The sequence below is a fragment of the Musca autumnalis genome, unplaced genomic scaffold, assembly GCF_047663935.1.
Source record: "Musca autumnalis isolate F117 unplaced genomic scaffold, ASM4766393v1 scaffold_3, whole genome shotgun sequence".
Taxonomy (NCBI): domain Eukaryota; kingdom Metazoa; phylum Arthropoda; class Insecta; order Diptera; family Muscidae; genus Musca; species Musca autumnalis.
In genome coordinates, this window is record NW_027411866.1 from 101,731,206 (window position 1) to 102,019,563 (window position 288,358).

Here is a 288,358-nt window from a genome sequence, read left to right on the forward strand (position 1 = left end):
TCTAAAAAATCCACGAACTATGTTAGACCCTCAAAAGTATATTTAAAAAATCTACGTGCCATGAGAGACACTTAAAAATATTTTTAAAATTCCACGAGCCATGACAGACCTCAAAAAATTTTAGACCCTCAAAAGTATATTTAAACAAGTAAGCAAAGGATATAGTCGGACAGGGCCGACCATACGATACCCTACACCACTACCCTGCGAGTTAGCTTTCAGCAAATCAAAGTTTCTTTTGGACAAATAAGCTCATTGTAAGAAATACATTTTTGAAGTCTGCAACCTTATCACATTAAGTTTAAATAACAATATAATAATTGTTCCACAAACATCACAGAAGGGACAGGGCGTGCACCACGATTCATATTACAGCAATAGTATGGGGCCTACTGTTTATCGCCGAGTCCGAAAGGCTTGTCTTAAAACACCACCTGTAGAGAAGTTGTACATGGTTGAAATTTTGATGGTTGTGGCCTCAATATCAAACTGAAATGGCTGACATTTTGTATTCAGTCTTCGTTGGAGGTAAAAAAACTTTCCACCTGAAATTTGTCGTTATATGTCCACGTCTTCATATAGCTTCCATAACAAGAACCTACCGATTTTCTGTACTTTTAAGGTTATGGTCTCAATATCCCACCGAATTGGCTAAAATTTGGTATTAAGTCTTCATTGGGGGTATTAAACTTTCCATCTGAAATTTGTCGGTATAGGTCTAGGCGTTCATATAGCTCCCATACTACGAAAGCTCCCCATTTTCGACATTTTGAAGATTGTGGCTCTGGTTACAGATTTCTCTATTTTATTGACTTGTTTGAAGTGAATTTCAAACAAAAAATGTACACATAAACATTTTAGAAGATATTATTGAAATATATGTAGCATACGAAAATATGTGAAATACAGAAATTTTCCATATGCAAAAATAATATTTGCATATGCATAATTTATACATTTCGCATATTTTTGCATATGTGATATTCATATTTCGATTGGAATTTAATTAGAAGCCAAAAATATGCAAATTTTACAAAAATAGGTGTTGCATAAAATTCCGCTGTCTACATATCATTGAGCTGATATTAATCGGGGTGCTCTCATTGATATGAGAGAAGGCTCCCTTGTCCCTACTGGGATGTTTGTGGAACAATTATATACAGTACATTTTAAAAAATATTCTTAAATTTGAAAATTTGCGTTGTTTAGCAATTTCTGCTACATCTTTAAATTTTCAACAATTGGACAGGTAATATGATAGGGTTCCACGCAATTTGTAAGAACTGGGAATTTGTCTGTCATGACACAGAAAATTTGTAGCATGGCAGGAAGATGTGGTTCTCTTCACAAAACTCATTATATCTTAGCTAGTAGGTCCGTTACCAAGCACACATATTATTGCAATTTTCATCAGAGGAAAGATCGGTATTTAATTTTTCATATATAGGCGACTTTGCCGGTATATGGCCTCCAGGGATTCAAATATGGATCAAAAATAAAATGTCTTTATTTAGCATACAAAAGTAATGGTCCATTGCACCCGCTAAATAATATCAGATCATCATCAAAAATTGTAGGCCTAAACCCCTACCTCGTTCAAAATTTCGGAACTATTGATATATAATTGCGACCTCTAGTATGCTTTTGATTACATTACAAGCAAAACACACGATATATTAGGTTGTAACTCTGTTATCTGACCACATAAATCAACATAATTGGCATTAATTGAAAGGGCAATTGTTGTCCTTCCAAAAACTATTTATGTGGGCGGAATGAGTGGTCAAGGAATAAAAATATTACCGGTATATTAAAAATTTTCACAATTTTCACACAAAAGTTGTGGTCCATTTAACCCTCTAAACATCATCCGATCACCATCTCAAATAGCAAGCTTCTTCTTTGTCATATAATCTTACATTATTTAAAATTTCGAGGCGATCGGACTATAATTGCGACATACAGAGCCGCTACAAAATCGGATAAAAATTTTGTTTTTGGTCCATTTCACCCGCTTAATATTTCTCGATCATCACCAATAAGAATAGGGATCTATTCTGATCTGAACCCGACCTCCATACAAAATTTCGTGACGATCGGTCCATAATTGCGGCCTGGAGCGTGTTTACAATTTATAATGGACAGACGGACGGACGGACGGACGGACGGACAGACACACATCTCAAAATCGCTTTATCTCGTCGAGATATGAAGATTGGTATACCACATTGGGGGTCTCCGACGAATATTTCGCGGTGTTACATGAATTCTTACCAAAACAAACTTATAATACCCTTTTCCACATTGTGGTATAGGGTATAAACAGGGTTTAAAAGCCAGCATCTAAAACCATTAGCATTAGCGGTACACTTCAACTGCTACACAATATTGACACACACGGCTAAATAAGCAACCGAACGCATATTTATTTTTGTGGATTTTTGCTTATTTCGTTTTCGACGCCTAATCTTTTTTTCGTTAGGCATATTCGACAACCACGCTACATATTTAGCAGTCGGCTGACCATACGTCGCAGGAAAATATCAACAGAGTGTGTTTTTCTGATTAGAGTTGCCAACGCAGTAATAAAAAATGTAGCATTTAATGTCAAAATGTCTCCATCATATGGTAGAACCTAAAGAATACTAATAATTATTGTTTAAAAATAAAAAATATATATTAAACGGCTTCACCAAAAATTTACATGAGCTTTGAACGAAAAATTGGAAATAATTATATCGTGATTTTTAATGCATTACACTGGTAACCCTGATATCAAAAACAATTGTTTGCTGAAAACCTGGCTAAGCCGTTGAAACTTTGTTGCTTATTCTCTTTTCTGATATGTGTTGATCATGTGTGCTGCAAAATATGAGTATGCGTGTCCGATGCTTTTTTATTAAAGCGACGATATCAAATAGCATCAGCATCGCTAGCAATATTTTTGTGAAATTTGTTGCTACATGTTGCCGTTGTTCATTGTTGCTAAACATATTTCGAAGAAATTTTAGCAGGCAAAGCTGCAAAAATTCGGTGCTTTTGCTAATATGGCGTTAGCATTTTAAACCCTGAAAAAAAAATACAATTCTCACAGGCAAAGTCATTAAAAACTGTCTGTAACTTTCGCGAATTTGTTGCAAATGATACCATATGCCACCGTGGTGCAATGGTATGCACGCCCGCCTTGCACGCAGAAGGTCGGTGGTTCGATTCCCCGGCCAGGCAACACCAAACGTTTTTTCAGCGGTGGCAAAATACCCCTCAGTAATGTTGGCGACATTTCCTGAGTATTTCAGCCTTGAAAACTTCTCTACAAGTGGTGTCTTAGGACACGCCGTTCGGACTCGGCGATAAACAGTAGGTCCCATATCATTGAGCTAAATATGAATCGGGGTGCACTCATTGATATGAGAGAAGTCTCCCTTGTCCCGTATGGGATGTTGTGGAACAATGTTGTTTTGATACCATATTCACTTGTTCAATAGGTACAATAAATATAAACATAAAATTCCCGAGTTTATAAAGAAAAAACAAAAATTGCAATAGTGTCAAAATTTCCTAAAATACTCCGAAATGGCGCGATTTGAGAACAAATTGGTCAAGAACGATTTGGTGATGATTTTAAATTAGATTACAAAAAAAAAAAAAATAAAAAATTTAATTAAAAGCAAATATGTTGTCATAACGGCTAAAATTAAAAAATGCATTACTGAACTTCAATGCATTTGGTGCGGAAACTTTTTTCGCGATAGGGAAAAATTGACGCCGTATTTCATAATAGTTTTCCATGCTCTACACGGCTATGTGGTGGTATTTTTGATATTTGCAAAAAAGTGCAAAAAGTTATAACCCTAATGTACATGTGAACTGAACACCCACGTTCTACACCCTCTACCCTCAATTTACCTCTTCCTTTTATGTGGCTCAAAAGGTAACCATTTTAGTATTTTATACCGTAGCAGCTACATTAATAACAATCACAAAAATTATGAAAAAAAGAGATAAATAAAATTAAAGAAATGTCACCGCGTTTGACTGCAGAACGTAATTGACCACCCAACCGTTAAAGTGTTGGCAGAATTACGTTATCAATGCCAAGAAAACGTGAATTGTGAATTTTGTTCATTCATTTAAAAGTCAACCAGGAGCAAATAGCGGAAGAGAGTAAAGACTTTTATGCACCTCCATCTCCACCCCTTTCCCTGGCAATAGTAATCGGGCAGTACGAGGTTTGTATGACAAGCCAAAAAACGAATACTACAAAAATTTGTTCAAATCGGATCGAATTTTTATATAAATTTTGGTACAACATCTGGCAACTCTGACAGCTATGGCATGGACCTTTTTAAATATATATTAGTTTTTGTTTCATTCGAACGCGATCTTCTTAAGAAAAGCTTCAAAAGTCCGAACATTTAACTAATATTTTTTGTTGTGAGTACAACCTATATTTTAAGTACAAGTAAATATATTCAAAATATCGCGAAACTAATACGTATAGCAAAATATTATAGTGGATTTTGAAAGAGGAGGTAATGGCTTAATTTTCATTAAAAAATAGTGTTTTAGCGTGTTGGGGAATTCTAGTTAGCTGCATATTTTCTTAGTGTATTTTGTAATGCCAATTCGATCATAGACTTAAATTTCACCTAAGGATTTAGTCATGATGTCCACCAGTGCCCACCTCAGCAATAATTTTCCAAAGTAGGTCATGGGTTTAAGATTATTCAGTATTAAAATCAGCTGCCATCTAGTGCCAGACTATAAATGGTGGGTCGCTGACTAAAGCTGCCTTAGAATAGGGTTTCTATGGATATATTAGCGTATTACTCTGTTATCTGACAACGTACATTAACATAGTTGGCATCAATGGCAAGATGAAGAAATCTTCTTTCAAATTTGTCTTACGTTGGAGGTACGTGCCTTCCCGGAAAAACGCTATAAGATCTATATTAAAAATTGTACCAATTTTCAGACAAAAATGTTGATTTTTTTAATCCGCTAAATTGGTTGGATTTTATGTTGTTTTGGAGTTTGTTTTGTTTCCCCAAGCCTATTTTTGCATCATAAGATCATCGGGACCTTTGTTCATGTCATGTTGTATTAACAGCATAAAACAATTCTTACTGTATACCCCCTCCAGAGGGGAAAGGGGAGAATGTTACGCTCGTGGTTTTTTAAAACACTCTTCTCAGCAGCATAAAGCTATAACCGGCGCATTGGCCTGATTTCTACACTCTAAATATTTTTGGCCACTTTCTCCATACAAGTGGATCCACTGTGCTATATAGCTATATCAAAGTCCGATCCTATTTGCTCAAAAAAAAAATCCCTCCTGCGATTTTTTTGTTTTCTTGATTTTCCTCATCTACGAACATTGTAGTTTCAGAAACCGCAAAAACTTCCAAGGTGTAAACACCTTTCATTTAAATTTAGTTAAGGCGCGCCGTGTTCACTTTTGCTGGCATTCTTGTCTGGCTTCAGTACACATTTCCAGAAATTGGGTACGAAGCGGGTATAACAACAAGTTTAGAACTTTCGTTAGGTTCTCAACAGCCGGCTGAACCAGCTGTTTCAGCATTACCATGGAGATACTTTCAGGGCCTAACACTTTGGATGATTTAGCGTTTCCGATGACATTCGCAACAACATCCTTTGTAAATTGTGTTAGTTCCTCCTCAGCAGGAAGAGATTTAACGTAGTACTCTTCTCTTCGGCCTACCACTACCGGGGTACTCGACAAATTGTTGGTTAAAAAGCTTGCGCTCACCAAACGTGATTGAGGTCCTATCTTCGTTCTTACCAGGGTTCAGGAGTGACTTAGCCGTTGCCCACAATTCACTAATTCCCAGACTCTGGGGTCACTGAGGTTGGCACGACAAAGTTTATCACGCTCATTTGCTAATCCCTTCTGTTGGGAAATTTGGCCTCAATTCGGATATTCGACCAGTATTACGAGCGGCAGCAGCAGTGATGATGTTTCGGAACATCGTTTCTGCTACCCCAACATCAGAAGGATCGGGTAGTTTTCAGAAGGGGTGATAAGTGAAACTAGGTAATTAGCTTTCCCATGATTGATGAAAGTGCGGCGCTCAGAGGTGATGAAATCGGGGGTCTGTTGATGGAGACAATTATAAGGAGATGGTCTGGTCTGTTGTCAGATGACGCACTGTCCGCTAATTCAGGTAGGGGATCGTCATTGACAGTGCAACACCTTATGTTAGCCCGCGCCATACCCTTCTGGTAGTTAACTATGATGACTATTAATGTCCCTTAAGACCAGTCGTATGTGACCTTTTCAACTGGGCTAATGATGGACTTATATAACACGGATTACAGGGAGTAATCGCGGAATGTATACGTTGAGCAAGTCTCTGGGTCTGTGTTATCAATCACTTGGACTAGTCCAGACTATCCCCTGAGATGCACCCACTTTCGACATCTATTGCATAACACCGAAGTTTGAGTGTGAACCGATCACATTTAAATTGGTATGTACACTGAGGTGGCAGCCGCTGGTCGGAAAGCTGATGTAGTGATATCCGGGTCAATCCCGTGACGAATAACCTTCGGCAATGGGGTTTTCGTACGTTTGTTCGTTCATTTCATTTTTTCGCGCTGCAAAGCCAGATTTTTACAGAAGGTGTGGTCCATATTACAAGGGGAAAACTTTATTTTCGACGATTTGGCCTCAGACTCTGGGCTGTCGAGGGTATATACAGCTTGATACGATCCAAAATGAGCCTGATCCAAATAAATGTTTTCAACGAATTCCGTTTCAGACAACTTGAAGTCGATTTAAAATGTCCGTCAGTGTGGCTGGAGCGCACTATAACTCTCGAACGGATCAATCGATTTGGTCCGAACTTTGGATTTCGTTGAGCCATATCGGCCCACTCATTCGGATACCCCCCACCAATGTTCTGCATTTTTCGCTATAATGGTGCGCAAAATAACTCTAGGAGGGTGTAACCGAATTGGTCAAAACTTTGAACTTCGAAATAATTATTGCATGTATAGATCAGGTTAGAATATGGATCGTTCATCGGTTCAGTCCCACACAAAATTTCAAAATTTTTCGCAAAAGTTTAGTTTAAGGACATGTATTCTCGGCACATCTTAGGACGGTATTGTTTTCGGGGACAAGTCCACATTTGAGATAACGGCACAAAATCAGTAAAAGATCCTGCCGGCTCTAACTCCACCGATGAGCACAATAACACACAAATTGTGTATCCGATTTCGTCAATACATTGCACATTGTAAAATGTCTTTCAAACGTACATCACGTTCCGAGAAGGTCTATATCGGAACACTATCGGATACTCAACCATATGATACTCAAACTTCCCCACCAACCCTCGTCCATTAGCTTTTATGTAAAAAATCTACTATAGATGGTGGAATGGATGACGGACAGCTGTTGTTGTGACACTGGCAACGGTCAACAGCAATGAAAATCATTATAATCTTGATGATAATGAAGGCTATAGTGGTTGTGAACATCATCATTACGATCACCGCACATTCATCTAAGGTGGCCATCTCAAAAGTTGGCGTTCTTGTCGCTTAAACCAAAAACAAATTAATATGATGGCAAATATCAATGATTACGCATTAAAACGATGATAATGATGGTGATCATGATTATCATGCTATACACATAATTATCATAGGTCGTTCGGGTAACATCAACACGATAAAAAGCAACCTACAAAAAAAAAAAAAAAAAAAAAAACACCGAAAGATACAAACAGCGAAAACATATTCTAGCGAAGACAAGTGGCCAGAAGGTTAACATACAGACACGCATACGAATGCTGCATGTGGGTGGTGGTAGTATGGATGATGGTGATGATGTTGGTCGGGAGATAAGCACAAATGAATGGATGAGCCATATAATGGAAAAAAGTTGGGAAGACAGAGAAATAAAATTAATTCACTTTTTTCTCTACTTAGCTATCTGTATCTGAACGAACGAAAGAAGAAGATAAAAATATATGTTAACAAGGAATAATTTATCAAACAAAACACAAAAAAACTGTGTTTGCTTCGAACATTAGCTCAAAATGCGGAGGAGTGTTATATGAGGAAGATGGTTATGTTTTTCACACCTTCATGTTTGCTTTGCTGCTGCTGGGTGGTTTGATAAGGTTGAAAAATAAAACAAAAGAGAGTGATTGTTTTGGTATGTTTTATCTGTAGATTATTATGTGGGTTAATATAATTCGGTGGCATTTTTTTAAATCCCACCACATTTCGGTAATCTTTGGTACACATTGTACCATTGAGTTTTACGATTGCAGCTCCAAGTAATATGCTATCGTTGTAGCTCGATGCGTTTTACTATATCGCAATGAACAGAAAGAAACAAAACGATTCCCGTACCAATCACACAAAGCCACAAACTTTTCAGCTTCTCTGAATCGTTTCATTCTCACAACCAAAACAAAAACACAAACTTTTCAACGTAAAAAGATGGAAACCGTACGATTGGTGAAATGTAACTTCGGCTATGCTTTGCCGAGTTGTTTCATTCACCACCGAAACGACAAGTATTTTTGGGAAACGTTTGCCGTGCGTTGTGGTCAATGACACACTCAGACACACACACACACACACATGTTATTGCTTAACAACCCTATAAGTTAGCATCAGCATACCACAGTGAATTTTATCAACCACCAAACGTTTATGATTTATTCACATGTGTTAAGTATTATTTAGCAGCCATGCACACGTCTTTACGAAAAAGTTAACTACAACCCTCTTTCCCATACAAAAACCCAAAATAGCATTATCTTCTTGTGCACCATTGTATTTAGTTTTCTATCTGTTGTTGTGGAGATGAGTACTTTTCGCTTTTCGTTTTGTTCGTTCTCACGAATGTAAACAAAACGAAACTAAACAGCGAGCTCGGGGTTATGTTATTGTTCCTATGGAAAATACGAAACGAAACGATTGAAAATTTTATTTAAAGTATTTTTACGTACTCTGCTATATCGACTGGTAAAGTTCGTGGTTCGCTGGTATTCAACTTTAAAGCATATTGATCCATAAATCTTTTGAAGAATTTCCTCTCAAAAACACACCAAGTTCTGCCACATCTGCTTTTGCAAGTATTCATGCTTCGGATTCACACATAAGTACAGGTAGTATCAGTGTCTGGTAGAGTGTAATTTTTGGTCAACGAGAGGTAGTTTCGCCTGTTAAACTGTTTACTTAGACCAACTTAGGGAGCAAGTTGAGTTTAAGCATTAAGCTCGGATAAAATTATAATTTTTTCTATATAGGCGGCCTTCGGCCGGGGATTTAAGACTTTCTGCTATGGACAGGAGCCAATCTAGGGAACGGGAACAACATTTTCTTTTAAATTAAAATTTTTCTCTAAGTAGCCGACATTTAACAAGGGAATTTTCGGAACTTCGGAGGCCCATATCTCGGGAAGTATGGACTTCCGCAATAAATGTTATATCTATTTGTGATCAGGGTGACGAGACCTACCTGTGATCCGAGCTTAATGAAAACATTCAACTTATGCCCAACTTACATAAGTTGGCCAATATTATGCTTCTCTTTATTTCGAAACTGATGCTGTTTGTTTTATTTAGGGCGTGTCGATGTAAAATTTGTAATTTTTGACGTCCACAGTTTGGTGTTAAATGTTTCGGAGAGGTTCTGCTGCCGCTGATTTAGAGTCAGTTAATGTTATTCTTCATAATCTTATAATTTTGCAGGAATAGCAAACTCGTACATGGCTTGGAACACCTACACCTTATTGGGCTGTCAGAGCCGCCTCTTATTATAATCGAAGAATAGGTGGTATGTATCGATCTGCTTTTCATGGGTCATATCTAGGATTGTGTAGGGTGAAAACTTTTTCTACTGTAGATTCCGATTATTTCATTGACCGGTTTTAGCCGTTTACACAATACGCCCGACAGCACTTATGCTTCTGTAGTTGACACAAACCGTCTTGTCTCCTTTCTTGTGAACTGGACATAGCAGCCAGCCAAATTTTGCTAATCTACTGATGCATACTCCTTATCATTATGTCGCCACCGGTCTTGAGCAGCTCGGCAAGCAGCCCAACAGCTCTTGCTGCCTTATTGTTCTTCAGCCGATTAATTGCTGTTTTCATCTCAGTGCCGTTGTTTGGAAGTGGTTATTGTATATCTGGTTCTTTTTCCTGATAATATTTTGATATTTTTCCTTGGCACTTCGTTTTGCTACTGGCTGCAGTGTTGCTCTATATTCCGCGTTCTTCTCTTCAATAGCCTTACAACAGTTCTGATTTTACCTTGGATTTCTAGATGGTGTTTTTTTATATTCAAGGTGGCAAAATCTACCGTTTGAAGAGAGTGGGTTATTCTGCCACAATATCGGGACGAGGAACGCCGTCTTCCAGTATGTGGGTCAGTTAAGCGGAGTAGGTTTGCGCTATGTGTTGTGTTTGCAGCTTCTCGACATCTAGCTGCCGTCCTGTTTTAGATCGTACTTTTTCCGAAACATTAATTCGAGTGCATAGCTTCGCTGCCACAAGGAAATTGTCCGAATCAATCAATGTTCCCTTCTCGAACACACTGCACGAACATGTAACACACTGCAAGAGTGTCCATGTGGCCTTGTGTATGTCGAGGTGTTGGACGGAACCAGAGCAGTTACGGTGGCTCTTGACCTATTGAAAGCTTTTGATACTTTTTGCCGCTTCAAAATCGATCAGCCTCATTCCGTTGTCGGATGTTAACCCGTGAAGCCTGAGCTTGCCGACTGATGTTTCGTTTCATGTCAGCTTTAATACAGTGTTTAATCGTTTGTGATATTTACTTCTGCCCGATTCCATCGCACTTTTTGAAAGGAGATAACATCAGCTTTGTAAAGAGTTCGGATTTTTTAGGCGCAGATTATCAGATCACGGACCGTAAACGTTCTTTCTTTTCTTTGTTTTTCATAGTACGTTGTTCTTTTTTATTTATGGATTGCTAGGCCAACGCCCAACTTGAGTTTTTATCGTTTTTATGGGTGAACGCGCGGCAAATGTTAGCTCACTACATTTAACGGGTGTAACCACGATGCGGATCGCATTGTAGATCGGATCGCACAGAAATGTTTCGTAGAAAAGGGGTCCCAGATGCGAAGAGCCCTATAGATTTCGTTTTTACGTGGCACAGTGGCCAATTTTCAGAAAAACCTGGACAAGAATCGAAGAAATAAATTTTTACAGTAAATTAAGAAAATAGTTGTGATTAAGATTGAGTTGGGCTGTGTATCTTATCATTTCTTAATAAGGGAAGATTTTTAGCAATTTCCATCGAAACATCCCACACATATTTGCAATTTGTACAGTTTTTCTTTGATCTAGAATGTCAGATGTATTCTAGGACCTACGAGTACAGTAAAATTTTATGACGAACCAATTTCTAGAATATATTGATCTGATTCCATCACATTTTATAGGAGATTTTAAAGATTTGTGGAAAAAGGGACCAAAAAAACCCCTTTTATGACTCGCACGAGGGTTAATTTTTTTAAGAAAAATATTTCTCGTATTCTTGACAGTAAAGTTGCCAAATACATTATACACCTAACATGCAAGGGTTCCAAGTGATCTCAACTCAAATATTTTCAAAACTGTAGAATTGGTAGAAGTTTGCAACCCTATTCTAGTTTCTTGGTTTTTTTGTCAAAGTTGATACCGATGTTTCCTTGGTATGAAATGCAAACAGAGATTTTATTTCTTTGGCGACTTATACTGAAATTTAGCGGAGAACATTTTTGTCTTTGCCGTCATTCTTCTTAAATGATGCTTTGTATGACAATTTTACCAAAACCCACATGAAGTACGCCGTTAACCCTAAAATGTGCTTAAAACTTTGCATATTTCTGGAGTTTGGGTAAGATATACAGTTTTGGTGTATTCTAGGACCCATAGTAAAAATTGATGGCGAACAAATTTGTTGAATATTTTGGTCTGATACGATGACATTTCATAGGAGAAGGGACCAAAAGAAAATTAAGTCAGCGACCCAAAAAACATAAGAACCCAAGGTTAGGTCTAAACCCATTCATTTTTAGAGTTTTGGCCAGGTTTTTCGTAAAATTGGCCACTATGTGATGGCCAGATAATATACACGTTTCGGAATGGGCAGAAAACTTCTGTTGGGAAATAACACTGTGCAGCAGCATAGTTTAATTCTGAACCAAGTCCGAATAAATGTCAAAAATGACAATGAAAACGGGACAAAAGCGATTAGTTGTCAAAGAGAACCGTACCTTAAATCTTCTGAGCAACGTTTCTGTAGAATATTTGGATGCTGAAAAATCTCATCTTGTGGTACTTTCACTACGGTTCAAGAAATAAAGGACGAAAAGGACATGAAAGACATTGAGTTAGAAGAATGAAATGTTCTACAAAAATATTCGCCAATTGATTTCACTGAATACATGTCACCTCAAAACGAAGCTACAAGAACGCCAAACAGAGATATGGAGCTATTTAGCCAAGTATTATAGGGAAAAAATCAAAAACTTTATCGCACGATATCTCAGAAACTTGACCTATGGCGAAAATTTCCTTTTGGGTTCTTAGCATACTCATCACGGGCTTTCATCTCCAAAAGAAATTTTCCACCCTCCAGACTTTGAGTTCCATTTTGTGTCACAGTGTAGTCAACGCTTTATTCTTATGCAAATAGCTCCGCTTCTAACTCCGCCGTAGTCGTTTCCAGGCATGGTGCAAAAAGGAGGAGGGATCTTGCCGCGAGCCAAAGAGATGTTAAGCGACCACGTGCCTTTCGGAGCTTCATTGATACCTGAACGTCTCAACGAGTATCAGGCTTAAATTTCATTCCTTGCTCTGGTAAGGAGGATTTGACAGTCCATCCACTTCAATATATGATAGATATACGAACTTTTACTAAAAAATAAAAAAAACGAAAATAAGTCTTTAAACGATGTAGGTGTGGATGCTTTGGCGCCCTCAGTCTGCACTTCTACAAGTGCATCAACTTCACTATCCATGACTATTAAAAATATGGGCAATGATAGCGAACCCCTGACTACTATCCACAGCAACACAAGCTCTGGTGTAACAAAGAAACGGATTGTAACTAAGGGCGAGGACGATATTCCGGAACTGTACCACGACCAGCGACATTAGGAATAATGTATCGCTTACTGAAAGGGGTGAAGCTATGGACAAGACAGTGATCCATGTCTCCACCTGCAGTCATGATGGTGCACTCTAATCCGTTTGAAAAGTTCTTGAAGCGATCTGTTCCACTGGCCGGTGCAAACTGTTCTGGCGGAGGAAAGTGGTAAGGGAGAAACGTCCATCAATAAGACGGACGATTCACTGATACCACAGACTCCAAAAGTGCCATAGATGCAATGGATGAGAAATCACACTGAAGCCAGGAAAGCATGCCAGCAGAGGTGAAGCGTACAGGCCGATCTCCCTATTGTCGCCAGTAGTAAGGATTCTAGAGGCACTACCCATCCCCATGATAGAAACAGTTTCAAAGTAACCCAACATCAGCGTGGATTCCGGAAAATGCGCAGCACAACAACAGCAATACACGCCATATCCACAAATATCAGTCGAGGACTGAACTAGAGCAGGTCGTTTGATCGAACAGTTATGGTGGCTCTTGACCTATCGAAAGCTTTTGATACAGTCAATCAGCCAAATTATTCGAGGATATAGATAAGACTTCCTTCCAACCGTTTTTGAGAATTGGGTAATAAATGCCGCACTGCTCACCACCTGAACGGCTGAAATCTGACTTCTCGTGAACATATTGGTTCATGGTGCAAAATATTGGGTGTAAATTTCGGCAGCTTGTTTAAGTCGTCCGCCCAAGCCCCAGCTATTTGGGACAAGTTCAGAGGTAGGAACAATGTGTTCAAGTCGCTGGTCAGCAGCACTTGGGGCGCTAACAATGTGGTATGCAAATGTTAGCACTACGCAGAGGAAGAATATTCAAATCTGTAAACTGGGACCCCAAGACAGAATTTTTGAATCTGAATACAGAGGAACCATGGCCAGATAGTTGAATAAAATATATGAAGGAACATATTTGCGTTGTTACAACAAAGCATTCCGAAGGGTAGTTACATACTGCAATAGGTACCCAAATAATGATACGAACACTGTCACCGTATGGGAATTTCAGCTTACATGATCTAACCTTATATTTGTGAGGAAGTTTGAACTAGAACTAGCCCCACGCAACTAAGAGTCAACTTCTTATCAAGAAGAAGATAACCTCTAATTAGGCTCCTAAGGAGGATATGACGGTGGGAACCTCTTGCTCGAATAAGAATACATATTCGTCCAAGGCGGCTTAGTCGCAGCCCTTAAAAAAGACTGAACAGAAGACAAAACGTGTAAAGAAGGTGTCTAATTCATTCTGGGTGGTTTCCAAAACCCCGCAAAAGGGTGATAAAAGTGAGTCGGGTAATGAACAAATCCGACTTATATGTAATAGCGAGCAGACGGAGCAATTATGGGTCTGTGACAGAGTAAGCTACTTCAAAAGTCGCTGGTACTCAATCACCCAAGCCAAAATAACAAGTTGTGATTCACAACCAGTGATTGTGAAGACGCCATCCTCTTCACAATCACTGGTTGTGAAGAGAGTTAAAGAGAAAATCGCTTAACTTCGTTAGGGTTCCAAATCGCTCTGATATAAAGAATTGGTAGATATCTGAAAAGCGTTCCTCCTCAGATCACAGGATGATACTTTTCGAAACAGCCTTACATCAGGTGGTGGGGCACTTTGAAAAGAAAGGATTATTTGAACTTTACGCGGACTTTCGCGTTGTAGAGGTAGGCTTCAATACAAGGTGCTCTGTTACTACTGGCAAGCTGAGCCAATATGGTCTATGGTCTTGGAGTCCACGCTGAGAGGACGTAACTTGTACTATTTACCAGAAAACGCAAAATTCTCGATTTTCAGCCTATCGGACTAGCTCGAGGTGGTCTCTCATCGTAGAACGTCCTCCCTCCTCTTACTCGATAAGTAAGAGATCAAAGCCATTGTGGGACTTATTACGGGTCTTGTAGAATGAGATCTCTAACTTCAAACTAAGATGACAGGGACATTGATTAATGTAGGTTATGTGAAGATGCAGAAGAGATAGAGACTGTCAAATATCTACTTTGTAGGTACATCTTGTTGCAAACAAGAAGACACCGATTACTGGATTGATACGACATAGATACTCCCACCTTGCTATCAGGAATAGATCCCATTATTCTTGTTATACTCTCCACCATAATATGGAGGTGGATATATTAATTTGTCAATCCGTTCGTAACACATCGAAATCTTCATCGCAGACCCTATTTAGTATATATATTCTTGATCAGGGTAAAATTCTAAGTCGATATAACCGTGCGTACGACGGTTGAAATAATGAAAGGGCTCGTAGTTTTTAAGACATAGCTTTGTAATTTGTTATAGATGTTTCTATTACTCCTAGGATGTTTGATATTGCAAATGAGCCACGTTTTGATATAGCCCCATAAAACGGTACCTCCCGATTTTCGGTATTTTGAAGGTTGTGGCCTCAATATTCCACCGAAATGGCTGAAATTTGGTACTTAGTCTTTGTTGGGGGTATAAAACATTTCCCCAGAATTATGTCGGTATAAGCCCAAGCCTTCATATAGCCCCCATAGAACGGTACCTCCCGATTTGCGATATTTTGAAGGTTGTGGCCTCAGTATTCCACCGAAATGGCTGAAATTTGGTATTTAGTCTTCATTTGGGGTATAAAACATTTCATATAAAAATTGTAGGTATAGGTCCTCGTCTTCGTATAGCCCCCATAGAACGGTACCTCCCGATTTTCGGTATTTTGAAGGTTGTGGTCTCAATATTCCACCGAAATGGCTGAAATTTGGTATTTAGTCTTCATTTGGGGTATAAACATTTCATACAAAATTTGTCGGTATAGGTCCTCGTCTTCATATAGCTCCCATATAACGGTACCTCCCGATTGTCGGTATTTTGATGGTAATGGCCACAATAATCCATCGAAATTTTGTATTTAGTCTTCGTTTGGGGTATTCAACTTTCCCCTCTAAGTATGTCGGTATAGGACTACGCCTTCATATAGCCCCCATAGAACGGCACGTCCCAGTTTTCGGTATTTTGAAGTTCGTGGCCACAACATTCCACCGAAATTTGCTAAAATTTGGCATTAAGTCTTGGGGGTGCAAAACATTTCACCTGAAATTTGCAGGTATAGGTCCACGCCTTCATATTGCCCCGATAGAAATGTATCTCCCGATTTTCGGTATTTTGAAGATTGTGGCTTCAATATTCCCCCGAAATGGCAGCAGTTTGTTATTTAGTCTTCATATGGGGGAAACAACTTTCTATATGAAATTTGTCGGTATAGAAGTCCACGCCTTCATATAGCCCCATAAACGGTACCTCCCGATTTGCGGCATTTTGAAGGTTGTGGCCTTAATATTCCACCGACATAGGTGAAATTTGCTATTTGGTCTTCGTTGGGGGTATTCAACTTTCCCCTCTAAATATGTCGGTATAGGTCCACGCTTTCATATAGCCCCCACAGAACGCTACCTCCCGATTTTCGTTATTTTGAAGGTTGAAGCCTCAATATTCCACCGACATGGGTGAAACGTGGTATTTGGTCTTCGTTGGGGGTATTAAACTTTCCCCTTTAAGTTTGTCGGTATAGTCCACGCGTACATATAGCCCTTATAGAACGATACCTCCCGATTTTCGGTATTTTGAAGGTTGTTGCCTCAATATTCCTCCGAAATGGCTGAAATTTTTTACTTAGTCTTCAATAGTGGTTTAAAACAGAAATCTGTCGGTACTGGTGCACGCCTTGATTTAGCCCCAGCCAGTATTTTCAAGGTTATGACCACAATAATCCATCGAAAGGGCTGAAATTTGGTATTTAGTCTTCGTTGAGGGTATTCAACTTCCTTCTCTACATATGTCGGTATAGGTCCACGCATGCCATCATATTGTAAAAGATCGGATGAGTTAGAAATCTATTTTTGGATAGGCTTTTTGGATAAATCTTCTGTATCGGGGCAAAGTTGACCCTACCTCAGATCATTAGGAAATTCGCAGAACATTCACTGCATACTCTTGGAGTTCCAAGCGTGTTGCCCATACACGAGAAATTTGTTGTAGGGTAGGTAATGGTCTTCCACACTTATTAATAACAGCTTTACAGTCGAATGACTTAGTGGATTATGATTCACAATTCATAACAAAACAAAACTACTAATGGTCACACATACCTATTTCAATAATTGTTTGTTTATATTTTCTTTACTCTTACTCACGCTCTCTCCGTCCCATAGATCTAGTCATTCAGCATATCTCTACCTTACTACCTGCTGTTGGCAACCTAGAGCAGATAGCCCCCAACTAGGTACCACCAGATAGAACTGGTAGATGTTGGTCTAACAGTTGCTGCTGCTTCTGTGCTGCAAGACGGTAGTCAAGCAACAAATTCGCTCTTATCTCACTTTACGAGAAATGCGTGTGTTGTTGTAAAAATCACATACAGATATCTACAACAACAAACCACACACACGTTTACTTAACACGCCAATATTATGTATTTGTTTTCATACTCCCCCAATGGTCAGCTGTGTGGTAGACAGACAAAAAAACTAGTGAGCTAGTTCACCCATCCAGGCAGCCCATAGAGGCGCGAGTACGCAACTTTTGGGGGAATACGGCAAACTTTAGTTTATCCAAGACCGTGTGTGCTGACCAACGCTAAATGCCGCTAGTCGTGTCGTTCCGTTGTCCGCCGTCGTCGTGAGCTTAATCACAAAATAGAAAAAAGCGAACAGAAAACTCGAAAACGAAAACGATATTACAACAACCACTTCGCGAGAATCATCATCGATCGAAACGAATTGAAATTCCACTACAACCCAGTCAATCGTCAGTATCGATGTGCCGGTGTATGCGTGTGAATATCTGTTTGCTATTTTTTAATGGTGTACTTTTTTTGTGTTTGGTTGTGTTCTCTTCCATAATCATCATCATCATACTCACTCACGAACCACCCCCCCATCACCTAACATTTCAATTGATCTCATTGTGGAGGGGTGGACAGATAGTCAGTCATTCATCTACTTGTCAGTATGTCGTTTTTGTCAAGGCATACGCACTGTACAGTGGGTTTGGCATGAAAGTAAAAGTTTTGTTTATTTGTCATGAGAATGTCAATCCGAACATAGTGCTATCTAATAATATACTGACCAAAGGGGAATTATTATTGTATATCCGAAGCTAAATTTTCTGTTTCCTACAGACTGGGCACAATAATGGGTTGCAGGACTTTGTGACAATTAATAAAAAAACTAAAACTTTGTTCCGGAATATATTGGTAGCAGTTTTATGAACTAGGATTAACATGACATTTTAATAAAATAGGTTAATATATGAGTGGATCCTAAAATCATTGTGCTCTGCATCGAACTTACTTACTTAGGTGGCAAAATTTTTCCAATAGCCCGAACTAAGGATAGATTTCCACTCCCTCCTTAATTTTGAATACCATACTTTTGAAATCATTAACCTCTTGGAGTCTTGGCCTTCCCGCTCTGCTCAGTAACGGAGTTTGACCCATAGTTCTTTCGAAGAATTTTTTTTTCAAGTACACCAAGTACTGCTTTGTCTGCTTCGGAACCATATATTGGCACGGGTAGTGTCAGTGTTTTATAGATTGGGATTACTTACCAAGGGGAGGGTTTGAGTTTAAACTTTTAAATTTGACTTCTTCAAGTTGATCATATCGCATGCTACCGAAATACCCGCTTTGAAAGGTTTATTTTTTCCCAAGGTATCCTTAATTTTTTCAAGGATGTCAATGTCATCGGCAAAAGAGAGTGGTGTTTGTCTATATATTTGAAATTTTTAGACAGTTCCGCATCCCGTACAACTTTATCACGAAAGGCTATTTTTTTGCGTAAAACATCGTTTACTACTGACTTGTTCGGATGGATTCATTCACATTTTAAATGAGGACAGAAATAAAAAATGAATGTTAAGGGCTGTCGAATGAGTCTTATAATCGACATAAAGATGATCTTCAATTGGATCTTCTAAAGAATTTGTCACAAGAAGATTTGATCAATGGTGGATTTGTCAGGTTTAAAACCACACTAGTATAGCCCAACTGTTTCGTTGACGGTCGAATTTAGTCGTTCACATAGTACTTTGGATGCGATTTATGACCCTGTAATCTTTCATGCACAGGATGCTGCAGTTCCAATCATTGGGTATGCGTTTTATGCCTATCAGAGTCATGACTCCGGTCTTTAATAGCCCGGCGGGCAGACTATCGACTGCTGAGACCTTTTTATAGAAAACCATGAAGTCTTCTTACAGCAGAGGTTTTCTTGTAGAGGAGCATGAGGTCTTCTTATAGAAGATCATGAGGTCTTCTAATGGGGGACCGCGAAGTCTTCTTAAAGAAGGCAACGAGAACTTCTAACAGAAGACCACGAGGTCTTCTTATAGAAGGCTTATTCTTGTATAGGACCATAAGATTTTCTTTTAGAAGACCATGAGATCTTCTTGTAGAGGACAATGAGGTCTTCTTATAGAAGAGGGTTTCTTGTAGAGGACCATAAGTTCTTATTTTACAAGACCTTTCTTATACAGGGCCGTAAGGTCTTCTTAAAGGAGAGGTTTTCATGTAGAGGAACATGAGGTCTTATTATAGACGACCATGAGGTATTCTTATAGAATGCCACGAAGAAGACCTGAAGGACTTCTTATAGGGGACCTGGAGGTGTTCCTATAGAAGACCTGGAGGTCTTTTTCTAGAAGACCTGGAAATCTTCTTATAGAGGACCTGGAGGTCTTCTTATAGAAAACCTGGAGGACTTTTTATAGAAGAAAAGGAATTATTCTTATAGAACACCAGGAGGTCTGGAAGCCTTCTTATAGAAGACCTGGAGGTCATCATATAGAAGAACTAGAGGTATTCTTATATAAGACCTGGAGGAGTTCTTATAGAAAACTTGGAGCTCTTCTTATAAAATACCTGGAGCTCTTTTTATAGGAACTTGGAGGTCTTTTTCTAGAGGACCTGGAGGTATTCTTATAGAAGACCTGGATGTCTTCTTATAGAAGACTTGGAGGTCTTTTTATAGAAGACCTGGGGGTGTTCTTATAGAAGACCTGGAGGTCTTCTTATAAAAGACCTGGAGCTCTTTTTATAGAAGACCTGGAGGTGTTCTTATAGAGGACCTGGAGGTGTTCTTATAGAAGACCTGGAGGTCTTCTTATAAAAGGCCTGGAGCTCTTTTTATAAAAGACCTGGAGGTCTTTTTATAGAGGACCTGGAGGTGTTCTTATAGAAGACCTGGAGGTCTTTTTATAGAAGACTTGGAGGTCTTTTTATAGAAGACCTGGGGGTGTTCTTATAGATGACCTGGAAGTCTTCTAATAAAAGACCTGGAGCTCTTTTTATAGAAGACCTGGAGGTGTTCTTATAGAGGACCTGGAGGTGTTCTTGTAGAAGACCTGGAGGTCTTCTTATAAAAGGCCTGGAGCTCTTTTTATAAAAGACCTGGAGGTCTTTTTATAGAGGACCTGGAGGTGTTCTTATAGAACACCTGGAGGTCTTTTAATAGAAGACCTGGAAATCTTCTTATAGAAGACCTGGAGGACTTCTTATAGAAGACCAGGGGGTTATTAGAAAAATACGATGCGTAAGGAAATTAAATGCGTCTCTAATACGTTTTCGTATCTCATTTCGCAAGTATTTTTTTTCCTTTCTGGCACCGCTGCAATCTGTAATACAAAAGCATATGTCAAAATCGTGCTTAGTAAATTTAAGTTTAGTAGTGTAAGTTTTACTAACATAGGATGTAAGACATATGTTCTCTTGCGCTAACAAAATACCAAACGCATCGCAATACAGAGTAACCCCCCTCGAGTTCTTGGTTTAGAAGACCTGGAAGTCTTCCTATAGAAGACCTGTAAGTCTTCCTATAGAAGACCTGGAAGTCATATTATACAATACCTAGAGGCCTTCTTACAGAAGACCTGGAAGCCATCTTACATAAGACCTGGAAGCCATCTTACAGAATACCTGGACGTCATCTTATAGAAGACCTAGAGGTCTTCTTATAGAAGACCTGGAGGACTTCTTATGGAAGAGTTGGAGGTCTTCTTATAGAAGACCTGGAGGTATTCTTGTAGAAGACCTGGAGGTATTCTTATAGAAGACCTGGAGGTATTCTTATAGAAGACCTGGAGGTATTCTTATAGAAGACCTGGAGGTATTCTTATAGAAGACCTGGAGGTATTCTTATAGAAGACCTGGAGGTCTTCTTATAGAAGACCTGGAGATCTTCTTATAGAAGACTTGGAGGTCATCTTATAGAAGACCTGGAGGTATTCTTGTAGAAGACCTGGAGGTATTCTTATAGAAGACCTGGAGGTATTCTTATAGAAGACCTGGAGGTATTCTTATAGAAGACCTGGAGGTATTCTTATAGAAGACCTGGAGGTATTCTTATAGAAGACCTGGAGGTCTTCTTATAGAAGACCTGGAGATCTTCTTATAGAAGACTTGGAGGTCATCTTATAGAAGACTTGGAGGTCTTCTTATAGAAGACCTGGAGGTCTTCTTATAGAAGACCTGGAGGTCTTCTTATAGAAGACCTGGAGGTCTTCTTATAGAAGACCTGGAGGTCTTCTTTTAAAATACCAGGTGGTCTTCTTAAAGAAGACCTGGAGGACTTCTTATAGAAGACCATCAGGTCTTCCTATAGAAGACTATCAACTTTTATAGAAGTTCCGCTTATAGAAGACCCTGGAGAACTTCTTATAGAAGACATCAGGTCTTCCTATAGAAGACTATCAACTCTTATAGAAGTTCCGCTTATAGAAGACCATGAGGTCTTGTTATGAAATTCCATGAGGTCTTCTGATAGAAGACCATGCGCTTAGAAGACCATCAGGTCTTCTTATAGGAGGTCCGCTTATAGAAGACCATGTGGTCTTTTTAAAGAAGACCAGGAGGTCTTCTTATAGTAGAACACGAGCGTTTTTTCAGAAGTCTGTGAGGTGGTTTTATAGAAGACCAGAAAGTCTTATAGAAGATCAAAATGTGTTCTTATAAAATAACATGAGTTCTCCCGTTAGAAGTCCATGAGATTGTGTCTTGTCTCTTGATAAATAAAGCACCACCATCACTGTTCCATCACATGGCTTGCTCAGGTAGAGTCCTAAACTAATATGTGTGGAGATGTGTGCAGCGCTGTAGTCGTGCTGTGCTGCTTACGGTACTCATGCTGATGATCGGCAACTGGATAGCTATTTCTGAAACTTGGGGAGTCTAAAATCTCAAGGGTTCTTGTAGAAGACAGTGAAGTTTTAATATAGAAGACCATTGAGAACCATCATAATGGTAGACTATAAGATCCTCTTCTATTTAAGTTTTTTTTTTTTGCAGAAGACTACTTCTTAGGGAAGACCTTGAGGTCGCCTTATGGAAGAGCATATCAAATATGACTTCAAATTGTTGTATATCTATCATTTATTCCTTTATTTTGAAACCCACTGTGCCATTCTCGAATTCTGAGATAAGAACATATGAATAGTCGATCGATCGGTTGGTAGGTCTGCTAACTATTGTGACTACCACAACACCCCATGATGATCACGTTTTAACGCTTCTAGTTTGCGAAAACACCGCAACACGACACAAGAACGAGGAGACAAAAGTGAGAGAACGAAGATGAAACGTCTATGCCGCCAAACGCTTGCTCGCTCCATTGTTGTCGTGTGGTTTGCATATTCCTACCACAAATGGAAGATGGACGGATGAAATTGTTGACCATACGATGGCGATGGATATTTTAACTAGTTTTCTATGTGCGTGTGTGTACCTATAGAAAAAAAAAACAGAAACAAACACGCAGAATAGAATAGAGCATTTGATAAATTTGGTTCCTTTGTGGTGATAATTTTTATGTTGTTTTTGTTCTTCACCATCTTTTGCTATTTTTCTGATATGCTGTCATAATATTTTTATTATTGATGTGGCGTTCGTATCCCCTATTTTTGCCCCATTCTGTAGCTGACGTTGTAGTGGTTTCTGTTGTTGCTGCCTGTCAAAATGCTGGAGAGGGAAGTGTTTGGATTCCTCTTCATCTTTTTTGGTTTCTGTCTCTAATTGAAATGAATACAAATTACCAATGACAACAGCAGCAACAAAAACAGTAGAAAAACAAACAACAATACAAATGATAACCGCAATAACCACAATATTTACATTCAGGAAACGGTATTAACGAAACGACGACGAAAACGACTTGTGATCCCAACCAACATAAGGCAATTAAATTTTGCCTTGTCAAATCAATAATCGTTAGAAGGATCATGCCCCAAATAACCATAAGGGGCGAAGGCGAAGTAGTGTTGCAGTAGTAGGAGATCTTCATCGCACTTAATTCGAACGAAACGACCTAAACCATTTTAGAAACGAAAACAACGACTATTTACGTTTAAAAACGGAAGCAAATATTATTACTAAAGCCGAATAAACAGAAACAACGGATATAATCCTGCGGACATTGTGAATCGGAATCTAAGGTAAGTAAAGAAACCGAAAATTATTTATAACAATTATTTAACGATCTTGAAAATATATAAGCTATCCGCCAGCCCTTAGGAAATGTAATCAAAACCAATTAAAAGCAAGTAAAAAAAGTATCAATCGGCTTTGCCGGCATAGATATACCCTCAGCCTATCAGAATTGAAGCTTTCATCTACTGTCAGATCGAATGTATTTAGGGTCTTTACAGTATTACAGTAGGATTAAAGTTGAGAAGTGTTGCAGAGGAGGTACTTAAAAGAATGGACCGACATAGGCCATTATGGATGGAAGTGGATCTTATTTTGGGAGTTATATGTTTTCGATAGATATCGCGCCCACTAGTCATTTCAATGGGTTATCGTATAACCTTTGGACCAGTATGTCAGGAAGCATGGACTTGTCCACGGAAAACGGAATATCGCTGTAAACAGGACCACTATGAGCAGCATCGGCATACATTTCCAAAGGATCTTCGAATAGACCTTAAACTGCACTTAGACACAAATGTTGAACTTTTGTGGGGGAGATACCCACCTTTCGGGCTGTTTTCTAAAGAAGTATGGACTTGCCTCTGAACAAAACTTTTACCGTCATAATTGAATACAAATTCAATAAAATAAATAAAAAATCAATGAAATTGAGGCAGCAAACTCAAGTAGCTTCATCAAAGTGATATGAGCGCTGGTCTTAAAGTGAACTTCTCCGAAATTTTGTGTGATAGGTACCCGAAGGAGTAGAAAAATATAGTCCATATTCGAACCTGATCTATATCTGGTATAGGATAGGATGTGTAAAGCATGGACCAAATCGGTCACTCCCTTCAAGAGTTATCGTTCGAACAATATTTCCGAACATTTTTGAACTTTTGTGGGGGAGGCATCGAATCGGATGATTCGTTCGTTCTTTCACAATTTTAGGTGGAACAATTTAATCTAAAAAATATGATCAGACAGGTGCAAGGTACCACCTACGGGGCTTAATCAAAGTTTGGACCTATCTTTAAAATTTTTAGTGGAAAATTTTATAACTTCAGGTAAAGTCAAATTACGGGTAGTTCCGTCAAACAATGTAGCTACGACCCTCAAAATACCGAAAATCGGGAGGTACGGTTGACGATTTTTAGTGAAGAAGTTTCGTGACCACCGAAAACTTTAAATGTCAAATTACAGCTAGATCGATTTTTGATGGAGAAGTCTCGTAACCACAGAGAACCTCAAATGGCATATTACAGCTAGTTCGGTTAAAATCGTAGCTAAAATCCTCAAAATACACGAAAACCGGGAGGCACTGTTATATGGGAGCTATACCAAACCATGGACCTATGTTGACGAGACCCTCAAATGTCCACTGAGACCCTCAAATGTCAAATTACATCTACTTCGGCTAGAAAATGTTGCTAAAATCCTTGAAATATCGAAAATCGGGAGGTACCCTTACATGAGGGCTTTACCAAAACATGGACCTATGTTGACGATTTTTGGTAGATAAGTTTCGTGACGACTGAGACTCTCAAATGTCAAATTACAGCTAGTTCGGTTAAATATTTTAGCTAAAATCCTCAAAATACCGAAAATCGGCAGGTACTCTTATATGGGGTCTATACCAATCCATAGACCCATGTTGACGATTTTCGATGGAGAAGTTGCGTCACCACTGAGACCCTCAAACCCCTCTTAAATTGACCCCGCAAACTTTTAAGGAATATGGTCTGCGAATCTGGACCTATAATGCCCCGACTCTTTACAGAATGGGTGCAGTTTGAGCACTGGCAGATGCAGGGTAATATGGGCAGCTTCGCTACTGTTAGTTATTGACGCTACTTAAAGATCGTCAAAGGGAAAGTTGTAGATCTTCAGTAAACTCTCAACTTTCTTAAGAACACAAACGAATACGCAGCATATTATAGCTGCCATGACAACATTAGATCGATGTTTTTTATGGTAAACGGGAGACTAAGAAAGCTGATCTACAGACGGCAGATGAGCAAATTACCACAATCCGTATAAAATCAAAGTTTGTTATACCCTCCACCAGAGTACGGAGGTTTTATTAAGTTTGCTTTTTCGTTTGTAACGCATTGACCATATAAAGTCGATCTATGTATGTCTACCACAGCACAAGTCAAGATCGATGATGGGCTATATCGGTCCACGTGTTGGTATAGGTCCCATATAACGGTACCGCCCGATTTCAGGTATTTTGACGTTTTTAGTCACATTTTCAAACTGAATTATCTTTAATTTTACATTTAGGGTTGCTAGTCATCAACAAACTTATATTTCAAAACAAAAATAGGTGCTGAAAATCGTCAGCATAGGTTCTTGTTTTGGTGTAGTCCCCATATAATGGAACCTCAGAATTTCGGTGTTTTGATGATTTTAGCTACAATTTTTAACCGAGCTAGCTGTAATTTAACATTTGACATTTCAAGTTTTCAGTGGTCACGAAACTTCTTCACTAAATATCGTCAGCATAGGTCCATGTTTTGGTATAGCTCCCATATAACGGTACCTCCCCATGTTCGGTATTTTGAGGGTTTTAGCTACAATTGTTAACTGAACTAGCTGTAATTTGACATTTGAGGGTCCCAAATATCAGGGATTTGTTAAGATATATGTTCATTTTCAGGTATTAACATCAAACCGTTTAGCGTAGCCCATCAGTAAACATTAGATAGGTCTTCGTTAAGTTTTGTAGTACAACTTATGTTATAAATAGAACAGCAAATATATAACTGAACATCATGAGCGTACATATGGAATTTACTTACTATTTCGCGTCGCCACCATCAACTTTGTCTTTTCGCTGTTTACCGCCAGACCCAGACACCCTTCGACCTTCTCAATGGTGTCAGTTACTTCCTGTACTGATCGTCGCATGATGTCAATGTCATCAGCATAAGGTGTTGCTGTAGATTGTGCCATTTCTTTTGACATTTGCATCTCGTTACACCTTTTCCATCAGAAGGTTGAACAGGTCACAGGAAAGGCTGTCTCCTTGGTATTAAACTCTTCGGAGAGGTTCTTTCCTATTTTAATTGAGGAGTATCAGTTAATGTCATCTTAAAAAGCCGAATGGGCGGGAATACCAAAATTAGACATCAGACATGTCGGTCGAAGGCTGCTTTATAATCGACAAAAAAGTGGAAAGTGTCAACCTTCAGTTCTTGGCTCTTTTCCAGGATTTGTATCAAGGTAAATATCTGGTCAATGGTGGATTTGCTCGGTCTAACTTTATCTTGACTATAGGCTTTAGTCGCGCACACACTTTCTTATATGCAATAGGGCGCAGACTTATGCTCCTGTAATTGGAGCACACAGTCTTTCTCCCTTCTTGTGGACTGGACATAGGATGCTCACGTTCCAATCGTGGGGTACGCATTCTTCCTGTCAGATGGTGCTAACTAGCTGATGCATACACTTTATCAGCGTGACGCCTCCGGTTATCACAGCACGGCTGGTAGGCCATCGCCTCCTGCTGCCTTATTGCTCCTCAGCCGGTTTATTGCAGTCTTTACCTCACCTTGGCCGGGCGGTATAAATTCAATACATCTTCTGGGATTGGAGTTTTGGTAACTTCATTGTGTTCTTTAGTAATGGATACCAACAGTTTGGAAAAATGCTCTTCCATATCCCGAGCACACTATCTGTATCAGTTACCTAATTACCTTGCTGGTATCTATAGGAGGATATGTGTGTGTACCAAGTCAGTTTGATGCTTCATTCTTTGGTAGAATTTTCGGACTTCATTGTGGCTCGATTTTTTCACACTCCCGCTTTTCCATTTCTCTCTTTTTCCTGAGGAGAAGACGTTTCTCCTATCTCCTTTTCACCCGATACCTCTCTCGTGGGCTATGCGTTGCTACTGAGTGTAGAGTAGCCCTATATCATTGGTGTCCAAAAAATGAGAGAGAATTGGTGGGAGAGTAATGTCCCTTTGTTAAACAAAGGCTGACATAGCTCTCATTTGAATTCGTTATTCTCTGTTGTTACGAAAACGTGCAGGCGTTGACATCAATGCCCAATATGCAGCATTTTTCTCTTCGGTAGCAGCACGATAATCCTGGTCATACCATGCATTCCTTGGTGGAGGTCTCTGGTATCCAAATATGGATTTTTGCGGCTGTTTGCGTGGATTGGGCAATATTTTCCCATTGCGCTGATATGTTATCGGGAGGAGGAGTGCTTTTATTAAGCAATTGGGCTAGTAGAGTGGAATATGCTGTGGATATCTGTTGTGTTTGCAGCTTACCGATGTCCAACTTCCGTGTTGTGTCTGTTCGTGCTTAATTTGCAACGTTTAAACGGGTACGTACCTTTGCTGCAACAAGGTAGCGGTCCTAATCTATGTTTGCTCCTAGGAACGATCGTACATCCAACAAGCTCGATGAATGTCTTGATTATATCACAACGTGATACATTTGATTTCTTGTTCTTTGATCTGTAGAAAGCCCGGTGCCCTTATGAATAAAAAACTACCATGTTTTTTGCCACTGTGAAGTCTATCAGCCTAATTTCCTTGTCAGATGTTTCACTGTGGATACTGATTTTCCCGACTTTTGGGGCAAAAATATTCTCCTTTCCAATTTTGGCATTATAATCGCCTAGTCATGGGCAGGCCAACGGTCATCTTTGGTATCGTCCTTGTATCTTTGGTCTGATCGTCCTTGTTTACTTGAGAGGGGTTTGTTTTTCTTTTCTTTCATTTTTTAATAGTATTATGATTTTTTCTAGGGAAGGGTTACTAACACGACGCCCAAACCCAAGTTTTTAGTTTAACATAATTTCGGAACGAAATGTCGGAGCGAAATCAGATCGATTTCGGTCCGATTTCGTAACGAAATCTGAAGAAAATTCTTGGGAAATTCGGAAAGGAAATTCGTTCCGAAATCGGTACAAAATCTGAACTATTTCCCCTTTTCTCAGAAATCGGAACGAAATCAGAACGACTTTGTTTCCGAAATTGTTCAGACGTATCGGACATCAGACATTTGGTTTGCTGGGATTCTTATGGGTGAACGCGCGGCACATGTTAACTCACTACCTTTAACGGGTATTAAAGGCAGCTCCCCAGGTGCCACCACGGGAAGATCAGTGTCCACTTGAGATGAGAGAGGGACCAAGATAATTCTTGGGCTTTGTCATGTTTAAGCCGGTCAGGACCGTTCCTTGGTATATTTCATCCCCTACGTCACCCACCATTTTTTAATGACAAATATTAAAATTGTCGTTATTAGGCCAGAAATATACAGTCGAAATCGCTTATAACGTCGGTGAAGGGACCGACGGAATTTGTCGCTATAACCGATATGTCGTTATAAGCGATAGGGCTATAAAGGGCCCCAGAGATTTGGGACTTTTAGATATCGTCGTTATAACCGGTATGACGTTATAAACGACGACGTTATAAGCGATTTCGACTGTATATACACATATAGTAGATCTCGTGGGATGGATAAAGATGACCCCAAGAGAAGGAAATACGTATACAAGCCATTTGACGGTGGAAAGTCCAAGTTAAAGATTATACCACAAACCATGGCACTAAAAATTGGAGAACTATTATTAGAGCGGCTTATGGAAAAAACGTTCTGTTTAAAATAAATGCCATCCAAGTTAATAAGTATTATTGCAACTTTGACAAGATACTTTTTCTCAATAATTATTCTGATCTATGGTGACACGATAATTGGAGCAGGTTCTAATAACATCAGTGCAAAAGAGCTTAAGAGGAAAAGGCGATCTAATAACTCTCTTTTCCTCCAATTGCGACCAACCTTCATTAAGACATTTTAAGATTTTTCATGGCATAATTTCACAGTTATATATGTTTCCGAATTTGCGAAAGAATTAGTAGAAATATGTGGTGTTACTACTTGTTAGCCTTTTTAATAAATTCCACATGAATTATTCGTGTCAAACAGATGACATGTGCCACCTTGTTTTGATTGATTCTTCTAAAGCCTGTAAAATTCCATGCCAACCTCACAAATCATTCTACAATGTTGTGTTAGAAATAAGCTGGCACTAATTATGTATTTTTTCTCTTCTCCATATCTCCGGCATCACAAAGATTAAACTGTCAATGCAATAAATATCCAATGGATAGGATATAAGTCTGACATAAGCATAATAATTTTCAACAAACAAGTAAACTAACACATTTACAAAGCAAAAAAAAAAAAAATACATTGCAATGCAACAATGTTTTTACATGACATGTTCGTGTAAGTGACAGGGAAATAGGTGCATAGTAAGTCTCCTTGAGAAATATTAAAGATCTTGTGTTTGTTTATAAAACCCTAAGGTTATGTGGAGCCACCAATAAAAAAACTCAACGTGTAAATGTGTGTGCGGTAGACCGATATTGTCAATACCTGACAGGGTTTCATCAACAAGCATCCATCCCCTGCTGCAATTGATTTGGATTGATGTTTTGGTTTCCATTTGATTTCTGCTGTCATCGCTTGTCAATTTTATTGTTTTTGTTTTCTCTCCGTTCGAAGAGAATAGCTGGCAATTTATGAAATTTTTTGTGTAACTTTGTGTTTATAAAATTTATACACTCAGTGAAAAATGTGGGTAAAAATGAAAGTGGAAAATTCAGGTTTTGTAGCGCTGTTGGGTGTTGATGGGTGTTATAAAAAATTACAACTTGGGGTTTATTTTCCAAAATTATTCCTAAAGGGAAAAGCAGTGACTTCCCTCTTTCAAAGAGAGCTGACCGGTTTTGTTTGCAGGACTATCACTTAACGAATGCACTACGGCATCAGAAGTTATAAGTTCTAAATTCCAGTCAATTTTATTTCCTCACCTCCATGATAGAAAGAAAGGGTGCTTTCATAGATCCATTCTGAAAGAAAGGGTGGTTCTATAAAAATCATCTGAAAGAAAGGGTGCTTCTATAGAAATGTTCTGAAAGAAAATGTGCTTCTATAGAAATGTTCTGAAAGAAAGGATGCTACTGCAGATCCTTTCGGAAAGAAAGGTTGATTCTACAGATCCTTTCTGAAGGAAAGGGTGCTACTACAGATCCTTTGGGAAAGAAAGGTTGATTCTACAGATCCTTTCTGAAAGAAAGGGTGCTACTACAAATCCTTGCTTCTACAGATCCTTTCTGAAAGAAAGGGTGCTTCTATAGACTCTTTCTGAAAGAAAGGGTGTTTCTATGGATCCTTTCTGAAAGAAAGGGTGTTTCTATGGATCCTTTCTGAAAGAAAGGGTGTTTCTATGGATCCTTTCTGAAGGAAAATGTGCTTATATAGAAATGTTCTGAAGATCCTTTCGGAAAGAAAGGTTGATTCTACAGATCCTTTCTGAAAGAAAGGGTGCTTCCATAGACCCTCTCTGAAAGAAAAGGTGCTTCAAGAGACCTTTTTTGAAAGAAAGGGTGCTTCTATAGATACTTTCTGAAAGAAAGGGTGCTTCTATAGATACTTTCTGAAAGAAAGGGTGCTTCTATAGATACTTTCTGAAAGAAAGGGTGCTTCTATAGATACTTTCTGAAAGAAAGGGTGCTTCTATAGATACTTTCTGAAAGAAAGGGTGCTTCTATAGATACTTTCTGAAAGAAAGGGTGCTTCTATAGACTCTCTCTAAAATAAGAGTGTTCCTATGGATACTTTCTGAAAGAAAATGTGCTTCTATAGAAATCTTCTGAAAGAAAGGGTGCTTCTACTGATACCTTCTGAAAGAAAGGGCGCTTCTATAGACCCTTTCTGAAAGAAAGGTTGCTTCTATAGACCCTTTCTGAAAGAAAGGGTGCTTCTATAGACCCTTTCTGAATGAAAGGGTGCTTTTATAGACTCTTTCTAAAAGAAAGGGTTCTTCTATAGACTCTTTCTAAAAGAAAGGGTTCTTCTATAGACTCCTTCTAAAAGAAAGGGTTCTTCTATAGACTCTTTCTAAAAGAAAGGGTTCTTCTATAGACTCTTTCTAAAAGAAAGGGTTCTTCTATAGGCCCTATCTGAAAGAAATAGTCGTTCTATATACGCTTTCTAAAATATAGTGTCATTCTATATACCTTTTCTAAAATATAGTGTCATTCTATATACCTTTTCTAAAATATAGTGTCCTTCTATATACCCTTTCTAATATATAGTGTCCTTCTATAGACCCCTTCTATAAGAAAGGGACCTTCTATAGATCCTATATATAAAACTATATTTGAAAAACCGGGTCCTACTGGTCGTTACAAAATTCTCTCAAAAATTATTTTCCATGTTATCATTCCTTGAGCGTTCTCTGGCATGTTCTGTTCTTCATTGAACGTTGAAAAATCCTCCCCCTCTTGTAAGAAAAATATGTAACTATCGAACCATAATACGTCGTTTGATTGATGGCTTCGATAAATTTCTGTCATTTGATTGAATCATTCATTTTATTTATAATTTTACATATTTCTGAACACCAACATTTTTCAACTCATGTAATGTAATTGCACATGAATATGTGAGTTGATCACACCACTATGTGCATCATGTGCATGCACGGACGGCAAAGAGGGCGTTTGCTGATTTGTTTCAATAATCATAAGAAACGACATTTTATTTCATTTCGAATCGATTTAAGCGCGTGCGTATTTAGAAATCCCCGGGTTTGTATGTTTGTGTGTTCCACATAACAACAATTTACAATATGATTTGTTGTTATTATAACGATCATGATGATCATCATGATGACGATGACGGCAATGATGTTTATAATTAAAACGGCGCCACAAAATCATAAATGGATACAAAAAAAACTTATTGCATAAAATGTTAACTCACTCCCATAAAACCTCAAATGTACGAGCATGTAATGGAATTCTTAAAGAGGATTGCATTTTTACTTTTTTAAAAAGGAAAGGGTGTCCCGGCTTTGGATTCCAACAAAATATAATCAAGTGAGTAAATGTAGAACAGCAAATAACAAATATAAAATTTCCTTAAGGACGGGCCATTTGATATAGATAAATGAAAGAACTCCTAAAGGTCTTTTAAAAATAGTAAAATTCCCAAATGAAGGAATCCCTCAATAGCTCCTAAATCTACCATAATTCCTCAATAGACCAAAATCATCCTCCTTAAGATACGATGAAGGCGATTTGGCAACAGGTGCACTTACACAGCGTGCTCAAGTTATTCTGTAGCAATGACGACAACGAGCCAAACAACCAACCCCAAGATGATGTTGAATGAATGCAGTCCAACTATAAAGAAGTCAAGGCTGGAGAATAACAAGGCAACAGGAGTCCATTGGTTAGCAGCAATGATGCTCCGTATAGCTATTAAATATGATTATATAGCCAATCGGAGGCCCTGGAAACTCGGAATCAGATTTGTCGTGGCAGCTGACGCTCCACATTCACACGATTGTTGTTTATGGCACCTGCGACTGTATCTGTTTGATTTCTAGTTAAACCTACGTGGTAGACTTGTTGACTTAGGGTTTCTCTCCTATAACGTTGGAAATCTTTTTCTAGATCATGAACATCCCTTCTGATATGCCTGGGTCGGGAAGTCCTATCCAACATATGCTGATTGGGATGGCTCTAACAGTAACACCCTAGCAAGTATTGCCACGAAAGCATGTCATTATGTTGTTGTACTGGAAGAATCGTTGTACTCATGTAGATGGTCCACTGAAAACATGAGGAGGTACCCTGTTGCAGTCCCAGAGCGGTGGTCAACAAGGTTTCCCAAGTGAGTACTTTGTTCATATATCTAAGATTGTCGCAGAGGACGTGAAAATGCTGTCGAATATGACCCATAGAATCTTGGAGTAGTTGGTCAGATCAGTGAAATAGGAGTTAAGCCTTTCACAAATGACATCAGGGAAGATATCTGACCCCATGATCGTACAATCATATACGCTACGATCTCAATGCCGGCTGGAAGAGGTGGAATACATGAGAGGTAGAGGTTAAACAGTTCCAGAGGTATCACCCCACCTTAGGAAACTCCCTGTTTCACATTACGGGGCTTGGATTTCCTGTTCCCGAATTCCACGTACGACTAGCGTCCACAAATATAATAGATTATCCAAGGTTTCAAGGAGGGCAATCTGCTCAATGTCCTCATGTAAAGCGTTGAGTGCTTGACAGTGTCGAATGCTTTTGACAAGTTAAGCGCCACCATCACTGTTCTATCTCACGGCTTGCTCTGTAGTGCGGTTCTCTTACCGACAAAAATTGGTAAGACAAAAGTAAAATCTGTCTGTAGATTCACATTTGCTGGCATCCTTGTCTGGTTTCAGTGGCGGGACCTCCCTGCCCATTTTCTAGACTTCGGAAACGATGTGGGGGGCTAGAAGTTTCGTAAGATTCTCAACTTCCGGCTCATCCAGCTGTTTCAGCATTACCATGGTGATTCCATCATAGCTCAATGATTCGGATGACTCAGCATTCCTGATGACAACATCATCCATTGCAAATTGTGGTGGTTCAAACTCGGCAGGAAGAGTGTGATGCGACTTTACACTCTTCTCTTCGACGTTTTACTCACGGGGTGCTAGACAAACTGTAGGTGCACCTCTACGAATCAGTCAGCGTAACTTCGCCAAACATTACTGAGGTCCTTCATTCCAGAGTTTGAGAGAGACTTAACCATTGCCCAATACCCACCTTTTCCGACTCCATTGTTGCAACTCTTCAGATAATTTAACCACTTGTTCCGCTTATGTTGACTGACCAACCTGTTAACTTGCAGTGTCATCTCCCTGACTTTGGGGTCACTGGGAATGGCATGACGAAGATGATCACGTTCATTTGCTAATTCCGTCGCCTCTATTGGAAAATTTGGTCTTACTTCGGGTATTATCGGAATGTCCTTTCTGCTACTTGAACATCAGAATGGTTGGGCGGATCTCTGAAGCGGTGATTAGTGAACTCTCTGAAAGTTCGCCAATTAGCTTTCCCATGATTGATGAAAGTGCGGCGTTCAGAGGTGATGAAATCGGGCGGTGTGCTGAAGGAGGAAACTATGGGGAGATGCTCTGACCCAAGAGAAACGACAGGTTGTTAGCTTATGTCATTTGTCTGACCATGTAACACTGACACTCTCCGCTAATTCTTGTAGGGACATCCTCTTTGAGAGTGTCCATCAGAAAATTTCCGTTGACCGAATGGCACAACTCATGATATGCCTTAAAGTCCCCCAAGATCAGACGGTTATAAACTTCCAAAAGCGTGCTATTGTTGGACTTATAGCCTGGCAACTTCACCTCGACAGTTCTAAATCTGACGGCTACCCTCATATAGTCCATGTATGGGTCATTAGAACCAGGCTCAAGCGAGATAGGTTTGTATTGAACAGACTGGTGTAATGCTAATCCCCCAACTCCACTTCTGGTGCAATCCTTCCTTAGTACGTTGTAACCATGACAACGCTATAAGGTGCAGTTGTTGTTGAGCTTGGTTTTATGCACCGCCGCGACAATAATATTCTTTCCTCGATCTTACCTCGGAGTCCATTGAGATTAAATTTCAAAAAGGATGAATTTTCGGGGATTGGAATTGCAACGGATGGTGTTAAGTGCTGCATGTGCGGTTGCCTTTTGCGGGTTATGCGGGACAGGTGCGTATTCTGATGACAACGACTCACTGACAGCTGTTTTCACGGATTATGCAGTAACATACTGCCTCACATTGACGAGTCCAGTACAACCCCTGAGGTGAATGCGGAAGTGACTGTCCCGGCACAGACCAAAAGAATCCGGAGAAGGCATTATACCGGAATGCTGCTCAGAGCACAGAAAAACGATACAAGTACAACCTTGGCAACCTCTGGCTGGAGAACGTGTCTATCGGAAAGAACACGCCGCCGTAGATTGCACTGGTCCCAGTAGTGATCCTTAACGGGTCGTTGTTTGAACATCCTCTCAACCACTCTCACTCGAAGAACTCGTTTCTTCAAAAAGTTGCCACCATGCGGCAAGTTTGTCGATCGAAGTCAAACTATTGCATTTTGTATAAAATGTCATTTTGCTATAAGGACAGACTGAAGTAGGTGGATAAAATTTTGGTCAAGTAAAACTTTTGGTACTGAAAATGGGCTATATTGGTCCACGTTTTGGTACAGCCCCATACAAAGTAACGGCTTGACTCATCGGCGCTTAAAGAAGTTTTGAAGATATTAGTCCCATTTGCTTCCGAAATGGTTGTAGTTTGGGATTTTGTGTTTCCAGAGGTAAGAAAACATTTTCACAAACAACTGTCTGTATATGTCCACGTTTGTGTATAGCTCCCATATAAGAGTACCGCTCGATTTCAGGTATTTTGATGTTTTCATCGATGTCTCGGGCCCAAATGGGATGTAATTTGGCATTTAGCTTTCGAAGTGATCAATAAACTTCTCCACAAAGTTTATGTACACTGGTCTACGGGTATGGAATAGCCCCCATATTAAGGTAGCGCCGGATTTCTGGTATTTTGAAGTTTTCGACCCAAATTAGAAGTAACTTGTCATTTGGCGTTCGAAGTGGTGGGAAAACTTCTCGCTCCACGGTTTGGAATAACACCCCTACAACGGTAACGCCCAATTTCAAGTATTACGAAGCCTTTATCAATGTTTTCGGTCCAAATTAGATTTTATTGGCATTTGACGTTCGAAGTGGTAAAACACTTCTCCACCAAAAATTATGGTTATCGGTCGACATTGTAGAATTTTCCCCACCTAACTGTACCGCTCGATTTCGGGTATATTTTTCGGTTATATATTTGTTATCGTCACTTTCTGCTCAATTTGGATGTAATTTTGGAGTCTTTATCGACGTTTGCGGCCGTAATTTGGATGTTATTTTGCATTTAGGGTTAGTAAATTATGGAATACCAAATTACCAAAAATTATGGACGTAGGTCATACGTATGTAGGTCAAAAAACGTATGCACCAAAAATTGTTGACAGATGTCCACATTTGGAAACGAAATTTCGCCTCAAGTTGGATGTAATTTAGCATTTAGGGTTTCCAGTAGTCACAAATCTTCTTCATAAAAATTTTAGAAATAGTTCCACGTCTTGGAATAACCCCCATGTAACGGCACCACTGATTTCAGATATTTTGAAGTCTTTATATGCATTTTCGGACATAGAATATAGTATCTAAATAACGGCACCGACCAATTTCAGGTATTTCGAAGTTTTAATCTATATACCACAGCATAGATTGTTGAATGTTTTGCTCGAAATCCAAATTGGCAGTCTTTCAAAATTTTCTTTGTCTCGATGACCTGGATGCATCGCAGCCTGAAATATTGGAACAGACGAGCAAAAAATCATGGTTTTGGGATCGCTGCCACTAGTGTTTTTTCAGGCTATCGGAAACAGGGGTGTATTTGCCACCCTTGAAAGTTTGATGTTGCCTGGCTCGGAAATTTATCCCGTGGCACCCTGTATTTTTTCAATTACAGGGAAATACTCGTAAGGCTCCTTACCATAGCTCATAAAATCATACCTAGAGTGCTGTATAAGCGATTACCATAAGTTGTATGAAATAATTGAGCCACATCATTGCTGTCTTCAGGAGGCTAAATTTAGCCATGCTTTAAATTCTTACTTCTATACTTCCAAGTATTCCACAGATCTTCTATCTCTCCATTAATAGATACCCTCTCTCTCTAGAACGAACATTACCCCCCAATAAGGGTCTGTATGTTGACATTGATAATTGAAATACTTATCCATGCAAACGAAACTAAACAACAACTCAATTGCTCGGGAGGGATACCAGATCTTTGAAACCGCAAAACTTCACTCTTTTGACATTGTCATGCACGCATACTTGTTGCTACTTTGCGTGTTGGTTGCCTCGCTAGCTGCATAGCCGTACCCGTCCAGTCGGCAAATGCATGAAGTGGCAGTTTAAAAGGAGGAAAAAATAAAAGAAAACCACAACTTCTTCAAGTGGTCTACCAGAACAATATGCAATTTTTCTTCAGATTTGTTTTTTGTTGGTCAATTTCCTCTCACTTTTGGTGTTTGTCTGAGATTGTTTGTTGTCGATTATTATTAAGGCGACATCCCAAGAATGCAACTTTACAGTGGGAAAGAAGGGGGAATGGGTGGCGCAAATCTTTAAAACACTTCGTTTTAGATTTATTCAAAAATTCGGAGGTTCCTTCGTGGAAAATGTGATAATTGAGTTCCCAAATTTAACCAAAGAAATTGGATGATGTTTTACTTTAAGACCAACGCATGCTGAACTGTGTGTTGTTTCCTTATCAATAGCAAAGGTAAAGCCAACAGTTTTGGAGTTAATTCAGCGAAAAGAGAAGAGAAGATTCCATGGTTATTGATTGTTGAATTGAAGAAAATGTCCGGGATATTTTCTTGGTGTTAGAGCTGTAGCCCTATAGTGACCCGTAATAAGTATCAATCCCTTTTTACAAATAATATTTTGGACAGTAGTGCCTTATTCCTCAGTGCTTGCGTGTATGACTTGTGGTTTGAGTCCCAACTTTTATCAATAGATAGAGATGGGAAATGGGTAAATACATCATCCAATTGGACGCAAACGCAGTATTTTAACAAATTTTAACTGACTATTATTTTTTTGGAAATGTGACTAGTTAATTTTTTTTTTTGCAAATTTTGGTCCATATTTTTGGTATATCTCTCATATATATGTAGTTACAGCGTAATTTTTGATATATGAGGACTTTTAGATCGGTTTCTTGAAGTCCTTCTTGCGTAAAAACGTAAATGCTGGACCGATATTCTTATTTTTTCATATATCTGATGGCTTAACTTTGGATTTCAGCTGATATTCTTGAGATTTTGGTCCTCTTCGACAAAGCTATATTTGCTGCGGTCTGTATTGATTTTCTTCCTACATACAACTCCAACGCTCGATTTTACATATAAAAAGTATAGTCCGCGAGGTTAAACCGCTTTTTTGTTTTCTTTTTGATTTTCTGTCTGAGAAAAACAAAATTTTCATTTCAAAATAAATTTTTAAATACCCAAAGAAACACCCGAAAAAGGTATTTATGGGGAATTTACCAGGTAATTTACCCACTTTTGACCTTATTGGTCGATCTGTTTTTCATGTGTAAGTGAAGATTTGGTCTAATGTCGATATCACAAGTGCACGGGACATAACAAACTGATGTTCCTGTTTGCCACTTGTTTTTTTTTTCAGTAGATTTACAACACTTCTGATTGTACTATATATTTTGACGTGGTGATTTTTGTTACCAAAGTATGGCAGTTTGATGAGGATGGACTATTCTTTACCACTGCACTTTCACATTCTTGGAACAAAGAGATCCGTCTTCCAGCTAAACGGAGTAGGCGTGTACAATCTGTTGTGCTTGCAGCTTCTCGACGTCCAGCTTCCGTCCTGTATTGGATCGCAGTTTTTTTCGCTCCTCAAAACAATCGGACATCTAACACACTGGAAGAGTGTATAGCATCTATCACAACATCAATCTGGTTTTTCGTTTTCGCATCTAGGGACAACCACATGGTCTTGTATATGTCGAGGTGTTGGAACCTGGTGCTGCTCACTACCGTTGTCGGAGTTACCTCATTAAGTCCGAATTTACCGACAGTGAGACCAAAGATATTTTTCTCCACAATCTTATTGTAATGATCAGGGCAGCGCTCATATGCTCTATCTTTCTCTTTGGACGGGGTATGAGCGCAGATATATTAAACAAACTTTGCTTTTATAAGGATTGTGAGAATTCTCTCATCAATCTGGAGACCAGGTTTTTAACTGTCTGATTTACCATAAATCCGACTACTAATGTTTTTTTTCATGGCAGCTATATTACAGTGAGTAATTGTTTGTGATCTTTACGTAGGTCCAATTTTATCGCACTCCCTGTAAGGCCATAATATCCGCCTTGTACTTTTCAAGATAATTCGCCCGTGTGCACACTGTACCTACTCTATAAAGAGTCCGGACATTCCAGGGGGCAGATTCGTAGATCACGGATCCCCTGGCTACGTCAGTGGCAGTCTACATCAACTAAATCTACATTCGGACATAACTTCCAAAATGGCGTTTTGTCTGTTGTGATGTAGAATCTTGTCAACAGCTTGCTTCCATCATAACGGTCATTTACTAAAAGAGTGGCATAACTCATGTTGATATCTCTAAAACTCCACGAGTTACAGCTTATTCTCTAAGTGTTTGGCATAAATCAACACAAAAGTTTTTATACCCTCAGCATTTATGCTAACGAGGGTATATACACTTTTTTTTTTTTTTTGAGTATGTTCATTTATTCATAAATATTTGTGTACATATGTTATATATTGTCCCAGCGCCTTCTAGGCTTTATTGGGACAAATCGTTTAGAAATTAACAATATGACTTGAACGTGTTTTAATACATGTATAATTTATATAAATATTTTTTTTTTGTTTTTTTTTAAGAAATTTACATCAGAAGCATTTCTGTATTACGCAATAAAAATGATTTTAAATCTCTTTTAAAAGTAGATATTCTCAATAAATTCTTTAAAAAGTTAGGAATGTTATTGAACTCTAAACAACCTTCATGTTCAATCCTTTGTTTGGTAATTTCCAATCGACATCTTTTCACCTTTAAATTCGAACTATTTCTTGTGTCAATCGCAGTTTGATTAACGGAAAATTGTATCGAACGGGATCCCATATTCCTCGTAACCTTAAACATGTATGTAAGCAATTGATATTTATATATTCCATATATTGGCAGGATATTCTTTGCTACATTAGTATATAAGTCATCGGTTGGATGCAACTTTGGTAAGTTATAGACAGCCTTCAACGCCTTGTTTTGGAGCCTCTGCAACGATTTCAAATGTGTGCTATTTTTATACGCAAATATCATAGCCATATAGCTTAAGTGACTTTGAACTAGTGAGTTGTACAGCAACAGCTTTGTTTTTACATCAAAAGTATTTTTGAATTTGTGCAATATGCCTATAGCTGGCGATACTTTCGTTTTTAAATAGTCTATGTGTACGTTCCATGCCAAATTACTTTGCAAGTGTATTCCAAGGTATTTCAGAGATTGGCACTCAATCTCTACTTGCTGTCATTTGCTTGACCATTTTATTAGTTTTCCAATGATATACATATACGATTAATCGGTTACTTAAAACCGGTTCCAAAATCGGTTTTGATATCAGAATATCCGGTTCAAAAATTTAGATACCCGGATCTATCCTATCCAAGAGCTATTTATGGTAAGTATTTCAGATGCACCACAGACCAATAACGAATATACATAAAAACAAAACATAGTTTTCTCAACAAAATACGGGTAAATGTCAAAAACGACCATGAAAACGGGGAAATATCGATTGGTCGTCAATGAGAACCGTACCTAAAATCTTCTGAACAACATTTTTGTAGAATATTTGGATGCTGTAAAATCTCATCTTGTGGTACTTTTACTACGGCTCAAAAAATAAAGGACGAAAAGGACATGGAAGGAATTGAGTTAGAGGGATGAAATATTCTACAAAAAGATTCACCACTCGATTTGACTGAAGACGTGTAATCTCAAAATGAAGGTACAATAACGCTTAACAGAGATATAAAGCTATTTTCTCGCAAATTAAGGGGCCAAAATTAAACCATTAATCACGCGATATCTCGGAAACTTGACCTAAGGTGAAAATTTCCTTTTGGGTCCTTAGTACACTCACCAAGGGCTTTCATCTCCAAAAAGGATTTTCCACCCACTGAATTTGAGTCCCATTTTGTAGCACAGTGTCATTTATCAATATTTTCCGAAAAATGTGCACCTTCTCGAGGCCATAACTGCCTGAAGGAGCGTTCCAATGCTTTTGCGATGTACTAGAGAGTTCTTTATTATTGTCTTGGCTACAATTGTTGTCTTTGTGTTGGACCGAAAATATCAGTGGTTTGGTTGTTATATGCCAAAATATCCAAAAATCCTTGAAAAAAACTTCAAGTCAAAATCCGGGGGCTCGATTTTCACCGTAGACATATGGTCTAGTTGACTTTTTTGCTCAGTACAATCCCAAGAATCAGAAACTCCAGGCGCCCGTGATGGTGTTCAAATCGCCCCACTCTAATATACAGGCTGAGGGTATATCTCTGTCGGCAAAGCCGACTGATACTTTTTTACTTGTTTTAGTTTATTTAGCACTAAAACACAAATTTCAGTCGGCTACTTAAAACTCGTTTTTCTGGAAACTGAGTTTTTTGAGATGTGACACTCTGAGAGTAATTGAGCGATAGTATCTTTCTTCTTATAAATACATATAAAGTCTGATTTTCCACTCTGTCCTACAATCGCGTCTCGTTTGACATTGTTTCCGTTCTTCTTTTTCAGGATCTCCAAAAGGTTAACGTCGCATTAGCGTTACACATCCTCAAGGCCATAGATTCCATTGTACCACCAGAAGTGTCGTAGGTGTACTGGGGGTAAGGAAAAGAGTAAGAAATAAAAAATAAAATACCCCTGTGGAAAAGCTTTTCAATGAAAAACATTTCTTTTAGATATACGAAAGTTATCAGCCGCCGCCTGGCTTTTATACCAAATGACGTAGCCCTAACTGAAAAAAAATAATTGAAATTCCACAAATTCTAAATTGGGATACCTGGGCGTCTTTTTCTATATTTCAAGTATACTTCAATAAAAATAAAAAAAGATGAAATGTGGGATGTACACCAACCTATTTTGCATCATTGTAAAGGAGATTTTTTCCTTCCTCTATTGATAGGGAGGGAGAAGTCTCCCCTGTCCGTTTGGGATGTTTGTGGAAAAATTGATAGGCTTTGCTTCCGGAATGCCCCTACTAAGGTGGATATATCGCAGTGAATAAAATTTTGAATTTTTCCACATACGTTTTGTGCTTATTCCGACCCCTGAATATTATCCAACCAGCACCAACATGAATAGCCTTCTTCATGTGCGGGACCCCCATCAACAGCCAAAATTTTATGACGATCCGACCAAAAATTGCTATCTGTAGCGTGCTCCCATGTTTAGATGGACAGACGGACGGACAGATACACATAGCCAGATCGACTCAGCTCGTCGAGACTTTTGGCCAAAACCAACTTATAATATATGTTCTTCCGCCACACAAACTATATATATATAGCTTTCCTTAAACATGGTTTAATTCCAATAACACACCGGTGTCTTCTACAATCAATGTTACAGTCATTCCATTTGGACGATGAGTGTACAACCTTCAAAATACGTAAAATCAGGAGGTACCTTCATATTGGGAAAATACAACAAAATTAGCCTATATTGATAATTTTCTTCGCGGAGCTTTTCTACCCATTGCGAATCCGAAATACCATGTTACAGTCACTACAATACAGATTAATCATTTAAAAGACTTCACATCGAGCGGTGAACCGTGAAAACGTGCATCTATGCAACAAAATGCAATCAAAACGAAAACATGTGTGAATATGAGTGAAAAAAGCAACAACCAAATGGTGTCTATCGTTCGTTTTTGTTCACGTACAGTGTGTGCGTACTTGGAGGAGAACCATTAATAATGATCTAAAAAAATAAATAAATCTTTCGATGAAATAAAATTAATATGTCAAGATAGATTAACATGGAAATGTATTATAGAAGCCCTATGTTCCCAAGTGGAATAATAAAAGGAAAAAAAAAAAACAGTGTGCGTAAGGGAGAAAAAGCGCATCCCTGATCTATACCCACAATTCTCAGGAGGCATGTCTTATAACCATATTGAGTACTTAATACCAAATGTCACACATTTCGGTACAAAATATGGCTAAAACCATTAAAATATCGAGGCTATATCAAAACGTGGACCTCTACCGAAAAATTTCTGCAGAAATGTTGTATATCCCCAAAGAAGACTATATACCGAATTTTTACATTCCTGTAGGATAATGCCTTGAAAATACAGAAGATCGGACGGTACAATTCTATGCGATCTATATCAAAACGTTGACTCTATACCGACAAGTTTCTTGGTGCGAAGTTTTGTAGACTCAAAGAACACTAAATACCAAAATTCAATCATTTGGTTAAGATAATGTGACTGAAACCTTTAAAATACACAAAATCGAGGTATCGGCTATATCAACACGTGGACGTATTTTAACAAATTTCCGATGGTATGTTTAATACCACCAACGAAGACTAACTAACAAATTTCAGCCATTTCGATGAGATATTGAGACCACAATCTTTAAAATACCGAAAATCGGTAGGTGCCGTTCTATGGAGGCTATATGAAGACGTGGACCCATACCGACAAATTTTAGGTGAAAAATTGTATACGCACTACGAAGACTAAACACCAAATTTCAGTCATTTTGGTGGGATATTGAGGCCACAACCTTCAAAATACCGGATATCGGGAGGTACCCTTCTATGAGGGCAATATGAAAATGTAGACCTATACCATAATTTCTCTTCTGAAATGTTTTATACCTCCATCGAAGACTAAATAAAAAATTTTAGCCATTTGGGATTGAAATGAGGCTAAAACCTTAAAAATACCGAAAATAGGCAAATACCGTTCTATGGTGGCCATATCAACTTGTAAACCTATTATGACAAATTTCTGGGGGAAGCTTTTGTAGCCCCAAAGAGGTCTAAACGTCAAATTTCAGCCATTTTGGAGGGGTGTTGATGCAACAACCTTCAAACTAACAAAAATCGGGAGGTAACCTCCGTGGACCTATACTGACAAATTTCTGGGGAAGAGTTTTCTAGTCTCAAAGAAGACTAACTACCAAGTTTCAACCATTTCTAGGGGATAAACTGAACTTTTCTCAAATTTTGTGTGGGAGGTACCCGAAGGAGTGGACCTATTAAGACCATATTGAAACCTCATATTACTCTGGTAGAAAGATTACGTTATACAATGTATGAACCAAATCGGTTAATCCCTTCAAGAGTTATCGTGCGCACAAACTTTCAGAACATTTTCGAACTTTTGTGGGGAAGGTACCGGAAGGAGTGGACCGATGTAGCTCACCTTCGAACTTAAACTAAGTTTGGACAAAATATTACGAAAGCCAAAATTTGAAAAGAATCGGTTCATCCGTTCGAGAGTTATCGTGCGCTCCAGCCAGCAGGACAGACAGACAGGCAGACAGACTCCAAATTGTCTGAAACAAATTTCGTCCAAACATACTTGGGGTCTAAAACCATTATTTCGATATCGGGAGGTACCCTTCTATGAGGGCAATATGAAAATGTAGACCTATACCATAATTTCTCTTCTGAAATGTTTTATACCTCCATCGAAGACTAAATAAAAAATTTTAGCCATTTGGGATTGAAATGAGGCTAAAACCTTAAAAATACAGAAAATAGGCAAATACCGTTCTATGGTGGCCATATCAACTTGTAAACCTATTATGACAAATTTCTGGGGGAAGCTTTTGTAGCCCCAAAGAGGTCTAAACGTCAAATTTCAGCCATTTTGGAGGGGTGTTGATGCAACAACCTTCAAACTAACAAAAATCGGGAGGTAACCTTCTTTCCCATAATTTGTCTTCTGGATTGGTTTATACCCCCATCGAAGACTAAATAAAAAATTTAGCCATTTTGGATTGATAATGACCTAAACCCCTAAAAATACTTAACATTGGCAGGTACCGAACTATGGGGCTATACTAACACGTGGACCTATACTGGCAAATTTCTGGGGAAGAGTTTTCTAGTCTCAAAGAAGACTAACTACCAAGTTTCAACCATTTCTAGGGGATATTGAGGTCAGAACCTTCAAAATACCGAAAATCGGGTGCTATAATACATATACCGATAAATTTCTGGAGGAAAATTTTATACACCCGTCGAAGACTAAGTACCAAATTTCAGCCATTTCGGTTGAATATTAAGGCCACAGCCCTCAAAATACCGAAAATCGCGAGGTTCTCTCCTATGGGGGCTATATGAAGACGTACAATTTTCAGGCGGAAAGTTGTATACCCCGTCGAAGACTAAATACCAAATTTCAGCCATTTTAGTGGGCCACAATTTTCAAAATACCGAAGTGCCGTTCTATGGGGTCTGTTTGAAGTCGTGCACCTATACCGACAAACTTTTGGGTGAAAATTGTATACTAAGGTTATGACTTTTTTACAACCTCATATCCCTGCAACACAGCGTGATGAGTTTCTACATAAGATTACATAAAATCTTAATTATAAAATGATTCGATGAAAAAAGCTTCCGCACAAAAAGCTTTTTCGGTTTTTATTTTTCAAAACTTTTGAAAATTTTTTGAAGTCACTATAAGCAGATATTTTTCAGAAGACAAGGTATACGTGCACTATTTTATCGTCGTATTATTAAATATATATAATTTTATACTATATATAACATTATTTCATATATCATAAAAATTAAAAGTGGTTTGTGCGGGACCTTTTTAAATATTTAAATGGAATAAAAGTTATTTTAGTCATTTTTTTTCATTTCATAGAAAATTTTCAAAATTTTTTTTCAAAGTGCTCTGTGCGGAACCTTTTTTTATAATAAAATGAAATGAATGATATTTTGGGCATTAGTAGGCAAATACATACATACGACTAACGGTTCCTGAGATATCGCGCCTTGAAAAAGTCGAATTTCGTAAAAATTATATGTAAAAAAATACTTATAATTTTTTTAATATGGTCCAAATAAATTTTTTTTTTGGATTTTTTTGCCATCTATTTAATAAAAATAGAAGAAGAAAAAAATTACACAATGGGTTTGGGCGCAATTTTCGCATTTTAATATTTAAAATAAATTTTTATCAATGATTGTACTCCTTGATTTTCTTGATTTTTTTGTATAAAACTACGATAAATTAAAAAATGTTAAGTCCTATTTGGAAGTGGGACTCGAATAACTAATTTTTTCTAATTTTTTTTTAAATAATTCAATTTGTCATTTTACCAAAAAATAACAAGTAAAAAAGTATCAGTCGGCTTTGCCGACAGAGATATACCCTCAGCCTGTGTATATTGAAATAATTTTTCCCCAAAATACGTATGTATTTAGGGGGTTTTAAATATTTTAGGCGTTTGAACCGACAAAAATTTTGAAGAGGATTAAAGACAAAAAGTTTTGCGGAGGAGATACTACAAGGAATGGATTGGCATTGACCGTTATGGAAGTGGATCTCCAGCCACAACATATGGTGCCATAGGGGGTTCTTACACTCTTCGGGCTGTTTGCTCAAGAAGTATGGACTTGCCCCTAAAAAAACTTTTACCATCGTAATTGAGTCAGCGAATGCAAGTTGCTTCAACAAAAATCAAAGTGATTCGATAGCAGGTCTTAAAGTGAACTTATCCGAAATTTTGTGTGGGAGGTACCGGATGGAGTGGACAAATATAGTCCATATTTGAACCAGATCTATATCTGGTAGATATATTAGTATGTGTAAAGTATAGACAAATGCGGCCACTCCCTTCAAGAGTTACCGTACGAACAATTTTTTCGAACATTTTTGAACTTTTTTGGGGGAGGTACCTGAAGGAGGGGGCCGATATGGCTTATCTTCAAACTTAATCTATATTTGGACAAAATATTACTAAGGTCATATTTTGGACCGAACCGGCAGATCCGTTCGAGAGTTATCTAGCGTTCCAACCACCTCACACGGAGTCATAGGGGTTTTTTGCAACTTTCCTGCTATTTTCTCAGGAATTATGGACTTGCCCCTGATGAAACTTGTACCGTCGTATGGAAGGCAGTGAATACAAGTTACTAAAACAAAAATCAAAGCGATTCGAGAGATGGCCCTAAACTGAACTTTTCTCAAATTTTGTGTGGGAGGTACCCGAAGGAGTGGACCTATTAAGACCATATTGAAACCTCATATTACTCTGGTAGAAAGATTACGTTATACAATGTATGAACCAAATCGGTTAATCCCTTCAAGAGTTATCGTGCGCACAAACTTTCCGAACATTTTCGAACTTTTGTGGGGGAGGTACCGGAAGGAGTGGACCGATGTAGCTCACCTTCGAACTTAAACTAAGTTTGGACAAAATATTACGAAAACCAAAATTTGAAAAGAATCGGTTCATCCGTTCGAGAGTTATCGTGCGCTCCAGCCAGCAGGACAGACAGACAGACAGACTCCAAATTGTCTGAAACAAATTTCGTCCAAACATACTTGGGGTCTAAAACCATTATTTCGATGAGGCACATTTTCATCGTATCAAAGTGTATATACTAGGGTTATGACTTTTTTACAACCTCATATCCCTGTATCATAGCGTGATGAGTTTTGCCATAAGATTACATAAAATCTTAATTATAAGGTTATTCGGTGAAAAAACCTCACGCACAAAATGATTTTAATATTTGAATTTATCAAAATTATGGACAATTTTTTGAAGTCACTGAAAACAGATATATAATTGAAAATAAACTTTAGAGCCACATGAGATAATTAAAATGACATAAAATTTATTTCTCACTATTTTTCTTCAATTCTGAGAATCGTAAAAATGTCGTAAACGCTTTTATTCAAAAATATAATTTTTTAACAAAAAACAAAAAATTTAAAATTTTTTTAAAGTGACTTTTTTCGCGACTTTTTTTGATATTTGAATGAAATAAACGTTATTATAGTTATTGGTAGGCTTATATTTATTCATTAGTGCAACAAAAAATAATTTTTTGAAAAAATTTTTTTTTCATTTCATGTATTTTTTCAAAAAATTATTTTGTTAGAATCGATTTGTGCGTGAATTGTTTTTATATTTTAATGGAATAAACGATAGCATAGTGATTAATAGGCAAAAGTTCATTCATCCCTGCTACAGGAAATCATTTTTGAGGAAAAATGTCAAAAAGTCATAACCCTAGTATATACCCTCCTTAGCCTAAAGGCTGAGGGTATAAAAAGTTACATATTCGCCTGTTCCATTACTGCAAGAATCTACTAATTTTTAATATTTTTTTTGCGATAACATAAAGGAACATTTATTAACGTTTGTTTTGTTGTTTTATTTAGGAGTTTATCTTAAACATCTTAACAATTTCTGCATTTTTCGATTTTAAAAACGGATTAGCAATTTTTGTAATGCTGGTACAAATGGATATTAAGGTAGAATTAGTCATGACATAACCCAAAAACCATTTGGTTCTTATTGTTATCTTTATGGCTATGGTATTATGTTATGTCACTACTAATCGAATACATTGATTTGCATAGGATTGGTTCAATCAGCTGATTGATATGGCCTTATGGCGTTATGGTTATGTCATAACTAATTCTACCTTTATTGAATGAAGTTTTTGTGTGTCCGCGATAGTTTTAGCCATTGCAAATCTTAAATTCAAATCCCCTTTCGTATTTGAATTATGTTCTGGAGAAAATACCACTTTAATATTTTATAGATTATTCGGTACCATTTGCGTACCAATAGTATTTTTTTATTCTTAACGCTGCAGCTACTCCAAATTTTAGAATAATTTATCGATTCCTTTCCACAGTTCAACCTCATCTACCATTTGACATTGATTTACATCAATTGAAAGGACGATATGTGTGTAGACATTTGTGGCGACAATGATCAAAACATTGAAAACAATGATTTTAGATTTTGTTCAATGCCGACGACTGTCATTGCCATTGAATAAATTGTAGAAAAAAACAACGTGTGGCCAAAGTGTTATTCCATATGATGAGGTTGATTGGTGATTGTTGTTATTCGGTATCCTATTTGAGGTGATTGCCAACCAAACACTTGTGCAACACATCTCAATACTGTCATTGATTTTGTTCTCCTTGGGTGTGGTGATCACTACTTCACTGTGTCTAGTTAAAATGACCCTTATTATTGTTGTTGGTGGCAGTGGTTGTGGCTGCTCCTTTTTTCCTTATTCTTCTTCTTGTTGTTATTGTTGTAAGTGTCATAAATATTAAATTTCATAAATTGTTCAAGCTCCCCTATTTCTCTTTGGCCGAGTGGAGGGGGTATCTTGTTGTGGTATTTTTCTTGAAATAAAAAAATTGCTGCTTCTACACTGCCTGTCCCTCTTTTGCAGATTCCAATGGATTATGTTTTTCAATGAGATTTTATTACCAGAATTCTCCTCATTCTTTCAAATAATATTTTCTTACTCTGCCGTGGAGTTTTATTTTGTTTTTGATAAAGGTGTTGATTGATAAATAATTCATTGGATTGCACTTGAAAATCTCCATTCACAGAAGGACGTTTCCAAATATAGCATCACAACAAAGACGGACACTATTTCCACTCATTCAAGCATCCATCTCCAATGACATGTTCTTAAGAGTCTTGCTCCATTGTTGTTGTTTGTTGATATTTTTCTTAGTTTTCATTTTTTCCTTGGAATTGTTTTGTTCCAATTTTGATTAGTTTTTTTTTGTGTTCGTGGTATACGGTTTTGAGTTGCTCTCTGCCAGCATCCGTATGAAACGCCATTGTTTCGGAGGAACTAATTGTCATTAATCAAATTTCAAGTGTTATTTTTCATGTTTCAATTAAATGCCCCATTTTGTGGTCGTCATAAAAAAGACACTTAAAAATTTATTCCAAAAAAAAAAAGAAGAAAAAAATTAAATTAAATAGAAAATGAGATCTTTAGAAATATTTTATTTCATAAACCAATTAGCAAACAATGTATGGATCATTTTTTGTATTTGGATCTTGAAAATTCATACCAAGACAGTGGTTGGAAAGTTCATAGAGTGGGATAAATACCAAATATGCTATAATCGGGAATCTTTTCAGCATTGTTTTCTTTTGACGGTAATATGTGCTATCCCAAAGTTAGAGATGACATGGCGAGCCTGGTAGAAGACCGAAATTATGTTTTTACTTTGTCATTGCGTTTGTCACACATCGAGATATTCGCCCCACAGTGGTTCAAAACCGATTTTCCTGGGAAACACCCAATTTTTTTGTCGTCACCGATTGCTAATTTCTATATGAGATTCGATAGTAACCATTTTGAAACTTAGAAACCAACAAATGGTGTCAAAATATTGGAAGGTGTGGGCGCGGTGTGCTCATAAAGATACGTTTTTTCCCAATTTTGGAAAATATGTAATATTTGCAAATTTCTTGAAAACGAAATATCTATTTCTCTGAAACTATATTGTGTTCATTATTTTTTTTTCTTATGTAGGTACGATTGTTGCCATTGTTGAGATATTTTCCCTCAAGTGCTACATTTTAGTGAAATTCCTATTTAGTGGACTAGAATTTTTAGGGAACAGCATAGAACAAAGTTTCGTTTTCCATGTTTTGATATAGCCCCCACAGAACGGTATTTCCCTATTTTCGGTATTTTGAAGGTTTTATTACACTGTGCAACATTTTTAAGGTGATCTTGTGCAAACAATTCGAACTGTGGATTTTTCGAAAGTACAGACCCAAACGACAAGAAACCCTAGTTGGGATTTGTTGTGTCAGATCAGACAAGAATAAAATATTTGGAGAAATAATGAACTCGAAAAACTACATTTATTGCCTCAAATTTCAAAATAAATGCAAAAATTCCACAATTTTTATACATTTCGCACCGTATCTCCAAAACCGTTAATTTCTTCTGAATATTTTCTTTTGGAAAAATATTCCCTGGGATGTAATACACAACTCTTCGGGACATGTCATTGTTGTAAAATACCTCTATGTCGTTGTTTTCAGTACATTTTTCAACGACGACATTGACATTTTTATTAAATTGTCAATAATGTAGTGAAATCCAAAATGCGAGAATAAACTGTTGGTGTGAACTGTGTTTGAAATACGTGTTGTAAAATATATAATGCAAAATACCACTGAAACAACATGAAGTAAGCATTTTAGAGTATTGGAATGTTCTAAAGAATTGTTGAGAACTTTATTTGGAAGATTTTTGCAAAAGGTTTCTTTGTTCAACTTCCAATAGTTTAGCCGATACTGACAAGAATTATAGATTTTGATGCCTTAAATGAAGTTTTTCTTATATGGTTGTCACAAAAGATAAGTTCTACTAGTTTAGGGCTACAATATTGCTAAAGACTGCAAGGCCTAATTTATATTCGTTTCTGAGATAAAGGCCTGATAAATGCAAAAAAGTGTAGGTTTAGCCCGGTTTAGGTGAGGCCATAAAATCCGAACTGGATCTGACAGGACAAAACCCTACTAGGGGTTTTGTAGTCTAAATATTATCTTTCAAAAAATGCATACTAGAAGTTGTTTGCATTTTCAGTGTTGCATAGTGTTATCTTACCGAAATGCCTGAAATGTAGTACTTAGTCCACATTGAGTCCAAAAAACTTTTTCCCAGAAATTTGTCATCCCGATTTTAGGTATTTTATCAAAATGTCTGAAATTATATATTTTGTCCTCTTTGGGGCGAATAAACCTTCTCCAGAAATTTGTCAGTATATTTTCATGTTTTGATATAGTCCCCGTAGGACGGTACCTCCAGATTTTTCGTCGTTTAAAGGTTTTAGCCAAATTATCTTATTAAAATGCCTGAATATTGGTACTTAATCCCCTTTGGGACAGAACACAGGTCCATTCTTCTAAATTTTTAAGATTTTAGTTTAAATGTTTAACCGAACTACCTGTAATTTGAAATTTAGAGTTCCCTGCAGTCACGAAACCCAAAAATCGTCGACAAAAATTGTTTTAATATGGCCCCATTTCCCGATTTGCGGTATTTTAAGAAAATTGACGCGGAACCACACAACACCCGAGTTCCGGCCAGCGGTACCCACCGCAGTGTACAATGTTTTGCTGTGTTGGGAGCAACATATCCCGGAATGTTTGCTCCGGATTCTTTTGATGCGTGCCGGGTCGGAAGAAAACCACGACCAATTTGGATATGCTCAGTTTGTCACACCGCAACCACTACACTCAAATTTCGGTGAAATGCAATAGATGCCGGGACTGGGTGCATCTCAGGAGTAGTTTAGCACTCGTCCATGTGAGGGACTACGACAGGGAATATGTTGTTGCGTGAACACATTCCGCAGTGAGTCATCGTCGTCATCAGAATACGCTACTCCCCCGCAGTCCACCCTAACAGCAGTCGCACACGCAGCGACTGCAAATGCATCCATTTTATAATTTAATGCATTGGCTCCGAAGTAAGAATTTCATGGTCGCGGCGGTGCAGGAAACCAAGCTCCACAGCAACTGCAGCTTACAGCGTTATGATGGCGAAAGTGGGGGCTTTCCTATTGCCCCAGTCTGTTCAATACAGACCTATCTCGCTTGAGCCTGGCTCTGATGACCCGTACATTAAATGTATGTGAGTAGCAGTCAGGTGTGGAACTGCCGAGGTAGAGTTGCTGAACGTATACATTCCGCCGATAAATAGCTGTACTTGATGTTATATGTCCAACATCTGGCCGCTCTTGGAAAGTCATAACCGTTTGGTCATGGAGGATCTTAATGCTCATCATGAGTTGTGGCATTCGGTCCTCGGAAATGTCCAGTGTTGGCTGAGCAGATTGATAGCCCTACGTTTTACACGGTCAATGAGAACGCCCCTTCCAGACAAATGAAGTCACCTGGCAACACGTCGTTTCTCTTGGGTCAGACCATCTGCCCCTAAGTGTCTACATCAGTAGACCTTCCGATATCATCACTTCTGAACGCCGCATTTTCATCAACCCCAGTGACCGCGGAGTCAGGCAGAGATGATAGCAGAATTTCGATCACCCACTACCCCATGATTCTAGTTGTCCCATTCGACAGCCTGATCGCTCCGTCCGCGCACGACATATCTTTCCGCGATATGCCGATATGTAGGAAAATGGTCCTTAAGTCCCTACAATGTTCTTCATCAGCACTCCGCCCGATTTCATCACTTCCGAACATCGCACTTTCATTTCATCTTTATAAAGGGAAAGCTAGTTGGCCTAGGTTGAGAGAGTTCACTAATCACCGGTTCAGAGATCTGTCCAACCCTTCTTATGTTCGGGTAGGAGAAAGGACGTTCTGAGATATCATCACAGCTGCAGCCGCTCGCCATACGCCTGCTGGTTGAATACCCGAAATGAGACAAAACTTCCCAGCAAATGCGACGGGATTAGCAAATGAGCGTGATAAGCTTTGTCGTGCCAATCCCAGTGACTCTAGGGAGATAACAACGAATGCCAAAATTGTAGCCAAAATCCTCAAAATATCAAAAATCGGAGCCGGAAAATTGTGGGCAGCGGCATGTCACGAGGGATATTCATGACATAGAAAAAGAGATCCAACGTTATAAGAGAGAACCCATAGATCAACAAGCTTATTAAGCAGGTATATGTAGCATGCACACAGATGCAGTAGCAGATGCCATAAACAACTATCATGTGGATGCTGTCCTCGAAGAACCCCCCTATATACTCGTATTGCAGCTGAGAAACATCAGCTGCCACGACAAACGACTAACTCAACTAACTCCAGTAGATTTGTGGTAACATCCCATCGAATCAGCCACATTCCTAGAACTGGAGATCGGCCCGGAACAGATAAAGCAGGATAACTGATACTACAACAACTAAAATTCCTCAATATAGGCCCATTTGTTGGTGTAGCCCCCATATAATGGTACCTCGGTATTTTGAGGGTTTTAGCTACAATTTTTGACCGAACTAGCTGTAATTTGGATTTGAAGTTCTTAGGAATCACAATACTTCTGCACCACAAATGTTCAATATACGTTTAGGTTAAGGTATATCCCCATATAACTCACCTTTCCATTTTTGTTATCTTTAAGTTTTTGCTACATTTGTTGCCTGAACTACCCGTAATTTGACATTTGAGGTTCCCAGAGGCCACACAACTTCTCCTTAAAAAATTGATAATATTGTTCCACGTTTAGGTATAGCCCCATATAACGGTACCCCTCGATTTTCGATATCTTGAGGATTTAAGCTACAATTTTTAACCGAACTAGCTTTAATTTGGCATCTTAGGGGTCACACCACTTCTTCACCAAAAATTGTCAACATAGGCCTATGTTTAGGTATGTACATATGTTCCCATACACATCCCCGAAGCGACACGAGATACTTTTTTCATATCAATAACTGTATGCCGACTCATTTTAGCTCAATAATATGGCATCTATTTTTGTCGCCGAGTCCAAACCGCGTGTCTTACGACACCACTTTTAAAGAAGTTTTACGTGGCTGGAATACTCAGGAAATGTCGCCTATATTACAAAACAAAAAACATTTTTCCACAACATCCCATACGGGACAAGGGAGACTTCTCTCACATCAATGAGTGCACCCCGATTCATATTTAGCTCAATGATATGGGACCTACTGTTTATCGCCGAGTCCGAACGGCGTGTCTGTGGTGTCTTACACATATGGAGAAGTTTTTCAAGGCTGAAATACTCAGGAAATGTCGCCAACATTACTGAGGGGTATTTTGCCACCGTTGAAAAAATTTTGATGTTGTCTGGCAGGGGAATCGAACCCACGACCTTCTGCGTGCAAGGCGGGCGTGCATACCATTGCATCACGGTGGCACCCGTGGTGGTAGGTATTTTACCACTGTTGAAAAGTATGGTGTTTTTGCCCAGCCTGAGAATCGCAAAACGGACGACTGTATAGCCCCCATATAATATGTGGGTATTATGTGGGTTTTAGCTACATTTTTTTAACTGAACTACCCGTAATATGGCATTAAGGGTTCTTAAAGGTCATAACACTTCTTCACCAAACAACATATCGACGCCTCCAAACAATAGTATGCTAAGTCGACTTAGCCTGTTTTCAAGTTCTATACAGTTTTATATTTAACGTCCTTTAACTTAAATTCTGTCAAATTTTGGTAATAACCGGACAATCCGAACAGAAGTTATAAACAAATATTTACTTAGCATAGTACTGAAGGTCAAAGAAATTTCCAAACTTTTAGAGCTTGTCCTGCAAAACTCACTGTTCAGAATTAGCAAACTATTATTTGGAGGTGTCGAACGTCCTTTAACTTAAATTCTGTCAAATTTTGGTAATGATCGGACAATCCGAACAGAAGTTATAAACAAATATTGACTTAGCATAGTACTGAAGTTCAAAAAAATGTCCACACTTTGAGAGCTTCTCCTGCAAAACTGACTTTTTAGACTTAGCATACTATTATTTGGAGTTGTCGATATATTCACTATGTAGACTAGGGTGGTTTTAAAAAATCGATGTCGGATTTTTATATACCCCTAAAATGTTTAGTTTTATTAGATTTTAAGATTGCCAAAGTTTGAGCGGTAGTAAGAGGGGTCACTGGAGCCTCAACGTTTTAGCAATTTCCGTCTGTCTGTCTGGCTGGCTGGAGTGCGCGACAACTTTAGAACAGATTAACCGATTCGTAATATTTTATGGGCCATATCGGCCCATTCCCTCGGGTTAGTAACCCTCCCCTAGAAAATGCAGCCTACTATGAAAAAACGAAAGAAAAGAAAAACAAACCCCTCTAAAATTCACGAACCCCGCAAACGTTTTAAGGACCATGATCTGCGAATTTGCACCTAAAATGTTCACAATACTAGTCTGACGTTACTGCCATACAGGAAATACAATGGATTGGGAAAAGCGTCACAACAACACCTAAAGGTGACGCACTGTTTTAAAGCATGAGTTTGGTTGCGGATTTGTATTTAATCGGAAGTTAAAACATCTAGTCTCCATCTTCACCCCAGAAAATGGAAGACTCGCTAAAATTCGTTGCCCATGACATTAAAATTATACTAGGCTATTTTAATGCCAAAATTGGAAAGGAGAATATCTTTGGCTCAACACTCGGGAGATTCAGTCTCCACAGTGAACCATCTGACAATGGTATGAGGCTGATAGACTTTGCAGCTGCAAAAAATTTTGTAGTTAGCAGTACCAGATTTAAGCATCTCAATATTCATAAGGGTATCTGGCTGTCTGTCTGTCTGTGTCCAGATCAAAGAACAAGAAATAAAATTGATCATATTGTGATAGATGGAAGTATCGGGAGAAAAGGAGAGAAGAAAAACGAAATGGAAAGGCGGGAGTGTGAATAAATCAAGATGTACAGGAGCCAGATGGCTTTGGTACAGGCACATCCTCCAGAAGATGGTATTGAATGTATACCGCCCAGCCAAGATAAGGTACAGACAGCAATAAACCGGCTGAAGAATAATCAGGCAGCAGGAGCTTACCAGCCGAGCTGTTCAAAACCGCGACACGCTGATAAGGTGCTTTCATCTGTCAGGAAGAACGAGTACCTCGTCAATGAGATAATTGGACCATACCAATGCGGCTTTGGATCTGGCAAATCCGCCACTGACCAGATATTTACCCTGCGGCAAATCCTGGAGAAGACCCAAGAGATGCAGATCGACACCTACCACCTTTTTGTCGATTATAAAGCAGCCTTCGACAGCCCCCTACGTTTAAAGGTATTCCAAGCCATGTCTGAATTTAGCATCTCTGCAAAGCTCATTCGGCATTGTAGAAGTACATTAACTGATACTCGGTCCTCAGTTCACATAGGAAAGAACCTCTCCGACGAGTTTAGTACCAAAAGAGGTTTCAGACAAGGAGACGGAATGTCGTGTGACTTAGTCAACATTCTGCTGGAAAAGGTTATAGGAGTTGCGAAGGTCAAAAGAAGTAGCACAAGATATACAAACAGCAATATGTTACTTGCTTATGCCGATGACATTGACATCATGGGTCGATCGATAAAGGAAATAACAGATACCTCTGTAAAAGTCGAAAGGGAATCTGCTAGAGTGGGTCTGGCGGCAAACGGCAAGAAGACCAAGTTGATGGTGTCGACGCCCAATGGGTCCATAGAGGTCGGATCAACTGTCGACGTTGGTTGCTATAATTTTGAAGTATTAAAAGGCTTCGTCTACCTTGGCACTGCCGTTTGAGAGAAAAAATCTTCGAAAGATCTATGGACCAATCTGTGTTGACGGTGAATATCGACGTCGCATGAACCACGAACTGTATCTGCTATACAACGACATCAGTATAGATAAAAGTATCGAGATCCAACGATTTGGTTTGCAAGGCTATATCATAAGAATGAGCGATGATGTTTCCGCTAAAAAGGTGTATGTGCCACATGGCTGTACACGCAGAATTGGCAGGCCTAAGCTTAGATGAAGCAAACAAGTGGTTGAAGAGATGAGAAGGCGCGGTATTCCAGAAAGCGAAGCAACAAGCAGAGAAAATGGAGATCTTTTCTTAGTTCGGCTTATGTAACAAATGTTCTGTAATGGGCCAGTTAAGTATGTAAGTACTCCCAGTAGTCCTGTTTACAGCGATATGATGTTTTTCGTGGGCAAGTCCATGTTTCATGATATAATGGTCCTATCGAGAGGAATGACTCCCAAAGTAAGACACACTTCCAAAATGGACTATTTCGGTCCTCCCCTGCAAAACTTCTGAGATTTTATTATAATCCACCATATCTTTGTCGGCAAGTTTATACGCCCAAAATTCTGAAGTTCCCCTAATACATATAGATGTTTGGTATCTATCATCCTCCATTTCAAGGTCAAATGGTTTGGTAGTGGCGTCGAGATCTAAAGCCAAATACTGACCTTGCACACCACTGTACAATTTAAAACGCAAATTAGTTATCTCTTTTAGAAGTGCACAACAATAAATTCCTATTATACATCAAAATAGTCAACAATGCCATAATCAAAAAGAAAAATAAAAAAATCAACTACGCTTCATTCAGAACATTTTTATTTTTGTCCAAAAACAATAATAAAAAAATAAATTATTTGTACGCAACCTAATTACTTGAAACGTAAACACATTATGGAACATATCATTGGCGTCGTCAGCGTCATAAACAACAGCAAAAAAAGAGCAGTAGCAAATTAGTTGACGCCAACGTCCAACAAACAGTCCAATTCAAAATTCAGTATTCAATGAATATTTCCCAACCATTGAGGCAACAGAATGGTTGTTGGTGTTTTTTTTTTTTTGCTGGTTGAGTGGCGCTTCCTAAGTAATCAACATTTTATTTACTTAAGGAAAAAATAGCACGATCACTATATACATAAGTGCAAAAAAACGTTTTTGTTTCCCAGATACCACCACCAACTTTGCAATGACTTTTCTATGCAAATTGTATCGACGTAATAAAACGATACATTGACATTTTTTTGCAAAATTCTTTCTCTAATTACTTGTCACCCTTCCAAACTAATTGTCACATTTACTCCCCTCGTGTCTGCTTGTCACTTAGTAGTAGTTGTTGGTGGTTTTTGTATGACTGACACCCGTAAAATCGCACTTTATGACTTGTCAACAATTCAAACTAATTAAATGATAGTGACCGTTGATAGCCCCTTCCATATTCTAATAGAAACCAATTGATAGCAACGGGACAGGCATTAATTTTAGTGGGGTGGGGAATTTGATAAGGCGCCTGTTCGCAATTTTTTTCGGTGGAGTGCTGATTAACACTGATGGTACGCATATGGTAGCGCCATTAAAATTATTATTATTATTGTATAAATACATTTCTATTTTTATTTTTACCGCAAGAGGCCATTTGCGGTTAATGTTTGGGTTTTGTATCGATTGTTTTTCAATGTAGGTTAAGATGGGATTTAGAACATAGTTCTTAATTTCTGTTCTACAAACATACACAGTGGACAGTTCGTTTAGCACAAACCAAAACACAGAACCAAGCTCTGTAAGAAGTGCCTATAGAACAGAGATGGCCAGCAACAACACATTTTCCTGCAAATGTGTGATTTTGGCCATCAATGATATAGAAAAAGATACAAGTTAGGATAATGAACTTATGTCCTGTCTATATATTCAACCTCAACTCAACCTTTCCACGTTTATTTATTTATTTCTTTATTTATAACATTTAAACAAATATTGCCTCTTCCTTATTTTTTTTTTAATTTAATTGAATTAAATGACGCTAAAGTACAATTTGAGACAAACAGACACTAATAGATAGATTCGTGTAAATGTGCACGACAGCACCCCAGACCTGTGTGCGAGCTGTAGACACTTGTTTGGGGTGATACGACCTACCTTATCAATTTTCCAATTGCAGCAAATCGTTTGAAAAACGAATGACAAAAAGTATGACAGTATTTTTTATAATTCAAGTGCAGCTGAGTTGTTGTTCACCCAATGTGGTTCACGCAACATTAATCAAATATCCATGGTCAGGGATTGACAGTTCATAATTATAAGTTTTATTATTTTATATACACTGCACCCCGGTTATCTACCTCTTTGCTTAACTGCTTAACTAACTTTGTTTGTTAAAAATCTTCTCAGATCAGTGATTGCAGATAGAGTCTGTACTCACTTATATATAAATGATGAATTCGTCTATTCTTCTTCGAAGAAATTTCCTTAAAGAAGAACCCGTCTATAAAAACTCATCTCCAACGAACTTTTCTGTAGGAAAATTAATGTTCAATCAAATTTTCTTAAAAAAGTCAACACCGATCGGCTTTTTATGGGAAACGTCATTTCTAATGAACTTTTTTATAAGAAAAGTCATCTCCGATGAACTTTTCTATAAGAGTCATCTCCGAAGAACTTTTCTATAAGAAAAGTCATCTCCGATGAACTTTTCTATAAGAAAAGTCATCTCCGATGAACTTTTCTATAAGAAAAGTCATCTCCGATGAACTTTTCTATAAGAAAAGTCATCTCCGATGAACTTTTCTATAAGAAAAGTCATCTCCGATGAACTTTTCTATAAGAAAAGTCATCTCCGATGAACTTTTCTATAAGAAAAGTCATCTCCGATGAACTTTTCTATAAGAAAAGTCATCTCCGATGAACTTTTCTATAAGAAAAGTCATCTCCGATGAACTTTTCTATAAGAAAAGTCATCTCCGATGAACTTTTCTATAAGAAAAGTCATCTCCGATGAACTTTTCTATAAGAAAAGTCATCTCCGATTAACTCCGATGAACTTTTCTATAAGAAAAGTCATCTCCGATTAACTCCGATGAACTTTTCTATAAGAAAAGTCATCTCCGATGAACTTTTCTATAAGAAAAGTCATCTCCGATGAACTTTTCTATAGGAAAAGTCATCTCCGATGAACTTTTCTATAGGAAAAATCATCTCCGATGAACTTTTCTATAGGAAAAGTCATCTCTGATGAAGTTTTTTTATAGGAAAAGTCATCTCAGATGAACTTTTCTATAAGAAAAGTCATCTGTGATGAAATTTTCAATAAGAAAAGTCATCTTTGATGAAATTTTCAATAAGAAAAGTCATCTCTGATGAACTTTTCTATAAGAAAAATTATCTCCGATGAACTTTTATATAAGGAATGTCATCTCCGATGAACTTTTTCATAAGAAAATTCATCCCCGATGAACTTTTCTATAAGAAAAGTCATCTCCGATGATCTTTTCTATAAGAAAAGTCATCTCCGATGATCTTTTCTATAAGAAAAGTCATCTCCGATGAACTTTTCCATAAGAAAAGTCATCTCCGATGAACTTTTCTATAAGAAAAGTCATCTCCGATGAACTTTTCTATAAGAAAAGTCATCTCCGATGAACTTTTCTATAAGAAAAGTCATCTCCGATGAACTTTTCTATAAGAAAAGTCATCTCCGATGAACTTTTCTATAAGAAAAGTCATCTCCGATGAACTTTTCTATAAGCATCTCCGATGAACTTTTCTATAAGGAAAGTCATCTCTGATGAACTTTTCTATAAGGAAAGTCATCTCCGATGAACTTTTCTATAAGCATCTCCGATGAACTTTTCTATAAGAAAAGTCATCTCCGATGAACTTTTCTATAAGAAAAGTCATCTCCGACGAACTTTTCTATAAGCATCTCCGATGAACTTTTCTATAAGAAAAGTCATCTCCGATGAACTTTTCTATAAGAAAAGTCATCTCCGATGAACTTTTCTATAAGAAAAGTCATCTCCGATGAACTTTTCTATAAGGAAAGTCATCTCCGATGAACTTTTCTATAAGAAAAGTCATCTCCGATGAACTTTTCTATAAGAAAAGTCATCTCCGATGAACTTTTCTATAAGAAAAGTCATCTCCGATGAACTTTTCTATAAGAAAAGTCATCTCCGATGAGCTTTTCTATAAGGAAACTCATCTCCGATGAACTTTTCTATAAGGAAACTCATCTCCGATGAACTTTTGTTTAAGAAAAATCATCTCCGATGAACTTTTCTATAAGAAAAGTCATCTCCGATGAACTTTTCTACAAGAAAAGTCATCTCCGATGAACTTTTCTATAAGAAAAGTCATCTCCGATAAACTTTTGTTTAAGAAAAATCATCTCCGATGAACTTTTCTTTAAGAAAAAGCATCTCCGATGAACTTTTCTATAAGAAAAGTCATCACCGATTAACTTTTCTATAAGAAAAGACATCTCCGATTAACTTTTCTATAAGAAAAGACATCTCCGATTAACTTTTCTATAAGAAATGTCATCTCCGATGAACTTTTCTATAAGAAAGGTCATCTCCGATGAACTTTTCTAAAAGAAAAGTCATCTCCGATGAACTTTTCTAAAAGAAAAGTCATCTCCGATGAACTTTTCTAAAAGAAAAGTCATCTCCGATGAACTTTTCTATAAGAAAAGTCATCTCCGATGAACTTTTCTATAAGAAAAGTCATCTCCGATGAACTTTTCTATAAGAAAAGTCATCTCCGATGAACTTTTCTATAAGAAAAGTCATCTCCGATGAACTTTTCTATAAGAAAAGTCATCTCCGATGAACTTTTCTATAAGAAAAGTCATCTCCGATGAACTTTTCTATAAGAAAAGTCATCTCCGATAAACTTTTGTTTAAGAAAAATCATCTCCGATGAACTTTTCTTTAAGAAAAAGCATCTCCGATGAACTTTTCTATAAGAAAAGTCATCACCGATTAATTTTTCTATAAGAAAAGACATCTCCGATTAACTTTTCTATAAGAAAAGACATCTCCGATTAACTTTTCTATAAGAAATGTCATCTCCGATGAACTTTTCTATAAGAAAGGTCATCTCCGATGAACTTTTCTAAAAGAAAAGTCATCTCCGATGAACTTTTCTAAAAGAAAAGTCATCTCCGATGAACTTTTCTATACGAAGAGTCATCTCCGATGAACTTTCTATAAGAAGAGTCATCTCCGATGAACTTTTCTATAAGAAGAGTCATATCCGATGAACTTTTCTATAAGAAAAGTCATCTCCGACGAACTTTTCTATAAGAAAAGTCATCTCTGATGAACTTTTCTATAAGAAAAGTCATCTCCGATGAACTTTTCTATAAGAAAAGTCATCTCCGATGAACTTTTCTGTAAGAAAATAATCTCCGATGAACTTTTCTATAAGAAAAGTAATCTCCGATGGACTTTTCTATCGGAGATGACTTTTCCTATAGAAAAGTTCATCGGAGATGACTTTTCCTATAGAAAAGTTCGTCGGAGATGACTTTTCCTATTAAAAACTTCATCGGAGATGACTTTTCCTATAGAAAAGTTCATCGGAGATGAATTCTCTTATAAAAGGTCCATCAGAGATGAATTTTCCTTATAAAGAATTTCATCCGATGTGACTTTTCTTATTGGAAGTATATTGGAGTATTTTTTTTTTTTACAGAAAAGCTCATATGAGATGAATTTTCCTATAGGAAACGTATCGGATGAGCTGTTCTCTTTCCCATCCGGGTTCATCGGAGATAACTTTTCTTATAGAAAATTTCATTGGATATAACTTGCTTATAAATAAGAAAATGACTTTTTCTTATACAGAAGTTCATCGGAAGCGAATATTTCTCGAAGATGACATTTCTGATAGAAAAATTCATCGGAGATAATAAGAGATTACTTTTTAATGATATGACCTTGCTTATAAAAAGTCCATCATATAAAGTTCATCGTGTGTGACTTTTTCTTATAAAGAAGTTTACAGATGTGACTTTTACTTATAATGAAAAATATCGGAGCTGACTTTTCTTATCGTATGTACGTTATATTACGACGTATGAAGTATAAACCAATTCCTCCCTTCGAGATACTAATTTGATCTGTCGTCTTAAAATATATTCATGTTACTTTTGAAAGACGTTTAGGGGGCTTGTCCATGTCGTTATCATCATTATCAACACTTTTAATTCACGTTTTCGTTTTTCTCTGTTTCATTTGTTTTACATAATCTATATATATAAAAATGGTGTAAAAAATGTATAGTAATTCATAAAATGAGAACGGCTAGGCCGATTTCTGTAAAAAATTTTGTCAGTTATTCGCATTTTCGAGGAGAAGGTCTTTACGGAAGAAAATTTTGGGAAATCCCTCTGGAAAAGTCGGAAAATTGGAAAAATCGAAAATTGAGTTTTTGTATGAAATTTTATTCCTTAATAGCGAGACGAAGTTCGCCGGATCCGCTAGTTTTTTATAAAAACAAACCATAAACAATTTCATACAAATGATCTCATCTAATGTTTCGGTTTTCGGTTATTTAATTTTTTTGATTTCTCTATTAAAACAAAACAACACACAAAAATACCGACGATTTGGTTCGCTGATCGGATGGATTGATATCAAATTATGCTTTGTGTGTGGGAACAAGTTTGTCAGTTCTTTTTTTTCATTGACCCAAAACTGACCTTGCTGACATGTAAATGTCGGCTATTTCATTAATCACATTACATTAAATATTATTTATTATATATTTATTGTTTTTGTTTTTACATTGTTTTCGTGGTCGGTTCTCTTTTTTTTTCTCGCGGCCCAGACGAAAGACCATAAAATTAATATTATGGGTAGCTTATTAATTTGACTTCAAATCTTGTTAGGAATGTGGGATTATATTAAATAAAAAAATATTTTGAATATTTCACAAAATATATGTACCGCACAAGAAGTTGGTGAGAGGAAGTGATTTCTAGTTCTACCTATCTAGTCTCGATCTCCTTCTGCCCATCTAAAATGAAAGATTCATGTAATAAGAGTTCATAATTGAATAAACTTCTAAAGTTTTGAAAACATTTTTTTATTTTCTACCAAAGAAACATCCTTGGACAAATTTCGATGGCAGATGATATGAGGTTTTCTTAAAGACGAGTTTATCAGTGATGACTTTTCTTTCATGACATTGCATATAAAAAAGATAAACGGAATCATTAGATTGAAGTTAATAGGAGATAACTTTTCACTAGAAATTATTTTCCTGGAAAACAAATTGATCCTAGAAGACCAAAGAAAATACCGTCGGAAATGATTTTTCTAAATAAAAAGTTCATCAAAGATGACTTTTATTTATAAAAGAAAAGATCACCGGAGATAACTTTTCCTATAGAAAAGATCACCGGAGATGACATTTCCTATAGAAAAGTTCTCCGGCCATGACTTTTGCTATGAAAAGATCATCGGAGGTGACTTTTGCTATGGAACAGATCATCGGAGTTGACTTTTGCTATGGAAAGGATCATCGCAGATGACTTTTCCTATAGAAAAGTTTATCGGAGATAACTATTCCTATAGAAACGTACATCGGAGATGATTTTTCCTATAGAAACGTTCATCGGATTTGACATTTCACAAAGAAAAGATCACCGGAGATGATTTTCCTATAGAAAAGATCACCGGACAAAGATCATCGGAGTTGACTTTTCATATGGAAAAATCATCGTAGTTGAATCTTCCTATGGAAAAAATCATCGGAGTTGATTATATTTCCTAGATGATATCCTAGTAGATGATATTTCGTATATAGAAAAGATCATCGGAGATTACTTTTCCTATAGAAAAGATCAACGGAGATTACTTTTCCTATAGAAAAGACCACCGGAGATGATTTTTTCTATAGAAAAGATCACCGGAGATAAATTTTCCTATAGAAAAAAACACAGGAGATGACTTTTTCCATAGAAAAGTTCATCGGAGATGACTTTTTCCATAGAAAAGTTCATCGGAGATGACTTTTTCCATAGAAAAGTTCATCGGAAATGACTTTTCCCATAGAAAAGTTCATCGGAAATGACTTTTCCCATAGAAAAGTTAATCAGAGATGACTTTTTCTATAGAAAAGTTCATCGGAGATGACTTTTCCCATAGAAAAGTTCATCAGAGATGACTTTTTCTATAGAAAAGTTCTTCGGAGATGAATTTTTCCTATAGAAAAATTCATCGGAGATGACTTTTCCTATAGAAAAGTTCATCGGCGATGACATTTCGGCGATGATTTTTCCAATAGAAAAGTTCATCGGCGATGACTTTTCCTATAGAAAAGTTCATCGGCGATTACTTTTCCTTGTTCATCGTAGATGACTTTTCCTATAGGAACGTTCATCGTAGTTGACTTTTCCTATAGGAAATTCCTAGGAAATGATTTTTCTTAAAGAAAACTTTTCCTATAGAAAAGTTCATCGTAGATGACTTTTCCTATAGAAAAGTTCATCGTAGATGACTTTTCCTATAGAAAAGTTCATCGTAGATGACTTTTCCTATAGAAAAGTTCATCGTAGATGACTTTTCCTATAGAAAAGTTCATCGTAGATGACTTTTCCTATAGAAAAGTTCATCGTAGATGACTTTTCCTATAGAAAAGTTCATCGTAGATGACTTTTCCTATAGAAAAGTTCATCGTAGATGACTTTTCCTATAGAAAAGTTCATCGTAGATGACTTTTCCTATAGAAAAGTTCATCGTAGATGACTTTTCCTATAGAAAAGTTCATCGTAGATGACTTTTCCTATAGAAAAGTTCATCGTAGATGACTTTTCCTATAGAAAAGTTCATCGTAGATGACTTTTCCTATAGAAAAGTTCATCGTAGATGACTTTTCCTATAGAAAAGTTCATCGTAGATGACTTTTCCTATAGAAAAGTTCATCGTAGATGACTTTTCCTATAGAAAAGTTCATCGTAGATGACTTTTCCTATAGAAAAGTTCATCGTAGATGACTTTTCCTATAGAAAAGTTCATCGTAGAGGACTTTTCCTATAGAAAAGTTCATCGTAGATGACTTTTCCTATAGAAAAGTTCATCGTAGATGACTTTTCCTATAGAAAAGTTCATCGTAGATGACTTTTCCTATAGAAAAGTTCATCGTAGATGACTTTTCCTATAGAAAAGTTCATCGTAGATGACTTTTCCTATAGAAAAGTTCATCGTAGATGACTTTTCCTATAGAAAAGTTCATCGTAGATGACTTTTCCTATAGAAAAGTTCATCGTAGATGACTTTTCCTATAGAAAAGTTCATCGTAGATGACTTTTCCTATAGAAAAGTTCATCGTAGATGACTTTTCCTATAGAAAAGTTCATCGTAGATGACTTTTCCTATAGAAAAGTTCATCGTAGATGACTTTTCCTATAGAAAAGTTCATCGTAGATGACTTTTCCTATAGAAAAGTTCATCGTAGATGACTTTTCCTATAGAAAAGTTCATCGGAAATGACTTTTCCCATAGAAAAGTTAATCAGAGATGACTTTTTCTATAGAAAAGTTCATCGGAGATGACTTTTCCCATAGAAAAGTTCATCAGAGATGACTTTTTCTATAGAAAAGTTCTTCGGAGATGAATTTTTCCTATAGAAAAATTCATCGGAGATGACTTTTCCTATAGAAAAGTTCATCGGCGATGACATTTCGGCGATGATTTTTCCAATAGAAAAGTTCATCGGCGATGACTTTTCCTATAGAAAAGTTCATCGGCGATTACTTTTCCTTGTTCATCGTAGATGACTTTTCCTATAGGAACGTTCATCGTAGTTGACTTTTCCTATAGGAAATTCCTAGGAAATGATTTTTCTTAAAGAAAACTTTTCCTATAGAAAAGTTCATCGTAGATGACTTTTCCTATAGAAAAGTTCATCGTAGATGACTTTTCCTATAGAAAAGTTCATCGTAGATGACTTTTCCTATAGAAAAGTTCATCGTAGATGACTTTTCCTATAGAAAAGTTCATCGTAGATGACTTTTCCTATAGAAAAGTTCATCGTAGATGACTTTTCCTATAGAAAAGTTCATCGTAGATGACTTTTCCTATAGAAAAGTTCATCGTAGATGACTTTTCCTATAGAAAAGTTCATCGTAGATGACTTTTCCTATAGAAAAGTTCATCGTAGATGACTTTTCCTATAGAAAAGTTCATCGTAGATGACTTTTCCTATAGAAAAGTTCATCGTAGATGACTTTTCCTATAGAAAAGTTCATCGTAGATGACTTTTCCTATAGAAAAGTTCATCGTAGATGACTTTTCCTATAGAAAAGTTCATCGTAGATGACTTTTCCTATAGAAAAGTTCATCGTAGATGACTTTTCCTATAGAAAAGTTCATCGTAGATGACTTTTCCTATAGAAAAGTTCATCGTAGATGACTTTTCCTATAGAAAAGTTCATCGTAGATGACTTTTCCTATAGAAAAGTTCATCGTAGATGACTTTTCCTATAGAAAAGTTCATCGTAGATGACTTTTCCTATAGAAAAGTTCATCGTAGATGACTTTTCCTATAGAAAAGTTCATCGTAGATGACTTTTCCTATAGAAAAGTTCATCGTAGATGACTTTTCCTATAGAAAAGTTCATCGTAGATGACTTTTCCTATAGAAAAGTTCATCGTAGATGACTTTTCCTATAGAAAAGTTCATCGTAGATGACTTTTCCTATAGAAAAGTTCATCGTAGATGACTTTTCCTATAGAAAAGTTCATCGTAGATGACTTTTCCTATAGAAAAGTTCATCGTAGATGACTTTTCCTATAGAAAAGTTCATCGTAGATGACTTTTCCTATAGAAAAGTTCATCGTAGATGACTTTTCCTATAGAAAAGTTCATCGTAGATGACTTTTCCTATAGAAAAGTTCATCGTAGATGACTTTTCCTATAGAAAAGTTCATCGTAGATGACTTTTCCTATAGAAAAGTTCATCGTAGATGACTTTTCCTATAGAAAAGTTCATCGTAGATGACTTTTCCTATAGAAAAGTTCATCGTAGATGACTTTTCCTATAGAAAAGTTCATCGTAGATGACTTTTCCTATAGAAAAGTTCATCGTAGATGACTTTTCCTATAGAAAAGTTCATCGTAGATGACTTTTCCTATAGAAAAGTTCATCGTAGATGACTTTTCCTATAGAAAAGTTCATCGTAGATGACTTTTCCTATAGAAAAGTTCATCGTAGATGGCTTTTCCTATAGAAAAGTTCATCGTAGATGACTTTTCCTATAGAAAAGTTCATCGTAGATGACTTTTCCTATAGAAAAGTTCATCGTAGATGACTTTTCCTATAGAAAAGTTCATCGTAGATGACTTTTCCTATAGAAAAGTTCATCGTAGATGACTTTTCCTATAGAAAAGTTCATCGTAGATGACTTTTCCTATAGAAAAGTTCATCGTAGATGACTTTTCCTATAGAAAAGTTCATCGTAGATGACTTTTCCTATAGAAAAGTTCATCGTAGATGACTTTTCCTATAGAAAAGTTCATCGTAGATGACTTTTCCTATAGAAAAGTTCATCGTAGATGACTTTTCCTATAGAAAATTTCATCGTAGATGACTTTTCCTATAGAAAATTTCATCGGAGATGACTTTTCGTATAGAAAAGTTCATCGTAGATGACTTTTCCTATAGAAAAGTTCATCGTAGATGACTTTTCCTATAGAAAAGTTCATCGTAGATGACTTTTCCTATAGAAAAGTTCATCCTAGATGACTTTTCCTATAGAAAAGTTCATCGTAGATGACTTTTCCTATAGAAAAGTTCATCGTAGATGACTTTTCCTATAGAAAAATTCATCGGAGATGACTTTTCCTATAGAAAAGTTCATCGGCGATGACCTTTCGGCGATGATTTTTCCAATAGAAGAGTTCATCGGCAATGACTTTTCCTATAGAAAAGTTCATCGGCGATTACTTTTCCTTGTTCATTGTAGATGACTTTTCCTATAGGAACGTTCATCGTAGTTGACTTTTCCTATAGGAAATTCCTAGGAAATGATTTTTCTTAATGAAAACTTTTCCTATAGAAAAGTTTATCGTAGATGACTTTTCCTATAGAAAAGTTCATCGTAGATGACTTTTCCTATAGAAAAGTTCATCGTAGATGACTTTTCCTATAGAAAAGTTCATCGCAGATGACTTTTCCTATAGAAAAGTTCATCGTAGATGACTTTTCCTATAGAAAAGTTCATCGTAGATGACTTTTCCTATAGAAAAGTTCATCGTAGACGACTTTTCCTATAGAAAAGTTCATCGTAGATGACTTTTCCTATAGAAAAGTTCATCGTAGATGACTTTTCCTATAGAAAAGTTCATCGTAGATGACTTTTCCTATAGAAAAGTTCATCGTAGATGACTTTTCCTATAGAAAAGTTCATCGTAGATAACTTTTCCTATAGAAAAGTTCATCGTAGATGACTTTTCCTTTAGAAAAGTTCTTCGTAGATGATTTTTCTTATAGAAAAGTTCATCGTAGATGACTTTTTCTATAGAAAAGTTCATCGGAGATGACTTTTTCTATAGAAAAGTTCATCGGAGATGACTTTTCCTATAGAAAAGTTCATCGGAGATGACTTTTCATATAGAAAAGTTCATCGGCGATGACTTTTCCTATAGAAAAGTTCATCGGCGATGACATTTCGGCGATGATTTTTCCAATAGAAAAGTTCATCGGCGATGACTTTTCCTATAGAAAAGTTCATCGGCGATTACTTTTCCTTGTTCATCGTAGATGACTTTTCCTATAGGAACGTTCATCGTAGTTGACTTTTCCTATAGGAAATTCCGAGGAAATGATTTTTCTTAAAGAAAACTTTTCCTATAGAAAAGTTCATCGTAGATGACTTTTCCTATAGAAGAGTTCATCGTAAAAAATCAGCGCCGAAATGTCATCGCCGATTAACTTTTCTATAGGAAAAGTCATCTCCGATGAACTTTTCTATAGGAAAAGTCATCTACGATGAACTTTTCTATAGAAAAAGTCATCTACGATGAACTTTTCTATAGGAAAAATCATCTACGAAGAACTTTTCTAAAGGAAAAGTCATCTACGATGAACTTTTCTATAGAAAAAGTCATCTACGATGAACTTTTCTATAGTAAAAGTCATCTACGATGAACTTTTCTATAGGAAAAATCATCTACGAAGAACTTTTCTAAAGGAAAAGTCATCTACGATGAACTTTTCTATAGGAAAAGTCATGACTTTCCTATAGGAAATTTAATCGCAGATGACTTTTATTTTCTGACCTAGTCTTTTTACTTTTTTATATCCCTATCATGCATACCTCTCCATCCCTTAATTCACAAAATACCCTAAAGTCAACAAATAATAATGTGGTTAGTAGAATTGTCATTCTTTGGCCATATCGATGTGCCTTATACATACATATATGTATACGTATGTAATTACCCCACTGATCTATATATGGAATGACAGAATGTCGTTTAATTATGTTTTATTGACTCTTTAGAAAGTAGAGCCAAAAAAACAATCAAATTATTGGTAACACAAATTTATTAGATATGTAAACTTCCCTTCTGCCTTCCAACATTATCTTCGTCTGACGGCAAATTGGCATTTGTTTTGGTTTATTAAACAACAAAATACCAAAAAAATACATTAAATTTGTTAATAATTTTATTGTTGTTAGTCTTCTGCTAGCATAATTTTTTATCAGTTGGTGCTACTCGGTACCACCATCAACACCACTGCCAGTTTTTTTTTGTTATTGTTATGGGCCATATGGGTCTTAATTGGTTTTCGATGTTAACACCCCAATTTCATGATGATAATAAGTTTAATGTCATGTCATAATACTTGTGCTTTGCAACAACAACAACAAAAGTAAACATTAAATAAGATAAACCAAAACAATAACAAATAAGTATTTTAGTGATATCTACAACAACAGGTGTTGGGTTCAATTACATATTAGTTTGGTTATGTTTATCGATTATTTAATAAATGTTATTGCTGACAATTGAAAGCTTAAAAGATCGAGGAATTATCTAAGTGGAAGAAAAATATTTGTCTTAACTAAAAAGCGAATACCTTCAAAAAAAGCAAATAATCCGTTCTGCTAGTTTCTATTTTGTATAGAGACATTTATTATTTTATAATCCACGATTCTTCTCAATTATCGGACATTCCAATGAAATGTAGAAAAAACGTCCTTCCGGTATGTGTCAATATTTTCATAATTCAAATCAACACAATAACAATTTTAAACAAACCCTCTCCCCCTACCTGTCAATAGCTCTTCAATATTAAATAATCTGCTGAGTCAATATTTTCCATAATAATAGTTTATAACAAACAAATTCAATCTCTTCGCCATAAATTATCATTTCAAACACAAAACTGAAATAATTAATTAGTAAATTTACAGTTTATTAATGGCTGTTGGTAGTAGTTCGACAAGGCGCGTGTACATAAATTGCGGGAATTGAAAATTATGGATATTTCACACGACTTTGACTGCAAAAATTTGTATAAAGCAAATTTCCAGTTGAACGCAAAGAACGGTGCGGAACAACAAACGGAGCTTCAGAATGGTCTATTCAAACGCTTTGCTTTGGAAACAATTTGGCTTCTTAGTAACTGTTTCACTTGATTCGATTCGAAGGAACAGTCAGTAGTCAACTATTTCTGATATAAAATTTATTTCCATGTTGCTGTGTTTTATTGCTCACTTATTTTTTTCTTATTGTTGTTGTTGCTATTTTCTTTAAAGCAGTTCAATTATTATTAATTGCTCTTGATTTTATTCAATGAATTAAAAAAAAAACAAAAACAAAAAATAGGAACTTAATGATAAAGAAACTAGAAGTACGAATTGTGTAGTGAATAGGGATGGGTGGATAAATAAATGGCACACACAGTGGGTTAGTGGTGGGAGAAAATTTACTGAATCCTCGTTCTGCGATCTTATGACCTTTTTATAAATGTTCTTTCAAAAAAGCACTTAAAATCCAAAATTTAGTTGTCAAAGACGTAAACATGCTAGAGTTCAAGACTTATCTTAGCCCCACTGGCACCTGTAGGGCTATCTATAGCGCCCGTTTGATTTGCTAAGTGTCTGCTAACACTATACCCGATAAAAAAAACAAGTTGAAAATTCCGGGCCGAACCCCAAATGCTCACATTATCTAATCTAAACATGTTTTCAGCCAGGTGCAAGGTACCACATACGGGGTGAAAACGCTGCATAACTGCAGGAAAACTCAAAAGTCAAGTTACGGGTAGACCTGTCAGACAATGTATCTAAGACCCTCAAAATACCGAAAATCTGGAGGTGTGGTTGACGATTTTTAGTGAAGAAGTTTCGTGACCACTGAAAACTTCACATGTCAAATTACAGCTAGTTCGATTTTTGGTGAAGAAGATTCGTGACCACTGAGAACCTCAAATGTCAAATTACTGCTAATTCGGTTAAAAATTGTAGCTAAAATTATCAAAATACCAAAAATAGGGAGGTACCCTTATATGGGGTCTATATCAAAACATGGATCTATGTTAACGATTTTTGGTGGAGATATTTCTTGACCACTGAGAACCTCAAATGCCAAATTACTGTTAATTCGGTTAAAAATTTTAGCTAAAATTCCCAAAATGCCGAAAATCGCGAGGTACCCTTATATGGAGTCTATACCAAAACATGGACCTATGTTGACGATTTTTGGTGGGGCAGTTTCCTGACTACTGAGAACCTTAAATGTCAAATGACAGCTAGTTCAGTTAAAAATTGTAGCTAAAATCCTCAAAATACCGAAAATCGGGAGGTACCGTTTTGTGGGGGCTATACCAAAACATATACCTATATTGACGATTTTTGATGGAGAAGTTTCTCGACCACTTCGAACCTCAAATGGTTAAAAATTGTAGCTAAAATTCTCTAAATACCGAAAATCGGGAGGTACCCGTATATGGGGTCTATACCAAAACATGGACCTATGTTGATGATTTTTAGGGAGAAGTCTCGTGCCCACTGAAAACCTTAAATGTCAAATTACTGCTAATTCGGTTAAAAATTGTAGCTAAAATTTTTAAAAATACCGATAATCGGGAGGTACCCTTATATGGGGTCTATTCCAAAACATGGACCGATATAGCCCATCATCGAACTTGTCCTGCCTGCAAACAGAAGGCACATCTTTCCAAAATTTCAGCGTCCTATCTCAATATAAATTCGGACCGGACCAATAATATGACGCCATACACCACAAAGTTGCCACAATCCCACGGCATCGGGTTCTTTGGTACCGGATTGACCCGGAACCACACAATACCCGTGTTCCGGCCGGCGCGCCGGCTGCCACCTCATTGTACACATGTTTGTATTTGTATCTCCAGTTTATTTTGGTCCGTAGGAAAACACAGGACCAGTTTGTCACATCCCATCCACCACAGTCAACTTCGGTGAGATGCAATAGATGTCTGGCGTGGAAGCATCTCAGGAGTTGTTCTGGACTCGTCCATGCGTGGGACTACGGCAGGGACTATGTTGCTGCGTGAACATATGCCCCCAGTGCCCCCAGTGAGTCGTCATCAGAAGACGCGGCTATTCCGCAGTTCACTTAACACCAGCCTTTGTTGTTCCAATCCCTAAAAATTCATAATTTTTGACTCTAATTCCCCATACATATGTAGAATGTGTGGGAGTTGCAGTCAGGTGTGGAACTCTCTAGTTAGAGTTCTGAACGTATACATCAACCCGATAAATACCTGTACTACAGGTATAGGCCCAACATTAACTCGCTTTTCTAAGGTCATAACCGTCTGGTCTTGGGGTATTTAAATACTCATCATGAGCAATGGCATTCTATCCCGAAAACGACCAGGGGAGTATAGTGCTAGCGCGGTCAATGAGGAAGCTACAGCCAGCATTTACGGATAATGCTGTTGTAGATAACACTGTTACTATCGGTAGAATTTGACGACTACTTTTTATTGGTGGCTAACTTACCGAATTATATCGTTAATTACCGAAATTATAAGCATCTTAATTTTAACGATTTTTGTCGACAACTCAAAAATTAGTTAGTGAATCGCACAAAGTAATCAGGCAACCCGTCGTGTCTCTTAAATCCGACCATCTCCCTATAATTGTCTCCATCAGCAGACCGAAAATTGGCCAACCTTCAGAGAGTTTACTAATCACCGCTTTCAAGATCTGCCCAACCCTTCTGATGTTCGGTTAGCAGAAAGGACGTTTCGAGGCATCAGGCAGTAGAGGCGACGGGATTAGCAAATGAGCGTGATGAGCTTCTTCTTGTCAACATCGGTGACCCAGGAATCAGGAAGCTGACACTGGAAGTTAACAGGTTGGTTTGTGAGCATAAGCAGAACTAGTGGTTAAGTTATTTAAAGAGTTGCAATATTGGTGCCGGAATAAGTGAAATGTAGGCAAAAGGTTAAGTTACTCTTGAATCCTGAAAAGAAGGAAGGTAGAATCTCAGTCATGTTTGCCGACATTACGAAGAGGTGGGGGTAAGTTATTTCAATCGACAGTTTGTCGAGCTCCACGCGATTAACGGGGCGAAGAGAAGAGTACTACGTCGCATTAGATATCTTCCTGTAGAGGATGATTACCATGGATGATGTTGCGAATGTCATCAGGAACGCTAAATCATCCAAAGCGTTGGGTCCTGATGGAACCTTCATGGTAATGCTGAAATTTCTGGATATGTTGAGAGTCGAGTATCTCACTAAAGTTCTGTCGTTTCCGAAGTCTGAAAAATGGTTCCGTAAGCAGCACAACACGACAACAGTGCTGCACGCCATCTCCACACATGTATTAGTCGAGGACTCAACAACTCAAGAACAAACCTTGTGATAGAACAGTGATGGTGGCGCTTGACTTATCAAGAGCCTTTGATACTGTCAAGCACTCCACGCTATTTGAAGACATCGAGGAGACAGCCCTCCGACCAAGTTCGATAACCAATAATATTTGTGGATGCCAGTCGTGCGTGGAATTCATGAACAAGAAGTCTATGATCCGTAGAGTGAAAAAGGGAGTCCACAGAGGTGGAGGGATGTCTCCGGAACTGTTTAACATATTCCTCTCCTGTATTCCGGCCCCTCCAGACGGCATTGAGATCGTAGCGTACGCAGATGATTGTACGATATTGGTGTCAGGTACCATCCCCAAGGATGAACTCCTATTTGACTTACTACCTTTTTCCGCCGCTAACTATAGGGTCACTCTGTTCACCACATTGGCGGCAGAGGTAAGTCAGGGTCCGCGCATTCGACATATATCTGCGACAAGCTGAGATGTAGGAACAAGGCCCTCAAGTCCCTAGCCACCAGCACTTTGGGTGTAGTTAAAGAAACGTTGTTAACCACATATAACGCCATAGGTCGGTCTGTGGTAAGCTATGCGGCGCCAGTAGGGTCCGCGAATATAAGTGCTACGCGGTGGAAAAAATTCAAACCTGCTAGAATGTCGCCATGAGAACTGCAACAAGGTGCCTCATCAAGTCTACAGTGGACCATTTACATGAGGAGACAAAGATTCTTCCAGTACAGCCATACAATGTCATGCTTTCTTTGCAGTACTTGTTCGGGTGTTACCGTGCAGGCCATCCTAATCATCATATGGTGGGTAGGACTCCCGCACCCAGGCATATAAAAAGGGATCTTTATGATCGGGAAATAGAGGTCCAACGTTACAAAAGAGAACACCTGTATCAACTGGCCTATCAAGCAGGTTTAAACTGCATTCCCAGAGATGCAGTCGCAGATACGATAAACAACTATCATGTGAATGCGGTCTTCGGAGAGCATTCCCAATCTATTGCAGCAGAGGAGCGTCAGCTGCCACGACGAATTAGAGTAGTTTTGGCTCAACTACGCTCGGGATGGTGCAGCCGTCTAAATTTCTATAATGCAAGGATCGATGGCACCGGGCAAAACATCGGCTTAGCATGTGGCAAAAGTCCGTACAATACACTGTACCTGTTCAACTGCCCTGCCAAACCTAGCAACGTACCCCAGTTGATCTGTGGCTACATTCCATCGAAGCAGCGAAGCCCAGTGTGGCTTACTTCGCCCCATGCGCTAGTATTTTTGTTGTGCAATGGTATGCACGCCCGCCTTGCACGCAGAAGGTCGGTGGTTCGATTCCCCGGTCCCATATCATTGAGCTAAATATGAACCGGGGTGCTCTCATTGATATGAGAAGTCTCCCTTATATGGGATGTTATGGAACAATGTTTTTTTTTTTGTTGTTACGCTAGTGTTTTAATATGAACTGCGAAAACTATCCGAAATGAAGTTTAAAATGTATTCTCGAGCAGGTGCCAATCTGTTCTTAAGCCCAAATGCTTGAACTTTTGTAAGGAGGTGCCAAAAGAAGTGGACCGATATAATCCATCTTCGAATATGATATGAGTTTGGAAGAAATATAACGATGTGTAAATATTTGATTTGTCCGAGAGGATTACCTGTTGTAAAAATTTCAAAACAAATTAAGAAAAAATTAAATTTACATTTTAATACTTAATATGTAAACGAAATGACTTCGTCGAATACCATAGCGTGGTATAACATCTCCGAACTTCTCCAAACGATACTGACATTATTTCATAAATTAAGAAAACAATTACTTTTGGAATTAAAAAAAATGTTGGGAGTTATGTCCGCGTTCCGCAAAACAAAGCGTAAAATACTGTTACGAAATTAGATTTAACTAATCTCCATGTAGTCTTTTTTATTCCCCGATATGATTTGTACCAAATAAAACCCCAAAAAATCTTTTTAGATTACGATTCTACAATGCTTTATTGACTTTACTTCTGTTATTCACCTAAGACGGTTTAAGATCGAGTTATAATTCACAACTAACTCCCAGCCGCTCCTTTCCCATTGTTTTAGAAGGACATGTTTTAGAAGGAGGTGGTACTGTCAGTGCATTGTTCCAATTTGAACTTCTATATCTCAAAAATTTTAGAACTTAGGAAAAAGTCATAAATGTCAATCTTGTAGAGAATTTTCACTGCTACAACATTACGATATGACTTGCCTTAAAAATGTAAACTTTGGCCGCGATTTATTTGAAAATCCCTCCGTCGATTTTTTTGTTTTTTGATTTTTCTCATCTAAGCACATTGTAGTTTCAGAATCCACAAAAACTTTCCAGGTGAAAGCGCCTTTAATTTAAAGTCAGTAAAGGCACAACATGTACAGTAACTGTTGTTGTGAATTTGATTTAAATAAACTAAATGCTTAATGAAATTCGTCTAAATTAACTTAAATACACCAGTTACTTTCGCAATAATATTGAAAATGCTAAGAATGTACAAATTGCGTATTGCAGCCTTTTTTATATTTATAAAAGGTTAAGCCCAAGATTTCACATAAGCACAATATTAGTAAATAAAGCTAATGTTTTCAAGGCTGGCTAAACATTTTAACATTTAAATAATAACAAAATCGTTTTCGTTGCCAGAAATATCATCGCCATTTTCATTTTCTTGGGCATGGGACTTGGTGTGACTTTGCTTCTTAAAATATTTCTTCTTCTGCTTCGAGACGGTACAATATATTCGTCAGGCTCCATAATCTTCTTTAAAGATTCCACAAAATGTCCACTGCGTAGGCACGACCTTGTGCTGTGTTGTTTACAGTGACTTCAAAAAATTAAATTTACTTGTGAACATTTTTGTCCGATCATTTTTCACAATTTTCGACGTGGATAATCATGGCATGAGTGCGTCGATGAAATTAAATCTTTGGATGTTGATAAAGGGCCATCCTGTAGCACTATGAAAATCTGGTTGCAAGATCGCTATGTTATATACCGTGAGATAGAGGCATCCTTGGGCATTTTATTTGATATTGCATAAATGGATTTTTCTCGCTAGATCCAGCAAAATGGGACAATCGCTTAAAAAGAGCCTCTTCTGGATTGGTGCAAAGAAATTGTGTATAAAAACGATCGTTGTGCTTTAAACGACGTTTTTAAGATCGTCACAGACGACGAATCTTGGATCTATGCTTAGGAGCCCGAAAAAAACAGGAATCGGCCGTTTGGGTCTTCGAAAGCGAGCCAAATCCAACAAAATTTGTTCATGTAAGAAGCACTTCGAAGCAAATGGTCGCCTGTTTCTTCAGCAAAACTGACCGTGTGGCGACTATGCGGCTTCAGAAATAGAGGACGAATAATTCCGAGTGGTATACTACAATTTGTTTGCCAGAGGTCTGCTGAGAAATGCGAAAAACGAACAAGAGAAGACGAATCATTCTGCATCATGACAATGCGAGCCCCCACACATCGATTCAAATCAGGGCCTGTTTGATCGGACAAAACGTGGAATTGATGGGTCATCCGCCGTACAGCCCTGACTGGGGATCCAATGACTTAATTTGATTCCAGCACATCAAGAAAAAAGGCGATGTCAACGATTTTCGTAGGCAGAAGATGCTGTAACAGCGTTCAAAGCCCATTTTTGGAGGTGTCTAAATCGGAGTGGAAAAACGGATTCAACAATTGGTTTGAGCGCATGAAAAAGCGTATAAATCATGCTGGAGACTAATTAAGAAAACAATAACACTATTTTTGATGGTAAATATTCGCGTTTTCATTTTTAGGCCAGATAGTTATCGTTCAGCCCTCGTATAAACAATGCTTCTTCTTATTAAGGTAAAAGTATCAATTGTTGACAACATGTTGACAAAGTGCTGACTTTGTCACCATATTAAAAGACAAAGTGGTGATATGTCGACACATGACCCCATGCTTCCTACAGGGGTGAAATAAAATTTTATATGATATACACTCCGGTTCATCTGAATAGAACCAGCCAATATTTGTCTACAAATACCGTTATATCTGACGAAAGGAGAGGAATTGTAAATTATAATTTTGTGGACATGTAGAGTATATAGTAGCAGATATTTTCAATACCTAACATGTTTCACATATGCGTTATAACGGTACTTTTTACTCGTTTTATAAAAAATGTAAAAATATTAGCATTTTTTAATGGTTCACCAGGATAGAACAACCTTAAGAATTTACACAAATCTTTTGTGAGATGTGGTAAACTTCAACAAAAAACTATTTATAATTATAAGTAAATGCCGTTAGTGTTGATTGCCAACAAATACTGTGCAAAGATTTGTACTAGGGTCTTGAAATTTGATGAAAATCGAGGCTTAGAGCTCCAAAAAATATTTTTATGAAGAAATCGAAATAGAAACAATTTATAAAGACAAAATTTTATACTGAATTATGTTCAAAATTTTTTATACTACAATAAAATTACAAAAAAGTCACATTTGATAGGTTTATGAGTCCAAAACAGAGGAAATATGGTAAAGATAATTCAAAATTCTACCTTTCCAATCCAAAATTTGATATTTTATCTCAGGAAAGTGAATGCAAATCGATGGGTTCCATCCAGTTTCGTTGGCTGTGGACATCTACAGGCCCAAACAATAATGAAAATTCCACCGCCGAACGCTTCATTTCAACATCAAGGGCTTTGATTTAGAAGATATCGCATGACAAGGAAAGCACAGAAACATAGGCCCTATTTTTTGTGTAATAACGGATCAGAAAAAATTTTCGGTACTTATACTATAAGGAAAAGATGTGTGAACATCATAACCATCAACATTAAACCCTGTCCTTTCGAAAAATTAACGTCTACCTTTCCCTATCGCTAAGCTGTTTCTTCACATCAAATGTCTTAGAACCTTTTCAAATTCCAAGGACTTGATGGTGAGATGGAGCGTTCGGCGGTGAAATTTTCTTTATTTTTTGGACCTGTAGATGTCCACAGCCAACGAAGCTGGGTGGAACCCATCGATTTGCATTCACTTTCCTGAGATAAAATATCAAATTTTGGATTGGAAAGGTAGAATTTTGAATTATCTTTACCATATTTCCTCTGTTTCGGACTCATAAACCTATCAAATGTGACTTTTTTGTAATTTTATTGCAGTATAGAACATTTTGAACATAATTCAGTACAGAATTTTTTCTTTATAAATTGTTTCTACCCATTTCTTCTTAAAAATATTTTTTGGAGCTCTAAGCCACGATTTTCATCAAATTTCAAGACCCTAATACAAATTTTTGCACAATATTTGTTGTCAATCAACACTAACGGCATCTATATATATAAAAAAGGATGATGTTAGTTACTACGCTTTTAACTCTGGAACGGCTGAACAGATTTTGACATTTTGCGCCAATTCGGAATCGTCTCATGACAGAAAAGGATAAAACCTAAAAAAATTGTAAAAAAACGCGAAAAAAAACATGAAGATATTTTGTAATTTTGTTTGTTTGTGTGTGTGTGTGTTTTTTTTTTTGTCAATTTCGAACGTTGTATATAAAATATTTTTTTCCAATTTGTCTAACGATATTGAATTGATGGTTTGTGCCAACCAAAAACCAATTTGAAAGAGAAACCCGATTCTTAATAGCGCGTTGAAAATTAATTCGAAAATTGTGCATAGCAATATACAGAATAAAGACGTGCATACATATGTATGTATGCATGTATATGTGTTTTTATTTGATTGTGATTTGGAGAAAAATCAGGAATTATTCGTTATTTATTTCAGTGCTATTAATGAATTTGGTGGAAAATCAAGATTTATCCGAGCTTCCTGTCATTCTGAGTGTTTCATTTGGTGGAAAACTTAAGTCTTATTCCCGGTTCATTGCAGTGTGATTTATAAGTTTGGTCAAGGTTTCTTCGTGTTTTATTGTAGTGCGATTTGTAAGTTTGGTCAAGACATTTTCGTGGTTCGTTTCAATTTGAATAAATCATTTGGTGGAAAACTTGCATATTCGCGAAAACGACTTATTTGCTGTTCATTTTATTGTGATTGTTTAATTTGCTGAATTAGAATTCCATTTTTGATCGTAAGTAACCACACATATGTTTTATTGTGAGGCTGCTGGATATTTTTGTTCATTTACCAGTGTTAATCACAATGCCGCGAATGAATTAAATAGGGCTGATCAAGAAACTGCACGGGAACAACGCCGCGCAAATATGGCAAGGCTTCGTGAATCCCAAACCCAAGACCAAAGACAAGCAAACAATGAAATTACCAACATTGCGATGAGAAATCGTCGAGCTTACCAACCAACACAACAACGCCAAAATTTTAATCAACGCGCAAGAAAAAATGCTGTTAGTGCGGATTTGAATCGCGTAGCGTTTCATTACGATTGTTCCATAGACTACAGCTCACATCCATCTATTCAAATTGGGCCGATGAATATTGTATGCATCCATTTTGGTGCTTTGAAGTTCTCTGGAGAAACAAATGGATTATGCTGCCTCGGTGGTAAGGTAAAATTACCACAACTGTCCATACCCCCAGAGCCATTGTATTCCTTGCTACGTGGTGGAACACCGGAATCGCGTCATTTTCTTTCCAACACGCAGCAATACAATGCATGTTTCCAAATGACTTCGTTTGGTGCCGAAATCATTGAAGAAAATGGATTCAACCCTACATTTAAGGTATTAATTCGTTGTTGTTATAATAAGGCATATCATTTTTTGTTTTAAAAGCCATCGTTAGTTCGGTTTTAAAACTTGCAAGAATCCACTATATAAAGCAGAAAAATGTTTGCTTAGTAGTTCGTACCTTATGCACGCAAAAAACACTGAACGAATTTAGCTGAAATGTTAAGAGAATGTTACAGCACACATATATACAGCAGTGAATATCTTTAGAATGGTTACAGATATAGTCTCCAAATTTAGAATGTGTGCTGCAATTTGCGAAATTATATTGAAATCTCTTCTCATCTGGGTAAAGCTCCTATCGGCCGAATATATATGGCCGATTTTATGTATTTTATGCACCAAATATACTGTTAATGCTTAATTTCAATTAAATTTGGAATAAGTGGCGGAATTTTGTCTATAAATAAATTTGCGAAATTATATTGAAATCTGTTCACATCTGGATATAGCTTCCAAATATATTTTTTTGGGCATATTTTTATGAAATTAGGGATATGGATATAGCTCTCATATATATATTCGACCGATTTTATCCATTTCACCAAATACGCAATGTATCCACAATGTCAATCAAATTTGGAATGTGTGACTGAATGTGGTCCAGAAATAAATTTGCGAGATTATATATAAATCGGTTCAGATCTGGATATAGCTCCCGTATATATTTTTGACAGATTTTGCGCATTTGATGCACCAAAAACGCTATGTATGTCCACTTCAAACGAGGACGATGCAACCAACTATCCCACTGAATTCTTGAATTCGTTGGATGTACCTGGGTTACCACCACACAACTTCGAACTGAAAGTTGGGTCAGTAGTTATATTGCTTCGGAACATCAACCAACCAAAATTATGCAACGGAACGTTCCAACGACATGCCATTCGAGTTTAAGCAAATACAATTTCCAATTCGTCTCGCATTCGCCATGACAATAAACAAATCGCAAGGTCAATCTTTGAGTGTGTGTGCCTTGAATCTTGAAAATGAATGTTTTTCACATGGCCAATTGTACGTCGCATGTCGGTAAACCATCCGATTTGATAATTTTTGCTCCAAATAATAGAAGTAAAAATATAGTTTACTATAAAGTACTTCGCTGATTTAAAAATCTGTTCTGACATCAATAATGTAACTTCAATTTAGCAAGTATCCAATAACTTTGTCGATTATTAATCTATGGAACTTTTAACATACAAATACTGCGAGACGAAGTTCGCCGGGTCCACTAGTTTATTTATAATTATAAATAGTTTTTTGTTTAAGTTTACCACATCTAACAAATGATTTGTGTAAATTCTTAGGGTGGTTCTATCCTGGTGAACCATAAAAATGCTAATATTTTTGCATTTTTTCATAAAGCTAGTAAAAAGTACCGTTATAACGCATATGTGAAACATGTTAGGTATTGAAAATATCGGCTACTATATACTTTACATGTCCACAAAATTATAATTTACAATTCCTCTCCTTTCGTCAGATATAACTGTATTTGTAGACAAATATTGGCTGGTTCTATTCAGACGAACCGGAGTGTAAAATGATATATATGTAACTAGCCGACCCGGTACCTTTTCTTAAATCATCAATTATATTTTTCTTGCATCGCTAATTAGTCGGGATCTGCAAGTGACTAAAAATCAAAAATCTTCAGAAATGTTGGTGTCGATATGCAATTTAAACATACCACAAAAAAGCTGATGACTTGGGGCATACATTTATTTCATCTGCTGCAAAAGTATAACTGGAAGTGTTTGTCTGAAATCTAAACGTGAATTGCTTCTTAAATCCTTCAAGAATCGATATAAAGCTTCTAGGGAATTTTTATGTGCCATCGTACATACGTTCCAGATGATAATTTCTATTTAATATTGCATGTGTGGCCTTCATTCAAATGAATGTCCAGTGGCAACTGAAAGGCCGACTGGACGGACGACTTCCACCTTCTTATAATGTATATCATGTATACCTGATGAAGCTATAGCTTAAGGCCACAAATAAGTGATTCGGGTCAAATCCACAAAATATATAGCTTGTTTTCACCAGGGGATATATATGCAGCCTATTTTCACCAGGATTATCCTGGTACATTCTCTGAAATTTGTATGAAAATCGGCTCGGTAGTTTCAGAGATAACATATTAAAAATGTGGTCGTGCTCGGGTCTTTAGGCCCCAAAATGAGTACTAGGGTCGGAGACATAACCACCAGTGTCTCGCAAATTAACTTTCTCACCGATACATTAGTCAGTTTTGCTAAAATTGCGTTTATTAAAAATCGGGCATTCAGCAAAATATATAGACTATTTTCAAAACAGGCCTTCCCTGTATATTCTCTGAAATTTATTTAAAAAAGCGGCCGTGCCACCGGCGTCCCGCCCCTCCGAAATTCAACAAAAAATATAGCCTCTTTTCACCACGGGTGATCCCTGTACATTCTCTGAAAATTTCAGGAAATCGGTTTAGCCGTTTTTGAGCTTATACGGAACATAAAAACATACCAACAAACTAACATACACACATTGTCTTTTATATATAAGAAGATATATGTAATTTATTAAACTCTAAAGTAGAGTTTAGTCTAAGAGTACAATCGAGTAACATCGATTTGTAAGGTGGAAGTTCGGAACGGGGTAGTTCGAAAAAGGATGGTTCGAAGGGTGGGAGTTCGGAGCTGGGTGGTTCGGAGGATGGGAGTTCGGAGCTGGGTGGTTCGAACGGTGGAAGTTCGTAGCAGAGTGGTTAGGAAGGTGGAAGTTCGGAACGGGGTGGTTCGGAGGGTAGAAGTTCGCAGGGTGAAAGTTCGGAACGGGGTGGTTCGGAGCGGGGTGGTATGGAGAGTGGACGTTCGGAAGAATTAATTCAATCGTTCGTTCAAGTTTTGCTAAAATAGCGTTTTTAAAATTCAGGCATAAGGGAGGTACCCAGCCCCTCCGAAATTCAACAAAATTTAAAGCCTATGTTCACCACAGGTCCTCCCTGTACATTCTCTGAAATTTACAGCAATATCGGTTCAGTAGTTTTGGATATATAACATATTTAAAAAGTGGGCGTGCTAAAAAAGCATTTTTATAAAAGTAGGGCATGGAGGAGGTACCCCGCCCCCTTCGAAATTCCCGCCCACGGTTGTTCCCTGTACATTCCCTGAAATTTTTAAGAAAATCGGTTCAGCCGTTTTTGAGTCTATACCGAACATACAAACAAACATACTAACATACACTCATTGTCTTTTATAAAGAAAATGATATGATGATAAATTTAGTGAGAAACATAAGGCTGTGCCATTTTTTATGTAGTGTGGCTCCAAAGTTTATTTTCATTTCTATATCTGCTTATATTGAATTCAAAAGCTTGTCAAAGGAGCTCATATAGAAAAATGTTCAAATGACTCTGTACGTGAGCTTTTTGTCTCGTATCACCTTATAATTAAAATTTTATCTTATTTAAGGGATACGATGTTGTAAACAAGTCATAACCCTAATGACACCATGCATCTTTAAATTTTTAACGGTGCCAAAATAGTAATATTGGCCTCATTTTCTGAGTATTTTATCTATATAAAACTTTTCTAAAAGATGTGTCTTAAGACACGCCGTTCAGACTCGGCGATACAAGATGACCCATATCGTTGAGATAATGTGGTATATATCATTGATATAATATGATATATCATTGAGATATATGATATAATATGATATGAGAGATGTCTTCCTTGCCCATTCTGGGATGATTGTAATTAAACTCATATACTAGAACCGTCATCTAAATCAAATTAAATAAAATTAAAATAATACACATACATATATTGTAATAAATATTTAACAAATAATGTTATGGCATTAATCTTTAAACAAAAGAAGAAATAAACTTCGCCCAGCCAATATTCATATCAACAGTTCGTTTACATTACAAAATAGTTGTAGATTATCCCAGATAGCTAATATTACAATATCATCTCACTCACCGCACTTAATGTACGTAACGTTTTCGTAATTTACATATTGTCAATTATATAATGGACAGTAATTTGTCAAATGAATTTCTTTCATTTCTTTTCTAAATGCGAATAATTTTTATGTAAATTATGGGAGGCGTCGTCCGCCGCCAATGGCGGTATCGTGAAGGAATTCTAGCACAAATTCTTTACGCTTTTTAACACTGTTTTGACATGGGGCTGCTGCTGTTTAGCCGAACATATCGGCGACTAATTGTTTTTAAGATAAAAAAAAATTAATATGAAATGTTAAAAACATTATGAAAAACAACAACAGCAACGAAAACAATAACAATATAAATTTATAACGTACTAATGGCAATTAACAGACAGTAAACAAATCAAACGTGTAAAAGTGTTACACCACACTACCAAACCCACACACTGACACACACACGCTGGACACTCGCCATACACAACAATACGTGTGAGTTTAGTAGGGGGTCTTTAGTTTGCCAATTTAGTGAGGGGTTCAAATGCAAAGTGATTTAAGTAATAAAATAGCAAAAATGTAAGGAGATATTTTATTTGTTTTTCTTTAATGTTTAAGATTTAGATGGATTGGGTGGAGCACCGCCTGTCTTGCATGCGGAATGTCATTACATTTACAAAGGTGTAAAAGATCCCCTTAGAGCAATATAGGAGAAATTTTCCGAATATGACAGCAATGTAAAAATTCTCTAGAAGTGTTGCATCGCAAGTTACACCGTTCGGATTCTGATATAAAAAGTAGGTCCCATATAATTGAACTAATATTAATCTAGCTACACTCATTGATATGAGAGAAGTCTCGCTAGTTCCTTCTGGCATGTTTGTAGAAACATATGTATGTATCTACGAAACGCCAGGGAGTACCGTTGTTGTACCATTGTAATATGGACCGCGAAAACAACCTGCTGCAAAACATTTAAAAGCGATGCTAAACATGTCTTTAAACATTTTCAACCCTAATCTATATCTATGACAAGTAACAAAGGTTGATCTAAATCGGTTGATCCATTCGAGAGATTTCGTCCAAATATATTTGGGATCTTAAACCCTTATTTCAACGGGGCAGATTTTTGATCGTATCAATGTACCGTATAGTTTGCCCAAAGACTGAGGGTATAAAAATGTTGTAGGTATCGGGTTTGAATGTTTAATGTAATGACTAGTATAATCACTGAATATCGTGAGATAATTGCATCAAAAATGGCATATCAACTCTCTTCCACTTGTATTTAAACATCCGTTAGCTAAATTCCTTTGCAATCGACCCAAAATCCACATATCGCTCATTTACTCAAAGAGTGACACATTTCAAAAAATCGAGTTTCGAGAAAAACGCGTTTTAAGTTGACGATTGAAATTTGACTTCCCAACTTAAAAAGATTATTGCACAAAAACTAAAATAACTGCATGGACCCTATTTCGTAAACAACTTGCCAAATATCACTTCTAAATTTCTGTGCAAGATCAAGCATGATTTGAAGTGTTTTAGTGCTTCATAAACTCAAAAAACTTTTTTGTTGTATAATGCCAAACTCGTAGTAAATGAGCTGTAACTCGTAGAGTTTTAGAGATATCAACATGAAAATTTGAAACAAGATAAAATAGAAGTCGCAGAAAAAATAGAAATTGCTATCTCAGAAAACGCATTTTTCGAGTTATGCCACTCTTTGAGTAAATGAGCGATATGTACTCGTAAATGTGTAGTATACATGTGTAATACATTCGTGTAGACATGACTACGATATGATCTTGTAATTTTTTCATTTGGCATATGAAATGCAATACACTTCAGCTGAGAATAAGATTGAATTTATTAAATATTTTGTATTGCACAAAAATAAATATGACTTCATATTAAAATATTGAAAATATTTAATAAAAATTCACACACCATCACTCACTCACACAAACACACACCCTCTCAAATATTGAGACTAATACTGCAAATGAATTAAAATGTTTTGCTTTCGCAGTTATATCAGTTATGGAGCTAAGCTGTTAAGAGGATTTGAGATTATGACGGCTATAAAAGTTCCATAAACAGGACAAATACAATTAAGCGACGACAAGCGGATCTTGAGATTTTATTAAAGAAACATTGTAGTTGTAAGTCGTTTGTGAATTATCCGCATAATATTCCCGGAGATTGCCAAATGTGATTACTTTTTAAATAAATTTTAAAAATAGATTTCGGAATTTGCCTAAGATCCCCATGCCAATTTATTAAAAGTGTTTAAAAAGGAAAATAAAAGTGGTTTTTGATGTTCTTTTTGGAGGAATTAATTTAGCAATTTTTCAGTAGAGCAAGAATACGATTTTTGTAACTTTTCAGGGGGAAAAATTTACACCTTGACCAAAAATCATGAAAGTTAAAAATGTTTTGTAGCGCAGCAATAATAACAGGTTCGCGGATGCAAAAAACTCAGAGTGGTGCAAAAAATGACACCCAATTTTTTTCCAAATTAGTTTTTTTGTATTTATTAATATTTTTATTGGGTGACGTAGGGGATGAATGATACCAAGCAACGGTCTTGACCGGCTTTAACATGGCAAAGCCCAGGATTTATCTTGGTCCCTCTTTCATCTCAAGTGGACACTGACCTCCCCGTGGTGTCACCTGGGGAACTGTCTTTAACACCCGTTAAAGGTAGTGAGCTAACATGTGCCGCGTGTTCACCCATAAGAACGTTAAAAACTTGGGTTTGGGCGTCGGGTTAGTAACCCTCCCCTAGAAAAACAGCTTACTATGAAGAAACGAAAGAAAAGAAAAACAGACCCCTCTAAAGTTGACGAACCCCGCAAACGTTTTAAGGACCATGATCTGCGAATCTGCACCTGGAATGTTCGCACTCTTTATAGGGAAGGTGCAGTCTTCGCATTGGCAGACGTACTTGAAAAGTACAAGGCCGATATTATTGCCATACAGGAAATACGATGGATTGGGAAAGGCGTCGCAACAACACCTAAAGGTGACGCACTGTATTATAGCTGCCATGACGTAAAGCATGAGTTTGGTTGCGGATTCGTAGTTAGTCGGAGACTAAAACATCTGGTATCAAGCTTCACCCCAGTGAATGAAAGACTTGCTGCAATTCGAATAAAAGCTAAATTCTTCAACATTAGCTTTATTTTCGCTCATGCTCCCACTGAAGAAAAGGACGAACAGACCAAAGATACATTTTACGAGCGCTTAGAAGAAACATACGACCGTTGCCCTGCCCATGACATTAAAATCATTCCAGGCGATTTTAATGCCAAAATTGGAAAGGAGAATATCTTTGGCCCAACAGTCGGGTAATTCAGTCTCCACAGTGAAACATCTGACAATGGTATGAGGCTGATAGACTTTGCAGCTGCAAAAAACATGGTAGTTAGCAGTACCAGATTTAATCATCTCGATATTCATAAGGGCACCTGGCTGTCTCCAGATCAAAGAACAAGTAATCAAATTGATCATGTTGTAATAGATGGAAGACATTCATCCAGCGTGTTGGATGTACGATCGTTCCGAGGCACAAACACGAACAGACTCAACGCGGAAGTTGGACATCGATAGGCTGCAAACACAACAGATAGCCACAGCATATTCCACTCAACTAGCTCAATTGCTTAACGCGAGCACTCCTTGTCCCGATAACATAACAACACAATGGCAACATATTGCCCACTCCATGCAAACAGCCGCAAAATCCATACTTGGATTCCAGAGACCTCCACAAAGGAATTCATGGTATGACCAGGAGTGTCGTGCGGCTACCGAAGAGAAAAATGCGGCATATAGAGCTACTTTACAATCAGTAGCAACGCGTAGCGCACGAGAGAGATATCGGGAGAAAAGGAGAGAAGAGAAACGTCTTTTCCGCAAGAAAAAGAGAGAAATGGAAAAGCGGGAGTGTGAAAAAATCGAGATGTACAGGAGCCAGAATGAAGTCCGAAAATTCTACCAAAGAGTGAAACATCAAACAGATGGCTTTGGTACAGGCACATCCTCCTGTAGAGACCAGCAAGGTAATCTGGTAACAGATACAGATAGCGTGCTCAGGATATGGAAGGAACATTTCTCCAATCTGCTGGTATCCAATAGTAGCGAAGACGATGATACCACAGATCCAATCCCACAAGATGGTATAGAATGTATACCGCCCGGCCAAGATGAGGTAAAAACAGCAATCAACCGGCTGAAGAATAATAAAGCAGCAGGAGCCGATGGCTTACCAGCCGAGCTGTTTAAAACCGGAGGCGACTCGCTGATAAGGTGTATGCATCAGCTAGTTAGCACCATCTGGCAGGAAGATCGCGTACCCGACGATTGGAACCTGAGCATCCTATGTCCCGTCCACAAGAAAGGAGATAAGACTGTATGCTCCAACTATAGGGGCATAAGTCTTCTCCCTATTGCCTATAAGATAGTGTCAGGGATATTGTGCGAACGACTAAAGCCAATGGTCAACGAAATAATTGGACCATACCAATGTGGCTTTAGACCTGGCAAGTCCACCATTGACCAGATATTTACCCTGCGGCAAATCCTAGAGAAGACCCAAGAGATGCAGATCGACACATTTCACCTTTTTGTCGATTATAAAGCAGCATTCGACAGTCCCCTCCGATCAAAGGTATTCCACGCAATGTCTGAATTTGGTATCCCCGCAAAGCTCATCCGGCTTTGTAAGATGACTTTAACTGATACTAGGTCCTCAGTTAAAATTGGAAAGAACCTCTCCGAAGAATTTTGTACCAAAACAGGTTTCAGACAAGGAGACAGCCTTTCGTGTGACCTATTCAACATTTTGCTGGAAAAGGTAATACGAGATGCAAATGTCAAAAGAAATGGCACAATTTACACCAATAGCCACATGTTACTTGCCTATGCTGATGACATAGACATCATGGGACGGTCAGTAAAGGAAGTAACTGATACCTTTAGGAAGGTCGAAGCAGAATCTGCGAAAGTGGGTCTGGCGGTAAACGGCGAAAAGACCAAATTGGTGGTGTCGACGCGCAAAGCGTCCATAGAGCTCGGGCCAACTGTGGAAGTTGATACCTACAATTTTGGGGTAGTTAAAGACTTCGTCTACCTCGGCACTGCCATAAACACAACAAACAACATCAGTTGTGAAATAAGAAGAAGAATTGTATTGGCCAACAGATGCTACTATGGATTAAGTAAGCAATTTAAAAACAAAGCCACATCTCGTCAAACAAAAATAACACTATACAAAACGCTGATACTACCCGTGCTAATGTATGGCTCCGAAGCATGGGTACTTGCGCAAGCAGATAAGGCAGTGCTTGGTGTGTTTGAGAGGAAAATTCTTCGAAAGATCTACTGGCCGATTTGCGTTGACGGTGAATATCGACGTCGTATGAACCACGAGCTATATAAGCTATACAAAGACATGCATATAGTTAAACGTATCGAGATGCAACGATTGCGTTGGATAGGCCATATCATGAGAATGAGCGGTGATGAACCCGCTAAAAAGGCGTATGAATACATGCCACATGGCGGTGCACGCAGAATCGGCAGGCCTAAGCTTCGATGGAGCATACAAGTGGATGAAGAAATGAAAAGGCGCGGTATTCCAAAAAGTCAAGCGAAAAACAGAGAGGAATGGAGATCTTTTCTTAGTTCGGTCTTTGGAACAAATGTTCTGTAATGGGCCAACTAAGTAAGTAATATTTTTATAATTTTTTATTTGCTATATTATGGATATTTATGAAATCAGTCGTATTATGTACATTAATCACAAAAACATACGATTGTATACAAGTAAATGACTAAAAATTTACTTTGCATGTGAATGCTATAGCATTCACGTCATCCTACGTCACCATGAAAATCAATGCTATAGCATTCACGTCCGCGAACGTGTTAACACAAAGTATATATGTAAACTCAGTAGAGAGTATTAAACATTTTAGATACTAGTCCTTGGATGTTTAGAAATGAAAACGAACCATATCCGACCATGTTCGGTATAGTCCCAATTTTAACCAAATTCTCCAACAAAATTGACGCAATAACTAAACAATTTTTGAAATGAATGTTACCTACAGTCTCTGGCATAATTATTTTGACAAAATCTACATTTGTCTTAAAAGGCATATAATTATTGTCACCATTCATAAAACGGGATATTAACAGCTTTCTTTGACCTCTCAGCTAAATAAAAATTAGTGGATCAAAGAAATTCCAGCATAATTTGTGATTAGATAGGCAAATGTTTAAAAAGGGAGGCAAAAGCAAAACGGCATAAATATCTTGACACGTCATAATTATGTTACTTTTGGAACTTAATCGTACCTTTTATGCACGATCTAGGCAGAACATGTGAAATTACAGAAGTTTCTCCCCGGTAAATAGAGCAGAATTACAATTCGAATCTTACTTATGCCCACAAATCCTCATATTCTGAGCAATTTCGATGTCAAAACAAGTTCTCTGTTAGGGCTAGAACCTCCAGACATTAGACAAAATTAATTTGAAGCCATATTTTGCTATTCCACTCAGTTGAGTGGCATAGCTTCAAAAATTGTCAATTAGATTTTCAATAAAAATCATTTACACCTCACAACCTTGTGGCAGGGCATATTGTGGACTGATATAACAATATATGTGACCACATATATAAACTTAGTCCTACACTGTAATTTATAAGATATGCATCTTGTTGTGTAGGAATGAAATAATTTAAATAAATAAATAATTCATCTTAAATACACTTTTCAGTAAGCTTGAGTTAAAAACCCGCCAAAAAATTGGGTATCTTTCTGAAATAAATGTCCTTCTCATACTATTTCCATACTTAAATGCTCCCAGGCATCAGAATAGTCTGATCCACCATTTAAAATACTGCGATATTTAATTTTTATCGTTAATGCTGTGGACTATAATGAATATTTTGGGACTTTGAACTATATTTTATAAGAACATGGTAGTAAACTGATCGAAGTGGTTTGTATTCATTTGCAGAAGACTGCTACTATGGTAAGGCTGAATTTTGTGGAGCAAGTTTGGAGCGTATTTCGGGTTCAAACTTAAAATGTTCTTATTCTCATAAGAAAGTCGAAATCCGCAAAATATTCCCAGATAATAACAATAATCATAAAACATCATTTTCTATGATTTTCTCATAGAAAATGATGTTTTATGATAAATCTCTTGAATCCCTATATCCTTGAAATATTAATCCGTAAATGGGTCCATAATGGTACAGATGTGTGTGAAATATATTATTTTTACCGTAACTGTTAATAATCAAAAATATAAAAAGAACATTTTTGATTATTGAGGTCTAAAAATCAATAGAACAATTTTGTCAAAATACCTATGCCATGCAGTGAAATTTTATATCCATTACAAAGGTGCAAGCGTATACTTGAATTGATAAAATTTATTACTAATTTTAAGTACTTAAAATATTTTTTCATATTTTGTCGAAGACTAGTCCGGTAAGAAACCACACACATCATTATTTCAAACTTGTCAAAATGATTATGCCAGACACTGTATGGTTTACCGTTTGGAGTATCCCATAATTTTCAAACACATTAGCTCGTATTCGGCATTTTGGGTTATAATTACCGCATTTTCAGTATTTCGAAGCTATTAGCCGAATTTTTTCAAGTATCGTTGGTGATATGGATTTTGGAAATACTTTTGGAAATACTTGCAGAGAGTGGTCAAAATAGATCCACGTTTGAATACAGGGATTGCATTCGCCAATATGACGAATGGAAATATACAGTGTTTATACAGTGTTTGTGGTGAAGGGGTTAAGTTCGGCCCGAACATAACCTCTTTTCTTCTTCTTTAAAGTACATATCCAGATATCAAACACTAACTTCGAATTAAAAAAGTTTTGTATTATTTTGCCTTATTATTAGACAGCGGAATCCTATGCAAATGCATATATGGTTAGGATGGTCGTAGAGAAAATCCGAGTAGACAGAAACTCGTTTTATCACAAAACAAAACGAATTAGGCCCAGAAATTTGTGCATATTTTACATATCGTGCATATTATGACATATTTTTACATATTTGCATAAAATAAGCCCATGCAAAAACATATCCAAAAATATATACAAGGATTTGTGGTCTAAATATCTCACCGAAATGGCTGAAATTTTGTATTAAGTCATCCTTGCGGGTATAAAACTTTCCGCCTGAAATTTCATATAGCCCCCATAGAATGGTACCTCCGGATTTCTGGTATTATGAAGGTTGTGGCCTCAATATTCCTCCGAAATGGCTGAAATATGGTATTAAGTCTTCCTTGCGGGTATAAAACTCTACACCTAAAATTTGTCGGTGTAGGTTCAGGCCTTCATATAGCCCCCATAGAACGATACCTCCAGGTTTTCGGTATTTTGGTGGTTCTAGCTGTGGTTATATATTTCTCTATTTTATTGACTTGTCTGAAGAGGATTTTAAACAGAAAAATTGTACACACAAACATTTTTGTACCTATTATTGAAATATTTGTTGCATACGAAAATATGCAAAATGCATAAATTTTGCATATGTCATATGTTTTTATTGCAATTTAATCAGAAGCCAAAAATATGCCCAGTCCCAAAATTTGACATGAATCGGACCAAAAATAGGGGTTGCATAAAATTCCGCTGTCTACTTATTATGTTTTCAATTGAACCATTTTTGACAACGAGGGCTGATTTTGATAAGAAGATCTATCTCAAAAAAAAAAAAAATGTTATTTGTACACCAATTACACTGTGATACAAAAGTGGACAAAATTTTTTTGCAGGATTTCGGTTTTGTGGGAGTCCATAGAAGACGAAAATACCTTTGGTTTCTTTGGGTCACTTCGGGTTTTGATTTTATAACGGCATTTATGCTAACGTGCTATATGTATACACTTTCATACGGGCAAAATGTGCTTCATCGAAATATCGGTTTTAGAGTCCAAGTATGTTTGGACGAAATATGTTTTAGACAATATGGAGTCGATTTAGCAATGTCCGTCCGTTTGTCTGTCTGTTTGGCTGCCTGGAGCGCACGATAACTCTCGAACGGATCAACCGAGTCGGTCCAAAATTTGGCTTTCACAATAATTCGTCCAAACTTAGTTTAAGTTCGAAGATGGGTTATATTGGTCCACTTCTTCCGGTACCTCCCCCACAAAAGTTTGAAAATGTTCGGAAAATTTGTGCGCCCGATTACTCTTGAAGGGAGTAACCGATTTGGTCCATACTTTGCACATCGTGAAATTTGTACTAGACTTAGATGAGGTTCCAATATGGGCTCAATCGGTTCACTCCTTCGTGTACCTCCCACACAAAATTTCGGAGAAGTTCAGTTTAGGACCTGTTCTTGAATCGATTCGTTTTTTGTTGAAGCAACTTGTATTCACTTCCCCCCCATACGATGGTACAAGTTTCATCAGGGGCAGGTCTATATAGCCTGAAATTTACAAAAAACCCATGTGACGCCGTGTGTAGTTGTTGAAGCTCAAGATAACTCTCGAAAGGATCTGCCGATTCGGTCCATAATTTGGCCTTCGTACTATTTTGTGGAAATATAGTTTAAGTTCAAGATAAGCCATTTCGTTCCACACCTTTAGGTACCTCCCCCACAAAAGTTCAAAAATGTTCGGAAAAATTGTGCGCACTATAACTCTTAAAGGGAGTGACCGATTTGGTCTATACTTTACACATCGTAATATATCTAACAGATATAGCTCTTGTCCGAATATGGACTGTATTTGTCCACTCCTTCGGGGACCTCCCACACAAAATTTCGGATAAATTCACTTTAATACCTGCTCTCGAATCACTTTGATTTTTGTTGAAGCAACTTGCATTCGCTGTCTCCATTACTGCGGTAAAATCTTTATCAGGGGCAAGTCCATACTTCTTGAGAAAACAGCCCGAAAAGTGTAAAAAAATCCCTATGGCGCCATGTGTAGTGGCTGGAGCACATAGCAACTCTCGAAGCTTTGAGCTTTTATCCTAGTCCATATTTTTGTTATGATATAATTTCTGTTCCACCGCAGTGTCGTCCGTTGAGATTATTTAAAACTGGTCTCTTGCTACAAATTAGTAAATGTCTGTTGTACAAAAAAAGGATTTTTCTGTCGTATTTTTATACCCTCCACCATAGGATGGTGTCACTACGTTTGTAACTACTCGAAATAATAATTGTAGACCCCACAAACTATATATATTCTTGATCAGCGTGCAATTCTACATCGATATAGCCATGTCCGTCCGTCTGTCCGTCTGTCTGTCCGTCTGTGTAAATCACTCTAGCGTCCGAACGGATTGACGTAGGTGGATAAAATTTTGGGAAATTCTATTATTTGTACGTAGGACTTTTGGTATTGAAAGTGGGCTATGTAGGTCCACGCTTTCGTATAGCCCCCATACAAAATGACGCATGACGCGTCGTCGTTTTAAGGAATTTTTAAGATATTTGTTCCATTTTACCACCGAAATGGTTGTAATTTGGTATTTTGTGTCTCCAGAGGCCAAAAAACATTCCTAACAAAGTTGGTTTATATAGGTCCACGTTTTGGTATAGCCCCCATATGACGCCCCATATAAAGTACGCGTCATTTTAATATATTTTGATTGTATTAGTCCCATTTGACAACAGAATCGGTTGCAACTTTGGATTTTGTGTTTCCAGAGGCTAAGAAACATTTCGACCATAACATGTTTATATAGGTCCACGTTTTGATATAGCCCCCATAGGACGATATCTCCCGATTTTCGGTATTTTGAAGGTTTTGGCCTCACTATCACACCGATATGGCTGAAATTTGGTATTTAGTCTTCGTTGGGGATATAAAACTTCCCCCCAGAAATTTGTAGGTAGAGGTCCGCGCCATCATATAGCCCCCATAGAACTGTATCTTCCGATTTTCGGTATTTTGAAGGTTGTGCCCACATTAATCCACCGAAATGGCTGAAATTTGTGGTGGAGGGTATAAAAAGTTCGGCCCGACCGAACATAACGCTTTTCTCACTTGTTATTATTGATTATGGTCCGAAAGAATTAAAGAAAATGGGTTGCAATTAAAGTGACGTTAACTACAAACAAAAGTAGCCGTTTTGGCCCCTTATCTATGGTACTGTCGCCAGTTTAAATTCCAGATTTGTTACAGGAAAACCATTCTTATTCTTCATTTCATCGTAAATAATACAATTTCTCCTTTTCTTAATTTCAGGTATCGAACTTCAAAAGCCAAGCCTTCTGCGCAAATATCGAACGCATACGTATGTATATTATTTAGGAAAATATAGCTTAACATACTGCCTGCATGCATATCCTGCATGCACAACTGGTTAAAGTATTTTAAAAATAAATCTGAAACAAAACAAAAAGCACAGACTTGGACACCTTTCAACGGATTTTAAAGATTGCAGAACTGAATTCTAAAGTATGCCCAAAAATTATGTCTTATTTGAAACACTGTGCACTACACTAGTCTAAGTCTAAGAAATAACGGAATATTAAAGTTCAAATTAAAGCGAAACCTATGCAAATTTTGTGATTATGAGCGGGCAAACAAACAAGTGACCAGAACAGAGAATATAAAATTAATAAATCTTTATTATTATTACTATTATTGGGTTAATTAATTTATTGACTATTCTAATTGATATTTAAACAAGCACAACAATAACAAGTTTAGTCTGGAGATAAGAAACCAGAAACAATATTCAAATACGTTGTAATAATTTATGAAACAAAGCAAACAAATCTCTGGCAACTCTCTCAAAACAAAAACAAATAAAATCGAATTAATAAAAAATGCAAAAAAAGAAAAAACTGTAAATTAGTTTTTAAATTTCCCCGCACAAAAATTAAATTGCCCAAAGGCATTTTGAGTCATAACCCCCACCCGGTATCGCAGATAGGTTGCTAACTACCAAATATTAGCCAACGATCACTCCACTCTTTGAATGAATGAATTTCATGTCTCATGCAGACCAGGCACATCGTCGTTGTAGCAGTTAATTTGAAATTTTGCTTAAGGCCAAAAAAAAACTGACTAGCATAACTTATTCGTACCTTTTTCTCTGCTTTTTGGATTGTACATCCATACATACATTTATACGTACACAAGCGAATGTAGGTATGGTGCCAGCTTTTGATGGTGCCATCCGGACCCAAAGGGGTGGACAACTTAAACTAATAAAAATCACATCAACATCCCCATTAGCAGTTGTCTAATTTTAATCGATGCGAAAATAAAAATGAAAACAGCAACAGCAGCGGCAACTAACTACCACACTATCATCCTCCTCACTGACCATAACACACCGGCCGAACGAACGTAACAACTTGACGTACATTTATTAAAATAATAAATAAATTATTATCATGTTGTTATTGTTGCTGTTGTTGTTTTAGATATTCTTTTATGTTTAGATTTATAAACAATTCACCTAATCGTGTCGGCAGAGAAGGGAAGCGCCAACTCATCCACACAAAAAATTGCGTTATAATGTTAAGTTTAAAAATTTACCTGACCAATGGTGGTTATCTGGCTAGCTAGTGGCTAACTGGCCGACAACAAACTGAAGATGAATAATTATAAAATAAAGAAGAAACATTGTTTGTTGTTAGACTTTGAAAGAAATTTAATCCGATTGCCAAATAACACGCAAGCAATTAGAAAAGTTTCTTTATTTTTGTCTAGACACACGAGGGTCACTAAAAAAACTTTCTGGCCTAGCCAACACGCAGTGTCGCCAAGCGTTATTTGACTTTTTTGGGAAAGTTTGATAGTTTTTAGACTAAGCGTACTCAGGACAGTTTCACATACGACCATGTGTTGTTTACAGTGACTTGAAAAAATCACTTTGCAAAAAATGGAATTTACTTGTGAACATTTTCGTTTTTTAATTTTTCACAATTTCCGACGTGAATAATCGATCAAATTACATCTTTGTATGTCGATAAAGGACCATCCTACAGCACTATGAAAAACTGGTTTAATGAATTCAATCAAAGCTGACACTGGCCAAAAAACGAAGTTCGTGAGGGTCGTCCAAAACGGACGTTGTGCCAGAAAAAATTAAGCCGTGTGTGAACGGATAATGCAAGAACGCAGTGCTGCATACCGTGAGATAGAGGCATCCTTGGGTATTTATTCCACAAACTAACATTTGATATTGCATGAACACTTGGCGTATAAATAGGGTTTTCCTCAATGGATACCCTGTTGATCGGTGCACAAAATTTCGAAAAAAAATGCGGTCGCGGCGCTTCAAATGACGTTTAAAGGATGGATCCAGATGACGAATCATGGAACTATGCGTATGAACCCGAAAATAGCAGCAATCGCCAGAAGATACTGTAAAAACGTTCAAAAACCATGTTTTGGAGGTGTCTCAAACAAGCCACAGTAAACAACCCAACACATGGTCGTATGTCAAACTGTCCTGAGTACCCTTTGGCTAAAAACTGTCAAAATTTACAAATAAAATGTCAAATGACGCCTGGCGACACTGCGTGTTGCCTAGGCCCGAAGGTTATTTAGTGACCCTCGTAGGCGTAGTTAGGGATATTCTTACCGCTTAAAGGTCTTAGATACATAGAAAGCTTTAAAGTAGAACCTTTACAGTAGAACCTTAACAAATTCTATAGATATAAAAGGGCCTCAATAAGACATCTTTCAATAGAAAGCCCTGAAGACGTTTCATATTTTCAGAAACCTCATAAGAAGTATTTTATATATAAAAAAACAATACAATTAAGGTCTTATGTTTACAGAAGACATTTAAAATCTTCTTCTTAGAAGTTCTCCTATTTTCAAAGATCCAACGATCTTTTTTAAGGTCTTCAGTACATAGACAACCTTTAGCGGATGTTTGTCTGTAGAACACCTTTAGGAGGTATTATGTTTAACAAATAAACAAGTAAGAACGGCATTATGTTCGACCGGGCCGAACTTTTATAACTTCCACCACTAAAAACGAATCTTACAAAATGTTTTTACAAATCTGATCGGATTTTGATATAGCTCCAATATGCATATTTGGCCAACTTTGGGTATTTTGGGTCCTATATAGCTATATTAAAATCCCATCCGATTTTGATAATTTTTGGAGAATTCGTTTTTTTTTTTGCCATAACAGTAAACTGATAAAGTTTTTCATGGATTGGACCATATTTGCGGCCTTTAGGGAATTTTCGTGAAAATTCACCTTTGGCCCGTGTTAACAATAACTGATCGCCATAAAATGTTAGGATCAAATAGTAAAAAACAAGTAAGGGTGGGTTACAGTCGGAATGGGCCGACCATGTGATACCCTAAATTACTACCCCTGGACAGTAGTTTTTCACGGAATTTCTTTTATAGAAGTTCGGTCATACATACATAAATTGATATACATGATAACCTACCGGAGATAAATCACATCCATACTTACTCTCTTACACCTTCATTACTGGAAACGTTATGTGTTATTTTCCTTATTTTATAATGGACAGACTGACCATCTATGTATCCATATACATAAATGTTTCTTCTACAAGTAAAAAAGTATCAGTCGACTTTGCCGACAGAGGTATACCCTCAGCATGTGTATATTGAAGCAATTTTTTTCCCCAAAATACGTATGTATTTAGGGGGTTTTAAAAAAATTGGGCGTTTGAACCGACAAAAATGTTGATTAGGATTAAAGATCAAAAGTTTTGCGGAGGGGATACAAACAGGAATGGATCGACATTGGCCGTTATGGATGTGGATCTCCAGTCACAACATATGGTGTCATAGGAGGTTTTTACACTCTTCGGGCTGTTTGCTCAAGAAGTATGGACTTGCCCCTAAAAAAACTTTTAATATCGTAATTGAGGCAGCGAATGCAAGTTGCTTCAACAAAAATCAAAGTTAGTCGATATTAGGTCTTAAAGTGAACTTATCCGAAATTTTGTGTGGGAGGTACCGGGTGGAGTGGACAAGCATAGTCCATATTTGAACCTGATCTATATCTGGTAGATATATCAGGATGTGTAAAGTATAGACCAATTCGGCCACTCCTTTCAAGAGTTACCGTACGAACAAATTTTCCGAACATTTTTGAACATTTGTGGGGAAGGTACCTGAAGGAGTGGACCGATATGGCTTATCTGCAAACTTAAACTATGTTTGGACAAAATATTACTAAGGCCATATTTTGGACCGAATCGGCAGATCCGTTCGAGAGTTATCTTGCGCTCCAACCACCTAACACGGTGTCATAGGTGTTTTTTTGCAACTTTCATGCTATTTTCTCAGGAAGTTGGACTTGCCCCTGATGAAACTTGTACCGTCGTATGGAGGGCAGTGAATACAAGTTGCTAAAACAAAAATCAAAGCGATTCGAGAGATGGCCCTAAACTGAACTTTTCCGAAATTTTGTGTGGGAGGTACCCGAAGGAGTGGACCTATTGAGACCATATTGGAACCTCATATTACTCTGGTAGAAAGTTTACGCTATACATAGTATGGACCAAATCGGTCACTCCCTTCAAGAGTTATCGTTCGCACAAACTTTCCGAACATTTTCGAACTTTTGTGGGGGAGGTATCGGAAGGAGTGGACCGATGTAGCTCATCTTCGAACTTAAACTAAGTTTGAGCAAAATATTACGAAAGCCAAAATTTGAACCGAATCGGTTCATCCGTTCGAGAGTTATCGGGCGCTCCAGCCAGCAGGACAGACAGACTGACGGACGGACATGGCTAGATCGACTCCAAATTGTCTGAAACACATTTTGTCCAAACATACTTGGGGTCTAAAATCATTATTTCGATGAGGCACATTTTCATCGTATCAAAGTATATATGAGGAAAAGTCAAAATTTTTTAGTTTCCATGAAGCCAAGGTTTGCCCTATTATAATACGCGAACTATTGTAGTTTACCAGTAACTATGACTATTGCTGGATTATTTTAAATGTTTTTGTACAAAGCTCAAAAATTTAGCAAAAAAATTTAATTTACGTGGTAGTTACGACCGCGTAAAGGAAAAAAACATAGGTAAAAACACGTTGAAGCTAAACAGGGTTTTTACATTGCTATTCGATTTCTGATTAAACCATTCAAATGACGGACATCTGTCCAAAGTAAAAGTAGGAGAATACAAAATGAAGATTACACTTCTAATGTATCACTTTCCAAAATTTCCACTGCATCCACCTTTTATGGATGCTGACATTTTGAAGCCGGATTTTAGGTGTTTTTTGTATTTTTTATGTAACTGGGACGCGCATTCGGATATTTCGAAAAACCAATTATAGGATTAAAGAACTCGCGATTTCGCATAATCTGATATGTATATTGAGTATGTAGCCCACACAGCAGCGGAGTGACCTACTGCCAAAGGCCAAAATTTAGTGTGATATTTTTTCTAAAAAACCTATTTTTTGGGTACATTATTTACAATATCGTCTTGAGTGTGCTGGTACCCCGCGATATTTTAGTTTTTCGACGATCCGGATCATATGAATCACAGATCATAAAAATCCATCTACTAGAACGGCGGAAATTGCTACTGCAAAAATTGAAAAATTTGCGAAAAATGTTTTTCAAAATATTGCTGACTAATTCGCGTTTTATATGGATCGTTTCCATTTCAATGAAGAAAGTGAATCATCACTCGCGTTTGTGCGAAAACAGCGGTTTGAAAAATTTAGTGGCGTGGGAGCTGTATCCGATTTATCCAAAAAATACTGTGTGATGCTACATCCACGGTTCTTGATGGATTTTATGGAAATATGTTTAGATCGATGTATTTTTTCACGGTGGATAGTGAAATCGGATGCGCATAAAAAGTGTGTGCACTTTGTGCAAAATATAAGCGTTATACAGTTTGTTGCACACTAAACTGCAGACGATGCTACATCTTAGCGGCCAAAGTAAATCCTGGCAAATGTGTACAAATTACCCGATACAATTTTATTTCAAGATTATACCCCATTTAAAGGAACCCAACATTTATTTGAAAGATATCCATATCTTCTGCTAGATGTTAGCTTGTTTTCAAGAAGTGATTAGAATAAAAAATGTGATTTATTGCGTGAAATTTAACTAAAATAGAAGAAAAACTCCGACCTATTTTTCTTACATTTTGTTCAACTAACTCACAAAATAAATTTTAATAAATATTTTCTCTTACAAAAATTTTATAAATTTCCTCAATATATTTTTTTGTTTTCGCTATAATTTGAAAACCACTAAACGGATTTGTATAGTTTTGGTTTCATTTGAATCTTCGCGATGTATAGATTACGTACATATTTTTTATATGCACAACTTTTTCACTAAAGTTATGGGACCTTAGTAAACATATAGTATGTAGGGAGCCCCTAATTAAGAGAGTTTCTCAATATAATGATTAGAGTCTTTTAAAGATTTTTTCTTTTTATCAGAATTGAAACCGCCACTTTTGCGCGCAACAACCAAAATTAGTATCACGAACAGATTTAAAAATGGCATTTTTTTCCCAATCTATGCACCAAAAATCTTTCATGTAGCTTAAAAAAAATTAATTTTTTTTTTATGGAAAACTAAAAAATTTTGTCTTTTCTTCATATACCCTCCTTAGCCTAAAGGCTGAGGGCATAAAAAGTATCAGTCGATCTTGCCGACAGAGATATACTCTCAGCCTATGTGAATTTAAACTTTCATCTACGAACAGGTCGAATGTATTTAGGGTCTTTTCAGAATTTCTTGGCCATTTGTGGACATTTGAACTTGCCGACAAAAATATGGATTAGGATTAAAGTTCAAAAGTGTTGCGGAGGAGGTACTTAAAGGAATGGACCGACTTGGTCCATTATGGAAGTGGATCCTATTTTGGAAGACATATGTATCTTTTCGATATATATCGCGCCCACTAATCATTTCAGAGGATACATTTCCAACGGATCTTCGAACAGACCCAAAACTGCAGTTAGACACAAATGTTGAACCTTTGTGGGGGAGGTACCCTAAGGAGAGAACCGATATGTGCCATTTTAGAAGTTAAACTAAAATTTGGAGAAAATATTGGGAGATCCAAAGTTTGGACCAAATTGGTTGCCCCGTTCAAGAGATATTGTGCATAACATTTTAGTGAAATTTTTACCGGTGTCGACCATCTTCGAATTGAAACTAATTAAGGCTTATCTTCGAACTTAACTTTGCAACTTTCAGGCTATTTTCTCAGGATGTATGAACTTGTATCTAGATTTCAACAGACAGACGGACGTACAGAAGAAACGACGAACATGGTTATATCGACTTAGAATTTTTTGCTGATCGGGGATATATGTACTTTATAGGGTCACCGACGAATATTATAAATTTAATTGTACCCTCCATATTATGGTGGAGGGTATTAAAGAAGCAATTGGCTTTGCCGACAGAGCTATACCCTCAGCTTTGCCTACGGAGATATACCCCTGTTTCAATTGAGATATCTATGGACCGATCGAATACTGGCTATATCCCGATATCGAGACTTTTGTGTATTTATCTAAATGATTCCGGATGTTCCGAATAAATGCTTATCTTATGCTAATAAATTTGATTTTATAAATGTCGAACTTTTTCGAAGTATGTACCTGAAGGAATAGGCCAACATAGTCCATTTTCAATGTGCATCTTATTTTCAGATTCACTCCCTTCTTATTTATGTCGCGCACCAGTTGGTCACCGTATGATTTAGAGCTATTGAAAAAAATAATATCACTGAAAACAGGATCACAATGTTGAAATTTTGTGAGCGAGGAATTCGAAGATGTTGTCCGATATACGAGTAGACCATCTGGGAGGTCACCGTACAAAGAATTTTTAACAAAGAATTGAATTGAAAGAATTTTTACGATGTACAAAGCTCGAGAGTTACCTAGCGCACCATTTTAGCGAAAAGTTTAGAACTCCGTTAGAGAATTATCGTGCGCACTAGCCAGACAGACAGGCGGGTCTAATTCGACTCGAAATTGTCTGAAATGGATTTCGTCCAAACTAACATTGGGCTGAGAGTAAAAAAAAAACAAATTTAGGATGTTTTGTACCACCTACTGATGACTTTAGAGGGTGCTCAACACATAACCTGCACTACTCAATGTTGTTATCTTCAAACTTACTTACCATATATATTCAAACATACTTACCATAGATCCATAGTACAATTCTGTACTCTGATTTGCGAAGTGAAAGAAGCGACGTAGTGCAACGTCCTGAGATTGTTGGTCAGATTGACTTCTATACCTTGCACCCAGGTCAATCCTGCCAGATCTTTACGGGTTTTTCAAAGTAGAACTCATTGAGTTTGTCGTGGAAAAAGCTAAGCAGTGCCTTAACGCAGTATTCCACGTGTAGGTCAGAACACTAGGGGGGCTAGTTCTTCATTTGTCTCATTTCCCTCAACATAGTAATGTCCTGGTACAAGCGAGTCTCTTGGTAATCTCAGCGAGAGATCATCAACTCCCACTATAAGGAGAGTCACATCCCCTTTCTCTTCCCTGTGGAAGACTTCCCATCACTTCCGTTCCAAAGTCTCATTTTGTTTTCCAAAGACCTCGAGCATTAGTTTGCCATACTCCTTGACCTACATCGCCACTTTGGTCGGGTAAGGGGTTTCGTCCTACTCACCAGCTTCAATTTTCCACCTTCCCAAGGAGTTGTTATGCTGCAGGATTCGCGTGTGTGTGGTACATCAGGAGATTGCATTTAAGCTCACTGCTGAATATTTTTATTGGTCCACGCCTTTGCAGGACGTAGTCCAACAATCTGTCGATTACCATCTTCACGATGTGTATCTTTGTATCACGATGGTGATCTTTGTGTACCCTAGCAGAACTTCTACAGTTGTCGATCACGGCATAACACAGCTCGTCCATGTAATGCTTTTTTGGCTATCTTTGCGTAAGAAGGGGCGTCTCCGGGTCTGCCTCTACAGCCAATTTTCTCTTCTGGAAGGTCCTGGATTTTTTTCGGAGTCTCCAGTAGTTGCAGTCGATTCAATGGTCGGGCCCCCCGAGCACAATTTGTCGCCCTCTGCCAAAGATACTCTGAACAGTCTCCTTTGCGAAGGTGTTGACGAGGTTGTCTCGGGACATTTGAAGGTGCGAAGTATTGTTTCTTTTTGAAATCTTTAACTATTTCTGTTTACCTTTAGAGGTATTCTGCTTATAGAAGGCCTTTAGAAGGTTTTCTATTTGTAGAAAACTCTTGCCGATAAGGTTTTTTGTAGTTGCAAAAATATCCTCCACCTTCAGACTTCAACCCAAACCTCACTAAATTTTACATATGGTCAACTGAAAAGCCCAAAGACGTAACCCTCAAAGGGTTACGTTGAGGGTTACGTCTTTGGGAATTTCAGGTGATGATATGCAGAATATATGTATGTGCTAAGCTTCAATTCTCTAACACACGAATCTATCGAACTTTTATATTATTCAACTACCCCAATTTATATATGTATATGTGTGTGTACAGCGTGTGTTATTGTTAATTCTTTTGTTTTTGTTGTCATGTGTTTGTTATCTTAATTTCAGGTTCAAATGCTTAATGTTTAAATATCGTGTTTTCAAATTGTTTCAATTTAAGCGGTTATTAATGGTCAAATCGGTCACTGAATCTGTGATACGAACTTCATTTAGAAACAAAAAGTGGTGGTCAAGAAGTGGGCAGGGACAGTGCAGAGAACTTTGCATATGCATTAACATTTAAGCATCAACATAGGCGCCGTCGTCATCGTTCGTTTGTCTCTTTGTTCCATGGTGGTGGGCTCTGGTGGGCTACTTAGTTGATTGTTAGGTCCGTGGTTATTGTCTGACGTAGTTCGACTATGAATAGATATGATAATGAAGTTGTTAATGTCGGCGCAAATAAACAGACAACTGCAACAACAACTACTACAATAATAATGCAAATGACCATCATGATCAGCAGCAGTATTGTAAAGATCATAGAATAGAGAATATCTGCCATTAGCTAAACAGCCTCAAGAGACAAAATCGAAAAATCTATGAATGAATAAAATACGTCTTTTTTGTTTAATTATTCAAATTTCTTAAGTTGTTTTCGCTTGCAATAAAATTTGCTGTAATGCTAACAATAAAAACAGCGGGGAACAAAATGCAAAAAAATGGAGAAGTACAAAATAAGCAGAGGTGATGGAAAGAAACGAAAATAATTACGATGAACGTTTATGAATCAGAGACATAGGTAGACGTCTCACAATGTAGCGAGTTCATATTAACTGTGGCCAAAAATAGAAGGAGTTGTCGTAGGTGCATCAATTTTGGTACAAGTACCTATTATTGACTTACAATCTTCAGGACAACAAAATTAGACTGGTCGGTCCACGTTTTGATATAGCCCCCATAGAACCGTACCTCCCGATTTTCGGTATTTTGAATGTTTTAGACACAATAACCAACCGAAAGTATTCAAATTTTGTGGTTAGTCTTCGGCAGAGGTATCAAAAATTCCAACAGAGAATTGTGGGCTTAGGTACAACGGTACCTCCCGATTATCGGTATTTTGAAGATTTTGGCCTCATTATTACACCGAAATTTATGAAATTTGGTATTTAGTCTTCGAAGGGGGCATTATATCTTCTCCTTGAAAGCCTGATTATCTCACCGAAATGGCTGAAAATTGGTATTAAGTCTCCGTTGGGAGACTTATAACCTTCCACCAGAAATATGTCGGTATAGGTCCTCGTCTTCCTATAGCCCCCATAGAACCGTGCCTCCTCATTTTCGGTATTTTGAGTGTTGTGGCCTCAATTTCCACCCGATATGACTGAAATTTGGTGTTTAGTCTTCATATTGTCTGTGAGCATATTGAATATATCAAACTCTTGTCTTTATATATGAGAAATGTCCTCTAAAATTTTTTTTTGACCGATTAGTGGTCAAATAACGTTAAATTTTTTGTAAAAAATCGAATATTGATTTTCGCTGCAAACAATTTTTTTAAAAATTGATATTTTTAAAATTCTCTCGTTTTAAAGCAAGATTATTAGGTACTTAATAAGCCCACAAAAATATATGATGATCGGTTCATTCGTTTTCGCGCTACAGCCGAAAAACAACAAAACGTTTTGTTAAAAAAGGGGGTATCCTCTCAGTGAGGTGGTCGCTGAAAAAGAGAAATGACACATTCGTCTGCAAACCTCTGCAGCTGAGACCTTTATATATTTGAAGTACTCACTTTTTACTACTGATACAGCAAAAAATGTCGATATACACTTTTATACAATTTTTTCCCACTATACTCAATAATATTTACATGCAAACAAAAGTGTAGCCAAGTTTATTACATCCCAAGAGAACTTAGGAACCATATTTGCAGCGACCGTTACTTTTAAATTTTAAATATTAACGCATAATATAATTTATTAATTTTAGAAAAAAAACAAGTAAGAACAGACTTTAGTCGGACGGGGCCGACCATGTGATACCCTATACCACTAAACGCGTCTTCTTGGGATAAAGTTATAAGATGTGCATTAGAAATTTTACCAATTTTCACACAAAAGTTTTGATCAATTTAACCCGCTAAATATTATCCGATCATACCGTTGACTTGCACGCTACTTCTTCATCTCAAACCAAAACTACGTTTAAAATTTCGCGCCGATCGGACTATTATTGCGACCTACAGAGCGGCTACAAAATCGAGCAAAAATTTTGTTTTTGGTCCATTTCATCCCTTTAACATTTCACGATCATCGCCAAAAACTAATCAGTTCTATTCTGGTCCAAACCCGACCTCCATACTAAATTTCGTGACAATCGGTCCATAATTGCGGCCTCTAGCTTGATTACAATTTTTAATGGACGGACAGACGGACGGACACACATCGCTAAATCGCTTTATCTCGTCGAGATATGAAGTTTGGTATACCACATGAGGGGTCTACGACGAATATTTCGCGGCGTTACATGAATTTTTGGGAAAACAAACTTATTATACCCTTTTCCACATTGTGGTATAGGGTATAAAAACACAAAAATGCGTATTAACTAAAATTGTCGGATTTAAATCCTTATATAGCAGAAACTACTTCACGTATCAGTACCAAAATTCAGATTCTTCTTAATTAATATGTTTTCTATCACTCCTCATCAATAAATTTGTTCAACGAATTATTTAATTTTTACCATTTTTGGCCACGGTCGTGACACTGTGCGTCTCCCTTGTGCCTTTGGAGATGTTTGTGGGAACATATTGTTGCGGAATAAGGTTTAACTTAACCCCTTGTATAAATTATATTATTTCCCTATATGATTTACACCAAATAAAATGCGTGTTTTTTAGTTTACTATTCTACAATGCTTTATTGACCTTATCTCTCTTTCTTATCCGTACCCAACTTTACTAAGCAAACACGTGATGGTCCTTCGAGGAAATATTCTTAAAAAAAATTACTTCTTGATGGTCCTTCGAGCAAATATTCCTTAAAAAATCTACGACGTGATGGTCCTTCGAGCAATTATTCTTGAAAAATAAGCGACTTGATGGTGCTTCAACGACTTGTTGGTCCTTCGAGCTATTATTTATTAAAAATATTATTTAAAAATGCTCAACTTGATGGTCCTTCGAGTAAATATTCTTTAAAAATCTACGACATATTGGTCCTTCGAGTAAATATTCTTTAAAAATCTACGACATATTGGTCCTTCGAGATATTATTCTTTAAAAATGCACGACTTGATGGTCCTTCCAGCAATTATTCTTTAAAAATCCACGACGCGTTAGTCCTTCGGCCAATTATTCTTTAAAAATATTCTTTAAAAATGCACTTCTTGAGCAAATATTCCTTAAAAATCTACGACGTGATGTCCCTTCGAGCAATTATTCTTTAAAAATACTCAACTTGATGGTCATTCGAACAAATATTCTTTAAAAATCTACGACGTGATGGTCCTTCAACTAATTATTCTTTAAAAATCTACGACGTGATGGTCCTTCAACTAATTATTCTTTAAAAACTCACGACTTGATGGTCCTTTGAGCAAATATTCTTTAAAAATCCAAGTCGTGATGGTCCTAGGAGCAAATATTCTTTAAAAATCCACGAATTGATGGTCTTTCTAGCAAATATTCTTTAAAAGTCCACGACTTGATGGCCCTTCGAGGAAATATTCTTTAAAAATCCACGACTTGATAATCCTTCGGGAAAATATTCTTTAAAAAACCACGATTTTATGGTCCTTCGAGAAAATATTCTTTTAAAAATGCACGACTTCATGGTCCTTCGAGCAACTATTCGTTAAAAATTCACGACTTGATGGTCCTTGGACCAAATATTCTTTAAAAATCCACGAATGAATGGTTCTTCGAGCAAATATTCTTAAAAAAATTCTCGACTTGAAGATCCTTCCACCAAATAATTTTTTTTAAAAATCTTCGAAATAATCCACGATCCACGCCTTTATGGTCCCTCCTTTTCTCCACATATACTAAAATCAAAAACAATTCCCTTTACATGGTCCTAAATTACCAAACCGACCCGAATTTTCCTTCAATATTTTCCTTAAAAATTACGATAACATAAAGTATGCATCCACGAATGGATGGTCCTTCGATCATTCTACCAAATATTTAAAAAAAATCCTCGAACAGATGGTCCTTCGAGCAAACATTTTTAAAAAATCCATGATGTGATGGTCCTTCCACCAAATATTCTTTAAAACTTCACATCTTTATGGTCCTTCCTTTTCTCTACATATACTAAAATCAAAAACAATTCCCTTTACATGGCCCAAAATTACCAAACCGACCCAATCTTTCTTTCAATAATTTTCTTCTAAATTTCGATTACATAAAGTATGCATGGTCGTGTATGTGTGTGTGTTTGTTAGTGCAAATTGTCTGTCTATGGCAGAAAGTCGACAATTTTTAATTGTTGTCGGCAATTAATTTGCATGTAAACACAAATTGAACCTAGGACACAAGCAGTAGTACACTCAGCAATGCGAAGGCAGAAAAATGCATAACATGCCCTATACAGAGTTGAATATATTTGCCCCAACCAAAAGCACTTATCGACATGCTGGGTGCCACATACCCCATGCAGAATGCTGCTCACTACTTGACCGTTCGTTGATATTTTTTCGTAGTTCTTTTTTTACTTTGTTTTTTCATTTAGCACTTTTCCTTATGCCAAGTCATGTTGATTCCCAACTTTACCGTACTCTTTCACACGTTGTACCCCTTCATCGGGGTGTACAGTTGGTTGGTAGAACTTTTTATTAAACAGACCACAAATTACAACATCCACAGAGCTTCTGAGGCAGGCAGGCAGTCGTAGTAATGCCAAACAACGTGATGATAGTACCCTCCATTACAACAACTGCAATTGATCTCTTGGCCGATTGCCGGTACACGTTCGCATAAAGCCTACTCCACATAAAATATAGGAGTAGCCAACTGGGTATTGTATACAAACCAGACGGTACTTTTAGTACTTGATGATCAATGTTGCTGCAATTTTTTTCATGTCAGAGTAAGGGGTGTGTAAAAGGGGTAGAGAATGTTTGGACAGATCTTCAAGGGGCATCGTGCACAGTGGTTCCACTCTTAAGGGATGGTGCGATAAAAAGATTTCGAGTTAACCGATCGATTTGATTTTTTCAGTAATGTTTGATAGTGAGTTAAAGAATTTTTTGTTTTTAAATCGACGACTTGATCGTCTTACGATCAAATATTCTTCAAAAATCCACGACTTAATAGTCCTTCGAGGAAATTTTCTTTAAAAATCCACGACTTGATGGTCCTTCGAGCAAATATTCTTTAAAAATTCAGGCTTGAAGATCCTTCGAGCTAATATTCTCTACAAATCTACCACTTGATGGTCCTTCGAGCAAATATTATTTAAGGAAATTCTCGACTTGATGGTCCTTCGAGCAAACATTCTATATGAAAATCCACGACTTGATTGTCCTTCGGGCAAATATTCCTTAAAAATCCATGACTTGATGATCCTTCGAGATGGTCATACGATCAAATATTCTTTAAAAACCCACGACTGGATGGTACTTCGAGCTCATATTCTTAAAAAAAATACGACTTGGAAGTCCTTCGACCAACTATTCTTTTAAAAGTGCCTGCACCATACCCCATTTCAGGCTGGTACTTTACACTCTGTTAAAATTTTCGGACTTCCTTCTATCTCCTCAACATCTTGAGTTTCTCACGCTTACTTGTTCTTTCTTCTGAAAATAAAAACCTCTTCTCTCCACTTCTCCGATATTTTTCACTGGCGCTTAGTGTTCCTTCTAAACACAGGGTTCCCAGGGTATACCGCTGTATTCTCTTCAGTAGACTTTCGACACTCTTGATCTACCATAGAATTATAGGTGAGGATTTTTAGGTACCCAAGTAAAGATTTTGCAGCAGCTTGAAAAGAGTGGACTATTCTTTGCCATTGTGCGGAGCTGGCTTGCGCTATCTGTTGTGTTTGCACTCGACATCCAGCTCTAGTCCTGTGTGCGAACCTTGAAATAGTCCGAATCGATGTTCCCTTCCCGAATTGATTGGGCATCTAACATAATCAATCTGGTTTCTGTTTTCCCCATCTGGAAAATGTGGATTAGGGTTATAACTTTTTTGCAATTTTTGCAAATATCAAAAATACCACCGCATAGCCATGTAGAACATAAAAGCTTCTATAAAATACGGCGTAATTTTTTCTCTATCGCGAAAAAAGTTTCCGCACCAAATGCATTATTTAATTTTATTTATCATAATGGCATACACGCTTTTTGTAATAAATTATTTATAGTTTTAATCTAATTTAAAATCAATATCAAACCATTCTGGCCTAATTTGTTACGAAATAGTGACATTTTATAGCATATAATGACAATATTGCAATTTTTTGTTTTTCTTTATAAACTCGCGAATTTTATGTTTGTATTTATTGTACCTATCGGCCAAGAGAATATGTGGTCATTTGCAACGAATTCGAGAAAGTTACAGACTGTTTTAATGACTTTGCCTTTGAGAATATTATTTGTTTTCTATAAATATTTGTTCAAACAAAACAAATAAAATGTTTTAATAGAAAAAATATCAAAAGGGTTTTAGTAATCGTAGTCGGTGCGGAAACTTTTTTCACCGAATCGAACTAAAACACGCGTTTTCGTTATCAGAACAATAATCCGCACATGGTACTGGCGTGGTCTTTTTTTGGTTATATCCCTAATGTGGATGTGTTCGATCGTGTACTGTTTCAATTATAATGTTCTAGTTCATCTGTATTTAGACTCAAAAATTCTGCAACTTGGACTGATTGGTCTAGAGGTTCTCTTTTATACCTTTGGTCCTCTCTCTCTCTCCCTAGATCATAAAGATATCTCCTGATGTGCCTGGGTGGGGGAAGCCTGTCTATTAAATCGCGACAGGGATGCTCATAGCGATAATCCTGTTGAATTGATGCACCAATAAAACCTTCGCCTCCCCATGATGATGGTCCACTGGTGTCATGACCCCGTCGCAAATAACTGTGGCGTGCGCGAACGACTTAAACATTGGTATCGAACGTTACACCCAAAATGTTAGGGTAGTAAGTGGTCGGAATCAGTGTACCATCGACTAATATGTTCCGTGGGATCCTTATTTAAGCCGTCCAAGTGGTGAACAGTGTGGCAGTGGATTTAGCAGCGAATATTTTCATATTCCTCTGATGGAAGAACTGCACTAGGTCAGTTATGCATCTCTATGTCGTCTGCAGGATGTGAATTTCAGAAAGGTAGAGGTTAAACATTCGACCATCGACTAATATGTTCCGTAGGATCCTTATTTAAGCCGTCCAAGTGGTGAACAGTGTGGCAGTGAATTTAGCAGCGAATATTTTCATATTCCTCTGATGGAAGAACTGCACTAGGTCAGTTATGCATCTCTATGTCGTCTGCAGGATGTGAATTTCAGAAAGGTAGAGGTTAAACATTTCCAGAGGTATCACCCCGCCGTGGGGAACTCCATATATCACTCCAGGGGTTTTGGAGTTCCTGTTTCTGAAGCCCACAAACAGTTGATTATCCAATGTTTCAAACACGACAGGAGAGTGTTCTTCTCTATATTCTCGATCTGCTTGGCACAGTTGACGGTACCGAAGGCCTTCGTAGGTCAAGTGCCACCATCAAATGCCACCATCACTCTCGGGGTGCTTTATGAACTGTCGGTTAAAATGCACGCGCAACTTTTTGGGGGCAGTTACTGTCACGCCGTCAAAAGTGACAACCGTTCTATCACCCTTCTTTCCCGGAAAGAAGGGCGATTTAACCGTTGCCCACCATTTACTTATCACTGTACCAATGTTGGTCTACCCACTTGTTTCCCTTATGTTCGCTTACTAGCCTGTTGACTTCAAGGGTAAGTTCTCCAACTCTAGGATCTTCAGGGTTCGTACGACGAAACTCATCACGCTCATTTGCTAGTCCCGTCGCCTTTGCTGGAAAATTTTGTTATGATTTCGGGTATTCGACGGCTGCTGCACTGATTATGTCCCGGAAAGTTCTCTGAGCTACCTGAAGATCTGAGGGAGTGGGCAGCTCTTTGATGCGGTGATGGGTCCGAAATCTGTTGGTATATTTACGGAGAGGATGATAGGAATCAGGTCTGAGCCAAGGGAAATAACGGGTTGCCATGATACTCCTTTTATCAGACCTGTGACACAATGGTGATATCTGGCGAGATGGGGCAATCTCCTTTATTTTCGATGTACCGTCTTCATTCACCGGTCAAAGCATGGAGCTATCAAGTTGCTCATCCACCGCTGTACTCTTCTGGTTATTACCTATGACGGAATGCCAAAGCTAATGATGGGCATTGAAGGCGAAACAGCTTCTCATCGTGGGGAGGAGTAGTGGCTCTAGAATCTTTGGTACTAGCAACAGGTTAGAAATCGGCCTGTAAAACTCACTTCTGCTGGCCTGGCTTCAGTAGCGTGACTACCCTGCCAACTTTTCGGGCTTCTGCTACAATATGGGTGACTAACGATAGATTAAGGACACTTTTTAAATACTTATGTCAGGATTCATCCAGTTGCTTAAGCATTACTATTGATGTTCCGGGCATATAACGCACAGGGCTGAAGAGAGATAGGTCTGGACTGGACAGACTGGTGTATTAGGAAGGTATATCCGCCTCCTCCGCCTCTTGTGCGATCCTTCCGCAAAGCATTGTTACCATCCCAACATTGCAAGGTACAGATATCAGTGAGCTTTGTTTCCTGGATCGCAGCTACCATGATTTTTTCCCACCCATAGAGTCCACAATTTCGGTGAGCTCATTACGGAGATCGTTGCACTTGAATTGCAGGAATGATGCATTTCCGGGCCGCTGAACAATAACTTGTGGCGTTAGATGCTGCGTTTGTTGTTGTTGGTGAAAGTGCGACGACGATGATGAATTGGACGACGAAGTTGGGGTCACACTGGGAGATGTTCTGGCGCAGCAAGCAGCAACATACCTATCTCAGTAATCCTGGATGCGACTAAGGCCAGAGCAATCTCAACATTGTTGGCACGTGGTGGATGCGGATCTGGCCAACGGAGCAGATGCATACTGACCAGGGGTTCATCTCAATCCAGGGATAATGAACGAACACAAACACATAATTGTTGAGGTGACGGCCCTGGTCGAACATTCCTCCGAGTCAATCCGGTGCATACAATCGGCCGCCATGGCATTGATGTCGAGGTGTTGGAACCTAGTGCTGCTAACTTTTCATTGCTTTTAAAATAGTCCATTTTACATATATAGATATATTTATACCAGGTATCGGCACTAATAACAACGCAGTTATGCTAAACTCATCAAAATAATGGTTTGGACGAAATATGTTTCAGACAATTTGGAGTCGAGCAATGTCCGTCCGTCTGGCTGGCTGGCTGGAGCGCACGATAACTCTCGAATGGATCAATCGATTCGGTCCAAAATTTGGCTTTCGAAATATTTTGTCCAAACTTAGTTTAAGTTCGAAGATGGGTTATATCGGTCCATTCCTTTCGGTACCTCCACCACAAAAGTTCGAAAATGTTCGGGAAATTTGTGCGTACGATAACTCTTGAAGGGGGTGACCGATTTGGTCCATACTTTACACATCCTAATATATCTATCAGATATAGATCAAATTCGAATATGGACTATATTTGTAGACTCCTTCGGGTACCTCCGGACAAAATTTCGGATAAGTTCACTTTAAGACCTGCTCTCGAATCACTTTGATTTTTGTTGAAGCAACTTGAATTCGCTGCCTCAATTACGACGGTAAAAGTATTTTTAGGGAAAGTCCATACTTCTTGCCCGAATGGTGTAAAAAAACACCTATGGCACAATATGTAGTGGCTGGAGAGCACGATAATTCTCGAACTTATCAACCGATTTGGTCCAAAATTTGTCCTTCGTCATATTTTGTCCCATCTTAGCTTCAGTTCGAAAATTGGCACACAACTTCCGATAATTCCCAACAACATATAAAAATGTCACTAAAATGGTATGCACGATATCTCTTGAATGAGGCAAGCACTTTGGTCCAAACTTTGGATCTGCTAATATTTTGTGCAAATTTAGCATAACTTCTAAAATGGCCCACACCGCTCCTCTCCTTAGGGTACCTCCCCCACAAATATTCAAAATTTGTGTCCAAGTATAGTTTATGGTCTGTTCGAAGATCCCTTGGAAATGTATACCGATGCTGTTAGTTGTGGTCCTGTTTCGAGCGATATTTTGTTTTCCGTGGACAAGTCCATGCTTCCTGGCATAATGGTCTAAAAGTTATACGATGACCCAGTGAAATGACTAGTGGGCGCAATACCTATCGACAAGATATGACTCCCAAATAAGATCCACTTACATAATGGATCAAGTCGGTCCATTCCTTGAAGTACCTCCTTCGTAACATTTTTGGATTTTAATCCTAATCGACATTTTTGTCGGCAACTTTAATGTCAAAAAAGGGCCACAAAATTCTGAAAACATCCTAAATACTCTTAATCTGTCCGTAGATGAAAGCTTAAATTCACATAGGCTGAGGTTATATTTCTGTCGGTAAAGCCGACTGACACTTTTTTACTTGTTGTAATAAATCTCCGTTATACCCCTCGTCCCACTGTCCCGTCAATCTTAAGCAGTTGTTGTTGGCGGTTGCCTCAATGGCCTGGCTATGCAAAAATTGTAGCATTTTGCCACACATTATGGCATGAGGACAACAAACCAAAACATTGTGGATCTCGATGCAAAAATTCGCAAGGGGTAGTGCCCCAAAAACACGAGAGCTAAGACAACAAAAATGTATTTTCTTTAAAATTAATTTAAAAATGTTGTTGTTACACATTAAGGTACTGTTGTTGTTGGTGGTGATGCTGCTGCTACATTTGTTGCCGGTTCAGATGCTAAAAGATATTTGTTGCTGATATATTTCTAGTTGTTGTTATTGTTGTTGAAAAGCCAAAGAAAATGATGCCGGCAACAGCGATGACAAGATTCTCCCGATGATGATGATGATATTTCATGATACGACTGCTGCGCCGCCGCTGCTGTAGATTAGAGTTGTATAGTTCATGAACGAACTAGTTCAATTGAACGATTCAGTGAAAAGAGCGAATGAACTAGATCAGTCTATATAGTTCATTATAGTTCAATAGCTCACTGAGCGCCGACCGAAAGATCGACGAACGAACGATTCACAATCTAGTACAGCATGTCATTCACATATGAATAAAGTGACGCCGTCATCTGTGCTAAGTGATTCCTTCGTAATGTAATGAGTTTTGTTTATGTTTTGGACCAATGTGAAGTGTCAACCCCCATTGAGTAATTTCTACATAAAGAACATTTTTGACAAAGCATATCGAATCATTATATCGAATCTATTACCAATTCAATGTGTCTTGTTTTTGGATAGAAAAAAGGAAAAAAATAAAAAGAAACATACATACACAAAGTTTTTTCTTAGTGATAATTTCTACACACACAACATAGGATTTTTTTTCAGTCACTTAAAATTCTTATTACAATTTTTTCCGAAGGACGTGTTTTTTAAACTTAATGCAATCATAATCTTTCTTTATGAATGGAATAAAAATATTTAAATGCAATATTTTTGTAGTTTATTATACTATTTTAATGTTTGTTCCTATTTGGAGTGTGTATGTGATTTCATCAAGCGAACGATTAAGAGCCCGTGAACGATTCTGATCCGAATGATTGAACTGGGTAGTGAACTATGAACTAGATTACTGAACTAGTTCAGTTAAAAGAGCTGAGCTATTGAACTAGATCTTTCAAATGAACTATATTGTACAACTCTACTGTAGATTCGTTACGTTTTCCTTCATTGGCTTTGCTCGATTAAATGTGTTTTTTCGTGATAATTTGTTTTTTGTTGTTGTTTTGTTTTTCTTTACATCGTCAGCAGCAGCATTCTGAATAAATGGGGCGAATCTGGTGCAGTGGCAGACAACCACACGTTGTCATGATCACCACCATCGCCATTATCATCATCGTTCTTGTCGTCAGCTTCAAAAGGTGTTGCCGTGCTGTTGGGTAATGAGGTGAGAAACGCATTACCTTTTCCCCCTCTTCTTCTTCCTCGTTATGTTCTGTTGTTTGTCGATTGCAGCCATAAAACCCAAAAACAGACTAAAATAAACGGCGGGAAATATATTACCGGTACATTTTGTATGGGCTGTCAGCCAACATTGTGGCAATTAATTTGACCAAAATAAGAAAGAATTTTTGTTTTTTGCTTACAAAGAAATTATTTTTGCAATATGACTTTTAGAATATCCGGTCTGGACGGAGAGAAGGACTTTCCAATGTTTGAAAGGAACAAAAAGAATTTAAGAAAAGGAGAAAGAAAGGCATTTTTATAGACCACTGATAGACCTCTGATAGATGGCCATCGGGATGCCTTTTTTTGAATTTATAAATCGAATGGTCATTCCGTATGTAACACATCGAAATATTCATCGGAGACCCTATAAAATATGTATATTCTTCATCAGGGTAAATTTTTAAGTCGATATAACCATGTCCGTCTGTCCGTCCGTCTGTTGAAATCAAGATACAGCTCGCAATTTTTAAGAAAGAGCTTTGTAATTTGGTGTAGAAGTTTCTAGTACTCCTAGGATGTTTGGTATTGCAAATGGGCTATATCGGTCCACGTTTTGATATATCCCCCATAGAACGATACCACCCGATTTTCGGTATTTTCAAGGTCTTAGCTTCATTATCACAACGAAATAGCTAAAATTTGGTATTTAGTCTTCTTTGGGGGTATAAAAGCTTTCCCCCAGAATTTTGTAGGTATAGGAAAGAAATAATCGGGTTATTGATGTCAACTGAATGACAATTAGGTTGTTGATCGGCACGATGCTAATCGGGTTATTACTGTCGGCTCGTTGGTGATCGGGTTGATAAGATAGTCTTGAGTTGTTACTGTCGGGTCGAAGTTAATCGGATGCGTTGCTCCAATTTTGAAGCATTTCAATGCTGTCGGCTCTGACTCAATCGTGTCGTAACTCGGCTTTAGAGTATTCGAATGCTGTCAGCGTGGTATTCGTCTCAATAAAAATCGGGTTGTTGTTGTATTAGTGTTTTTATTATATATTTATACCCTCAGCATTTATGCTAACGAGGGTATATTCATTTTCATAAGAGCAAAACGTGCCTCATCGAAATAATGGTTTTAAACCCCAAAGTATGTTTGGACGAAATCCATTTCAGACAAATTGGAATTGGTAATATTCCTACCAGACATAGATCAAGTTCGAATATGGACTCTATCGATGCACACCTTCGGGTACCTCCCACATTGATTGATTTTTGTTGTAACAACTTGTATTCGCTGTCCCCATTAAGACGGTTTACATTATTTCAGAGTTAAGGCATACTACCTGAGAAAATGGCCCAAAAGCTGTAAAAACCCGCTATGGCACTATGTGCAGTGGATGGAGTGCACGATACCTCTCGAACGGATAAACCAAATTGGTCCAAAATTTGGCAGTCGTAATATTTTGCGCAGACTTTATTCATGTTTTAAGATGGGCTGTATTGGTTCACTCCTTTGCGTGCCTCCCCCACAAAAGTTCAACACTTTTTCGTTAAAATAGTGCGCACGATAACTCTCTCGATTTGCTCCCTACTTTGAACATCGTAATATTTCCACGAGACATAGATCCGTTTAGAATATGGACTATATATGTCAACGACGATATGTCAACTCCTTCGGGTACCTCTCACACAAATTTTCGGAATAGTGCAGGTTAGGACCTCCTCCCGAATCGTTTTGTTTTTTCTTGTAACAGGTTGCACTCAAGGTCCCTATTACGATGGTACAAGTTTTTTTTAACGGCAAGTCCATACTTCTTAAGAAAATGATTCGAAAGCTGTAAAAGCCCTACGGCAGCAAGCACCAACTTCGAATTTCACCACCAGCCACGCGCACTACATCTCTCGAACCGAATACTTCTTTGGTCCACACTTTGCATATCGTAATATTTCTTCGAATGTTAATAAAATTCGAAGGTGGTGCTTATTGGTCCATTCTTTCTGGTACCTCCCCCACAAAAGTTCGAAAATATTCGCTAAAATGATACGCGCGATATCTCATAAACGGAGCAGTCAAACTTTGGATCTCGGTTGTGCGGTTAAGGGTCTTTTCGAGGATTCATGTTTCCTGATATAATGCTGCAAAAGCTCTAAATTATATGGTGACCAACTAAAATCACTGGTGGGCGCGATATCTACCATTTCTTTAGGTACCTCCCCTGCAAACCTTTAGAGCTTTAATCCAAATCCATTTTATGTCGACAAGTTCACACACCAAAAATTCTGGAAAACCCTCTAAATACATAAATTTTTTGTGGCTTGGATTTCTGGTTTCTGAAGTCCACATACGACATGCGTTCGCACATATAATTACTCATACAACGTTTCAAATTTGGCGGGAGATTTGTCTGTTCGATGTCCTCAAACAGCGTGGTATGCTTGACAGTAACTAAGGCTTTTGAGAAGTCTAGCGCCACCATCACTAAACTACTATACGACTTCCTCTGGTTGAGTCCTCGACTAATATGTGTGGAGACGGAGTACAGTGCTGTTCTCGTGCTGTACTGCTTACGGAATCCATGCTGAGGATCGGCAGCTAGATAGCTATTTCTGACGCTGGGGGTAACTAATGCCTCAAAGGGCCTTTGCTATGAGCGACAAAAGCGAAATAGGCCTGTACGATTCATCTTTGCTGGCATCCTTGCCCGGCTTCAGTAGCTGGACCGGGACCACCCTGTCCATTTTCCAGACCTCCGGAACGATATGGGTGATAATCGACAGGTTGAGACTTTGAATGAGATACTCGACTCCCGGCACATCTAGCTGTTTCAGTATTACCAGGGCCCAACGCTTTGGATGATTTAGCGTTCCTGATGACATTCGCAACATCATCCATTGTAAATTGTGGTGGTTCTTCCTCGGCAGGATGAGATCTAATGCGACTTAGTACTCTTAACTTCGTCCTGTCACTCACGGGGTGCTCGACAAACTGTAAATAGAAATAACTTGCACACCTCCTCGGATCAGTCGGCGTAACGTCCCCGAAAGGGACTGAGATCCCATCTTCCTTCTTTTCAGGGTTCGAGAGCGACTTAACCGTTTCCCACAATTCACTTTTTCCGGCTCCAATATTGCAACTCTTCGAATGATTTAAACACTTGTTCCGTTTATGCTCACCGACCGACCTGTTAACATAGAGTGTCAGCTCCCTGACACTAGGCTCACTGGTGTTGGCTGGAAGAAGCTCATCACATTCATTGCTAGTCCCGTCACCTCTGCTGGGAAGTTTGGTCTCACTTCGGGTATTCGACCAGCAGCCATATGGCGAGCGACTTCAGCAGTGATGATGTCTCGGAACGTCCTTTCTGCTACCCAAACATCGGAAGGGTTGAACAGATCTCTGAAACAGTGATTAGTGAACTCTCTGAAATTCGGTCAATTAGCTTTTCCATGATCGACGAAAGTGCGGCGTTCAGAGGTTATGAAATCGGGAGATCTGCTGATATAGGCAATTATGGGGAAATGGTCTTATCCAAGAGAAACGAAGGATTGACATGTGATGTCATTTGTCAGACCAGGTAACACGATGGATATGTCTGGCGAACTGTGACACTCTCCGCTAATTCTCATTGACAGTGCAAAACGTAGAGCTATAAATCGCCTTTTGGGGGGGACTGCCGGGGTCTGTGTTCACCCAGCATGCAGCAACATAGTCCCTGATGCACCCACTCCCGACATCTATTGCATCTCACCGAAACTGCGACGGATATGCACATGACAAACCGAGTACATATAAATTGGTCCTGGGTTTTCCTAAGTCACGGCACGTACCAGTCAGTCAGCGTAACGTCCCCGAAAGGGACTGAGATCCCATCTTCCTTCTTTCCAGGGTTCGAGAGTGACTTAACCGTTTCCCACAATTCACTTATTCCGGCTCCAATATTGCAACTCTTCGAATGATTTAAACACTTGTTCCGTTTATGCTCACCGACCGACCTGTTAACTTACAGTGTCAGCTCCCTGACACTAGGCTCACTGGTGTTGGCTGGAAGAAGCTCATCACATTCATTGCTAGTCCCGTCACCTCTACTGGGAAGTTTGGTCTCACTTCGGGTATTCGACCAGCAGTCATATGGCGAGCGGCTTCAGCAGTGATGATGTCTCGGAACGTCCTTTCTGCTACCCAAACATCGGAAGGGTTGAACAGATCTCTGAAACAGTGATTAGTGAACTCTCTGAAATTCGGTCAATTAGCTTTTCCATGATCGACGAAAGTCGGGCGATCTGCTGATAGAGGCAATTATGGGGAAATGGTCTTATCCAAGAGAAACGAAGGATTGACATGTGATGTCATTTGTCAGACCAGGTAACACGATGGATATGTCTGGCGAACTGTGACACTCTCCGCTAATTCTCATTGACAGTGCAAAACGTAGAGCTATAAATCTGCTGTTGGGGGGGGGGGGGGGGGTTGCCGGGGTCTGTTTTCACCCAGCATGCAGCAACATAGTCCCTGATGCACCCACTCCCGACATCTATTGCATCTTCCGGGTCAATCTGCCGGGTACGAAAGTACCCGCTGCCGTGAGATTTAATGAGGTTGTTATTATCGGCTCGGTGAAATCGGGTTGTTAATGTCAGCTCGGGGATAATCGAGTGAGTGGCTCTACTTTGGACTATTCGGGTGTTATCGGATCGGTGGCAATCGGGTTGCTGGTCGTCTCTGAAGAATTCGGGTTCTGTCGGTTAATGGGAGCTGGCTATGAGCATAGAGCTGGCAAAGAGCGTAGAGCATGCCAAACTCTTGCTAAACGTAGGTGGCTTGCTAAGAGCTTGGAGAGTGCTAAGCGCAGGATCGAAGACTTGACTGACTAGTACCAGTTACCTAGACTGCGGACAAGTCACGCGCCTTTTTCAAGTGACTCCGTCGGTGTTTTTCGACAAGAAACTCATTATGTATATTCGGGTAGTAACACGAAGTTAATGAAAATTATTTCTCTGACACTTACATCGAACCCAATTATATGTTCTACGACAGCTAGACATTGTTAAGTATTGGGAAGATTGGTGGCATAAACTGTGTGAAATAGAAACCTTTAGGTCGGATAAAGAAGATGTAAGAATTGTATGGAAGGGTCACTTTGCAAGATATCGTGTAACTCGAAAGGAAAATTGGTGTCGGATTTTTTGTGCGGCACCCCCCTAACCTGTTTAGTTTTGTTAGATTTTAAGATTGCCAAAGTTTGAGTAAAATCGGTATATGTTAACACGTGCCACTGGGGCCTCAACGTTTCTATATTAATTTGTATGGAGCCAAAATCGATTTTTCACGAAATCGCCCTACAGACCACATTTATTGCCCAATCGATGAAATAATTTGTATCAGTTCATTTCTGTGGCTAAACTAGAAATCCTACAAACAATTTTGAAAATCGGGTCAGATTTTTATATTAGCTGTATATAAGGTAGGCCGGGGCGATTTGTATGGAAGGAAAATAGTGTTATCGGGCGCCTGGAGATTCTGATTCTTGGGATTGTACTGAGCAAAAAAGTCAACTAGACCATATGTCTACGGTGAAAATCGAGCCCCCGGATTTTGACTTGAAGTTTTTTTTCAAGGATTTTTGGATATTTTGGCATATAACAACCAAACCACTAAGATTTTCGATCCAACACAAAGACAACAATTGTAGCCAAGACAATAATAAAGAAATCTCTAGTACATCGCAAAAGCATTGGAACGCTCCTTCAGGTAGTTATGGCCTCGAGAAGGTGCACATTTTTCGGAAAATATCGATAAACGACACTGTGCTACAAAATGGAACTCAAAGTCAGTGGGTGGAAAATTTCTTTTGGAGATGAAAGCCCTTGGTGAGTGTACTGAGAACCCAAAAGGAAATTTTCACCATAGGTCAAGTTTCCGAGATATTGCGTGATTAATGGTTTAATTTTGGCCCCTTAATTTGTGATCAAATAGCTTTATATCTCTCTAAAGCGTTATTGTAGCTTCATTTTGACATTACATGTCTTCAGTCAAATCGAATGGTGAATCTTTTTGTAGAATATTTCATCCCTCTAACTCAATTCCTTTAATGTCCTTTTCGTCCTTTATTTTTTGAACCGTAGTAAAAGTACCACAAGGCGAGATTTTACAGCATCCAAATATTCTACAAAAATGTTGTTCAGAAGATTTTAGGTACGGTTCTCATTGATGACCAAACAATATTTCCCCGTTTTCATGGTCCTTTTTGACATTTTGCTGGTTTTTGTTCAGAAAACTATGTTTTGTTTTTATGTATATTCGTTATTGGTCTGTGGTGCTTCTGAAATACTTACCATAAATAGCTCTTGTAATGACGAACACGTTAATAACAAATTTTATTGGAGGACAGATCCGGTTATCTAAATTTTTGAACCGGATATTCTGATATTAAAACCGATTTTGGAACCGGTTTTAAGTAACCGATTAACCGAATATGTATGTCATTAGAAAGCTAATAAAATGGTCAATTAAATGACAGCAAGTAGCTGATTACAACTTTGTCGGTTACGAAGCTTTCCAAAATAAATATTGAACAAAACAAAAAACATTATAGTTTTGGATAAAATGTAGGAAAAATAAGAAATAGAACATTTTATAATTTTGCGCTATGGAAAAATGAAAATGATAAGGACAGTTATTGACATGGTTCAAACTTCTGAGTTATGGCGAAATTAATTCATTCTTGATGAACTTTAAGTGCATGATATAAAAACAACATAACACAAATTCATCCCGCCATAACTCAGAAGTTTGACCTATGACATAACAGCCTTTCCAGATTTATAGTATTATCTTAATCGACTTTCATCGCCAAAAAGAACCCAGTGATATTTTACATCAAAATCGGTTTAAGAACGCGGTTTTTTTGTTGTAATCAGCTACTTGCTGTCATTTGATTGACCATTTTATTAGCTTTCTAATGACATACATATTCGGTTAATCGGTTACTTAAAACCGGTTCCAAAATCGGTTTTAATATCAGAATATCCGGTTCAAAAATTTAGATAACCGGATCTGTCCTCCAATAAAATTTGTTATTAACGTGTTCGTCATTACAAGAGCTATTTATGGTAAGTATTTCAGAAGCACCACAGACCAATAACGAATATACATAAAAACAAAACATAGTTTTCTGAACAAAAACAAGCAAAATGTAAAAAAGGACCATGAAAACGGGGAAATATTGTTTGGTCATCAATGAGAACCGTACCTAAAATCTTCTGAACAACATTTTTGTAGAATATTTGGATGCTGTAAAATCTCGCCTTGTGGTACTTTTACTACGGTTCAAAAAATAAAGGAAGAAAAGGACATGAAAGGAATTGAGTTAGAGGGATGAAATATTCTACAAAAAGATTCACCATTCGATTTGACTGAAGACATGTAATGTCAAAATGAAGCTACAATAACGCTTTAGAGAGATATAAAGCTATTTGATCACAAATTAAGGGGCCAAAATTAAACCATTAATCACGCAATATCTCGGAAACTTGACCTATGGTGAAAATTTCCTTTTGGGTTCTCAGTACACTCACCAAGGGCTTTCATCTCCAAAAGAAATTTTCCACCCACTGACTTTGAGTTCCATTTTGTAGCACAGTGTCGTTTATCGATATTTTCCGAAAAATGTGCACCTTCTCGAGGCCATAACTACCTGAAGGAGCGTTCCAATGCTTTTGCGATGTACTAGAGATTTCTTTATTATTGTCTTGGCTACAATTGTTGTCTTTGTGTTGGATCGAAAATCTTAGTGGTTTGGTTGTTATATGCCAAAATATCCAAAAATCCTTGAAAAAAACTTCAAGTCAAAATCCGGGGGCTCGATTTTCACCGTAGACATATGGTCTAGTTGACTTTTTTGCTCAGTACAATCCCAAGAATCAGAAACTCCAGGCGCCCGTGATGGTGTTCAAATCGCCCCACTCTAATATAAGGCCCATGGAAACTTTGAGGCCAGAGTGGCACGTGTTAACATATTCCGATTGTACTCAAACTTCGGCAATCTTAAAATCTAACAAAATTAAACACATTAGGGGGTGCCGCATAAAAAATTCGGCATCAATTTTTTAAAACCACCCTAGTGTACACAGCTAAGAACTAACTAAGAACAGATTTTACCCACTATAAAAACAATATCACGGTCAGGGCTGTTTTTTTGTGTTCGGACTTGGCCAGAGATATCGGGAGATGTTAGTTAGAATGGTATTTACTTTCCCTATGTCTGTTTTTGTGTCTGTTTCTTTAGGTTGTCTCTCTGTTCTGCATACATAGATTTTGTACATTCCAAATGCATTCGTCAATGTGTAAACTGCGCCTTCTATGTAATAAGTTCGTGTATCACAGATGCAGATTCGCAGTCCATTGTACTTACACCATATTGGGGTGTCAGAATGGAAATCGTAACTCAAGAAACATTTTTAGATTTTTTTGCGCTTCACCATTGCCTCAATGGCTATAAATCATAATCGATGTTTATGATGCATTGATGCAATGTTCGTTTAACATTCTGAAATGCGGTTAGCTAGCCACCGAGTTTTTTCTTCATTTTCCGTAAGTGGCAAATCCATTTGATTTGGAATCTCCATCAAAATGCTATAAATATTGACATTGAATAATTTTTATGGGCTTTTATTTAGTCACTTCTAATTGCAACGAATAATAGATGTGAACAAATAAATATTGAAATAATTAATTATTCAAAACACTTAATCATTAGCTAAGAAGCGGGTTGGTCAGGTCGGCAACCGTTTGAATGTATGTAAGCAAATACATATGTGAATAGCCGCCACAAGTTAATAATAAATGTTTGTAATTTCCCATTTGACATTTGTTAGTATAAATATAATTACAAATCGTGTTCTAATCAAACGCATTGCTATGTGCACCCTGCAGGGGGTGGGGAGGTATTGTATAAAATAAATCATAGAAATACTTCTGACATCAACAGCAATATTCCAAAGCTTATGTCCACCATTCTCGCAACACAATTCTAGCTACAATCTGGCTTTTCGAATTTCTTATTGGAATCAATGACATTTTGTGTAAATGAGAGCATTTTTAAAATGTGTGACATTTCGAAATATTAAGATTCACCACAACCGAAAATTGTTTAAATTAATCACAATGTTTGTGTCCAGAGCCTTTGTGTATGTTAAAATTTTCTTCCGATTTCCTGTTTCACGTTCAGACAATCAGATGATTGACAATTACATTTGTGTATATTTCGCGCGCTACAACAAAATGTGAATTTCAGTTGAATATTTTAAATATTCGAATTGTAAGGTGAGACAAGACGGCAACAAAACCAAAACCAAGTAAGAAAGGGTTATAGTCGGACGGGGCTGACCATGTTTTACCCTACACCACTATCCCTGGGTGCTAGCTTTCCGCTTTCTTTTTCAAGATTTCGACATTTCGATAGATGCTAAAGTACCAGAATATTTCATAATTGTAGCTTTAAATGTTATTACAATTTATAATGAACGGATCGATAACAGTACAAAGATCGACACAAATTAAGGACCAATATTTCGAGGTATTATATTACTTTTGACCAAAGCCAAAATATTCTCAACATGCTATCCAAATTTTTTAGTATAGAAAGAAAATGTTGTTCTCTACACACAGAAATAAAGGAACCCACTTCTATATTAGGCAGTAGTTGCGTTATCTAACATGTTCTTTATTATAATTTGCAATAATAATTAAATAATTCTTTTTCCATATCTAAGCAATTTTGCTGGAATATGTCTTCCAGAAATAAATATACATATATACCAACAAGTAAGAACGGTGGTAAACTCGGCCGGGCCGAACTCTCCACCACAAATTGTATTGAAGTAAAATTGAACGATTCCTTTCTTTTATGAAAGTACTAAGCACTTCCGACACGTCTATGCTTATTTCTAGGAGGAGTATAATGTACAAAGTAAAGAATATCACTTTCTGATTTAAAAGAATTTCAGAATCAGAAATATGGAAGTAATTCCATTCAAAAATACGGAAATCGAAGGGTACTGTTATACTCCATACCAAACCAGTAAGGAAAGGATCAAAGTCGGGCGGGGCCGACTATATGATAACCTACACCACTGTGAATGAGTAAAATATATGGGAGATATATATAAATCTGAACTGATTTCGATATAATACGTTACACTTATTTCTAGAAAAAATTCCGTCACAGATCCAAATTCCATCTTTCCTTGGTGCAGCAAATACGTGAAATCGACCGAAAATATCTATGGGAGCTATATCCAAAGCTATATGTGGCTAAAAAATGATATTCCCCAATTGTTAGCTGAATCGGACAATAATTGCGACCTGTACGTTGCGAACGGACGAACGGACATGCATAAATCAACACAGAGTGTAATTCTATATATATACCTAGAAGGAACTAAGGCTCTATTTCGTTTTCTTTTGTATGTTACATACAAATGTACAAAGACATAATACCCCTTACAACAGAGTGGTGTAGGGTATAAATATGAACCTATAAGGAGGTTTTCTACCAAAATGGGAATCCGAAATATGTTCCAAGCTACAACCATATCAGTATAAGTGTATCCACTGGGAACCCGCAATACCAAATTTCAGCCATTTCAGTTGAATAATGTGGCTAAAAGCTGCAAAATACCGGAAATCGGGAGGTACGTTATATGGGGGCAATATCAAAACGTGGACCTGTACCGACCTTTCTCAGCGGCAATGTTTTGCTACATTCCAAAATTTCAGCTATTTTCACCTTCAACCTACAAAAATTCTCTGCAGAAACGTTGTATGTTCCTTGTAAATGCAGAAAATCGAGCGGTATTGTTCAATGGTATCGAAACGTGGACATGTATCGGAAATTGTCAGCGGGAATGTTTTGCACCCTTATGGAGTAATTTTTTTTTGCCTTGTAACATTGATAGGTATACCCTCAGATTGTGTGAATTGAAAGACTTTTTCCAAAAAAAAAAAACTAATGTATTTATGGGGTTTTCAAAATTTTGGGAGTATGAACCGACAAAAATATGGATTTGGATTAAAGCACAAAAGTTTTACGGGGGGGGAAACATGTGCTTGTCTACAAAACAGATAATGTCGCTGTAAACAGGGCCACTAGAAATACCTTAGGTAAAAACTTCCAACTGATCCTCGAACATTGAAATGTTGAACATTTGTGTAGGTGGTACCCCAAGGAGTGGACCGATAGGGGGCCACTTTTGAACATAAACTAAGTTTAGACAAAATATTTCGAGATCCAAAGTTTGGGCAAAATCGCTTGCACCGTTTACGAGATATCGCGGGTAACATTTTAGCGATTATTTTCGAACTTTTGTGGGGGAGTTACCGGAAGGAGTGGGCCTTTAAGCACCACCTTCGAACTTCATTTAATATTTGAACGGACCAACGCAGTATTCGGTTCGAAAGCTGTCGTGCGCACCAACCACTACAACCATGCTGGCCGTAGAGGTTTTTTGCTGCTTTCGGGTCATTTTCTCAAGAAGTATGGACTTGCTACTAAAAAAACTTGTACCTTCTTAAAAGGGGCTTTGAGCGCAACACGCTGCAAGAAAAATCAAAACGATTCTAGAGGAGGACCTAAACTGCACTTTTCCGAAATCTTGTGTGGGAGTTACCCAAAGGCGTTGAGATATATAGACCATATTCTAACCGGATCTATGTCTCGTAGAAATATTACGATGTGTAAAGTTTGGACCAAATCGGTTACTAACTTCGAGAGTTATCATGCGCACCATTTAAGCGAAAAGTTTGGACTGTTGTGGTGGAGGTACTCGAAGGAGTGGACTGATATGGCCCATCTTAAAACTTGTTTAAATTTTGGCGAAATATTACGACTACCAAATTTTGGACCGAATCGGTTTATTACTGCGCTCCATCCACTAGAGTTGTGCCAAAGGAACTATATGGAACTATCTCGTTCACTATGCAGTTCCAATGGCCCACATTTTTTCTTTGAACAAACTGCGTATACTTAACAGCATACGTTACATTTCATGATGTTACTCATACGTTTTGGAACTAGTACAAGGAACTAGATTACCCAACTCTACCATCCATTACACATGGTGCCATAGCGGGTTTTTACAGCTTTCGGCCATTTTCTCAGAATGTATGTACTTGCGCCTGAAAAAGCCTGTACTATCGTAAAGAGGGCGTCGGATACAAATTGCTACAACAAAAATCAAGTTGCTACAACAAAAATCAAGTTGCTACAACCAAAGGAGGACTTAAACTGTAATTTTAAACAATTTTGTATGGAAGGTACCCGAAGGAGTGGACCGATATAGTCCATATTCGAACTTGATCTATGTCTGGTAGAAATATTATGATGTGCAAAGTATGGATCAAATCGGTAAGTCCCTTCGAAAGTTATCGTGGGCATAATTTTTGCACAAAATTTTGAACTTTTGTTGGGGAATTACCCGTGGGAGTGGACCGATATGGCCCATCTTCGAACTTTAACTAAGTTTGGACGAAATATTACGAACGCCAAATCGGTTAATCCGTTCGAGAGTTATCGTACGCTCCAGAAAGTCAGCCAGACAGACGGACGGACATTGCTAAATCGACTCCAAACTGTCTGAATTGGATTTCGTCCAAACATACTTGGGGTCTAAAACCATTATTTCGATGAGGCACATTTTGCCCGTAGGAAAGTGTATAAATGCTGAGGGTATAAATAGCCCATTATTTTTTAGAGTACTGGTAACACAGAATGTAGTTTGTTCAGGGCTATAACCAAATAAATTACGCCAGTACAACGTGCGGTGTGTTACGCCTATAACAAAAACGCGTTTTTAATTAGATTCGGCGAATAAAGTTAGCGCACCGACTGATAACATATTATATTCAATTTCAATAAGATATAGCTGTTGTAATAACAATTTGCTATCAAAATAGAAAACATTAAATAAGACTTTTTCAAACTTTAGGGGAAACGGGTTATTGCATTTCTTAATATTCGTCCCTGCTCTACTCCACTATACACGGTGTGCCAGAACCAAATTTAAATGAAAGGAGCTTACACCTGTCTCTACAAGATTGACCTTTATCAGAGAAATGCAACTTCCAATCATGAGCCACTCGCTAAAAAACAAGCCTACGTACCCGCTTGCAACGAAAATTCCAATTGTCGCAATTGAAGTAGTCCAGAAGTAGTTCTAATCCGTACAAGTACAAAATTGACCGCTAAGTAATGCGAAGGGAACCAATTGACAACTTTTTATCCCCGAGTAAACGACGAAGCGCCAGTTGCGATTATTTACTCTTAAATAAAATCTACCACTTTTTTAATGGTAGTGGTATATGACTGTAAACTTGGAACTAGTACAACACCACCAACAGGTAATGCATAGAGGGTCAATTGGTTACCTCCTATGACATCCCCATGTTAAAGTTTACAGTTGATTGCACTGTGGGGGGTCTTCAGTGGAACTAGTTACTACAACCCAGAGAATCGACGAGTTTCCGATGCCGAACTAGTCCATCTTGCAAGCGGGTATTGATTGCCATCCAAAAAACAAATACTCCTAAAATACATACTCATAGACACCCGGGTATGTTTTGCTATGTCGTTTTGCGCACTCGGTAACATTGTATGCCTTACCTTCTTACTCATTGCACAACAAATAACAATTGTCACTCAATCGATTGCCTTATGCTCTCTGAGAGATAGAGAGGCACAAGTGGCTCAAGCTCTTTTATGATAATGAGTATACCCAAGCAACAAGTAACATCCGCCAATGTTAAGAATAAACAAAAGCACGCACAATATTACAAACAAAACAAAAGCACGTACAAAAACACACAACATACAAGGGCACACAAAACATAATCCTGTCACTTTTCACCCACATTCTTCGTGAGTATGTTGTGCCACTCACCTACAATCATTAGGGCAGTTGTGAGTTTTGCACACAAGTCAAAATTCAAAATTCGTTTTACACTTATTCCACCCTCAAATGCAGGGGTGCCAAGTTGATGGTTTTCCCGCTACTTGTGGTGATTTTTGACGTACAAAAACCACTGTTTTAGCAGGAATGTGAACTGTTTTAAGGTAAAAATCACTACAGACCTATGGTGCGTATGTGGCTGTAGCGATTTTTACCTCGGAACAGTTGGCATCCCTGCTCAAATGCTCAAGCAACAAGCAACGGCCGTAAAATCATCAAATGCGTTTTGTTGTGTGGTAAAAATACTCGAGTGGCAAACACACTCGCTATTAAACTACTCCACAAACAAAAACATTTAAGTGTACCTAAGTGGCTCGCTTTTACATGTGGCTAATTGAAGATCTCTGCACTGATTGATACAATCTTCTTATAAAACAATGTCATACGCGGTGCAGATTTTGAAACTACAATGTTCATAGATAGATGAGAAAAATCCAAAAATAGCCGGATTTATTTTTAAATAACTCTCGGTCAAAGTTCACATTTTGAGAGTTTTTTAGGTTTTCACGATTTTGCTCCATGCTCTTCAAACTGCCGCAAAAAATTTACTTCGGTAAAAAAAACACCTAATATTCCATGGCACGCTCAGGAGTGTCGTAAGGCTAAAGTATGCGTAAAGTCGATTTCGGTTAACCGATTAATCGATTATTAGTCGTAAAATGTCTAAAAATCGTACTCGACTATTGATTGCGTGAAAACAGGACAATCGATTATTCTTAATCGAGTCGACTTTTAGTCGTAGTTGACTATTGCAAAAGGATGATAACCAGTTTACGGTTGTTAATGGAAAATCCAAAGTCGGCTATTGGAACACTTTTAAAATATCGATTAACCGAAAATCGAGCTTTAGGTTTTGGACGAAAACCAAATAATCGAAAAACCGATTATCTACAGAAGGGTATTTTTCAGAAAAAAAAACAAGTAAAAAGTGTTTGTCGGCTTTGCCGACAGATATATACCCTCAGCCAATGTGAAGCGAAACTTTCACTTCCGGACAGATCGAATGTATTTAAGGCATCTTCAGAATTTTGAACTTGCCGACAAAAATGTGGATTAGGAATTAACTGCACTAAGACACAAATGTTGAACTTTTGTAAGGCAGGTACCCTTAGGGAGGTCCGATATTGGCCATTTTAGAAGTTAAACTAAATTTTGATAAAATATTAGGAAATCCAAAGTTTGGACCAAATTGGTTGCCTCATTCAAGTACTATCGTCCTAGCATTTTAGTGACATTTTTTAAATATTGGAGAGAAGTGCCGAAAGTTGTGGACCGGTATTGCCCATGAAACTAAGTTTGGATATAATATGACGAAGACCACATGTTGGACCAAATCGGTTGAACAGTTCGAGAGTTATCGTGCTCTCCGACCGCCACATATAATGACATAGGGGGTTTTTACACCTTTCGGGCTGTTTTCCCAAGAAATATGGACTTGCCCCTTGTAAAACTTTTACCATCGTAATGGAGGTAGCGAATGCAAATCGCTTCAACAAAAATCAAAGTGATTCGAGAGCAGGTCTCATAGTGAACTTATCCGAAATTTTGTGTGAGAGGTACCAGAAGGGGTAGACAAATATAGTCCATATTGGAACCTGATCTATATCTGGTAGATATATTAGGATGTGCAAAGTATGGATTACATCGGTCACTCCCTTCAAGAGTTATCGTGCGCAAAAATTTTCCAGGAGGTACCTGAAGGAGTGGACCGATATAGCCCATCTTTGAATTTAAACTATGTTTTGATAAAATATTATGAAGGCAAAATTTTGGACCGAATAGACAGATCCGTGCGAGAGTTATCTTGCGCTCCAACAACCACACAAGGTGTCAAAGGGGCATTTTGCACCTTTCCAGCTTTTCCTGATGAAACTTTTACCATCGCATGGGGGAAGTGAATACAAAATCAATGCGATTTGAGAGCAGGTCCTAAACTGAACTTATCCGAAATTTTGTGTGGGAGGTACCCGAAGGAGTGGGCCGATTGAGTCCATCTTGGTTGCTCCCGTCAAGAGTTATCGTGCCCATAAATTTTCTGAACATTTTGGAATATTTATGGGGGAGGTACCGGAAGGAGTGGACCGATATAGCTCATCTTCGAACTTAAACTAAGTTTGGACAAAATATTACGAAAGCCATTCGAGAGTTATCGTGCGCACCAGCCAGCCAGATAGACAGATAAATACAATAAGGAACTAATGTTACTGGGCTATGCAGATGCAATCATCGAAATTATAGATCGATTAAAACGAGCCGTAACAGACATCTTTGGAAAAATTTAAAAGTGCAACTTCCAGTAAACTCGGACCAACTGTGGACGTTGAAAACACACGTTTGAAGTATTTAGTTATGGATCTAAAACATGGGTACTTGCGAAAGCAGATGAGGGATAACTTAGTGCGTTTGAGAGACAAATTCTCCCAAAGATTTATGGACCAATAGACATTGACGGCGAATACCGGAACCACGAACTGTACCGGCCGACCGATATCGATATAGTAAAACGTATCGAACTACAATGATTGCGTTGACTGGACCATGTCAACCGGATGGATAAAAGAGTCCCCGCCACATAGACATATGAATGAATACAAGTCATATGACGGAATACGCCCCAAGGGAAGGCGAAAACTCCGATGTTAAGAACAAATTGGAGAAATAAAGTAGAAGATAGGTGCGTTTAGAAATATATTCTTAGTTCCGCTTATCGAACAAAACGTTGTGTTTATAATAAAAGCTATCTAAGTAAATATGTAAGAGACGAGTGAAAAATTATCAGTCGACAGTTATATACCCCCAGCCTGGGTGAATTGAATCGCTTTTCTCCCTAAAAAATATGTATTTAGGGGGTTTTCAGATTTGTGGACGTATGAACTTGGGCACAAAAATAAAGATTTGGATAAGAGCTCAAAGAAGGAGCTAACGGAGGTAACGGAAGGAGAGGACCGATAAGCAGAATCTTCTAAGTCTTTCTAAAATTAGCAAAAATGTTACGATACGTAAAGTTTGGACCAACACAGTATCCGGTTCGAAAATAATCGTGCGCAACAGCCACTGCACATGATGTCCGCAGAGGTTTTTATAGTATTCGGGCCATTTTTTCAAGAAATATGGACTTGTCCTGAAAATTGTATAAAAAAATCAAAACGATTCGAGAGCTCTTCTCCGAACATTTTTGAAATGTTGTTTGGGGGCACCCCGAGGATTGGACCGATATGGAATATGGACTATTCGCACCTGATCTATGTCTGGTAGAAATATTACGATGTGCAAAGTATGGTCCAAATCGGTTTTTTCCCATCAAGAATTATCTTGGGCGCCATTTGTGAAAAATATTTTAAACTTATGTTTAGGAGGTACCTGAGTGAGTGGACCGGTACGACCCATCTTCGAACTTGATATACTCGATATAACCATGTCCCTCCGTCCGACAAGTCTGTCTGTTGAAATTAAGATACAGCTCGCAATTTTTAAGATAGAGCTTTGTAATTTGTTATAGAAGTTTATATTACTCCTAAGATGTTTGATATTGCAAATGGACTATATCGGTTCACGTTTTGATATAGCCCCCATAGAACGGTACCACTCGATTTTTGGTATTTTGAAATTTTTAGCTTCATTATCACACAGAAATGGCAAAAATTTGGTCTTTAGTATTCTTTAGGGGTATAAAATATAGGTCAACGCCTTCATATAGCCCCCATAGAACAGTACCACCCGACTTGCGGTATTTTGAAGGTTGTGGCCTCAATATTCCACCGAAATGGCTGAAATTTGGTACTTCGTCTTAATTTGGGGTATAAAACTTTGCATATGAAATTTGTAGGTATAGGTCCACGCCTTGATGTAGCCCTAATAGGGCGGTACCTCCCGATTTGCGGTAGTTTGAAGGTTGTGGTCTCAATATAGAACCCAAATCGCTGAAATTTGTTATTTAGTATTTATTTGGGGTATAAAACTTTCTACACGGTGCTCTTGAAGCAACTTTAAATGGAAGGTGCTTACAGATGAGAAAAATCAAAAACAAAATATCGCCGGAGCGCTTTTTAAATAAATCGCGATTCAAGTTGTCGTTTTTACTGTTTTTTTTAGGTTTTTAATATTTTGCTTGGAAACCGCAAGCCCTATCGAAAAGGGACTACAGAAAATGTGAAAATTCTCTACATGACTGACCTTTATGTAAATTTCGTAGGTTTTACCGTTATTGAGATATAGCAGTTCAAATTGGGACAATGTATTAACTGTATCGCCTATTTATAAAACAATGACATGACAATTTCCTAACTTAAACTTATATACCTCGAAAATGGTACAACCTAGGAAAAAATACGAAAGACAATCTTGCTTCGATACAACTCGTGGTAGAGGTATAACAATTTCGGCCGGGCCGAACTTAACGCCGTTCATACTTGTTTTTTATTCTACTGGGGACGCAGAAGGCAGCTTGTCTATATGTATTATGTTACAATGTGTTATTCGCCCTGAACTTTGTCATTTAAGGGAGGATGCGGAACCCTATGCGAATGCATATATGGTTAGGATGGTCGTAGAGAAAATCTGATTAGCCAGATACTCGTTGTATAGCAAAACAAAACGAATTAGGCCCAGAAATTTTTTCATATTTTGCATATCGTACATATTTTTACATATTTGCACAAAATAAGCATATGCAAAACCATATTCAAAAATATAAACAAGGATTTGTGGTCTAAAATCCCACCGAAATTGCTGAAATGTGGTGTTTACACCTAAAACTTGTCCGCATGGGTCCACGTCTTCATATAGCACCGTACCCCAGGATTTTCGGTATTTTGAAAATTGTAGCCTCAATATCGAACTGAAATTTGCTATTTAGTCTTCGTTGAGGGTATAAAACTTTCCACCTGAACTTTGTCGGTATATGTCCACGTCTTAATATAGCCCCCATAGAACGGTACCTCCCGATTTTCGGTATTTTGAAGGTTGTGGGCTCAATATCCCACTGAAATGACCGAAATTTGGAATTTAGTCTTCGTTGACGGTATAAAACTTTCCACCTGAAATTTGTCGGTGTAGACGCACGTCGTCATAAAGCCCCCATAGAACGGTACATCCGGATTTCTGGTATTTTGAAGGTTGTGGCCTCAATATCCCGCCAAAATGGCTGAAATTTGGTATTAAGTCTTCCTTGGGGGTAAACAACTTTCCACCTAAAATTTTTTTGGTTTAGGTTCAGGCCTTCGTATAGTCCCCATAGAACGATACCTCCTGATTTTCGGTATTTTGAAGGTTGTGGCTGTGGTTATACATTTCTCAATTATTATTATTGACTTGTCTGAAGAGAATTTTAAACAGAAAAATTGTACACACAAACATGTTTGTACCTATTATTGAAATATTTGTTGCATAAGAAAATATGAAAAATGCATAAATTTTGCATATGTCATATGTTTCGATTGCAATTTAATCAGTAGCCAAAAATATGCCCAGGCCTAAAATTTGACATGACTAGGATCAAAAATAGGGGTTGCTTAAAATTCCGCTGTCTAGTTATATAACTTATTCCTATTCATACGCCGGGCCGAATATAGAAACTGAAGCTTTGTTATAGCAACCTCACCTTTAGGTATTCTTGTGACACATTTGCCAATCTATTGTACTTCCCATAAGGCTTTTATATCGGCCTTTCTTCAACTCTTTGTGTGGAACAGGACTTCAGATGAAAGAGGCAACAAGATTATTATTGCACTTTGTCATGTTAAAGCGTTTCAGGACATAATAAGTTATATATATCCAACATCCCCTACGTTACTCATTTTGGTCTATTCATAACCTATTGCTACGAATTCGTTTGCAAAATTTTTCTAAAAAAATGCTAAATAAAAAATAAGTTTTTATTTGGATCACAGAGCAAAATAATACGTTGTGTTTATGAACGAAATATCAAAGTTCGTTCCAATTCTATTAGAAATTTCTACTACTGATGATTCAAAAATAATCAAATGTTTGTTGATTCATATGGGATGGGGTACTCTACAAACTATTTAGCATTTGTCCCAATTATAGGATTTTTTATTCACAAATTAAAACGAAATAAATGAGTGGAACAATAAGGGTTGACTCGCAAGTATTCAGGTGTGGGAGTTAGGGAAAAAGGAATCAAAAAATAAATTTATTATACACATATTTTTGAGCATTTGTTTGGATTTTAAAAACATAATTTTTATTAAAGAGCAATATTTTTCAATATACAAAAATCCTTTATTTCGGAATTGTATATAATTTGTATATAACGTAAATTGAAATATTTTTGCCATCTTCATAAAACTTTAAACATCTCACTTATCTTCCTTATCAAATCTACCATTCAATTTAGCCCCAAAAAAAGAAAACAAACTACAAAATTCCCCTTGAATTGGAAGTAGGGTATTGTGGTGTCGTTGCCCTGTTTGTCAATGATATGGACATGAAAACACCGATCAACATACAACAGCACATACAATAAGACATACATTTATGCTTGTTCCGTGTGATGCTTTTTTCTCCATTTGTTGATTTTTTTTTGTTTTGTTTTCTGGTGTCACAAGACAAATAAACATTTATTGGTATTTGTTGTATTTTTTCATGTTGTTGTTTTTATTTTCATTGGCTTTAGTTTGTTTATTTTCTTTTTATGACCAAACAAACGGACGACTCGATGCTTCAGCGTATACACACGCTTCACAGACTGGCAACTTACGCTGCCAAATATATATGTATGTACAAAGTTGTCCGTCCATCCATGTACTTACTCATATCATCCATCTGTCCGTCCCTCCATTTCCATTGCTATCTTCCTTCTTCCCAAATTTGACATACATACATATACATATGGATACATAGGCTAGCGATTAACCACAAGATCAGCCAGCCAACTACGTATCCCGTCAACTAGTCAGCCAGCTAGCCACTTTATTTTAAATCATCTACATTGGTTGTGGACTCTGCCACTGTTTGGATTCTGCCGCTATTCCTATTGGAGGTTTTTTCTGTTAATATTTTTATTTTAATGTGACAAAACAATAATTAAAGATATTTAAAAGGGGAGGATGAGATGGGACAGAATAAAATGCTCTGGGAAAGACAATTTCCATTTGACTTGATCCGTTGCCATTCATGAGTTCGAGTGGTTTTTCTCGAATTTTCTTTGGCAACAATATTGGTATATTCCGCTTTGTCTGTACTTTTAAATTTAATACATTCTGGCAAATATGTTCGAGCTATGAGGAGTTGTGTGCGAAAAGGGAACAGGAGGGGTATCAGTTCTATAACTGAGCAATGTAAACGTAGGTCTGTAGGAATATATTGTTAAGTACTGAATGAGTCCGCATTGCATAGAGAATACCTTTAGTTCGAATCTCTCGCAATAAAGCGACGATAAGAAGTTCCCACATCATTGGAATATGTATATGGGAGCTACATACATATATCCAAATATGAACCGATTTCAATATAATTTAGCACATTTATTTCCAGACCAATTTCAGTCACTTTTTCCAAATTTCATCGCAATCTGGCATATATAGCGTGTTTAGTGCAGCAAATACGTGAAATCGGACGAAAATATATATGGCTAAAAAAAGGTAATCCCCAATTTTCAGCTGAATCGGACAATAAAGGCGACCTGTACGTTGCGAACGGACGGACGGACATGCGTAAATCGACTCAGAAAGTGATCCAATGTATGCCACCAAAAGGAACCATGGGTATATCTCGTTTCTTTATGCATGTTACATACAAATGCATAAAGACAGTGTGGTGTAGGGTATAAAAAACAAGTAAAAAGTATCAGTCGGCTTTGCCGACAGAGATATACCCTCAGCCTGTGTATATTGAAACAATTTTTTCCCAACAAACGTATGTATTTAGGGCGTTTTAAAATTTTTGGGCGTTTGAACCGACAAAAATGTTGATTAGGATTAAAGATCAAAAGTTTTGCGGAGGAGATACTGAAAGGAATGGATCGACATTAACCGTTATGGAAGTGGATCTCCAGCCACAGCATATGGTGCCATAGGGGGGTTTTTACTCTCTTTGGGCTGTTTGCTCTAGAAGTACGGACTTGCCCCTAACAAAAACTTTTACCATCGTAATTGGGGCAGCGAATGCAAGTTGCTTCAACAAAAATCAAAGTGATTCGATATCAGGTCTTAAAGTGAACTTATCCGAAATTTTGTGTGGGAGGTACCGGATGGAGTGGACAAATATAGTCCATATTTGAACCTGATCTATATCTGGTTGATATATTAGGATGTGTAAAGTATAGACCAATTCGGCCACTCCCTTCAAGAGTTACCGTACGAAAAATTTTTCCGAACATTTTTGAACTTTTGTGGGGGAGGTACCTGAAGGAGTGGACCGATATGGCTTATCTTCAAACTTTAACTATGTTTGGACAAAATATTCCTAAGGCCAAATTTTGGACCGAATCGGCAGATCCGTTCGAGAGTTATCTTGCGCTACAACCACCTCACACGTTGTCATAGAGGTTTTTTGCAAATTTCAGGCTATTTCCTCAGGAAGTATGGACTTGCTCCTGATGAAACTTGTACCGTCGTATGGAGGGCAGTGAATACAAGTTGCTAAAACAAAAATCAAAGCGATTCGAGAGATGACCCTAAACTGAACTTTTCCGAAATTTTGTGTGGGAGGTCCCGAAGGAGTGGACCGATTGAGTCCATATTGAAACTTTACTTAAGTCTGGAACAAAGTATGGACCAAATCGGTTACTCCCTTCAAGAGTTATCGTGCGCACAAATTTTTCGAATATTTTCGAACTTTTGGGGGGGAGTTACCGGAAGGAGTGGACCGATATAGCCCATCTTCGAACTTAAACTAAGTTTGGGTAAAATATTACGAAAGCCACAATTTGAACCGAATCGGTTCATCCGTTCGAGAGTTATCGTGCGCTCCATCCAGCCAGACAGACAGACGGACGGACATTGCTCAATCGACTCCAAATTGTCTGAAACACATTTCGTCCACACATACTTGGGGTCTAAAACCATTATTTCGGTGAGGCACATTTTGCCCGTATGAAAGTGTATATGGTAAATTTCAAATTTCCTTTACAATTACATAGAAAAAAAATTAAAAACTTTTTTGGCGAGCACATCCGCCATTTTTGGTACATGGGTTACGAAAAAAATCGTGGTTTCAAATCTGTTCGCGTTCACGAAATTGAATGCTGCACTCAAAAGTTATATGCGGTTTTACTCTCTTGTAAAGAAAAAATATTTAAAAATCCTATTGTGTTGTAATAAGAACATGTATATATGAATCGTTAGCAGCATTTGATATCTATCCGTAGATGCTAAAAAAGTTGCTAAATTTATTTTTATTTTCGCGGAAAATCAAAAAATATTGAAGAAATCTTGGAATACATTTTATTTATTCTAAATCAGGCTCCAAAAAATCTTTAAAAAAATTATTTAAAAATACGTACAGAATCTAGACAACGCGTAGAAAAATGTGAGACCAAAATTATAAAGATCGCGTTTATAACGTGCATATTACAACAAAGAACGGAAACTTATTGTTGGAAAAAATTTTAAAATATATTTTTGGTTAAATATGAAAAATTTGAAAAATAAATGTTGGGAGTTATTCTATTATTTCGCTAAATTTCGATCCAAATCCTGAAGTATTTTGCTTAAACTTCTACGAGAAAAGTAATTAGTCATCGTGAAAGTATATTTACTTTCTGTGATAAGCAATAGAAATAAGAAGTAGAGAGTAATATTGAAATTACAATCAAAGAAAAAACATAAAAGTTAAAAACCGTATAATTCGCGAATTGGCTTAAATCGGTTGATGTGCATATGCTTTTCGGATACAGGGAGTCCATCTCTATCAATATGCACGGATTTTCCCATGTTTCATTCAGCGGCCAAAGTGTGCCATCAGTTGCATCTTACTATTCAAAAAACCTTCAAGTGGGCAAAAATTACGCGATGTGCATATGATTATAAGGTGCATCCGATTTCAATGGCCCCCTATTAAAAATACGTCAATATAAATTATTTTAGACTGATTCGTCAAGAACTGCGGATGTGCCACCGCATTCTATTTTGGGATAAATAGGGATATTACTCCTGAATCTTTGTAATTTGTAACACACTTTTTTGACAAATATTATAATCGCGTATAAAGGATTACATTTATGCAAAAATAATCAAAGAAAATCGCGGTTCAATTCGCGGAATTGTCAAAATATATTTTTGCAGATTTTCCTACTTTCAAGGTATTTATATCCGGCGTTTTAGTGGATGGATTTGACCGCGGAAGAGCTCATTATTTCCGGCACGTAAAAAATAAAATCACGCGGGGTTCAGGGGTACCTGTACGACAGTTGTAAATTTTAAAGCCAAAAAATAGGTTTTTTCAGAAAATTTACGCACCAAATTTTCGCCTTTGGACTCCTATTACTAGGAAGCTGTACGGAGCACACTCATGAGATATACATCGAACGACGTGGTATCGCGAGTTCTACAATCCTATAAACTAGTTTGGATTATTATCTAGTTGCACCCTATAATTATAAGAAAAATTCGAAAAACACTGAAATCAAAACTTCAAAATGTCAGCATCGATTTTAGGGGGATGCTGTGTATATATCCAAAAGTCATACACTAGAACCATGTTGCCCAAGGGGTATTGTTTAGTTCTTTTTTTTTTTTGAGCACATGTTCGAATTTTGCGTGGTTTGGCCAGAAATCAAAAAAGAACACAAAAAACATGTTTACTTCAACACATTTTTCCCATTTTTTTATATTACCACCAACGCAGCTTCCACGAAAATTATTTGTTATGGTCCATATTATGAGATCGTGGCTAAAACACTTCAATTAATATAAACACATTCATATTTTATAAAATATATTAACAGTTCGCGACTTATTAAATGGTGAACCTCAACTTCAACGATTGAAAAACTTTTTTGAATATTACCATATACCCTCGTTAGCATAAATGCTGAGGGTATAAAAACAAGTAAGAACCTCATTAAGCGCAGCCGCCACCACGAGTTGTATTGAAGTAAAATGGAACAATTAGTTTCCTTTAGTTTATGAAGAAGACTAAATACCAAAATTCAGCAATTTCAAAATACCGAAATTTGGGAGGTACCGTTATATGGGGGCTATATCAAAACTTCGATGTATACCGACAAGTTTCTGGCGGAAAGTTTTTAGGCTCAAAGAAGACTAAATACCAAACTTCCGATATTTCGGTGAGATTATGTTTCTAAAACTTTCAAAATACCGAAAATCAAGAGGTACGCTTCTATGAAGGATATAGGAAGAAGTGGACTTATACTGATAATTCTCTTCTGCAATATTTTATAACTCCATGGAAGACTAAATAACAAATGTCGGTCATTTCGGTGGGATATTTCAAATTTGAGCGATTTCGGTGGAATATTGAGGCCACAACCTTCAAAATATAGAAAATTAAGATGTACCGCCCTAAGGGGCTATATGAAGGCGTGGGCCTATACTGACAAATTTACAGGGGAAAGTTTTATGCCCACAACGAAAACCAAATTTCAAAAATTTCGGTGGAATATTGATGCCACAAACTTCAAAATACCGGAAATCCGGAGGTACCATTCTATGGGAGCTATATGAAGGCGGGGGTATATGGAAAGTTGTATACCCCTAACGAAGACTAAATACCAAATGTTAGCCATTTCGGTGGATTATTATGGCCACAACCTTCGAAATACCGAAAATCGGGAGGTACCGTTCTATGGGGGCTATATGAAGGCGTGCACCTATATCGACAAATTCTGTGGAAAATTAATACTAAGTACCAAATTTTAGCCATTTCGGAGGAATATTGTAGCTTCATCATTCAAAATACCGCAAATCGGGAGGTACCGTTCTATGAGGACTATATGAAGGCGTGGACCTGTACGGACAAAATTCTGGGGGAATGTTTTATACTCCCACCTAAGACTAAGTATCAAATTTCGGCCATTTCGGTGAGATAATGAAGCAAACCTTCAAAATACCGAAAATCGGGAGGTACCGTTCTGTGGTGGCTTTTAAGTCATTAGTGGTCTTCAAAATTGCAGGCCTATCTTAAAAACTTGTGTTAAGTTTTGATGTGTACCAGGGCACTCTAATGTTTAAGGGAATGAGCCAGTTGATGAACGGACTAGGTAAGGTTCCCAGTCCTCTGACATTCAGGTGATGTGTCAAGCCACTACTTTGCTTCTTTCCCAACAAACTCAGTTAGTTGAGGTAAAACTCCTCTGGTTTGTTGTTGTGATAGTATTTGATATGGTTTTTTTGCTTAATCTGGCTCTGGATCTATCTCAAGTTCTAGGAATGTGACTGCTTCGATGGTATGTGACCACAGATCTACTGGAGCTAGTTGAGTAGGTTTGGCAGGGCAGTTGAAAAGGTGCAGTGTGCCATTCAGGCCTGTGCCGCATGCTGGGCAGATGTTTTGCAAGGTGTCATCGATCCTTGTCCTATAGGAATTCAGACGGCTGCACCATCCCGAGCGTAGTTGAGCCCAAACTACTCTGGTTTGTCGTGGCAGCTGAAGGTTTCTTTCAACAAGGTTTATTTATCTGCACCCCAAGTGCTGCCGGCTAGGGACTTGAGGGCCTTGTTCTTACATCCCAGCTTGTCGCAGATAGCTGTGGCATGCGCGGACGACTTGAACATGCTGTCAAATGTGACCCTTAAAATCTTGGGGTAGTTTTGGTCGGAATTCTACTACCATCGACCATGACATTCAGCTCTGTTCTCACCTCTGTCGTAAATTAAGTGGAGGATATTAGCATATTCCTCGCGTGGAAAAAGGTAGTAAGATCAGTCACACAAGAGTTCAGCCTTACACAAATGACATCAGGGAAGGTATGACGTCAAGATCGCACAATCATGCGTTACGATCTCAATACAGTCTGGAGGGAGCGGAATGAAGGAGAGGTAGAGATTAAACAGTTCCGGAGATGTAACACCACCTCGCACCCACCTAAGGGTCTTGTACTTCTTCTTCCTGAATTTCACGTATAACTGGCGACCATACATATAATTAAGTATCGAACGTTTCAAACTTGGTTGGAGGGTTACCTGCTCCATGTCCTCAAACAGCATCAACAGTGCATGACAGTGCATATCAACGGCTTTTGATAAGTCAAGGGCCACCATCACTGTTCTATCACACTGCTGGCTCTGGTTGAGTCCTCGACCAAAATATGTAGAGATCGCTGATGTGCTGCTTACGGAACCCATACTGATGATCGGCGACTGGATAGCTGTTTCTGACCTGGGACGGTTAAAGCCTCAAGGATCTTTGTTATCAGCGGCAAAAGCGAAATCGATCTGTACAATTAACCTTTGTTGGCATCCTTGACTGGCTTCAGTAGCGGGACTACCTTGCCCATTTTCCAGACTTGGGTTGGCTAGCGACAGGTTGAGAACTTTAGTGAAATGCTCGCCTCCCGCCACATCCTGTTGTTTCCGCATTATCATGGAGATTTCATCAGAGCCCAACGTTTTGGATGATTTAGCGTTCCTGATGACATTCGCAGCATCATCCATTGTAAATTGTGGTGGTACATCCTCGGCAGGAATGCGGCATACTACTACAAACTGTCGATTATAATAACTTGCGCACCTCTTTGAATCAGTCAACGTAACGTAGTCAAACTTGACTGATGTCTTATCATCCTTCTTTCCAGGGTTGGAGAGTGACTTACCTGTTGCCGACAATTCATTTATTCCGACTCCAATGTTGGAACTCTACATATGATTTAACCACTTCTTCAGCTTTTACTCACCGACCAACCTGTTTACTCTGGGGTCACTGGGGTTGGCATGACGAAGCTCGTCAACTTAATTTGCTAATCCCACCGCCTCTACTTGCTGTTAAAAGGCAAGCGGCTGCAACAGTGGTAATATCTCGATACGTCCTTTCCGCTACCAAAACATCAAAACGGTTGGGGTCTGAAGCGGTGATTAGAGAGCTCTCTGAAACTGGACCTTCATGCAACATGAGGTACGTTTGGCAGAAAATTTTCGAAATGCAAAAACTCGTCAGTTGTTGTTTTAGCAACGAAAATATGTGCGATCGTGTATTTTTTTCTTCTGTTATCAGGTTCTAGTTCTCCCGTTTCCAGACTCAAAGATTCTGCAACTTGGACTGGTTGCTTCTATAAAATATCAGGAGACAGGTGAATAGGGTTAGCTGGCCAGCTAAACACATACGGCAATTAACATGCGGGGCGTGTGTTGGGTATCGTGGTGTCAATTTGGGTCCAATAAGAAAAAGAGGTGCTGCATCGTCCGAACCTTAATTGGGCTAAAACCACTAGTGCTTGCCTTTGAAGCTGGCGTCCTTCTGCTACGATGGATGGGGGTCGTCCACAAGTACGGCAACATCCTGTTGAGTTGATGCACGGTAAAACCTTCGCCTCCCTATGAGGATGGTCCACTGGTGTCATGAAGAGGCACCCTGTTGCATTCCTCAGGGTGGTCCACTGGCAGGTTTGGATATTATTTAATTGCGTAGCGCTAAAATTTGCACACCACGCTGGCGCCGCATATCTTACCACAGACTGGCCTATTGCTTTGTAAAAGGTCAAAAAGATTTATTTCTCAGCACCCCAAATACTTCCGACTAGCGACTTGAACACAATGTATCCCTGTACTGCCTGCCCGACTGCATCAGTGTGAATGATATCAAAGCCTGCCTAATAGGCACGTTGGCCTAGAGGTTCTTGCTTATTACTTTGGACCTATCTCTCTAGATCATCAAGACCTCTCTTGACGTGCTTGGGTGGAGGAAGCCTGTCCATTAAATCGTGACAAGGATGCTGTGAAGAAGGCTGGGTGGATCGGTGCTCGTTAGTTGGGGATTTCGTGACATGTGGGCGTTGTTCTAACAATGGTTACCCATACTCGGATGGCTCGTCGGAATCGGTGGTGGATGAAGGGTTTGCTGGGTATCGGGACCCGGTGGTTTCGCTGGTGGTTTGCGGATATTCGGGAAACTGGTATATTGATGACGGTGTGTAGATAATCGGGATGGCGGGTTGTAGGAGATCGGGGTCCTGTCGACGGTTCGCAGATAATGGGGACGGCGGTTGTAGCTAATTGGGAACCAGGTGGATTTGGAGTCCGTGTGATAAGGTTCGGAAACACGATGGATTCGGCATTCGGCTGTTGATGCTCGGGAACACGATGGGTGCGGCATTCGGGTGTTGACACGATGGATTCGTCGCTCGGGGGTTACTCTAGGACTACGGTCTACTTCCTACAATGTACTATTACTACCTAAACAGTCCCAAATAGTGGAACACCTGACCCGAAGGCCCTGTAGAACTGAAAAACCCGAAGGTCCAGTGCCGAATGGAACAGATGACCCGAAGGCCCTGTAGAACTGAAAATCCCGAAGGTCCAGTGCCTAATGGAATAGATGACCCGAAGGCCCTGTAGAACTGAAAATCCCGAAGGTCCAGTGCCGAATGCAACAGATGACTCAAGAGCCCTGTAGAACTGAAAACCGCGAAGGTCCAGGGCCGATTGGAACAGATGACTCAGGAGCCATGTAAAACCCGAAGATCCAGTGCAATTTATTAGCCTCCACAATTTAATAGGTAGCTTCCAAAAAGTATTCCCAACTCGGTGACCCCAAGGTGTTCGATGGCGGGTTTAGAACAACCTTTAGTTCCAACCCGTGTAGATAACTCCCTGCAGTAGCCAGCTCACCATTTGCCTCCAATTCTGAAATACTTCAATCACCTAGAGTATGAAGCGAATGAGAATTATTAGCCTTAGGTAGTGGCAACGAGCATCGCAAAAATACACTGAAGCGAAATTCATCATTGTATGGCCTGTTACAGCGCCAGTGTCAGGTAGAAATAGTTGGGTGTAGTGAAATGTAGTCAAAGCGCTGACAGTGAGGTCTCCTTGATAGTAGTTGTTGTCATACGTACTTGATAATAGTAGTTGTTGTCATATGTACGTGATAATAACGTTACGTTACAGATATTCTTCTGGGATATTCGCAGAAAATAGTTTTTGTTTTATCAGATATAGAAATGGGGATTTTTAAGGATCCTCAAATGCATAGTTCTTATATTAGAGCATAGAGTCCTGGGCAAACCTCAAAGTTATTTAAAAAAGAAATATCCTTCAATCCAATAACTCCACTGTCCCACGTTATTTTTATATTTTTGATTCTTGTCACTCGTGCTTCTCTTAAGATGATGCCGAATATTGTCAAATTATTTGTTGTCGGTCTTGTCGTAATCGAATTTTCAAAAACAAAAGAAAGATCTGAAAAAACATCAACCCCAAAAAATACGTTTTCCGTGTTGTATCCAACGCCATGTCATATAATCAGTCATTCATTCATTCCTTCCTCCAAGCAACCAACCATCCATGCGATCGATGTGTAGATTTGTAGCCAGTGGTTATTGGCAGTGTTTCTTTGAGGCTGATGATGACGGCGGCGGTTGATGAGAGCAGTGGCAGTGCTGCTGTTGTGGTCGTTGGTTTTAAGTGATGTGTTTGACAGATACAACTTATAATGGTTTTAATCATCTGTGGAATACAAATTTGTTTTACACGCCCCCAATATTTGAGGAATTCTGGTAATTCTGGCAGCGAACACCAGAACAAAAATCGATATCCATAACATGATTCTGATCCGAGAAGTAGCATTTTCTTTCGAATTTTTGCTATACGAGTATATCCAATATTTATTTATTATTTTGTGCTTTCTTTCAGTCCCCTTCTCTTGGCTTTCCATACGCCCTTGTCGCCTTAATTTGAAAAAAAGTATCGTTTCATCGCTGGTTTTTATTGACTAGCCAGCGAGCCAACTATACCGCCGCCAACCAACCAACCAACCGTCAAAAGAGAACAAAACAACACAAAAAACATCTGTTGATGAAGGATGTGTGAAAAATATTTAATGAGCTGACCTTGTTCGAATAATGGACTACACGCATTTCAGCACGATTTATTGAAAGCATTCCAAAAAATAAAAGAAAAGACATTATATTGGCAAACGATTGAAATATATTTTTTGATACAAATGTACATAAATATCATCAGCCACCGTCCGTCCTAACATGGGTCTGGTGGGAGGCTGGCGATTTAAAATAACGAGTAAAAGTGGTATCAATTTCAATCGGTGCATTAGATAGATACTCCCTATCAAGGTGAGGAGTAGAGACATAATGAGTTATAGTATTATAAAGCTTGTTTACACTTGCACTCCAAAATCCACTTGATTTCTCGAAATCCTCAATAGTGTTTACATATACATACAAACCAACTCATTTCTGTTTATTGATTTGAAGAAAGGTTGAATTAAAACAAGTAAGAACGTCGTTAAGTACGGCCGGGATGAACTTGTTACACCCTCCACCATAAAATATTCTGAACTAAAACGGAATATTTATTTTCTTTTGCGTCCACAATTTTAGGCGGAAATATTTTTATTTTACCTTTATAAGGTAAAAAAACTGCATATAAAAATGTCTTCAATCGGTCGGCACCTTTACAGATAGTTCCGTCAAAAATTGTAGCTACAATCCCCAAAATACTGAAAGTCCGGAGTACCGTTTTGGTATGGCCCCTATATAACCTTTGTTGATAGTTGTTGGTGGAGAAGTGTTGTGACCACCAAGAACCTTAAATTTCAAATTGCAGCTATTTCGGTTAAACATTGTAGCTAAAATCCTAAATATACCGAAAATCGGGAGATACCGTTATATGGGACCTATGTTGACGTTTTCTAGTGGAGATACTTTGTGACCACTAAGAACCAAAAATGTCAAATTACAGCTAGTTTGGTAAAAAAATTTAGCTAAGATTGTCAAAATTCCGAAAATCGGGAGGTACTGTTATGGGGGCTATGCCAAAACATGGACCTATGGTGACGGTTTTTGGTGACCACTAAGAACAGCAAATGTCAAATTACAGCTAAGTTGGTAAACAAATTGTAGCTAAATTCCTCAAAATACCGAAAATCTGGAGGTACCGTTATATGGGAGCTATACCAAAACATGTACCTATGTTCACAGTTTTTAAGGGAGAGCTCTTGTGGCCTCTGGGAACCCCAAATTACAGGTAGTTCAGTAAAAAAAAAGTAGCTAAAATTCCCAAAATACCGAAAATCTGGAGGCACCGTTATGTGGGGGCTACACCAAAACATGGACCTATGTTGACGGTTTTTGTGGAGATATTTTGTGACCACTAAGAACCTCAAATGTCAAATTACAGCTAGATTGGTAAAAAATTCTTGCTAAGATCATCAAAATACCGAAAATCGGGAGGTACCGTTATAAGGGGGCTTTACCAAAACGTGGGCCGATATAGCCCATCTTCGAACTTGAAAAGACAATCGGGTGCAATAATATAGCGCACGGACAGACGGACATGGCTATATCGACTCAGAATGTTATCCTGATCAAGAATATATATCCTTAATAGGGTCGAAAATGTATATCTCAATGCGTTACAAAAGGAAAAACAAACTTAATATACCCTCCATACAATAAAAGTTAAAAATGTCGTTATAAGCGATTTCGAATGTATCTCAATTTTGCATATGTATTCCCACACCAGGATCTGTGGGGACGATGTTTTGGTAGAATTCTGTTCTATGATGACTTTAAGACAATGCATCAACTTTAGTTGCTTAAGATCTAGGGACACCTGCCACTCGCAGTACCAGAATATAGCCACCATTACCAGTTAGACACCAAACAGATTGGCGCTGGTGACTTCCACCAATTTGTCAGCGAAAAACATACAAGACAGGACCACGAACAATTAATATGCTACCCCGACGGACTGCACAATGGGCCACCTCACGGGTGAATGGCACGACAGCACATGAACACCAAGACGCCCCATCAATATTCTTCCACACAACACCCCCAACTGTATATCTTAAGGCAGTGAGTTCTTTCGTACCGGATTGACCCGATACCATACTATTTCGACCAGCGGCTGCCAACCCAGCATCAAACGTATGCTTCTACGTAGATTTTTATGCTACTACAACAACAACAACAACAAATGTAGAGATGACTATGTGAGAGGATTACCCCCACTAAGTCCCGTCCTTCTCTTAACAAACACTTCACATGGAAATGCGTAATATCTAATGTCACCGTAGTAAGGACATTCCCTCAGTATATGCCTCCAGTACTCAGTAATCCCGCACCTAAATACTTACTTACTTAGTTGGCCCATTACAGAACATTTGTTCCATAGACCGAACTAAGAAAAGATCTCCATTCCTCTCTTTTTTTCGCTTGACTTTTTGGAATACCGCGCCTTTCCATTTCTTCATCCACTTGTTTGCTCCATCGAAGCTTAGGCCTGCCGATTCTGCGTGCACCGCCATGTGGCATTTATTCATACGCCTTTTTAGCGGGTTCATCATCGCTCATTTTCATGATATGGCCTAGCCAACGCAATCGTTGCATCTCGATACGTTTAACTATATTCATGTATTTGTATAGCTTATATACCTCGTGGTTCATACGACGTCGATATTCACCGTCAACGCAAATCGGCCCGTAGATCTTTCGAAGAATTTTCCTCTCAAACACACCAAGCACTGCCTTATCTGCTTGCGCAAGTACCCATGCTTCGGAGCCATACATTAGCACGGATAGTATCAGCGTTTTGTACAGCTTTATTTTTGTTTGACGAGAGTGGCTTTGTTTTTAAATTGCTTACTTAGACCATAGTAGCATCTGTTGGTCAATACAATTCTTCTTCTTATTTCACAACTGATGTTGTTTGTTGTGTTTATGGCAGTGCCGAGGTAGACGAAGTCTTTAAGTACCTCAAAATTGTAGGTACCAACTTCCACCTAAATACATATTCAAAAATGCTTTCAATCCCTGCTACATGCTAAAACTGACGCCTTCGCGGTAAAATATGACCGTAGGATCACGAATAAATTCGCACGTCACCCTCCCGACACCTATCAACAGAACGCTTCCGAAGAATTGCACTGCGCCGCGTACTATTATCACAATCCACCAGATGAGAAGGCCCGAGCCAATCATCTACAGCTAGTTTCAAACCACGCTTTAACTGATACAAAATAGCCCTGCATCTAGCTTCCAAATCAAAGGGCAGGGCGCCAAGTAACAACTGTAGTGTATCCGTGGACACATAGGCAGTCATAGACACAGTACGACACATAGGCACACATGCTAACATGAGTATTAGCGCTATTGTCCTGACAACAAGAATACGTTTTTTAGCTTGATTGTTGTATTGGACGTATGTAGAATTTTCCGATATTTAAGATACGCACAGAGCGGCTGCTCAAGCCGATCAGCTATCCCAAAAAAATTAAGTCAAATGCGCCCTTATAGTCCATAAATACGCGAAGGACTTTTTTCGAGAACGGACTCAATACGCAACGCAAGTATTTCAAGCTGACGTTTAGACCCACCATGTCGTCACACACGGTATACTCGATGAACTAGTTTTCCTAAATAAGAAGACTAGTACATTATGGCGATGTAAGTTACCAAGCAACAGTCTTGATGGGCTTCAACATGACACAGCATAGGACTTATCTTGATCCCTCTTTCATATAAAGTGGACACTGACCTCTTCGTGGTGTCACCTAAGGAGGTGCCCTTAACACCCGTTAAATGTCTTGAGCTTACATGTGCTGCAGTTCACCCATAAACTAAACAGACTGACAATAAGCCGAACTAAGATTAGATTTCCAAATGCACCGGTCTTCTGCTTTACTTCTATAATTTTGGATGTCATGTTTTGTGATAGCATCTTCAACTTGGTCTTGCCATAGGAATTTTGCCCTTCCCCAGGGGCGCATACCAAATGGTTCGTATTCGTATGGCTTTCTGTCTGAGACATCTTTATACGCCTTTTTAGAGGGTTCACCATCTCTCATTCTTATGATATGGCCTAGCCAACGCAGTCGTTGCATCTCGATACGTTTATCTATACTGTTGTCGTTGTATAGCAGATACTGCTCATGGTTCATACCACGTCGATATTCACCGTCAATGCAGATTGGTCCGTAGATCTTTTTCTGAGAACCTAGGTGTCGGAACAATACATTAGCACGGGTAGTAGCAGTGTTTTGTAAAGCGTTGTTGGACGAGATGTGGCTTTGTTTTTAAACTGTTTCTTTTTATTTCACAACTTATGTTGTTTGTTGTGTTTATAGCGGTACCGAGGTAAACGAAGTATATTACTACCTCAAAATTATAGGAACCAACTTCAACTGTTGGTCCGAGCTCTACGGACGCATTGTGCGTCGACACCATCAACTCTGTCTTTTTACCGTTTACCGCCAGACCCACTTTTGCTGAATCTCCTTCGACCTTCTTAAAGGTATCAGTCACTTCCTTTACTGATCGTTTCATGATGCCGATGTCAGCATAAGCAAGTAACATGTGGCTGTTATTGTAGATTGTGCCACTTCTTTCGACATTTGCAACTCTTATAAGCTTTTCCAGCAGGATGTTGAACAGGCCACACGAAAGGCTGCCTCCTTGTCTGAAACCTCTTTTGGTACTGAATTGTTCGGAGAGGTTCTTTAGTATTTTAACTGAGGACCTGGTATCAGTTAAAGGCATCTTATAAAGCCGAATGAGCTTTGCGGATATTCCAAATTCAGACATAGCTTTGAATAACTTTGGGCGTAGGGGCTGCCGAAGGCTGACTTATAATTGACAAAAGGGTGATAGGTGTCGATCTGCATCTCTTGGGTCTTCTCCAGGATTTGCAGCAGGATTAATATCTGGTCAATGGTGGACATGGTGGGTCTAAAGCCGCATTGGTATGGCCCAATTATTTCGTTGACCATAGGCTTAAGTCGTTCGCACAATATCCCCGACACTATATTGTAGGGAATAGGGAGAAGACTTATGCCCCTATAGTTAGAGCATACAGTCTTATCTCCTTTTCTATGGGCGGGACACTGGATATTCAGGTTCCAATCGTCGAGTACGCGTTCTTTCTGTGATGCTACCTAGATAATGCATACACCTTATCAGCGTGTCGCCTCCGGGTTTGAACTGCTCAGCTGGTAGTCCATCGGCTCCTGCTGCCGTATTATTCTTCAGCCGGTTTATTGCTGTATTTTTCTCATCACGGATTGGATCTCTGGAATCTTCGTCGTCTTCACTACTATTGGATACCTACAGTTTGGAAAATTGCTCTTTCCATATACTGAGCACATTGTCCGTATCAGTTACAAAATTACCTTTCTGGTCTCTACAGGAGGATGTACCTGTACCAAAGCCATCAATTTGATGTTTCACACTTTGGTAGAACTTTCGGACTTCATATTGGCTCCTGTACATCTCGATTTTTTCACACTTCCCCTTGTCCATTTCCTGCGGAAAATACGTTTCTCTTCTCTCCTTTTCTCCGGATACCACTCTCATGCTCTACGCGTTACTAGTGATTGTAGAGTATATGCCGCAATTTTCTCTTTGGTAAGAGCACGACACTCCTGGTCATACCATGGATTCCTTGCTGGAGGTCTCTGGTATCCAAGTATGGATTTTGCGGCTGTTTGCATTGAGTGGGCAATAAATTGCCACTGTGCTGATATGTTATCGGGACTAGGAGTGCTTTGATTAAGCAATTGGTCCAGTTGAGTGGAATATGCTGTGGCTATCTGTTGTGATTGCAGCTTACCGATGTTTATTCGCTACGTTTAACCGGGTACGTACCTTTGCTGCAACAAGTTAGTTGTCCTAGTCTGTGTTTGCTCCTCTGAACGAACGTACATCCAACACGCTCGATGAATGTCTCCCATCTATCACAGCATGATCAATTTGATTTATTTTTTTTTTTTTTCTAATTAAATCTGGTGCTGCTAACTCCATGTTCAAAGTCTATCAGTCTCATATCGTTGTCAGATGTTTCACTGTGGAGACTGAATTTCCCGACTGTTGGGCCAAAGACATTCTCCACTCCAATTTTGGCATTAAAATCGCCTGGAATAATTTTAATGTCATGAGCAGGACAACGGTCCTATGTTTCTTCAAAGCGCTTCGGTTGGTGCATGAGCGCAGATAAAGCTAATGTTGAAGAACTTTGCTTTTATCCGTATTTTAACAAGTCTTTCATTCACTGGAGTGAAGCTGGAGACCAGATGTTTTAACTTTCGACCAACTACAAATCCGCAGCCAAACTTATGATTTGTGTCATGGTACAATGCGTCACCTTTAGGTGTTGTTGTGACGTCTTTCCCGAATGGCAGTAATGTTGGCCTTGTACTTTTCAAGTACATCTGCCAATGCGTAAACTGCACCTTCTCTATAAAGGAGGTCCTTAAAACGTTTTCGAGGATCGACAACTTAGTGGGCTTGTTCTTATTTTTCTTTGCTTTTTCATAGTAGTGGGACGTCCAACCCAAGATTTTATACCCCCACCATAGTATGAAGGGTATATTCATTATTTATATAATTTATTATTTAATTATTATATATTCTAATTAAGCTAGAACGCTATATTTCTGCACCCGAATGTTTTTTGCCACAGGCAGTTCATGTTCGAAGATGGTATATATTGGCCAACGTTTTGGTATTGCCCCAGTACCACCCGATTTTCGGCATTCTGTGGCTACATTTTGAATTGAACTACGTGTTGTTTGACATTTGAACTTCTTTGCAGTCACGATATTTACCCACTAATAATTGTCAACATAGGTCCATGTTTTGTACAGCCTCCATATAACTGTACCTCCTGATTTTAGGTGTTTTGAGGAGTTTAACTACATTTGTTGAACGAAATATCTGTAATTTGACATTCAAGGTTCCCAGTGCTCATAAAACTCTTCCAGCAAATATTGTCAACCTAGATCCATGTTTTGGTATACACCTCATATAACGTTACCTCCCGATTTTCAGTATTTTAAGGATCTTATCTATAATTGAACTTGTTGTAGATGTTCCAAGCGGTCACAAAACTTCTCAACCAACAAAAAATCAAGATAGGTCCATGTTTTGTTATAGCCCTCATATACGGTACCTCCCGATTTTCGGTATTCTAAGGATTTTAGCTAAATTTGTTGACAGAACCACCTATAATCTGACACTTAATGTTATCATCGGTCACAAAACTTCTCCACCAAAAATTAAAAACATAGGTCCATGCTTTGGCGTAGCCCCCATATAACGGCACCTCCCGATTTTCAGTATTTTGATGATTTTGTCCTCATTTTCAAACGAACTAGCTGTGATTTGACATTTAATGATCCCAGCGATCACAAAACATTTCCAGGAATTTTTTAACATAGGTCCATGTTTTGGTATAGCCCCCATATAACGACACCTCCCGAATTTAGGTATTTTGAGGAGTTTGGCTGCCTTTGTTGACCGAACTACTTGTAATTTGGCATTTAAGGTTCTCAGCGGCCACAAAACTTGTTTTGTGTTTTGGCCTAGCGACCATATAACGGTACATACCGATGTTTTGAGGATTTTAGCAACATTTGCTGACCAAATTCTCTGTAATTTGACGTTCTCAGAGGTCAGAAAACTTCTCCAGCAAAAATTGTCAACAAGGTCATGTTTTATTATCGTCCCATGTAACGGCACTTCCCAAATTTCTGTATTTGCTGATTTTGTCCACATTTTCAACCGAACTAGCTGTAATTTGACGTTTGGTGATCCCAGCGATCACAAAACATTTCCAGAAAATTGTCAACAATTAGGGTTATGACTTTTTGACATTTTTTCTCAAAAATGATTTCCTGTAGCGAGAATGAATGAACTTTTGCCTATTAATGCCTAAAATAACGGTAAATCCATTTTATTATAAAAAAGGTTTCGCACAAACCACTTTAATTTTGTTTTGTTTTGTCGTGTGTCCATATACTTTGATTTCATATAAATATCGGCTTACAGTGACGTCAAAAAATTTTCCAAAATTTTGAAAAATAAAAACCTTAAAAGCTTTTTGTGCGGAAGCTTTTTTATCGAACCTCTTTATTATTAAGATTTAATGTAATCTTAAGTAAAAACTCATCAAAATATCAAACAGGGATATCAGGTTGTAAAAATGTCATAACCCTAGTCAACATAGGCCACATAGGTAACGGCACCTCCAGATTGTAGGTGTTTTGAGGAGTTTAGTTGCATTTTTTAACCGAACTATCTGTAATTTTAAATTTGGTGTAATTGGACATATATATATGGTTTCCAGTGGTCACAAATCTTCTGCACCAAAAATTGTCAACATGTATAGCCCCCATATCCCGATTTTCAATATTTTGAGGCTTTTAGCTACAACTTTTAAACAAACTAGCTGTAATTTGACATTTTAGGTTATCTGTGGTCACAAGACTTCTCCACCAAAAATGGTCATCATAGGTCCTTCGCTTTTAACTTCAAGAATTTCGCGATCAAAGACCTGTTGGGTTTTCAATACAAAATTTCCTCTACAATAGCACTGATAGGCCTTAAAAGAACATTTTTTTTTAATTATTACTTTTTTAATTTTCCACTTGTTTTCTGTGAACTCAATCCACATAGAACACATGTAAACATGTACATATGGCTGTTTGTACGTGTTGCATTTGTCAGTGCGTTCGTGTGTAGGTATTTATGTTTATTATGTACATATTTACTTATTACACCTTCTTGGGGTTTTATGTGTGTTCGTATGTGCTTTATCTTTCATCTCGGTTACAAATAAATATTTTGGTTCGAAATTTTTCTTTTTTTTTGGCTGCCATCTCTTTGCCGCCGCCATTCACCGCGCTCGTGAATAGAACAGTGACACCAATAAACCATTCTATCAGATGACGTTGGTGGTGATGATTTAATTTTCATCATTAACTGAGAAATCTATTTTCTGGAAAACGTACGCACACAAACACCAAAAGAACCGGAAAGTAACAATAGCAACAAATACAACAACAACAACAACATTTTGTGAATGCATTTCTAACACTTCTACTTGCCGCGCGCACTCACTCGTTCATCTAAACTGGAAAAAGTATCTTGTTAGCGGCATTGTTTTTGTTGTTATGATTTATTAGAAGTTAAATATGGTTGTGTGGCCTTAGAATCTTCCCGCTGTTGTTGTTGTTGGTGGTGTTATCATTACTGCACACTTTTAATCGAGATTGAGTTGACAGATAAGCAGCCATGGAAGAACATGCGTGAGAGAGTAAGGTTTTTCTGTTTTTTTATCACAGGTTTTCTTACAGCCCCCTCCCCAACCCTTCAACACAGTTTAAATATTCCAGTTAATGCGACCCAACCAGCCTGCAACAACAATCACGTTATTGATAATCAGATAATCATAGCGATCATCGATCCATGATGATAGTGATTTTCATTCATAGATCCCTCCTCCCTCCCCTCCTGATGGTCCGATGCCTTCTCGCTGCTCTCTCTTGTTGTTTACACATTGCCATTGGAAAAGGTGCGAACAACACTGCCATAATCTTTAATATCTTATGGATAATTTTGCTTTCGTTATTATCTCTGATGAAGTTATTTCGCGCCAGGAATTCTATAAAACGCCATTAGATTGTAGATTATGAGAGAGTGAAAGAAGAGGAAACCTGCTGCTAGTTTAGATGGCTGTTAGTGGCTGTTGGTGATTTAAATTTTTATTCCATTCAATAAATTGCCTTATTAACTGGCGAGGCGTTTTAATTGAGATGCCGATCCGTTGATGCCGACGGTGATGGGATGATGGTGATGTTTTGTAATTGAATTAAACAATTATTAAAATTGAATTATATTAATTGCAAATGCAAATTATTATTATTTGATTTTTAACGTTATCATCGGCGGGCGCAGTTTAACACATTTCAAACGCTTAATTAAAATTGATCGGAAAGGAAATCACAGAATTTAAATAACAGTATTTTATGAGTGTAAATTACGTTATAGTGGTTTCTTGTGGAGAGGTATACATACATATGCAAGAATGCATGTTGAGGTAAGGGTAAAAGCCATGATAGACAACAGTGGAAACGAGGTTTAATAAAGGTCCACAATATGTAGTTCCCGCATAACGGACCACCTGTTTACGATTTAGTTTTTTGTGCTACTAGCTTACTTCATAATCAGTAGGGAGGTACCGTTATATGGGGGCTATACCACAATATATGTTCACAATTTTTGTTAGAAAAGTGTTGTGACTTCTAACAAGTAAAAAAGTATAAGTCGACTTTGCCGACAGAGATATACCCTCAGCCTATGTGAATTGAAACTTTCATCTACGGTCAGATCGACTGGACTTATGGTCTTTTCAGAAATTATTGGCCCTTTTTGGACATTTGAACTTGCCGACAAAATATGGATTAGGATTAAAGTTCAAAAGTGTTGCGGTGGAGGTAATCGATAGATTGGACGACATAGTCCATTATGGAAGTGGATCTAATTTTGGGAGTCATATCTTCTCGTTAGATATCGCGCCCACTAGTCATTTCAGTGGGTCATCGTATAACTTTTGTATAACCAGTATGCCAGGAACGATGGTCCACGTGATCCACTGGCCCACGGAAAACATAATATCGATGTAAACAGAACCACAACGAACAGCATCGTTATACATTTCCAAAGGATCTTCGAAAAGACCCTAAACTGCATTTAGACACAAATGTTGAACTTTTGTGGGAGAGGTACCCTGAGGAGAGGACCGATATGGGCCATTTTAAAAGTTAAATTAAATTTGGACAATATATTAGGAGATCCAAAGTTTGGAGCAAATTGATTGCCCCGTTCAAGATATATCGTGCATACCATTTTAGTGACATTTTTTAAATATTGGGGGGAAGTACCGAAAGTTGTGGACTAGAGTGGGGCGATTTGAACACCATCACGGGCGACTGGAGTTTCTGATTCTTGGGATTGTACTGAGCAAAAAAGTTAACTAGACCATATGTCTACGGTGAAAATCGAGCCCCCGGATTTTGACTTGAAGTTTTTTTCAAGGATTTTTGGATATTTTGGCATATAACAACCAAACCACTGAGATTTTCGATCCAACACAAAGACAACAATTGTAGCCAAGACAATAATAAATAACTCGCTAGTACATCGCAAAAGCATTGGAACGCTCCTTCAGGTAGTTATGGCCTCGAGAAGGTGCACATTTTTCGGAAAATATCGATAAACGACACTGTGCTACAAAATGGAACTCACAGTCAGTGGGTGGAAAATTTCTTTTGGAGATGAAAGCCCTTGATGAGTGTACTGAGAACCCAAAAGGAAATTTTCACCATAGGCCAAGTTTCCGAGATATTGCGTGATTAATGGTTTAATTTTGGCCCCTAATTTGTGATCAAATAGCTTTATATCTCTCTAAAGCGTTATTGTAGCTTCATTTTGACATTACATGTCTTCAGTCAAATCAAATGGTGAATCTTTTTTTTAGAATATTTCATCCCTCTAACTCAATTCCTTTCATGTCCTTTTCGTCCTTTATTTTTTGAACGTAGTAAAAGTACCACAAGGCGAGATTTTACCGCATCCAAATATTCTACAAAAATGGTGTTCAGAAAATTTTAGGTACGGTTCTCATTGATGACCAATCGATATTTCCCCGTTTTCATGGTCCTTTTTGACATTTTACCGGTTTTTGTTCAGAAAACGATGTTTTGTTTTTATGTATATTCGTTATTGGTCTGTGGTGCTTCTGAAATACTTACCATAAATAGCTCTTGTAATGACGAACACGTTAATAACAAATTTTATTGGAGGACAGATCCGGTTATCTAAATTTTTGAACCGGATATTCTGATATTAAAACCGATTTTGGAACCGGTTTTAAGTAACCGATTAACCGAATATGTATATCATTAGAAAGCTAATAAATGGTCAATCAACTGACAGCAATTAGCTGATTACAACAAAAAAACCGCGTTCTTAAACCGATTTTGATGTAAAATATCACTGGGTTCTTTCTTTTTTTTTTTTTTTTGAAGGAGCGTTCCAATGCTTTTGCGATGTACTAAAGAGTTCTTTATTACTGTCTTGGCTACAATTGTTGTCTTTGTGCTGGATCGAAAATCTCAGTGGTTTGGTTGTTATATGCCAAAATATCCAAAAATCCTTGAAAAAAACTTCAAGTCAAAATCCGGGGGCTCGATTTTCACCGTAGACATATGGCCTAGTTGACTTTTTTGCTCAGTACAATCCCCAATAACACTTTTTTCCTTCCATACAAATCGCCCCGGCCTATTGCCCATCTTCGAACTGAAACTAAGTTTGGACAAAATATGACGAAAGCCAAATTTTAAACCAAATTGGTTGATCAGTTCGAGAGTTATCGTGCTCTCCAGCCAGACGGACGGACATGGCTTAATCAACTCCAAATTGTCTGAAACGGATTTCGTCCAAACATAATTGGGGCCTAAAACCATTATTTCGATAAGGCATGTAAGTGTATATACCCTCGTTAGCATAAATGCTGAGGGTATAAAAACCTCAAATGTTAAATTACAGATAGTTCGATTAAAAGTGTCGTTAAAATCCTCAAAATACCAAAAACCGTTAGGTACAGTTATATGGGACCTATACCAATACATGGACCTATGTTGACAATTTTAACTTAAGAAGTTTTGTGACCACTGGAAACCTCAAATGTTAAATAACACATAGTTCGTTTAAAAAATGTAGATAAAATCCCGAAGATAAAATCCTGAAGATACGGAAAATCGGGAGGTATCGTTATATAGATGTTATACCAAAACATGGACCTATGTTGACGATTTTCGGTGGGTTGACCATTTTCGGTTTTAACGGTTTTCGGTTTTGTGACCGCTGGGAACCTCAAATGTGAAAATACAGGAAATTCGGTCTAAAAATTTAGCTAAAATCCTCAAAATTACAAAAATTGGGAAGTGGGGGATATAGCAAAACCTGGACCTATGTTGACAACTTTTGATGGGAAATTTTTGTGACCACTGCTTACCTCAAATGTCAAATTACAGGTAGTTTAGTCATCAAAAGTAGCCAAACAGCCCAAGCACCTAAAATCGGGAAGTACCATTATATTGGGGCTACACCAAAACATAGACTTGTGTTGACAATTTTTGGCGGAGAAGTTATATGGCCACTGGAACCTGAAATGTTAAATTGCAGACAGTTCGGTCAACAAATTTAGCTAATCTCCTTAAAACACCTAAAACCGAAAGGTACCGTTATATGGGGTTATGCCAAAACGTAGACCTATGTTGGCTGCAGAAGTTTTGTGACCGATAAGAACCTCAAATGTCAAATTACAGGTAGTTTGGTCAACAAATGTAGCTAAAATCCTCAACATAGGCGTAATACCAAAACATTCACCTATTTTCACAATTTTTTTGTGACCATTGGGACTTTTAAATGTCAAATAATTACATATAGTTCGGTCAACAAATGTAGCTAAAATCCTCTAACTACCGAAAATCGGGAGGTACCGTTATATGGGGGCTATACCAAATCGTGGACCGATATAGCCTATCTTTTAAACTTGACTTGAAAAATATAAAATATAGCGTTTTGGCTCAATTATTGGGTACGCTACAGTAATTAATTACAACAGACAGAAATGGCTGAATTTAAAACTACCGCAAAATCTATACACAAACCAGTCGAATTAATTCAAATATCACTATAAAATGACCTTCCCAAAAATAATGACTCCGATAATGTCTAGCTAATCACATTTGATATGCCTGATGAGCTGAATAACCACCATCGAAACCATCGTAGCATACTAGTTAAATGTGTGGGAATTCGCTAGATCAATTAATTAAATCAATTAAAAAAATTTTATAAATAATGACCTTAGTCCTAATAAGACACCAATAAATGTATGTAATTATTATAGTTCAGTTAGCCTTAAGTTCTCTGGTAGTAAAAGCCAGGATGTCGAATAGCTTTGGCTCAATTATTGGGTACGCTACAGTAATTAATTACAACAGACAGAAATGGCTGAATTTAAAACTACCGCAAAATCTATACACAAACCAGTCGCAATAGAGGAGAAGCTTCTTTTCAGAAGAAATAAGAAAAAGCTGGAAAAACGAGAGCGTGAAAAACTCGAGATGTTTGCTTTAAAAGCTATAGTTGTTGGCCGCAGGGGTTTTTAAAGCTTTAGGGCAATTATCTCGTAGGTGTAACTTACCCCCGAAAGAAATCACACTGACGTAACATGAGGACTACTTGCTGCAAAAATTTCAAAGCGGTCCTAGATATGGCCCTAAACTTGACATTTGTGAAAAATTTTAGAATTTTTGTGGGGAAGGTACGCGAAGGAATGGGCCAATATTGTTCATATTCGAACTTGGTTTAAGTTTGAGAGAAATATTACGATAGGAGGAAATCTTATTGATTTTGGTGATGGCCCGATAATATTCTAGGGCTCTGTATGGGCAAAAAACATATGTGGGGAAATAGTCAATATTTTATCTCCGCTTTCATTATGCGTATATCAAAAGAAAAGCCATTCAATGAAAATAGTAAATCTCATCTGTACAATGATGCAAAGTACGTAGGTTTGCAAGATTTTACAATAGTTGCTAATCTATCCCATTTTTATCAGATTTGGATTTTAATTGTGATGGCGAAAAACCCAGATTTGGTTGGGGACATTTTAACAAAAGTGACCAATATTAACGTAGACCTTCCGGACTTAAAATGGTGACAATTGTGTTGACAAAAGTGTTCAAACCAATTTCAAATCTGTGAAATTTAATTTTCATGGCTGATGTCTCTGTTTCTGTTAGGCGTATTCTAAGGGAAAAAATAAAATATCCAAAGTAACACTCTCATTGAGAATTTCTTTGCCATTCTTCACTCGCACTTTCTTGCACTTCCCCACACACAGTTTAGAAAAGTAACTGCTCTCGGAATTTTATAACAAGCACTTGCATATTTTAGCGTGATTTCACCTATCTCTTAAGAACAATGATCATTTTATCAAATTTCCCGGTTAAAATTTCAAATTTCATAAATGGATTCAGTTGAAGACAGTGAAGCAAATGCATGTTATATATCGCAGGTGATATTCTAAACTCTTGCACACTTCTTATTGCACACTCACAATGAGGGCAATAAAATTTATTTTCCAACCGACATACATACATACATATGTGGGGAATTCCCATCATTAGCTAACATGTATTGTGTAACAGGGGCACAGTTGAGTGTATTTTAAAATGAAGTATTTTGAGAATAAACTACAAATATTCACATTTCATGGCGAATATTTTTAAAAGTAACTTTTTTAAAAATTTATTTTCAAAAGTTATTCTAATCAAAATATATTAGTTCAGTCAAAATAGACATTGAAATAGCAAAAATTCCAACAAATCTGAATTTTGGTGGAGAGCTAGGGTTTACCATTAGAAGCTATGTCCTAAAAGTCCACATCAATCCCATGTATGCAAAAACAGTTATTCGGATCAAAGGTAAAAATTTATGGATTTTTCTCGCCAGAAGATGCTGTAAAAGCTTTCAAAAACCTTGTTTTGGATGTGTCTCAACTCGAAAGAGATTTAATTCAAATATATAAATGACCTTCGCAAAAATAATGACTCCGATAATGTCTAGCCAATCACATCTGATATGCCTGATGAGCTGAATAACCACCATCGAAACCATCGTAGCATACTAGTTAAATGTGCGGGACTTCGCAAGATCAATTAAAAAAATTTCATAAATAATGACCTTCGTCCTAATAAGTAATTATTATAGTTCAGTTAGCCTTAAGTTCTCTGGTATTAAAAGCCAGGATGTCGAATAGCTTTAGTGTCTCCCAAAAAGAAATGTTGATACGCGAAAAGCTAATACATTGGGGTAGTGGTGTAGGATATGCCATAGGTTCCCCAGTTCCGGCTATAGCCTTTGCGTACTTGATTTTTAGCCAAATTTTAAAATTACAATTGTAGAACATATCTATTTTACTTTTCATGGCAAACGACACAACGGTTTGGTCTTAGTTTAAAATTAACACGAATTAGTAAATGTAACATTTTAGAGCATTATGTTACATAATTATACCTGTCGCCAAAAAGAAAGTGGGAATTTCCCCACATCTGGCCATGCTGGCTGACATCTTATATTTTTATTACCCCTTCCACAGACATCTTTAAAGAGAGTTAGTTGTTCCAACTAAAATTTCGCGCACATAATTGCTAATAATGAGTATTGGCACCTTGAAGAAACGTTGCTCTAGAATTATGGTCAGATTTTACCTGCCTCTCAACCATTGGGAAATTCCCAAATTTGCGTCATATTTTTATTGGTCCACAGGATAAGAGGACAAAATAACCAGAAAAATTAATCATTGAAATTATAGAATGTATTTTCTCTAAGTCAAAGTCAGTAAGCGGTACTTTAAACTGGCATTTTTTAAATTTTATTAATTAACATGTGCTGTGTTGCAGAACCTGCAAGGATCTATTATTTTTTGTTTTTGTTTTTTTTTTTTTTTTTTTTTTGACAAATTTATTAAGGAAATAAATTTCAAAATTTTTAAAAATAGTAGACTCTTGCAGGTTCTTAAGCAGAGCAATGCTTAGTTATGTATAAAAGTACAATTATTTATTATCATATATTATAAGTTAGTAACTGTGGCCCTTTAGTTAGTTTGTCTTATTTGTGCCTTGCAACACCATATTGTCTTCTTCTGTGTATCGTGCTCTCTATTACCTGTTACAGGATATGTGGGAAATTCCCACATTTGCAAACGCCAATCCTTTTATTGCTCCCACACACACCTCACACAAGTGAAATGGTCACCTCTTGTTCGGGACAGGCATATGCCGTTGCGCCATGTTACCTGTCTGTAGGAAGTGTGGGAATTCCCAACATATGCAAATATCAATCCTTTTACTACCACTCATATTTTACAATCGTAAAAAAGGCAATAAATTGGTTGATCTTTATAAAATATTCAATTAAATCTATATATTTTGATTAGATTAAGTGTTTAAAATACATTTTAAAAATTCCCATTTTAGAAAATATTCACCATGAAATGTGAATAAATATTTTTAGTATAACATCAAAACATTTCAATTTTAAATACGCTCAACTTCTCCTGTTACACAATACCTGTTAAGCAACTAATGATGGGAATTCCCCACATATGTATGTCGGTTAGAACATACATTTTATTGCCCTCACGGTGAGTGTGCAATAAGAAGTGCGCAAAGGCCTAGAATTTAACCAGTAATATTGAACATGCATTTGTTTTACTTTTGTAAACTAAATTCTTTTATGAAATTTGAAATTTTCCTCGGGAAATTTGATGAAGTGATCATTGTTCTCAAGAGATACATAGATGAAACCACACTAAAATATGCAAGTGCTAGTTATAAAATTCCGAGAGCAGTTCATTACTTAAACTGTGTGGGGAAGTGCCAGAAAGTGTGAGTGAAGAATGTCAACGAAATTCTCAATGACAATGTTTCTTTGGATATTTTATATTGTCCCTTGGAATACGTCTAACAGAAACAGGCATCAGCCATGAAAATTAAATTTCACAAATTTGAAATTAGTTTGACCACTTTTGTCAACACAATTGTCATCATTTAAAGTCCGGAAGGTCTATTTAAATATTGGTCACTTTTGTTAAAATGTCCCCAACCAAATCGGGGTTATTCGCCATCACAATTAAAATTTAAATCTGAAAAAATGGGATAGATTAGCAAATATTGTAAAATCTCCACAAACCTACGTACTTTGCATCATTGTAAAGATGAGATTACTACTTTCATTGAATGTTTTTTATACCCTACACCACTATGTGGGGAGGGTATTATAAGTTGGTTTTGGCCAAAAAGTTTGTAAGGCATCGAAATAATGGTCGTAGACCCAGACTTATATATACCAAAATGAATGTCTCGACGAGCTGAGTCGATCTATGTGTGTCCGTCAGTCCGTCCGTCTGTCCATCTAAACCATGTAATCACGCTACAGGTCGCAATTTTGATCGGATCGCCACGAAATTTTGGATGTTGATGGGGGTCCCGGAGGGGAAGAAGCCTATTGGTTTTGGGGATGGTCGGATAATATTTAGGGGTCGGAATGGGCAAAAAACTTAACTTTCCAAAGCGAATATCTCAGCTTCTATACGGGGTATACCAAAAGCAAAACCTGACAATAAAAGTAGAAAATATCACCTTTCTAATGATGTAAAGTAGGTGCTAGTAGGTGATCAAACAACGAAGATATCACAATAGTCGCAAATAAAACCCAAATTTTCATTTTTGCGATTTTAATTATAATGACGAATATCACAGCTTTGGTTGGGGACTTTCTAAAAGCAAAGCCTGGCTATGAAAGTAGAAAATATCACCTTGGCAACGATGTTACGTATGTTTCATTTTTGCGATTTTAATAATGATGACGAATATCACAGCTTCGGTTCGGGACCTTCCAAAAGCAATGTCTGACAATGAAAGTAAAAAATCCCATTATTACAATGATGTAAACCAGGTTGGCGTCGGTAATACATCCCATTTTTCCACTTTTTTGGAAATCACGCTACAGGTCGCAATTTTAATTGGATCGTCACGAAATTTTCGGTGTTATTGGGGGTCCCACAGAGGAAAAAACCTTGTGATTTTTGATAATGGTCGGATATTATTCAGGGGTCGGAATGTAACAAAAAAAAATATTTGGAAAAAATACCAACGTTTAATTTCAAAGTTAATATCTCCCTTCTGTACATTGGTGTAAAGTAGGTTGGCGAAGGTGGTCAAACAAGGGATATACCACAATAGTCGGTAATGCATCCAATTCTTCCATTCTACAGGTCGAAATTTTGATCGGATGGTCGCGAAATTTTGGTTGCTTATGGGGGTCCCAGAGAGAAAGAGGCATCTTTTTTTGATTAAAAACCAAAATATGTTTGTTGGTAGTCGGATTATGTTCCCTAAAATAAATGTTTATCAGTGAAAAGCTTATGCACAGGGGTAGTGGTGTAGGGTATCACATGGTCGGCCCCGTCCCGACTATAGCCTTTGCTCACTTGTTTTTATATACCCATAATGAAAGCGGAGATATTCGCATAAGAATAAAATATTGACTATTTCCCCACATATGTTTTTTTTTGCCTAAGATTTCCTCCTCTCTGGGATCCCCATATCCTCCACACATCGTAATATTTCTCTCAAACTTAAACCAAATTCGAATATGAACAATATTGGTCCATTACTTCGGTTACCATTCACACAAAAATTCCAAAATTGTTCAGAAATGTGAAGTTTAGGGCCATATCTAGCTAGGATCGTTTTGAAATTTTTGCAGCATGTAGTCCTCGCAGCTCAGTGTCATTTCTTTCAGGGGTAAGTCACACCTACGAGATAATTACCCTCCCAATTTTAGCATTTAAATCTCCTAGAACAATCATAATGTCATGGACAGGGTAGCGACCATAAGCTCTCTCTAGGCGCTCGTAGAATATATCCTTGGGCTGTTTATATTTCCCTGATGTTAAATAACTTTGTCTTTATTCGGTTTGGGGCAATTCTGTCATCAACCGGAGTGAATCTAGAGATTAGGTTTTTAGGTCTCCGATTTACTATAAATCTAACACCTGGCTTGTGTTTTGATTCATGACAGCTATGAAGCAGTATGTAATCGCTTGTGATCTTTACGTTGGCCCAATTTCATTGTAAGGCGATAATATTAGCTTTGTTCTTATAAAGAACATCAGCCGGCGCGCAAACTGCAATTACTCTGCAAAGAGTAATTTCAGGTGCAAATTCGCAGATGATGGTCCTTTTTCTTAGTTTTTTCATACATGGTTGCTTTTTAATAGGGGTGGTTTACTAATAGTATGGAGGGTATAATAACTTTGTTTCTCCATTTGTAAGGCATTACAAAAATCATTTGCTACCCTATAACGTATATATTCTTGATCAGGGTAAAATTCTGAGCGGATTCAGCCATGTCTGTCTGTTGTAATAACTCTAGCGTCCCCAATAATTGAGCCAGAACGCTATATTTTATATTTTTCTATATGCAGGTCAAGTTAAAAAAATGGACTATATCAGCCCACAATTTGGTATAGTCACCTAACTATCTGTAGTTGGACATTTGCGGTCCCCAGTGTTCACAATACTTCTCCCAAATTTCGATTTTGAGGATTTTATCTACATTTGTTGACCCAACGAGCTGAAATTTGTTATTTGAGGTTCCCAGTGAAAAGTTTCTTCGTTATACCCTACACCACGGGGAGGGTATTATATGTTTGTTTTGGCCAAAAAGTTTGTAACGCATCGAAATAATGGTCGTAGACCCATACATTTATATACCAAAGTGAATGTCTCGACGAGCTGAGTCGATCTGGCTATGTGTGTCCGTCCGTCTGTCCGTCTGTTTATCTAAACCTGGTAATCACTCTACAGGTGGCAATTTTAATCCGATCGTCACCATATTTGGGGTATTGATGAAGGTCCCGGAGAGGAAGAACCCTATTGATTTTGGCGATGGTCGGATAATATTCAGGGGTCGGAATGGGTAAAAATGTCAACATTTTATTTCAAATCGAATATCTCCGCTTCTATATGGGATATATCAAAGCAAAACCTGCTAATGAAATTAGAAAATATCACGTTTGTAATGATGTAACGTGGGTTGTCGTAGGTGGTCAAACAACGAAGATATCGCAATAGCAGCTTTGGTTGGGGACCTTACAAATGCAAAGTCTGACTATGAAAAAAGAAAATCCCATTATTAAACTTATGTAAAACAGGTTGGCGTAGGTTGCTAAATAACGGAGATATCGCAATAGTAGGTAATACATTCCATTTTTGGAATTTTTTTGTATTCACGCTAAACGTCACAATTTTGATTGGAACATCACGTAAATTTGGATGTTAATGGGGGTCCCACAGAGGAAAAAACCTATTGATTTTGGTAATGATCGGATATTATTCAGGGGTCGGAATGTGAAAAAACTTATTTGGAGAAAAGACCAAAACCTGGCAAGGAAAGTAGAAAATATCACCTTTACAACGATGTGAAGTAGGTTGTCATAGGTGGTGAAACAACAGAGATATCGCAATAGTCGGTAATGTACGTCGGAACTTTGATCGGATCCTCACGAAATTTTGGGGGTTGATGTGGGTCTCACAGAAAAAGAAGCCTATTGATGGTTGGCGTACATCTCAATTTTCGATTTTTTATTTGAGTTGTAATGACGATGCACTTAAATGCGTTTCAACAAAATTGACCTGCATTAATGAGGATTTATGAAGACATTCGGAGCAAAGGCGCTAAGCTATATCAATTTTAATATTTTGAATTTTACCAGTCAAAATCTTATGCACAGGGGTAGTGGTGTAGGGTATCACATAGTCGGCCCCTACCCGACTATAGCCTTGGCTCACTTGTTGAAACCCGAATATGTGTATATTTTTAATTTTTTTCCAAATTTTATTGAGGACAGTAAAGTTAAAAAATAATGAAACATCGATAGAAACTTCCAAAAATCGTTTTTCCTAATTTCTTTTAAATGCTAGCTTGTTTTCTGTGAGCAGGTCTGTTATAGAAAGGAGGTTTGTAATGAGGATTTTTGCTGGGCTGTAATGAGCAACGTCTAATCTGTAAATAATGTCAATAAAATAGCGATTAACAAAAGTCGAAATATTTAATATTGGATAAAGCTTTGCGGGTCCTGTTGATAGGCGGGTAATATATTTTGAATACACCAAATAAAAGCAGAGATATATATGTTATTAAATTAAAAGTTTCAAAATATTGAAATTGGGATATTTTACCGCCTATCGCAATAACTCTGATATTTGACCATCAAGAACAACAACGCATTTGATATTAATTTAAATCTCCGACGCTCTACTTTCATTACTTGGTTTCCCCTTTGAAATAGGTCTAATAAAATCAGAGATATTCACTATGGAAAGTAAATTCCACAAATTGGTCAATGAGATAACTGAGCACATTTTTCTAGTAATTGACCACATTTTGTTAGTACAATATGGACTAATTTAAAGTTCAGAAGTACGCTTCTATGGGGGATATAGGAACCCGCGGACCTCTACCGATAATTCTCTTCTGGGATATTTTATAACCCCATGGAAGACTAAATAACAAATTACAGTCTTTAGGTGGGACATTGACGTCACAATCTTCAGAATTACGAAAATCGGGAGGTAACGTTCTATGGGGGCTATATCGAAACGTGGACTTATACCGACGAATTTCAGTCAGAAAGGCTTTTACTTCTAACAAAAACTAAACACCAAATTTCAGCCATTTCGGTGGGTTGTTGTGGCCACAATCTTCAAAATACCGCAAATCGGGAGATACCGTTCTATGAGGGCTATATGAAGGCGTGGGCCAATACCGACAAAATTCGGGGAAAAAGTTTTTTACCCCCAACGAAGACTAAATACCAAATTTCAGCCGTTTCGGTGGAATATTGAAGCCACAATCTTCTAAATAGCGAAAATCGGGAGGTACACTTCTATGGGGGCAATATGAAGGCGTAGACCTTTACCTACAAATTTCAGGTTGAAAGTTCTGCAGACTCAACGAAGACTAAATACCAAATTTTAGTAATTTCGGTCAATTATTGAGGCCACAAACTTCAAAATACCGATAAGTGGGATGTGCCGTTCTATGGGGAAAGTTGAATACGCCCAATGAAGACTAAATACCAAATTTTAGCCATTTCGATGGATTATTGTGGCCATAACCTTAAAAATACCGAAAATCGAGAGGGGGCTTATATTAAGGCGTGGACCTGTACCGACACATTTCTGGGGGAAAGTTTTATTCCACGAAGAATAAGTAAAAAATTTCAGCCATTTCGGAAGAATATTGAGGTCACAACCTTCAAAATACCGAAAATCGGGAGGTTTTACCTAATATTTCAACGGAACTAGCATTAATTTGACGGATGAGATTCTCAGTGGTCACGAAAGTTCTCCACAAAAAATAGTCCATATAGCTCCATGTTTTGGTATAGCCCCCATATAACGGTACCTCCGGTATTTTGAGGATTTTAACTACAATTTTTAACCGAACTAGCTGTAATTTGATGTTTGAGATTCTCAGTGGTCACGAAACTTCTCTACCAAAAATAGTCAACATAGGTCCATGTTTTGGTATAGCCCCCCATATAACTGTACCTCCCGACTTTCGGTATTTTGATGATTTTAGCTACAATATTTAACCTAATTAGCTGTAATTTGACATTTGAGGTTATCTGTGGTCATGAAACTTCTCCACTAAATATCGTCAACACAGGTCCATGGTTAGATGTAGCTCCCATATTACGGTACCTACCCATTTTCGATATTTTGTCGATTTTAGCTAAACTTTAAAAATTTTCAATATAGGTTTGGTTTAGCCCTTTTTTATATATCCCCCATATAACGATACCTCCCGATATTCTGCATTTTGAGAGTTTTAGCTACACTGTTTGACGGAACTACGGCCCGGCCGAACTTAACGACTTTTTACTTTTTTTTTTTTTTTGAGGCTCTAGAATTTAGTATTGGGTCCTTTCGGAGCCCACATCTCAGCAAGAATTGCTTTCCCCAAGGAATAATGTGTTGTATTCATGACTACACGCTAATTGAATTTCCACACGCCTTAATCGGTCTTGGCAGTCATTCCTTTCGATAGTTATCGTGCCATTTGTGTAGCTCTCGTGCAGCTTCGTTAGTTGATCACCGTTGGATTTTTTAGAGCTTTTGAACAACTATGTCAGAAAATATGGAGTTTTCGAAACGATCCTCGAACAGCCCCTAATCCGCATTTAAGCGGAAATTGTGATCTTTTGTGAAAGAGGTAGCAGAAAGTGTTGTTGTTAGACCTTGATAAACATTTGGAGAACATTTCACGATATACAAAGTATCGACCCAATCGGGTGCTCAAATTTAATGAAATCGGGCTCATCAGTAATTTTGATTATTTTTATTTTAAAGCTTTTGCGTCATTATCTCAGAAAGTTGTACCGTTGTAATAGGGGATGCGAGGATAATCTGATTCAGATTTTAATCTGCATTTGTGCAAAAAAATTGAAATTTAACGTGGTAGGTAGTTAGGTAACTGTAAACCAAATCGGTTGATTCATTCAAGAGTTATAATAGGAAAAATTGTGAACTTTTATGTGGGGAGGTACCGATATGTTCCATATTCGAACTAAGTTTGTACGCTCCAGTCAGCCAGCCAGACAGGCGGACGGACAGGGCTAAATCGAGTCCAAAACAATTGAAGGGTCTAAAACCATTATTTCGATGAGGAACGTTATTATCGTATCAAAAGCCTAAAGGCTGAAGATATAAATCATTTCTTGAATTGTCTTCATACTTCTTGTTCTAAGCACTGTGCTCTTCCACTAAACCCTATGTAAAGATGTGAAAATAAAATTGTCCCAACCATACAAAACCTTAAGTACACAAAACTATGGATGTATGATGTGCGGTTGCGCATACATACTACGACGGATGATATACAAGGTGTTAAAAAAAATTATAGAATCCACGATTTTTCACACTTTGTAAAACGAACGATGATAAATTTTCACACTCTGCCATGTGTTCGTGAGTGTGTGTGGTGACATAAATGCTCGTATATAAATGTATATATGTACATGTGTCTGTAATCATAACATGTATGTAAGGCGAGGGAACCCACAAAAGCCTGATTTAAGTCTTGGGATATTCCATACAAGCTGGTGGCTGAGGACGTTGAGGTGATGATTTTATTTCAAAAGTATGAGATCGTGATATAAATCCCGCGTATTTCCCCTTTTTGAGCTGTTTGATGCGCTCAGAATCAGTATCACCGAGCCAGAGACCAGGTAATCAGGTTGCAATGGTCGTGGTGTTGCTTTGTTGTTGTTTTATTTCACTTGTTGTTTACACCGGATATATATCCGGTGTTTATTTGTTGTGTAGTTGTGTGTTGCCTAGTGTTGCAAATGTTTAGCAACATTGTTGCCGAACGGTTTTGAAGCTCAACTACCTGTTGTATGCCAGGCTCTCTCTTTCTCCCTGGCAACATTTTGTTTTGCGGGTTTTGTTTTCTTTGCTTACTTGGCCTCTGAGCAACTTTTGGCTAAGGCTTCGTGTATTTGCACCGTACCGCCGTACATTAGTATGCAACGAGTAATAGAAGTGAGTGATCGATCGGTGTGCAAGCGATCTCGTTAAAATAGCATAAAAACTAAAACGAATCATTTTTCGAATTTCTATGCAAAGTAAGAAGAGCAATAGTGTGCATTCATGTGTAAGAAGCTTTCAACGAGAGCAAAAAACGAACATTTTTGTGCAAAATTCTCTGCTCCCAATTTTTCGGTGCCATAATACTCTTGGGTGGCGAACATTGTTGTGACCCAAGTATTTTGAGGCTAAAACAACATTAAGGCAATTGCAAAAAATTTCAAATACCTCCGACCTCCCCCATCAATTGGTTGGATGCCTCATCCGCATCTTATGGCAGCAGCAACATCAACACACAACCCAAGTTGATATGTTTTGTTGAGAGTGGGCTTGTTTGCCACGAGAGAGACTGAATAGTATCTGTGTGAAGAGCAGTTTCAGTGTGCCTGTGTACGCGAACCACTCTCATCGTTTAGTTTATTTATTCAACGACCGATACCGTGTGTGGACATTATTTTACGAAACGCGCAACATATAACAACACACACTCCTCCCAATAACAAAAAAGAACGGGCGACGCGTTATAACCGCAAAAACAAAAAAGTATCTCAAAGATAGCACAGCACCAAAACCGGGCAAAAAATTGTTGTGTAAACGTAACGACGAATTTATATGAAAAAATAAGAAATAATTTTAAAGAAAACTTTAAAAAATTAATTTTCAGTTTTTTTAATGAAAACGTGTAGCAAACGTCGTGTCGCCGCGCCAAACACAATAACGACGACGACGTCAACGAAGACCAATCAACAAGACAAAAAAGCACAAGAGAAATAGCCCACAATAACAGCAACAACAAAAAATCTAGTTTATTTAAAGAACAAAAAATCCAACAACAACAAAAGTATTCTGCAAAAAAATATATAACGCAAAGCACAAAAAACGACAACAACAACAAAAGGTGAAGAACGTGCAAGAATTATAAAAAATAAAGATCTTATGCCGACATCGTTGCCGAACAACAACAACACCAACAACAAAAATATTAAGTGAAAATCAGCAAAGATAATAAATCCATAACAAAAATAAATAAAATACAAAGAGGTGGAAAAAAGTTGTGAGAAAAAAACGAAAATAATTTTTTTTCTGTGTGTAAAAATTACAACAACAACAATAAAAAATTGCAAACCACAAAAGTTGTCTCAGTAGTTGAGAAAAAAAATAAATAAATAAAAATAATAATTTCTTCAAGTGTTATCTAATCTTTAGCAGCAGCAACAGTAACTACCACAACAAAACAGCAGCGTTGCTTTTTTGCTCCAGCTGAAAAAAGTGTATTTTTTTGTTTTAAACAAAAGTGCAACCTTAAACGAATTAGTATTACAAATTACAAACAAAAATAGCCAATAAATTCAATAAAAATGGCAAAATTCTCGAATTTAAATAACAAATCAACATCATCGTCGGCCTCAGTATCCAGTCCATCATCCAACACCTTGACATCCGTCATGTTCAAATTGTTCATCATTGGCTTGGTATGCCTTAGCCAAACATCAGTAATGGTGGTCAATGGCCGCAAACATTCACCACTGCATGTGGATGAAAATGATGGAAATCGACGGAACAATAGACCAGCGGGTAAGTTTGAAAACTTTTTTATTTATTTTCAAAATTTTTATTTTCCCTGTACGTAAATTTCTTTCATTCCGACCTCTTAGAAATTGAGGAAATTTCATATTGGGGAACTTAATGAACATTTCCCTTAATTGGGAATTTTTCTAGCAATGAATTTCCCTTTCGGGATTTTTTTATGTTTAAACAATATTGATATTTTCATTGTGATCGGTCTGAACATGAAAGATTTTTTTTTAAATTGGAGCTTAATAAACATTTTCCTTGGTAGGAAACTTTTATTTTAATGAATTAAAAAAACTGAAAATTTCCCTTTTGGGAAATTTTTATATTTATTTATTATTTTATTTTTATTTATTCATTTCAAACCAAAATTTTAACAATTACAAAATAATAAATATAATAATAAATAAAATAAAATTTATAATTAGAAATATAATTTAATTAATTTATTTACAAAAATAATTTATGAAAAATTCAGCTACTCTCACACTACTCTCTTACTCACAATAAATATTTTTCACTGTGATCTATTTGAAGATCAAAGCATTTTTCAAATTGGAGCTTTAATAAAAATTTCCCTAAAAGGGAAATTTGAAATATTGCAAAATTTTACAATTTTGAAAATTTGTGTGAACTTTTTTCTTTCCAATCTCTTAACAATTCAGGAATATAAGAGCTTTACTCAAATTTCCTTTAGTAGGAAAATATTGTTTACTTGGATTGAAAAAACGAGAATTTACCTTTCGAGGAATTATTATTTCAACTTAAAATTTATATTTAGTCAATATGATTTGCCTCAATATCAAAGAATTTTTAAAATCCAAATTAGTAAAAATGTCTATACAATTTTTTTTTTTTTTTTGCTTTTGCAGACATTTCTGGATTTAATTAAGTTACAAACTCTGAAATTTCCCTTATAGGATATTATAAGGGACGAGAAATCTATAAATTTGAAAATTTTTATTTTCACTGCGCGTCTCTTATATATTGAGGAAATTGCATCTTTCAGTACTTAATGAAAAAAAAAAACAAAAAAACTGAAAATTTCACTTTCTCGGATTTTTTGTTTTAACTCAAAATTGATAATTTTTCTATCTCAATATCAAGGAATGTTTAAAATTTTAACGATTTTTACAATTTTTTTTTTCGCTTTTTAATTTTTAATTATTTTAAAATTTTAAGAAACGAAATATAAATATCCGAAATTTAACAATTTTGAATTTTTTAATTTTTCCATCCAAAGCTCTTGAAAATTTAGAAAAATTGCATCATTTCACTCCTATTCTAATTTTTGTTTTTCAATTTTTTTTATTTTTGGTTCTGTAGAAATTTCTTTATTTTATTAAGTTAAAAATTCTGAAATTTCCCTTATGTGAAATTAAAAGAGTGTTTTTTTATTTTCAAAGAATTAACATAGAGGATTTTTTTCAATTTGGAGTTTTTGTAAAAAGTATTCCCTTAAAAACATTATTGAATGAATGAATTTTACTACTTTATCAACACTGGCTCCAGGCTCTTATTTTTTATGAAATTACTCAGAAAATGAAAATCTCAGAATTTTCAATTTGAAACTCAAATGAGAACAAAATGTTCACAAAATTAAAATTTTAAGACTTTTCATTTCTGAATAATTTGAACAAAAATCAGAATCTGAAACAAAACAAAAAAAAAATCATGTAAAAAATGCCTTCAAGGGACACTTCAAAAGCTCCAAATTAAAAAAAAAAAACATCTCAAATAATTCTTTATAAAAAATTCTCTTATAATTTTCTTAAAAGATAATTGTTGGTTTTTTAATTTTAATTAAATCCTGAAATGTCTGCAGAAGCAAAATTAAAATAATTTTTTAAAAAAAAAAAGTTGTTAACACCAAAAATGTCCCATATATCAATTTTTTATTAAAGCTACAACTTGAAAACTTCATTGATTCTCCAACCGACCCCAATGACAACAATTTCGAGTTTAAATAAAGAGTTTCCTAAAAATTCTCCAAAGGGAATTAAAAAATCGTTTAACGATTCTAAAAAATTAAAAAATCCCTTCTGAAGAATTTTTTATTAAAGCTCCAATTTTAAAAATTCTTCATTATTTCGCCGTGGAAATTCTTGGCTTTAAAGAAGTTTTAAAATTATTTAAAATGAAAATTTCCAACTTGGGATTTTAAGATTTTCTGTAAACTAAAAAGAGATGGACATTTCGAAAATGTTCAAAATTTGAGTTTTAAGACATTTTTAAAAAATAATTATTATTTACAAAATTGCTTTAAAAAAATAATTAATTAAATGAAAATTTCCACAATGCGGCTTTTAGAAAATTTTAGTAAACTGAAATAGGTAAATAGAAATAGAAAAATGATTTTTAAAATTCGATTCGAAATTTTTCCCTTGGCTTTATTACAACATTTTATAACTTTCTTCAAAGTTATGTATCCTTAAACTTAAATTGTTCTTAACTTTAGTTCCATATTTAGTTTCCTTACAAAAGCTATTTTCTCCCCTATACTCCTTCAATTGCTCCGAATTATCTTCTTTTTCTCTCTTCTCTTCTCATTTCAATCAAAAAAGGAATATCAATTTTTCCAATTAGAATCCCTTTAACAATTTCCTAAATAAGATATTCTTCTTTGGATTGGATGGATGTTGCTAAACATACATTGCAACACCGGAAAATGTGGGAAATTCCCACACTCTTTTTGACCTAAGATTTTGTTTATGTTTTTATGACCTGCTTATAAAAACACCAACAAGGGCCCAACAGACAGACAGGCAACAAAATGTGTGTGTGCGTCGCTCGTGAACACACACAATTTTTATGGCACATTGTAAAATCAATGTGTCGCTTGGTATTTTTCATACGACGACATGTGTTTTCTGCACCACCAGACGTTTGTGCAAAAATCCGGAATTTCCCATCATATAAAAATGGTACACATGACAAGTGTAACATTTTGGAATGCTTGGAAATATGTGTTATGACGATGTACCTGTTGCTGTGGCATGTTAGACCACCCAAACATTAGAAGAAGTTGGGAAAACCCCACTTTAACCTTGTCACAAGTTAGGTTCTTTTGGCCTCTTGCTGCAAATTCACTCACTGTCCATGTTATCAGCTCAAATGACATTTAATCCCTTAGGAGGTTATGGTTGGCTGGGAAAATGTTTCCACAAGAGAGCTTTGTTGCAAAGCTCTAATTGTTGAGTAAATATTTGTGTGTTTTTCTTCTTTAAACTTCTTGGCAATGATAGTTGCTTGTTAGACACTTGGACGTCAATGGAATTACATGTGTTGTCATGTCATGGAATGGAATGCTTGGATGCAACAAAACCAGCATGATGACGCTGTTGATGATTATACCATTTTAGGTTATGTGGTGGCTCTTTCAACATTTCCTAACCCCAACCTTTGTTTCTTCTCCACCACCACCACCACCTTGCTGGCTGGCCACACAGAAAATTGTTATGGCATTGATTTTCAAAAGAAAATACCAATCAATGTTTGTTGGAGCCAATTTGTCTAAGGGGTTCGTTCGTCATTTTCTACTTGTTCTATAAATTCCTAAGATTTTCTTGTTGTTGTTATTGTTCCACCTAGAATAGTTGTAAAACAACATAAAAATGTGTCTTTAAGCCGCTTAAAATTTCTTTTCATCTTCATCTTTTTTGTGTGTTAAATCCGACCGACCGACCTCCATGAATGAATGCTGCTAGGGATTTAGCTTCCTGTTGTTTGCTTGTCTTTTGTTAGAAATTTCATTTTTGGTGAAAAGATGGAAATTTCTTCTTTCTTTCTTTATGAATAACACTGTAGATAATAGTTAACAAGTTTTCCAAGGCCAAGGTGTAGATTTTAAAGATATTCTCTTTCTTTTTTGTTGGTGGGTTGATGATTAGGATCGTGGTGATAAGAAAGAAAAGGGCAGCTGTTCCAAGGGGATTTAATTAGTATTAATTTTCGTTTGCAACAAGCTGAGATTGTTTCTTGAGACTTCAATCCTCTTCTTCTTCTTTTTCATTTCCAAGCATATTACAAACATTCCATAAATGGTATATGCAAAAGTGATTGCATATAATTATTGTTAATTTATTTTTCTTGTTTTGTTGTTGTTGTTGCAATATTGTATTAATATTAAAACAATTTCCTTCTTTAGCAATTTATATTTATACCGCCAATATGCCGGTGTATTTTACTTCGTAATGGCAGTTTCAGTTGTTTGCTTACGTTGTTTGTGCTGCTGTGGCGTCTTATGGCGCTACACTTTTCTCCTCTCTCTATCCCTCTCTTTCTGTTCATATAGCCATTAACAGTTGTTTATTATCGGCCTGAATGTAATACATCTTTAATTTAATAATTTATTTCCTTTTCATGCCACAAAAGCATCATTTCTAACGGAAGCAGATATTCATTCCAGTTCAGTTAGGTGGGGAGAATGAAAACTTAAAAGAGACCGGGAATAAATTTGTTTTGTTAATAAACTAAGTATGTATGTAGCAGAAAAATTAACGATTGAAACAGGTATAACAGTACGGATATGTTTAATATTTGTAACAGGAATTTACTTAATAAAAATAGGATAAAAATTCTCTGGAACCGGGAATAAACAAATGTATAGTTTAATTTTAATAAAATTTTGGGTTTGTGAAACAGAGGCTTACAGTCAAACAATTTGCTATATATCTGAGATATGAAACAGGATTACAGTTCAAAAATGTTATATAAGGTTTTGCTTTTGCAGATTTAAAGCAAAAATGTTGGAAATTTGAAACAGGTTTACAGGTTGCTCTAATACGTCTGGAATAGAGTTAAATAAATTGTTGGTGATTTGAAACAGGATTACAGTTCAAAACGTTTTATAAGGTTTTGCTTTCGTAGACTGAAAGCAGAAATGTTGTGAATTTCAAACGTGTTGCTTTAATATATCTGAAATCTGAAGCAGGATTACAGTCTAGTATATTATTGGGGATTTGAAACAGGTCCACAGTTTAACAATTTGCTATATATCAGGAATTTGAAACAGGAATACAGTTAAATACATTTTTGGTAATTTGAAGCAGGATTACAATTTAAAAAATATTTTATAAAGCTTTGCTTTCGTAGTTTTAAAGCAGCAATGTTGGGGATTTGAAACAGGTCTACAGTTTAACATCTATTGCTTTTGTATACTAAAATCAGAAACAGCAATACAGTATAATATCTTGGTGGGGATTTGAAACAGGATTACAATGCGAAAATGTTTTATAAAGCTTCGCGTTCTTAGCTGAATGTAATTAAAATCAACAATTCACATCAATATTTGAAGTTTTGAAACTGGAAAACATTATAAACCTACTAAAAGGAGTCTGAATCCAACTAAACAATATTTATGTGGGATTCACCACCAAAACTTAAATTTTTTTCCATTCTAAAATAAAATTTCTAAGACTCGTCTATTATTTCAGATATCAATTTTCTCAACATCTACCTTCGCATTTTCAAAAAAAAAGAAACAATACATCTTCTTCTAGTTTAGTAGATATTTTATGGGCCATAAAAATGCCAATTTCCTATTTTTTTCTTCATTCCATGAAAAAAGCAAATCATTTGTTTTGAAACGGAAGCCACACCATATTTAACACAGTTTTTACTTTTTTAATGATTTTTTTTTTTTGGTTAAAACTACACAAAAAAACAAAACACAAATTAGATTTATAACTTAATAAAGCAAGAAGACGAAAAAGCAACAGCCTACGGAGGCTGCTAAATGAATGGTTGGTTGGCTGGCTGGCTGGCGGGCTGGTTAGTTGTAAAGCAACAACATCATTCGCAGCTCCACGAAGACTGTTAATATAAACCAGGCTTTAATTATAAGTGATTTAAACATAAAAACCCACAAGCTTTTTTTCGGCACTTGGCGTTGTTGTTGTTGTCATGTAGCCCATATGTTAACCCCTTCATTTATGGAGTTTGCAATAAACATATGTACGATTCAGGTTGTTTTTATGTTTTCCTATGTGGGTTAGGCGACATCAGACATAGTCTACAAGTTTTTTTCTTCTGCTTAGTCGTTTGGAGATTTAATTTTGTTTTTAATGAATGAAATCTTAAAAGAAAAAACTGTTTATTTTTGGGGGTTTTTATGAATGAGTGGTGTATGGTTGGTTGGCTAGCAGCTTAAAAACATGCCAAGACACCACGTAAATTTGTATTGAATGAAAAATTGCAACCACGCACTTTTTTCGTTAGGCGATTTTCCTCAACACTAGAAAAACAATTTTGTGATTTTTCATTCAGTTCCATCTAAAGCCATTTAAGGCCTAAAAAGGCGTTAGTCTACCAGTGCATTTTGTTTGTTTTATCATTTAAAACAAACTTGTTAATACGTAATTTTTTTCCACACATGATGTAGGCAAAGGAAGCTTGCCCACTAAGGTGTCAAGAGTCTTGAAAAGCCAACAACAACAACAAAAACTTTCATGGAAATCTTGTTTTGGATTTCAATTAATATCTGGCTTAAATGTCACTCATACTTTGGCGATTTGGAAAATTAATTTTATTTTGTGGCTTATGGCTTAAGCCTACAGACACTACAAACTAACAGCTATCTTTTGTGTGATAGATATGCTTTTCAAAATGTGAAAAGCAGAACGGAAAGGATTTTTTGTTTTGTCTCGTCTCGCCATGTCTAACATGATTTCATAATAAAACATAAGTCATAGCTAAATGTTTTTTTCTTTTTCTTTAGCTTATCATAAAATCTTGTTTTCCTCTATTTTTTCATTATATTTAGTTCAATCATTATTTTTATGCCACATTCTTTAATGTGCATTTTGTTTTTGCGGCAAAGTTATCAGTGAAAAATAATCTCTGATTTGAAAAACAAACAAAACTTATGATGATGCATCTTTCATATGGGGGATTATTCTGTTTTTGTGCTGTCTTCTCTTGTCAAGCTCCAACAATTTTAAAAATCTAGATAGCAGACGAAAAAAGAAAAGAAAGAAGACAGCTAGTCCGTCAAAGATTACGGGCCCCTTTTAAAATGAACTACATTTTCTGCTTCTTGATTTTTTGCGTATTTTTCAGGCAAAACCTAAAAACTTGGCCAGGCGTAACAAAGAATTTTGTTGTAGCCAAAAATCAGGCGAGTGAGTCACTTAAAATTGAAACGGGATTACAGTTAAATATAAAAATTTACAAATTTCACAACATCCCATCTATTTTTATTTCCCAAAAATAAACATATTTTCTTTTCGGCAGGTGAGCGAGCACAGCACTCAGGATGCATCACATCACACGTTTACCATTTTGCCAAATTTGTGACAATTGCTGAAAAATGTTGCAACTGACAAAAAATTGAGAAATCGTGAGAGGTTAAAAATCCACGTGATACGGCACAGACCTTTTTGATTTCACAAGCAAGCAAAAAAATGGGGGTGTGTTTCATTTCACGCCTTTCAATGGCATATCAAGAACGCCCCTTCCTTGTTAAAACAAAATCCCCCCAAATAAATTTTAGCTTTTAGAGGCAAATGCCAAGCCAAAAACATGTGATTCTATTACTAAGCACACTCACTCATTTGCAAAATAAAATTGAAATATCTTAAAAATTTATCATCATCAGCAGAACGGCAGCGGTTGCAGTAGAGGCAGTAGCAGCTATTAAATAGTTTTGCTCGGGGTATTAAACATTTTGTGTGAATGCAGTTTTAGCCAAACAAAAAAACACACAAACAAGGAAAAACATTTTACCGCAATCGCCATTATTATCATTAAGATCATTATTGTGATTATAATCATTAGTTTTTAAGTGATAAACTATCAAGATCCTCTCTTTCTCTACTGTAGCTTTTCCCAACGCACCCCACCTCTACTTACACCCCAGAAAAAATGCTATATTTGTTAAGTTATTTTTAAACTTGAATAGCTATATAAAAAAAAAAACTTTTAACACAAAACACACCTATTTACACACACACACACTCTAACAATGGCGGCAGTATTTGAAATTCAAATAGCAAAAAAAAACTAAAAACTACTAACAAATTTTTAATGTAAATTAAGTGGCAACAACAATACAACATAATAATGATAATGTCAACATAATAGCGGGAAGAGCAGAGAGGCGAAAGCGTGTACAGGGTATTCAGCAAAAAAGTCTCGTGATTTTTGATGTTTGTTAAATTAATTGTTAATATTTTGACTACAAAACACACAAAGACAAAACTTTGTGGGGAGTCTTCTTTCTTTTGAACAGCCATTCAGATGACGTTAACTCACTGTAGGTAACTTCAGCAAATATATTATTTTATTTTCTATTTTTATCATTAAAAACACATTTGTCTTATCTTATTTCAAACATGGTTAGATGCAAATTGTCACGTTTGCCTTTCTACAGTTTTAGGGTAGTAATAGCTACAAAAAACTTCTCCTATACTTAAAGAACTACGGAAACAATATTTCTCTCTAAACTAAGTCAAAAGGTCCTTGACATTGTGTCACATAAAAATTTTATATTTTCTGTTTTTAGCTTCTTCAACAAATGTTTGCCCTTTAATTGTCTTAATGAACCAATCCAACAAACATTTTTTTCCCATTGAAATGCCAAATTGATTAATTGAAATCTTTTTGGGGTTTTAACCGGTTTGTACCGCACTTTAGGGGTATTCCACTAAACAGGTGCTAAGAAATAGCTAATGCTATTGCATGCTAATCATAAATACGGAGGAAAATTGTAGGCTTCGCACTTTAAAATTGCCAGAAATTAGAAGAATATTCTTAAATTTTCTTTTAAAATTTAAGAATATATTTTGTATGTATTTTTATGAAACAGGATTACAGTTAAACCTATCTTAATCTACAAAAATTAATTCTTGTTTCTTTATGATAAATAAATTTTTTTACTATTAAATTCAGTCATTGAAACAGGAAAACAATAGAAAAGTTTTTATATTTTTCAAACCGGAATACATTTAATAGATTTTCTTTTCACTTCAAACTTTACTTTTTTATTTCGCCTACAAAAATATTTTTTATTTTTAAAAAGCTTAAGATTATTACTTCTGTCTGTAAAATAGCCAGAATTTAAGAAAATATTTTTAAAACTATTTTTGAAACAGGAATACAGTAAGAATATTTGTTGTTTTTTATGAAACAGGTTTTAATTTGCAAAAATATTTTCTCTTTGTATTTTATAGTTATTTTTTAAATTGAAGCAGAAAAAACAGTACGAAAATGTTTAATATTTTTCAATCAGTAACACCTTTAATAGCGTTTCTTTTTACTTCAAATTTATATTTTTTTATTTTACCAACAAAAATCTATTTTTATTTTTAAAATACTTAACTTTATTACTTCTGTCTGCGGAAAAGGTCATAAATTTCAAATTTCGGCTAACTTTGTATTAGTTATTTTTTCTTCTTCTTTGTCAAGTAGTATTTAAGATTCAATCTTGAAAACATTTTTCACACATTTCCGAGACATTCAATAATGGAATCATAAATCTTATTCAACAACTTTATGTTACTTTAATAAAGTACTACTAGAAGTGGTGGTGCTGGTGGTGTGGTAGCAGTGGTTCCCATAAACTGTGATAACATCTTTCAATCGCCACGATCACAATCATCGTCATCATCATAATCAACAACAATACTACAACTAAAGGCTTTTTTCTACTCGAGAATTTCAACCTTTTATGGTCACTTCTAAAAACAAAACAACCAACAAAGTAAATATAAACGCCAAAAGCAAACATGGATGGATGACAACAACACACTCACAACTTGTCAACATTTTACATGACATTTTGACAAATAAGGCAATCAATTTTTTGACAACACAAAAAAAAACTCCACACAAATATAGTTTAGATTTTTTGTGGACAGGGTGTTTTAAGTGAAGCGCCATATAGGCCTTAACAATTTTTTTGTTTAAATATTTATTTTTTATTTTTCTGGTCATAAATAAACCTTTCACAATTTTACCTTACCCAATTAATTTCAAAGAGCATAATTGCCGCCTTACGTAAATATTGACTAACCAAGTTTTTGTTCTCTTGTAAAAGAAAATAATTTGACAAGACAAGAAATTAAAATGATTGACATTTTCGATGAACACAATTTTCATTTATCTAAAACAATCTTTCTAATATAAAAATAAATAAAATTTATTTTTAAAAAATGTCTTGGCATTCCTAGTGGAAGTTGGGCCCACCACTTGAACTATGTCTCATAAAATAGAGAATTTTATTTCATGCTTCGTTAAAAGAAAATTTATTTGAAATTCGCATATATAAAGTGAGAAAAAAATTATGGTGGCTGACACTGTTTGCTACCCCTCCGAGACCACCCACCCCCTAAAGCCAATACTATCCGGCTCATGTGATCATCGATCTTTGGTGAAGAGAAGTGAAACACACAGCACAACGGCAAACGTAATTAGTATGAACGATTAATTACTTAAATGCTGACCTCAGCAATTTGTTTTTAATTAAATCTCAATTTTGTAGACATTTGGAATGGCAACAGTAGTAGTGCTTTTGCTTTTTATATTTATATCTATCTGTCTATAGATTTCAAAACTGCGACCATTGGGCGCCAAATATTTTAGACAACTTTTAAGATATACATAAATTATCGATGCACTTTCAAGACATTTCAATTGCCTCGCGCAAAAAAATATTTGGACATTTTTCGGCCAAATTTTCCCAACCCAAAAAAATTGCATAGCATTGGGGGGCTGGCTGGCTGCATACACACAACCAACCCTTCATAAACAACAATTTCAGTGAAACACTATTCGCCTGACTTGGGTGGCTGGCCATTGCGCCTTCAGTGCAAGTCAATGCACTTCTAAGCACTTTTCTTTCTGTCTATATTGCTTATTTGCAATTTGCATATATTTATAGAGATGCAGAGATGATGATTATGACCATTATCATATGCTCATTATGAACGCCAAAAAGTAATCATGTAACCAAAAATAAATTTTATATATAATTTTTATTTTTCACTGATGGTTTTATGCTTTGCGTTTTAGTTTTTTTTTAGTTTGCATTTTGGCTGGCTGGCTGTCTGTCTAGTAGGCGTGTCATTTACTTATTTGCTTGCTTATTTCCTTGGTAGTTTGCTGTGCTTACGCTGTGTGCTGGTGTCTGCTTGTAATTAATTAAGAATTTCAAGTATTTTTAGCAATTGCCATGATTTTTTCTGCGTTTTTGCTCTCTTGTGATCTTCTACTTGGCAAAAAACACAAAATGTATTTCACTTTTCGGGGCAAGACAAAAAAAAACATCGTCTTCGTTGCCGTAGTAGTCTGACTGACTGAACTGCACTACAATATTTATAGCCTTTACACAATAAAAATTGGGGAATAAGTAGTATTTAAATACGAAAACAAAAAAGAGGGACCATGATGATGATGGGCGAGTGAATGAGTGACTTCGTGAGTGCAGGGAGAAGCAACTGAAACACACTAAAAATTATTGAAAGATTTCGTAAATTTTTTTGCATGTTAAACAAATTTACAAAATGTCAGACAAAATGTTAAAGAGCCAAACGAATGATGGGGAAAGTTCAAATACACAACATAAATTGCTGTACAACCCAAAACAACACCAACAACAGCAAATGATAATGGGCAGCCATTAAGTGGTAGACTTAGAGACTTTTATGGTATATGCAAAACCAACAAAATTATATAAATTTTCTACCAAAAAGGCTTATGAAACAGGAAAAACAATAAGAAAATGTTGAAGGTGTGGGAAGATTTATTTTTGACAGATCATCTTGTGCCTCCAATGTTGTTACTTGTCCTAATGAAAACAAGAAACAGGAAAAAACAGTAAGAAAATGTGGTTTCCTTTGGCTTTGTAAAAATAAGAATGCTCCCATTACATTTCGTAAGTTTTATCTATTTGAAACAGGGATAACAGTACGAAAATGTTCAACTTTGAAACAGGGTAAGAGAATTGCCTAATTGATGTAACAGGAGTAACAGTAAAAATGTTTTTTTGTAACAGGGTAACAGAATTGCCTTATTTCTTAGGGTCACCTAAAAATAAATTAATAATATTTAAGTTTTATAATTTCTCACCTAGAACTTGCCGCTTCTTAATACTTTCCACATTAGGCCAGTCAAGTTTGTTTTTTTTTTTCGTTTGAATCCGTTCAATCATTCCTTGTCTCCCTCATTCAAGATAGCTAATAGTTGGGGCTTAACAAGAAGAAAAACCATCAACTTTATAGAGTTCCATGATCTCGTATCAACCTTGAGTGTCATAAACTCAACATTTCATTAAACATTAAATGCTTTGAGGCAACCACAGGCTGACTTTTGCTGCGGCTTACAGTCTCCCTCCATAAACTCAATTTAAAGGTGTAAAAATCCACACATTTTAAATTCATCCCATGTGAACCAAGTTTGCCAATAATCATCAGAGCAATAATCATAAAATATGCAGGCCACATTGAGAAAGGCAAGTTTTTTCCTTTAGCTTTGTCAAGTGACAGAGGAGGAGCTGGACACCGACATCTATGCAATTTTTTGCATGTCATAATCCACTGAAGACAGACTTCTCGTTGTGGCTCTCTAGTTTCTTCTAGTTCTTCTTCATGTTCTCATCTTTATAATTAATACACACTCTTTCAAGTGATATTTATGACTTTTGAAATGTTAAGCTGTTGCAAAAGATAACCTTACCAAGGCAACATAGATGACCATTCATTTTTGTCCTGGGTGGCTTGGCAATTTAACAACAAGTTAGTGTGAGATGACGCCCATGTCTGCTGGGAGGAAATCAAAGCTATTTAGCCAAAGCGTATGGAGGGCGTTCATTTGTTAAGCTGCAAAAATGGCACTGCAAAAGCCTTAGGCCCTTTTTGCCTTAAGCCTTTTTATTAATTAAATGAGTTCTTTTTGTTGCCTTCTTTGGGTTATGCTTAACTTTTAACGCGCCTCCTTGTCAATACACAATCAATGGAAAAATGTGCCGCGCACAAAGCGCACAAAAAAGATGATTTTTTAAAATTCATTTTTTAGATTTTTCTCCGTCTTCCATCCAATGCCTGGCCAGGCCACAAAATTTTTAAATCGGCTTATGTTGATTGTTAATAAAAAAAGGAATTGTATCCAATTTACGCGTTTGTTAAAGCCTGTCACAAAACAATCTTGTCCAAGGCACAACAAATTCTAAAGAATCTTCAACGTTCTTGGTAAAATATCTCAAAATAAAGAAAAAACTCTAAGGCTTCCAAAGTATTGGCATATTTTACATTTTGTGCGAGGTTTTTTTTTTTTGATGTGCAGCTCTTTTTCGGCTTATTGAAGTGCAAAGCAAATTATTTAACGTGCGAAAATAAAAATCACAAAAAAGAACGCAGCAAAGAATCCCCAAAGAATAAGACAAGGAGCAAGAAGCAACAAAAAAAGAGCTGGCTTAGGCCAAGTCAGTAACCAGTAAGTTTTTTTCGTGGCGGACTAACTGGATGGATGGCTGGCTGCCTGCCTGCCTTTTTGGTGTTGGTTATGCTGTAGTTTGTTGCCAGCTTTAGAAATAACACATGCCATACAAGACAAGCCAACAACATATTTTAAGCCATGCCAAGAATGTAAGTAACTCTCTGTTGCCTTGGCCGCTTTGCTTTTATTCGTTTGTTTTTTTTTCTTTTCTTATGCTAAAAAGGTTCCTTTGTTTTGTATTGCTGTCTGTCTGTACCAAGTTAGACCTTAGTTTTTTTTCCTGAGGCAGTATTCAATTGCTAGCCCTTTTGTGTGGCAAGGTTTTCTCGTTTTGTTTTTTGTTAAGGCCCTGGAAAAGGCTAAGGTGTAAAGCTGAGTGATGGAAGACTTTTGTTAACTTTTTAGTGGAAAATTGTTTGGGGTCTTGAAACAGGATTACAGTTTAATATTTTTGTTTAATTTCGTTATTGGAAAACTGTTGGGTGTTATGAACAGGATTACAGTTTAATATCTTTTTTTAAATTTGTAGTTACCACTAATTTTTTGCGGCATCACTGGTTCCCCTCTGCTTAAAATTTATTTGCTTTTTTTAATTTATATTTTATAATCATCTCTGAAGCCTCTTAAAAGTGGCGCCCAACAACCGCCTCTTCACTTATTTCTGTGTAAACCTGTATGCGTAGGCTAATTTCCTTTTCTCTGTCTCTCTCTGATTCTTATTGCTCCACCAAAAAAAAAGCAATTTGATAAAATTGACAGTTCACTTCCCAGCTAATATGTGTAGGAATCTGCTAAATGCCATTTTGGCGCCTGTATGGCTTGCAACGTAGGTTTTGAAAAGGCAAACAATAATTCAAAATAAAAAAAAAACTATTTAAGTAAGCATTTCCGCTTGTTATCTTACGAAAACTTCCTCACATTTTTTTGTTGCTGTAAGCTAAGAAGCTGTAATTTCAGACCATTTGTAATGACAATGTTGTTGTGGTTTACTTTTTGTTTTTGAATTCCACCCTCTAGTGGCTAAATTTCACAAAAACTAATTTGTTGGCGCCATTTAGTGTCAATGTGTCAAGTGTATGCGAAACTTTTGCTGGGCATTGAATATTTAATTAAGCTTAAGAAATGCTTTTAGCACAGTTTAATGCCAAAAGGAATTGAGAAAACAATTTTACATTTTTGCCAAATACAAATCAAACAAAATTTGCCATTATCATGGCCAACAAATTTTTATATAAAAAATTAAAGGCGCCAATAATTTTTATGTGATGATGTCTTGCTAATTATGAGATTAAATATAATAGACAACAATCAATTTTTTTATTAAAATAACAAATTATCAAGCACGAAATGGAATAAGGACAGATGTGCAAAAAAACACTGTATTTCACATTCCAATCATATTTTGTTTTTATTTCCTCCAAAAGTAGGTTAATGTGAAAAAATTGCCTTGCGTATTTTGGTGAACTTTATAAAAAGTCTTAAAATATGGCCTCAAACATAAATTAATTAAAATCATTTTTTTATTTGGAAAACGCGCTGATGTTCTCTTTTCAATTAAACCATAAAGCAACGAAATCATTTCAAGATTCTTTTGAAGACCAAGACCAATTAGCCTTCATGTGAAGGAAGGTGGTATAGGCAGACAATCATTCAGCCAGCCAGCCAACCATGTGTACATGTTCCCAAAAAATGAATATAATTCAATTGAATTTATTGTTAAAGGAAATGTTGAAATATCTTAACAATTTTGTTGAACACAAAATGAAACAAAACTTTTTGTGTTTTAATATAAACTTCATAAATTAAAATGATTTATTTTTTGAGAAACATTCCATTTTACATAAAATCTAAAATTATGAACTAATTTCTCAAATGCCTTAATTAGATTCATGGTGGAGGATGATGCAATCATTGGCTAATTATTCACCAGAAAATTTATTCACTTTTCATAGAGTTATGGGGTTATAAAAACCCAAAAAATATGGACCCCCAAAATGTATTTTTATAATTTCCTTAAATAATAAAAAATGGGGTAATATGAATTTATTTTTATAATTTCCTAAAATAATAAAAATTTGGGGAATACAAAGAAATAATTAGCAAACTGAAATGTTAGGTGGCAATGGCATGAAAATTAACTTATATTTTATATAAATTATGAATATAAATTTTGTTTTATTTCATATAGGGGTTCTTTATGAAAAACATTAGGTATCAAACTAATTTCAAGGGTGAGATTGAGGAAAAGGTCATCGCAGGTAGGATGTGAATTATCGAGTTAAAGATTACATAGATTTTAGAATATCATATTTAATTTTGACATAGGTTTACAGTCTAATACATTTAATCACTTTTTATATACATAAATATTGCCGATTTGAATGTCCCACAATTCTGAGAAATATGTCAGATTTTCCTTTCAATATATTATTGATCTTTCCAAACAATTTTCGAATATATTTCAATATTTGAAACAGGTTTAAAGTTAAATAAATTTATTCCCGATTTCAATATCCTCAATTCTGAAAGATACATATGTCAGATTTCCATTCAATATAATGCGCATTAATTTTGTCAAATTTTCCTTTAAATGTGTGCAAGTTTCTAAACAATTTTAGTATATATTTCTATATTTGAGACAGGTTTACAGTTTAGTACATTTAATGATTCACTCGATATATATTCCCCATTTTCAATGTCCCTCAATTCTGTTAGATATGTCAGATTTCCCTTCAATGTATGTTTGTACAACAAAAATTTTAGTTTATTTTTCTTTTTTTGGCAAAACTAATTTATGATTCCTTTAGCTTTTAGCAAACAATTTCAACGTAATGCCAGTAGCAGTTGAATTGATTTCAGGCATTGACAACAATAATAAATAAATAGCTTTTAGAATAATAAACATACAAATTTATTAAACACATAAACTGTATTTCCAAACAAAATTTTGTGTTTTGCAAATTTTTTGCCTTTGAAGGTGTTGAAGAAAAAAAAAAACAAACATGAAAAACTGCACTATATATGCCACACAAAAATTTAAATTCAGCAGCGCAACAACAATAACACAAAACTGACTGACGGTTTGGCGACCTCAATATTGAAACGCCAGCCAAAACAGGCCTGGCAAAAAACGCGCCGCCACTCCGTAATGTCTTGTCTTAAAAAACAATAACATTGTTTGGCGTTTTGTTTTGTTTTATTTTTTCACTCTCTCCCACATCTCCTCTAGACATATTCCAAAACAGTATTTTTTAAAAGTTTCAGCCAGACAAAAAATATGTGGAGGCGTTTGAATGAAAAAAGAAAAACGGTAGCAAAATAATATTTTCTGAGATCTAAGAAAAAAACAGAGAATTGCCGAAAAGCCTGGGCAAATAAGATGTATGGGACACGCAATGAATTTGGGAGAATTCTCCCCTAAACTTGAGATATCAATACCAATACTCCTTTACTTAAAATGAGATATCATTCCCCTCAACCATATTTGAGATATCGATTCCAATATTTTTTTAACAAAATGGGGTATCCTTCCCATATCCACATTTCCACTCTTCAAAACAACTACCCCCATTTCTTATTTATCTCTGATCTCCCCCTTTTAAATGTGATCATCAAAAAATCTGTTTACAAAATTCTTTAAATATTTGTATGTCTATAATTAAGTGGCGCCCAACCAAATTTGCAAATTTCTCACACAAATATTTAAAATGCCATCACCTACAATTGCAATAATAACAACTACAAAAACAAATAAATACGCAATTGTAAAATAAAAATTTGTTTACTAGAACGAGAGAATTACGTTGTTGAAACCTCCCAGTAGTAGTGGTTGGTAGCTGTATAAACATAAATTTCCCATAAATTATTGAGTTTTATTAAACAACAACAAAAAACAATTTACATATTTTATATATTAGAAAAATATTATTATTTATTTACAATACTTTTCTAAATGGTTAATTAAAAAGTCATCATCATCACGTGGTGGTTGGTGGTGACAATTGTGGGCGTTACTAATGGCAAAGATAAATATAAATATTTGGGAAGAAAAAAGGGGGAGAGAGAAAGATGCGAAATAGAACGTTATATGAATTTTTAGATCTAAAAAAATTGTACTAAATATGGAAATATTATTTGGATTATATATTTCTTAGATGGATATTGAAACAGGATTACAGTAAAATATATATTATATAGATATTGAAACAGGATTGCAGTCAAATTTATTTTTTAGATGGATATTGAAACTGGATAACAGTACAATATATTTCTTAAATAGATATTGAAACAGGATTACAGTAAAATATATTTCTTAGGTGGGTATTATAACAGTATTACAGTAAAATATATTTCTTAAATGGATATTATAACAGTATTACAGTAAAATAAATTTTTTTGATGGCATCAAAATATTCCCAAAATTTTATTTAAGACCCTTCTTTTCCTCCTTGCCTTATTATTTTTATTTTTTGCTCATACATGTTAATATCTTGTTTTCTTTTTGTTGTCTTTGAATAAAATCATTTTTTTTTTCTTTTAATTTTGTTTTATTGGATTCCGTGCAAGCAAAAAAACTTGATATTTTTGTTCTGGCCTTTTTCATTCATGAAAACCAGGCCTTATGAACAAAAAACGAACCGCACAAAAAAATTATTGGCTGGCTATGCAATTTTGATATGCCAGACACTGGCGTGTTGTGCGTTTTTGGCCAGTCCACTTTTTTGTTTGCTCATTTAAAGGCATGCCGATCAAGTTTTCATTTTGGCGCCTTATATATACAAACTAAATGAATGTAAAATACAAAAGAAGAAAAAAAAAACGAAAAATGGTCATTGGCTTTTTTTATGTACACTGCACCCCGGTTAACTACCCTTCATAAATTTTCAAAAAATTGGGGTAGTTATGCGGGAAAGGCAGTTACGAAGATCTCGCATATCTACCTCATGTGGGTAGTTACAAAAATCTCATCTCAACCTTACAAAAAATGACAACAATTAGAAAACAATAAGTCAAAAAATAAAACCAAGTCTAACCCCCAGTTTTTGTAACTTATTTTTGTTCGTTCGTCTATATTCGTAATAATTTAGGCATCCATAGCTCTGCCGCCAGAAGACATACAGACCTAATTTTTCGTAGACGCGTTCCATATTTAGTAAAGAATTCCTCATATAAAAATCAGCGCTCTAAATTTGCGCTTAGGCGAGTAAATCGATCTACAAAATTTGACAATTCGTGTGAGAAGAAAAAATTTGTTTACAAAAACAGGGGGTAAGAGTATAATGTAAGGTATATTATTTAATCAATAAGAAATTTATTCATCTGTGATCCTAACATAACACTGGACATCTTCATCACAATCCACGTAGTCATCGAAATCGATTGTCTCAGAAATATACCATTGCGCGTAATAAACCGAGAAAAGTATTAATAAATTTTCTTTATGGGATTATATTTGACAGGTAAATATCCGAATTGGGTACTTATAGAAAAGTAATTAACCGGGACAGTTTGAACTCATTTATATGAAAAACTTTTGGGGATTTAGATTATGAGGCACTTAAACGGGAAAGGCAGTTAAGCAGAGAGGTAAATAACCGGGGTGAAGTGTATAACAAAATTATTTTTTTATTCTAAACTTAGCTTCCAAGAAAATGCATATAAAAATAAAATCTCTACCTGTTATAGATTCTTGAGAGCATTTATATGGATTCAGTAAAATGAGAATGAAAATAATATATTTTGTAATACAAAAAACAGCAACAACAAGAACAACTACAAAATCAATAGCCATGTATTTTTCCCGACGTCTTTAGGTCTAATAAGTTTTGTAGTCAAACACAATCAGGCCACAGTAAAACCGCATTAAATAAACGTTGTTGTTTTTTGTAATTGTGATTCCAAGGAAAAGTTTGGAGGTGGGTAGGGGGATTTAAAAATGCAATTTTAATAGTTTAATTAACACCACATGTATGTATACATCTAGAGGAAATAATCATAAAATAGCCGAAACATCATAAAACCGCTGCAACAAAAGGGCTTTTGAAGTATAAGGCCCCCAAAAACACATGGGCGGTCTCAAAGAATCCCAGGCACAACACAATATGGAAATTTTTCATATCTGAATGAACTTCATTAGTGGAAAAATTACCTTTTTTCTACATTTTTTTTTTCATTTCATTCATTTAATTTCCAAAAAGGTGTAAAATGTAGGCCGTAATAAAAAATTACCGAAAAGAATTTGAATTTTATTGTTTTTGTTTTTCTTTTCTTTTTGTAACTTGAAAGCAGCAGCAGGAGGAGTTCATCAGCGGGATATGTTATTATATTAATGATCTCTTCTACCTATTCGAAATGGAAACAATATCCATTCCACCCAGAAAAATACATGTTCTTAAATGATTAATTCAAAAACTCTTAAACAATTTCTAATTATTTGTTTTTTTTTTTTTTTTTCTTTACAGTATCCGAATGCCAATTTGGCAAAACCCTTAGAGAATTGGGTTCAACATGGTATGCCGATTTGGGACCACCATTTGGTGTTATGTATTGCATTAAATGTGAATGTGTTGCGGTAAGTGAAACAGTTATTAAAATAATTAAATAAATAATTAGAAATTATTAAAAAATATTAAAAAATTGTCAAATCATGGTCTAGGACAGCAAAATAACTATAATATAATATTTAAAATTAAAATAAAACATTTTTGCCATACTTAGGACTGCAAAATCCATTATTCTAAGGATTTTTGTTTTCAGTTAAAAAATTGAAAATTGGGGTATTTAAAACAAAACTTTTTCTCGCACTTTCAAAAAGTTCCCACTTGTTGACTTTGCTCAAATTTAATAATTAATCCAAATAAGACATAAATGTTTATTTTCCTGGAAATATTGCATGGCAAATTTTCTGCACGGTTTTTTGGTGTTTCATTTTTGTGTTTTTCCTCCAATGATTAATGACAATTTTAAAGGTCTTTTATTACGAACATGTTGATTTCGTTTCTCCTTCCCAATGTGTCTACATGAAAGGAATATCTATTTTGCAAAACAAAAACATGACAGCAGGCAAATTCACCACACACCAAAAAATATGCAAGAAAAAAAATACCAAAGAAGCTTAGGTTTGCGTACGCTACTTGTCGCCTTAGTTTGTTCAATGATTAATAACCGATTGAGACATAAAAAATTATTTTTTTTCTACGTTTTTCTGCTCTTCTAGACTGTTATGAAATTACGCAAAGAGGCAAAACAATATATAAATTTCAATTTTATTTTGTCTGGCTTTGACTGAATACGTCAGTAGTAGCACAAAAGAAAAATATATGTATACAATTATAAATCACAATCAAATAGCTGGCAATTCTATTTAATTGATGCCATAAAGTCTTTTATGCATCTTACCTACGGCAAATAAGGTGGAGGAGAATGATGATAATCTGCCATACATACAAAACAAGACAAACACACAACATTTGGGATAACATAAAAAATTTTGGAAAATGCATTCGACTTAAATTTTTGCAAAATACGTAAAAATACTCTGAATAAAAATTGCTATCATTTTTGTATTCTTGTTAACACAATATTTCCATTTATAATTTTACACTCTCTAATTAATTAAGAAATAATTTATGGGGCAATTAAAATTTAACTAGAAGTAGATATACATACAAGTATGCGACATAAAACAGCGTGTTTGAGTAAAAAAACATAGAACATAAAAATATGGGCCAGCGCCTAAGAGGCCATAAAAAGTCGTTGTTTCAATTTTGCCAGCCATTCTATTAGTCAAAAAATGATTAACACCAAGATCATGATATTAAACATCATTTTTTCTGTTCAGTTTGATATCCATAATCCTCCTTTGGTTATAAAAACTTATTCTAAAAAATAATAATTATTATTAACTTATTTTTTTCAACAAATTGTCACATAAATCCAATATGAACAACATTTTGTTGTTCCTCATAGCTTAGTTTTATGATTTCTGAAAGAAAAATTGCAAAAATTCCTTAATTTAACTAAGTCTACACGTTTGTAGAGATTCTCACAGTGCCTAGATTAAGTTTGTATGCCCACAAATATTGTGCGAATTGATAATTCTTTGCAAAGAAGCAGATTTGAGGTTTTTGCGAAAAGTCTCCACTATTGGAGACTTTTCAAAAATTGCAAAATTGCAATACTTCTGGTCTCAAAATGTATAAACAATTATTGTTAATCAAAAATGTTAAATTTTTAAACTTTTAGAGACATAAATCCAGCGGAGAGTTTTGTAAAAATTTAAATTTCCATAAAAATTGAAATTATTACTATCTTTTTAATTTTATTGCTTATCAATTATTTTTTAAAATTTATTATTAATCTTTTAGTTTTTATTATTATATTTCTAATTTGAATTTTTTTCCATTAAATTTTAGGTACCCAAAAAACGCCGCATTGTGGCTCGTGTCCAGTGTCGCAATATAAAAAATGAATGCCCACCAGCTTTGTGCGATGATCCCATTTTGCTGCCCGGTAAATGTTGCAAAACATGTCCCGGTGATAAAAATGGTAAGTTTTTTCCGTTGTTAAAATGAATTTCCTAAAGCCAGATTTTCTTGAATGAATCATCTCCACTACATTGTTATATATACAAACTTGTGATGGACATTAGCCATAACCAAAAAGACGTCCATCTTTCATAGCCACAATTCATAATTTTTGTTGTGTTATATGTCTGGCTAGCATCTCCGTCTCCTCCAATAAATAACTTGTTCGCCGTACATAAATCATAAAATATTTCAGGCATGGCAAAATAAATTGTCTGTTATAGATTAGCCAGACATACAAGAAGAAGCAGCAAAAAAGTGGATCTTTTCATTTTCTTTTAAATTACACTTACGCCCCCGTCGTACAATAAGAAAAAGCAGTGGAGACCTTTTACTTGAGACTACTTTGATGCCACTAGGTGGATTGGGTGGTGGTTGTTTCTGCCTTTAGATATATTTTTTAATATATTTAAGACATTATTTTGCAAATTTTATAAAACATTTTTGTCATTTTCGATAACAATAAACATATTTTAGCACATTTTATGAGCGCTTGGGTGGAGGAGGCCAAAAACAAAATAAACAAAAAATAAATTTATATATAAAAATTTTTGCAAAATTTAAATATAAAATAGACAATCAATGACAAATTTTCTGCTGTGCAAAAAATCAAAAACAAAATGAGTTTTTACAAAGTCATTTTTAACAACCAAAATTAAACTTCAAAGCCTTTAAGTTCAAATTTTAAAATATCTCAAAATAGTTATGGCTTTCCCCTTCGCCCTCCCCCCCATTCACTTGTCTTTGATTTAAAATTAACATCTGCTGTCTCACTTTTGATATATTTTTGTTAATTTTTTATTATTAAAAAAGTATATTTAAACAAGATAGTCGCCGCCATCCAGCTTCTGGTCAATAAATTGAAAGCATATAAACCTAGAAAGAAACAAACAACAACAACAAAATGTCTATCAAAGCCAAATAAACACGCGTTAAAATTTAACAAAAAAAAAAAAAGAAAACAAAATCTACCTCGTCGTCCAAAAATCCCAAAGAGATACCAACAACATTCAAAACGCTACTCAGCACACATACATCTATGTCTTTTGGCGTATTTTGCCACAGAACGGCAGCAGAATAGCACGTCAATTGACGGCATCATCATCATCATGCAGACAAAAATTACCGCCCCCATGTCCACCACCCATACCACAAGCCAGCGTTCATCATCCTCTTCCCATCATAATGATGTTTTCAGCTTTCTAATGATGTTCCTTCTCCTCTTAGCTATCTATCTACTAAATACTACTAGCAGTATGACTACATCGCCTGAACTAAAACTGAAGAGTGTCCAAAAGCCAACAAAAAATAAATTGTTGGTATTTTTTGTTTTAATTATATTTTTGAAATAACAACAAAAGTTAGAAGAAAAAATCCAACAACAAAAAATATTTAAAAAAGAATGTTCAGTTATCTTAGCCGACGAAGCAAATCCCACCAAGCCAAGACGTAGTAGTAGAAGACAATCAACCAACAAATCAAACGAAAAAAAAAATTAACCTTATTTTGATTTAAGTAATTTTCTGCATGAATAGCATACATAATAAGCAGTATATCAGACAGACATACTATATTGACGGCGTCATCTTAGCAAAAATAGTACGACAAAAAAAGAGAGAAGCCAAAAAAATAAATAAATAACAAAACCAAACTAACAAAATAGTTAGACAGGGTAGCAGACAGCAAAAAAAAAACACTAAACAAATGTAATTCAAGCCATTTTTTCCTAAGGGAAATTCTGAAATTTTTAAATAAATTAAATTTATTACTTTCTTCAAACCAAAAATCCAAACTCAAATTTTTAATAAGAAACTTATCAAAAGTCACGCAATTTTCCTCAAATTCTATTTGCAATTTTTCCTTAAAAAATTTTTACATTTTTGTAAATTTTCAAAAAGTCTTCACTATTCGTGAAAATTGAAAAAAAAAATAATTTTGAATATTTAATTTCTTAGGCCAAATATAACAAAATCTATAAAAAATATTTATATGTTGGCCTAAAAATATTTAATTAAGAAAATTAACTATTCAAAAAGTCTCCACTTTTTGTATTTTTTTAATTTTACTATTTATTTTACTTTATTAGACCTTGAAAAAATATATATTGTGATCTAAAAAATTATCAAAATGTATATAAGATTTCAATATGTAAAATTATAATTTTTTTTAATTTATTTTGTTCTAAAAAATAAATTAAATTTAATTTTCTTTAAACAAAAACTTTAAATATTTAATTTTTTATAAGAAATTTATCAAAAGCCGCTCAATTTTGCTTAAATGACATTTGCAATTCACATTTTACGTTTTTTGTAAATATTCAAAAAGTCTCCACTTTTTCTAAGAATGGTTGAAAAAAAATATATAATTTATTTTTTATTTGACTTTGAAAATTTTTTATATTTCGGTCTAAAAAATTAAATTTATTTGCAAATATTCGAAAAGTCTCCACTTTTTGTAATTTTTTAAAGAAAATAAAACATTTTTTTTACTTTACTAAACTTTGAAAAAATGATCAACATTTATTTAGAGTTTATTTATTAATTAAAATTTATTTTTTGAAATATTTTTCCTAGCTTAACGTACGCCTTTTGAAAAAAAAAATGTTTTCCCAAGAAACCCCCTTTAATGTGTTAACAATTAATTGAAAATATCAAATTTTATGTGACTTTTTAATTGCTGCTTTTTCCTTGTGGAGACTTTCAATCACAATTTCTCAAGAATTGCTGTGAAATTGAAAACCCCCTGTCTTGTCTTCTTCTCCCGTAATTTATTAACTTGACTTTCATTTTTATTTACTTGGCAAGTGAAGAGATCCCATGAGGCGATATGAGTCTCCACCTTACTCTCTTTCCGCTCTTCTTGATCTTGTTAAAGTTTTTATTACATTGGCCGCCTGGCTGGATTGGCCTGGTTTTAAGCTGTGTTTCTGGCCATCGTTAAGATTATAATCTTTAACATTTGAAGTTCCTCTACATGGCTGACTGGCTTATCCTGGCGTTATCAGCCAGGGAAAGACAAACAAAATATTGTCACCGTTTGCCCTGCTGATGGTGTCATTAAATTCCAAAAATTCCTAAAAAAGGACAAGCTTCGTAGCAACCACAACAATATTGTAAAAAAAATGTCAAGAGCCCATTCAATTTTTGGTGTACTTTTTTCTTCTTTTTTTTTTGGACATTTAATTGTTGTTGTGCCACTTTTTTGCCGTCGCCCGTATTATCAGTGTGTTACCGTTCTCCGCTGCCATAAATTTTGTTCTGTACACATTTTTGTTTTGGGCCAATAAAATACAGATCTTGCTTCAAGATAAGCAGACCTTTTTTGTGTGTTTGGCAGCATTGTTGACCCTCCCGCTGTTTCCTCATATCATTGAGATCATCAGTTAGCTTCAGCAGCAGCATCATCTCAATGTCTTCGTCAGAGCAAGCAGCAGCATCAGCAGCGTTACTTGGCTTGTTGTCAAGGCAAAACAAGCCGCCTCCCTACCAACCAAAATCTAAATGATGAGATCTTTAATGATACGGCACATTCTCCTTCAAGGAATCCATTCGTCCACACAGATAGAGGTAGACATCATGAAAAATTCCTTAAAATGAGATAATTTAATAAGCGTTAAAATGCTCGAGTTATGTCATTATGAAACCCTCCAGAGGGAGCAAAAGGGAACATGAAAAGCAAAAAAATTAAATATTCCAGCAGGGCAAACCAAAAAGGGGTGATATATTATTTAAAATTCTCCTGGCAATTATTATTTGTGGCATACATGTCACAAGACCCTTTTGGGCTGGTTGGGCTATAATTAAACCAGCAAAGAAACCTTGCTGCATAAATTACAAAAAAGATCGTAACCAGGCCTACCTACCATGGAGCTACTGCTGCTGTGTTAATTTTAATGATAATGATGACAATGATGAGGCATGATGGCCACTTGAAATGCTCTGCACATAAGTGGAAATGATTTGTTGGGCTCAGCAGCTAAGGCTTAAATATGTTGTTGACAATAATTTTAAGAATTCTGTAGTCCACAGATCTCTATCTCTATCTTTGAAAAGAAAAGCAAGCCAAAGTAATGACTTTTTTGGTTAAAAAATGGCATATTTTCTAAACCAAATTTGGCAGTTGGCTGAACAAAATAAAAAACGAAACTACTCAACAAGTCTTTGATGTTTTTTGTGAAAAGCTTCTTTGGCTCCAAGAAGTCATATTTAGTAAAAACGACAACGCCAACTTGCAAGCCAACTTCTTCTACTCCACTTCAAAGTGGTGGTGGTGGCCCCATACCAAACAAACTACAAAACTATGCAATTCAGTGGAGAGTTTCGAACAGCTACTACTACTAGGCTAACTAAGTGGCCAGCTTATGATCATCATCATGATTGTGGTGGTGGTGCTGGTGGAGTTGCATAGTTTTGCCAAGCTAATGCTGGTAGTTTGCTTATGATTTAACTTGTTTTTATTATACCAGTGCAAGCTTTATGGCCACAACATGAACTATTATGGAAACAAGTTCATGTTAGTTGATAAAATAACTAAGCACCTCCATCATTGGCCATTGTCGCTATATGGCCATAATAATGTTTATAGGCTGCTGCTGCATGCAACAAACAAACAGCCTCAACTTGTGCAACATTTCATTGTTTTTGGAGCGCAGAAAACAAAAACAAACTCCTAGCAATCATATGATCCCCAAATGCATGACTTGGACAGGCATCTGCCGTCGTCGTCATCGTCATCATCAGAGTAAAAGTGAAAAGTCAATATAAAGGAATTTGTACAGAATTATAGGTTTTGTTGCTTGCCACAACTACACGAAATGATAGACCAAAGAAGAAGCAGCGTATAAAGCCAATAACCTTAGCATAGCAAACAACAATTCATTGGAATTACCTTAAATGTTGATTGCTTGTGGGTTAAAAGGAGGAGGAACACAAGAGTTGGGGTAACAAAGATATTAAAATATTTGAAATATTTCTTGACAACAGGACCAACCAACCAACAGCTTCCCCTTTTCCTGCCTCGTTTTCACACAAGCAAACATTTTAATCTATTTAAGCTATTAAAACAACAAACAAAAAGCATACGACGACTCAACGATTAGCTAAGGAATTCATCAGTTCATTATGAGTGAGACAATGTTTTGTTTTTTTTTTTTGTTTGTTTCTCAACATAATAATGAACGTTTTTTATGTTAATCATTGGCATGACACATACATGGCAAATGATTGAATATTAGCAAATGTTTAGATATTAAAAACAAAACTAACAAAACATAAATGAAAACCCTAGAGAAAATATATAACAAAACATAATACTATAATTAAAGAAAACATTAAGGCATAACGAAAATATACAATTTTCTTGGTTTTCTCTTTATTTTCCTAACTGGAGACTTTTCAAAATGCTTAATTTCCATTTTAAAAAATATGAGCCTTAGTGGAAAATAGGCAAAAGTGATAATTTATTGTAAATTTGAAATTTTTTAAAAAGTCTCCACTTTTGGAGATTGCATTTTTGATTATAGAAAAATCGATATGGCAATAAAATAACGATATTTAATTTTTTCGGCAATAAATAAGGAGTCTGGACTGGTGTAGACTTTCAAATATTAATATTTTTTAAGGGAAATTATATGAAATTTAAATAGAAATAAATAAAATAAATTAAATATATAAAAAAATAAAATAAATTTATATAATAAACAAAATAAATGAAAAAAAGGTAAAATAAATTATATAAAATAAACAAAATAAATAAAATAATTTTAGACTTGCTCATTTTGACCCAAAAATATATTTTTGTGAAATTTAAGTGAATTTAAGTCTTCAATTTATTTAAAATGGTTTACACAGTAATTCTCTTTTGAAAATTTGTATTGTCCAAACATGCTAAAAATCAAAACAAAATTTCTTAGAAACCCATTTTTATAAAAAGAAAAGAAATCAAAGATTTATAAAACACTAAATTATTGAAAAATCCAAACATTTTCTACAAGTCTCCACTTCGAAAACTGTAGAATTTTCCCCCATATTGAAATGAAAATTAAAAAAAGAATTCAAATTCCTTTTGAATTCTTGGTATTTTATTTAATACGGATATCCGGCTTAATTTATTTCACCACCTTTTTTCCACCAACACCAGCACCAATTCATTCTTTTGTAAAGACTTACTTTTCTCGTCCCCCCATTCTCCTGTTTCTGTTAAACGACCAATCACCTCTTTATGTTCAACCAAAAAATAAAACCGAAATCCCGTGTTCTTTAAATCGATTTTCCATAAAATTTCCAATTTTATTGTTTAACATGGCCATTGTTATGTTCAGTTCAGTTCGGGGCACAACAACCTGATCACACAAATCCATGTTTAATAGTTAACGTGGTTGCTGTTGTTGTTGTTTTACGTATGGCTAGTTCTTTTTTAACCCATCATCAACCATTTTTCATTGAGCTGAGAACAAGCAACAATGGTTTCCAAGAATTCAAAAAACAAAAATTGGTTTCAATGGTGTTCTCGGTTGTTGGTGTTGTTGTTTTGGTTACCTTGTTTTCATCATTTACCGGCCGTAACATTCTTTGAGTTAGTGGCTCACCTTTTATGTGGCAGTTTTACGGATATTTCTTTTTTTTTTTTTTTTGAGAAATCACGTGTACCATCATCAACAGCAGCAGGGTGTTGCCAAGAGGCGGTAACTTGTTAGGGGTATTATGTCAAACAGCTAGCTAAATAATGGCTAGCTGGCTGGCTGATATATGTGCGTGAGTGTAAGTGTAATAGGGTCCTCCTCTATTCACACATTCAAGGTCTTTAAACCCAAGAAGGTACCGCATCTATTCTTTTGCTGTTTTTTTTTTTGTGTTTCGATACAATAACTCCACGGGAGAGAGTGAGTTGAATATTTCTAGCAAAGTAATTTCCTGTTATTTGTCCCAGGAGTAGGAATTGGGATTTGAAAACAACTCAAAGCAGTGCTGGATTCATTCAAGAAGTGTTGACATTTTTATGGCTTTGTAATTCCTTTCTAAGTAATTCCTTTCTAATTTCTTGAACCATTTTCCTTTCTAATTTTAGACACCATGGCCTTAGATGTACCGGCACCAATGGAAGAAGAGGAGCGCAATATGAAACGTAAGTATAATAACAAATTACACACTTCCTACGCTCCCATCAATGAAGTTCTGTACCTAGAACCTGGCTAATATATCACTCTTTATTCGTTCTTTTTTGGCTTTACAGATTTCGCTGCCCTCCTAACTGGACGCACCTCCCACTTTCTGAAAGGTGAAGAAATGAAAGCCATGTACAGTACCCACAATCCCCATAATATTGTGGCCACCGGAAGGTTTATGTTCCACAAAAAGAATTTGTATTATTCCTTCTATACCTCATCCAAGGTTAATCGTCCTCGGGCCATACAATTTGTTGATGATGCTGGCACAATACTGGAGGAACATCAGCTCCAACTGCCCGCCGGACCCCAATCGATTTATCAAAATGTCACTGGTAAAATATGTGGTGTTTGGCGCAGAGTACCCCGCGACTACAAGCGTCTGTTGCGTGAAGAACGTTTACATGTTGTCCTGTTGTGGGGTGGTAACAAATTCCAAACTGAATTGGCTTTGGCGGGTAAAATTGGCAAATACACTGCCCTGCAATCGGAGTTGTTTAGCGCCCTAATGGAACCTGCCCCAGGCTCAAAATCTGATATACTAAATGGTTCAGGTGGTACTGCAATTGTTTCAACCAGCAGTGGAGCTGCCTCTTCTATGCATTTGACCTTGGTTTTCAACGGGGTCTTTGCTCCTGATGATTATGTTGACGCTCCTGTGAATATACGCATTGAATCTCCCGATCGCCGTGAAGTTGTGTTGGATGAAGTGCAAAAGGTACGCAAGCCCTCATCAGAAGTTAATGTTTTGGAAATCTCCTCACCCATTTCCAAAGAGAACTTGCGTCTAATGTCTCGTGGCAAATTGTTGTTGACCGTGGAATCCAAAAAGAACCCCAGTTTAAGGATCCAGGGCCACATTGTTACCCGCACCACTTGCGAAATTTTCCAAACCCTTTTGGCCCCCCACAACTCGGAATTGAAAACCAACAGCAGTGGTTTGGCTTGGGTATTTTTGAACACAGATGGTTCACTGGCCTACAACATTGAAACTGACCAGGTTAATGCCCGAGATCACCCTGAAATCAGTTTAATTGAAGATGTTGGCAAACGCAAGGCTGTCTTGCAGGATCTTACACCCAGTTTCAATTTTAATCAAGCCATTGGTACTGTGGATAAATTGGGACACAAGGTAGTTGAGGCCTTGTATAACGGTGATTTGGGTGTTAACATTGCTGTGGACCGTGAAACCAGTTTGATTAGAGGAAGATTGGCACCACGTCCTGTGGCGGATGCCCGCGACTCCGCTGAACCCATTTTGCTCAAGAGATCTGAACACTCAGTTTCGGCTCCTCATCATGCCATGGGCATGGCCTGGTTATCCATTGACAATGAGTGCAATCTTCACTACGAATTGACCTTGAGCGGCTTCCAGTCCCATCCCCAGGACCTGCAAATCTACTTGGAAGAGAAACCCATTGAAGCCATAGGAGCACCAGTGACACGCAAACTTTTGGAAGAATTCTCCGGCTCCTATATGGAAGGTTTCGTGCTAAATATGCCCTCAAACGAATTGGTGAAATTGGAATCCAGTGTTTGCTATTTGGAGGTTCATTCCAAGGAGAGAAATGAATTGCTGCTGCGCGGCAAATTGAAATCAACAAAGGTACCCGCCCACTGCTTCCCCATTTACACCGACAACAATGTGCCCAATGTTTTTCTGCCCGGTGATCGTAATGATGATGTGTTTATGACAGCCGACACAAAATGCTATCACTCGGGACGTTTCTATGACGAAACTGAACAATGGCGCAGCACGGAAGATACTTGCCAGATGTGTGCCTGCCAGCGAGGACACGCTACCTGTGAACCCATTAAATGTCCTGTGGTGCATTGCAAGGTGAATGAGGAATTGGTGCAGGCCGAGGGTGAATGTTGTGCCATGTGTGTGCCACAAAATGTCAACAGCAACAACAAAGAGGAAGACCAACAACACAAACGTGGTTGTCGTTTGGGAGATCAATTCCATGTGGCCGGTGCAACATGGCATCCATTTTTGCCACCTAATGGTTTTGATACTTGCACTACCTGTACCTGTGATGCCTTGACCCTGGAAATTAGATGTCCACGCATGGTTTGTCCACCGCTAAAGTGCAAGGAAAAGGAAGCCTATCGTCCTGACAAGAAGGCCTGCTGCAAAGTGTGTCCCCAGGGTAAAATTTCCAGTGGAGCCGAGAAAATGGGTCCATCAAATCCCAATGTGCTACAAGATCAAGCTCCTACCAGGGCCAATGTGCGCAGCTCTGAGGAGATACTTTCCCAAGGTGGCTGTAAGGTGGTCAATAAAATCTATGAAAATGGTCAGGAATGGCATCCCGTTTTGGCCTCACATGGTGAACAGAAGTGCATCAAGTGTCGATGCAAGGTAAGTTCTAAATTATCTCCGTTTGGGTTTATATTTGGAGACTAATTTTGCTTTATTTTCTCTGCTTTCTTTAGGACTCCAAAGTCAACTGTGATCGCAAAAGATGTTCACGTTCCACCTGCCAGCAAACACGAGTCTCAGCCAAGCGCAAAATCTTTGAAAAATCTGAGGCAGCCCCCCTTGATGAGTGCTGTTCGGCCCAATGCAAACGGCCACGAAGACACCACAGAAGAACCGAACAACAGCAGCAGCAACAACAGCAAACAAAACGTCAAGGTGTCAGCAGCTGAATTGCTCCCACCACAAAAACTCTCCACTTTCCAAGCTCCATTTCAAAAAAATGAAAGAAAAGCTATTTTTGGATAAACTTTTTTAAATAAAGAGAGGCTGAGAGAGGATGTAACTAGCAACTAGCAATAGTAAACAACAAAAACAAATAACAAAGTGACAAAATTTTATAGAAGAAATGCAGAGACAATAAACGAAAGAGTGAGAGTGCTGAGTAGTATGGAAACAAAAAAAAGCTCTTTTCGAGAAATTTTGGCTCCTTCGTTATGTCAACCACAACCAACAAACTACACCGAGAGAAAAATGTACACAATTTTTCTCTATTATTACCCACAGAGTAACTAACAAAGCGCATTAGACTTTGAGAATTTTGTTGTTGTATAGAGAGAACAAAGCTTAACTTTACTGTATTATACAAAAAACACTTATAAGAGAAAGATGAAAAAGAAGAGAAAGAAAAATACAATACAAAACCAATATTTAAAACGAGAGTACACTTAACAAAAAATACCAGTGCAGTAGACGTTTAACTTAAAGAAAAAAATGAATCATAAAAAAATATTATTTTTTCTCCGAATGCGGCTGCAATCTCTTGTTAGCTGCAATGAGTAACAGAAAAAATAATAATTTTGCAAAGAATATATGAAAAATATTTATAGAAACACATCCCAAAAGTTTCGACTGATTGACTGAATGGCAACTTTAGTTTGTAAGGCTTAAGAGTTATACATACATACATAATAAAAGCATACATACATACCTACATATTATTATTTAATGAAACAAAAACAAACTTTACTTAAAGCCCCGTGCTCCACGCCCGAACTTCCTCCCCCAACAAACAAAACCAAACTTCAATAATCGACCAAGAATGAAAGAAAGAAACAAAAATAAATGATTATTTTTTGTGTTATTTTTTTACTAATCCATGCATTATTCACCACACCCCACCCCTCCCACATACATATTCACCAAAATTCCTTATTATATCACATTAAAAATCAAATCATATCAACATTTTTATATATAGTTTATACATATAAAAAACCATACATATTTATATAAAAATAATTATTATTGTTGTTAACTTTTTCAAAAAAGAAAAAACTCATAAAAATACATTATTTCATAATTATATTTTAAAAATATAATTTAATGAAATAATATATGTGAAAGAAAAAATATTCTCTTTTTTAACATATAACATTTCTTTTAATTTACAAAACAAATGTAATTTTTTGAAGAAATTAAAGAAAATAAAGAAAAAATGTATATTTTTTATTTATACAGAAAAACCACCCACACACACAACAAATAATTAAAAAAACCACACAAAACCCCATAAAAGAAGCTATTTAAAATTCACACCACATTAAAAAAATAATTGTATTAAACTCTCCCCCTCTGCTTTATATACACACCTATATTTTTGTAATAAATATAAATTATGTTTTATTTTGAAGACGTTATTTTTTTGTTAATAATAATGATAATTAAAATAATAATTATTATTTTTATTACACCACATAATTGTAATATATCTATTTTTTCTTAATTATTATATTATTTTTAAACTATTTTTCTAATATTTAGTTAACTTAACCATAACTTTTTACTTCCAAAAAACCACCACTTCTGCACAAATCACTTCCCACACACCCTCAACACATCAACATACCCACAACTCACCTCCACACACCGCAACCACACACACACATTTGTAAAATTCTCCTTAGTTTGTGTTTAGTTTTATATTTAATTTTATTTTTATAATTTTATTTTTTGTATTATTTTTTATGTTTATTATTATTTTTAAAGAAACAAAAAAATTATGTTTTAATATTTAAATAAAAAGAAAAAGAAAAATCGAGAAAAAATTTTCTTAAAAAATTAAAATCTTTTTTGTTTTATTTTAAAGTTTTTGCCTTTTTAGGGGCGCAAAAAATCTAACCAATACAATGGCTACATTTTAAGAAAAGAAATCCTTCCACAAGGGAAATTGTTCTTTGTTGGGTCATCTCTAAAAGTTGAGAACGTTACTACATACATACATACATACATATATCAAGACAGAAACATCAGCACTGTAACTCTGATAAAATCCTTAGCGAGTTAAATATCTGGGAGTAATCCTGAATACCAAATATAAATAAAGCCTAGAGATGTTGTTGTTGCAGCAGCTAATATATCGCTCATTTACTCAAAGAGCGACACATATCAAAAAATTGAGTTTCGAGAAAAACGCGTTTTAAGTTGGAGATTGAAATTTGACCAACCAACTTAAAAGTATTACTACACAAACAAATGTGAACGGCGTTAAGTTCGGCAAGGTCGAACTTGTTATACCCTCCACCACGAGTTGTAATAAAGTAAAATGCAACGATTAATTTCCTTTGGTTTATGAAGAGACCAAATCCCAAATTTAAGCAAGTGCACTATAGGTAATTTGGCCTGTTTTTGAGGCAAAAATTAATAGCGGTGGATATGTGGGCTTTTTATACATTTTTATTGCTTTATATGCAAAAGTAAGATAAAACAAAGAATTACAACGTAAAATTCGGATATAGCGAACATCGGTTATAAGAAACTGCGTTTATAGCGAACAAAGTTTTATGTTTCCAAAGAAATTTTCTTAATATTTGTACACACATTCAACTTCTTAAAACGACCACGACTATAACAAACAAAAGCTGTTACCCCGCGAATAGAATTTTTTACAATTTTTTACGATTTTCAGGCCCGCTTTAAAACAGAAGCGGATAGCGACGAATTTAAGCACTGTTTCAAATATTTAAATATATGATATTTAAAAGTAGGCTTAAATAAAAATTTACAGACGAATACGTCTATAACGAACGCTGGATATAACGAACAACTTTTCTTTTTCCTACCCCCTATTCTCATTTTATCTATTTTATCCGTTCCAACCCAATAAACGCGGTTACAACAAAAGAAAAACGGTTACAATGAACTAAAGTACTGATCCGCCTAAAGTTTTTTATAAACATTGATATGTTTAAAATATTTATTCGCGAAAAGATCTGTATAAATATTATATTTTTGAAGGACCAAATAAATCACGCAATCATGATCCCTAGTTAGAACTTATTACAGCTATAATTAACAAAACTGTTGACCACAACACGTATGTACATTTTTAGAACACATGGTGAATATTTCTTTAAAGAAAATGTCTTTTTAGGTCAAATCGGATGCTTTTTTGTATTTAATATTTCCTTCACCAAACAAAAAATTAAAAAAATATATATTTTTCTGCAAGGAGGGCATCTTCAAAAATGTGATATAACTCAAAAAACGCAAATAATCGCACCTTGGTAATTATGTAGTTGATTCAGAACCCTTTGCTGAAGATATTCCCAATAGCAGAATCACGGCCAAACACGGCCAATTTAGTATAAGTCTATATGAAGTGAGTTTAAGAAAAATAAAATTTTTATTTCTGACTTTTTGTGTTTTTTGGTCGCTACCCATAATGTTTAAGCTATATTATATATTAAATAAATTCCTCTCGCAATTGCCAATCTATTCCATTTTACATATATTTACATTTGGTTTATTTTTCCGCGGTTTTAAATACATTGAAATATGTTTTACAATATATATTTTTTAGTTCTTCTTCGAAATTCTCACTTTGACTGCGATTTAAACCGCGATAATGACGCTATTTTGAAAAATATCATTTATATTAATAAATTTTGACATGTTCTTTTTTTAATGCCAACTAAAAAATTATTATTATTAAAAGTTGCAAAATCGACTTTTTGCCTCAAAAACTGGGCAAATTACCTATAGTGAAGTGTAGTAAACAAATGTGGTTAAACTTCAAAATACCTAAATTCGGGAGAAACCCGGGGGGGGGGGGGGGGGCTCCATATTAAAACGTTGATCTATACCTACAAATTTCTGGCGGAACGTTTTTAGACTCAAAAAGACTAAATACCAAATTTCTGGCACTTCGGTAAAACCTTCCAAATACGGAAAATCAAGAGGTGTGCTTCTATGGGGATATAGGAACCCGCGGACCTATACTGATAATTCTCTTCTGGAATATTTTAATACCCCATGGAAGACTAACAATTTTCAGTCTTTCGGTGGGATATTGACGTTACAACCTTCAGAACTACGAAAATCGGGAGATACCGTTCTATGGGGGCTATATCGAAATGTGGACCTATACCGACGCCTTTCAGTCAGAAAGTCGTTTACCTCCAAAGGCAAAGACTAAATACCACATTGCAGCCATTTCGGTGGGTTGCTGGGCCCCAACCTACAATATACCGAAAATCGGCAGGTATCGTTCTATGGGGGCTATATGAAGGCGTAGACCTATACCGACAAATTTCTGCGAGAAAGTTTTATACCCCCAACGAAGACTAAGTACCAAATTTTAGGAATTTTGGTGTGATAATGAAGCTAAAACCTTCAAAACACCGAAAATCGGGTGGCACCGTTCTATGGAGGCTATATGAAGGCGTGGACCTATAACGACAAATTTAACATTGAACGTTTATTAGCCCAAATGAAGGCCGAATACCGAATTTCAGCAATTTCGGTAGAATATTGAGGCCGCAACCTTCAAAACACGGATAATCGGGAGGCACCGTTCCATGAGGGCTATACTAAGGCGTGGACCTGTACCGACAAATTTTATATGGGGCGTTTAGTATCGCAAATGAAGACCAAATACCAAATTTCAGCCATTTTGGTGAAATATTGAGGCCACAACCTTCAAAATACCGGAAATAGGGAGGTGCTGTTCTATGGGCGCTATACTAAGGTGTTGATCTGTACCGACAAGTTAGGGGGGGAAAGTTGTGTACCCCAACGAAGACTAAATACCTAATTTCAGCCATTTCTGAGGAATATTAAGGCCACAACCTTCAAAACACCGAAAATCGGGTGGTACCGCTCTATGGTGACTATATTAAGGCGTGGACCTATACCGACAAATTTCTGGGAGAAAGTTTTATACCCCCAACGAAGACAAAGTACCAAATTTCAGCCATTTGGGTGTGATTATGAGGCTAGAACCTTCAAAATACCGAAGATCGGGCGGTACCGTTCTATGGGAGCTATATCAAAACGTGGACTGATATCACCCATTTGCAATACCAAACATCCTGGGAGTAAAAGAAACTTCTATACTAAATTACAAAGCTCTATCTTAAAAATTGCGAGCTGTATCTTGATTTCAACAGACGGATTTTATTATGATCAAGAATATATATACTTTATACGGTCTCCGATGAATATTTCAATGTGTTACAAACGGAATGAGAAATTTAATTATACCAGCCATATTATGGTGGAGGGTATAATAATATAACTACTTGGACCATATTTTGCAAACAGCTAGCCAGATATCAGTACTATTTCTGTACAAGATTATGCGTGATTTGAAGTGTTTTAGTGCTTCATAAACTCAAAAAACTTTTTTGTTGAATTATGCTAAATCCGTAGAAAATAAGCAATAACTCGTTGAGTTTAAGAGATATGGGCATGGAAATTTGGCACAAAATAAAGTAGAAGTCGTAAAAAAATAGAAATTGCTAACTCAAGGGAGAAATTGTTGGACAAGGGAGGATGCATTTCAGTACAATGTTACAACAATCAATGCCATTGTCCACAACAAACAATTCTCATGCACGGTGCTCTTGAACCAACTTTAAATGGAAGGTGCTTACACCTGGGAAGTTTTTGCGGATTCTGAAACTACAATGTTCATAGATGAGAATAATCAAAAAATCGCGGTCAAAGTTCAAATTTTTAGGTTTTAACGATTTTGCTGGGAAACTGCAAGCCCTATCAAAATGGAACTAAAGAAAATTTTATATCAGTGAAAATAAAATTGTCCGTTTTCGTAGGTTTTACCATTTTTGAGATATACGAGGGGTACTGAAAAAACTTCTGCCCTGGGCAACTCGCAGTGTCGCCAGGTGTCATTTGACTTTTTTTGGAAAGATTGACAGTTTTTAGCCTAACCGTACTCAGGTCAGTTTGACATATGACCATGTGTTGAAAAAATGTCTTTGCTAAAAAATGGAATTTACTTGTGAACATTTTCGTCCGATAATTTTTCACAACTTTCGACGTGGATAATCACGGTTCAATGAATTCAATCGGATTCACTCGCTCAAAAACGACGATCGCGAGGGTCGTTCAAAAACGGCCGTTGTAGAGACATCCGTGGGCATTTATTCCACCAACTAACATTCGATATTGGGTGCCACCGTGGTGCAATGGTATGCACACCCGCCTTGCACACATAAGGTCGTGGGTTCGATTCCCCGGCCAGGCAACATCAAAACACTTTTCAACGGTGGCAAAATACCCCTCAGTAATGTTGGCGACATTTCCTGAGTATTTCAGCCATGTAAAACTTCTCTACAAAAGTGGTGTCTTAGACACGCCGTTCGGACTCGGCAATAAACTATAGGTCCAATATCATTGAGCTAAAATGAATCGGGGTGCATTCATTGATGTGAGAGAAGTCTCCCTTGTCCCTTATGGGATGTTTGTGGAACAATTATATAACATTCGATATTGCATGAACATCTGGCCGCAAAAATTGATTTTTCTCGCTAGATCCAGCAAAATAGGTCAATCGCTCAAAAAATGCTCTTGTGGATTAGTGCAAAGAAATTGTGAATAAAAACAATCGCGGTGCTTCAAACGGCATTTATAAGTTCGTCACAGATGACGTATCTTGGATCTATGTTTAGAAGTCCGAAACAAAACAGGAATCGACCGTTTAGGTCTTCGAAAGCGAGCCAAATCCAACGAGAATTATCATGGAAGAAGGCCTTCGAAGCAAATGTTCGCCTGTTTCTTCGGCAATACTGACCGTGTGGCGACTCTACGGCTTGAGAAATGTAGGACGGTTAATTCTGAGCATCTACAATTTGTTTGACTGAAGTCTCCTGAGAAATTCGAAAAACGAACAAGAGAAGTCGAATCGTTCTGCATCATGGCAATGCGAGCTCCCACACATCGATTTAAACCAGCGCCTGTTTTCCCGGACAAAACGTGGAATTGACGGGTCATACGCCGTAGAGCCCCGACTGGGGATCCAATGACTTCATTTGATTCCAGCAAATCAAGAAAAAAGGCGTGGTCAACGATTTTCGTTGCCAGAAGATGTTGTAAAAGCGTTCAAAAACCGTGGTTTGGAGGTGTCTCAATCAAGCCACTGTAAACCACCCAACCCATGGTCGTATGTCAAACTGTTCTGAGTACGCCTAGGCTAGAAATTGTCAAACTTTAAAAAAAAAGTCAAATGACTCCTGGCTACACTGCGTGTTGCCTAGGCCAGAAGATTTTTAGTGTCCCTCGTAGAAGTTCAAATTGGGACAATTCACTGATTGTATCGTCTCCTTATAAAACAGTGTCATGACTGTAATTTTTCAAGTTAAACTTATATATCTCACAAATGGTACAACCTAGGAAAAAAACGAAAACCAGGCTTATAGAGTAATTTCATTGCTATAAGATTTTCTCCGGTCCCATTTCGATAGGACTTACCGTTTTCAAGCAAATCGTGAAAACCTAACAAAAACAAAAATATGACCTGAACTTCTATATCCAAAAGTGGTAAAACCTAGGAACAAATCAAGACGGTCAATCCTCTGCAAAATTTTTAAAACTACAATATTTTCTCTAATCCCATTTCGATAAGACTTGCGATTTCCAAGCAAAATAAAATCTAAACATAAAAACAAGAGCACCGTGCATGTACTTCGTGCCTCAAGTCACTCATATATATTAATATATGCTGACTAGAGATTACTACTGCAGGGTGTTAGCTACACGGGATGGGGCAAAAAGCTGTTCTAAATCCGCCGACTTACACTTCGGTTATGTTGTGGTGGCTAATACATAAACAGGGCTTTCGTGTCGGCAGATCCACAGGTCATTAGTGTCAGCTGTTTCACTATGCCTTTGGGTCAGCAGTTTCACCGGAACTTTGGGTCAGCTGTTCCACTGTGCCTTCGAGTAAGCAGTTCCACAGGACCTTCCTGTCATCTGTTCCACTGGAACTTCGGTTCAGCAGTTACATTGGACCTTCCGGTCAGCTGTTCCGTATCTAGAAATCAGTAGGGCATAGTAGTACCTAGACCGTGGTCGAAAGCCGCATATCTCGTATTCTCGAACATCTCGTCGAACCCATCCTGTTCCCGAACATTTACAGTTGAACGCCGATCCCATAGTGTTCCCGAACGTCTACAGCCGAAAGCCGATCCCATCATGCCCCCGAATATCTACCGGCGAACGCCGATAACATCGTATTCCCGAACATATACAGCCGAACATCGTGTCCCTGAAGACCTACAGCCGAACACCGATCTTGCCGTGTTCCCGAACGCCCATTTTTAAGTCATGGGAACTATTAGAGTGGCTAACGATTGGTTGAGGACCCTGCTCAGATACTCAATTCCAGATTTATCCAGTAGCTTTAGCATCACTATTAAAATTCCGGCAGGTCGGATAACATCTGTAACATCACCCGTTGTAAATTGTGGTGTTTCCTCCTCGACTAGAAAAGATCTCAAATGACGAAAAACACTTCTTTTCACCCGGTCATTATCGGAGTGCTTAAAAAATGTTTGGCTAAAATAATCCGCGCGCCTCTTTGCATCAGTCACAACCACGCCTATAGGCATGACAGATGTCCGATCATCATTTTTACCAGGGTTCGATAACGGTTCCAATGTCACAGCACTTCAGATGCTATCGCCCCCTTTTCCGCTTATGCTCACCATATAATCTATTGAATTCCGTTGCCAGTTCTCTGACTCTGGGGTCGCTAGCGTCGTACGGGGAAGCTCATCACGCTCATTAGCAAATTCCGTCGACTCTTCTGGGAAATTAGGTCTTATTTCAGGTATTCGACCAGCAGGAAAATGGCGAGCGTCTGCAGCATGACTACTCGGAAATTCCTCTCTGCTACCCGAACATCCAAGGGATTGCGTAGTTCTCCAAAACGTTGGCTGGTGAATTTTCTGCAACCTTGACAAATGGTTTTTCCTTTGTTAAGGAATGTAAGTGCCACCGTGGTGCAATGGTATGCACGCCCGCCTTGCACGCAGAAGGTCGGGAGTTCGATTCCCCGGCCAGGCAACATTTTTCAACGGTGGCAAAATACCCCTCAGTAATGTTGGCGACATTTCCTGAGTATTTCAGCCTTGAAAAACTTCTCCATAAGTGGTGTCTTAAGACACGCCGTTCGGACTCGGCGATAAACAGTAGGTCCCATATCATTGAGCTAAATATGAATCGGGGTGCACTCATTGATATGAGAGAAGTCTCCCTTGTCCCGTATGGGATGTTGTGGAACAATGTTTTTTTTTTTTTTTTTGTAAGGAATGTAAGGCGTTCAAAGGTTATGAGGTTGGTTGGTCTATTGGTGAAAATGAGGATAGGGAGATGGTCCGACCCAAGGGAAATGACGGATTGCCAAATCAAGTAATTCGTTAGAGTATGTGACACAATTGATATGTCAGGCTTACTGTGGCAGTCTCCTCTAATCCTGGTGGGTGTGTCCTCATTCACAGTGCAAAATGTCGAGCTATCGATTTGCTCAACCAGCGCTATGCCTCTCTTATAATTCCCTAGGGTTGAATGCTATATCTCGTTATGTGAATTAAAATCTGCTAGGAACAGCCGGCTATTCCCTACGAAAAGGGACCTGATGTCAGGCGAATAACGGGACACAGCGATTAATCGGCGGGATGCACGCATTTAGCAGTTTTATCTCGGGGCTTCCACACTTTGCACTTAAAGTGTGGGCAGACAGATGCAAAAAGATTTCAAGTCCACCAAAATCACTTATCATAGACTGCAGCCGTTGTTCAACTTCGTTTCCAGAAACGCCGCGATCATTGTACTTCCCCGACTCATAAAATTGACAATCTCATCGATATTGTGACGAAGACCATCGCTATCCCCATGCACTTCAAATATGGGTCACTAGAGTCGAGCTCAAGCGAAATAGGTCTGTACTGCAGCCTGCAGGTCTTGTTCAGGTTCGATTCCTGAATTGACGTGACACATAAAATTTACAGACTTATTTATCATGTCACGAAGACCATCACAAACTGCAGGAATGTAACATTATCCAGAACTTGAACGGCAATAAGTGATATTAAAAACTGCAACTGTTGTTGGGGAGAGTGCGGAGAAGTTTCGTAATGCGATACGACGACGACACAGTCTCAATTGCTATACCCCCTTAGGAAGGTCAGGCTTAATGAATTGTGGAAAAGTACCCATTCCCGGCATCTGTTGCATACACCGATGCTGACCTATAGTGTATGAGACGGTGACAAACGGCTTGGATTAGAATTATCCGGAACATGCACTCCGGGACATACCGCTCCCAAAATATAAATAAAGACGAACTCAAATATTTAGTTGCTGGGATGGCGGCCCCTGGTCGAGATGATTTTTCTTCAGGTTAATCCGATACATAGAACCGGAGGTCACAGCATTTAGCCCAAACATGCTGGTCAACCTTTTAAGGGCTATAGACTTAAAATGGGGACTAAAACTAGGATGAAACACTCGTTACACAAAACCATAATTATTACCGACGTAGAAAAGGTTTGTTTTCGCTGGATCCAGCAAAATCAGACAATCGGATGCTAGATTGGTTTCCACAGACGGACGGACTTGGATGGCTATGAACGGAACTACAAACATAATATATCATGCATTATATGGTGCAGGGTATAAACATTAAACTTTGAATCAAAACTTAACCTTACAATAATCCGAACAAAATTCACCCCCGTAAATTCTTTTACCATTTAGTCATAATTCCTTCGTAATAAGTTTACATTTGATATCTGTCAGTCTTAATAATACTTAGCTTAAAGATCAATTAAAATAAAATAAAATATTCATTGTAATTCATAATGAGTCCAGGCGTGATATTTACCACAAGTCACGGCAGGCAGTCCAAACAGGCCTGCAGTCATATCTAGAAAGCCAGCAGTCAGCCAGGCTATTTTACAACTCTGTCAATGGGTTTGAATTAAGGGCGGTGTTACTATTGGTCGGTCCCTCACTGAAGACAAAGAACAACGAAATGAAACGATACTAAAAAAACAATTAATTAATTTGCATTGTGGCATGTCATAAAGTTGCATTTCTACAGCTAACTGAATGAGTGGTTAGCTAGCTGGCCAGCCAGCCAGCTAAATGGTCGGGGATGACTGTCGAACTGAGTGACATGTGTGTGCATAGACATGTATTTCATAAGATAATATCGGCGGGCCAGTATGTAAATATGTAGTGTACTAACAAGAGTGTCTACAACCATATACATATCTATGTAAGTATGTAAATAAAAATGTTTTCGTTAAGAAAACGGAGCTGATGTGAAGACCCAAAAGTACCCTCCACCGATTTACTAAGTTCATCCTGCTTTAGGTATGCTAGGTGAAACATCAGGCGTCTTCTGTCAAGAGTTCGTCTGTATATAGAAGAGGTCTTCCGCCTATAGAAGACCTCAAGAAGTCTTCAGTCTCTGACCTCTGTCTCTTTCTATAGGAGACCACAAGAGGTCTTCTTTCTATAGAAGACCACAAGAGTTCGTCTGTCTATAGAAGATCTCCAGAGGTCTTCTGTCTATAGAATACCTCCAAAGGTCTTCTGTCTAAAGAAGACCTCAAGAGGTCTTCTGTCTATAGAAGACCTCAAGGGGTCTTTTGTCTATAGAAGACCTCAAGAGGTCTTCTGTCTGTAGAAGACCTCAAGAGGTTTTCTGTCTATAGAAGACCTCAAGAGGTTTTCTGCCTATAGAAGATCTCCAGAGGTCTTCTGTCTATAGAATACCTCCAAAGGTCTTCTGTTAAAGAAGACCTCAAGAGGTATTCTGTCTACAGAAGACCTGAAGAGGTCTCCTCTCTATAGAAGACCTCAAGAGGTCTTCTCTCTTCAAAAGACCTCAAGAGGTCTTCTCTCTTTAAAAGACCTCAAGATTTCTTCTCACTATAGAAGACCTCAAGAGGTATTCTGTCCATAGAAGACCTCAAGAGGTCTTCTGTCTATAGAAGACTTCAAGAGGTCTTCTGTCTATAGAAGACCTCAAGAAGTCTTCTGTCTCTGACCTCTAGAGGTCTTCTTTCTATAGGAGACCACAAGAGGTCTTCTTTCTATAGAAGACCACAAGAGTTCGTCTGTCTATAGAAAATCTCAATATGTCTTCTGTCTATAGAAGACCTCAAAAGGTCTTCTGTCTATAGAAGACCTCAAGAGGTCTTCTTCCTATAGAAGGCCCCAAGAGGTCTTCTGTCTATAGAAGACCTCAAGAAGTCTTCTGTCCATAGAAGACCTCTAGAGGTCTTCTGTCTATAGAAGACCACAAGAGTTCGTCTGTCTATAGAACATCTTATGTGGTCTTCTGTCTATAGAAGACCTCTATATGGAAGACCTCAAAAGGTCTTCTGTCTAAAGAAGACCTCAAGAAGTCTTCTGTCTATAGAAGACCTCAAGTGGTCTTCTGTCTATAGAAGACTTCAAAAGTTCTTCGGTCTATAGCAGATTTCTCAAGAGTTTGCCTGCCTATAGAAGGCCGCAAGAGGTCTTCTGTCTATAGAAGACCTCAAGAATTCTTCTGCCTATAGAAGACCTCAAACAGTCTTCTGTCTATAGAAGACCTCAAGGGGTCTTCTGTCTATAGAAGATCTCAAAAGGTCTTCTGTATATAGAAGACCTCAAGAGGCCTTCTGCCTATAGAAGACCGCAAGAGGTCTTCTGTCTATAGAAGACCGCAAGATGTCTTCTGTCTATAGAAGATCTCAAGAGTTTGCCTGTCTATAGAAGACCTCAAGAGGTCTTCCGTTTATAGAAGACCTCAATAGGTCTTCTGCCTAAAGACGACCTCAAGAAGTCTTCTGTCTAAAGAAGACCTCAAGGGGTCTTCTGTCTATAGAAGACCTCAAGGGGTCTTCTGTCTATAGAAGACCTCAAAAGGTCTTCGGTCTATAGAAGACCTCAAGAGGTCTTCTGTCTATAGAAGACCTCAAGAGGTCTTCTGTCTATAGAAGACCTCAAGAGGTCTTCTGTCTATAGAAGACCTCAAGAGGTCTGCTGTCTATAGAAGAATTCCAGAAGTCTTCTGTCTATAGAAGACCTCAAGGGGTCTTCTGTCTAAAGAAGACCTCAAGGGGTCTTCTGTCTATAGAAGACCTCAAAAGGTCTTCGGTCTATAGAAGACCTCAAGAGGTCTTCTGTCTATAGAAGACCTCAAGAGGTTTTCTGTCTGTAGAAGACCTCAAGATGTTTTCGGTCTATAGAAGACCTCAAGAGGTCTCCTCTCTATAGAAGACCTCAAGAGGTCTTCTCTCTTTAAAAGACCTCAAGAGGTCTTCTCTCTTTAAAAGACCTCAAGAGGTCTTCTCTCTTTAAAAGACCTCAAGATTTCTTCTCACTATAGAAGACCTCAAGAGGTATTCTGTCCATAGAAGACCTCAAGAGGTCTTCTGTCTATAGAAGACTTCAAGAGGTCTTCTGTCTATAGAAGATCTCCAGAGGTCTTCTGTCTATAGAATACCTCCAAAGGTCTTTTGTCTAAAGAAGACCTCAAGAGGTCTTCTGTCTATAGAAGACCTCAAGGGGTCTTTTGTCTATAGAAGACCTCAAGAGGTCTTCTGTCTGTAGAAGACCTCAAGAGGTTTTCTGTCTATAGAAGACCTCAAGAGGTTTTCTGCCTATAGAAGATCTCCAGAGGTCTTCTGTCTATAGAATACCTCCAAAGGTCTTCTGTTAAAGAAGACCTCAAGAGGTATTCTGTCTACAGAAGACCTGAAGAGGTCTCCTCTCTATAGAAAACCTCAAGAGGTCTTCTCTCTTCAAAAGACCTCAAGAGGTCTTCTCTCTTTAAAAGACCTTAAGATTTCTTCTCTCTTTAAAAGACCTCAAGATTTCTTCTCACTATAGAAGACCTCAAGAGGTATTCTGTCCATAGAAGACCTCAAGAGGTCTTCTGTCTATAGAAGACTTCAAGAGGTCTTCTGTCTATAGAATACCTCCAAAGGTCTTCTGTCTAAAGAAGACCTCCAAAGGTCTTCTGTCTAAAGAAGACCTCAAGAGGTCTTCTGTCTATAGAAGACCTCAAGGGGTCTTTTGTCTATAGAAGACCTCAAAAGGTCTTCTGTCTGTAGAAGACCTCAAGAGGTTTTCTGTCTATAGAAGACCTCAAGAGGTTTTCTGCCTATAGAAGATCTCCAGAGGTCTTCTGTCTATAGAAGACCTCCAAAGGTCTTCTGTCTATAGAAGACCTCCAAAGGTCTTCTGTCTATAGAAGACCTCCAAAGGTCTTCTGTCTATAGAAGACCTCAAGAGGTTTTCTGTCTATAGAAAACCAGAGGTCTTCTGTCTATAGAAGACCTCCAAAGGTCCTCTGTCTATAGAAAACCTCCAAAGGTCTTCTCTCTATAGAAGACCTCCATAGGTCTTCTGTCTATAGAAGACCTAAAGAGGTCTTCTCTCTTTAGAAGACATCAAAAGATCTTCTCAGTACAGAAGACCTCAAGCGGTCTTCTCTCTATAGAAGACCTCAAGAGGCCTTCTCTCTATAGAAGACCTCAAGAGGTCTTCTCTCTTTAAAAGACCTCAAGATTTCTTCTCTCTATAGAAGACCTCAAGAGGTATTCTGTCCATAGAAGACCTCAAGAGGTCTTCTGTCTATAGAAGACTAAAGCCTTAAGGGTCTTTGCTAAGCTGCTGATGGAGACAATTATGGGGAGATGTTCTGATCCAAGAGAAACGACGGATTGCCATGTGACGTCATTTGTCAAACCAAGAAAGTAACACGATGGTTATTTCTGGCGAACTGTGACACTTTCCGCTAATTCTGATAGGGGCATCCTCATTGGCCGTGCAACCAATACGATCATGGAGCACTCATTGATATGGGAGAAAACTTCCTTGTCCCTCCGGGGATGTTTGTAGGAACATATGTATGTATGTATGTATTTCTTAGGGATGCCAAAGACTATCGTTGTAAATCCAGGGATCCCACTAACTCAGTCATTTTCATTTCAACTCAAGAAAATGATTCAACAAACGAAGTAGCGAACTAAATATATTTTCCTTGCTTCTGTAGATTTCTGTTCTATACAAAAACAACAAACATTTACATCTCGTCACACGGCATCCATTTACAATTTAGAATAAGTTGCATACAAATGGTAAATTAGTGCCGGTCTGGGTTTGAATGGTTAAATACAGGCTACTGTGGTGATATGTTCTTAGTACAGACGGGAGGGCAAACTGACGGACGGTGATAATGTTCAGCCGGACAGACATACTTATAATGTAAAATATACATATTTATTGAACCACAATTGTGTGATATTGTGATATGTTACATGATTTTTCAATGTGATTGTCGCAAACAGATTGCAACAACTCAGTTTACTACAGTCGTAGTTGTTGGCGATCGAAGCTCTTTATTTGCCATAGTCATTGTCTTCGTCAGCGACATACAACAAATCATGATTAATTGCAGGCCATATTTTCTTTCCACTGGAATTGACAAACAGCCAAACAATTCCTCCATGAAATGGATAACCGAATGAAAACCATTTAAACCGCCAACCAGCTAACTAGTCAATCACCTCCCCGCCGCAAACCAAAAACAAACCCCGGCTATGTGAGGCAACAATCTAAGCTGTGCTAGTATGTAGCAGGGTTGAGAAACTATTGATGATTGCTGGCCGCCCCATGCATGATATCATTTCTAAAAACACCAAACATACCATCATCATCGTTGTCAGCAACAACGCCAACACCGCCACCACCACAACCAACAGCAACATTGGCAGCAGCCAGTTACACAGCCATTGTCACCAATATCAGCTCTACCTTCATGTTGTGGTTACCACAAAAACCCCACAAGGAATCATTGGAATCAAGAATTTATGGCAAGCAACCAACCAACCTCCGAACCAAACCAAAACGACAACCAGGGAGACACAACTTAATAAAGTCACGACACAACTCAGGTGTAATTACGACAATCATAACAAGCAGAAAGAGAAGAAAAGAACCACCTCTCCCCCAACTACATTTAAACAACCGCCCAAAACCCAAACACTGATAATTTCTATTCCCATTGACACCTGAGAAGGCTTTGGAACCTATGCGCCATAATTCTGGATGTCAATTTCCAACCTCAAAGCCTAGGAAAATAAGTCTACAAAGAAAAAAAAAAAAAAAACAAAATAAAATAAAATAAAATAAAATAAAGAGATATGATGATGACGCCGTCATTTGGTCGGCGACACACATCCATGCAGCGTTGGTAGGTTTGGATGATTGTCGAAATAACTCCAACTCTACGACAATAAATATAAAATACGACTGCAGTCGCATGACGATGTCACTCAAATGTCACCACGATCAAACTAATAGGTGACAATGGATTTTGATTAAAAAGATCGATAGTTTGAGGTATTTTTTTCGTGTCAAAGTGGTAAGAAGGAGGAGGAGAAGAAGATTTGGGGCCTTAAATGGAGAATGGGCAGTGTGGACCATTTTTAAAACATTCAGTTTCATAAATTGATAAATTAAATGAGGGATTGTGTATAGTGCGCAAGTCCTGGGGTTTTCAAAATTAATTTTTATAAGGGGTGATCCAACAAGAGGTACTTTTTTCAGCAGCCTTTTTTTGCTCATATTATTTTTGTTTAGTAATGTTAGACAATTTATCATGGAAAAACTTACACCTCTACAACGTTTACAAATCGTTAACTTTATTACGAATATTCGCGCTATGTGGGGAGTGTGTTTTGAGCCTAATTTTTTCAGTGATGAGGCACATTTCTGGCTTTGTAGGTATATAAAGAAGCAAAATTGCCACATTTGGCAAGAATAGCAACATAAAGAGATTCAAGAGCTGCCACTTTATCCAGAAGAATAACGGTGTGTGGGTCGGTGAAATCGTCGGACCCTATTCTTCAAAATGATGCCGGTTAGGACTTCATCGTCCATGGCGACCGTTATTGCGCCGTGATAACCGACTATTTGATGATTGAAATTGAAGCTCGTAATCTTGGCGACATTTGGTTTCAACAAAACGGCGCATCGCATCAATCAATGGATTTATTGAACCAGACGATTGGCCACCAAGATCGTCTCATATCACTTCGTTGGACATCCGTTGTATGCGGATAAAGTCGCTTCGATTCCGATCTTGGGGGAAAACATCAGATGTGCCATTCACCAGTTACCAGTCGAAAAGCTTGAACGAGTCATTGAAAATTGGACTCTTTGTGGTCCCGATTACGTTGCTATGACTTTTTCGTGACCTAGTTCAAAAGCATCATAATAAATCTACGGATTTGAAAAAATTATTACGATGTGCAAAGTTTGGACTGAAGTGGGTACTTCTTTCGAGAATTATTTTACGCACTCAAGATCACTATTTGGTCTTCTGTCTACAGAAAGCCTTTAACAGTCCATCTGTCTATAGAAAATCTCTAAAATGTCTGCATCTATAGAAGACCTTTAAAAAGTTTTCTGTTTATAGAACGTTTTCTGTGTTTATCAAGTTTATCAAGTCTTCTGTCTATAGGACCTCTAACAGATCTTCTGTCTATAGAAGACCTTAAAAATGTCTTATGTCTATAAAGTAGTCTTCTGTCTATAGAACTAGAACTATAAAAGGTCCTCTGTCTATAGAACGAATTTAAAAGGTTTTCCATCTATAGAATACCTCTCAGAAGTCCTTTAACAGGTCTTCTGTCCATAGAAGGCCTTTAAAATGTCTTATGTTTATGGAACACAAAAGGAAAAGGTCCTCTGTCTGTAGAAAATCTTTATAAGGTCTTTTGTCTATAAAAGATCTTTAGCAGGTCTTCTGTCTACGAACGACCCTTTACATTTCAAAAAGTATTGACTTGCCCCGAAAAAAATTTTTGCCGCTGCAATAGAGGAACTCAAATATGTAGTTGTTAGGGTGACAACTCTGACCGAGATAACGTTCCATTGGGTTAATCGGAGTTGTGATGGATGCAACGTACTCCGCTTGCATTGTACTAGAGTTCGAAATGATACACATGTTATTCTATTCTATTGCAGCAATCTGTCCAGAATACGCATATCTCGCTTTAGCTGTATATATCCCGCTGAGTGTGTATATCCCGCCGATTAACAATTGTGTCCCAGATTATTCACCTGGCATTAGGTCACTGTTAGAATGGGATTTAAATGCGCACCATGAGCTACGACTTTCAACTCTAGGAAATCAACAGACATGCATAGCATTAGCAGAGCAAACATATCGCTAAATATTTTGCGCGTTGATCCAGGACGCTCCAATCAGAATTAGAGGATACAGTCATAGATCGCCAAACATATCAATTTTTCACCGGCTCTAATGAATGACGGGACTCTACACAACGTTTCAATGGCGCTTTCATTCATAATTTTGAAGAAATCAATTAAATAAAATAATTCAAAATACCGACACATTTTATTTTTCAAACAAAACAAATCACACATATTCCAATATTTGTATGTATATGTATGAGGATTTTGTTTTCATTTCTCATTTGGCTCTCATTTATGGAACATAGTTGGACAAATGTACATTCAAATTATCGCATAGGATACGTAACGGCAGTCGCACGATAGTTTGCGAAATACATGAACGCATTTTTAGGCGGAAGCGAGACAATATAAACAAATTTAATCAATTAAATTACACTTTTACACATCAAAGATATTCAGAAGATGTTAGGTTAGGTTAGGTTTTAGGATGCGTAGCTGCTGTGATAGCAGCCACTCCACTCGGAGACCTTGGGGTCCATTGTGATCATCCTGAAAGTTGAAATGGATTGTAGTTGTGATTGTGATATAAAGGAGATGTGGATGTGTGATAGTAGTTGTGGGTAGACGGAGCTTGTGAGTGATGTGGTTGTAGATGCGTAGAATCCAATAGTTCAGGTGTGGTGGTGATGGTATTGAAGGTGATGACGGGTGGGATGTAGTGATGTATAGGCGATGTCTGCAGATTGGGTGTGATTTTCGGATGCAACTATAGGAGTAGGAAGAGATTGTAGATGAGAGTGTAGATGTGGAGGTTAGATATAGAAGTAGTGAAATTGTAGTTGTGATAATAGAAGTAAGTTGTAGCTCGGACGTGGTTGACAATGCTACTATGTAGGAATAGTGCTTGTCCTGTTCTCAGCACGTTGGAGCCATTTTAGGCTATTTGCCATGTGTAATAGATCCGACGGCTCTGCTTGGCAGAATGCTCTGAGAGCTTGGATGGTGTGCACACCCATGGTGCGTTGTCTTCTAGAAAGGAGCATAGGACAGCGATATAAAAGGTGCTCGATCGTTTCTATTTCTTCCTCATCCTTGCACAGCCTGCAGTAGTCAGCCGTGTGGTCTGCTTCCCATTTGCTCATCATGGATCCTATTCTGCAATGACCCGTGATGATCCCCACTGCTAGTTTGAGGTCTGATTTCCTCATTGAGAGCAGTGAGGCGGTTCTTGACTTGGACGGGATTGGCCAGATTGCCCTTGATATGCTGCAGTTTGGCGTGGTTTTGATGGAGTAGTCGATTTCAATGGTTTGTGACTCCGATCCACAGCGTGCCAGTTCGTCGGCTGCCTCGTTTCCTTCGATGTTGCAATGCCCTGGGACCCAACACAAGGTGACGATTGATTTTAGTGGCTCCAAAGTGTGTTTGCAGTCTAGAACAGAAGATGTCTAGTTCAGAACATGTTACTTATTATGAAACACTTCAAATAAGATTGGAAAATCCCAAGGGAACAGTGTATTGTAATTAAATGTATTAAAAACGAGTGTTTTAATAAAAAGATGGCAAAAATTTAACAAAAACTAATTATTAATTTTTAAATAAAAATAATTGAAGATATGCATTTATCCAGTGTTTTTCAACAATAACGAACCGGTGTTTTGTATGTTCAAAATTCTGCCAAACCATTGAAGTTGAGATTGACTGAATTTGCAAACTAATGTTATTTTATAAAAAATATTCAGTTTTTAATAAATTTCCAACCGCGAATTGAAGATTTTAGTATAAAAACCCAACAAAACTGTTTATTTTGCATGTTTTGTATATAATTTTTGGGAAATACCAACTTTTTTATTTATGTGTATTGCCTCTTCTGGGTGTCACTACCATAAATGGTCTACTAAGGACTTTAACCGACGAGGGATTTGAACCCGTCTGCAATGCAGACGACCGAAACGGCTCTTAAAATAGCTTACAATTAGGGCTAGACCGAAAGATCTGAATGTAAAACCGAAAAAAAAAACAGAACTATGTCTTTTCACAAGAAAAACAAAAGTAGAACCAGTTTTCCTACATAAGACAATAGCAATTTCTCCAACAGTTAAGTACCTGGGAGTAATTCGGCATAGAAAACTGAAATGGAAAGACCACATTCAGGAAAAGGCTAATAAAGCCGCCAGATGTTGGTCAACCTACAGGAGAGCTATAGGCTCAAAATAGGGTTGCAATCCTAGAATGATACACAGGTTATACAGTAGCGTAATTAGAACGATACTAACTTACATCTGTAGTGTGGTGGTGCTATGGACAAAGCATGCAATTTGAAAATATTGCAAAAAGTCCAAAGAATGTGTTGCTTTAGTATTAGCGGTACAATGGTTACTATACCAACTAGGAAAATCACAAATATAAAATCAGGTAAGGTATGAAGGAGCCATATCAACTATAAGACTTAAGTCGATGAGCGACTGGATCGGAAGGGACCACCAAAACATATTACAGTTAACAACGGATGAATCAATAGACCGTATACCTGAAACAAGTGAGGTGGCTTTGTGTGAAATCTTAATACCGGACAGAGACATGTGGATCGATGGAACCCCAGAACGGATGCCAGTTGAAAGTTGCGAGTTTATAGATGGGGCTGTGCTAAGGGGGAGGACGGGTCTGGGTCTCTATATCATAGACCAGGAAACGAGAATATCCCTTCGACTAACGGATCATAACACGATCATCCAGGCCGAAATCTGAGCGATTACAGAGTGTCTGAACTGATTTTAGGATAACCACCGTAAACATTCTAACGGACTGTAAAGCAGCAATTAAAACTATAACAAACAAGGCAATAAAATCAAAAACTGTTTTGCAATGTAAAATGTCAATTAACGACTACTCCCATCAATGTTCGGTTCACATTATATGGGTACCAGGACATACAGGAATTAGGGGTAACGAGATAGCTAACTCCCTAGCAAAATGAGCCAGGGATCATATAACAATAAACCTAGATAATGCTAAGCCTTTAAAAGCGGCGAGTCTAGGACTAAAGGCATGGACAAGGAATGCTCATATATCCCTCTGGAACACTGAAGAGAAGGGAAAAATACAAAAATCCTATTGGGGAACCCAGACGAGGACAAAACAAAGGAACTACTCTCGAGGAGTAAAAAATACATTAGTAGACTGACAGGAATCCTTTTTATTTTATTGATTTTGGCCAAATTTTCAAATAGATTTGGCTCTAATTTTGCAGTTTGTGTTCTGCAAAAAATGTTCAATATAAGTGCAAGCTTAGGTATAGGTCCCACATAAACGTACCTCCCGATATTTCGATGTAATTTTGCATTTTGAGTTCCGAGGGAACAACATACCTATTTGCAAAAAAATCAAGAAAGGACCAAGTTTAGGTATAACTTCCATATAAACGTTCCTCCCGGTTTTCGGCATTTTGGCGATTTTACAGGGTTGGTATAAGGGGAATAACTTTCCAGGTGGCAGGTGGGGCAGCTGGAATTTTTTATACCCTCCACCATAATATCGAGAGTATAATTAAAATTGTCACTCCGTTTGTAATGCAACGAAATATTCCTTGGAGACCCTGGCTGAAATTTGGTATTTAGTCTTCATTTGGGGTATAAGATTTTCCATACGAAATTTGTCGGTATAGGTCTACGCCTTCATATAGCCCCCATAGAACGGTATCTCCTGATTGTCGGTATTTTGAAGGTTATGGTCTCAATATTCCTCCGAAATGGCTGAATTTTTTTACCCCACACCACTATGTGGAAAGGGTATTATAAGTTTGTTTTGGTAAAAATTCATGTAACACCGACCCCCAATGTCGTATACCAATCTTCATATCGACGAGATAAAGCGATTTTGAGATGAGTGTCCGTCTGTCCGTCCGTCCATTATAAATTGTAATCAAACTCCAAGCCGCAATTATGGACCGATCGTCCCGAAATTTTGCATGGAGGTCGGGTTTAGACCAGAATAGATCCCTATTTTTGTTGGAGATGATCGTGGAATATTTAGCGGGTGAAAGAGACCAGAAACATAATTTTTATCCAATTTTGTCGCGGCTCTGTAGGTCGCAATAATAGTCCGATCGATGCGAAATATTTACATATGGTAAGAGTATATGACAAAGAAGTAGCTTGAAATTTGAGATGGCGATCGGATAATATTTAGAGGGTTAAATGGACCATAAATTTTGTGTGAAATTTGTGAAAAATTTTAATATACAGCTTATATATTTGTTCCTGAAAGACTCATTCTTCTCTCTTAAGTTATATTTGGAAGACGATCTCTTGACCTTTGCACTGATGTCGATTACTTTGATGTACGTGATCAGATAACAGAGCTACAGCCTAATATATCCAGTTTTTTGTTTGTAGTGTAGTAATTAACACTCTAGAGGTCGCAATTATAGCTCAATAGTCACGAAATTTTGCACGAGGTAACAGTTTAGGTAGAAGAAAATACCTATAACTTTGCATGATGATCTCATATTATTTAGAGGGTGACATAGACCATTACTTTTGTATGCAAAATATACAAATTTTATTTTTGGTCAATATTTTAATTCCTGGAGGGCACATACCGGCAAAGTAGCCTACATATGGAACAATAACTACTGACCTGTCCCCCTGATGCAAATTGCAATAATGTGTCTGCTAGATAACGGGCCTACTGCCTAATATATAATGGGTTTTGTGTAGAGAACCACAATTTCCTCCCGTACTACAAATTGTCTCTACTTATTTGTTTTTATATCGCCCTTCTTTTCGACATAACCTAACCATCTTAGAATTTCGGATTATCGACGTCTCATTGGTAATAAACCTTGTTTAAAAGAAATTGATGTTCTTTAGTTAGCATATCGTCGGTGTCATGCTTAAGTGTTCCATACGCCATTTGCCTGATTCGAGAAAAACTCAAGTTAATGTTTAAGGCCATACAGGATAAAAATGGTGCAATAATCCAATACTTTAAGAGCTCAGTTCTCCTTAACTAAACTCATAGAATATACCAGAAGTTTATTTTAGTCAGATATCTGTAATAGTCTAGAAGTTATGGCCAATTTTTATAATTGCAAAAAGTTGCTGAATTTTTCCATGGAATCTTTTTCAATGTTTTTGGCAGTTTGTGTCACATGGAACACGTTTTGTCACATTTCAACCAAAACACTTTTTATCAATCGTATTCCACCTCCCTTATATGAAGTGCTACTGTGGAGTTTAAAATCAGGACTTTAAATGAAACATTTATTTTTCTCATATAAATAAAACAAGGACCATAATTTTAGGTTTCCTTAACACTTATTTAAGGAATTGCCTCCACTTATCACGACTTTTTTGGTGGTAAAAATTTCGATCGGACAAAACGGATTGATATTTTGCATTTCTAAGGTAACATAAAACATTTAAACACGTTTTTCTTATAATACCATGTGTCTACACTAGCTTCAAGTCGAATGGACCTTTTTGCGTATATTTTTGTGGACTTGCATCAACATTTTCTCTTTAAACTAGGGATTTTTTGTTTAAACGATTGATAAATTTTCGTTTTCATATAACAATACAATATTAAACAAGTAAGAAAAGCGTTAAGTTCGGTCGTGCCGAACTTTTTATACCCTCCACCACAAATTTCAGCCATTTCGGTGGATTAATGTGGCCACAACCTTCAAAATACCGAAGTGCGGAAGGTACCGTTCTATGGGGGCTATATGATGGCGTGGACCTATACCTAACAATTTCTGGGGGAAAGTTTTATACGCCTAAAGAAGACTAAATATCAAATTTCAGCCATCTCGGTGTGATATTTAGGCTAAAACGGTCAAAATATCGAAAATCGGGAGATATTGTATTATGGGGGGCTATATCAACACGTGGACCTATATAAACATTTTATGGTAGAAATGTTTCTTAGCCTCGGGAAACACAAAATACAGAGTTACAACCGATTCTTCGGTCAAATGGGTCTAATACATTCAAAATATATTCAAATGACGCGTACTTTATAAGGGGTCTTATGTGGGGGCTATACCAAAAAGTGGACCTATATAACTACGGTGACCAATATTTTTGGATGAAAATAGAGTACATAACCGATGGCTACTACATATGTTTCTGGTCTAAGCAAAACTACGTGTTGACAGGCCCTAATTGGAATTTCCATTTAGAGTTTGACGTTTTTTAGCATAAACGTACTTAGTACAGTTTGACGAACGACCATGTGTTGTGTTCAGAGCTCCGATTTTCTCTTTTTACTTGCGAGTAAAAAGTACTCTCGAGTAGGGGTACTCAAAGAGTAAATAAGTTTACTCTCCACACTTTTGTTTTATATGGTAGCACTCGCGAATACTCCTGGTTTAAAAATAAGAGTGTGAGTAAAATTTCCGAAATAGAGTAAGAGTTTACTCAAAGAGTAAAATCAAGTGAACAAGAATTGATATATTTAAAAAAATGTGTAGTTTTGGGGGTGTTGAGGGAGGTAATGATGGGGCTAGGTCATGTTGAGAGGGGGCAAGTTGAGGGCGGGGACTTGTTACTTGTCCCCACTCAACTTGCCCCCATCAACTTCCCCGTCCTAAACTTGTGCCCCCCTTAATATATTCCCCTTACTTCCCCCAACACTACACAGAACAATTTTTTGAAAAATATATTAATTCTTTTTCACTCGGGTTTACACTTCATGTAAACTCGTACTCTATTTCGAGCATTTTCACTCCCATTCGTTTTTTCTTGCAAAATTCGTGCTCTTCAAGTACTCGTACTTGCAAACACTTTTCACTCGCGGGTAAAATCGAGCAAGTCTGAAATAGGCTTCGCGAGAGACGAGTAAAAATATAGTATACTCGATTTATTTTTTCTATATTCTACTCGCGAGTACTTCGGAGCTCTGGTTGTGTTGTTTACAGTGACTTCAAAAAATCAACCTGGATGCACGGCAAGAGTGCATCTTTGAAATTAATTCTTTGTGTGGCGATAAAACACCAAAACTGGTTTAAAGAATTCTTAGCCAACGTTAGAAGGTCGTGAACATCGTACAAAAACCATTATGCCAGAAAACATTGATGCGTGAATTTATCATTCAAGATCATCATGTGACATACCGTTAAATATAGGCATCCTTAAACATTTCTTTCACCACCTTATATACGATATTGCCGCAAAAGAGGCTTTTCCTCGTTTGTCGATCGGTGAAAAGACGTTTATATCGCAGGTGAATCATGGATCTAATTAATTAATTGGGTTATGTATGTATTCACATGTATTTGTAAAACATATAAAAAATAGAGGACATAGAGTACGTCCAATGAAAATAGAGGACAAATAGAGTACGTTAAAAAAATAGAGTACAGACACATAAAATAGAGTACTGTACTCTATAATAGAGTACGGTTGGTCACCGTATATATAACCCAACTTTGGTAGGAATGTTTTCTGGCCTCTGAAGACACAAAATACCAAATTACAACCAATTCTGTGGTCAAATGGGTCTAATACATTCAAAATATATTAAAATGACGCGTACTTTATATGGGGCCTTATATGGGGGCTATACCAAAACGTGGACCTATATAACCCAACTTTGGTAGGAATATTTTTTGGCCTCTGGAGACACAAAGTACCAAATTACAACCAATTCGGTGGTAAAATGGGCCAAATATCTTAAAAATTCCTTAAAACGACGACGCGTCACGCGTCATTTTGTATGGGGGCTATACGAAAGGGTGGACCTACATAGCCCGCTTTCAATACCAAAAGTCCTACGTAAAAATAACATATTTTCCCAAAATTTCATCAACCTACGTCAATCCGTTCGGACGCTAGAGTGATTTCCACAGACGGACAGACGGACGGACATGGCTATATCGATGTAGAATTGTACGCTGATCAAGAATATATATACTTTGTGGGGTCTACAATGATTATTTCGAGTAGTTACAAACGTAGTGACAAACTTAATATACCCCCATCCTATGGTGGAGGGTATAAAAATATTTGGATTTAGAAACTATTATTCTTTAGTTTTAAACCAAGTCCTTTAAAACAATTTATTCCATAAGCCACATTATTCGAAACTTGGCAAAAATGGGACATTTTTTGTTCCAAACGCCATCATTTTTGGTGCGAAACAACTCGTTTTTGTCCTATTTTGTTCCATACGCCAAACGACATGGATATGGCACTAAAAAGTTCAAAGTTGTTTTGTTCCATACGCCAGGCTTTATGGATAAGGAACAAAACGACAAGATTTTTTGGGTCACAAAGCGGATATGGAACATAATGGCATCTGAATATCTCAGAAACTATAAGAGATAGAAAAAAAAACCAACAAAAAATCTGAAAGAGCATGATTCAAAACCTGGTACGGTACCTTTATCTCAAAATGTCAAAAATGGCGTATGGAACACTTAAGCATCACACCGACGATATGTATTCCACTTCTCTTGCAATAACCCTTGACTTGGCGGGTGAACTTGGTACTTTCATAAAACTTGTATAATATTTAAATGGAATGAATGTTATTTTAGTCATTAATATGCAAAATTTCACTCATTCCTGCTACAGGAAAACATTTTTGAGAAAAAACATCTAAAAGTTTAAAAGTTTAGTAAGCTTAAAATCTGAGGATATAAAAATTTGGGTCTGGGACTGCATCCATCCGCAAGTCTCTGTCTGGTTAACATTTTTAAGAACAACAAGTTGTTCCTGCCCTACTTATCGGTTATTTGAACTATTTGTATGCATAACGTCCTGAGTTAATATTTAATATTTCTACGCAATCACATAGTCCAACCATTCAACCAACCACTTCATATCGTAAAGTACGCTCCTGAATTATACTTTCATTTTCATTTATTTACTTTTAACTACAACTATATTTTAACTGCAACAGAAAATAATAATTTCTATATAATTGAGTACACGAGTTTTCAAAGATTATGAGCATAAGCATTTTTCTCTGAAACACTTTTATCATAGATTTTTCTTAGGGAAAAAAATTAAAGGTGTTAATCCCTTTGTTATCCTTTGTTTTATTTAATTTTTATCATTGCTCCAATTTCGCCTTAAAACGTATTTATCTGATAAGAAACAGTGGTTTAAAATGTTCATGTTTTTTTTCTTTTGGATAGCAAACAATTAGTAGTGCATTAGATTCAGTTTACACAAGGTGAGGACTTAGTCTGTGTTTGTGCACACTAAACAGTGGCGGACAGATTTAATGTTAAGGTACACACTGTTTTTACCACTACTAATCTCGAATATTATTTATAAACTCTAGTAGAGTCCTTTCATTCCATATTTTCTTTAGAAGTTATAATTTCTATGATACGAGGTCATGCTCCCGACACTGTGTCTATACAAATTAAATATTTTTGTCATTAAAAATAATTAATTTACGAAATTTACATTTGCCATTTTCAGGATAAAAGCAAAAAAGGCCCCTTTACGGGGAATTATGTAAGCAAAACTAACAGCACAGGAATGACATGACGTTTCTTGAGCATTGATTGTGGCTAACCTTAGAGGAGCAGCCCAAAGTCACAAAATAGACGATTGATCGTGATGACTGCAACAATACGAGCAATAACAGTAGCTGGCAGCAGCAACAACAAGAACCCCATTCATTCCGAATAACAGCAACAACAGTAGCAGTTAACAATATCTAGTAATTGTTGCACTAACCCAGCAGTCCAATCCTCCAACACGCTTCTAAGGTTGTTGTGGCAAAATTGTTATGTTTTTTTTTTTTTTGTATTTTGTTGAAAGCAATAAATATCTCAATAAGATATCATCTGGATAGACAGACATTATACCTCAACAGTCAGTTGCATTCAATGTGAAATGACTTTAAGGTGACACATCACATTATTTTCAGTTATCGTTTTTTCAGCATTCACGTTCAGTTTGCCGTTTTGTCTCATTTTCTTCAGATTGGACGTTAATATTATTTTCGATTTGTTGTTGTGTTTATATCAGAAAAAAAATAAAATAAAATAAATGAAAATTAATAAAATGAGTGGGTGTGTTGTAGATCAATAAGTATTCAATCAGACACAATGCAAAAACAAAAAATATTTATTTGTGTCAACAGCAGCAACTAAAACGGTGATAATTACAATGTGAACGTATTTTCTAATTACAGGGTAATGCAAAAAATTTTAAATAATCGGCCTACATACTGCAAATGAATAACACAGGGTTTTTTTATTGATTTTCAAATCTTCAATCAGAAATATAAACATCATTATCGCCAATAACACAGGCAAAAGTATTGAGGATCCCGATCTGTTCGTATAATCTCTCCGAACTATTTATAAACAGTTGTTGTTTTAACAATTCGTCTGGAATCAAGAATTCTTTCCAAAAGGATACAATTAGAAAATAAACAAGTAAAACAAAATGTTCAGTTGCAGGTAGTTTGGTCAAAAAAATTAACTGAAATACACCACGGTACCGTGCTGCAAAGGTATGCACATCAGTGTTGCCGAATTTGACGATTTATCGTCATTTTGACGATTTTTTGGCCCAAAATTGAAAAATGACGATTTGACGATTTTATGGTCCAAATTGACGATTTTTCACGTAAACCAGAATTACATGCAATAAAAGGCGATATCGATATTTTGGCCAAAATTTCACGATAGACCTTAAGGATAACAATGTTCCAAACTCGATTTTATGAGCTTTTTTAATCTATATATATAAAAATGGTGTAAAAAATGTATAGTAATTCATAAAATGAGAACGGCTAGGCCGATTTCTGTAAAATTGTTTGTCAGTTATTCGTATTTTCGAGGAGAAGGTCTTTACGGAAGAAAATTTAGGAAAATCTCTCCGGAAAAGTCGGAAAATTGGAAAAATCGAAAATTGAGTTTTTGTATGAAATTTTATTCCTTAATAGCGAGACGAAGTTCGCCGGGTCCGCTAGTGTATTATATCAATTACCAGACGGATTGGCTATATCTAGGCACATATCTGGAATACAGGTATTTTCATAGTTTTTGCCTCATCATCGTGTTACATCAGCTGAAATTACGTGTACCAACAAACATAAACGGTCACACTATCAAGCAAGCGAAATTTACAATGACAACGAGTACCCAGCTATACCTTGCTGCATTACTGCAAACTCGATAGCCATAAAGAAAACTATCATCTTCTGAGAGCGGTTATAAAGCGATATTTTAGAGAGATTGGGTTGGATTTATTGCTGTGGGTTGTATATTCTATGTTGTCAGTCTCCTTGACAAAACTATCAGCGAACAAATCGCATAAAACGGAAACCAAACCTAGTTTTAGACCATGTTGACGATTTTTTGACGATTTTCCAATTTTTGTTGACGATTTGACGATTTTTTTGACGATTTTCGATCTAAAACTGTCGGCAACGCTGATGCACATCCGCCTTGCACTCAGAAGGTATGCTGTTTGATTCCCAGGTCAGGCAACATCAAGCTTCCAACGGTGGCAAAATATTCCTGAGTAATGTTGGCGACGTCTCCTGGTGTCTTAAGACACGCCGTTCGGACTCGGCGATAAACTGTAGGTCCCATATCATTGAGCTAATATGAATCGGGGTGCACTCATTGATATGAGAGAAGTCTCACTTGTCCAGCCTGGGATGTTTGTGAAACATTACTCAAAATACCGCATAATCGGAGGTACTGATATATGAGAACTATCAGTTGGCATTGCCGACAGAGATATACCCTCAGCCTATGTGAATTGAAACTTTCATCTACGGTCAGATCGAATGTATTTAGGGTCTTTTCAGTATTTTGTAGCCTTTTTTGGACATTTGACAAAAACTTGCTGACAAAAATGTGGATTAGGATTAAAGTTCAAAAGTATTGCAGAGGAGGCACTTAGAGGAATGGACCTACATAGTCCATTATGTATCTTATTTTGGGAGTCATATCTTTTCGATACTACCATTTTAGAAGTTAAACTACACACCTGCTCAAAATAATAGATACACTTTGTAAATTTTTCTTGAAAGTTCAAAAGAACGGTTTAATTTATTTAAAGAAAATGAGAATATGATTTTTCTTATACCTCAATGTCATACATGTATAGCAATCAATAACCAACGTAAGTATAATTTGAAATTAATTAAGATTATGTAATGTTTCCACTAAGGGCAGTAGATTTGCTGCTCATAATAATAGATACACTTCAGTTAAAATGGGGAATAATGAACTTTTATTAATTTTGCATATGAAATGTTGTTGAAAATAATACAATGGACTAGTAGGTCATCCGTACAATGGAAATATGCATTCATTGGGCCTATTTCTACTTTGAAATTATTGTTAATAAATAAATCCTTCATTGGTTTCTGTCCGATTTATGCTACTTTCCTAGTGAAAAGGACATGGAGTCCTTAGAGTACTCATCTTCGAACTTAAACTAAGTTTGGACAAAACATTACGAAAGCCAAATTTTGGACCAAATCGGACAGACAGACGGATGGACATTACTAAATCGACACCAAATTTTCTGAAACGGATTTCGTCCAAACATACTTGGTGTCTAAAACCATTATTTCGATGATGCACATTTTACCCGTATGAAAATGTATGTAAGTACCCTCGTTGGCATAAATGCTGAGGGTACAAATGTAGACCTATGTTGGAGAGATGTGTGACCACTGGGAAACTCAAACGTCAAATTACAGGTAGTTCGGTTAAATATTGTATCTAAAATCCTCTTACTTACTTACTTACTTAGCTGGCCCATTACAGAACATTTGTTCTATAGGCCGAACTAAGAAAAGATCTCCAATTCTCTCTATTTGTTGCTTCGCTTTCTGGAATACAGCGCCTTTTCATCTTTCATCCACTTGTTTGCGCCATCTATTCCTTGGCCTGCCAATTCTGCGTGCACCGCCAAGCGGTCCGTGTTTATACACCTTTTTAGCGGGGTCACCATCGCTCATTCTTATGATATGGCCTAGCCAACGCAATCGCTGCATCTCGATACGTTTAACAATATTGATGTCGTTGTACAGCAGATACAGCTCGTGGTTCATGCGACGTCGATATTCACCGTCAACGCAGATTGGTCCGTAGATCTTTCGAAGAATTTTTCTCTCAAACACACCAAGCACTGCCATGTCTGCTTGCGCAAGTACCCAGGCTTCGGAGCCATACATCAGCACGGGTAGTATCAGTGTTTTGTAGAGCGTTATTTTTGTTTGACGAGATGTGGCTTTGTTTTTAAACTGCTTACTTAAACCAAAGTAGCATCTGTTTGCCAATACGATTCTTCTTTTTATTTCACAACTGATGTCGTTTGTTGTGTTTACGGAGGTGCCGAGGTAGACGAAGTCTTTTACTACCTCAATATTATAGGAACCAACTTCGACCTTCATAAAGGTATCGGTTACTTCTTTTACTGATCGGCCTATGATGTCTATATCATCAGCGTAAGCAAGTAACATGTGACTATTGGTGTAGATTGTGCCACTTCTTTTGACGTTTGCCTCTCGTATAACCTTTTCTAGCAGGATGTTAAAGAGATCACACGAAAGGCTGTCTCCTTGTCTGAAACCTCTTTTGGTACCAAACTCTTCGGAGAGGTTCTTTCCTATTTTAACTGATGACCTCGTGTCAGTTAAAGTCATTTTGCAAAGCCGGGTGAGCTTTGCGGGGATACCAAATTCAGACATGGCTTGGAATACCTTTGAACGCAGCGGGCTGTCGAATGCTGCTTTATAATCTACAAAAAGGTGGTAGGTGTCGATCTGCATCTTTTGGGTCTTCTCCAGGATTTGCCGCAGGGTAAATATCTGGTCAATGGTGGACTTGCCAGGTCTAAAGCCGCATTGGTATGGTCCAATTATCTCGTTGACCATAGGCTTTAGTCGTTCGCACAATATCCCTGACACGATCTTGTAGGCAATAGGGAGTAGACTTATGCCCCTGTAGTTAGAGCATACAGTCTTATCTCCCTTCTTGTGGACGGGGCACAGGATACTCAGGTTCCAATCGTCGGGTACTCGTTCTTCCTGCCAGATAGTGCTAACTAGCTGATGGATACACCTTATCAGCGTGTCGCCTCCGGTTTTGAACAGCTCGGCTGGTAAGCCATCGGCTCCTGTTGCCTTATTATTCTTCAGCCAATTTATTGCTGACTTTACCTCATCTTGGCTGGGCGGTATACATTCAATACCATCTTCTGGGATAGGGACTGTGGTATCTTCGTCGTCTTCGCTGTTTTGAAAAATGTTCTTTCCATATCCTGAGTACACTATCTCTATCAGTTACCAAATTACCGTGCTGGTCTCTACAGGAGGATGTGCCTGTACCAAAGCCATCAGTTTGATGCTTGACTCTTTGGTAGAATTTTCGGACTTAATTCTGGCTCCTGTACATCTCGTTTTTTCACACTCCCGCTTTTCCATCTCTCTCTTTTTCCTGCGGAAAAGACGTTTCTCCTCTCTCCTTTTCTCCCTGTATTTCTCTCGTGCGCTACGCGTTGCTACGGATTGTAAAGTAGTCCTATATGCCGCATTTTTCTCTTCGGTGGCAGCACGACACTCCTGATCATACCATGGATTCCTTGGTGGATTTTGCGGCTGTTTGCATGGAGTGGACAATGCTTTGCCATTGCGCTGATATGTTATCAGGATGAGGAGTGCTTTGATTAAGCAATTGGGCTAGTTGAGTGGAATATGCTGTGGCTATCTGTTGTGATTGCAGCTTACCGATGTCTAACTTTCGTGTTGTGTCTGTTCGTATTTTGTTTGCCACGTTTAAGCGGGTGCGTACCTTTGCTGCAACAAGGTAGTGGTCCGAATCAATGTTTGCGCCTCGGAACGATCGTACATCCAACACGCTCGATGAATGTCTTCCATCTATCACAACATGATCAATTTGATTTCTAGATTTCTGATCTGGAGACAGCCAGGTGCCCTTATGAATATCGAGATGATTAAATCTGGTACTGCTAACTACCATGTTTTTTGCAGCTGCAAAGTCTATCAGCCTCATACCATTGTCAGATGTTTCACTGTGGAGACTGAATTTCCCGACTGCTGGGCCAAAGATATTCTCCTTTCTAATTTTGGCATTAAAATCGCCTAAAATGATTTTAATGTCATGGGCAGGGCAACGGTCATATGTTTCTTCTAGGGGAGGGTTACTAACCCGACGCCCAAACCCAAGTTTTTAACGTTCTTATGGGTGAACGCGCGGCACATGTTAGCTCACTACCTTTAACGTGTGTTAAAGGCAGTTCCCTAGGTGACACCACTGGGAGGTGTTGTTACTGCTACGAACGAAACTCAAATGTCAGAATATTTTTTTTTTTTTTGCCGCGCGTGATCGTGTTTTTTGTTCGACACGATTTTGCGCGGCACGATTTAGCACGATCTGCACTATGTGTCACGACCGTGCTAACTACGAAGATATCATAAAGTCGTGTGAAGAAATCGTATTAAACATGAAAATCGAACAGCAAGGTCAAAAAGAATATAAAACCGACCAAAAAATACACAAGTTGCAGTCTTCGTACAATTATTTTCTTCGTCTTTGTAGTCTGGTAAGCCTGATACTTTTGCCATCTAAAACATGACCAGAAGATCATCACGATCTAAAATTGTTAAAACAATTAGCTACGAAAGTTTTGGCTATATCCGTCAGTTCAACAACGAGTGAGAGTTTTTTCTCTACATCTGGAAATATACTCAACGAAATAGGTACCAGACTTGGAAAAAATATTATTTTTAATAAGGATATGTTAATATCCCAGCAAAATTTGAAGGAAGGGGTTCCATGCGATGACGTGATTTCATGGCATCTTTTGCATTGGTTCATTGAAAGTCGTGAAATATCCGATCTTTTCATTAGCATTTCAACCAATGCAAAGGAAATCGTGAAAGATCCGATCTTTTCATCAGCATTTGAACCCATGCGAAGGAAGTCGTGAAATATCCGATCTTTTCATCAGAATTTGAACCCATTCCATCGATCCAATAGAGATGAATTTTGTGTTTTTATTTATACACATTTTTCTAAATATATAAGATTAATTAAGGTATTAAATCCCGAAATTCAGGCTTCAAAATGTCACCACCAATTGTTGATAAATGCAGTAAATAAATCAAAAAATCATACACTCGCATCATGTTGTCCATGGAGTATTCTTTGATTCTTTGTTTTAGAATAGGTCCATGAAATGTAAGATTAAGCAAGAAATCGGAAAGGAAAAAAATTTGTTGGCTTCAACTAATTTTCACACTTTTTTCGACATTGATGGCTACAGAGCTTCCACGTAAATTATTTTTACTGGCAATTTTTCGCGGAAAGGTTTACTATGCAGTATGAACGCCTGGTACCGGATTACAGCAAATTCGGTTCAACAATGTGTTGGTAACGGTAAAATACTTCAATACAGGATGATTCGTTACATGGGAACCACACGGAATGTTGGACGTAGGAATATTTTTGTTAGAGTGTTTTTAGGCCACTAGGTCCCATTAATAAAAATGTCAGGTCGATATATTATCTAGAAGTATTTTTGTCACACCTTCCCATGTAAGTCCCAGCACTGTGCATGGGCCTCATCTTCCATGAGAACGCGAAGAACGCCATCCAGCACATGGCGCTGGCATATGATAAACATTTGCTGCAGTCAAACTTAAAGCCTATAATTTTGCCGATATTCACGATTGTTGAATCGGTATGAATCATCACAATTGATCCCCACAGGCTGAACACACATTATGGTGTTCTTCTGCGATTGTTTGAACTTTCCCATCTTTTAATTTGAGCGTAGCTAACCAACCACGGCTTGATATTCAACGCTGTCAAGGTATTTGCCGAGCATGCACATTGGCTCCACTTCTCCAGATAAAGCGTGCTTACCTGACCGACATTGGCTTCAATGCTCTCACCATACCTTTTCTTTGAACTAATAACAAACCCTCTTGCAATGCCTGTTTAGTTATGCTTCCTTTTGCTCATTCATGCTGCATTGTTCTCCTCTCAAGGACTATCTGTACTGCTGCCGTATAAGTCTGTGTTACTTTCTGAACAATCAGGTATCGCTGAACTGGTAAGCGTAGACACAGTCGCTTGCATTGTACTCTTTCGATTGGATGGACGAATGGTATTGATATCAGCTGGTTTGCCGGTGGAGCGGCCTTTGTTTTCAAGTTGTAGTTTGAATATCAATGTTTAACTCAATAGGGTTTTAAGCTTTAAATAAGGCTTTGTATAATGGCCGCTCATAAATTTGGTTTTTGTAAAAAATTTTCTCCGTAAGTCTAACTATTGACTTGTGGCGTGATGAATTTTGGGTCTGTGACCCTTTATTGCAAGATTAGAAACTTATATACATAACTCAATTTCCAGCAGCTGTAGGCTGTTTCTGGGATGATATATCCTAAGTCAAATCCGTTGAGGATTGTTTTTAAATACCTTAATTCCGAAATTGTAGCCTTCATGGTCTTTGAAGCAGTTTTTGTACTTTTTCCACAATAAGTACGAGAAGGATAAGAGTTAGAGACATTCAATTTGCCACGAAAACCAATATATAACATGTTTCTCTTTTTTGTTTCGTAACAAATTGAGGATATTTATTAATTCAACTTCACCACACATTTTTATTCGAGTGTATTTCCCTTTTTGTTAGCTGCTACCTTTTTACAATTAATTTCAATAACACTTATATTTTGTTCAACATTTTTTTATAATTCTGCGGTAAAATAAGATACAGTAGCATTCAATGTCTTCAAACCACCATCAAAACTGTCTGTGAAACATTGTGACAAAATCAAGGTGTGTGTGTTACAATGACAAGCCACCGGCGCACTCCAATCATTGTGGGAAAATGTCTTACTGACGTTTGGATGAGGCTGTCTGCAGCAGCAGCATCTGTGGATTGCTGACTGACTGTGACGACAATTGCGATTACGATACGCGATGTTGGATGCATGTTGACAGTAATGATATCTCATTGTGGCGCGTTATTTAATATCATCGATATTTCTCGCCTCCATCTGCCAAAGTTTGCACTTAGATATATTACACGAAGTTGTGTGTGCGAGCGAATAAACAAATTTGCATGTAGATGGTTGATGAAAGGTCGTTGTTCTTAACAAGGTAACAACTACTTTGAAACGTGGAGTTGAATTCATTGAATATTTTCTATGGAAGATATTTCTTGCTTACGACATTGTACTATAAATAACCTTTAAAAGGTCTTCCGTATATAGAAGACCTTTGACACATCTTCAGTATATAGAAGACCTTTAAAAAGTCTTCTGTCTATAGAATACCTTTAAATGTCTTCTGTGTATAAAGACCTTAAAACGGTCTTCTGTGTGTAGAAGACCTTTGAAAGTCTTCTGTGTATAGAAGAACTTTGCAAGGTATTCTATGATAGAATACCTTTGAAAGGTCTTCTGTTTATAAAACACATTTGAAAGGTATTCTATGATAGAATACCTTTGAAAGGTCTTCTGTGTATAGAAGACAGTTGAAGGGTCTTCTGTGTAAGGAAGACCTTTGAAAAGTCTTCTGTGTTCGGAAGACTTTGGAAAGGTCTTCTGTATATTTGATAGGCCTTCTGGGTATAGAAGAGCTATGAAAGGTCTTCTGTGTATAGGAGACCTACGAAAGGTCTTCTATGTATAGAAGACCTCTGATAGGTCTTTTGTGTATAGAAAACCTTTGAGGGGTCTTTTATAAACAGAAGACCTTTGAATAGTCTTCTGTGAAGAGAAGACCTTTGAATAGTCTTCTGTGAAGGGAAGACCTTAGAAAGGTCTTCTGTGTGTAGAAGACCTCTGAAAGATCTTCTGTATATAGAAGACCTCTGAACGGTCTTCTGTGTATAGGAAACCTTTGAAAGGTCTCCTGTGTATAGAAGACCTTTGAAAGATCTTCTGTGAATAGAAGACCTAAGAAAGTTCTTCCGTGTATAGAAGACCTTTGAAAGACCTATTAAAAGTCTTCTGCGTTTAGAAGACCTCTGAAAGGTCTTTTGTGTATAGAAGACCTATGAGAAGTCTTCTGTGTATAGAAGACCTTGGAAAGGTCTTCTGCGTATAGAAGACCTTTGAAAGACCTATGAAAGTCATGTGCGTATAGAAGACCTCTGAAAGGTCTTCTGTGTATAGAAGACCTATGAGAAGTCTTCTGTGTATAGAAGACCTTTGAAAGGTATTTTGCGTATAAAAGGTCTTATGTCTATAGAAGACCTATGAAAGTTCTTCTGTGTATAGAAGACCTTTGAAAGACCTATGAAAGGTCTTCTGTACATAGAGGACCTCCGAAAGGTCTTCTTTGTATAGAAGGCCTAAGAAAGGTCTTCTGTGTATAGAAGACTTTTGAAAGGTCTTCTACGTATAGAAGACTTATGAAAGGTCTTCTGTGTATAGTAGACCTTTGAAAGACCTATGAAAGGTCTTCTATGAATAGAAGACCTTTGAAAGACCTATGAAAGGTCTTCTGCGTATAGAAAAGCTTTGAAAGGTCTTCTGTGTATAGGAGACATATGAAAGGTCTTCTGTGTATAGAAGACCTATGAAAGTTGTTCCGTTTATAGATGACCTATGAAAGGTTTTCTGTGTATAGAACACCTTTGAAAGGTCTTCCGTTTATAGGAGACTTATGAAAGGTCTTCTATGATAGAACGCCATTCAAAGGTCTTCTGCGTCTAGAAGAACTTTGAAATGTCTTCTTTGTATTGAGAGGTCTTCAATACCTATGTGTATAGAAGACCTTTGAAAGGTCTCCTGTGTATAGAAAACCATTGAAAGGACTTTAGTGGATAAAAGACCTTTGAAAGGTCTTCTTTGTATAGAAGACCTAGAAGACATATGAAAGGTCCCCTGTGTATAGAACAGGGACGTACGCAGGATTTCATTTCGGGGGGGGCCCAACTTGACCAAAAATCATGAAATTAAAAAATGTTGTGTAGCGTTACGTAAAGTCATTTTAATGGGTTATGGCCACATATAAGAATCCATTTTCATGCATTTGTTTAAGAAATCTATTAAACCTTGAGTTACATTCTATTTATTTATTTTTTTAAATCTTTCTGACAAATGCCCGCCTATAAAGCAGTGTTTTTACTAAAGCAGTTTACGGTACCCACTGTACTTTGAAAAAGAATGTTTATACTCGATCAGTATATATTTTTGTGGGATCATTACGAACCTAATAATCGAAACGGAATTAAAAAAAATAAATTTTTAAAAATTTTGAAAAGTTAACATCGAAATTTCGATTTTAACAAAAATAAAAAACTGTAAAAAATTGATATTTTGGTTGGACTCCGTCAGCAGTTTTTTAGAGACTATCTCGGTTAATCACATGCTTTATGTGTATAATAGTCTAACAAAAACATATAAAGACCGGAGCATCCGTTTTCGAGCTACAGTGGACACCGCTTTCAAAAGTGCCTCTTCGAGGAAAAGACGTTTTTAGTTTCTATGCTACGTACATACAAAACACAATAAATGTTTCCCTTCGAAAGCTCATATCTCGGTAAATTTTTGTCCGATGGACTGGAGATTTTAACACATATTCTTTTCTACATGTACTTTAAAATGAGCCAAAAAATTTGATTTTACGAATTTTATATGAAATATTGATACATAGCATATAAATTCAATAGAAAGAATTCATAATATTTAGGATACAATTTTAAATATTTACAGAGTAGGATATTTAAAATTGAAAATAGAATATAATCATATAGGTTCAAGTTATGGTTTATCGCAAAATTTTACAAACACAAAGAATTGCCGTTATCTCTGCTATAGCAAGATTTTCACTATTTCGATGATCTTAGCTTAATTTTTAAGAATATCGTCTGTCGTTGATATGTTTATTGATTAAGAAAAATTTAACAGTTTTGGAGATATGGTGCGAAATGTATACAAATTATCGAATTTTTAGATATATTATAACATTTGAGGCAATAAATGTACTTTTTTCAGTTCATTATTTCTCCAAATATTTTAGTCTGGCCCAAGGCCAAGGTAGAAGTGACAACCTGCTGTATTCTTTCTTTTTTGCAAATTTAGTTTTCAAAATGTATTTGGGTCTACTCATGAAATTTGAAACTTCGAAATTTGCTACTATAAAATTATTCTTTTCACCGTAAACGTGTAATAACAATGAATTACGACAGTTCTGTATTCTTTATATTTTCATTTTGATTCAAATTTGTTCTATTTTAGAGGATTTGCAAATCAATATTTATTTTTAACAATTAATTTTCTTCTTTTTCTTAATTTTTCCTTATATACATTTGCCTTGGTCTGACCTTATCTATTATCTACAAATTTGCTTCAGAGGTCAGAAGAAGATTTTCATTGGTTTCAGAGATATAGACCCGAGTTGCTTTAAAAAGTCAATATTTAACAAGGTTGGATAATCCGACCTGGATCTGACTCAACAAAACGCAACTAGGGCTTTTGTATTTTGGGTCTGTACTTTCACAAAATCCTCACTTCAAATTGTTTGCACAAGATTACCTTAAAAATGTTGCACAATGTTATTTACCGGAGGAGATAGAGTCTGATTCCAGGATTATTTTTACTTTTAATATAATGTTACAAAAGAAGCGTTACAATTTTTGTTCTTCTTAATTGTACGATTAGAAGTTTTTGGACTCGATGACAAATACTTTGATGGACTTAGTTCTATATAGTTTTGACAAATAACAATCGATCCTTATTGAACCCCACATAATTATTCGCTAATAATAAGATAATTAATTTTGGAAACGGATCTTATTTTGAGAGACACTCCTCTCGATAGTTATCACGCCCATAAGCTATTTTAGTTGGTCACCGTAGTATTTACATTGTTGTCAGGAAGCATGACCTTGTCCACGAAAAATAGGATATCGCTGGTAACAAAACTACAAAATGTCCAAAGGATCCTCGAACAATCTTTAAACTGCAGTTATGTTTGACTTGTATGAGGGACCTGAAGATGTTGTCCAAAAAAATTCTCTTGGAACTTGATGTACTTTTGCGAGTGGACCTAGGTAGTCCATACTAGGTTCGATTTTAGACTGAATCGGTTAGTCCCTTCGACCATTTTAGTCAACACTTTTTAACTTTTATGGCAGAGGTACCGATATAACTTAATTTTAATTTGGACAAAACAACCTGCCAGACAAACAGAGATACAGACGGACGGACAGTGGAAAGTACTTCCATCTTGTCTGAAACGAATTTCGTTCAAACATATGTGGAGTCTAAAATCATTATTTTGATGAGACCTATTTGTTTCGTATCCTAGTTTATATAATCTCGTAACCATAAAGTCTGAGGCTACAATTATACTTCGGTGATGATAAGGAAAAATATAAAGTGACGCACAAAAATTCATTTGTCTTCATTATTTTCTCATGCTGTTTAGCAGCTAATCTGTCTAAAATAGGATAACAAAATTGTGTAGTCCACGATTTTTTCATATACTTCCATTCCCACAATACTCAACTCGTTATTTTTGTTGTTACAGAATGAGTTTTAAGCTACGAGAGCTATATATAGTTCGAATATGACATAAAGTTGGAGTATATTCATTATGGAATTCGCATTTGATAGTGGAATGGTATGACATGAAGAAGTAATTCAGATTTCAAAACAAAAATTTTTCAAATATTTTCGTAAAAAACTTGTTATTGATGAACATTTTCTGTTCAGAAACTAAAGAAAAGTATAAGTTTTAATTGGAAATCTTCAAACATACAAACATTTTTATGAGAAAAAAATATAATAAGTAGTTACAGTAGCTTAACAAATTTTGTTCGACCAAACCATTTCGGGGGGGGCCCGGGCCCCCTGTGCCTCCCCCTTGCGTACGTCCCTGGTATAGAAGACCTATGAAAGGTGTTCCGTTTATAGAAGACCTATGAAAGGTTTCCTGTGTATAGAACGTCTTTGACAGGTCTTCTATGATAGAACGCTTTTTAAAGGTCTTTTGTGTCTAGAAGACCTTTGAAATGTCTTCTTTGTATTGACGACTTATGAAAGGTCTTCGGTGTATAGAACATCTTTGAAAGGTCTACTGTGTATGGAAGACCTTCTTTTTAAAATTGTTCCAATTATGGAAGAAACTGACTTCTTTCGATGAAAGGTCTTCTATTAACATACAACAAAAAAGTGATGATATAAGTTTTATATCATATAACGTGACTACGTGTGTGTGTTTATTTGTTGTTATGTGTGAGTTCATTTGATTTTACAACACAGCGCTAATGATGATGATGATGTATCGAATAAATTGTTGTTTTGATGTGTTTTAATGACACTTTTCGATAAATGTGTCATTTGAACATTCGATTATAAATAAATTAATTTACTTTGGAATGTGGGAGTACCGACGTTGATGATGTTGATTTGTATCGACGATGATGCAGACGATCATTTTTCTTTTCTACTCTAAACATTTTAGAATATATGAAAACAAAAAGCAGTATGTAAACATACATAAATATTGACGGGAAAATAAATAACAATCAAATTGGTAACCAAATGGAAAATACCCTGCAATAGGCATTTGGAATATTTACACTACTGAACATTTACTCCCATATGATACACAACAGACTCTGGGGACATATGCCTAAAATCTGACGAAATACGAGCGAATGTACGAATCGTAAAATTAGAAAAATGTGACATTCTTAAGGGTGGATCACTTCAATACCATACCCAAGCAACTATATCCTTAGCTACAACAGAAAACGGAAGGAAAACAAATTTATCTTTCCTATAAATGTTCGTTCTAGTTATGAATGTAACACATAATATATTAAGTTTAATCGGGGTGAAATTACAGAAAGTTCAAACAAAAAATTTAGCTAAAAATCCACAAAATGCCGAAAAATCGGCAGGTACCAAAACAAGAACCTACATTTTAGTGGAAAAGTGTTATGGCCGCTAGGAACCTCAAATGACAAATTATCGGTTAAAAATTGCGGCTAGACGGACATTGCTAGATCAACTCAGTATTTTATTCTGATTAAGAATACATGAAGAAAAGCCTAATTTTTTTAATATTTCATGTTTGTTTTGAACCTACATAAAAGATCTTCGGCGCATTGATTGAGAAATAATGTTCTTTCTCGAATCCGTTGGATTACAATTTTTTATTGTATGAAAAAAAAACATATTAAAAACCCACACTAATTGGAAATTGATCAAAAGTGCCAATATTTGGTTTACTACACGCTATGTGAGTACTGAGATCCCATGTCTTCCGTGAAAAAGTTGTACATTTTCGGGGATAATAAGAAACTATTTAAACAATTCGGTAGTTTGCAGCTTTTTTTAATAAAATTCAAGCTGTTCATGCATCTTACAAATATTTAAAAAAATATATTTACGTAATCTAAACATCGCAAAGATTTATATACATATATACCTCTTAACGCGTTTGCATATTATAACAAAAACAAAACAATATATTGAACAAATTCATCGAAGCCTTGGCATGCCAGTTCAGCGTGTACCGCCATGTGGCCCGTATTTAAACGCCTTTTTAGCGGGTTCACAGTGGCCAATTTTACCTGGTCAAAAATCTGGTCAAAACTCTAAAAATGAATGGATTTAGACAAAACCTTGGGTTCTTATGTTTTTCGGGTCGCTGGTTTCATTTTTCATATTTTTTAACGCTCAGTGTCGTTTTGGCCCCTTTTCCTATAAAATATGATCGTATCAGATCAAAATAGTATACAAATTTGTTCTCCATCTATTTTTACTATAGGTACTAAAATACACCAAAACTCTATGTCTTACCTAAACTCCAGAAATATGCAAAATTAAAAACACAAATCTTTAATATCTCCTATAAAATATAATGGAATAAGCTCAAAATATTCTAGAAATTTGTTCGCCATAAAATTTTACTCTAGGTCTTAGAATACATCAAAACTCTAAATTGTATCTAAACGCCAGAAAGTGACCCTATACTAATTCTGACATACAGAATCTAAGAAAATCTGTACATATCTGCAAGACAAAATATCACATAAAAACGAAAAGTGCAAATATGTGCAGGATGTTTCGATGGAAATTGGTAAAAAAAACTCTTCCCTTTTTATGAAATGGTAAGGTACACAGCCCAACTCGACCTTACTCACAACTATTTTCATCATTTATTGTGAAAATTGACCCATAAAAAATCAAACCACTTTTGGATCTGAATTGTTTGGAGAGGTTCTTTCCTATTTTAACTGAGAACCTAGTATCAGTTAAAGTTATTTTGGAAGGCTGCCCTATAATCGACAAAAAGGTGGTAGGTGTCGATCTGCATCCCTTGGGTCTTATCCAGGATTTGCCGCAGGTTAAATATCTGGTCAATGGTGGATTTGCCAGGTCTAAAGCAGTATTGGTATGGCCCAATTATTTCGTTGACCATAGGCTTTAGTCGCAATAGGGAGAAGACATATGCCCCTATAGTTAGAGCATACAGTCTTATCACCTTTCGTGTTGACAGGGAACCGTGTGGAAAAATGTTCTTTCCATATCCTGAGCACACTGTCGTTATCAGTTACCAAATTACCTTACTGGTCTCTACAGGAGGATGTGCCTGTACCAAAGCCATAAGTTTGATGTTACAGTCTTTGGTAGAACTTTCGGACTTAATTCAGGATCCTGTAAATCTCGATTTTTTTAAACTTGCGGAAATGACGTTTCACCACTCTCCTTTTCTCCTGATACATCTATCGTGCTCTACGCGTTGCTACTGATTGTAGAGTAGCCCTATATGCCGCATTTTTCTCTTCGGTAGCAGCACGACACTCCTGGTCATACCATGGATTCCTTGGTGGGGGTCTCTGGTATCCAAGTATGGATTTTGCGGCTGTTTGCGGTGTGGGCAATATTTTGCCATTATGCTGATATGTTATCTGGACCAGGAAGATCGTTACATCCAACACGCTCGATGAATGTCTTCCATCTATCACAACATGATCAATTTGATTACCTGTTCTTTGATCTGGAGACAGCCAGGTGTCCTGATGAATATCGAGATGCTTAAATTTGGTACTACCATGTTTTTGCAATTTCAAAGTCTATCAACCTCATACCGTTGTCAGATGTTTCACTGTGGAGACTGAATTTCCCGACTGTTGGGCCAAAGATATTCTCCTTTCTAATTTTGGCATTAAAATCGTCTGAAATAATTTTAATGTCATGGGCGGGGCAACGGTCAGAAGTTTCTTCTAAGCTCTCGTAAAATATATCTTTGGTCTGTTCGTCCTTGTCTTCAGTGGGAGCATGAGCGCAATAAAGCTGATGTTAAAGAATTTTGCTTCCAATCGAATTGTAACGAATCTTTCATTCACTGGGGTGAAGCTGGAGACTACATGTTTTAACCTCCGTCCAATTACAAATCCGCCACCAAACTCATGCTTTCTGTAAGTGTCCACTTGAGATGAAAGGAGGGACCAAGATAATTCCTGGGCTTTGCCATGTTAAAGCCGTCAGGACCGTTCCTTGGTATCTTTCATCTCACCCTAAACTTCACTTAAACAAAAAAGTTGAACTTTTGTGGAGGCGATAAGGAGACGACCGATATGGACCATTTTCGATGTTAAACTAAATTTGGACAAACTATTACGAAGGCCAAATTTTTAGCCGATTCGGCTGCTTCGTTCGGGAGTTATCGTGCGCTCCGACCACTACTCATGGAGCCATAGGGTTGTTTTGCATCTTTCGGGCCATTCTCTCAAGAAGTATGGACTTGTCACACAAAAAACTTGTACCATCGTAATAGGGACCTTGAGTGAAGCTGTTGCCAGAAATATTAAAACGATTCGAGAGGAGGTCCTAATCTGCAGTTTTCCGAAATTTGGTGGGGGAGGTATCCGAAGGAGTAGACATAAATAGAACATATTCTAACCTGATCTATTTCTCGTAGAAATATTACGATGTCCAAAGTATAGCCAAATCGGTTACTGCCTTCGAAAGTTATCGTGCGCACAATTTTAGCGAAAAGTTTTGGACATTTGTGGGGGAGGTACCCACAGGAGTGGACCGATAAGGCCATTCATAGAACTTGATTAAACTTTGGATTGAATCCACCAACACACGGTGCCATAGCGAGTTTTTACAGCTTTCAGGCCATTTTCTCAGGAAGTATGGACTTGCCCCTGAAAAAACTTGCACCATCTTAATGGGGGCAGCGAATACAAGGTGTTACAACAACAATCAGAAGGATTCGAGAGGAGGTTTTTAAACTGCACTTTTTTGGAATTTTGAGTGAGAGTACCTCCCACGAAGGATTGAATCGATATAGTCCATATTCGAAATTTATCTATGTCTGGTAGAAATATTATGAGTTATCGTGCACATAATTTTTCTGAAAAAAATTTAACTTTTATGGGGAGGTACTGGAGGAAGTGGGCCGATATTGCCCATCTTCGAACTAAAACTAAGTTTGAACATAACATTGCGAAAGTCATATTTTGGACCAAATAGGTTAATTCGTCCGATAGTTATCGTGCGCTGCACTCAGCCAGCCAGACAGACGGACATTGTAAAATCGACTCCAAATTGCCTGAAACGGATTTCTTCCAAACATACTTGGGGTCTAAAACAATTATTTCAATGAGGCACATTTTGTCCGTATGAAAGTGTATAAACCCTCGTTAGCATAAATTTTGAGGGTATAACTGCATATCGTCACCATAAATGCCAAAAGTCGTAACTAACAAAATAATAATTTTAGAGGAGAAGCAAAAAACGTTATAAAATGAAAAAAAAACTGTTTTATGGAATATTAATCTTATGAAGGCTAGTACATGGGATATTTTCACTCATATACGAATGGTAGTAATGAAACCAAAACCATGGAAACGCTTGGTTTTGGGATCCGCCATTACAACAAAATCGGAAAATGGGATAACATTATTTTCCGAAATGCTTTTTATTGAATAGAATCGTTATTTTTAACCTAGAAGCTTGAAATTTTGCAATATCATGTATTTTAGTCTTATGTACTATATTCAATCAAAAAACTAATTTTGACATTTTTGGAGATACGACTTCGGGCATTTATGGTGACGATATGTAATAAATATTAAGGTACATTTATTAGATCATATTTAATACTAATATTAAATTATATGTAAATAAATATATTACTATTAAGTATTTAGCACAACTAGCATGCATTTATTTTCAAGATTTAATCGCTCGCTTTATTGTTTTTAGATTTATTTTAATTAAAACATTACATTTTATGTGCAATATTTAAACTGATTTTATCTTTCATCTTAGGGTATCAAATCATTCGGTTTGTTTAGACGTTTTTCATATAATCTATTGACTGCAGCGTTGTTGTTGTGGTTGTTTTCATTCTGTTACTGTTGTTATTGTTTTGGCATTAGAGTTTCTCACTAATAGCGGCAACAACAACAATTCTTTATTAGTTTATTTATCTGCAGACAATGTTGTTAATTTGTTATTAATGATCATGAACTTTAATATAAATTGTAAACCATTTATCAGACGATTTAAACTGAATGGAATATTTTATGACGCTCTACCTTTGATCTGAACCGTAACGAAAGAAAATGAAAAACCCCAACTGACAGACCGACTAAACATGTTTGTACATACATATTTGCCTCTACACATGATGTCGTCAATGTTTTGTGTTATTCTTTCAAAACAAAAGTAGAAAATACATAAATTTGAGGATTTACTATAGTGATACAAAAATACATAACTAGATATGTGTGTAAATAAGGTAGAACATGTAAGTATTTTGTTTGAAAGTTGTAATGATGTAAGGAAGTATTAATCTTGTAATATCATAAATAAGAGCATCACATAAACATCCGAGAACATAATTTTAGACGAAATCTTCAGGCAATGGCCTTTTAGCAACTATTTTTCGTTTCCGATACAATTAAACCGGTTTCGATGAATATAAATATTTAAAAACCTAGTTTGTCCTTAAAAGTTTGTCTTTAAAAAAGCATTGTCGTATCATGGTCCTTTAAAATATGTTAATTAAAAAGTCCGCATTTTGTAGTCTACTAAAATACACTCCTCAACAAAACGGAGTTGCGGAGAGAATGAATAGGACTCTCGTGGAAATGATAAGATGTTTTATGACGGATGCAAATTTACCGGAAAAATTGTGGGGTGAAAATGGCTGTATTTCGTATAGACGGAAGAAGAAACCTACACAGTCGAAATTTGAAGCCAGAAGTGAACAATACATCATGGTAGGATACGACGAAAATTCAAAATCTTATCGTTTATGGAAGAAAGGAACTAACAACAGTTACAACAATAGAAACGTGAAATTTTTGGAAATAGGTTCGACGATATGAATTTAAGAATATTAGCGGTTCAAAATCGAATTAAGAAAATGTAGAACCTTTAATAGATGAAGAAAATCAGGTTGTTGATAATATAAATAATGCCAATATGAGCGAAGACAAAGAAAGTACTGAACATGAAGTGGAAAATGAACCTGAAGATGAAGAAAGTACTGAAAAAATAGAGAATGAACTTGAAGAGAATGAATCGAAAATTCCATTGGTAAGCTCAATAAGGCAAAGTCTAAGATCATGGACGAAAGGAAAGAATGTTGCAAGTGGAGCTTTGAATAATGATTTTCAAGATCCAAAGACATTTAAGCAAGCAATAAATTCATCAAATTCTGAGGAATCGAAAGAAGCAATGGCTAAAGAAGTAGAATGTCTTCTTGAAAATGATGTTTGGGAGCTTGTTGACTTGTCTGATGGTATAAAACCAATAAACTGCAGATGGGTATACAAAACTAAATGTAGAGCGGATGGCAGTGTTGAAAAGCGAAAAGCAAGGTTGGTCGCAAAATGATATGCTCAGGAATACGAAGTCCATTATATGGATACTTTTGCACTAGTAGTTCGTCAAAGTACTATTCGACTTATATGTGCACTATCCGTTGAACACAAATTGAAGTTAAGACAGTTGGATGTTTCGTCAGCTTTTCTCAATGGAAACCTTGAATAAGAAATATACATGCGCCGGCCAGAAGGTATTGTGGAAGGTAAAAACAAAGTTTGCAGACTGAAAAAAAAGCTCTATACGGCCTCAAACAGGCAGCAAAAGAATAGATTCTGTTTTCAAATTATTTGGCTTAATTCAATCGAAATACGATCAATGCGTTTATTACAAGCGAGTCAACGGATGCACAATGATAGTTACTCTATATGTTGATGATATCCTCATAGCTTCAAATAATTCAAGAGAAGTAGAACGTTTAATTAAGGCACTTATAAAACAATTCCGAATACGAGATTTAGGACAACGTAAGAATTGTATTGGTTTGGAACCCAGCAAAATGTTCGATGCCAAAGATGCTATTCAAGAATGGGTGCAGGTGAAATGGAATGTAATTTTTTTTAGCATCTTCACTCATTCTTTTTACAAGAGCGTGACCCCCAAAATATGCAATTTATTTTCAGATCCTAAGCATGTCATCTTCACTAACTCGGTGGATTGGCATCTTCAACAATTCTTTGGCATGTCATCTTAACTAATTCCCTAGAATAGCATTTTCGATAATCTTTGCATGTCATTTTCACCAACCCTTTAGCATAAGTTTTTCACGTCTTGTTCGGAAAATGCTGTATTGAAATATGATTTTTCATATTGAAGTTTGTTAGTAGATTTTACGCTGAGCAGATGTTTTGTATCATGAACCCTTGCCCTATAGAAATTTAGACGACAGCACCATCCCAAGCGTAGTGAGCCAAAAATACTCTGCTTTGTCCTGACAGCTGAGATATGTGGTGGATATTCTCCGAGGACCGCATGCAGACGATAGATAGTTTTTTATTGAATCTGCGACTGCATTCATGTGAATACTTCTTAAACCTGCTTGATAGGCTTGTTGATAATGGTTCTACTCCCATCGACCATGACATTCAACTCTATTGTTCTCAACTCTGCCGCCCAAGTGCGCCCAAGTGGTGAACAAAGTGACCGTAGATTTAGGGTGGTAAGATCAAACAAAAATGAGTTCAGCCATTCACAAATGTCATCAGGGAAGGCACCTGACACCAAGATCGTACAATCATCCGCATACGTTATAGGTTAGACAGTTCCTGCAATATCACCTAGGACAACTCCAAGTTTCACTCTACGGGTCTCGGACATCTTGATCCTAAATTCTAAGCACGACAGGCGTCCAAACTATAATTTATTATCCAACGTTTCAAACTTAGCTGGAGCGTAGTCTGCTCTGCAGTCTCAAAGGGTTACTATCACTGTTCTATCACACGGCTTACTTTGATTGAGTCCTCGAGTAATATGTGTGGAGATGACGTTCAGCGCAGTTGCTGTGCTGCTTGCGGATCCCATGTTATTGATCGGCAACTAGACAGTTATTTCTGATGCTGGGGAACTAAAGCCCCACGGGTCTTTGTTACGGGCGACTAAAGCGAAATTGGTCTGAACGATTCACCTTTGCTGGCATCCTTGCTAGGCTTCAGTAACTGGTATATTTTCCAGACTTCGGGAACGATGTGTGTGTCTAGCGACAGGTTGAGAACTTTATTGAGATTCTTTACATTTGGCCGTCCAGCTGTTGCAGTTTAAGAACCGCCGCTACTCGCAACATAGTTTAATTCCTCCGCAACAGATTGATTGATTTATCTTACAAAATGTTTTTCAGTTCCCATCACCAGTTAAGATTTCGACATGGACTCTAACTGCAAATTACTATTTCGTGAATTTTATTTTACGAACATTTTAGAAATGTACACTCTTTTGTTTTGTAGGGATCTACAAATCGACTTGTAGAGCAGGGGTCTCTAGAGCAGGCAAAGAAACTTTTATAATACCAAAGATTGCAGTCCGACTCTATTTTTTGCTCAATGATTGGGACTTCCTAGCGTAATAAATCTTACATAGCTTTAATAAATCTCAGATAAGTAAAAGAAAATATATGTACATGTGTATAAATAAAAATACAAAATTCATCTCCATTGGATTGATGGAATGGGTTCAAATGCTGATGAAAAGATCAGATCTATCACGACTATCTTTGAATTGGTTTAAATGCTGATGAAAAGATCGGATCTTTCACGACTTCATTTGAACCAATGCAAAAGATCCAGTGAAATCATGGCATCCCATGGAATCACTTCCATCAAATTTTGCTGGGAAGTTGAATTAACTGACAATTTAATATCGATTTCGGAACCAGGTTACACCAAGGAATTATTAAGAAGAAAATTCGAAGTTATCTGCAACCTAAACTGTGCTACAAAATACCAGGAACTCATTGGATCATTACTACATCTATCAGTTTTTAGCCGACCAGACATAGCTTGCAGTGTAAATATGTTGTCCCAGTTCAATAACGATCCCCGAAAGCAGCATTGGACGGCCTCGCTATATGTTTTAAAATATCTAAATTCTACTCCAAATTTTAATCTTACTTATTGCAAAAATAGTTTACCGATAACTGGCTATGTGGATGCAAGTTGGGCCACTGACACTAATGACAGAAAATCTCAAACAGGTTTTTGTTTCATATTAGCAGGTGCTGCAATATCTTGGGAATCACGCAAACAACGTATTCAAGCACAGAATCTGAATATAATGCACTTTCTGAAGCAGCACAGGAGGCGCACTATTTACGAAACTTTACTTCTGAATTGAGATATACACCTGAAAACCCCCTTAAATTACACTGCGACTCACAAAGCGCTCAAATGATTGCTTAGTTTGGAGGACACCATTCGCGTACGAAGCATATTGATTACAGATATCATTTCATACGTCAGGCAATTGAAGAACAAGTTGTTAACATCAAATATCTGCCAACTAGCGACATGATTGCAGATGTGCTAACAAAACCACTACCAAGAATTAAACATAAACAATTTATCACATCAATGGCTATTCAAGAAACTATTTAAGTTGAGGAGGCATGTTGACTTTTATGTATTTATAACAACTTAAATAACACTGTGAACCGAAATTTTAGGGGGTGGAAAATTCCTTTTTGGAGTGAAAGCCCTTGATGAGTATATACAGAACCCCAAAGGTCAGATCCGCCGTGAGTCGATCTTCTCAGTTATAGCGTGATGAATTTTGTGGCACTTTTATAGCGGTTCTTGAAATAAAGGACGAAAAGGACATATAAGGAAGCGAGTTAGAAGGTCGAAATGTTCTACGAAAAAAAACCTCATTAGATTTGACTTAAAGAGAAGCTAAAACAACAGCGAACAAAAATATAACGCTAATTTCTGATGAATTTCTGAGAAAATCGACTCATTGCGGATCTGACCTTTGGGGTTCTGTATATACTTACCAAGGGCTTTCACCCCAAAAAGGAATTTTCCACCCCAAACCTTAAGCACCATTTTGTTGCACAGTGTAATTTCTACTTGTTAAAATTTATCAATGTAGCATTGATTTTTATAAATGTTTATTGTCATTGAAAATGTGTACTTTTATAAAAAAGAATCCTCGGAGTACTTTTAATTTTTTTAACATTATAGTTGTTTGGAAAATTATTCTTTTTTAGAGATCATTACGCGTGTATACTAAATTCGAGAGAGGTATCTATCCAAAATATTCGCTGAAAAATTATGAGTTAAATCGTGTATAAAGATTAGATAATATCTTACATATAAGGTAATTCGATAAGTACAAACTGATTTTAAGATTGTTATTTTTGGAACATTCTTGTCATTTATATTCGGGTAGCTATTACCATTTTTTCGGCTTGTTCGGGTTATATCGGGATGCCAAACAAAACCTCTCGATGTGATTTTTTCTTTGGTCACTTTTATATTTGGAGGGAACGATTGATGTTTTGGAATAAAAAACATATTTAAAAGTAACTTCGTGCGGAACCGGCTATATGATACCTTACGCCACTATGAATATGTAAAATATATATGGGAACTTTATTCAAAACTAGACAGATTTCAATATAATTTGGCACATTTATTTCTAGACTAAATAAATCTAGACAGATGTAACGTGTTTAGTGCATCAAATACCTCAAATCGGCAGAAAATATATATGGGAGCTAAATATACCCAAATCTGAACCGAATTTGCACATTTATTTATATATCAAATTCTATCACACATTTTTGTCGATAACCACCAAAAACCAGTTACAGAATCCCAAAATTAGACCGTGGTTTAGGGTATAAGGTACCTCAGCTCACAGAGAACTTACTTACTTCTCTAACTGGCCCATTACAGATCTCCAAATCTCTCGGTTTGTTGTTTCGCTTCTTGGAATACCTCGTCTTTCCATCTCTTTTCCACTTGTTTGCGGGTTCATCATCGCTCATTCTTATGATATGGCCTAGCCAACGCAATCTTTGCATCTCAATACGTTTATCTATACTATCTATCTATGTGGATTTGTTTTTGAAATGCTTACTTAAGCCAAAGTATCATATGTTGGCCAATATAATTCTTCTTTTTATTTCACAACTGATGTTGTTACTTGTGTTTACGGCGGTGCCGAGGTAGACAAAATCTATTACTACCTCAAAATTATAGGAACCAACGTCACCAGTTGGTCCGATCTCTATGGACGCATTGCGCATCGACACCATCAACTTGGCGTTTTCGCCGTTTATCGCCAGACGCTCTTTAGCAGATTCCCCTTCCACTTTTGCAAAGGTATCAATTACTTCCTTTACCGTCAATGTCATCGGCATAAGTAAGTAACATATGGCTGTTTGTATGTATTGTTCCACTTCTTCTAACCTTCGCGTCTCGTACAACCTTTTCCAGCAGAATGTTGAATGAGTCACATGAGAGGCCGTCTCCTTGTTTAAAACCTCTTTTGGTACTAAACTCTTCGGAGAGGTTATTTCCTATTTTAACTGAGGACCTGGTATCAGTTAAAGTCATCGTACAAAGCCGAATGAGCTTTGCGGGGATACCAAATTCAGACATGGCTTGGAATACCTTTGGGCGTAGGAGGCTGTCGAAGGCTGCCTTTATAATCGACAAAAAAGTGGTAGGTGTCGATCTGCGCCTCTTGGTTCTTCTCCAGGATTTGTCGCAGGGTAAATATCTGATCAATGGTGGATTTGCCAGGTCTAAAGCCGCATTGGTATGGCCCAATTATTTTATTGACCATAGGCTTTAGTCGTTCGCATAATATTCCAGACACTATCTTGTAGGCAATTGGGAGAAGACTTATGCCTCTATAGTTAGAGCATACATTCTTGTCACCTTTCTTCTGGACGGGACACAGGACAGGATCCAATCGTCGGGTACGCGTTCTTCCTTTCAGAAGGTGCTAACTAGCTGATGAATACGCGCGTCGCCTCCGGTTTTGAACAGCTCGGCTGGTAAGCCATCGGCTCCTGCTGCCTTATTATTTTTCAGCCGGTTTATTGCTGTCTTTACCTCATCTTGGCTGGGCGGTATACATTCAATACCATCTTCTGGAATTGGATCTGTGGTATCTTCGCCAGCTTCGCTACTATCGGATACCAACAGTTTGTCGGTAGCAGCACGACACTCGTGGTCATACCATGGATTCCTTGGTGGAGGTCTCTGGTATCGAAGTATGGATTTTGCCGCTGTTTGCATGGAGTAGGCAATATTTTGCCATTGTGGTGACATGTTGTCGTGTTGTGGACGAGGACGAGGTGTGCTTTCATTAAGCAATTGGGCTAGTTGAGTGGAATATGATGTGGTTATCTGTTGTGTTTGCAGCCTCCCGATGTCCTACTTCCGCGTTGTATCTGTACGTGTTTTATTTGCAATGTTTAGACTGGTACGTACCGAATCTATGTTTGCTCCTCGGAACAATCGTACATCCAACATGCTCGATGAATGTCGTCCATCTATCACAACATCATCAATTTGATTATTTGTTCTTTGATCTGGAGATAGCCAGGTGTCCTTATGAATATCGAGATGCTTAAATCTGGTACTGCTAACTACCATGTTTCTCCTTTAGAATTTTGGCATTAAAATCGCCTAGAATAGTTTTAATGCCATGGGCAGGGTAACGGTCATAAGTTTCTTCTAAGCGCTCGTTATATATATCTTTGGTCTGTTCGTCCTTGTCTTCAGTGGGAGCATGAGCGCAAATAAAGCTGATGCTGAATAATTTTGTTTTTAATCGAATTGTAGCGAGTTTTTAATTCAATGGGGTGAAGCTGGAGACCACATGTTTTAACCCCCGACTAACTACAAATCCGCAACCAAAGAGTGCGAACATTCCGGGTGCAGATTCACAGATCATGGCCCTTAAAACGTTTGCGGGGTTCGTCAACTTAAGAGGGATTTGTTTTTCTTTTCTTTCGTTTTTTCATAGTAGGCTGCTTTTTCTGGGCGAGGGTTACTAACTCGACGCCAAACCCAAGTTTTTAACGTTCTTATGGGCGAACGCGCGGCACTTGTTAGCTCTCTACCTTTAACGAGTGTTAAAGGCAGCTCCCCAGGTGACACCACGGGGAGATCAGTGTCCACTTGATATGAAAGAGGGGCCAAGATAAATCCTGGGCTTTGCCATGTTAAAACCGGTCAGGACCGTTCCTTGGTATCTTTCATCCCCTACGTCATACATAGAAGTTATTAAAACTCCACCTTTGTCTTCTAGCCATTATTCACATCTAATATGCCTGATCAGGTGACTAACCCCCAGCAAAAGGATCGTACCATATTGCTCGGATGTGTGGGACTTCGCTAGAATTCACTTTTTCAATACAAACTCCTTAGATCACGTTAGCTCGATTAATTCATTTAATTAAAAACTTTTCCCCTTTATCCACGACTTGGCGCCATGCCATCCATTTTTCCCACCACTCAATGCGCTATTTTAATATCCTATAACTTCAGTAAAGGTACTATTCAATTAAGAACAATTCCTTCCATTCTTTAAAACACATATGTAAAAACATTGACGTTTACATTTCTATTGGCTATCGATTTATGATTTATGATCGAATACAATTTCCAATTCCAATGAATAACTAATGACATTTCGACATTAGTTTTCGCAACAAAACGTATCGAAATAATAACTGTCCGTTGTCGTCGTCATCGTCGTCATGATCAATGGTTTAATCAAATGTATCAATCAAAACTGAACCACAACAGCACCAACAACAACTGAGAACTTGGATGTGGGCTTGGTACCTGTGCGCAGCCCAGTGTGTTATTGCCGCCGCAGTCAATATTGGAGTTTATGATTTCTATTTTTTTAAATGTTGGACCTCATGCCACATGTCTTTTACAAGGCGCAGTGTTAAATACTACCTTGAGGTAGGGTGGGGCGTCGCTCGTCACTGAGGATATTTTGTTCAATTGTAGGATTTTTTTGTAGTCATAATTTAGAAAGAATTGTCTCGACGCCGACTGTCTTAACCCGATCAATAAGCAAGCGGCTAAACAAAAAATCGTGTCATACGAAAATAGAACCACACCAAGTGAACACGATTGGCAGTTTGCATTCAAATAAAATGCTAAATATGCAACAAGACTTTTAACCAATGTCGACTATTGTGTATCCTACAATATATTGAAAGAATAAAAATGCTTTAGGTTTTAAGAAAAAATAACATATTTTTCAGGGACCAACAGACCACAAAACCTAGCTTTGTGCAGATAAATCTGCATCATTGCAAAACTGCTGCTGCTGAACTCCTGCAAACCCTATTCAAATGAGATATCGATGTCGTCCAATTCCAGGAATCTTATTTATGTACAATAAGGTGAGCGGCAGGACCTATTCTATGTTCTCCGCCTCAAATGGGGACAAGTTGAGAACTGATTCCTTATATCTAATTATAGTAGAGGTGACATCATCACAACACGGATGGAAGGATGGAGAACGCAACAGACATTTAATCTCGTATGAGCACCCCGACATACCAAGCAAGGTCGACCTACACGCAGAAAAATATATGTTAGAAATGTGTTTAGATCCAAGCAAATATATGTTTGGGTTGGTTGCAAATATTTAATGTGTTTGGATCCAAACATATTATGTTTATGTCCAAACAAATATATGTTTGCAACATTCTGTAACATATCTCAATTTTATTTGTTTGGGTACCAACATATATTTTATGTTAGAATATATTTTTTATGGGTGGAGAAAGGATTTTTCTCAAAGAGTGTACACGCAGAGAAAAAATATGATTGATCCAACAATATTCGGAGAGCAAAATATGTATTGTAAAGGTATTGTTAGATTCCGCATGTTGTATTGCAATTCAAACAATAGTTTTTGTCAATTACAACAATTGTTTTTGTCATATTCACCAATGTGGTGAAAAAAAAAAACAATTTTGATGAGTTTTGTCTGTATGAGTTGTTCTTATCATTGTTTTCTTTATTTTATTTTCGTTCTTTCCTTGTGTATGTACACCATGAGATTCTTGTTTTTATTTGTTTCTTCTTTCTTGTTTTTCTTTGTGTTTTGATAGTTGAGTTATACCACAATCGATATTTATTTCACAATATGATATTTATACCAAAGTTATGGGGAAAGTGCATATGAGGATTATATACATTCAAATCAAAAATTGCAATAAAAGTTTTTGTAAAAATTCTATATTATTATATTTCCTACCATCGGTATTGTTAATGATTTTTACAATATTGAGGAATTTCGCAAGTTGTTTTTTTATGTTTGCAGCAAAAGATCGTAATTTTGGATTTGCAATTAGAATGCTTGAACAAAACAAATGGATTGTTGGAACAAAAATAGATATTGTCATTCCAATAAACGCGAAAAATATTTTTTCTCTGCGTGTAACAACATGGTAATCGTGTGTTCGTATAGATCTGGTAATCATTGGATGCGATGCGAATGGTCACCACTTCCACTGGGGCAATCCTTTGATTCTTTTGGTCCGTGTCATAAACTTCGGTGAAATGCAATAAACATCGGGAGTGCGTGCATCTCAGGGGTTGCTCTGGACCCTTGTCTGGGACTCCTGCAGGAACTATTTTGCTTCATCCTGCGAGAACACAGGACCCAGAGAATCATCGTAATCAGAATGATAGACTCACCGGCAGTTTCTCCTCGACAGCAGCCCCACAACCCGTCTAGGTGAAAGACAGTGTGGTAGTGTATTTAGCGACAGATATTTTCATATTCCGAGATGGAAGAACTGCATTAAGTATTTGTGTTCGTATAGATCTGGTAATCATTGGATGCGATGCGAATGGTCACCACTTCCACCGAGGCAATCCTACGGCGGCGGATTCTTTGACACCAAAGTGATCCGAAACTACACTATATCAGCGTTCCGGCCAACGGCTGCCACCTCAGAGTACATATATTTGTATTTGTATCCCAGAAAGTCTACTCCGGATTCTTTTGGTCCGTGTCCAAACTTCGGTGAAATGGAATAAACATCGGGAGTGCGTGCATCTCAGGGGTTGCTCTGGACCCTTGTCTGGGACTACGGCAGGGACTATTTTGCTTCATCCTGCGATAACACAGGACCCAGTGAATCATCGTAATCAGAATTGTAGACTCATCCGCAGTCCCGTCGACAGCAGCCGCACAAACAGAATTTAACACCAGCCGTTGCTATTCCAATCTTTGAAAATGAATCATTTTTACAATTTATTTGCAATGAACTCCGAGGTAAGATCGAAGAAATTTTGGATTCCATGAGTCAAAAGAATATGATGGTCGCAGCGGTGCAGGAAACCCAAGTCAACAACAACTGCGGCTACAACGTACTGAGGAAGGATCGCTCCAGAAGTGGTGGTGAGGGACTGGTGGGGGTTGCACCAGTCTGTTAAATTTGTCGGGAACCAAAAATGAGTTAAAATGGTCTGTCAATTGACCTAGCTACACGTCGTTTCTCTTGGGAAAGACCGTCTTCATCGTCTCTAAAAGCAGCCTTTCATGTTATCATGGCCTAATTTCAGAGATTTCGCCAATCACCCCTTCAGATAACTGCCCATCCCCTATATAACTTCTGGTCTAATACCCGAAGTGAGAGCAAATTTCCCAGCGTCGTTGTATCAAAACTTGTTACCCCGCAGTTAGCGAACTGACAATTTAAGTTAACAGGTTGGTCGGTTAGCAAAAGCGGAACAAGTGGCTAGATTAATTGTAGAGTTGCAACATTGGAGCCAGATTTAAGGAGTTGTGGGCAACAGTTAAGACACTCTCGAACCCTTGGAAAGAAGGAAGATAGGATCTCAGTAACGCTTGGCGACGTTACGCTGACTGAGCCGAGTGTAATCTCCATGATAATGCTGAAACAGCTGGATGAGCCGGGAGTTGAAAATCTCATCAAAGATCTTGTCGCTAGCGAGCCACATCGTTCCCGATGTCTGGAAAATGGGCAGGGTGGTCCCGCTACTGAATCTAAGCAATGATTCCAGCAAATTTGAATCGTACAAACCGATATCGCTTTTGTCGCTCATAACAAAGATTCTTAAGGCTTTACACCTCTTCCCCAGCATCAGAAATAGCTACCCAGTTGCCGATCAGCAGCATGGGTTCCATAAGCAACACAGCACTATCCGGATGCTGCCATAAACATCTATTGTGTGAATGTGCTCATCGCAGTACGTACCCCCATCTATCACAACTGAAGAACGTCAGTTGCTACGACAAACCAGAGTACAGTACCATACCATACCCAATCCCACTGCAGCGGGTTCTTTCGTACCGGATTAACCCGATACAATAGTGTTTCGGCCAGCAACCTAGCATCAAACCTATGCTTTAACGTAGGTTTATAGGTATGCTGCTACAAGAACAACCACAGTACCATACTAACATTACACGCCACATCCACACATATCAGTCGAGGACCGAAGCAGAACAGGCCGTGCGACTGAATAGCAATGATGGATCTTGACCTATCGAAGGTCTTCGACACCGTCAACCATACCAAGCTGTTCGAGGACACAATACCATATAATCTTACTTTTATCATCATCAAACATATTCAGGATGAACACCGTGGACTGGTGATTTTTGGTCCATGGTGTGAGGCTTTTATTTATTATTAGGAGACTGCGCATAATTAAGGGGTGACCCCCACTTGTAAAAGTTAGAAAATCAAAAAACGGTACCAACCCTAGCTCAAAAACTAATGAACCGATTGTCATATAATTTTGTGAGCTTATGAAGGACATGAAAAACTAGCCCTTTAAACAATTTTTTTTGTCCGTTTTATGACCAGAAAATGTCAGTTTTTTAAGCCAAAAAATGAAATTTTGACTTTTAGGGTCCATCATTTCCGTAATACCAAATATTTTTAAAAAAAATCGATCAATGAAAGACTAGATCTTTATGTTCTAAATAACACTATGCAACACGGAAAATGAAAACAACTTCTAGTATGCATTTTTTGAAAGTGCATATTGAGACTACAAAAAACCTAGTAGGGTTTGGTCCTGTCAGTTCCAGTTCCAGTTTTTTGCATTTATCGGACCTGTATCTCAGAAACGATTAGGAATTTGGCCTTGCTATCTTTGACAATATTGTAGCCCTAAACTAATAATCTTATCTTATCTTTTGAACATACCACATAAGAAAAACTCCATCTAGGGCATCAAAATCGATAATATATAGAAAATTGTATATAATTAATGTAATTCTGGTCAGAATCAGCTAAACTACTGGGAGTTGAACCAAGTAACCGTTTGCAATAATATTCCAAATAAAGATCTCAGCAATTCTTCAGAAGATTCTGAAACTCTAAAATGCTTACTTCATGTTGTTTCAGCGGTATTTTGGATGATATCTTTTACAACACGTATTTCAAATACAGTTCACACCAACAGTTTATTCTGGCATTTCGGATTTCACCGCATTATTTACGTATTTATTAAATGGTCGTTGAAAAATATACTGAAAACAACGTGATAGAGTCATTTTACAACAATGGCATGTTCTGAAGAGTTGTATATTACATTCCAGCAAATATTTTTCCGAAAGAAAACATTAAGAAAAAATTAACGGTTTTGGAGATATGTTGCGAAATGTACACAAATTACGGAAATTTTCGATATTTAATAAAATTTGAGGCAATAAATGTAGTTTTTCGAGTTCATTATTTCTCCAAATATTTTATTCTTTCCCTTATCTACAAATTTGCTTCAGAGGTCAGAAGAAGATTCGCATTTGTTTCAGAGATATATCACCGAAAACTTTTAAAAGTCAATATTTAACCATGTTTAGATGGGGCCATAAAATCCAAGCTTTATCTGACACAACAAAACCCAACTAGGGTTTTTGTCGTTTGGGTTTGTAGTTTCCAAAAATCCTCAGTTCAAATTGTTTGCACAAGATTAGTTTAAAAATATTGCACAGTATAAGCATCCAAAAATATATGACGATCGGTTCATAAGTTTTCGAGCTAGAGTTGGCACCGCAAAACGCTTTAATAAAAACAGGGTTTGGTAGACGGTCAATTGCCACAAAACTACGTAATATTTTTCAACAAGAAAAATTCAAAAAGTAGTTTAAAATGCGCTCTATCAGATGAAAAAAACCATATACTAAAAAAGTTTCAACGTTTTCTTGGGGAAAAATCATGAAAAATGGCTTTAATTGGGCTTTACAACTGGGGATCACCCCTTAAACATAACCTAAAACTGTTTTTCAAAATCCAAAGGACAACAAAACGCGAATTGTTAAAAACAATAAAATTATTTTAAGAGGTTACAAACAACATGACCAACCAGGTATCTCCCACCTTATTCCAGTATATAACCCATAAAACCTCAAGACAAAACGTTGAAAACTTAACGCTGATTTAAGCGCCAAAGTACCAAAGAATTGTCAAGTATTTTATTTATTTTTATTAACACTAATTGGAACATTTGTTAAATGCCTGGCTTATTTAGGCTAACCACCACAGTAAGCCAAACTTGCCATGGAATCTTTACTTCACATCAAGCAGCAGTCAGTCGGCGGTAGAACGAACGCCACCAAGATTTGCATAGACTCCGTGCTGTTCGATAGATAGGGGAGTGCATACAATCCGCGTTTATTGTGAATGGCACTACACGTCGTATTGAGGCCTGGTTGGTGTCATGCTAATGACGCTCAGTGGGATCATAAACATTTCCAAATCAATATTGGCCCCCTTTTAATAAGGAGACCAATCAATGGTTGCTTTCTGTTGTTGTTTGTTTGTTGTTTTTTGTCTCTCAACGTTTGGGCTTAACATTTAATCTGTTTGCTCCTTGGGTTATCTTCGTTGTAGCTTAAGATCTTGAGGTCTTTAAAATGAATGTGTATTGATTTTCTGTGGCAATTATGGTGTTGCTGTAATTAATGCCATAAAGAAGCTAATCAATTTGTTATTTAATTGTTTTCGATATGAAATTGTAAGGAAGACACCTTACACCTTACTATGTATTTTAGGTGCCATCTGGAGAGACAAAATTGTAAGGTGGAAAAAAGAAAAATTTGCAATTCCGTTGAATTTTTTTAGTTGAATTTCGTTAGTTGGAAGTCTTTAGAAAATGTCGAATATCCGTATGTTTCGAATATAAATTGAAGCAAAATTCTCATTCTGCTTTTTAAAAAATGCAGGTCAATGGTGTTCCACCTGGCCTCCAATAATTATTTAAAAATCCACGTCTATGGCGCCTCCTAGGATTCTTTAAAAAATCCACGTCTATGGTGCCTCCTAGAATTCTTTAAAAAATCCACGTCTATGGTGCCTCCTAGAATTCTTTAAAAAATCTACGTCTATGGTGCCTCCTAGAATTCTTTAAAAAATCCACGTCTATGGTGCCTCCTAGAATTCTTTAAAAAATCCACGTCTATGGTGCCTCCTAGAATTCTTTAAAAAATCCACGTCTATGGTGCCTCCTAGAATTCTTTAAAAAATCCACGTCTATGGCGCCTCCTAGAATTCTTTAAAAAATCCACGTCTATGGTGCCTCCTAGAATTCTTTAAAAAATCCACGTCTATGGTGCCTCCTAGAATTCTTTAAAAAATCCACGTCTATGGTGCCACCTAGAATTCTTTAAAAAAATCCACGTCTATGGTGCCTCCTAGAATTCTTTAAAAAATCTACGTCTATGGTGCCTCCTAGAATTCTTTAAAAAATCCACGTCTATGGTGCCTCCTAGAATTCTTTAAAAAATCCACGTCTATGGTGCCTCCTAGAATTCTTTAAAAAATCCACGTCTATGGTGCCTCCTAGAATTATTTAAAAAATCCACGTCTATGGTGCCTCCTAGAATTATTTAAAAAATCCACGTCTATGGTGCCTCCTAGAATTCTTTAAAAAATCCATGTCTATGGTGCCTCCTAGAATTCTTTAAAAAATCCACGTCTTTGGTGCCTCCTAGAATTCTTTAAAAAATCCACGTCTATGGTGCCTTCTAGAATTCTGTAAAAAATCGACGTCTTTTGTTCCTCCTCTATGGTGCTCCTGATGGCCTCCAATCATTCTTTAAATAATTCTTTAAAAATTCCACGTCTATGGTGCTTCACATGGCCTTCAATAATTCTTTACAAAATCCACGTCTATGCAGCTCCGGCCTCCAATCATTCTTTGAAAAATTCTTTAAAAATTCCACGTCTATGGTGCTCCGCATGGCCTTCAATAATTATCTAAAAAAATCCACGTTTATTGTGCTCCAGATAGCCTCCGATAATTCTTTAAAAATTTCACGTCTATGGCGCTCAACATGGCCTTCAATAATTCTTTAAAAAATCCACGTTTATTGTGCTCCAGATAGCCTCCAATAATTCTTTAAAAAATCCACGTCTATGTCCACCAATAATTCTTTAAAAAATCCATGTCTAAGTTGCTTCAGATGGCCTCCAATAATTCTTTAAAAATTTACGTCTATGCTGCTCCAGTTGGCCTCCAATAATTCTTTAAAACATCCACGTCTGTGGTGTTTCAGATGGCTTCCATGAATTCTTTAAAAAATTCGCGTCCCTGGTGCTGCAGATGGCTTCCAATAATTCTTTAAAAAATCCACGTCTATAGTGTTCTAGATATCCTCCAATAATTCTTTAAAAAATGCACGTCTATGTTGCTTAGATGGCCACCAATAATTCTTTAAAAAATCCATGTCTAAGTTGCTTCAGATGGCCTCCAATAATTCTTTAAAAATGTACGTCTATGCTGCTCCAGGTGACCTCCAATAATTCTTTATAAAATCCACATCTATGGTGTCCCAGATAGCATCCAATAATTCTTTAAAAATCCCCGTCTATGGTGCTCCAGATGGCCTCCAATAATTCTTTAAAAAATCCCCGTCTATGGTGCTCCAGATGGCCTCCAATAACACTATGCAACACTGAAAATGCAAACAACTTCTAGTATTAATTTTTTGAAAGTACATATTTCTTACTTACTTACTTAGCTGGCCTTTTACAGAACATTTGTTCCATAAGCCGAACTAAGAAAAAATCTCCAATCCTCTCTGTTTGCTGCTGTATTTTCCCAATCTGGGATATGTAGCTTTGTGATATCTCGTTTCACTTGTTCGAAGCTTTGGCCTTCTAGATCTGCGAGAACCTCCATGCGGCCCGTATTTATACGCCTTTTTAGCGGGTTCATCATCACTCATTCTTATAACATGGCCTAGCCATCGCAATCGTTGTATCTCGATTCGTTCAACTATATTGATGTCATTGTATAGTTGATACAGCTCGATGTTCATTCGACGCCGATATTCGCCGTCAACACAGATTGGCCCGTAGATCTTTCGATGAATTTTTCTCTCAAACACACAAAGCACTGCCTTATCTGCTTGAGCAAGTACCCATGCTTCGGAACCATACATTAGCACGGGTAGTATCAGTGTTTTGTACAGTGTTATTTTTGTTTGACGAGAGGTGGCTTTATTCCTAAACTGCTTACTCAGCCCAAAGTAGCATCTGTTAGCCAACACTATTCTTCTTCGTATTTCACAACTGATGTTATTTGTTGTGTTTATGGCGGTGCCGAGGTAAACGAAGTCCTTTACTACCTCAAAATTATAGGTACCAACATTCACAGATGGTGCGGTGTTTATGGACATATTACGCGTCGATACCATCGACTTGGTTTTTACGCCGTTTACTGCCAGACCAACTTTAGCAGATTCTCTTTCGACTTTTGCAAAGGTGTCAGTTACTTCCTTTACCGATCGACCCATGATGTCAATGTCGTCGGCATAAGCCAGTAACATGTGGCTGTTCGTGTATATCGTTCCATTTCTTTTGACCTTCGCGTCTCGTATGACCTTTTCCAGCAGGATGTTGAATAGATCACACGACAGGCCGTCTCCTTGTCTATGGTGCTTCAGATGGCCTCGACTAATTCTTTAAAAAAATCCATGTCGATGGTGTTTCAGAAGACTTCCAATAATTCTCTTAAAAAATTCCCGTATATGGTGCTTGATATGGCTTCCATTAATTCTTTAAAAAATCCACGTATATGGTGCTTCAGATGACCTCTAACAATTCATTAAAAATCCTTGTCTATGTTGCTCCAGACGGCCTCCAATAATTCTTTAAAAATTCCACGTTTCTTGTGTTCCAGATGGCCTCTAATAATTCTTTAAAAAATCCATGTCTCTTGTATTCCAGATGGCCTCCAATAATTTTTTTAAAAAACCACGTCTATGGTGCTCTAGATGGCCACCAATAATTCTTTAAAAAATCTACGTCTATCCTGCTCCAGTTGGCCTCCAATAATTCTTTAAAAAATCTACGTCTATGGTGCTCCAGATGGCCTCAATTAATTCTTTAAAAAATCCACGCCTATGGTGTTTCAGATGGCTTCTTTAAAAAATTCCCGTATAAGGTGCTTGAGATGGCTTCCAATACTTCTTTAAAAAATCCACGTATGTATATGGTGCTTCAGATGGCCTCTTATAATTCATTAAAAATCCTTGTCTATGGTGCTTCCGATGGCCTCTTATAATTCATTAACAATCCTTGTCTATGGTGCTCCAAATGGCGTCCAATAATTCTTTAAATATCCACGTAATATGGAGTACCAGGTGGCCGCCAACAATTCTTTTAAAAATCTAAGTTTATGGTGCTCCGGATGACCTCCAATAATTCTCTAAAAATACCCTGTCAATGGTGCTCCAGATGGCGTCCAATAATTCTTTGAAAAATACACGTCTATAGTGCTCCAGACGGCGTCCAGTAATTCTTTACAAAATTCAGGTCTATGGTGCTCCAGATGGCGTCCAATAATTCTTTAAAAATCCACGTATATGGATTACCAGATGGCTTCCAGTAATTCTTGAAAAAATCCACGTCTCTGTTGCTCCAACTGGCCTCCCATAATTCTTTAAAATAATCCAGATACCCTTCTGGTTATTTTCCACACACATAAAACCTTCTGGTTGTTTTTTATCTTTGTAAATTAAGTAACTCTTGGACGTTTTTTCAACAGCAACATAAGAAGCTGCGTCTCAATAATCGTGAGAGCTACTTGAACTTAACCTAATTTATGTGAGAAAAAAGTTTAAAAATGTGCTATAAACTTATTAATTTTAGATGATTTCGAAATAAACTTAATGAATAACTAGTTTTTAAAGTTCACACGATCTTCATCAACTGGTTGTTAATTACGTACCATAATGCGTATACGTATTGTCACGACGTATACGACAATGGCACGCTGCACTATTTTTATAACCAGAAATTATTGAAAATTTGTATAATTAGGACTTTTAAATCTCGTGTCACAAAATTTACGTTAAATAATTTATATTAAAAAGCGTCTTACTGCTTATTGTGATGATTTGGGGCGGGAAAGACTTGCAAAAAAAAAATTAAAATTGTAAATTGTATAATAACCCAACCATTTGGATATTTGTTTTAAAAATTTCCCATAACTTGTTTTTTTTTATTTGTTTAATTTTTATTATTCCTCTAAGGGCGCCATATCCCGTTGTGATGCTTTTCGCTTTTAATTTAATTCCGCAAAACATGTTTCAATTATTTACAATCAAGCTAAACATTTAAATGTTTTATCTTTGACATTTTGGTGCGCCGCCCCACCACCAATTGACAGAAACTATTCTAAAGTTGATTATTGTTGTCATTTAGTGTTCTTATAAAAATCCAATCCACAAATCAACGATCAGTTGCAAAAAAATTAATAAACAAGGTGACCAGCCACCAGCAGCAGGTGCCGCGTCCAACAACGTTTGTCAGATCGCTAATGAAATGAACAACTTTTAATTAAATCCGATTCGATATCAATGTTGTTGGCCTTATCAAACAAGAACAAATGAATGGAGCGACAAAAAAACCGCAATAATGAATTAGGAAGTCTCTAAACTGACAACTCATAAACAGATCAATCTTAATAAGATAAATATCAATTATTTAAATATATCGAATTAACAAAGAAATTAGATGTATGTAATTATTATTAAATACAAATAAATTATAATTTTTATTGAAGTTTAGATAAATGGAAAACAAAAGACATATGTAAGTCATAAAGTGAGATAACTGGGATTAGTGATGCATATTTCATTCTTCATAATTTGAATTTCGTTTTCTTCGGTAGAATATTTTCAAATCTTCATTGGAGCTCAAACTGTAGCAATTGAGGACACTTCTTTCTATATTGCGCACTTCAAGGAGCCTTCTATGTATGGAGGACCCCTGTATAGAAACCTGTTTAGATATAAGACCCTTTCCAATTGACAAAAAGCTCATTGAAGGCAACCTTGGTAAATAGAAGATCGTTGAAAATTTCCTCTATAAACATAGAACATTTTTAAGGATTCCTTTACGATTTCAGACAATCAAGTCAGCAGAAATCTCTGCTTGAAAGACGCTACAGATATAATTTAGCTTTAATAAGTGTTTTATTAAGGGATTTTCTAAACAGACGCCGGCACCATAGACGTGGATTTTTCAAAGAATTATTTGAGTCCATCTGGAGCACCATAGACGTAGATTTTTTTAAAGTAATATTGGAAAACTTCTGGAGCACCAAAGATGTTGATTGTTTAAAGCATTATTGGAGGCCATCTGGAGCACCATCGAAGTGTCTTGTTTGAAGAATTATTGGAGGCCATTTGGAGCACCAAAGGCGTGGATAGCTCTGGAGATTATAGTCCATGAGGGTTGCCTGACTGTCGACATATGTATGTATATAAATGAATTGTACGACTGATTTCAAGTCCCTTTAACAGTTCTGCCGATTTCCTGTCAGCAAGAAGCTCTGCCTGAAAGACGACGTATCTATCATTAAAGTTAAATGATTGTTTTATTAATGGGTACTCGCAGGAGACGTCCATCTTTGATCGCTCTGTGTATATTGCCAGACTATCCAGGGAGAGTTACCTTTACCACAAGGAAAGCTTTTGATTGCTCCAGTAATAGAATTGAAGCAGGCCTTTGCACATTTGATAGTTTGGACAATAGCGCTCAAGTGCTCGCCACCTGACGAATCCACCACAGCTTATAATGGTCAGAACCACGTTTACATACAAACAGTGTATGACTTGTGGTCTAAGTCCCCAACTTTTCGCAATGGGGTTTTTGCAAGAGTAGAATGCAATAAGACCTTTCTTCGTCCGCTTCTCGGTATTCCTTTCCATTTTATGCTACTGTCCATAATTGTACCGAGGTATTTAGCTTAGAAAGTAAGTTCTAACTGAACTCCATCAAAAACTATTGGAAGTTTACGATATCTGGTGAAAAATACGAGATTCGTCTTATGCAGGTTCACTACAAAATCATTGTCATGGGCTCAGCCTAATATTTGTCCACGAAGGTTGGTAAAAATTTGCAACTTATCAGCACTAACACATCATCAGCATAGGCCACCACATTAGTTTTTAACTGGTCGAAACACACAAGAGTTTCATTTATCACCAGAATCCATAGGTGAAAGGACCTCTCTGCGGTGTACCTCTGTTAACAGTTTTCCTCACAGAACCATCTTCTATCCACGATTTGATAATCCTGTTTTTCAGCATCTGATCAATCCATTTCACAATGATGGAGAAAATTCCTATTGCTGAGATCGTTATAAATGGTTTTAAGTTTTACATCATTGAAGGCATCCTCTATATCGAGTAAGGCCGCCAAGTTTGAATTTTGCATATTCTTCTCAAAGAATCCAACAACCTGAATGGCGGTTTCTACTGATTTGCCCTTGATGTAAGCGCGCTAAGATCTAATAATATGGAGGGTATAATTAGCGTTGTCATTCCGTTTGTAACACATCGAAGTATATACATACATTCATGAACAAAATTCGAAGTTGATATAACCATTAAGGCTAGAACCAAATAAATATCACGCCAGTACCAAATGCGGAATATAATGATAACAAAAACGCGTGCTTTAATTCGATTCAGTGAAAAAAGTTTCCGCACCGAATAATAACCATGTCCGTATGTCTCTTGAAATCAAGATACAGCTTGCAGTGCTTAAGATAGAGATTTATAATTTGATACAGAAGTTTTTACTATTTTTACTATGTTTAGTATTGAAAATGGGCTACTTTGGGCCACATAGTCTTCTTTGGGGCTTTTGAAAGTTTTAGCCAAATTATCTTACTGAAAAGGCTGATATTCGGTATTTGGTTTTCTATGGGCATACAAAACTTTCTATCAGAAATTTGTCAGTTTAGGGTCCACGTTTTGGTACGTCCCGATTTTCGGAATTTACATGATTTTAGCCACATTATAAAACTGAATATCCTTTAGTCGTTTACAATTTTCTTAAATAAAAGCAATGCAATTAAAGCGCATTGTTTTAAATGATGAAAAGTTCTGAGCTTAGGCTCTGACATTGCGTGAAGATTGTTACCGCTGTCGAGGGAAAAACGCTTCTTGTAGGGCCTCTAGATATATAGATAGAAGACACTTTAAAGATTCGCTATCATATCCTAAATATAAATTGAAATAGGTAGAGTGTTATTCCAAATATTGTTCTTATAGCAGAAAGGGTTTTCTATTCATAGAAAGAAGGCCACCTAAATAAAAAGGACCCTCGGTAAAAGGTTCCTTGAAGTGGTCCCCCATAGGTAGACCTTCTAAATGAGTCCTCTATATAGTATACCATTTGGAAGGATGATTATAGAGGGAAGACCCTCTAAAAAGGTCCTATATATACAACACCCTTTGAAAGGGTCAGTAATAGATGGGAAAACACTTTGTAAGGATCAGCCATAGATAGGATACTCTTTCAAGTGTCACCCTTAAAAAATTGAAGACCTTTTTAAAAACTCCTCTTTAAATAGAAGACCCTGCATAGATCGATGGATCCACTATATACAGAAGACGTTTTGAAGTACTTCTTGAAAGTACTCTGGGGATCAAATACCCTATGAAAGGGTATTTACTTACTTAGGGATTTTTTGTTCTAAACAGAAAGTTTTCTTTCATAAGCTGAACTGAGAACAGGTTTCCAAACGCACCGATACTTTACTTCTCTAATTTTGAATGGCATGTTTTGTAATATCTTTTTCAACTTGGTCTTTCCATCGGAGTTTTGGCCTTCCCTTGGTACGTATTCCGTAAAATATACAGAGGCATACTCATATGCCTTTCTGGCGGGCACATTTTTCGATGACTTTTTCTCTCAAACACACCAAGTTCTACCTTATCTTTTTCGCAAGTACCCATGCTTCGTATCCATGCATAATTACGGATAGTATCAGGTCGAGGTCATGGCAGCAATTAATCTGCTGAAGGTAAACCTTTGCTAGGTTGTAAACACTTTAGGTCGTCGTTTGGGATTTGTTGTGTGGTATCTTAATCGCCGCCCATATTCATTACCAAAAGGTTGATGAAAATCTACATCATTTACTATGTTTCCTTCATCACCTTTGCAGGTGAATGAGCCTGCACCATAACCTTTAGTCTCACGTTTTTTCCTGCTCTTTCTTCTTTCCTCTGCAAATATACTTCTCCTCTCTCCTATGTTCCGTATATTTTTCCATGACGCTTCGTGCTCTATGTAAGGTGAAAACTTTAAAAGAAGTAGAAGGAATAGTCACGAAAGCCTAATTTTTGAAAGGGGTTACCTATAGATCGATCATTCATTGAAAGAGTCCTCCATAGGTAGCAGACACATTTAAAGAGTCTTTCGGTAAATAAAAGAAAGAAATTGGAAAGATTCTCAGTAGGTATCAGTAGTGCTATTCTCTAACTCAGTTTTTGAGTTACCGACAAAAATCGGTAAAATTAAAATGCTTATAATTTCGGTAATTAACGATATTTTTCAGTAAGTTGGCGATCAATAAAAAAAGTATAGAGAATACCCTAAAAGGGATCCCCTATAAATAAAAGATCCATTGGCAGGGCTTTATATAGGTAGAAATATCCAAGTTTACTGAGGTTTATGTGTTCTTCCAAAATATATTAAAAACTCGTGTTTATTGCAGGCCCTATTCCCCCATATTTATTGGGCTCTTTGGATGCTCCTGAATATGTTTCAAATCTGTCTGTATTTATTGAGTTCTAGCCGTACCCACAGAGAAAATATATTTTTGGTTTTTGTTGGAACAACAATATCTATATTTGCTCCAACAATTCATTTGTTTTTTTTTTCAAGCATTGCAATTGCAATTCCAAAGATACCATCGTTTGCTCCAAACATAAAAAACAAAAACAACTTGCAAAATTCCTTGTAAATTGTAAAAATCATTGACAATACCTATGGTAGGAACAATCATAATCTAAAATTTTTACAAAAACTATTGTCAGCCCAGAAAACCAGTTACTGAAATTTTTGATTTGAGTGTATACATATAATTTTAATTTAAGAAGAATAAAATAAAAACAAGAATCTCTTGATGTACATACACAAAAAAAACAAATATAACATAAATAAAAAATAATTTAAATAAAAATAGGTAAAAAAACTTTTTAAGTTAATCGGTTTTATGTTAAACATACCTTGCAATGTTTAAGATAAATGTACTAAAAACCAAAAAATAATAAAATAGATACAGTCGTGGGAATTATAAACATATGCATAGACTAGACTAAAATAAAACCGTGGGACACGTCAATTGTCTACAAATTATCGACTTAATGTGCGATAGAAGAATCGTTTAATTCGTCGTTAGGTGAGGAAATTACTTACTATTTTCTTGCTCATGGAAATTCCAATAGTTATACACTCCATGTAAATAAAAGAGATGTTTCAACTAGTTTATCGTTGGACATTCACACTGCTGGCTGGCGAGGAATCGTTTCACTGCTCGTAGTTTATCTTTCATCGCTCACCACTATGAAACCCTAAAACTCGCTTATAATCGAGCTTGCTAGCTTGTTTCCACATTCTAGCCCTACTTATCACACGTCCATCGTTGTCGGTTGAACAACTGCCTAATTATAGTGTAACATTACAAAACAAACATTTTAATCAACGATTGTAGACAATTGACGTGCCCCACGGTTTTATTTTAGTCTAGTCTATGCATATGTTTATAATTCCCACGACTGTATCTATTTTATTATTTTTTGGTTTTTAGTACATTTATCTTAAACATTGCAATGCATGTTTAACATAAAACCGTTTAACTTAAAAAGTTTTTTTACCTATTTTTATTTTCTAGTTTTTAGTTTTTATTTCGCATTCTGTTTAATTCATTTAGTGCTTCATTATTGCAAGGTTTCTTGCCCGTTAGTTTATTGCAGTCCAACTCCTCTATACGTAGTCCCTGCAAAGATCTTACTCTACTAAGAGCCACATAGGCTTGACCTTCCTCAAACAGTTTCGCACCTATGTATGCGACTGCGTGATCCACAGTGCTGGCCTGCATTTTATGTATTGTAGAAGCCCATAATAGTATTAAAGGCAACACAAATCTGTGTGTATCGCTCCCGTTGTTTTGTTAACCTGGCTTCATATTCTTCAGGCGTTTCTGACGCTATCATCTGTGTGTATCGCTCACGTTGCTTTGTTAACCTGGCTTCATATTCTTCAGGCGTTTCTGACGCCGTCATTTGTGTATATCGCTGACGTTGCTTTTTTAACCTGGCCTCATATTGCTCAGTTGTTTTTGACGCTAATTGTTCCCGTCGTTTCTGTAACCGACTATTTCTATCACCTTCACTTTCTTTAGCTCGTTTTGCTTTATACTTTTCTTTCGCTTTTTGAAGCCTTCGTTTACGTTGTGTTGCAGTTTCTGTTTTATTTGGGTTTGTATTTTTTATATATTTTTTTACCATTTTGTTCCCACGAGTAATGGACATTTAAACGGTCGACCCCCCCAGAGGTCCAATAAAGGGGCAAGGCTATGTACACCAAGATGAGCCTGAGTCTTGAGGGGAAAACGCTAACGACATATCATTTTTATCCACCCTAATGCCATACAGTTCTCGGCGCGTTTTAACCTTTCACCTTAACTTGGGTGGTGTACCGCTAACGACGTATCATTTTTAGCCACCCTAACGCCACACAGTCCTCAACACGATAAAAAATCTTGACTTGGGTAGTGGATTAATCAGATGCCTAAATTACAGATTCAATATCTAAATTTAAATCTTAATTATACGCCATTTAGTGGCTGCGCCCACCTTAAATATTGAGGTTGTATAGTGCACTGTATTCTTCTTGTCAAGCCCTTTTATTTGATACCCATATTGGTGGGATTGATAAAAAATTGTTATCAGCCATTTGGTAGCGGCGGTCATCTTAGATTTCAATTTTGCATAGTAAATTGTATTCAACTTGCAGAGACCTTTCATTTGATATCCATGTTGATGGGATTGATAAAACCTAAGTTATCCGCCATTTTGTAGAGGCCGCCATCTTGGTTTTTAATTTTATATAGTACATTGTATTCTACTGGTTGAGCACTTTCATTTGATATCCATATTGATGGGATTGATAAAACCTACGTTATCCGCCACTTTGTAGCGGCCGCCATCTTGGATTTCAATTTTTATAGTATATTGTATTCTGCTTGTTGAGCCCTTTCATTTGATACCCATATTGATGGGATTGATAAAACCTACGTTATCCGCCATTTTGTAGCGGCCGCCATCTTGGATTAATAATGATAATTAGACATCGGATTTTGCATATTTGCATATTTTTTAATATTAAAGATACGAAGATTCTGATTGGACCAAAATTCGTTTCAAAGAAATCTAAATTAAATGGCAGGGTCATATTTCGTATTTATTTTGCATATTTGCATATTTTGCATATGCACAAAATATGCAAAAAATATGCAAAAAATATGCAAAATATGCAAAAAATATGCAAAATATGCAAAAAATATGCAAAATATGCAGAATATGCAAAAAATATGCAAACAGTTTTTGGACGAAAATCGTCATAAAAGTCGTAAAATTGACAATTAAAGTTGGAAAAAATCATTTAAACCACTTCAAAATGTCCTAAATTACGTTTGTTGACCGTTTAACGTCGCTTTTTTAGCTATTGAGACCTCTTACCACAGTGTGGATATAAAAATATCGTTATATGTATATTGTAATACCATTTTTTATTATTAACCTATTAAAAAATATAAAATTTGTTAAATTGTCAAATATTTTATGTAAAATTCAATATTTTCTTTGTCTTAATTTGTTGCATTAGTCTGGTTTTAACTCAAAGGGAAAACATCGATGTTGTATTTTTTATGCGGTACTCCCCTAAAGTTGTTAGTTTGGTTAGATTTTAAGATTGTTAAAGTTTGAGCACCATTGGAATATGTTAACACATGCCACTGGGGCCTCGTAATTATGAAAATCTTGATTTTTTGGCTATTTGACGACTTCAGCGACCCATATCTATGAAACGGTTAAAGCTATTTGCCCGTGTTATTCATTAAATTAAATGACATACTTTTCTTGATATTTCTTGCTGAACAACAAAATACTTAAGTAGTACTTAATTCAAGATAATAAAGTCAATGTCCTGAACACCCCTTAGGGTGAAAATAGAGTCTATTGTGAAAAAAACCCTTTTTACAGTATTTTATTTAACTTGTCTGTTTAGTTCAAATCTAGTAACTTATTTTCCACACAGTTGTAGTTGACCGATCGAACTAAAACTTTGCACACTTGTCAGACTTGGATGACAATACATGAATATGAAACCAAAACCAATATGGATCCATTTTTTCTTAGAGCCCCCATATAGCGGTACCACCCGATTTAAAGTATTTTAAGGATTCTGTTTTAATTTTTAGGCCAAATAGACTATAACTTTGCAATTAGGGTTCCCAATGGTACAGAAACTTCCTCACCAAAAATGTTGGACTCAGGCCAAGGTTTTGCTATAGCCCCTATATAACAAAATAATTTACATTGTTTTATTTATAAATGCTTTTAAAACTAGAAAATAATTTTTAATGATTAAATCTCTCAAGTAAAACGCTTGCACTTGAATTAAAAATTGTGGTAATATTAAACGGTAAGCGTTTTATTTGAGAGAATCTATCATTAAAAATTATTTTCTAGTTTTAAGTGCTTTTATAAATAAAATATTGTAACTTATTTTTTTATTATTTTTTATTTCTTCCCATATTATCAATTTTTTGGAATGAAAACAAATGTCTTTTACATTTTGTTCATATTTAAATTTATATAAGGGACTGACATAATGTGATTTTGGAGCCATCTGGGTGAACCAAACTAACAAAAGAACAACTGCTGAAATTCCCAGAAAAAGTCTACCAGACGTAATCACAGGGGATACTTACTTGTTGTTCAAGAGATTAAGCATTAACTCCAAATTTCTTGAAAAAGATCCTGCAACTTGACCACAGAACATCAATTACCAAGAAGATTAAAGGATGGTAAACAACTTGAAATTTGTGAACGACATAGCAGAGCAAGAAGTCGAGTTCATCACCAAGTAGTTTTTTCCATTTTCTTTTGCTTGCTTCGTTAAGATATTTGTCGCATTTGGCTCTTTACGGTGGTATGAACTATCAGATCAAACAATGCCAGGCCAACAAGTTCAGGACTAAGATACCACAGATTATTTATCATTTTGTTATTTCCTTTATCTGATATTTGTTTCGTATTTCAATAAATCTTCAATGCGATTTAGGTCTTATTTTGGAGCTAAAAATATTTCTGAATTTCGTTTTCACTATTTTTTGTATTTAACTCAATCTATTGTCTCTAATCCTTTTCAACCTCTTGATTATGTTTACCCAATACATCCTATATTATAACTACATAAACGTTGTTCATTATACGTTTTGTAAAATCAATAACCCACACTCTCATTTATAACACTCAGTTGTTGTCGTTTAATACAAAATAAATAAACAATATAAAAAAACGTTCTGGGCGCGTTAAACCAGGCTCGAAAGATGAAAACACAAACTCCTTCTACGACCTCTTGTTGTTGGGAAGTCAGCTGGGAAGTAGTTTTAAACATTCTCGCCTATATCGAACATGGATTTGTCAATCGCACACTATTCTTATAGAAACAATACTTTTAATACGTCTGTACGCAGGTACAGAAGCTCTCGACTTAACATCTGCTCAAGCTGGTAAGACCCCATTATTCTAGGCATTCGTACACTGCTAAGTCTTGTTTCTCCCCTGAGCTACTGTCAGTTTCAGGAACGCCCAGGAGTTGCTCTTTACCCCCATACCAGATGATACCAGAACAGCAACCCGTTCTTTCTGCACTGGTTTGGGAATACCTGGTAATAGTTTTCCATGCCAGTGCACGCAAATAGCATTGATTTGGGGTATATTAACCCTTCCTTGAAGTTGTTGCGAGTATTTTTCACTGTTTATTCTCTAGAATAAACGGATAAAGCTTCTAAAGATCTTATATATGTTGGGTCCTCTCCGACAGCTTCTACTGTAAATAAAATGATACGACTAACGTCAAATAGGATACTTTACAGGGGTCCAGCCGCGCTTGATTATTTTCGGGACAGATGGTTCTTCCGATTCTACGAAGCGTTTAGCATAAAAAAGACCTAGACCTCATTGAAAATCTATTGAAATACGAAATCATAGACAGAAAAAGAAATAACAAAATGATAAATCACTTGTGGCATATTAGTCCTGAACTTGTTGGCTTGGCATTGATTGGGCCGACAGTGCAAAATACCGTAAAGAGTCAAATGGCGACAAAAATCTTGACAAAGCGAAGATGGAAACTTCTCCGCAAATAATTGACCCAAACTTACAAGAGAACAACTGTTCGAGCTCATGACAGATTACAACGAAGTAGTTCGCTGTACCAAGTAGTCGGCTGTACCCAGATAGGCTCTATTTTCGCCCTAAGGCGTACGTAATCACGTTAATCGGGACACTGGATTTCTACGTCGAATTCAGTAATACTTACGCATTTTGTTTTTGAACATAAAATTAACAGAATGACCTTTAAGTTAATGCATAATACGGGCAAATAGCTTTAACCGTTCCACAGATATGGGCCTCCGAGAGAGACGAGATTTTCATAACTTCGAGGCCCCAGTAGCACGTGTTAACTTATTCCAATGGTGCTCAATTACCAATCTTAATCTTAAATCTATCTAAAATCTACTCTAAGTAAACAGTTCAGGCGGCAACCCCCGCCTAAAAAATCCGACATCGATTTCTTCCCTTTGAGTTGAAACCAGCCTAAAGCTACAAATTAAGACAAAGAAAATATTGAATTTACATAAAATTACATAAAATGATTGATGGTCTATCAAATTTTATATTTTTGTATAGTTTAACAATAAACAAGTAAGAGCAGGCTATAGTCGGACAGGGCCGACCATGTGATACCCTATACCACTATAGATTTGCAATATCATTTCCATGGATAAAGATATAACCTGTACATTACAAATTTTACCAATTTTCACACAAAAGTTTTGGTCCATTTAACCCGCTAAATATTATCTGATATTCATGTTGGTTTGCACACTCCTTCTCCATCATAAACTTAACCTTTGTTTAAAATTTCGCGCCGATCGAACTATTATTGCGACCTACAGAGCGGCTACAAAATCGACCAAAAATTTTGTTTTTGGTCCATTTCATCCTCTTAACATTTCACGATCATCGCCAAAAACTAATCAGTTCTATTCTGGTACAACACCGACCTTCATACTAAATTTCGTGACAATCGGTCCATAATTGCGGCCTGTAGCTTGATTACAATTTTTAATGGACGGACAGACGGACGGACGGACGGACGGACACACATAGCTAAATCGCTTTATCTCGTCGAGATATGAAGTTTGGTATACCACATGAGGGGTCTACGACGAATATTTCGCGGCGTTACATGAATTTTTGGGAAAACAAACTTATTATACCCTTTTCCACATTGTGGTATAGGGTATAAAAATAGTTTACAATATCATATACCCTACACCACACTTACGAGTATCAATAACATAATAATCTGCTAAAAATCGACGTTAAATGGCCAACAGTCTTAATTTAGGACACTTTAAAGTTTTTTTTGATGATTTTTCCAACTTTAATTGTAAATTTTACGACTTTTATGACGATTTTCGCCCAAAAACTGTTAGCATATTTTGCATATTTTTTGCATATTCTGCATATTTTTTGCATATTTTGCATATTTTGCATATTTTTTGCATATTTTGCATATTTTTTGCATATTTTGCATATCTTTTGGCATATTTTTGCATATTTTTTGCATATTTTTGCATATATTTTGCATATTTTTTGCATGTTTTTGATATGACCCCAAATATCGAAAAATTGACCCTTAAAACGCCTAGATCCAAAATTTGAGTCCAATCGGATGAGAAATAAAAAACATGCAAAAATCCGATGTCTAATGATAATGAATAAACATAATTGTATTGTCACCAAAATCCAAAGTGTATACAAAATTTCAGATTAATCGGTTGACAGGAAGAGGGTGAAATTTGAATTACTAAATTTGACCCAAGAATAAATAATAAAAGAAACGGGGTGAGCTAAATAAAACCATTTAAAAAATTAATGGGCCGATTCCGTACAGCGAGGCGAGTCATGTCGCGTCGTCTATCGTCTCTGTGACAAAATTTAAAAAATGCACTACGTACAGCGATAGAAAATAATCGTCGATAACAAGTTATTTTTATTTTTTTTATTTTATTTTTATTCGTTAGTAAAAATGTACGGCGACAGCTAATTTGTTGTCGCCGGAAAATGAACATTTCGGCGACAAAATTTGACGACGTCAGGCGATATTGCCATGCGGAATCGAAAAATTGCATTTGGCAACGCGACACGACTCGCCTCGATGTACGGAATCGGCCCATAAGTTTCCGTGTTTTATTTATAAATGCACTTAAAACTAGAAAATAATTTGTCGCTTAGCCTCAATAAGTATATTCTTTCTCATGATGGAATCTCTCAAATAAAACGCTTTCCGTTCAATTTCGCCACCATTTATAATTTAAATACAAGCGTTTTATTTGAGAGATTCCATCATGAGAAAGAATATACTTATTGAGGCTAAGCGACAAATTATTTTCTAGTTTTAAGTGCATTTATAAATAAAACACTGAAACTTAATTTTTTTTTAATTATTTTTTATTTTTAACTTTTTAGTAAATAATTTTGTTTGACCACTGAGAACAAAATTATAGCCAATTCAGGCCGAAAATGTAGATAAAAACTTTAAAATACCTGAAATCGCGTATGTCCATAATTTTTGGTGGGGAAGTTTCTGTACCATTGAGAACTCCAGATGCCAAGTTACAGCCAATTCTGCCTAAAAATGAAAATAAAATCCTAAAAACACTTGAAAACGGGTGGTACCGCTATGGGGGCTATAGCAAAACCTGGACCTATGTCAACAATTTTGGGTGGAGAAGTTTCTGTACCATTGGGACTCCAAATGCCAAGTTACAGCCAATTCGGCATAAAAATAAAGATAAAAACCTTAAAGCACTTGAAATCGGGTCGCACCGCTATATGGCGGCTAGACCAAAACCTGGATCTATGTATGTCTACACTTTTTGGTGGAGAAGTTTCTGCGCCATTGGGAACTCTAAATGCCAATTAAAAGCCTATTCGGGTTAAAAATGAAAATCCTTAAAACACTTGAAATCGGGTGGTACCGCTATATGGGGGCTATACCAAAACCTGTACCTATGTCCATAATTTTTTAGTGAGGAAGTTTCTGTACCAATGGGGGGTCGCATTACCAAGTTACATCCAATTCGAGCTAAAAATGACGATAAAATCCTCATAATACTTGAAATCGGGTGGTACCGCTATATGGGGGCTATACCAAAACATGGACCTATGTTCACAATTTTTGGTGGGGAAATGTCTGTATCATTGGGAATCCCAAATGCGAAATGACAACTAATTCTAAAAATAAAGATAAAATCCTCAAAATGCCCGAAATCGGGTGGTACCGCTATATGGGGCCTATAGGAAAAAATGGGCCCATATTCATATATTGTCATCCAAATCTGGAAAGTGTGCAAAGTTTCAGTTCGATTGGTCAACTGCAACTGTGTTAAAAATGAGTTACCAGATTTGAACTAAATCGGGTGGTACCGCTATATGGGGGCTATAGGAAAAAATGGGCCCATAGTGAATTTGGTTTTATATACATGTGTTGTCATCCAAATCTAAAAAGTGTGCAAAGTTTCAGTTCGATTGGCCAACTGCAACTGTGTTAAAAATGAGTTACCAGATTTGAACTAAGCGGACACCAAAGCAAGTTAAATAAAACACTGTAAAAACAAAGATAAGGGGAACTCATACAAACAAAACTCACCAAAATTGTTTTTTTCACCACGGCATCGAACACCGAGAGAAGACAATAAAATTGTCGAAGAAAAGAGAATAATATTGTCCAGCAGACAAAAACTATTGTTGGATAATAGTTGTTGGATATGACAAAAACAATTGTTGTAATAACATGCGAAATCTAACAATATCTTTACAATACATATTTTGCTCTTCGAATATTGTTGGATCAGTCAATCTTTTTCTATTAGTCTCTATATATGATCCCAAAATTACATAGAGAACTATCCTTTACTGTGCCAAAAATTCTCGTTAGGAGTTTTTCTAGAAATTAAGCGCAAAATGCTGAAGGAATGGATCGCCATTTCTTTTGATGTCGCTGTAAACTTTATATCGCTGTAAACAGGCCCATAGGGAAAAGTTTCAA

At 36.9% G+C, this 288,358-nt stretch overlaps 1 protein-coding gene, 1 long non-coding RNA gene and 1 other non-coding gene across 15 annotated transcripts; 2 read left to right on the top strand and 1 right to left on the bottom strand.

Moving 5' to 3' along the window:
- Positions 1 to 17,718: 17,718 nt before the first annotated feature.
- sog (chordin short gastrulation) lies at positions 17,719 to 208,473 on the top strand. Of its 13 annotated transcripts, XM_073973289.1 has the most exons (12): positions 17,754 to 19,878; positions 19,979 to 20,437; positions 20,622 to 20,851; positions 20,899 to 21,008; positions 21,400 to 23,627; positions 97,139 to 97,187; positions 175,845 to 176,213; positions 196,103 to 196,212; positions 198,056 to 198,188; positions 205,292 to 205,348; positions 205,457 to 207,753; positions 207,828 to 208,473. In XM_073973289.1, the coding sequence occupies exons 7-12, from the start codon at positions 175,997 to 175,999 to the stop codon at positions 208,041 to 208,043; spliced, it is 3,030 nt and encodes a 1,009-aa protein (XP_073829390.1). In that variant the 5' UTR covers positions 17,754 to 19,878; positions 19,979 to 20,437; positions 20,622 to 20,851; positions 20,899 to 21,008; positions 21,400 to 23,627; positions 97,139 to 97,187; positions 175,845 to 175,996; the 3' UTR covers positions 208,044 to 208,473. The 13 variants fall into 13 exon arrangements, with proteins under 13 accessions (XP_073829384.1, XP_073829385.1, XP_073829387.1 ...); XM_073973283.1 differs by lacking the exons at positions 19,979 to 20,437; positions 20,622 to 20,851; positions 20,899 to 21,008 and adding an exon at positions 41,911 to 42,002 and having other exon boundaries at positions 17,719 to 17,951; positions 23,314 to 23,627; XM_073973280.1 differs by lacking the exons at positions 19,979 to 20,437; positions 20,622 to 20,851; positions 20,899 to 21,008 and adding an exon at positions 41,911 to 42,002 and having other exon boundaries at positions 17,753 to 17,979; positions 23,314 to 23,627.
- LOC141397212 (uncharacterized) lies at positions 177,261 to 181,278 on the bottom strand. Its single transcript, XR_012411334.1, has 2 exons — positions 177,677 to 181,278; positions 177,261 to 177,566 (listed from the first exon to the last, which is right to left on the bottom strand). It is a non-coding gene; the product is annotated as an uncharacterized lncRNA (long non-coding RNA).
- Positions 208,474 to 244,952: 36,479 nt separating the features above from the next.
- Positions 244,953 to 245,070, top strand: LOC141400225 (small nucleolar RNA SNORA11). Its single transcript, XR_012412116.1, has one exon. It is a non-coding gene; the product is annotated as a small nucleolar RNA SNORA11 (small nucleolar RNA).
- The last annotated feature ends 43,288 nt before the right edge of the window (positions 245,071 to 288,358 follow it).

What these genes read in the sequence shown, in the direction of transcription:
- sog (XM_073973283.1), top strand. Translation starts at nt 175,997, where the DNA reads ATGGCAAAATTCTCGAATTTAAATAACAAATCAACATCATCGTCGGCC. An exon ending in ATGTCCCGGTGATAAAAATG is followed by an intron (nt 198,189 to 205,291) that starts GTAAGTTTTTTC and finishes TTCTAATTTTAG; the next exon opens with ACACCATGGCCTTAGATGTA. An exon ending in AGAGGAGCGCAATATGAAAC is followed by an intron (nt 205,349 to 205,456) that starts GTAAGTATAATA and finishes TTGGCTTTACAG; the next exon opens with ATTTCGCTGCCCTCCTAACT.